This window comes from Podarcis liolepis (assembly GCF_965112155.1).
Source record: "Podarcis liolepis genome assembly, chromosome: 5".
Classification (NCBI taxonomy): Eukaryota; Metazoa; Chordata; class Lepidosauria; order Squamata; family Lacertidae; genus Podarcis; species Podarcis liolepis.
In genome coordinates this window covers 69028871-69317228 of record NC_139556.1, presented here as the reverse complement: position 1 = coordinate 69317228, position 288358 = coordinate 69028871, and the positions used below count along the sequence as shown (strand labels likewise).

The 288358-nt window shown below is 43.0% G+C and overlaps 7 protein-coding genes and 1 long non-coding RNA gene across 23 annotated transcripts in view; 3 read left to right on the top strand and 5 right to left on the bottom strand.

Moving 5' to 3' along the window:
• Positions 1–11200: 11200 nt before the first annotated feature.
• Positions 11201–111639, top strand: LOC310708304 (vertebrate ancient opsin-like). Its single transcript, XM_083506537.1, has 4 exons — positions 11201–11963; positions 25504–25832; positions 69028–69261; positions 108540–111639. Exons 1-4 carry the CDS (start codon positions 11585–11587, stop codon positions 108798–108800), a joined length of 1203 nt encoding a protein of 400 aa, XP_083362663.1. The 5' UTR covers positions 11201–11584; the 3' UTR covers positions 108801–111639.
• Positions 88106–90786, bottom strand: LOC310707612 (G-protein coupled receptor 35-like). Of its 2 annotated transcripts, none has more exons than XM_083504716.1 (2): positions 90622–90786; positions 88106–89485 (listed from the first exon to the last, which is right to left on the bottom strand). In XM_083504716.1, the coding sequence occupies exon 2, from the start codon at positions 89471–89473 to the stop codon at positions 88520–88522; it is 954 nt and encodes a 317-aa protein (XP_083360842.1). In that variant the 5' UTR covers positions 89474–89485; positions 90622–90786; the 3' UTR covers positions 88106–88519. The 2 variants fall into 2 exon arrangements, with proteins under 2 accessions (XP_083360842.1, XP_083360843.1); XM_083504717.1 differs by having other exon boundaries at positions 90626–90786.
• An 18275-nt stretch (positions 111640–129914) lies between the features above and the next one.
• Positions 129915–130176, bottom strand: LOC310707596 (ATP synthase subunit e, mitochondrial-like; the record flags this gene model as incomplete). Its single annotated transcript, XM_083504711.1, has 1 exon — positions 129915–130176. One exon carries the CDS (start codon positions 130174–130176, stop codon positions 129964–129966), a length of 213 nt encoding a protein of 70 aa, XP_083360837.1. The 3' UTR covers positions 129915–129963.
• Positions 130177–134479: 4303 nt separating this feature from the next.
• ST6GAL1 (ST6 beta-galactoside alpha-2,6-sialyltransferase 1) lies at positions 134480–242495 on the bottom strand. Of its 10 annotated transcripts, none has more exons than XM_083506518.1 (7): positions 242412–242495; positions 163034–163170; positions 152405–153098; positions 150017–150114; positions 143851–143952; positions 142808–142982; positions 134480–138830 (listed from the first exon to the last, which is right to left on the bottom strand). In XM_083506518.1, exons 3-7 carry the CDS (start codon positions 153045–153047, stop codon positions 138589–138591), a joined length of 1260 nt encoding a protein of 419 aa, XP_083362644.1. In that variant the 5' UTR covers positions 153048–153098; positions 163034–163170; positions 242412–242495; the 3' UTR covers positions 134480–138588. The 10 variants fall into 10 exon arrangements, with proteins under 10 accessions (XP_083362644.1, XP_083362643.1, XP_083362637.1 ...); XM_083506517.1 differs by lacking the exon at positions 242412–242495 and adding an exon at positions 211270–211550; XM_083506511.1 differs by lacking the exon at positions 242412–242495 and adding an exon at positions 210626–211408.
• LOC310708386 lies at positions 179228–230727 on the top strand. The gene is made up of 4 exons (XR_014526983.1): positions 179228–180339; positions 181675–185365; positions 227996–228148; positions 230026–230727. It is a non-coding gene; the product is annotated as an uncharacterized lncRNA (long non-coding RNA).
• A 4430-nt stretch (positions 242496–246925) lies between the features above and the next one.
• Positions 246926–255278, top strand: ADIPOQ (adiponectin, C1Q and collagen domain containing). Of its 2 annotated transcripts, none has more exons than XM_083506641.1 (3): positions 246926–247852; positions 252014–252240; positions 254189–255278. In XM_083506641.1, the coding sequence occupies exons 2-3, from the start codon at positions 252021–252023 to the stop codon at positions 254716–254718; spliced, it is 750 nt and encodes a 249-aa protein (XP_083362767.1). In that variant the 5' UTR covers positions 246926–247852; positions 252014–252020; the 3' UTR covers positions 254719–255278. The 2 variants fall into 2 exon arrangements, with proteins under 2 accessions (XP_083362767.1, XP_083362768.1); XM_083506642.1 differs by having other exon boundaries at positions 247693–247852; positions 251993–252240.
• Positions 255279–267587: 12309 nt separating this feature from the next.
• COPS9 (COP9 signalosome subunit 9) lies at positions 267588–272758 on the bottom strand. Its single transcript, XM_083506691.1, has 3 exons — positions 272605–272758; positions 270606–270678; positions 267588–267837 (listed from the first exon to the last, which is right to left on the bottom strand). Exons 1-3 carry the CDS (start codon positions 272707–272709, stop codon positions 267800–267802), a joined length of 216 nt encoding a protein of 71 aa, XP_083362817.1. The 5' UTR covers positions 272710–272758; the 3' UTR covers positions 267588–267799.
• Positions 272759–275347: 2589 nt separating this feature from the next.
• Positions 275348–288358, bottom strand: part of OTOS (otospiralin) — a 23641-nt gene continuing 10630 nt past the window's right edge. The window contains exons 1-4 of one of the 5 annotated variants that reach the window (XM_083506685.1): positions 277965–280432; positions 277647–277740; positions 277341–277367; positions 275348–275900 (exon numbers count right to left, since the gene is read on the bottom strand). In XM_083506685.1, coding sequence (XP_083362811.1) covers positions 275716–275900; positions 277341–277367; positions 277647–277704 — 270 coding nt within the window. In that variant the 5' untranslated portion in view covers positions 277705–277740; positions 277965–280432 and the 3' untranslated portion in view covers positions 275348–275715. Of the gene's footprint in view, positions 275901–277340; positions 277368–277646; positions 277741–277964; positions 280433–288358 lie in introns of those variants that run through there. The other 4 variants (XM_083506688.1, XM_083506686.1, XM_083506687.1 and 1 more) reach the window with 4 other exon arrangements.

Below are 288358 nucleotides of genomic sequence, written 5' to 3'. Positions count from 1 at the left end.
CTAAATATTATTATTTTTTTAGGGAAAAAAAGCACTGGACACAACTGTCCTTTTCAAACTCAAGCTCCACTCTGACACCCATTGCAAATGATGTTAGCACTGAAAAGTGATAGAGTCACAGAGAAACCTCCATTTAGCACTATGCTTAGTTTATGACTGTGTCATCCTCATAAGATGGTTATGAAACCTTAATAAGAAGATCTGGACAATTAAATTTATGAATCATTAAGATCAGTCTACTTGAACACCTTCCCCCCCTTTCCTCATCATTCTCTGTACTCTCATTTATTTATTTGCTCATTCTAGTGATAAGTAATTTCATTGAGAGACCTATAAATCTAAGATAACTTATTATCTTATTATCTGACCAGAGCCATTGGGAAAAAAATAGTTAGGAGTTTGAGGAATCAGGATAGACTTTTAAAAAAAGGGAACTGATCAACTTGAGGCAACATGATACAATGGTCACACCAGAGGTACCTTCCAAAAATGATGCTCAAAAATCCGGGGGGGGGGGGTTGAACTGGAAACATCTGGGAAGGCTCTTGAGCCTGCTTTTGGTAAAATAAAATTAAAAAATTCTTTGGCCCCAGCTTCTTGTTAGGAGGTGCAATTTGACCAAAAGTCTTGTGCCATAGACTTCATTACATTACATTTTAAAGGACATAAAATCACCATATGGACCACCCAAATTGCAAAATTAATGCCCTATAAGGCGCACTGCAGTTGTTTTCACTGTCCCAAACAATTACCCATAAGGCAAACCACTATCATTCCTATTTCATAGATGGAGACCTGAAGCTGGGAGACCCGAAGCCATCCAGTGAGATGATTACAGTCCATTACAGCGTCACAAATCTGGAAGGAACCCAAGGTTTAACTCCTCATTATGGGATTGTCATGGCAACAGCATTCCTGGGGAGATCATATTATATTATATCTCATATGACATATTCCATACAAAAATAAAATAAGCGGTATATGTGAGGTGGAGGAAATGAAGCAAAGATATCTGTAAATGCTAATTAGCATTTGAAATCAAAGCCCAATCAAAGCTCCAGTTTTCTGTAGATACTGCTGAAAACTGGTGTTGCCAAGGTGCACTGTTAATATAAGTAGAGTGCTATCAAGTTGTATAAATAGCCTGTGGCTGTTCTTTGCCTTATATAGCTCTTAAATTATGTGTTATTTCCCCTCAGAAATTGCCAGGTTCCATATATTCTTATACCAAATGAATGCATCTGAAGGATTTCCCCATCAAGACTCTCTCAGACTGCCATGCTGTTCCATGAAGGCTGGGGAGGGGAGCAACTCAACACACTTCTGGTCTCTGCCCCCATGTTGAGTAACATTGGGAGTATTAATGCATGGAAAGGGCTGATGTCACCAAGAAACCCTTATTACCAAATATCCCCTCATTCGACCCTCAACTCCAGAGCTGAAGGCTGAAGTGAGAAAGCATGCATATTCCCACTGTGAGGAAGCCACTAACAAAATCTGGTGCATTTGTTAACTCCTTGATAACATCAATTCAGTATCAAGAGGAAATGAAGAGTGACGCTTAATGAACTACTATCAAGATGAAAAGATTGTTTTGCTCCACTGGGTGGTACATCTGCACAGGCTTCTTTTGTTTCCTCTTTGGTATTTTGCATTTCAGCATATTTTGACAATTGTGTGAAGAAATAAATCTCTCTCTGTGTGTTTGCTCTCAAGAGTACTTGAACATTAATTAAAAGTCCAATATGTATGTTTTAAATTGATTCCCTTATCCTGCTGAATAGAAGACTTTCCTCCCACCTTCTCAAATACTTCATGTTCGTATTGATAAATACATCCATACAATCCCCTTTCTTTATTGTTAAGAACCTGCCAAAATTATTCCTACGGTTAGTGGAGCTACTGAAGTACTATTTGCTACTTTGGGGTGGGTAGTCTTTTCTTATTTATGTACAAAGAACATAGACAAGAAGTTTCATTTCTTTTGTATTTTGGTGTTTGAATGCAAGAATGAAAAACTACATTTTCTTCAGATAGTAACTCCTTGATTCAACAGGCATAACAAAAATAATAGCCTAATATAACAGAGTCAGGCCACTGGTTGATCTAGCCCAATTTTGTGTACTCTGACTAATGATGGCTCCCCATTGGAGATGCAGGAGAGTGAACCTTCGACTATGTACAAGCAAATAATGTTCTTTGCAACTAAAATTATTTGTGTAGTTTTGTGAACCTTCTCCAAATTTGTGAAGCCTCAGGTAAACCTCCTTGAGGTGGGCATTCCATAGGTAAGGCATCATAATCATAAAGGCTCTTTATCTTTGATTGTCATCCATGTAGTGTCTGATAGTAGCAGCTCAAAAAAGCCACCCTTGTCCATGGTGGGTGACAAGGGTCTTCCTGGGTCCTAAATCATGCAAAGTTTTGAAGGTCAGTCCCAGCACTTTGAACTGAGCCGAGAACTCAATACCAGGTCAGTGAAGTTAGTTTAAAACAGCTTTGAATATACGGTAATCCTGCTTCCTGGTCCCTGTTATTTAGTGATATTTAGTAGTTTGGAATAACTGAGAACTGTTTTGCATGATACATTTTGCATTTGAGAATGTACTCCAGGGTACACAAAATATGTGTGCATGAAGAGCACTCATATGCCTGAAATCATTGGATTTCCCTTGAAATAGGTATGCACAGCTACATGGCAAAGCCCAGGCTAATTATATGTTATATTTTATATGCAGGAATTTGTTCCAGGCTATACAGTACAGTCAGAGGCAATATGTCTCTGAATGGTATTTGCTGGAAATGGCAAATGGGGAGAGTGCAGTTGCACCCAGGACTTGCTTGTGGGCTTCCGACAGGCATCCGGCTGGCCCCTATAAGAATAAAATGTTGGACTGGATGGGCCTCTGGCCTCATCTAGAAGATAAAGGGACCCCTGACCATTAGGTCCAGTCGTGACTGACTCTGGGGTTGCGGCGCTCATCTCGCTTTAGTGGCCAAGGGAGCCAGCATGCAGCTTCCAGGTCATGTGGCCAGCATGACTAAGCCGCTTCTGGCGAACCAGAGCAGCACACGGAAACACCATTTACCTTTCTGCCGGAGCGGTACCTATTTATCTACTTTCACTTTGACATGCTTTTGAACTGCTAGGTTGGCAGGAGCAGGGACCAAGAAATGGGAGCTCACCCCATCGCGGGGATTCGAACCGCCGACCTTCTGATCGGCAAGTCCTATGCTCTGTGGTTTAGACTACAGCGCCATCCGTGTCCCCTCATCTAGCAGAAGTCTAATGCTATTAAATTAATATATCATAAACAGTGCTAATAAGATGAATTTTGCCCAGGGTGGAGAAACAGAAGTTTATCAACTAATTGTGGGGCAGGAGGTGAAAAACTAAAATTCTGAGGCTCTTATTCTTGTTCCAGCACCACAAACAGCTCCTTTGTAATCTGCATAATATTCAAGACTTTTATCTGAGAGTGAGACAGTTCAGAGTGTACATTTGGTGATTCCTGATAAATGTGATAAAAGCCTTGCATCTGAAGCGGCCAATGTTTCAAAAAACAAAACAAAATGGTTATGGCTATTATTAAATCTGAAAGGTGGCTCAGGACTGGCACTAATTGCATTCATTACTGTATTGGGACTGCTAAGGTCACAGATTCTTCCAGGACAAATTGTATTATATTACTTCAAGTGAACTGAGACTTGGGGACTTTTGAGAAGTTTCCTTTTCCAAAGTCGAATGAAGCCATGTTGCAATTTCGTGGCCTCTGTCAACTTGCATATATGCTGCATTTCATAGCACTGTGGTCTCTGTTCCCAACTGGCTCAACAGCACTTTAACCTCACACAAAATCCTGGGTGTCATTTAAGATTAAGTCCAAGATGTCCACCCCTCTGTTCAGTTCCATGACCAGCTCTGCTAGAACTCAATCATTTAGGGGATCTGGAAATTGTACCTCTTTTTTGTGACTGAACAACATAAGTACCCATTATATATAAGGGTAATTGAAATACAATATAGCACTTCTTCCTTTGGATGTTTCCATGATTTCATTCTCTATCACAAGATCACCCTGGCCATTTTGGTGAGGGAGATGAGATTATGTCTGCAATGCTAGATTTCTTTTGGGGCCAGGTATCACCACCCACAACAATTTTGTGGAAGAGACTGTCCCTTTGGTGATTTCTAGCTTGATGGACTCTGTGTCCTCTTTGATGTTCAGATCAACACTATCTCCAGTATGTCCTTTCCTGTCCTTCTTATAGAGATAACTGTAACCCCCTGGTTCACTCTATTCCACCAGGTTTCTGTTATGCTCACAATATCTGTGCTTTTCTCAAAACTAAGCACTCCAGAGATCCCATCTTGGCTCAGATGTGATTATTAACACTAGCTCCAATAAACCTAATTAGCAGCAGAATAAAAATTGCATCCAAATAACTAATGCCCCGTCCCTCTGTTTTATTGCGTTTGCAGCATTAAAAGCAAAACAGTTCATACATTGACTTGAACCCAGCCATGCAAAACCTGTTCTCAGCAGCTTGCTAACTAGATTTAAAATATTATCACTTGCTTTGTGGCAAAGCATTAGAGAATAACATGCTGCTTTTGCAAATATAACCAGGCATTAAACTCTTGCCTTGCATTGTGTGTTGAAACCTCACAGCTGATCACAAATCAGAATGCTGGGATTCAGAAGTCTTACACTATTAGCCATCAAAATTTAGATTTGTAAAATATTTCTTCCCCAGCTTCTCTGTTCTATCATGCTGAAGGACCAGCATTATGCGTCTTTCTATGTGAATAAGCTCTATACCTAGTATTGCTTAGTTTTCTTGTTGGGATTAATCTTTGCTGTTCATTTCCTTCCGAAAGAGTAAGGCTCAATATTTACAGCCTAATAAGGCTTGAGTTTGCAGGGATTCTTAACCTGGTGCCCTGAGGGATGTCAGGCAGAGATGCATCCTATGGCCTCTTGCCCTTCTTGACATTGGACAAAGGAGAGAACATGTGCAAAAGCAACCATACCAGTCAGGGAAGGCTCCTAATGCTAATAGGCCAAAGGGCCGATGCATTATACACTGGGCAACCTTTGAAAAGAGTTATAAAATGGCAGCAATTTAGCAAACCAATTGTTGACCAAATATACTGTAGAAAACCGATTCTGGCACTACTGCACTGGCTAGATCTATAAGACCTGGCTTTTATTTGTTGAGTTTGCTATAATAGGCTTTAGTGTTTGTACTATTATTTTTTTAAAGTCTCTTAAGGGTCGCATTTGTGAGGAACATCATCATCATTATTCTCCCTGAATCTCATAAAAGCTTCCAGGGTCAGACTTATTTACTAGTCTTCTGAGCAAATAGGAGATGCACTACATCTATGTGCGACACAGGTAGGTGGGTAGCATAGGAATGAGGCTAAAATTGTCCTCACCTACTGACAAGGACCTACCGGTTGATGTGGAATGAATATGTTGCCTTAAGCATTTGAACAGCATTGCACATCTGGGCCTCTCAGTTTCCATCCAACACCAACTTTTTGATCATTCGCTCATGCTTAGTGAAGACTAATGGCCACAAGCTTTGGCAAGAGTCACAATGGCCCATGTGAATATGTATACTGAGAACCCATTGTATGAGTAGCAGAGAAGGAGCTGGTGAGTGTGTGTGGGAGCAGGATACATTAGAAGATAGAAACAAGCAGCAAATTCACCTGGCCTTTCCTCCCTCCTCTACTAAGACAGTATTATTTAGCCACCTGGTTTGCCCTATGACAACCTTCCCTAAGCAGGTACTCTCCATAGGCTTTTGGACTACAGCTTTCATCAGTACCAACCTCTGCAGGGCATCAGGTTGGGAAAGGCTGACCTAAACTCAGGTACGCTGCGGAAACTCTTGAAGCTTTCCAAATCTGTGAACAATGTTTATGATCTGAAGCTTCTCACACTGGTGAAAAATTTACTAGCGGTGGGAAATGTTTCCTGCTTCTATTATTGATTTGTTGATGACACATGCACAGGTTATGTGGAATGCATTGAAGAATGCTCTCTCTTTCTCTTTTCATAGATGTCCACCCCCCCCATCTTTCCCTCTCACACCATAAACCAAAAGAAAGAGAGGTGGCTTTTCCCCAGTGATGCTATCAAATCAATGACTCTAAACCTAGTCCTGATTTTTTTAAAGAAAACCTGGCCTACAGGCTTTTCTTTTGCAATGGTAGGGGACTACACTATTGATTCCAGCACACTTCACTTCCTTATTCCACATGGATTTTTCTATATATGAACTTCTTGCACTGGTTGAAAAAGATTGCTTCTCTTCCTTTAAAGGTAAAGGGACCCCTGGCTGTTAAGTCCAGTTGTGAATGACTCTGGGGTTGCAGCACTCACCTTGCTTTACAGGCCGAGGGAGCCAGTGTTTGTCCACTCCGCAGACAGTTTTTCTGGGTCATGTGGCCAACATGACTAAGCCGCTTCTGGCGCTTAGGTACAGCATTAACATATATTTGTGGGATTAGTGTAAAGATATAGGCCAGAGGTGAACTTTTCTGCAGCGTGAGGGTTGCAGTCTAAGGGCCACCTATCAGTGGTGTGTGTGGCCAGAAAGGAGGGCTGGAGCAGGGCCAGTGATGGATATGGTGAGAGAATCCCAAGGGCCAGATGTCTGGACAGCTGCATTTGACTTTCATACTTGAGGTTTCCCATCCCTCCTAAAGACAGAGCGAAACAATGCATCTCTGCTAGATGTGGCAAGGAACTCACTGAAAGACCCCAAAGGATCATTAGATATCTTATTGGCTTTCTGTATGTGTTTGGTGGAAACTGCAAGGGAAGGCAGCATATAATCAAACTCTAGTATGGCTCAAGTGGAGGTACAGAGCAATTTTGACACTGCTGTTATTTCCAAATCTACTCTGGGAGCTATTGAAGTTCCACAGCATACTATCAGGACCTCCTTGACCTTGTTTGTCAGCTATACATTCCTGCCATTTTGATATGGTCTAACTTTGTTTTTCCAGAAACGTAAGGAAGTCCATGCACCACTTAAGTATTATTTAATTGGCATGTGACAGCAAATTCCGAAGCTATTTTCACGGCATGGAAAATTGCTAATCATGGGACAAAAACATTATTGGATGGCTGGTATGTAGCTTGGATCACTTTAGCCTGAATTAAGCAACCCCATGCTTTATACGATGTTCACCTTGCTGCTAGTATACAATGAAATGAAAGGAACCAAATTATGATGAGCACTTCATGAAACAAGGCTATCATGTAATAATTGCCATAATCACACAGATAATAAATCTACGCTAACCATTCCAAGAAACTCCATTTGGTAGGCTTATGCAAATTGCTTTTTGATGAATGAAAGAAAAGGTTATAGTAAACAAAGTCTAATATTTTTTATCAGGTCTAGTATATGGTCTTGACTCCACCCATGCGGCCAAATCCATACTGACTCCCCTTCTGTTTTAAGAACAGCAGAAGAGCCTGCTGGGTCAGACCAATGGCCCATCTAGTCCAGCATCCTTTTCTTACTGTGACCAGCCAGATGCCTGTAGGAAACCCATAAGAAGGACTTGAGCACAACGGCACTCCCCCTTGTGGTTTTCGGGAACTTGTATCCACAAGCATTGCAAAGCTCTCTTTCTCTTTGGCAATCACTCGTAGCAGAGTAAGATTGTCTTTCATAAACATGGTTTTAACAATGAGTCCAAAAGTGACTGTGGAGGCCAATTCTGGATCCACACATCCTTCCACAGTGGGGACATTGGTTTCTGGGTGGGAGTTGATCACGGTGTGGATTTGCCAAGCGTGCCTTCCTCTTAGCATGTTTCTCCCTTGCGTCCTGAGTCTGAGTGTCTTCAAAGCCCATGAGACCTTTGGTAAAGGCTGGAGCGCTCGCAGGCCAGTGTTTCCCAGTTGTCAGTGTTTATACTACATTTTTTAAAGATTTGCCTTGAGACAGTCTTTAAACCTCTTTTGTTGACCACCAGCATTATGCTTTCCATTTTAAAGTTTGGAATAGAGTAGTTGCTTTGGAAGACAATCATCAGGCAGCCACACAACATGACCGGTCCAACGAAGTTGATGTTGAAGAATCATTGCTTCAACACTGGTGATCTTTGCTTCTTCCAGTACACTGATATTAGTTCGCCTGTCTTCCCAAGTGATGTGTAAAATTTTTCGGAGACACCGTTGATGGAATCTTTCAAGCAGTTGGAGATGGTGTTTATAAGTGGTCCATGTTGCACAAACATATCGTAAGGTTGGTAGTACAATAGCTTTGTAAACAAGCATTTTGGTTTCCTTGCAAATGTCCCGGTCCTCAAACACTCTGCACTTCAATCGATACTGAAAGCTTATCTCTAACTTGTTTTTGCAGAATTGTGAGAGGACCTCAGCAGCTACGGGGGAGTTGCGGTTAAGGAGATGTTCTTTCCAGCACAGTGTAATAGCTTATCTTTTAGAAGTGTGATACCGTCTGCCGAGCGTAGGGGGCATATGCCATGATTTATTGGCCCATAGATGGCCTTTGTGGCTTTAAAAAAGCTCTGTGCACCATGAGTGCAGAGCACAGCCATCATGGCTAGTAGCCTTTATTTAGCCCCCTTGCCTCTTTGTTTCTCTGCTATCACATGTATTCTTTGCACAGGGAAAAGTGTTACACTGAGAAATGCATGCATTTATTTAGACTGCTCCCATATTGGCTGAGTTTTCCAGGGCTGGCAGTCTGGATTAATCTTTTTTTAAATAACAGTGATCAAACTATATGGAAATGAGCAAGATAGAAATGAGCACCCCATGGCTTGTTTTTATAGTGTTGTTTTTCAAAAGTCCACCCTATGATGTGTTATCTAAAGGAGATAAGGAACAACACTGAATGTTATTAAATCTAGAATGCAGAGGGACCCCACTGAGTAATCCAGCACGTTTATTTTTCAGAATAGCTTTTGGTGACACCCGAAAACACTGAAAAATCAGGTTTTGGGGTAACTAAATTCCCTAAGCTGCTTTCTGTCTGATCTGCCTTCTCTACTCATGTGGGCTGAATCTTGACTTGAAATTCATTCATTCCCCTCACCACCCACTAAGCTTTCAGGGAAATGCTGTGTGTGTGGGGGAAACACCTTTGGGTACTTTCACAATTTTCTTGGAAAACTTGAGGGTGGAGGATATCAAACAGAGTTTCCTTCGCTGCAGATTTCACCACCCCTTTCCCGATCTGCCCCCCTCAACCCTTTTCCTTGAGAAGGGGAAAGGGATAGCTGGCTGCAAGGGGACTCTTTGGGAGACAGAAGAGTCCTTAGCAACCTCTCTTTAACTGGAAATGCTGATCCACAGCTTGTCTTGCTCTGCTCTTGCTGACTCGCTACATAAAAGCTGAGACTATTCTGCTGATTAACCGTCTGTTGTCTTCTGGCTTTCATGGGATTCTAGCTCTGGTTTATTGGTTGCTGCGTTGGCTGTTGCAGATTTATTTATGTGGTGTAAGATGCTTGGCCCCAGAGAGGCAAAAGGTGGGATTTATGTTCATTTTATTCAGACCTGGTCTTGGCAAACTATGGGGATTTATTGCTCGGTTGATCAAGACCCCAGGCTTGTGCTAGTGCACAGAATTGACAACTGACCGTCAACTTATGTAACTGGAAACACACAGTTTTGCATGTTCCCATCAGCTAAAATAGCCTGGGTGAGTAAGTGGAGGCTGCTCCCTTCTGCCTCTCATAGGAGTGGGAATGGAATGGCAAAAGTGTGAGAGTGGGTAGGTGAAAAAGAGGACAGGGCTCCTTCACCTCTTAAAAGCTATGCAGATGGTGGAATTGCACCACTGAACTAAGTGGAGTTTACTCCTCAGAAATTATGCACTGGATTGCAGTCACTGCTGACCGGGGATGTGAACCTAGGTCTCCTCAACCCAATTCCAAACATGTTAACCATTATACCTTCTTTGTCAGGATTAGGAAGCCTCCAGTTTAAATCTTGCCTCTGTAAATTCACTGGATGGATTTGGGTGTCAAATGCTCCATTCCCATCTAGAATGTGGTGGGTTAAAAAACGCCAGTCCACCTCATAGATCTGTTATTAACTTCAAGAAAATACAGAGAAAGTTCTGGGAACATACTCAAAAGCTGTCCATAACAGTTAACTGATTCCATCATTATATATTTCATTACAAAATAAATTTCACTAATTTTAAAACTTAGGTACAAAGCAATTTGCAAAGGGACAGGTATTTCAATTATTTTGCAGGGTGGGAATCCATCCTTGTTGCAAAGACTTTGCATCCCACTGTGCATGCCACGGAAAGTACTCCTGCTTAGGGGAGCAACACCTGCATTTGGGTACACGGGTGAATGTGGATTTCCGTCCTCTGAACTGCATTAATATCAATGGAGCACATGTTTGGGTGTGCATCCCAGAACCATCCCGGTTGTGTTTACAAGCAGAATACAGCACCAACAGAGTGGAAGAATGAGGGATAAAAGGAACAACAAATATTCAGAAGAGAAGGGGTGATCTTTTCTTATTTTTGCAACCCCACAAAATGCCAACTCTTGCAGCTGCAAGTTGTGCAGTTCTGGCATAGAAAGCACTGCTAAGTCCCAAATAAAATCAAGGTATACGTAATAGAAATGTTTAATTCTAGCAGAATTGTGTCCGAGGTTCATTTAAAAGTGTACCAACAAGAACTAAAAGCTCATTTGTGTGTGTGTGTGTGTGTGTGTGTGTGTGTGGAGACATTGTAGTTATCTGCTTCTACCAAGGAGCATAATTTGATTTAGAAATGCATCAAGTGTCCTGGAGTATAGGATTGTATGGGATTGTAAACTATTTCCCAAAGTTAAAAACAAAAGCATAAGAACACAAGTTCCCTGTCTTTTTGTGTGTGTCATTATAGAATTATGAGGGGGTGGGGAGACCTATAGATTTCATTTGACACATAAATCCTAAAGCACCCGGACCTTTCTCATCCCCAGATGGAACCATTTACAGAATTCTGTAGCCTTGCTTGAAACTTCAGTGATCTGAGGAGCTGTCACAACCTGAGAAGTGCTGAAAGGGAAAAGAAGGCAGCCTCTCAATCAGACACATGTAACTGATCACCCGGGGGGGGGGTTAAAATAGACCCCTCCTCCATTCTTTCACCTTGTCATTATATATTGCTCTTCCGCCGATATTAGAACCAGTCCCTTGTATGTATGTTTCCCTGACCTACATTTTATTTTTCAGGTTGCAACGGTTAAGGTTGGGGATTTGGTACGGTGCCTCAGACAATGAGTGAAGCAAGCAGAAACAAGCGGTCTCCGCTTGGCCACATGGTGGAGCATCGCTGAAAGAAATCCTGGCACATTTTAACTCATTGATGTTACCGTTCACCGAATTTGAAAACATTACGAGAAAGAAAGAAAAGAAAGAAAAAAGATGTAACACAGTGAAGGCTTCTCTATCTTCTTTTAAGGGTCTTGTGCGTGTATATATATCTGTGTCTGCTTAAGAGAATTTTCCTCTGCTGATCCTGCAATGCTTAGCCAGGCAGCTGAAGGAGATCTGGAAGGAGCCTTACTGAGATGACTGTGCCGAGCATCAGCTCCAGTTGCAGTGGTGTTAACAGTGTCTGGTGCAGCAGTAACGGCGGCGGCGGCAGCAGCAACAACCACAGATATGGCCAAGAGCATCATCTGAGTCCCACTGGCCACCTAGTCACAGCCATCTGCCTTGGCATCATTGGGATTCTGGGTTTCCTAAATAATCTCCTGGTCTTGGTACTTTTCTGCCGAAACAAAGTGCTGCGGTCTCCGATTAACTTGCTGCTGATGAACATTTCAGTGAGTGACCTGATGGTGTGCATTGTGGGTACCCCTTTCAGCTTTGCGGCCAGCACTCAGGGAAGATGGCTCATAGGGCCAGCCGGCTGCGTGTGGTATGGCTTTGCCAACACCTTGTTTGGTAAGTACCACTTTATTGTCCTGCACCTGTCTAGGAGCATGCTTCCTTCACTTCTTCTCTGTGGCTTGGACCCAGTCAGGGGCTTGCCTACTGAGCAGATCCCATCTATTGCCTGCTAACTCAGTGTGCATTTTCTTTAGAAAGCTTTGCATCATCTCAGAAGGAGGTTCAGTGCAGCTTAGGTCTCTGGATGCTGCCTTACAGCCTCTTTGAGGTACTAACAACAAACTAGATAATAAAGACCAGAGTTGGTAAAGGGCTTGTGGTGGTGCTGGTTGGAGGAAATGAAGTTCTGTAAGTGTGGAGGACTCTGAGTTTGAAGGAACACAGTTGAGGGACACCTTATTCCCTTTATTTACAAGTTAAGTGCATTATTTGAATGAGAGGTGATGTGTGTGTGCGCGTGCGCGCGCATGTGTGAGTGAGTGAGTGAGAGAGTGAGATAGTGCACACACAGGTGCATAGAAGTACCAGAAGTCCTATAGACCCCAACCTGATACCCTTCAGATGTTTTGGACTACAACTTCCACCAGTCCCAGCCAGCATAGTCAATAGCCTGGAATGATGGGAGTTGCAGTCCAAAACTTTGGGAAGGCACTAGGATGGGTAAGAGTGCTTTAGATTAAACATGCAAAGGACTCTGGTGATGATGGAGTGTAAATAACATAGTCAAAAGTATTATATGCTGAGAGCAAAAATAAGGATTGCCTATCTATCATCTATCTATCTATCTATCTATCTATCTATCTATCTATCTATCTATCATCTGTCTATCTATCTATCTATCTATCTATCTATCTATCTATCTATCTATCATCTATCTATCTATCTATCTATCTATCTATCTATCTATCTATCATCTATCATCTGTCTGTCTATCTATCTATCTATCTATCTATCATCTATCTATCTATCTATCTATCATCTAGTTATCTAGTTATCTAGCTATCTAGCTATTATTTATCTACCTATAAAGCAATGAAAGTTTTTGGAACTAGGTTTGGAACTAGGTGAAAACAGGACTAGGTTGAATATCTGGGGCTACAAAGGGAACAGTAAAAAGATAATGGAGCTGTATTCCTGCACTGACAAGTCTGCAGCTGTGCTTCTGTTTCAGTAAGGGAGCCCTGGGATTTGTGATTAGCTATAGTATTGCGAGTGGAAGACAGGAGTGCCTGGCGTGCTCTGGTCCATGGGGTCACGAAGAGTCGGACAGGACAAAACGACTAAACAACAACAACATAGTATTGCGAGTATAGGATGAAGGGGGCTTTAGACTATTATGGTAGGTGGGGAATGACAGCATGACTCTCTGATGGTCTGCCCCTATTAACTTGCTTCTGAGTAGACATGCATAGAATTGCATAGAATCTCAGTTATATTGTAGCAAAGTTTAGCATTTGGGGGCTCGAGTATATGTCTAAAGAGCTGAAGGATGCAAATACAGTGGTACCTCATGTTACGTACCGTCCCCCTTATAAATGCTTTGGGTTACGTGCTCCGCTAACCCGGAAGTAGATGCCCCTTGTTGTGAACTTTGCCCCGGGATGCGAATGGAAGTCGCGCCCTGGTGGCGTGGCAGCAGCGGGAGGCACCATTAGCGAAAGCGCGCCTCATGTTACGAGCGGTTTCCGGTTATGAACGGACCTCTGGAACGGATTAAGTATGTAACACAAGGTACCACTGTGTGGTTATGTATTTTGGTGTAGGATTGCAGCCTTAATAACTTCAGTTTGGGTCCCCTGTGAAGTGTTTAAGAGCAATGTAGTGTTTTGGTTTGCGCTTTTGCCATATTTGTTCATTTTACCTGCCCTTCTGTGGTTTGCTATTTTCTCATGCTACTGATCTCCTTGTCTTCATTTTATGTCTAAAACTCAATGCAAAAATTCAGTTCCATTGGTTATACTCAAGGGAGTGATCATGGTTCCACATCATAATTAATACCCATAACTTCCAGCATGGAATCACTTGATGCTTCCAACCAGCTCCAATACAAAAATTAAAAACCTGCTAATAGTCACATTTATATTGCTCTGTACAGTGTACAAAGCTTATCACCCAGCTCAGTATTATTATCCCTATAATGGATAGTGGTGGTGGTTGAGACAGCAAGAAAATGGCTTTCATTTCATGAGAGGTAGTGTGGTGTAGTGGTTAAGAGTGGTAGACTTGTAATCTGGTGAACCGGGTTTGCGTCTCCGCTCCTCCACATGCAGCTGCTGGGTGACCTTGGGCTAGTCACACTTCTCTGAAGTCTCTCAGCTCCACTCACCTCACTGAGTGTTTGTTGTGGGGGAGGAAGGGAAAGGAGAATGTTAGCCACTTTGAGACTCCTTAAGGGGAGTGATAAGGTGGGATATCAAATCCAAACTACTACTACTACTACTACTACTACTACTACTATTCTTCTTCTTCTTCTTCTTCTTCTTCTTCTTCTTCTTCTTCTTCTTCTTCTTCTTCTTCTTCTTCTTCTTCTTCTTCATGAAACTAGCCAGTGTGTTCCGGACAGAGATAGGTTTTGAACCGGTGTTCTTTAGCTTATTGCTCTCTCTTAAAAACCACGTTGCACTCTTTCTCTCACATATACAGTTTGTGCTTCAGCATCAAGAGCAAAGCCACTGTCAGAGACAGGATATCACTGCTGCTGAGTGAGGGTGGTTATGAAACAACAACACTAAATGTACACTTTGAAACGACATCTGAGGCTTCTTCTCCTTTGCATATGTCATGTTTTCATGGAGAAACTGCTTGGCCTAGAAATTTCAAACTTTCCCCAGGTATCGTTGAGAAAGCTTTTGACGACCTCTCCTTCTTGCCCGTATTTCAGATGTGGTCTTATGCTTCTTTTGCAAGTTACTTTGTAAAGAGTCTGGTGCTCAGTTGGTGGCCCTGAAGGTTTTGCTGCTGTTCTCCTTTAAGTGTGGCTTTGTGCGCTATGTCTCAGTTGTGCCTATCAACAATGCATTCTGGCTGGATTTCAGTTGAAAGTGTAAGAGCCCTGATGGATCAGACCCCAACTTCTATCTAGTCCAGCATCTTGTTTCCCATAGTAACCAGCCAGAAACGTGCAAGCAAGCAGGAGATGAGGGCAACAGCCTGTCCTGCTATTGTTCCCTGCAACTGGAATTTAGAGATATGCTGCCTCATTTCTGATCCTGGATGTAATAGCATAGCAGACACTGGTAGCGTTATTCTCCATGCATTTGTTGAAACATCCTTCAAAGCCATTTTAGCTAGTGGAGCAAATTCCATAATTTAACTACACACTGTGTGAAGAAATATCTCCTCTGGCTTGTCTTTCATTCAGCTTCATTGGTTGACCATAGGTCCCGGACACCTCTATAATGTCCTCCCATTACTCATTATTCAAGCAGCATCTATCAAAATTCTGTGTTTTGCTCAAGTATTAAAAGCGCAGGAGCTCTGCCTCTTTTGTATGTGGCCACCCTAAGTGTTATTTCAGATCAGGGCTCCCCCTCCCCAGCTGGAGCTCACCAGAGCTCAGCTCTGGCACCTCTCAGGTGGGTGCCATTGCCATTTCAAGAAAACAAGGGAGAAGTTCGTGGTGAGCTCTGGCACCTCTTTTTCTAGAAAAAAAGCACTGCTTCAGATCCTTTGATCCTTGTTATTGTCGTTTTCCCCGCTTTTCCCCGCTCTTCAATATCCTTTCTGAGATGTGGCAACCCAAAATGTAAACATTATTCCAAGTGAGGCAATAAATATCTCTATCATTATGGCGTCTATAGCCCACTCCTCCTTCAAGGAGCTCAAGATGGCAGAGATGGCTCCTCCTTCTCACACATACCGTATTTTTCGCTCTATAAGACGCACCAGACCACAAGACGCACCTAGTTTTTGAAGGAGGAAAACAAGAAAAAAAATATTCTGAATCTCAGAAGCCAGAACAGCAAGAGGGATCACTGCACAGTGAAAGCAGCAATCCTTCTTGCTGTTCTGGCTTCTGGGATAGCTGCACAGCCTGCATTCACCCCATAAGACGCACACACATTTCCCCTTACTTTTTAGGAGGGAAAAAGTGAGTCTTATAGAGCAAAAAATACGGTACTTTGTTCTCATACCAAGCTTCTGAGGTAGGTTAGGCAAGAGAGAGAGTCTGCTCCCAAGAGCACCCCATAAGTTTCATGGCTATGTGGGGATTTGAATCAAACACTCTAACCATGATGCCTCTTTCCCTCTTTTTAACTCTATCCAAGTTGGTGGGCATAACTGCTTCCTGTGGCAGCGAGTTCCATATTTTCATTATGTTGAAACGCTTTCTTTTGTCTGTGCTGAATCTTCCAACATTCAGCTTCTCAGGATGCCCATGAGCTCTAGTCTTATGAGAGGAGAAAACTTTTACTAAACCCACTTTCTCCATGCCATACATAGTTTTTATAAACTTTTGCAATTCTGCCTCTTATTCACTTTTCCTGTAAACTAAAAGTCCCAGACGTTGCAACCTTTCTTCATAGAGGAAATCCATTCATACATCCCCTTAACCATTTGCGCTGCTGTTTTCTGAACCTTTTCCTACTCTACAATATCCTTTTTCAGGTGAGGTGGCCAGAAGTGTGCACAGTATTCCAAATACAGTCACATCATAGATTCATATAACAGTATTTTGATATTAGCAGTTTTATTTTCAGTGCCTTACCTAATGATCCCTAGCATGTCCTTTGCCTTTCTCACAGCTGCTGCAAATTGGGTTGATGTTTTTATCAAGCTATCCACTATGACCCCAAGGTCTGTTGCTATCAGTTCAGTCCCAATGAGCGTATATGTGAAATTAATACTTTTTTGGCCAGGCAGGCACTTTACACTTTCTTACATTGAATTGCATTTGCTGTTTATTCCTAATTTCTGCTTCTTGCTGTTTAACCAATGCCTGATCCAGGAGAGTACCCCTCCTCTTATTCCATGACTGCTAAGCTTAATCAGGAAACTTCTAAGGCACAGTCATTTGGGTAGCTAGAGATTTTATCTCTTTGTTGTTACCGGAGCACTTAAGGAGCCAATCTTTGTGAGGATAGCTGAAGTCACTCGTAACTGCAACATTCCCTCTTTTGAATGCTTCATTCATTTCATCCTTCATCTCAATATCTCCCTAGGCATTTTGATCAGGCAGGTGATAGCACACCCACAGTGCTAACTTAAACACCCACTGGTCCCACCCTGACTATCTGGCAGTTGTCTGTCTGCAGTCCTGGGAGCAGATTAAGAAAATGCATAAGCATCTTTTGAGAAGAAGAGTGAGGTGTGCCTCCAAGTTTTATCCAGAAAAAAGCAATATTTTTGCACATCTATAAGGTCAAAGTTTAACACTGATCTAGATGAACAAGGATGATTCCCCCATTTTCTTCTTTTGAAGCAGAGAACAAGTAGAGGTGGCCATTGCAATCCCAACTCTCCAAGCATTGGGAAATAAATTACAACCAGGGTGGTGTTTTTTTCTTTCTTTTTCTTCTTCTTGTCTGTGCAGACAGACTTTTATTTATTGGGATCTTTCTGTGAATCATGATTTCTGCCCACCTTGTTTTCAGATGTTAAAAATAGGCATCATTTCCTCTTCACCAATATATTTTATTAATATTCCCTCTGTTTCTGGGCGCTCATCCTTAGGATGTGACAATATATTTCCTTTTATCAAATCAGCAGCAGAGCATGGTGGAGAGAGACTGCTGTTCTCTTTTTAACACCTTTCCACGCTTCTGATGCTATCCAGACTGGCTTCACCAGAGCATGCTCCTATCCTCCCGGGTGCTCTGATTTCTGACCTAATCAAATGTTTTCAGTAGGTACACATTCTTATTTGGTTTCTGTTTTCAAAATACACTTCAAAACGAACCTCCTTCAAAAAGGCTTTTATGCATAGTTTCTGCACCAGGCAAGGATCTGCTTCCCCCTTGCCTCTCATTAGTTTCTTTGTTAGGAATCCAGGTTGTATTTTAGTATTTGACATTTAACCTTGATACCTTAGAAAGGAGCTAATGAGAGGCAAGTGAGGGGCAGGTCCCTGACTGCTGTTGGAATATTTCCAAGCAATTTAGAAAACGCTGCTATCCATGGTTAGTGTGTGTAGGTTTTTCATACTAGCACATTTCAGTGGCTGGAGTGGACTTCTTCAAACTTTTCATGCTCCATCCATATTAAATAACTTTCAGTGTAAGGGAAAGCTGCAAAACACTTGGCATACACCAGCATGGTGTAGTGGTTAGTGTGTCAGACTAGGACCTGATAGAACAGGGTTCAAATCCTCACTCGACCATGAAGCTCACTAGGTGGCCTTGGGCCAGTTACTGCCTCTCAGCTTAACCTACCTCACAGGGTTGCTGTGAAGAGAAAATGAAGAAAGGGAGAACCATATACAATCCACAGATGAAAAGATGGTGTATAAATGAAATGACTAAATAATAAAAAATTGTTGAATGGAAGAAAGTTAAGCTGCCCATCATGGTGGCTCATATTTCAATCCAAAGCATGTTGACTCAGGAGGAGTAAAAAGGTAAAGGTAAAGGACCCCTGACAGTTAAGTCCAGTCACGGACGACTCTAGGGTTGCAGCGCTCATCTCGCTTTACTGACCGAGGGAGCTGGCGTTTGTCCGCAGACAGTTTTTCTGGGTCATGTGGCCAGCATGACTAAGCCGCTTCTGGTGCAACAGAACACCGAAACCAGAGCAGTGCATGGAAACGCCGTTTACCTCCCCACCAGAGCAGTATCTATTTATCTACTTGCACTTTGATGTGCTTTTGAACTGCTAGGTGGGCAGGAGCTGGGACCGAGCAATGGGAGCTCACCCTGTCATGGGGATTCGAACCGCCGACCTTCCAATCGGCAAGCCTACTAAATAGGTCCCACTAAATTCAGTAGGACTTGCTGTCTTGTAGGGATGGATTTTTTGAGACCATAGCCTCAAAAACAGCAGCTGAGACAATATATGGCTGCTTTCTCCAGTTCGGTCCCCTTCAGATATTTTCAATTACGATTCTCATCAGTCCCAGCTGGCACAGCCAATGACCAAAACATCTTGAGGGCATCAGGCTACGGAAGGATGACCTAATCAAAGCTCCATTGACTCCAGTGACTCTGAGGAAGTGTTTGAGGGATCATCCCCTCCGTTTTGAATGCCTGTGTGTGACTTGGAACCCATCAAGCTGAACCCCCATCATTCTGAAGTCTAGCTCTGAGGGCCTTCTGGTGGTTCCCTTACTGAGAGAAGTGAGGTTACAGGGAACCAGACAGAGGACCTTTTCAGTAGTGGCTCCCGCCCTGTGGAAGGCCCTCCCATCAGATGTCAAGGGAATAAATAACTACCTGACTTTTAGAAGACATCTGAAGGCAGCCCTGTTTAGGGAAGTTTTTAACGTTTGATGTGTTATTGAATTTTTAATATTTTGTTGAAAGCTGCCCAGAGTGGCTGGTCTGTGTGTGTATAAAATTATTATTTTATATTATATTATTACAATTTGCATCCCACAGAATTCAAATTGTAATACAATAAAATACAAGGGATGAAATAAGCAATACAAATACAATTAAAAATCAGTATGAATATTCAATGCAGACATGCTGCAGACCACCTGAATAAAGCTCATGGTCCACAGAGCACAGTTTGGGAACCCCTGCCCTATGAAACAACTTTGAACTCAATGGGACTTACTTCTGAGCAGCCATGAATAGGCTCTCACTGTACGGCTTCATTTGCACACAGATGTAGCTGAATGTTCACCATCATATCTGAGCTCCTGGCAGACAACAGTTTTCTCAAAGCTGCTCAGAAACATTTCTGTTCTGAAAGTTAACCTCTGCACCTGACAGAGACACCGATGAGAAGCAACTGGGAGGCAAACTCTTGCCTAATGTGGAAATGTTGCATGGCAAATGTTTTGTAGACATGTGGATAATTGAGGGAAACTTTTTTTTTTTAACAGCACATTGCAAGCATGGAAACAATAATAATAGAGCAGGGAGGGAGATTTTGACTAACATGTCATGTATTTTGTGCATTTCATTGCACATTGCCTCTAGCACTTATATAGCATAGTAGCAATATATAGATATTAAAAAGAAACAAACTGTTTGCAATGTCACATTGGAGGAATCCAGAGGTGCTCCAAAACAGGGAACTGATGCACAAATGTATGTCTTACAGTTCTTAGATCTTATGACCAGTCACTGTGAGGACCTGAGGGTAACTGTCATGACAGCTGGAGACAAGCTCTTCCCATGATCCAACAAATCCAGTGATCATCACATACCCTTGGTCCTCTTGGTCCTCCCAGTATGCCAAAACTTTTGCTTCTCCATTTGTTGGGTGGATAATGATGCTTAGGCGCTGTGGAACAATGCTCTAGCATCCACCCCCCCCTGACCTTTTGCTCCTCTTGGAGTCCTTCAAAGAAGAAATGGGACTTTGTTAATCTTATTTCAGTGGGACTTGCTCCCAAGAAAGTGCAAGGACTGCAGCTTTTGTTATATATTTTGTGGCTTTTTTTGCACCAGTGAACAAGAGTGTAAGTCATTGCATCTTAACCTTGAATCGCAGCTGTCTCTTGCACACATACTCCTAAATGAACTGCATTATCAAAATTGCAATTTGAAAGAGCAAAGCTTTTGACTCTTGACCTGTCAGTAATGTCTGCGTCATACCAGACAACCTCTCAGAATCAAGATGAACATGTTATAGATGACAAGGCCAGCATAGGCCAGTGTTTATGAAAATTGTATTTCCTCTTTTTATTGTGGGTCTGTTGACTACAATAAATTAATAATGATGTTTGCCATTTCTAAAAATTTTTAATTACCATTTATCTACACCCTTTGCAACATATGACCTGCTGTTTTACTGACAGAACCTTTTTTTAAAAGAAAAAGAAAATTTCCTTTGCAGGTCTTTTTAAAGCCTAAACAGTATATAGACAAAGCAATTTTGTTTAGTGAATGCCAGCAGCTCTCACAGAATTTCAGTACGGATGTGAAACAGTTATTTCTCCCCCTTCAAAAAAGTGGCATTTGAATCAGATGATCAAATAAGCCATTATTATTGACAGCCTAGTTGCATGGTGTACTCTTAGAGATTGACAGCTTGCTTAGTTAGATTTAGCAAGATATTTAGCAGAATAATGTCTTTAGAATGAGTTTTCTTTTGTAGCAGCCGTGCATGTTTTCATACATGTTGCACTTTTTCATATGTGAAAGCAAAATGACCCTTTCCAATACACACACACACACACACACACACACACACACACATATATATATACACACACACACATATTTATGTGGGTTAAACCACTGAGCCTAGGGCTTGCTGATCAGAAGGTCAGTGGTTGAAATCCCCGTGACGGGGTGTGCTCCCATTGCTTGGTCCCTGCTCCTGCTGACATAGCAGTTCGAAAGCATATCAAAGTGCAAGTAGATAAATAGGTACTGCTCTGGTGGGAAGGTAAACAGCGTTTCTGTGCACTGCTCTGGTTTGCCAGAAGCGCCTTAGTCATGCTGGCCACATGACCTGGAAGCTGAACGCTGGCTCCCTCGGCCAGTAAAGCGAGATGAGCGCCGCAACCCCAGAGTCGTCTGCAACTGAACCTAATGGCCAGGGGTCCCTTTACCTTTACCTAGTACTCCAAAGTTCCCTGTAATCAAGGAGTGGGGAATCTTTTTCAGCATGAACTGCACCTTCCTTTCTGGGAAATGTTACAAGAGCCAAGGGCTGGTGGGGGGGGGGGGCAGAGGCAAAAGTGAGTGGAGCAACTGAGGTTAAATTTTACCTTTCCATAGTAGCCTGGCTTCTATACATATTTCCAGACCCCCTTTTCCATGCACATAGGAGCCAACTCCCAGGGGCTGAGGGGTCTTGCCCCCCCAAATATTTACACTCCCCCCCCCACAAAATGATGGGCATTGGAATTCAAATGGTGTGTGTGTGCCGTGTCATGTGATCGCTTATGCAGGGCTTTTCTGCCCCCCACATTTTATTCAAATTGGCACCTCTCTCCACGCAGATAAGCAAGATGCATTATCGAAGTCCAAGGGACACATTCCAGCTTGGCGAAAATACCTGAGGTACAAATATTGCCCCCCCCCCCGGACCTCTCATGGAGGAGGTTCATGAAGAAGGGCCTCAGCTGATGATTGCAGGATTTGGGTTGGTTCATCTGGGGAGAGGGGGTCCTTGAGCTATTGTGCCTGCAAGTGCAGTCAAGGGACATTCCCTAGACCCTGGGACATTTGATGTTTCCTTTTTGGTTGACACAGAACATCCTAGCTGATAAAGAGGTGTTGGGGAAGCTTGTAAAAAAATCCATAGATTTCTTATCTAGAGATATTATCTGTATTCAACCTTCTTTCTCCTTTTCTGCCTTTCTTCCTGGCATCCTGAAAAACAAAAGACAAAGAAGTTCCCGTGATAAGGTTGCTTTGTGTGCCAAAGGCTTTCTACAAAATTCAATAAAGTTAGTAAACAGTCTCTGCCTCCAGCTTACTTTATTGCTATTGAATTGGCTGGGTTTTTTTTTACAAACTGGCTATTTAAAAAATATTGATGGTAAATCTCCAATAAATCTAGGGAAAGGGAAAGGGGTTAGTCAGTAGATTTCAGGTATCCAGTCCTGCTCAGATCCATTTTGGATTGAACTACACACTCTGGAGTCTGTCCAATGTTGAAATTGCCCCAATGTTCTCTGGAGGCATTGCCTTCATGCCTTTCTTTTTGCAGCTTACTAGTACATGGGAAGCAGTGTGGACGACTCAGACAAATGCCATGGCTACAGCTGTGGTCTTGGATAAGAGGAATATATTGCTAAGAACCATGGGAAATTTAATCAATAGCCTTGTTCCCAGCACTTTTAAATTTTGCTCCAAGCAGCACCTCAGTTCCTGCAACATGAAGGTGAGAAGGGTTTCTAGGAGAGCTGAAACAGGGATTGAGGCTGCTAGTCCTAGGAATAGAATGTCTTCGCCGACTAACAGGGCCAAATCTGCCTCAGACCCAGTCTGGCTCAGTTTTAATCTCATTATTCTGGATAATAATAATAATAATAATAATAATAATAATAATTTCTACCTGCCCATCTGGCTGGGTTTCCCCAGCTACTCTGGGACGTTTTCAACAAAATATTAAAAATTCAATAAAACATCAAACATTAAAAACTTGCCTAAACAGGGCTGCCTTCAGATGTCTTCTAAAAGTTGGATAGTTGTTTATTTCCTTGACATCTGATGGGAGGGCTTTCCACAGGGCGGGCACCACTGCCGAGAAGGGAAATTTTCAAGGGAAAATATGGATGAACCAATCACTGTTTGCAACCTGTTATGGGTATGAGTTACTCGTGCGTAAACTGGTGCCTTTCTCGGCTAATTTGCCTTGTTAAACCTTTCTGACTGCACAGCCCTTTCTCATCGTGGCTGCCTCAGTCGCTGGCAGAATCCGTCAGTGGGCGTTTCTTGAACCTCTTCCAACATAAAAGTTGTTTGACACCCAGTCTCCTCCTCCTCTCACTGCGCGGGAGTCTTCTGCGCAGGGAAGGCGTGGGTAGCGGAGGACCTGGGCTCTCCTCACTGATGTCCAGTGAAGAGTCCTGGAGCCCTCTCTCCAATTCCCCCATCTGCCCCCCTTTATCCCTGGTGTTGCGCTGATTAGCTTCCCCCTCTACTGAGCTGTTTCTCCCCCTGCTGCTGGGTCCTTCGCCAGCATCATCTGGGAGGCTTCCCTTCGCCTATTGCTCGATGTCAGTTCCCTGACACAACCATAGACTGATAGATGGTGTGAGTGCAAGAATGGTTTTTCATCTGTATTTGAATGAAAGCTATAGGCATGCACACTCATTTTTCTTTGCATCTCCTACCTCAGTAGGATTTGGAAACATCCACATCAATTTTACCAGCATTACGGAAACAACTTCTTACCTTTATCCTGATACTTCCTATGAATAAATCTGGCCAACTTACATACACATTTGAAGGGGATGTCCATGATACCATGTATGATGCCTGTGATAACTGATGCCTGTGATAATTGCAGTAGGTATGGCATCCATTTAGCATGTGCAGGAATGATGTGATGTTAAATAATGACCCTCTTGAGTCTGATTTTTTGGTTTTTAAGAAACATAAATATGTAATTGTGCACTGACTTCAGCAAGTCTTTCCTGCTGTCTCAATGGTGTGAGAAAATGCCTCCTGGGTGATCTGCAGACTTCCAAATACATAAAACTTGCAATATGCTAGTATTCTCAATGCATAGTTTTGCATATTGAGTGGACATAGATACAGTGGTACCTCGGGTTACATACGCTTCAGGTTACAGACTCCGCTAACACAGAAATAGTACCTCAGGTTAAGAACTTTGCTACAGGATGAGAACAGAAATCGTGCAGTGGCAGCGGGAGGCCCCACCAGCTAAAGTGGTTCTTCAGGTTAAGAACACTTTCAGGTTAAGAACGGACCCCTGGAACAAATTAAGTACATAACCAGAGGTACCACTGTACTACTTTTCAATCTTTAGACATGAAAATGTGGAAGCACACCTCTGCTGGTGCGTGAGAAGAGTTGTTCTTCTGCAGACTATTTGGAAGAATAAGGAGATAGAAAGAGACTTTCTTGCCTCCATTTTATGTATAATCTAAAACAGATGGGGAACCTGGTGGCCACAGTTTGATGGACTACAACTTCCATCAGCCCCAGCTGGCATGTCCAGTGGTCAGGGATTGTGAGAGTTGGAGTCCAATAGCATTTGGAGCAACACAGACTCTACCCCTTTAATACAGGAACTTGCAGCCCTGGGTCTGGTAAGTGCCTGGGCAAAAAAATGCTATTGTAATATATAGCACCTTCAGTTTCATCGTGGAAGAAAGGCAAGATATTAATGCAACAGATGAATAATAATTTACAAGAATTTACTATGTAGTTTCTAAAAGGTCAAGCTAGCTACAAGACCAATTCTGAATGCAAAAGATCTCTGAACCATTGCTTTACCACTATTTGCATTTATTTACACACATGCAGGATGAACACAGATGGAAACACTCAACTTAAACAGGCTGTTTCCAGTCTGCCTCACATTGCAAGCCTATTCCTCATGTCACACACAGAGACCTTGATTACATTTGGTTGGGAAGAGGATATTTGCTAGCCCTTCAGAAGGCCAGATATTGAGATTCACAGCCAGCTTTTTAGTTCCCATGACAACATATTACCTGCAATTTGTCTAGCAATAGATCATGCCAGGCTTGACCTGGACAACTGGCTTGACTACTTCAGCAGTCCTATTCTTCTCTAGATCTCAAACATAAATCCATACTTGGAAAGTACTTTGGAGGTCACCTAGTTCAATTCCCTGCTCAGAATAACATGGTCACACAAGTAGAGAGGGAACAGTAGATATGAGGCCAAGGTGGTTCAGGAAATAATTTGCTAATGGATGGGTCTCATGGCTCAAAGTGTTTCTTCAAAGCCCTCAAAGCCTTGTTTATAAGATGCACTTCTTCACTTAGAAAACAGTTGTCCGAAATAAAACAAAGTAATCTGCTGTTACCTTACAGGTACGGTGTCACTCATATCCCTGGCTGTGCTTTCGTATGAACGCTATTGCACCATGATGGGTACAACTGAAGCTGATGCCACAAACTACAAGAAAGTATGGCTGGGAATCTTCGTGTCCTGGATGTATTCTTTATTCTGGACCTTGCCACCACTTTTTGGATGGAGTAGCTATGGACCAGAAGGACCAGGCACTACATGTTCAGTTAACTGGCATTCACGGGATGCTAACAATGTATCTTACATAATTTGCCTCTTCGTCTTTTGCCTTGTCCTTCCTTTTACCATTATTGTTTACTGCTATGGGAAGCTGCTGTGTGCCATAAAGCAGGTGAGTGGATTTTTCAATCTTTTCGACAGAGTGTCAGTGTGTTGTGTTGCATCCAATGGCAAGTCAAAGTCAGATCAAGGTACATGCAGGTCCCACTTACTGAACACAATGCTTTCCCTGGAATTCATTCATTAGATGAGCATTTGTATGAGTCCACAGTTTCCATTGATTTATATAGGATCATTTCTCATATAGGATTTGTCTGATCTCCCTACCCACTCTCTCCATGGTTTCTTCCTGAAATGACTGCAGCCAACCAGCAAAAGAGAGACAAAGGAAAAACTGATTTGTGGATTTTTGTAAACGAGCAGGCAATTAGCTGGACCTGTGTGTACATGGCAGAAACAACCAGGACCTTGGACAGCTCCAAAGGGGCTCCTCTGGCTGAAACATTTTCCTCCAAAGATGCTTATCTAAGTGGAGAACTAGATCCTAGTGAAATTTGGAAAATGCAAGTCAAAGTCAGATCAAAATAGGCTGGAGTGCAGTAGACTACCTCCCTGGAGGTAATGGCTGGGTGGTTAAAGGACCCTAATCTTATTTTACAGTACAGTATTTGACTTCTGTAAGGCTGGGGAGAAAGAGGTACTGCGGGGGACTCATCCTCTGAGTCAAAGGTGGTGGCAGTTCTTTGCCCTTTAAAGGAAATGGCATTTCCAGTACTCCAAGTCATATGAACATTTTCCTTTTGCTGAAGATGCACCACAAAAGCAAATGATTTATTTGAAATAAGAGTCTTTATACAGGGAGCAAACTAAAATTAAACACTAAAAGGACAAATGTAAAGATAAGATTGAGTCAGTGTTGGAGCAAGTAAATGTGTTAACGTAATAATAATACCTGAAGGAGCGTCTCCACCCCCATCGTTCTGCCTGGACACTGAGGCTGCGAGAAGCCAAGTTACAGGGAACCAGGCAGAGGGCTTTCTTGGTAGTGGCACCCACCCTGTGGAACGCCCTCCCACCAGATGTCAAAGAGAAAAACAACTACCAGACTTTTAGAAGACATCTGAAGGCAGCCTTGTTTAGGGAAGCTTTTAATGTTTAATAGGTTATTGTATTTTAATATTCTGTTGGAAGCCGCCCAGAGTGGCTGGGGAAACCCAGCCAGATGGGCGGGGTATAAATAATAAATTATTATTATTATTAGTCCATTTACAAGTATTGAGACTAAGAGTCTATAAAGTAAACTTGATTAAAAAGCAATTCTCTCCTCAACCCACTCCCCCGAACAATAATTCCACAAACAATAACCACTGTGGACAGGTCAGTAAACTTTAAAGGCAATCTATTGCCAATTTCATGGAAAAGTCATGATTTAGAATAAAGGATAGAGCAACATCAAGAAGAATAGGTGTAATGCTGTGGAAACATTTAAATTGTGTGGAAGATCACACAAAATGTGAAAATCAGCCGGAAAGGAAACATTGCGAAGATGGACTAAAGAGCTGTCCTAATGAAGCCACAATCTTTCCTCACCCCAGTCATATTTTTTTTCTACATTAAACAGTCCTCGATTGTTTGATCAACTTCCACTTTGACTCCCCACCCCATTTTATTGCAAATTGACATTGAATTCATCAGAATTCATGGCCTTTTCAATTACCTTCATTAGTACTTCTTTTTGCAAATGCCTTCTCTTATTTCATAGCAAGCCACCTTAACTTTGCTGTTGTAACCATAGTGAAATTGACTTGATCCACTTTGGTATTTTGTTTGTTTTCAATTGGTGAAATGACACACTTCACTGAAGCCTTCAACATGAGTTTATAAATAGCCTTCATATCTCCTGACGCGATTTGCCACTTGTATATGTGCATCTTTGCTTCCTTTTAACTTTACCATTTCATATATGAGTAATTTCCCCCATAAAATATAAATACAATGGATCTGAATTCTTTATACAAGGTTGCCACCCACTCACATAGATATTGAATCCTTTGCAACTGTTGCTGGTGTTACAAGTGGTTTGACAAAACTTAACCCCTTACAATGGCTCTTGATGCTACTTATGAAAGTGGTGGAAATGAATTCAAGATTCTTATTGCAGAGGTGGAAGGATGAGTGCAGGTGGGGGAATCTCATCATGGAAAGATAAACAACAGCACAACTTCATTTGTTTTGAGATCCATGTGTAAACCCTACTTTGCTGAAGAGATTCTGGGCACTCTTCAAGTAACGGCTCCTGTTTGCACAATGGAGCTCCCCCACCTTTGCTCTGCCATACACCCCCTAAAAAAGTTCTAGGGGTTTCCCAAAGCACCAGAGCAGATTGGGGGAGGGCATGGGGAGGAGCAGAGGGAAAGTTATGTTGCACAAGCAAAAATACTTGCACTGAAGGGACATGTTAATTGGATACTTCCCTCACATTCTAATTTCCTTTCTCACATTCTCGTGGAGTGGGGTGGGAGGGCCGGGCGAAATCACCTCCTGATTTCATCCTACCTGCTCTGGCCTACTAGCATTCTTCATCCCTCTATGTGCTGAACTTAGCTTCTTTCGTAGCTTGGATCCAGCATTTGTTCATGACAACCACTTTATAATGTCAAAGAGAGAATGGTAAAATGCTCAGCGCACAGAAAAAGGCAACAGAAATGGAGGTGCTCTTAATACTTATGTGATGTGTGGCCCATATACTTTTTAACAAAAAGAGCTGGTAGTACTGCAGAATCACAATAACAAGGCCATTTGGCTTGATTTGGTTCAAGACTGTAGAATAGGGTACAGGAGAATATAAGCTTTGACAGCACAATCCAAACCCAAGAGCCTACAGGTTGGGCAAGTTTAGAATAGGTTGTAACTTCCTCATCCCAGCTCAGCCAGAGATATGCTAGCATAAGTCTCTCAAGCTGGCTGAGTTGGAGCTGTGATGGCTTAGCCTGTGGAACTGAAGCCCATGGAATTTACATCATCAGGGATGGGACAGGGCAAGGAGAGACTTAGGAACATGGTGGAATTTATGCTCATAAAAAGTGTGTTGTTGTTTAGTCATTTAGTCGTGTCCGACTCTTCGTGACCCCATGGCCCAGAGCACGCCAGGCACTTCTGTCTTCCACTGCCTCCCACAGTTTGGTCAAACTCATGGTGGTAGCTTCGAAGACACTATCCAACCACGTAAAAAGTGTAGTCTAACTCTATTTTAAAGACTGGGTCCCTGTCATTTTCACTCATGGATTGTGAATGGTTGATGCAACTGTTTCAGGACATCAAGGTTTCTGTGATATGTCTTATACAGGTGTATCAAGACAATAGATCCTGTTTGGCTTTGCCAAACTCAGAGAGTTGCAAGCAAAGAACCAAATACTTGCAGATTAAGTTACCATCGTGCAAGAGAGTGTATTCAGAAAGGACTCATTCAAGTGTCCTACATGCCAGGAAATGAAATTCCTGCAGATCTGTTGTCTAAGGTTGTTAACAGAGAACAACTTAAGGTTTATGTACAGCGTTTGCAATTGGGTTGAACTACAGGTACTACAGGTTACACGGAAAGGGGGAGGATGTTAGGATATTTCCGTTCCACCTTTAGAACAGGCATGTGGAGTTGTTGTATGTCACATGTCTGTTTACTTCCAGCACAGTCTGCTGGGAACTTCCGTTGTATATAGCTTTTGCCTATGCTTTTTGCTTGGACATGAAGGGAAGCAGACATGTTTTTCCTTTGTCCTGCTGCTGAATAAATGTTTGTAAATATGCCTCTGTTCGCCACGTCCGTTGTGAAGAGTTATTCACTCTGCTGATTAGAGCGTGCTTGAGTTTCTGAAGGCTTCTGAAGCTGTGTGCCACTGTTTGATGCTGTTCCAAGGGAGACCGGAGTTCGCCCGGCTGCCAGCCGGTGGGCTGGGGGCCTGCCAATTGCCCCCCGTTCCCAGGTCGCATCTCAACAGCTGGGACCTGCTCAGACAACAGGAGCCCCGCTGTTGAACAGAGCTTGGAATAGAGATAACTTACACCACTTTTACATCAATGAGCTGACATTCCAACAGCTTCTTATATTTAAGATTGCCCTACCTGGTATATTTGAGGTTCCAGTCAAAGGAAGCTCACAAGCATTCTGGCAGGGGAAGCAGCTGAAAAGCAGTGATCCATTTGTCTGATTATTGGTTTGGTGATGCTAGACTGTCTCATATCAGCCATGGGTGGGGGTGGGTGGGTTATGTTTATTAATTTTGTATAAAAACATCAGTGTATGCATGTGAGCCGAAAAGGAACACACGTGCAAACACACCATCTTTTACTCTCCACCCACACTACAACAAAAGAAGCTGCAAGCATGCTGTGCTCCCAGGTACTGTCTGGCAATGGCACATGAGCAAATTTTCTGCATATTTGCTGAATGAAAAATAGGTGTTTGCAGTGTGGAGGAGGCAGGCTGCAAGACACATAATGGAAAGCAGAAGATTCATGGGTTGGAAACTCTCTCTCTCTCTCTCTCTCTCTCTCTGTGTGTGTGACTGCACTAAAATGCATCGGCTATAGATTTTTTGAGTTACGTTCATTTTAAAGGAACTCCCAATGGCTTACTATGGGGGGGCGAGAGAACCCAAAGACTAGCAACTAAATAGAATTGTAGAGTTCATACCATTGAAGGTTCTAGGGTGCTGAAAAACACCCCCAAGCATCACCCTCTGGAAAAGTCTGTCCAGTTAAGAAACATACCAGGAACGTAGGACTGTAGGCCAAAGGAGTTTCTGCAGATTGTTAGCAAGAAGCAAAAAACAAAACAAAGGAAAAGACAAGTGCTAACAAAATATTAAAACAGATAGAATAAAGAAGCTGCTTAATTGTTAATCCTGTTCACACAGTTGTGCAATTACAGGAATGAAAATACTTGTATCAATCAATTAACCTCTCATGCATAAATTGCAAAGAGGTTTACCTCATTGCCTTCCAAATTAACAAAATCCCTCTTTGGGAATCACGGTTTTGAAAATGAAAAATAAAAATAGATCAATTGTTTGTTAAGTGATCAGCATGCTGACAAGCTCTCGTTCTAGTTTTCTTTTTATAATTGAGGCCCTAAAAATAAACACATTTCTGCCTTATGGAGAGTTTTAGTGGTTCAGCTGCTCAGGGGATTGTCCTTGGTAAATGAAGCTGAAAAGTCGCTATGTGGCTCATTTCACATGGTGACTTATGAGAACAGTAGATGGGAGCTGTACCCTAAATGGGCCAGGGCCCATCCCCCAGGCCCTGAAAAGACACAGCTGCTTTTCTGAGGTGAAGAAAGGAAAGAAAAGGAGGGATACAGGCGGAGGATGGAGGCTTCCTGATGCTGCTTCGCACAATGCAGACCTAGAATCATAGAATCATAGAGTTGGAAGAGACCACAAGGGCCATCGAGTCCAACCCCCTGCCAAGCAGGAAACAAGGTATGATACGTTAGGTGGGCCTAGATTCATGCTTTTTCTATTCCCTTCAGCAGGGCAACATTGTCTCTGCAAGGCCCAGGGGTTTGAGGTTGTTGTTGCTTTAGCTTCTGCGAGCTTTGGGATTCATTCCATTTTGCCAGTACTTCTCTCTTGAGTGTATGGTGCCATACTCAAAGAACTGAGTTTGCTATTTGTGTATAAGATGATGATTGAAGTAACATGACCAAATAGCAGTTGGGAGCGTGAGCAGCACTAGCAGTAAAGGGGATGAATACTTCACCTCAGTTTCCATGTCTCCATTGTTAGCAGAGTTACTTGAGTAATAATAATAATAATAATAAATTTTATTTATATCCCGCCCTCCCCAGCCGAAGCCGGGCTCAGGGCGGCTAACAACAATAAAACAGTATAAAAATATAACATAAACAACACTCTAAAATCATTCATTGTAAAATTAATTAATTAATGCAGAGAGTAATGCAGAGAGAAAATCCTGGTAAGTGTTTACTGGACAAACTGAACAAAACTGTATGTCACTTAAGCAGAAAGAAATAGAGGGTTTTTTAAAGCTTTTTTGACAGGCATTGCTCAGAGCAGGAATAAAAAAAATTCCTTCCTGTAGCACCTTAAAGACCAACTAAGTTAGTTCTTGGTATAAGCTTTCGTGTGCATGCACACTTCTTCAGGTATCTTATACCAAGAACTAACTTAGTTGGTCTTTAAGGTGCTACAGGAAGGAATTTTTTTTATTTTGACTATGGCAGACCAACACGGCTACCTATCTGTAACTCAGAGCAGGAAGACATTCAACTAAACATCTGTGAGAAAACTCCCGCACATCTAGACAGCCTATCAGAGCATGCGCTAGCAAGCCATCTTCCGTCCCTGCTTGCTATGCAACTCCGCCACCCTCTTGGCTCGTTGACTTACTGACAACAGAATTATCCCTTAAGTTACACACTGAATGATCTCTGCTGTTGCACCTCCAACAGCCACACCACAAATCTCCAGAATGCCCCACCAACTTCATACCCTGCAACTGAAGATCCATTTTTGTTTTTTGTTTTTTAAGGGCTGCTTCTAGTTTCTTAAGGATGCACTCAAAGATTTACCGTATTTTTCGCTCTATAAGACGCACCAGACCATAAGACGCACCTAGTTTTTGGAGGAGGAAAACAAGAAAAAAAATATTCTGAATCTCAGAAGCCAGAACAACAAGAGGGATCGCTGCACAGCGAAAGCAGTGATCCCTCTTGCCGTTCTGGCTTCTGGGATAGCTGCACAGCCTGCATTCACTCCATAAGACACACACACATTTCCCCTTACTTTTTAGGAGGTAAAAAGTGAGTCTTATAGAGCAAAAAATACAATACTTTACTGACAACTAACAGAGCATTGGTTTGTGAAATTATGGATTTCTGAGTGCCATTCTCCCTCTGCATGTGCCGCTACACTGAGCAAGACCTATTACTTAGAGGCAAAGGCCACAGTCCTATGGGAATCACACATTAGTCACCTGTAACCTGGAGTCAGAGTGCTTTTCTCTTGCCAAATGTGTGGGAAGGATTAGAGTCTAGTAACTATTAAGGGAACAGAGGAAAGAGCTACACTGGGCAATTTCAGCAATTTCCTATGCAGCTGACAGCAACTATTGTGCTCCAGCTACTTACCTCTCATTTGCTATTTGCTGCCCAGGATCAGGTGCTGACATCTGTGCACACAGCTGCCTTATCCTCTTCTTCCCTGGTTCTTGAGTATCAAAACAAAACATTTGAAATAATAATAATAGTAGTAATAATAATAATAATAATAATAATAATATGGGAGCAGGAGGAAGGGAGAGATAGATAGAAGAGATAGTTACTGGAAAGGGTGCAGAAAAAGACAACCAAAATGGTCAGGAGACTGAAACACCCTCTCTTTGGGAAAATTTGATGCTTTTTAGTTCAGCAGAAAGGTGAGTAGATGGAGACGCACATGGCGTGAAGAAAGCAGGTAAGGATACATTTTCCCTCCTCTCTCATAACAGTGGGGCCTGCTGTCACCCCCCCCCCCAATAGAAGTACTGTCGTATTTTGGAAGTCGAACGGAATCCATTTTGGAAGTGTGTTTGACTTCCAAAGCATTCGGAAACCAAAAAGTGGCTTCTGATTGGCCCCAGGAGCGTCCTGCAGCCAATCAGAAGCCGCGGAAGACACACCAGGCGTTTGGCTTCCGAAATGGCTCTCTGTGCAGTTGGAATAACTTCAGCTACACCCAAACAGCAATGCCTTTTTGCAGCTTGAAGTGACATGGCTGACATGAATGGAGTCATGTGGTAACCACTTTACAAATATGGTTTGGCATAAAAAGTGGGACTGCTTTCACACCTTTGCACCTAAGCAGCAATGGGCATGGCCTCTATAGTGACAGCTGCAATGGCATGTACATTCAGCCAGGGCCAGCCCATGAGGCAAGGTGAGACGACCACCTCAGGTAGCAAGATCCGTAAGGGCAGCAGATCCCAATGTAGATCTTTATTCTTGCTTTGTTCCTGATTTCACTTCCTGCTTCTTCCTTGGTGGGGAGAGGGCGGCCATTTTGTGGTTCGTCTCAGGTGCCGAAATGTCTTGGGTTGGCCCTTGCATTCAGTATTGCTTTTTAAAACAAACAAACAAACAAACAAACAAACAAACAAACAATTAATTTTGGGTGTGTGCATTGAAACACCCACCCACCCACCCACCCACCCACCCACAAAAGCCAAATAGAGTTCAGCTTAAGGTTCATTTTCAAAATTTTAAATGTAAATAGCTGCAACATGCTATTCTTAATTTCATTAATATTTTTAAGTCCCTTCTCTGCCTCATATACTTTCAGTTTGTTTGCTACTGAAGACACAGAGTTTTGGTCATAATTTTCTTGCTTTCCCTCAGCTGAATTTAATTTTTCATTATCAAAGGTTTTGACATAGAGGCTTGAATTTAAAGCTGGTCATTTTCATTCCCCTCCATTAACATTGCCTCCTGTACCCTATCCCAAATCATTACCAAGTGTGCCCCATCCCTCAGAGGAAAAGGGGAGCAGGAAATGTCTTTTCCATGAATGGAACTTTGTTCTGCCACTGATGGGAAGTTGGGATGCAAACCAAGGACTCCACTATGCTGCACACTTTTCAAAGCATAAACTTAGAGGAAACAAATCTTCATCTGAAACTCCAATATCTTTTCTGCATCCAATCTCATCTGAAACATTAACTGACTGATTTAAAAGACATAATCCTAGACTGGAACGATTTATCTATAAGCAGCAATTTGTCTTGCTTGACAAGATTGTTGGCTGCTTATAAATACAGAGATTGTGTCTACTTTTTCAGAAGCAAACAGCTCATTTTATCTTTATTTCACTTTAGTTGCAAACTTTAGGACTCTGTCATCCAGTAGTCTGATGCAGAATAATTTCCTGCAAGAGACTCCCTGGGAATATTAGATCAGACTAGATTACATTCATGCTATAATATATACTCTCTAAAATGTTGAGAGAGAAGTAAATTGGTTTCATATACTTTCAGATAAAAAGCTCATATTTTAAACTGTCCATTGGATTATTGCTTTGCTTTGAGGAAAAGGCCGGAATGTAAGTAAGTAAGTAAGTAAGTAAGTAAGTAAGTAAGTAAGTAAATAAATAAATAAATAAATAAATACATAAATAGTATTATCCATACCCCGCCCATCTGACTGGATTGCCCCATCCACTTTGGGCAGCTTCCAAACATATATAAAAACACAATAAAACATTAAACATTGAAAAGCTTCCCTATACAGGGCTGCCTTCAGACGTCTTTTAAAGGTTATGTAATTACTCATCTCCTTGACATCTTCTGGGAGGGTGTTCCACAGGGAGGGTGCCACTACTGAGAAGGCGCTCAGCCTGGTTTCCTGTAACTTTACTTCTCACAGTGAGGGAACTGCCAGAAGGCCCTCAGAGGAGGAACTCAGTGTTCAGGCTGAACAATGGGGGTGGGTGGGTGGAGAGGAGAAAATCTTTGAGGTATACTGAGCCGAGGCCATATAGGGCTTTAAAGGTCAGAACCAACACTTTGAACTGTGTTTGGAAACATACTGGGAGCCAATGTAGGTCTTTCAGGACCAGTGTTATATGGTTCTGGCGGCCACTCCCAGTCACCAGTCTAGCTGCCGCATTCTCGATTAGTTGTAGTTTCTGAGTCACCTTTAAAGGTAGCCCCATGTAGGGCGCATTGCAGTAATCCAAGCGGGAGATAACTAGAGCATGTACCACTCTGGCGAGACAGGCTGGATCTAGATACATCAAAGAAGCGTTTCAGTTAAACACGTTGCAAACTTTGTATGAGAAATCGGGTTAGCGAAAAAGGAACTCCACAGCTCCATCTGGTGTCACAGTGTTAGAATGCATAAACAACAGATACAGTATAATGCGCTTTTTCTTTGCCAATGTAGTTGAGCCCACAGTGTGTGGGCTGGTAGGGTCTCAGCCAATGTACCAGATAGAGCTGGTAGACTTTAAATGCATACTTTAAAACTGGGCAGATTTTTCCACCCTTTCAACAATCATACTAATTCAAATTCTTTTAAAGTTGAATAACCTCGCATTCTATAAAAAGCCACAAAATCAGTTCCCCTTAATCCCCATTGCAGACGACATCTGACTGTAATTACACTCAGTCTGCAGGGAGCACATTATGTCAACGGAGGCAGGACTTGCTATATTGTGTCCGATGTGGCGAAGGAAAAGGTGAAGCTGGCGGGGTGCACCCAGCGCCTGCATTCTTTGCTTTCTGCATACTGTTTTCGACGCCTTCAAATCCCTTTCTATTTTTACCTTATAATATTTCACTAATCTGCTACCTAGGGAAGGATGAAACTACAGCTAATAGATGGGAAGTGACAGACACACACAATGCATTCAGTGATGAAGGACCCTGGGTCAACCTGGATGGGTCCAGGTGGGATGAGAGGATGCTCGGCATTAATCTGGTGGCATCATTCCTAGGAGCCCAAAGAACAGGCAGCAACATGACTTCTACCTGGCAATTTATAGCACTATGGTGCAGCTGTCAGGAAGGAAACAGGAGCCCTCAAACTACACCTACAAGAACAGAGCCTTACTAAATTGTAGCCTAATGGATACTAAGAAAAAGCAAACCGTTCAACATATATAATGTTTACACACAAATATTCACACATCCTGGGCACGTCTGCACCTGGCAGTTGGTGATGGGAACAATTCACCATTGATCCAGGACACCAGACCCAGGAATAATTTGAGGATGTGTCTATGCAACCTTACTCCTCTTCAGGCATCACAATACACTGTTCACAGAATACAGTGGTGCCTTGCAAGACGAAAAGAATCCGTTCTGTGATTCTCTTCATCTAGCAGTTTTTTCGTCTTGCGAAGTAAGCCCATTGAAGGATTAGCGGATTAGTGCTATTAGCGCTATTAGCGGCTTTTAGCGGCTTTTAGAGGCTTATCTGCTGATCGGATCAGCTGATAAGCGGCTTAGCGGCTTAGAAAAGGGAGGGGGAGGAAAAAAACCCAGCAGGAACTTGTTGTCTTGCGAAGCAAGCCCATAGGGAATTCGTTTTGCGAAGCACCTCCAAAACGGAAAACTCTTTCGTCTAGTGAGTTTTCCACGTCTTGCGGGGCACCACTGTATGTGGATTTTTGTGGGGAAAGTGGTGTGCAATCAGTGCCCCAGCTCTGCCCTCTAATGTCATTGTTTCTGTCACCCTCAGCTTTTGGAAAATGATGTGCGACGTGCAGATCTTCCTGTATCTGCAGAGGTTTCCTACACATTTTGGAATCTGCTCCACAGTCAGGGTTGTCTTTACCCGGGGGTACAAGGGGTGCGGGGCACCTGGGGGTCAAATTCTGGGGGGTGTCAGGCACCTGCCACTGAAGCCGCCTAAGCTCTTAACTATCTACCTGTTATGAAATAATAAATAATTTTGATCAAGCTAGAAAAACAAAATACATATATACCTAGGTATTACCGAAATGTATACCTACTGTTTCACTAAAGGACTTTTGACTTTGTACACTCATTTACCAAAGATGCGCCATGCCAGCGGCGGTGCTTGCCATTCACAATGGCGGTGCTTTTCAGACTCAACGACGGCGCTTGTCATTCTCAATGGAGCCATGCACGCGAAATCAACTAAATTTGGGGTTGCTGGGTGGATATTTGCACCCCGGCGGTGCATATGCTAAAGATGGCCCTGTCCACAGTCATCCTCTATGAACTGAGAGTGATGGAAACGACAGCTGGGAGGGTGTGTGTGTGTGCAGTGCACACAAATCTAGCACACTTCCCCACACTGGCCCCTCACATATTTTGTGAAAGTAATGGTCACATTCCCACCATACATTTAAAGCGCTAGGATACGGCTTTGAACAGTCATGGCTTTCCCCAAATAATTCTGGGAGCTGTTCAGAACTCTAAGAATTATAGCTTGGGGGAGGGGGAGTAGCAGACCTCCTAACAACTCTCAACGCCTTTAACTGCAGCTCCCGGAATTATTTGGGAGAAGCCACTATTGTTTAAAATGTATCATAGCACTTTAAATGTATGATGGGAATGTGGCTTATGTCTGAAGAGGGTATTGGAGTCATTAAAAAATCTGTTTTTATAGATATGAATTGCCTTGGGGGGGGGAAATATATTATGTGGGATCGCTGATCACTTGGCCCTAAAAACACTTCAAGAAGAAGTTGCTTCTGACTGGCAAGGTCTGAGAAAATAGAATGTGCTCTTCCAAGAAGATCTTCTTGAGAAGGTGCCCTCCCCCTTTTGATTTAATTTGTTGGGTGATATTTTGACAAGATCAATTTCAGCATGTTCCTCTGCTTCATTGTAAATACCAACATTTATTAATGTTCTTTTCAAGGTGCTATTTTTCTTAACTAAGCATTTTAGCCTTTGTCTGGTGTGATAGACTATCTAGAGAATTATTTCAAAAGTAAATAGGAATGCTATGTGCAGATAAATGGAAATTATACTTAATGGGAATCTTTTTCTAACACGATGCTTATGAAATGACAAATTAAGCCTATTTGTTCTCTGATACTCTGAATAGAATAAATTCAATCCAACAAGCAGAAATAGCTAGATTAATCACCCAATTTTAGCTCATTTTAGCTCATCTAATTTTATTTCCATTTTTAAATAGTCAGTGCATACTTGCTAAAGATTTATCCAGGGGAATTCTAGTAATATTGCCACTCTTTCTCCTAGGAACTTGATGGCTAATAAACCTTTAACACGAAAATGGCTCCTGGGATGCCGCTTATTAAGCACTCACAAATAAATATAATATTGTTGCAGAAAGTAGTAAGGAGGAAATGATTTTAGGATTGTGAGGTCATCTTCCAGGATGATGCGTTTAGGTGCCCTTTCCATTGAAAGCCTCATGTTTCATGAAACCAATCAACTCATTTAAAAGTTGATCCCAAGACATCTTGATGCCTAAGGCAAAGCACCAGGTGACATCTCTTCCCCATTTCACAGACAGAAGCCAATAGGACCAGGAGCTGAATCTGATTCCGACACTGGTGAAAGGTAGTATCTTCTTCTCCACCTGAGGCATCAGGCTAGTTTAGGGGCCTCAAACCATGTGGCACAGACAGCTCTATCCTCCAACAGAGGGGGGAGGGAATGGTCCAGGGGCTCAGGAATAACTGCCCTGGGGTGGGGAAGCCACTGTAGCACCATCTCCAGCATTTGCCATCTGAGGCTGTTGTGACATTCTGTCTAATGGTAGGGCCAGGCCTGGTTGAACCCATTCTTCAGGTAATCAAGGTATACAGGGTCGAAAGCTCTCAAAGCTTTTCCCCACTCCCCGTCTTTGAAAATGAATACAGTCATACCTTGGTTTGCGAACAGCTTAGTTGCCGAACAAATCGACTCCCGAACGCTGAAAACCTGGAAGTAAGTGTTCCGGTTTTCAAACTTTTTTGGAAGCCGAACGTCTGACATGGCTTCCACTTGAGTGCAGGAAGCTCCTGCAGCCAATCGGAAGTCGTGCTTTGGTTTTCAAATGGTTTCGGGAGTCGAATGGACTCCTGGAATGAATTAAGTTAAAGAAGGAAGATACCACTGTAGCACCACTTCCACTCGCAAAACTGCAGTGTTGCCACACTGTACAGCTACACTGTTCTGGGGTGGGGGGAAGCTTTCATATGTGGCCTTTGGGAGATAATGGAATTGTCTTCCTGCTTTTGCAGATCTGAGGAGGGAAGGAGAAGGTGTCAGAGAATAAAAGTTTCTGGATCAAATGTGGCGCTGTGTGGGTGATAAAGGCTGTCAGCAGCAATTTGACAGAGGCATTCTGTACAGGAAGGAACTTCAAGTGGTCTTTTAAACGAACAGCCCTGTCTTTTCAACAAGTCTTAACTGCCAGAGTGGACTTGAGATAGTGGCAGTAGCCTACTAACCCCTGTACCATGTTGGAATTTGGATATCCTGAGACATAGGCTAGGGTGTTTGCATGCTGCGTGAGATTTAGCAGCAGGCTTGGGGAAACCACGTTTGAAGAAATAGCATTTTTATTTTTGAAATGTCACCCCAAAACAAACCAACAAGGATCTTGCATCCTCAGTGGATATGGATGTGGACAAATTGTTGGGGTGGGGGACAGAATATGGAGGTATGGGTAGAGATGGAATGGAATATCCTGGTAAAGGGTATGGCTGACTGGTTGGCATCCTGGCCAGGAACACATTTTGTTGCAGTTCCCACTTGTTGAAGGTCAAATATTCCATGACAAGCCAAAGACTATTCATCATGTAAATTCATATTTCCAAAAAGGTAGAACTGGACAATCATTTAGGCAGAACAGGACAGCACAGATGATTCAAGACTGCATTTGTAACTTGATGCTTTAGCTTTTCTAGCCAATCATTCAGTACATGGCTATTAATAATAATTGGTTGCATACACAAAGAGCTGTGCTTTGTAGCCTTGATCTTATTCACATAGCACTCTGAGGAATGCTGCTGTTATCAGTGTTGTCTAAACTTATTAACTAATGCTATAAAAGGTGCACTGTCACACTGTGTGAATGAGCCAGTGATGTCTCTAACCACAGGTTAATAATAGATTCACTTCAAATCTAAAATCCAACAGGTTCATTAAAATCTTTCTTTAAAGAGATGTGCTTGAGAACATTTTGCTGCTCTTCAAATTTGATATTTATTGACATTTTGAGATAGCATTGTGCAACACAAAAGCAATTTAAGGCAGTCTAAGATACCTAATGATTTGAGAATGGCGGGATTCTTCTGCGTTAACCTTTACAAACAGCACCACAATAAGCAAGGTCTCAATAAGCAAATGGCTGCAACACACAACACCTGGAAGAAAAATCAGTACCCTATTCCCCTCCCCCATTTATTCAGTCATTTCTAAATGAAAACATTATTTTCTTCTTTGGGGAGATTATTTTTTATTGTGTTCTGACAAAACAATTTGCTTTAGCAAGTGAGTGTGTGTTGGGGGCAGCAGAAAGAGGTGTGGGAACAATTAACAATTGACATTTAAGGAGTCAGTATGGTGTGGTGTAGTGGTTAGAGTGTTGGACTAGGACCTGGGAGACCAGGGTTCAAAGCCCACTGAGCAACCTTGGGCCTCATCTACCTCACAGACTAGTTGTGAGGATAACAAGAGGAATGGGAAAACCACATTTGCCGCCATGAGCTCCTTAGATGAATGGTAGCATATTAATGCAATAAAATAAATAAAAAATATTCACTGCACCAGGAGCAAAATAACATGGTGGCAATGTAACTTATGAAATCTTTTGTGCAAGTTATGTAATTTTGCCACTGAAGACAGCAAGGTGAATAATATAGATTTTGGTGGAAGATGTACTTTTTAGGAACTGAGTCAGAGATAGGTCAGTGACATAGCTGTCAAGTGTCCCTTATTTGAAGGGACAGTCCCTTATTCCAGCGCCATGTCCCACTGATGTGCCTTATTGATGGACGTCCCTTAAATGTCCCTTAAATTATGTCCCTTAAATTTCAAAGGAAGCAGCTCCTCTCCCTCCCTCCCTGCTGGCCAGGGAGGAGGGAGGCTCCAACTGTGTTGCTTGGCTGTGTTGCTCACCCAATAAGAAGTCTAAGAACGACTGGGGGGTGGAGCTTGCATGCCTTCTGTTGTGGCTAGTTAATGCAAGCTGACGGGGGTTTTGAATGCTGGACGCCATTTTGTTGCACGTGCTGCTGCAAACTTTGCAGTGCAAAGCCAGGCCAGGGAGCCATCTTAAGTTGAGGCTGCATAGGCCTTGTGGTGCATGTGATTCAGATTCTATTCAGTTGAACCTCTGGTTACAAAGTTGGTTGGACAGTGTTCTCGAAGCTACCCAGCATGAGTTTGACCAGACTGCAGGAGGACAGGAAGACTGGAGTGCCTGGAACAGGTGAGGCTGCAGGTTCCTTATTTTGGCTGCTGGTCTCTTATTTTCAAATCTGTAAGTTGACAGCTATGGTCAGTGAAGTTAACTCTTTTGTGCAGGCCTAGTGATCACAACAACTCTTCTCAGTAGGTCTTGCCCCAGTGAAGCAGTTGTGAGGACTGAAGGTCCCTGCCTTCCCACTACCCTCTAAGGCTCTTCCCCTAGTTCCTTCCCCAGCAACCAGAGACTCCTTTGCCGTGTCTCTCTTTGCTCTGCCTTTTTCATTTCTCTGTGTATTCTGGGAGATCAGCAGGGAGAGAAGATGATCACAGCAGGAGGGGGAGACTCCCTGGATTCTTCAGCAGCCTGCCTCATCTCTGTCTCCTGGCCTTGTCCTCTTCTGTCTCTGAGTCTGGACTGCTCTCTGCCCCAGCCTCTTCCTGCTCACTAAACCCTGTTGCCTCTTCCTCTTCGGACACCTCACCCCCCCTAGGCTGCTCCTTCTTCTCCCTCTGACCACTCACCATCGTTCCACCACCAGTCCCCTGGCTCTAAGCCTTCTTCCCCTGGGGGTTCCCTTGGGGGTTCCCCAGCATCCAACCAGGCCATGACATACAGCAACAGAATGGAATATGGGGTAGAAAGGACAACACACCCCTGCTTCCAACTATAATTCTTTGATAGATGCTCCATGGGACCATCTCCTTCCAAATGAACTTTATTACAGTTTACTAGAGAAAAGTACTGCAGAGTTCCCCCCTCTCTTTCATGCACACATGCTCTTACAGGGGATCTGTTTTGTGTATCTCAAGCTCTCTGCAAATGGAAATTCCAGGCACAAGCAGGTGGGCTCTGGATTAATTACCATCTGCTTCTTTTTTCCATGTTGCTACTTAGTGCATCTGTTGGCTGCCTGGGAGAAATAATGTGGATTTGGGATTGATTAAATTGCTGCAGAACAACATGAACTTCTTGATTTCTCCCAGATGTCGCTACTAGTTAACATGATCATGGTGTCATAGAGTTTCCAACCACCACAGGTGAAATTTCTTCACCTGAAAGTAAATTGCATCTTTTCCCCCAATTAATGTAATTAAAATAGTTCACCATTTTACTGTCATCTGTTCGCCTGGTGGTGAAATTGTCCCTTTACTGCTCTGTGTTTCAGAGTTCTGAAGCATGACTATTTGCCCTCGTTCTGCTTTTACAGCAGCTCTGAGGGCGGAGGCAATTTTGGGAAACTCTCATCTATCCGATGTTTGAGTTAAGTAGGGCATAAGTACAAACACAGAAAAGGTGATTTGTTAAGAAGGGGAAGTGCTGAATCATTAGCATTGCCATTTCCCCCTGATGGAAAGTCAATATGGCTAAATGAGATCCTTGGAAAGAAAACACTTTCAACAAGTCTCATTGTCCTCAGAATCTACAGGGGGTATTTTTTTTAAAGAAATAGATGCATATGGCCAAATTCAGTCAGATATGGGGAACCTGTGGCTCTGAGACTCTCATCAGTCTCAGCCAGCATGGCCAGACTTCTGCCTTCTCTATTCCTCCCTACAGCCTGCCACCCACCCATCAAATTTGCTTCAGATGGTTGTGGGATCCTCTAGAGCTGTGAAGGGGGAAGAGAGGAAAGGGGATTCTGCTCACACGATATCACCCCATGTAAATATAGTTGTATTTTCAATTAGGTATCTTGGGAGCAAGAGCTTCACATGACAAGGCTGGCTGGTTTACAATCTACACATTACATGCATGCATGCATGCATTCATACATACATACATACATACATACATACATACATACATAAAAAGGTAAAGGTACCCCTGACAGTTAAGTCCAGTCATGAATGACTCTGGGGTTGTGGTGCTCATCTTGCTTTACAGGCCGAGGGAGCCGGGGTTTGTCTGCTTCCGCAGACAGTTTTTCTGGGTCATGTGGCCAGCATGACTAAGCCACTTCTGGCAAAGCCAGAGCAGTGCACGGAAACACCGTTTATCTTCCCACCGGAGTGGTACCTGTTTATTTACTTGCACTGTGTGCTTTCAAACTGCTAGGTTGGCAGGAGCTGGGACTGAACAATGGGAGCTCACCCCGTCGCGGGGCCTCGAACCACCGACTTTCCGATTGGCAAGTCCAAGCGGCGCAGTGGTTTAAACAATGTAATTCAACCATTTCCACATAAATCATAGTAATTTATAAAATAAAGATACAAAAATAATATCATTAACAGCAGCACCCACCCCCCACAAACTTCTATAAAAATATGTTGTTGTTGTTTAGTCGTTTAGTCGTGTCTGACTCTTCGTGACCCCATGGACCAGAGCACGCCAGGCACTTCTGTCTTCCACTGCCTCCCACAGTTAGTCAAACTCAGGCTGGTAGCTTCAAGAACACTGTCCAGCCATCTATAAAAATATACCCCAGTCAGTCAGCGCCCCACCCTGCCAGGCCAGGTGGAAAAAGGCCTGTAAGGCAAGGGGCAGGTCTTCCAGGATTCACAGCCAAGGTGGTCATTAAGATGGGATTTTGGATGGATGGTTCAGAATGAGTGAAATTCTGCATTGTATGCTTGTAATGACATTGGCTTCTCAACTGAGAACCAAGCACCCTCCCATAACACATAGCAGCAGAGGGATGTTAAGTTCACTGATGTCTTACAGCCCGATATTGTTGAACTAAAACCGACCACTAGCCATGCTGACGGCGGCTGGTGGTTGTTGGAGTCTAACAACATCTGGAGGGGCACAGCTTCCTCATCCTTGTTCTATAGACAGCTGCACACTAACTGTTCAAGTGGGAGGCTCCCTGTTTAAAACAAAGACCCAGATTCATGCAAACATGTAGCACATGGCGGCCCCTGGAAAAATCTTCATGGCTCCACTTGTTGAGAAGCCAGTATGTTGAAATTGGCAAGATTATTTTGACAGTCTGTCACTACCGGATGCCAGCATACCAGATACTAAAAATAATTCCCCATCAAAGCACTTATCACCTAAACTGCCCATTTTAGTGGAAGCTCATTTCAACCATCATAGGAGGATAAATGTTTGAATTCATATGGCTTTATTTGTTAATACACCGAAGAGAAGGGATATCTAATATAGGATCCTATCTGGAAAGAAGTGCATATCTATGCAAACACACTTATATTAGCAGTTTTAATGAATTTTCCTTGCAAACATCTTTTTAGTGGTTTTGAATGGTATACTAAATGCGTAATAATTTCTTGCTGTATGATCCAGTCTTTATTCTCTTTAGCATCTTTGTGGTCTTTTTAAAAAAGATCTGTTTTTATTGCCGTCTATATCCAATACCTATTATTTTAAACCATTTAAACCACCATTTGTTCTAACAACAAAAAGCTAAGAGGTATATGCTTTATTTTATGACATTAATAACACCTCCCTTTGTCAGGAACCTAATAGGATTGAGATTTAATAACAGTGATAAATGTGAACTGACATTCTGGAGTTTATAAGGAAAACATTCTACCAGGGTGTTAAAACGTTCAGTAACTGGAAATGCCTCTTTGATAGCTAATGAATATTTGAGCAGAAATGAACCCATTGAAGGTCCCAGAGTTTCTCTGAAAATATTGTCTTCATTTCTTAATGGGGTTGCCTTGGGAGAATATCTTCATACTTCAAAATCCAACTTGCTATAAAACATTGACTGCTTTTTCTTTTTGGCTTTGGAGAGTAGTTAGATACTCAATATGGGTTTTTGATCAAAGATACAGTAGTTGATAGTGTGTCTGTGTGTTTTATTAATAAAACAAGGTTTTGCATTAAGTAAATCTTTGGAAGAAGACTCCTGTTCTCCAGACATCTTGAAGTCTACCCAGCTGTTGGCATTTGTCTGTCTTGAGAGATGATGGAAGAGTGTGCTATCAGGGGTAAAGTCAAACTACAGCCGAGTTACAGCGCCTCCTGTGGCTGTATAGACCAATATAGGAGAGACATGTTTTATTGCAGCTGGGGCAAATGAAGGCATCTGGTTTCGACGGTGCATATGCACCATGCCATTTCTTCTCTCTGTACTCCTCCCAGTGGTCATTTCATGACAGCTACCCAGCTGGCATGAGGCCAATTCAGATAACCAATCTGGCATGTGGGTTCACAATTAAACACACATTTACCACAATTAATCATTTGGAAACAAGTCCCAAATTTTAACATCTGTCGTGCTAAAGGACTAATTTTTTTTTTAAAAATGATACCACTCAGGCAATAAAAAACAGAACCAGAATTTGTTTACTCTTTGCATATGTTATGAAATTGCTTCTTTCATATGCTTCGGAGCCCTCAGGGAAATTCTCGATCTGTTCTCCTACCAAGACATTCTTAATCAGAGGCTGAGCACTAAAGCAAAAACGCATTCTCCCATTCCTATCCTATATATGTTAGCTGGGGCACAATATTTATACACAGACCAAAAGTTCTTCTTTTATTATATCACCCATGCCAATCCTATTAGCCCTGGCTCCACCTATCAATGGCTGTAGCTGAACCTACTCTTGGCCTTCCACTCAATGGGCACCAGCCACCACTGATAGCAGCAGCAGCAGCAGCAGCAATAATAATAATAATTTTATTGTTTATACCCCATCCACCTGGCTGGGTTTCCCTGGCTAGTATTCAAAGCTAGCCAAATAATTATAGCCCCAGAGGCAGAAAATTCCTGACATGCTCCTCCCTGGCAGTAACATATCGTAATAATAAATAAACAACAGAAAGGGCAGCAAATTGCTAATGCTCAAAATTCACTGCCCGTGGCAGGCATCTCACGCTACTAAATGGTTGTTGTTGTTGTTTAGTCGTGTCCGACTCTTCATGACCCCATGGACCAGAGCACACCAGGCACTCCTGTCTTCCACTGCCTCCCGCAGTTTGGTCAAACTCATGCTGGTAGCTTCGAGAACACTGTCCAACCATCTCGTCCTCTGTCATCCCCTTCCCCTTGTGCCCTCCCTCTTTCCCAACATCAGGGTCTTTTCCAGGGAGTCTTCTCTTCTCATGAGGTGGTGGGCAAAGCCAAAGTTGAGTTTACTTTACCTGTGTGCTACTTTTGGGTTTTTTAAAAAACAGACTGCTTTCACCCTCCTGCTTTAGAAGTGATTGCAGCTGGCCCAGTTTTGTTTTATTTTTTTTAAAAGCAGAATTGCCGTTGTCATGTTTAGTTTGTTCCTCAGCTGCTTTGAAATGTTTTGTTATTCAAAGTTAGTAATTGGAAGAGGAAGTACACCCTAAATTACAGGCTAACGAACCTTTTTAGGCTTCGTCAAACTTATACTTACTGAAAGTTGAAAAAATCAAATGTACTCTAGACTAATTAGAACTGCTGCCTTTCTACTGGGACAGGGGACCTTGTGCCCTTGTCAAATCAGAACTATTCACCCCATATTATAAATTTCTCATAGTATCTTGAAATGGGGGCAAGAGTTACAGCTAATTATGTTTATGACAGACTTGTAGTCAACATGTAGGGTTTTGTTTTTTCACCCCTCTTGAAAAATATCATTGCGGCAACGCAATGCAAAATTAAGATACTTGGTTGGAACAGCTAATTAGACCAAATAAAGACTTCCTTGGTCTTTTATTTGGTTGTTTCTATTGTTGTATGTTATGCTCATTGTATGTTATGTTCGTGTTTAATGAGGGTAGATTTCTGTATGGGGGGGTGGGGGGTTTATGTCATGTTGTAAATAAAATTTCCAATAAAAATTTATAAAAATTAAGGAACAGCTAATTAGTTAGTGGGCTATTACTGTCTTGGCCCAAATATAAGCCTCACCCAAATATAAGCCGCACCTTTAAAATTCAAGGGGGAAAAAGAAAAAAAGACAATACCCGAATATAAGCAGTTCCCGTAAAATTCTACAGGCACTCACACCCATTCTGTTTTACCGCATAGCTGTTTCAGCAGCAATATCATAAAAGCCAGCTTTTGTAAGGTTGCAAATTTAAGCCGCACTTTAACTTTTCACAGTCGGAATTTGGAAAAAAAGTGTGGCTTATATTCGGGCCAATATGGTAGCTGCAGCTTGGTGCCCCTTAAACACTTGTCTGTCCCATCCCAGTCTGAGGAGTGATAACACCAGAACCTGTAGATGGGATTCACTAGAAGCTGTGAGAATGTTTTCATATAACACTATGCTTTCAAGAAGCAAGAGTGAGAGTGACATGGATTGATTTCCCAAATGCATGCTTTTGGGATTGTGGGTCCCATTTCCTGATTCCCCATTAAACAGGTCAGAGGCAGCTGAAATTTTCTGGTGAAAGCTTATCTTTTTCTGACAACAGACTGAAGGTGAGACAGATGAAAACCTATAATCATGCTTATCATTCTTTACTATTACCTGACACTTCTGTGCTGCTTCCTTGCAGTATAATAAGCTTTAATGATGGTTACAAATACCTGGGCTTGAACAAGATGCAGAAACTTTAGTGTCAAGGAAGAAAAAGAAAGAGGGAGACATAGAGATGGGAAGGCCTAGAAAAAACCCGGGAAATTTTGGGAAAAACCCAGTTTTTTTTCCATTTCCCCCCAAAGCCATTTTTGGGTTGTTGTTGTTTTTAAAAAAACAACAACACAACAACAATAAAAATACCAGTTTGATATAGTTTGAATGTTCCACACACCTTTTGTTATTAAAAAACCCCACCTGGCTTTGGAAAAACTTGGAAAGAACCCTGCCCCCCGCCAATTTCTCCGCCCCCCCCAGGCCTTCCCATCTCTAGGTGTGCTAGTGTGCCTTGCAATGCGGTTCAAAGTGCTGTATTATGCTGCCAAAATATTCCTGGACCCTTCCAGTTGTTTTGTCATTAAAAACAAAAACCACACGAACCAACTTTCTACAGATCTCTTCTGGTAGAGTTTGTTGCTCTGTCCCTGGAATCAATTGACTGAGGAAAATGCAGAAGGGACATGGCTACCTCTGGCTGCAGATTACCGACTTGATTCCTATCACCAATAAATGGAAACATACCCTCCAACATTTCTCCAATGAAAATAGGGTCGTCCCATTCCATCATGATAATTTTACTATTTATACCCCACAAATCTTACTGGGTTGCCTCAGCCACTCTGGGAAGCTTCCAACATCTATAAAAACACAATAAGACATTAAACTTTTTTTTAAAAAAAAAACCTTCCCTATACAGTGGTACCTTGGTTTAAGAACAATTAGTTTATGAACAACTTGGATTAAGAATGCTGCAAACTCGGAAGTAGGTGTTTTGGTTTGTGAATTTTGCCTTGGAAGCAGAACATGTTCCGCTTCCTGTTGAGTGTGTTCCATTTGTCAACTGAGTCTCTCACTGCTGTGGGAAAGCGCGCCTTGGTTTAAGAATGCTTTGGTTTAAGAACCGACTTCCGGAACGGATTAAGTTCGTAAACCAAGGTACCACTGTACAGGATTCCCTTCAGACGGCTCAGGAGTCAAATAACTCCGGAACACTTGGAGGGTCTGTGGAAATGCTCCATTAATAGCTTCCAGTTTGGAGCATCAGGACAACCACAGAATGATAGGAATTAATTCATATTGGCTGCCAGTCTGGTTTCTACTTGAGATAAAGACTACAGTGAGGAAAAACCAGAGGAGCTCCTTCCTTGGGCCATCCTTCTTATTTGACACTGAACAAGCTGAATATGTTCCCACCTCCCACATCTAACAGGAGGTGGGCAGTAGCATTCTATGTAATGCCTCAAGAGTTCTAAAATCAGGCTGGGGAAGGACAGATGGGCAAAATTACACACACACACACACACACACACACACACACACACACACACACACATTTTGGTTAAGATCTTCAATGAGTAACAATATTAACTACCATAGTACTAAACAGAGGGTGGGAGGGGCAGAGAGGGACTTCCATGTTGCCCTGAGCTCCTTGGAAGAATGGATGGATATCCAAAAACAAAGCTCTTCAGAAACTGGTAGTAGATGATCTAACAGCAAGCATTGTTTTATCTCTTATAATTTTTGGTCCACAATATGTTTGTATTAAGGATGGCCTTAATAAATGAAATCAGCCAATAAAAACTCCAGATTGGCTGGCAGTTTTTCAGTAGCATTATTACCATTGGTTAAGCTTTACAAAATACAGTCATGCCTCGGGTTACAGACGCTTCAGGTTGCGGACCACCAAAACCCAGAAGTACCGGAACAGGTTACTTCTGGGTTTCGGCGGTTGCACATGTGCAGAAGCGCTAAATCATGGTTTGTGCATGTGCAGACGCGCCAAATTGCAACCCGTGTGTGCGCAGGCGCGCCGCTGTGGGTTGCGGAAACTGCAGGTTGTGAACGTGCATCCCGCATGGATCATGTTTGCAACCCGAGTGTCCACTGTAGTCTCAATGTACTAAGCAATCATTCACCAACCTCTAACAAGGGCATTCCAGGACCTAGACAACCCTTCAGAAGTGTGACAGTAGCACTTTAGCTTTTTCACTAATCATCAGTACATTCTCTGTTGCCAAGCCCTCACCAGAGACACAATGGCCCATGGTTACTGCAGGCTGGTGTGACTGTTTGCTGTTCCAGGATCCTGAAACATGATACCATTTAAGTTTTCCGTTTTTCCTTTTCAAAACATCCATCACAATACCTCACTCATGTTGCATTTTGCAACCCGACAAGACAAATGTACACATTATCCCTCTGATTTTACAGGTATTGACAAAATCCACAGTAATAAGCCTCAAAATAAGCAAAGGAGAGTGGGTTGGAAAGGTTGGAGAATGAAAGGTATCTATTAAAATAATAGATGAGAACATCTAAAGGTTTGGGATTATTGGAAGATGATTTTAGCATGGAAACCCTGAAGAGATAATAGGCTGTATTCTCTCCTACATATTCAATGCTACTGCTGCTTAATTATATGGATGAAGAAGAGGAATTGTACTGATGTTACATTATAAAGGCACTTGTGGCTGGAGATTACTAATGGGAGGAAAAGTGATTGAATTGCAACAGCATGGCAGTGGGTTTTCTCTCTCTCTCGAGTATTCACCATGATCGTAATGGAAAAAATTATTTGGAAGATTACAGCTTGGGAACCAAGTATCTAAAAAAGCACTTACTCCTGTATGAAAGTGCTTGGTCAGTCCTTAATATCCCTAAGGGTCATTTTCTAGCTATTCCCCTAGGCAGGTGTCAGCTAGAGGATGAGCTTTCTCTGTGTCAGAGGCCTGATTTGGGACACTCCTGCTAGAGATGTTGCTCTGTAAGGACACTGGGCTAAAACCATTTTATTCCAGGCTTTCAGAGAACAGCAAGGTTGATTTTACTGCTGCTTTTTGTTGATAGACATGCTGTTTCTGAGTGGGGTATTTTAGTGCATTCTACGCCATTTTGTCTGTGTCTGCACAATGGGCATATGATGGAACATCCACAGCAAGTCTTAGAGTCACATGCTCCTGTGTGGCTGGGATGGATTTGAAAGCTTTTTTGCTCCCTCAACCCAACATTTCCCTCCATGTCACCAGGAGCAACAAACTGTGGTCAACATTGGCCCCATCTGCACTATTCTTTTAAAGAGATATCATGCCACTTCAAACAATCATAGCTTCCCTCAAGGAATCCTGGTATGGTAGTCTGTTAAGGATGCTAAGAGTTGCTAGGAGACCCCTGTTCCCCTCACAGAGACTACTGTTCTCTGGGAAATGTAAGTCCATGGGGGAAATAGGAGCCTCCTAACAACTCTCAACACCTTTAACAAACTACATTTCACTTGATTCTTTGGGGGGAAACAAAGGTGTTTAAAATAGAATGATACTGGCTTAAATGTGTAGTGCAAATGGAACCATTAAGTGCAGCAAGTTTGAAACAAGTTTGTTAACCACAGTTCCCTGTTTAAATAACAAGGGGAGCTGGGGTTGACTAAGGGTGGAAGCAGGAACTTTTGAACTCCTCTCAGCCTTGTGGGACAGTGAAAGGAGAGAGGGTAACAGGTGAGCCCGAGGCTCGCTAAAGTGTATTTCTGCTCATATGCATTATGCTAAATAATGGTTCGGCATTTGTAAATGTGGCCACTGTATATTTTAGCAATTTTACAGTACCTTAAATCTTTTCTTATGCTGCTTCATTTTGAAGCTGCCTTCTTGAATTAAAAGTGTGGTATGTATAAATAATGGGACGCAGGTGGCGCTGTGGGTAAAAGCCTCAGCGCCTAGGGCTTTCCGATCGAAAGGTCGGCAGTTTGAATCCCTGCGGCGGGGTGCGCTCCCGTCGTTCGGTCCCAGCGCCTGCCAACCTAGCAGTTCGAAAGCACCTCCGGGTGCAAGTAGATAAATAGGGACCGCTTACCAGCGGGAAGGTAAACGGCGTTTCCGTGTGCGGCTCTGGCTCACCAGAGCAGCGATGTCACGCTGGCCACGTGACCCGGAAGTGTCTTCGGACAGCGCTGGCCCACGGCCTCTTGAGTGAGATGGGCGCACAACCCTAAAGTCTGGCAAGACTGGCCCGTACGGGCAGGGGTACCTTTACCTTTATGTATAAATAGGTACCGCTCTGGCGGGAAGGTAAACGGCATTTCCGTACGCTGCTCTGGTTCGCCAGAAGCGACTTAGTCATGCTGGCCACATGACCCGGAAGCTATATGCCGGCTCCCTCGGCCAATAAAGCAAGATGAGCACCACAACCCCAGAGTCAGCCATGACTGGACCTAATGGCCAGGGACCTTTACCTTTATGTACACACACACATAGGCCCGGCCCACTCAAGAGGCAGAGTGAAGCAGCCGCCTCTGGTGGTGGAAGTTCCCAAGTCAGCGCCTCCATGGATCTTGCTGAAAATCGCTGATGCTGGTGCTGCTTCTTCACAAGTGGCAGAGGAAGCAGGGTTGGCAGCATGGTGGTGGTGGCGACAGGGTGGAGCAAAATGGGAAGCACTGGCGCTGCGCATAGACATGAAGATCAACTCAACTGGACTGGATTTAATTCAGGAGGTTGTTGTCTGCCTGGGCACAACAAACATTGTGAGGACAGATGTGACATTGTGGATGTGGGGCTTCACGCAAATAAGCTGCCAAATCTCCAGGGGATCTAAGACATTGCCTGGACTGCTTAGGGACTGTACCAGCATAGCCAGGCAGAATCTATGGAAGCCTGAAATGTAATAAATGTTTTAGGACAAAGGATTATTTTCATCTTACTCCTCTTGCTCCCACGGTGAGCATTAAGTGCATCTTCTGTATTGTGTGTGGGGAAAGTGGCTGTATTTTTTGCCACAAGTTCTGGATTGGCTACTGGGCAATTTTAAATCAAAGAAAATGATGAAGAAAAAAAACACCCCAGCACAATTTAGAGTGAAAAGACCCAGAAGGAGCATTTGTAATTATTTTATACCAATCAATAATGGACACTCTTTTATCTGTAACTGAAAATACTGTCCATTTCAAGAGCTTCTACATTTATAAAACCCATCTATAAGTGCTTCTAAACTGTCACTGTTTTCAGATAGAAGCCAGTCATGTACTGGCAATTTCAGGTTGTGCTATGAAATATGATTCAGAGCTCTTGCAAAGCAAAGCCACTTCCTCTAGAGATCTAAGTTTTTGTGGTAAGGAAAGTGATGTGAAAGTGCAGTGGAAAGAGTAGGATAACACTTGCTTTGATGCAACACCATCAGAATTAAATAGCCAATGTCATCTAATCTCACTCCAACCAAATCAAGATTAATGCTCCATAAACAGCAACCTATGTGCTGTTATTTCCTCGGCACTGAACAAGTCTTATCACATTATATTGCTGATCTTTTTTTCTTTTTTCTTTTTTGTCTCTCAAATCCTTTATTATTTTATTCACATAATCTACATTCTTTACAGCAAACAACTCCAAAATAAGCAGACAACTCTAAAATAAAATCATATGTAACAAATTTTAATCTCTTAAATCCTATACCAATCTTTAACAATTTCAGTTAATCCCTTCACCTCCCTCCCCTCTTTATCTTTATTGCTGATCATTTTGAAAGCTCAAAGCAGCTCGAAACCAGTAAAAAAAAGTTTAAAACTACAGTATCTTCATGTGTTAAGTAAACCCTACAATAAATTCATGCAAATAAAAGCATAAAGTTAACTAATACCAAGCAACTCATTGCATACACCCCCCCAATTCATCCCCCCAGTCTTTCTTAAATAGAAACAATAAACTAATTTACACAGTTTTCCTATGCTTAGGTTTGCATGAAACACATTTTAAAAATCCCTAGGTTTCTTGGTACTGTTTGTAGCCAATGTGAAGGTTTGTGGTGCAGAGAGTCAGTTTCAGAAGAGCTTTAGAGAAGACCCCCAACATCTGCACTGCTTGATGTTGGTCCAGAATGCCTTTGGAACAGCAGGCGCATAACCGCAGGAATGCTCAGTAGATTGATTCTTTGGAACGCTGGCCAATAAATCTGTAGCACATGCCAGGTCTCCAGGAGAATATCTACACTAAGCTTGCATGCACTAGTTAGAATCGAAATTGTTCTGCTGCTTTACGGGAAAATGGGAAACACAATCCCATATCCTCCAGGGTTCACAGATAGCAAAAGGGGCCTGCTCGTGGCAACCTGCAGTTGCCATGCTATGGATCACTATCAGAGCCCCCTTCCTGGCCTGCAGTGTTGACCAACTTTAAGTAGTCCTACTGGTTGATAGCTTAGGGTTACCAGATGTCCCCGGTTCCCAGGATCTGCAAATCTGTCCCTGGACAAATTCCACCCCCGGAATATCCCCAGATTTGCAAATCGCCGGGAAACGTGGCAGCGGCAGCCTCAGCAGCCCAGAGCCAGCCTGGTAGCGCAGCCTGCAAAACATGGCAGGCTTGTTGGCATTTCTTCCTGAGGTTTCTTTCTTTCTTTTCAGGTTGCCTATAATTCAGCTATCTCTATTTACCGGGGTGAATCTTATTTTCCAGACTCTGGACTTTCCCCTTTGTGTGGATGCTTTGTCAAACTTTGTGTTAGTCTGAGTTGCTAGAATTCTCTTTCTTCTGTTTTCTTCCCAGGGTCTGTAGATTCATGAAAGGCTCTTGAAAATTTTAAGGTAAATAAGGTCAGTCATAATGAAGCAATAAAATAATCAAGTGCTTTAAAACCCCACTGGAATTAATTTACATTCATCATTTATGTTTCAGTATCATAAAATGTTGGAGGCGCTTATTAGGAAGTAGCTCAGCTGTTTTTCCCTTTTAGAACAGTTTAGCAAATTAGGCAATATGAAGACATAAGAAGAAACCTGCTGAATCAGAACAAAGGCTTGTCTAGTTCAGCATTCTGTTAATTCAGATAGCTATGGGAAGTCCTTCAGCAGCACCTGAGCACAGCAGCACCCTCCCCATTTGTGGTATTTGGAAACATCCCACCTCCAACAGTGGAGGTAGTAAACAGACTAACATGGCTTGCTATCACTGATAGCCTTATCCTCCATGAATCTGCCTAAGTAGCTTTTAAAACTGTGTGGTAGTGAATTCTATAGTTTGAATATGGGCTTTGTGAAGGAGCACTTCCTTTTCTCTTCCCTGAATCTCCCAACATTCAGCTTTATTGGATCATAGAATCATAGAGTTGGAATAGACCACAAGGGCCATCGAGTCCAACCCCCTGCCAAGCAGGAAACACCATCAGAGCACTCCTGACATATGGTTGTCAAGCCTCTGCTTAAAGACCTCCAAAGTAGGAGACTCCCCCACACTCCTTGGCAGCAAAATCCACTGTTGAACAGCTCTTACTGTCAGGAAGTTCTTCATAATGTTTAGGTGGAATCTTCTTTCTTGTAGTTTGGATCCATTGCTCCGTGTCCGCTTCTCTGGAGCAGCAGAAAACAACCTTTCTCCCTCCTCTATGTGACATCCTTTTATATATTTGAACATGGCTATCATATCACCCCTTAACCTCCTCTTCTCCAGGCTAAACATGCCCAGCTCCCTTAGCCGTTCCTCATAAGGCATCGTTTCCAGGCCTTTGACCATTTTGGTTGCCCTCCTCTGGACACATTCCAGTTTGTCAGTGTCCTTCTTGAACTGTGGTGCCCAGAACTGGACACAGTACTCCAGGTGAGGTCTGACCAGAGCAGAATACAGTGGCACTATTACTTCCCTTGATCTAGATGCTATACTCCTATTGATGCAGTCCAGAATTGCATTGGCTTTTTTAGCTGCTGCGTCACACTGTTGGCTCATGTCAAGTTTGTGGTCAACCAAGACTCCTAGATCCTTTTCATATGTACTGCTCTCAAGCCAGGTGTCACCCATCTTGTATTTGTGCCTCTCATTTTTTTTGCCTGTCATTGCAAACATGTTGCATGTTTTAGTATGATCCCATGTTTTAGTATTGCAAGCAGAACATCTCTCTATCCAATTTCTGCATACAATACAAAATTTGTATTGTACTGGTAGGTTAACCTCCCCATGAAGTGTGTACATGTGGGTGCATAAATGAGTGAATAGCCCCATCCACCACCCACCATATGTGTGAATAACCCCATCCACCACTATCCCAGGCCCCACACACTTCCAGTTCTGGCCACACTTACTAACATGTGCCCCCTGACTGCCCACTGCATGCTGCATGTCCCCCCCCCCCACTCAACGGTATCTTGCAGCAATAAGAAGAGAGTCTTCACTTTGAATTTACCCATAGTAATCACAGCTTGAAGAATGCTGTCAATGCAGTTAAGCCAATAAAGGTATATTAAAGCCCTTCTGGAGAACATTACCTTGAGTTTGAGGACTCATTTTGCTTTCCAGCCGAGCTGCACAGCCAGACATCCAGTTATATTATGATCACATTGTGCAATTATGAGGATGCACAATGAGAAGAAATTTGACAATTGCTGGCTTTGGTTGCATTACCTTAAAGCAGGTTAAAAATGAGTGTGAATCGAGTGTTAGCAGAGAGGTTGAAAAGCATCCAGCTCGCTGGAAGAAGAAAACACATATGATGATAACACCAAAATTAGGAGCTTCTCTAATGAGCACCATTAACCAAACCAAATCCGAATCTGTTCACAGTTAATGTTCAGAATTGAAATTACATTATGAATCCAGGCCAGCAGTTCAGCAACATGTTTGCAATGACAGTGCTCTCTGCTCGAACACAGCCACCATTTTTCTGTCCAGTGGTGATGACTTGGGCCACAGACTGTGGGTGCCCAGAACACGTTCACTGCGTTACCATGGCGACTGGGCTGGGACCTGCACCTGTGCCACAGAACTCCAACAAAGACCCTGTGGCAGAGGCACAGGCCCTGGCCCAGTCACCACAACAGTGTCAGAGGTAAGGCAGTTGCAGGCGGCAGGGAGCGGAGGCCGGACACCCACAGCAAAACGTTTGTGGGTGCCCGGGCAGCCAGGGACCCCTGGAGATGGCGCCAGTGTTTTCGTCTATCTCACAAAGGCAATCTTTACAAGCTACTTCCTGGCATTTCTTAACACTCCCTTTCTTCCCAGTCAGGTGATGCTTTGGGACTTAAAAACATACTTGCTCATCCAGTCATTTGATGGATGCAAGATACTTCTGCACCACCTTCAGCTGTGCACATATGTGACTTTTAAATGTGATTAGTTTTTATATGTTCTCAATGTTTTAAACATATTTTTATTTTATTTTAATTGTATTGTTTTACTACTTTGTTGTTTGCCCTTCTTGACTCCTTTGGGAGGAAGTGTAGGGCAGAAACTTAACAAACAAAAAAATAAAACCTGAGCCACAACAGATTCAGGAGAAAAAAATGAAAGAACTGACTAAACACTCTACCTTTGACAGAGTACAGAATGGATATTATACCTTCAGCACCTTCCTGGGTGACTTAAGCCTGGGGGGAAGCTGCAAGGTATTTCTGAAGCTAAAGCTGCAAAGAAGCAGAATGATTATTTTTGTGGATTCGTCCAATGGAACAGAGAAAAGTATCAGAAACAGCAATTTACTATGCTGAAAGTGCTGGAAAGTGATATTTCCCTAGTCTACCTTTCTTATAAATAATGAGGAATTTGATGGCCAGAGTCTGAATCACAGGGGGTTCATCCACACATTTACTTGACCTGCATTTTGATAGTATTGTGTACCAATTAATTCCCCCAAGACTGAGAGCTTTCTTCGTTGTCCCATGGCTGTGGCTTGCAAAAATCCAGTCTTAGCTGCTCAACTGAAGCTCGGTTAAGCAAAATCTCTCTTCAAATTTTTCATGCATCTGATAAGTTTGAATTCAGCAGGTAAGATGGGACAAGGAGACAAGCCCTCAGACCTAGGGGAATTACCGTATTTTTTGCACCATAACACTCACTTTTTCCCTCCTAGAAAGTAAGGGGAAATGTCTGTGCGTGTTATGGAGGGAATGCCTACGGGTGGCATGCCTACGGATTTTCCTCCTCTAAAAACTATGTGCGTGTTATGGTCTGGTGCGTGTTATAGAGCGAAAAATACGGTAAATGGTACACAATATGATCAAAATATGGGTCAAGCGAAAGAGTGGCTGTGACTAGAGTTGCTTTCTCCAAACTAGATGCAACTGTGAACTCACCTCACTCATAATTACAAAACACAACTGTAACTTCAAATCATTTGGGCACATTTCAAAACCTTGCTCTGATAGATGCCTGAGGCATTTAGTATGACCTTGCACTAAAAGGTGAAAGGGTAATGGTAAAGGACCCCTGGATGGTTAAGGGCACTCCACAGGGTGGGCGCCACTACCGAGAAGGCCCTCTGCCTGGTTTCCTGTAACCTCACTTCTCGCAGGGAGGGAACCGCCAGAAGGCCCTCGGAGCTGGACCTCAGTGTCCGGGCAGAACGATGGAGGTGGAGACGCTCCTTCAGGTATATTGTTTATTGAGGGGGTTGACCTGAAAAGAGTCTCGAAGGCCAGGCAGAAAGGCCTAGAGGTCCACATTCAGCCAATGGATAAGAGGTTCCCCACCCCTGATTTACATTACCTAGCTGCAAATTTCCTTAAAACGTGTGCAGCTCACAGTATGGTAAAATGTTCACACAGTGCTGTATGGTCTGCATTTTATAATCCAGATGGCCACTAAGTTTACCAGAAGGAATAACAGCTTGAACAGGTCCCCCCCCCACTACATATTCTTTCCATATCTCCCCCTTTATTTTGTTAACCTGATGGTGCACACAATCACCAATTCAAGAAGTTCTACTCACCCCTTTATCTTATCAGTTCAATGTACTGATCACAACTTCCTCCTCATAGTAATAGCCATTGCTCTTTGGTTCCATTGTGAAACATCTGCGCCTCCCTTGGGTTTTGCCTGGAGTCTACAATATTGGTGAGGATTGGTGGCCCCAGTTTTGGACACCTGTCAAATCATCGACAAAGTAATGGCAGCCTGCCAATTCTAAATGCTGCTGAGAAAGGGAACAGAAACGGACAATCTACTCCGTTCTTCATCATAATTCCTTGATCCCACCTCATTTGCTTCATGAAAGATTGCTCCCAGATACCTTTGCAAGATGCTGAACATTTTATTTGATATTGATATTTCATTAAAGTTACCACATTTCTACAATAACATAATTTGGTCTCCCCTCTCCCTTGATCCCTTCCTCACTGTGGATCCCTTAACATCTTTGGAATGAGCATTTTCATTTCTGTTGTACAGTCACTCATGTATTGGGTGAGTGTGTGCTGAGCAGTTACAGTGTCAGAGTGAAATAATAATAATTTATTTATTACCTACTCCACCCATCTGACTTGGTTGCCCCAGCTACTTGGGCTGCTTCCAACAGAATATAAAAAGAAACACAATACATCAGCTTCTCAATACAGGGCTGCCTTCAGATGCCAATGGAAGGTTGTATACAGTGGTACCTCGGGTTACATAAGCTTCAGGTTACATACGCTTCAGGTTACAGACTCTGCTAACCCAGAAATAGTACCTCGGGTTAAGAACTTTGCTTCAGGATGAGAACAGAAATCGTGCTCCGGCGGCGCAGTGGCAGCAGGAGGCCCCATTAGCTAAAGTGGTGCTTCAGGTTAAGAACAGTTTCAGGTTAAGACCTCCGGAACGAATTAAGTACTTAACCTGAGGTACCACTGTAATTGGTTCTCTCTTTGACACCTGAGGGGAGGGTGTTCCACAGGGCGGGCCTTTGTTTCATCATCATCATCAGTTATTTATACTCCGCCCATCTGGCAAGGTTTCCAGCAATTAGTGCAATTGGTGGAGTAAACCAGGGAACAACTGAGTGATAGAGATCTGTCTTGCATACAGAAAACCCTGCATCATTCCTGGTAGGCATGGGATTTCCCCCTGTCTGAAATGCTGGGTTGTGGCTGCTACCAGTCAGAGTAGACAATACTGAGCAAGCTGGACCAATGTTCTGTCTTTCTGAAAAGCAGCTTCCTTATACAAAAGTTTCTGTTTCTGCAATGTGTTTCCCACTTTTTGTGGCTTTTGAAGATACTTGAAGGAGAGCTCAAAGAAACCACTCCAAGTCTCTTGAAAGTTTTATGTAGTTTACTCAATAGGATTTTCTTGTGAGCCGCTAGTTGAAAAAGGTCCTGTATTCAACTTTCTGTGCCTAGTGTGACACAGGAGGGTTCCGGAAAGTTTCGGCAACCTTGCTTTAAGAATTTTGTGGGAAGGTTATTTTAACAAATGCAAACACTGTGCTGAGTACAAAACAGGAAGGGGCATTATGTGTGTGGGTTCTTTAACATGAACAGCGAAGAGAGAAGAATAGACTGGCAACAAAGAACATTTCAAATGAATCTAGGCTCTCCGTGGATTAGAAACAATTACGCACAACCTTAAATTTGTGTTCCCTGTTGTCTTGTTTCTCTCTTCTCAGAAAATGGTTAATAGTGCTGTTAAGTGTTTGCTGAGTATATAAAAATAAATAAATTGAAGCACACTGGAGTGCTCAAACGTTTCCACTGGAAATTACAGCAAGGTGTTGGATAAGACCACTTGGGAACTTAATTTGGAAAGTAATTTGTGACTTGAGTTCTGCAAAGCTACCTATGGATAAACTGAACTTGTGCTCAATGCACCAAACACCAGGTAATGTGAGAAAAATCCTGTAGTGCGTACAACAGCAGCATTAAGTAAGAAGGGACATCGGTTCTGTGTCTGCGGAGGGGAGGACAAGAACAAACCTACGTGAAAGCAAGTAGGCAGCAGCCTAAGGTTCATCTAGACAGTAGGGCCTATTTTATATGTGAACCTCCGTTGTATGATATGGGTGTCATAGGGGTTTGGTTTAACAGATTAATCAAATGAGGCAGAACATGTTATATAGCACCGTCCTTTAGAAATATGTTAGCATTTTTAGTTGATAGGCATGTAGCACAGTTCTGCTCATTGGCAGCAAAAGTCAGTCACGTTGTATGAAGAAAGAATGAAGGCTAGATAAGTATATTTTGAAGAAGAGGCAGGTCTTAGGCAACTCCTATTAGGAACCAGTTCTGTGTGCAACTGGACACAAATTGGATGTATGCATTGTATGTAAAACATACAATAACCAGGCTAAATTAAGTAAAGTAAAAGGTAAAAGCCTTGGAGCTGATCTAATTTGTAGGGGTGGAGTACTCAGAAAAATATCTAGGGTTGCCATATTTTGAAGCGCAAAAAGGAGGACACATTTTCCAACTTCTACTTTTAACTATGGATCACTATGATGACTCTCATTTTACATACCCATGAAAAAGAGGACGCGTCCTGGAAAAAGTGGACATATGGCAACCCTAAAAGATCCAACACTGCTTGAAGGAACTTCACATCATGAATCGTTTTTCCTACCTACTTTGTGGTGCCGTCTCTCTAGTGGTAAAGGTGGGCATAGCAGCTGTACTTAAGAATTGCACGTTGGGATCTATCAAACTGGTGATGCTTTGCAAATGGCAATTTCATGGAATGCTGATTCCTCATACAATTTCTGGTCCTTGTTCCCACTGATGCCAATTAGCTTTGCCTTCTGCAGGCAGGGATATGGGGTTTTGACTGACACCTGCACCATCAAAATGCTAAGGCTGAATCATCTCTTTCTCTTTGCCTCTCTCACAAGTTGCACCTTACGTAAGACCTGAGCGGCAGGGAGGGAGAAATGCACTCAACGGACCTGCTATGGATTAATGGTTTTGCCTTTAACCATGTTGGTAGTGGTTTGCAATCTGTTGTGACTGAAAGTTCCGTGTCACAAACAAGCTTTACCGAAGCACATATCGGAAAGCTACATAAAGTCTGCCTAAATGTCAAGCTGCCCAGGGCGTATGGCTGACCTTTAACCATACAGCAGATAAAACTCCAGAACAAGACAGCTGACCCAATGGGCAATAGTAATTTACTCTGCTATTACTGCAGTAAGACGACTTGCTGTATCAGATCTGACTAATGTGTCATCAAAGCTGAAGTGTTTGTGTTGCTTACTATCACCCAGTACTGAACATAGCACTGAACTGAAGAATAAATTACATACTCTCTTTTGTGCACAGGCAAGTTAATACTACTTAGTGTGGTTTAGGCATTCCTTCTTCGAAGCACATTTAACAGTTCAAGCATCCAGTGTGTGGATTCTTCAGGTGTGCAGTGTACCACCTGCAAGCTATAAACTGATCATCACCTATACTGCACTATAGTTGGTATACTTTGGTGAGATGTTCTGCTTTCACCTTGACTTAAGTTAAACAAAGCAGCGAGCAACTTAGGAAGGAAAGTGGAGAGGGATCCCTGTTTCTACATTACTTCTGATAAACTGTGGTTTGCCTCCTTGTGGTACTAAGCTGTTGTTGGAAGTGCAATAGCAGAGATTATTTACTTAGCCTTTTAGGGGTTCATTCTGTTAGAGCTAAAGTTAACTAGCAAAGGGGTGTTTGGTGTTGTTGGTGCTTAGTAACCAGGCAAAGTGGTATGATCTTTACTGAGGTAGCACCTGCGCTGATTGGTTGTGTAGTTATGAGGAAATTTTCCTTTGTATGGTTGGCTGGATGTCTCCATGCTATGTACAAGTCCTGAATTAGGAAAGACAAAGTCTCTCATTCCTTTCTCCTCAAATTACACACTGCTTATTTTATTTTATTTAGTAAAATATTATCAGGTTTCTCTTCTCTCTGGGCTCTATCTGCAATATTTAAGTGATGAAACAGATTCTCCACCCCACCCTTCAGCAGAAGGAATCACATAATTAACACCATATTATTTTTATTCCTTATTTCCTTTCAGTTGTATTATGTGATCATTCCCTTCTTTTCTCCCTCCAACCACTTTGCAGTGGCTTTCTCCCATCTAAATGCCATACACAACTGTGTTTGGGCTTTGAGTATGACGACCAGTATCTTCCCATTGCATATGTTACCACCTTGAAAGAAGCAGTATATGGACAGCAACCCTAACGGAGGAAATTAAGGGAAATTAAGCCCTTTTGGGGACAAGAAGTTGTAAATTACCCTTTGCTGAAAAGCAAAGAAAAATTTGGTTTGCCTGGCACTAATGTGAAAGCAGTACAATCACTACCTTCTTAGCATTGTTAAAACTGATTATATTACCTAAATTTGTGGCCAACGGGCCAAATTTTTCAAGAAACTTCTCTAATCATTTGGGCCATTGCAGCAGCAAACCAGTTTGGGCTTCATTAGAAAGTAATGGCTTCATTAGAAAATGTAATGAATTTGTTAGCAGTCTTCAATTATTCAAAAAGCTGAAAACAACAGTTCTTTTTTACTACTTTGGAAGCAAAGTTGGAGTAATTATTCATTACAATTATTTGTAGCCAGATATAAATCCTTCCAAGGTTGTTTACAAGTAAAAAAGAATTACATTTTAAAAAGGCATCACAGCAAACAATATCAATATCTACATTTAAAATGTCGTCAGGATCCTTCCCACAGGGCAGCTGGTCACAAAATGGCCCTGTGAAGGAGGGAGGAGCAGGGAATTCCAGCAGCAGTGGGCTTTGAGGTGATCTTCTGCAAGGAACATGGGTGAGATAAATAAATTCAAATTCAAATTCAAAATCCTTTATTAGGCATAACACACCACACATTAACAAACAAACATCATATACAGACACCAACATCACCTACCATTAAAAACCACTAAGTCTCTTTATCATGGCCCATTCTTTCTTCATGGACAGCACTTAAAAATTCAGCCGCTATTAATGTAATTTGATCATCGCTGTCCGCCAGCAGGTCCTGAACAGTTGGTTGTGTAAAAATCTGTCTATTAAATTTTAGGGCCTCAAATAATTGTTTTCTGGCATAATTGCCGAAATCACAGGAAAAGAATATATGCTCTAGAGTATCGGGTTCCTGTTTTCTGCATTTGCAGAGACGCTCTGATTCTGGGATAGCTAAGTATCTTCCTCTCACTACCATCGAGGGAAACTTGTTGAATCTGGCCAACATAAAGAGCCTACACGATTCATGTTTCTTCAGATTTGTCATGTATCCCTTTTGGAAATCTCTACACAAAGGGAGATTTAAGTGGATAGGAGAGCAAGTGCTGTGCTTTGCAACCTCAAGCATGGTGAGAACACTTTTTTCTGTGAGAGTCTTTCTGATAATTTCCCATGTATCTTTGGGATCAGAGATTTCAAAGTCAGTTAGAGTGAGCCCTATCGAATGAGATAAATAAACAAACCCTATAAACTTGCTTGAATGTTCCCATAACTTCCTTCCTGAAGGCAATAACGTTTTAACTGATTCTTCAGGAAGAAAGTGATTTTCACATTTTACTGTTCCCTTAATTTTTGTTCCGAGAATGGTAAAAGTGAAGTAAAAATGCCTTTTTGTTTCAGTAATGGATTTGCTCCTTCAGATTAGCAACAACCTTTAGATTAAAAGCAAGACTGTGGGTCTACAGTGTTTTCCTACTGTCTCCAACGTAGACAGTATAACGTCCACTTCATACACCTCTGTTAAAAATGAGATTAAGACAGCTGCCCCACTAGTTTCAATATGTTGTAGTGGTTAAGAGAGTCAGATTAGGACCTGATAGACTCGGGTTCAGGTCCCCACATAGTCATTAGTTGACCTTGGGCTTGCCTCACAGGATTGTTGTGAGGATAAGATATAGGGAAGAAGTGCGGAAAGAACCACGTGTGCCAACTGCAGTTCTTTTGGAAGAAAAGTGGGATATGAATGTAATAAAAATAAATAAATTGTAACCATGAGTAAACGCTGATTCATATGAACATTCTGTGGGGCTTGTTTTTCACCTGTGGGGTTTGTAGGCATGTCAGACTAGACTGGAATGTGGATGGCAAAGCTGTTCCGTGGGAACTCAGCAACAAAACCAAACCACAACGGAGCACAACAATATTTTTGAAAGCACTTGCCTTCAGCTGTTTAAAAATGTACTAGGTCGGGGTGAGATTAAAAAGTTGTGTTCATGTCCGTATATTTATTACATTTACAGTGGTACCTCAGGTTAAGTACTTAATTCGTTCCGGAGGTCTGTACTTAACCTGAAACTGTTCTTAACCTGAAGCACCACTTTAGCTAATGGGGCCTCCTGCTGTTGCCGCGCCGCTGGAGCCTGATTTCTGTTCTCATCCTGAAGCAAAGTTCTTAACCTGAAGCACTATTTCTGGGTTAGCGGAGTCTGTAACCTGAAGTGTATGTAACCTGAAGTGTATGTAACCTGAGGTACCACTGTATATGCCACCTTTTCCTCCAAGGAGTTCAAGGTGGCGGATATGGTTCTCCCCTCCCCATTTTATCCTCACAATAACCCTGTGAGGTGGGGTAGGCTGAGAGACAGTGATGGGCCCAAGGTTACTCAGTGATCATCCTGGCTGAGTGGGAACTTGAACTCTGGTCTTCCAAGCCATAATCCAGCACTCTAACCCATTGCACCACACTGACTCAGGCATTACTGACATGTTTTGTATGGTATTTGTGGAACTGTTTTGCTTTCCCCTTCTCTTCAGGGCCAGATAAGATGGCATGAGATGAAAGATTCACGTGCTGTCTTATCTCCCATGGCCTCCAGTTTCCTCTCCTTCCTTCTGGTTTTCTCTGATGTACTGTATCATTGTCAGCAGCTCGTCCTACACTCGAGTAGGACCCTGGCAGAGATACATGCCTGACTGGCATGTTCCCTCCCTCTTGGTCGATTGTTCGGGAGCTTCAAAAGCTTTCTTCTGCCTGAATATCACAGCGACCGATGTCAACAGACATCAGCACATTTAGGGATCCACAGAGTGTTCACAGTTTGCGTAACAGAACCCCAGCAACTCAGCATTTTGGCTAATCTACTTTATTTACATATAAACACACATGGAGCACTGCAACATGGCTCCCTCTTTCTCTAGCATCAGACAGCAAAGAGAAAAAATGAAGGACAATAGTCCCACTCCATGGAACACAGTAACACAAACATCCTGTCTCCGTCACTTCCCACTTTGTGGAGTCAAAACATATACCATCATGTGAAAAACAACAATCCCATGACTGCAATCACGGAGCAGGAATTCTAACAATCATATGTATACTTTGTGTGTGAAATGCTGCAGTGCAAAGTGTTCCTGTTCAGGGTTCTAGCCATCCAGCCATCCAGCTTTCCCCAAACACCCCAATCCATGGTTTTCTGCTTTTCTCCCAAATCCACTGACAACACATCGTCTTTGTTGCACTTTGGGGGGGGGATCCCCATCCATTAAAATCTTTTCCCCCATAATATTTTGTTGTTCTTCAGCAAACCCCAAGCATGCCAATGCTTGTTTGTGAATCGTGTTGCTTTGGCTATGTGAGGAAATGCCTTTGGAGACTGAGTTTGCTATTAGTATATATGCTGATGTATGCATTTATGTGTTCTAACAGAGGTGCATTTTTTAAAAAAAGTATTTAGGTGGGGTGGGGTGGGGTGGGGTGGGGGAGTCCCCAGTGTGATTCTGGTCCTGCAGAGTCAATAATTGCTCTCTGTGACACTTTGACTAAGCGCTGAAAAATACATTCAGACAAAATTTGGCACAAATTACTCTCACTTCCAAATAATGGCAGCTGCAAATTATACTCTGGCCTGCCAGACAGAGAAAGCCAGCCTAATTGAGTTAATAATTGCTCACAGCTTTAAAACTGTTGCAGCAAGGCCTCTGTGCTCTATAACACACACAAAAACAACAAAAACAGAAAATAAAGCTTTTATTTAAATTATGAGAGTTATTAAATTAATCTGCGGTTCAAATGTCTCTTGCACTGTTGGGCCAATTGTGATGGAAAGAGTATGCTGGGATCATGTTGATTTTTTTTTTTAATGATCAGATAACAAACACAATTTCAGAGCAGCTGGAGTTCAAACATCCAGGCCAATATTTACTAGGGACTGTTTAGCTGTGATAATGCCAACTGGGTGAATTGTAATGTATTTGCAAGGTCTTTGCTCCTCAAAGTCTGGTTCCCCCCCCCCATGTTGGCAGGAAATTGACATGACAGGGAATAGCAGATGGTACAAGATCACAGTCTTTTGTCCACTGTTATGTCCACATCAGGGGTGGCTAATCCTGCTTTTGGCCCAAAGGCCAGTGGTGGCTGATGATGATTGAGAATGGTAGGGCAGAAGGCAGGAAGACCAACAGTAGGTGGAACCAGAGCCCATAACCACCCCATGACTGATTGTAAGCAACAAGGTGAGCAGGTAGGTGGAACAGGCTGAGGTTGGTGGGGCAGTGCCCCATTTGCCCTAAAAGATCAGCGTCCACTGCCAAGGGCATCATTCACTCTTGGCCAACCTGCTGAGGGCTGCAGACTAGTGCTAGTGAGGTCAGTCCACCCACTCCACCTCATATACAAGACACTTGTACACACTACACACAAGTACAGTGTGGTGTAGTGGTTAAGAGCGGGAGACTCGTAATCTGGTGAACCGGGTTCGCGACTCCGCTCCTCCACATGGAGCTGCTGGGTGACCTTGGGCTAGTCATACTTCTTTGAAGTCTCTCAGCCCCACTCACCTCACAGAGTGTTTGTTGTGGGGGAGGAAGGGAAAGGAGAATGTTAGCCGCTTTGAGACTCCTTCGGGTAGTGATAAAGCGGGATATCAAACTCTTCTCTTCTTCTTCTTCTACACTCATGCTCCTTAGCTGATCTATGCACATTGGCTGAAGAGAAGTGATTACCCCTCCCTACTTACAAAATGATGGATCTGATGCCTATGGAGAGGGCAATGTGAATTTTCATCAGGGTCCTGGGTTGGGTGGAGAGGTTCAAGCCTTTCTGCTTACTTCAGCACCGTGTTTACTTTAGTTCTTTTGCTTTTTGCTGCAAACAGCAAAATCAGTGCGGTATTGGGGATCCATAACAACCCCCTGTTTATACAAATACAGTACAGTGGTTCCTTGGTTCTCAAACTTAATCCATTCCGGAAGTCCATTCCAAAACCAAAGCGTTCCAAACCAAGGCGCACTTTCCCATAGAAAGTAATGCAAAACGGATTAATTTGTTCTGGACTTTTAAAAACAACAATTTAACATGAATTTTACGATCTATTTTACTATCTATCAAGACCATTGATCCATAAAATGAAAGCAATAATCAATGTACTGTAATATAAAATAAATAAGACAGTACAGTGGTACCTCAGGTTAAGAACTTAATTTGTTCCGGAGGTCCGTTCTTAACCTGAAACTGTTCTTAACCTGAGGTACCACTTTAGCTAATGGGGCCTCCTGCTGCTGCTGTGCCACCACCACACAATTTTTGTTCTCATCCTGAAGCAAAGTTCTTAACCCGAGGTACTATTCTGGGTTAGTGGAGTCTGTAACCGGAAACGTCTGTAACCCGAGGTACCACTGTATTGTAGATGATTAAAAAAAAAAAAATTCTTACCTGCACTGATAATAGTTATTGTTTGGATTGTTGGGGGCTTTTATCCATTTCCGCAGTCACTCACTCACTCACTCACTCAATCAATCAATCAATTAATAGCTTAACTGGGTTCCACACAGTCACAAAAACAAATAACTAAAAATGCCTCAAAAACAAAAATGCAAAATATATAGCAAAAACAAAAGCGCCAAACTTTATCCATTTCGGAAGTCCGTTTGACTTCCAATCTGTTCAAAAATCAAGGCATAGCTTGTGATTGGTGCAGGCGCCCCGGAAACAATAGCTGACAGCCGCATTGGACGTTCTGCTTCCAAAAAACATTTGAAAACGGGAACAGCTCTGGGTTTTTGGCATTTGGGAACAAAGGTGTTTGAGTGCCAAGGCATTTGAGAACCAAGGTACCACTGTACTTGAGCTGCACAGGGTACATTCTTCCAAACAAATAGTTGTACATGTGTAAGGATAGTTTGTACCTGTGCCACCAACGTGAAGGAGTGTCAACAAGGCTTTGTGAAGGTGGCTCACTGGGACTTCCACTGAGCCCTGGAGTCCCTTCCCACTCTACAGTTCTATGAGTCTATTACTGTTTTCTTTCTGCTCTAGCAGGACATCATCCAATGTGCTTCTTCTATTTCAGGTGAGCGGAGTCACCAAAGGGATGGCACAAACCAGAGAGCAACGGGTGCTGATCATGGTGGTTGTGATGGTCATCTGCTTTCTTCTCTGCTGGCTACCTTATGGCATCGTGGCCCTGATAGCGACATTTGGGAAGCCCGGCCTAGTTACCGCCTCTGCCAGCATCATTCCTTCCATCCTTGCAAAGAGTAGCACGGTCTACAATCCGGTCATCTACATATTTTTGAACAAACAGGTAAATAAAAACTCGCTGTGGTATAGGGAAAGGGTTGATAGCAATAGATGGCAAAAATGGGAACTGTTTTCTAAATAACCGCTCCCAAATAACAAATGGTGTCTGAAGGAGAGGCACTCACTGACACAGTCTGACAATTTAGCCCAGTATTTTAAAATCCAACATTACATAATGAAGTCCTGCTCCTTTGACAACCCACTTATCTTGTCGGCTGAGAATATGGTGGCTCCATGACAAGGAAATGGAACAGTGAGTAGTCAAGGGGGTATAGGAGCTCCCCAGGGAAATGCCAAGGATGTGGCTTTAAAATGTATGACAGGCTTTGTACAAACATGAGCAGTAACTTTCTAACTAAAGAAGCAGACACTTTTGGAGTACTAAAAAGAAAGCAACTCAGTTGGTTGGTTAGACCTTCTTTTCCTTCCAGTAAGTTTTAATGGGCAAAAAACAACGTGAGAGTTATAATTCAGACACTTTCATACAGCACTGAAGTAAAACGGCGAGAGTGATGTTTCTGGGAATCTTCCATTTTTCTTGAGTATATACTTTCCTTGGATTGCATACAGCAAAAACCACCACCTGGTCTGCTAGTTGCCATGATTTTATTTGGTCAAGATAATATTTGGCACTAAAGAAAGCAGAAAATAAATAAAAGACATTATCTCTGAAACCCAGGAGTCCGAGTCCCCCTTTTGAAATTATTTGAATTTGGAATATATAATTGGTAATATTGTATGTCATTTGATACAATTTGATTGGGTTTGTTAATAATTGGAAGATTTTTATTGGAAAATGAATAAAAATTATTTAATAAAAAAAGAAGATAATATTTGGCACTGACACTCTCAGAGCATCCAGTGTTTTTGTAAGTTGATCTCACGAGAAGCAGCACGATGAGTGCAACATCAGCTTTCATGCCAAGTGGATATTTGGATGTTTTGAACACGGCGTGCTTCATCACATGCCACTCTAGTGGCTGAATAGTTTGGTTGATCAACAAGTTACTCTGTAAATTTGCATGGGACGTGGGTGGCACTGTGGTCTAAACCACTGAGCCTCTTGGGCTTGCCGATTGTAAGATTCCGCGCGAAGGGGGTGAGCTCCCGTTGCTCTGTCCTAGCTCCTGCCAATCTAACAGTTTGAAAGCAAGTAGATAAATAGGTACTGCTGTGGCAGGAAGGTAAACGGTGTTTTCGTGCGCTCTGGTTTCCATCACAGTTTCCTGTTGTGCCAGAAGCAGTTTAGTCATGCTGACAACATGACCTGGAATGCTGTCTGCAGACAAATGCCGGCTCCCTCAGCCTGAAAGCAGAGATGAGAGCCGCACCCAACTGTCAAATTCGACTGGAATCCAGGGGTCCTTTACCTTTCTGTAAATTTGCAGGAAGCCATTCCAACAATGAAACTGTCAAAAGGAGCTCATGTTACAGAGCATTCAGATTATTCTGATGACAACTACTTCACGGCATCAATAGTTCATCACTTCAGATGAAAGGAGGCAAAATCAGCCTCCAAAGCAGTATGAATTGGCCCTAAATGAGCATTTCTTTATTTAATTAATTTATAGCCCTCTTTTTCTCCAAGGATCTCAAGGTGGCATACATTAAAACAGGACAGTGTAGCCACTGCAAACCTTCCTCTTTTAGGCTGAGAACTTTCCCATTCTGCATCTGTGTTGGAATTCCTTTTGAGATGTTTTAAAGTTGATTTAAATGTGTGTTTATTTTTTCCACTCTGGAAAGTTTTTTGCCACTCTGGGCTCCTTTAGGAGGAAAGAACGGGATATAAATTTAATAAGCAAATAAATGTTATTGCTTTGAATATTAGAAACAATGTCCAGTCTGAACATCTATGTTTAATATGATGTATTCACCTTCACCTTCTACTCACAAAACACAAAGATGAATTTTCAGCAACTTATCTGCAAGATTCATGTAGAATCTGTATGTTTACAGATAATCTACAGATTCTCCTCAGCCTCTTTTTGATAAAAGCAATAAGCACTTTTTCTGTTTTCCATTCTTATCCAGCCTCCTGAATTCTAGCTTCTGGAGTGGACTTCTGGAGTGAAATATATCTGACTCAACATCCAAATTCTGCACCAGTTCTGTGCAAACTGATCTATAGTATAAGCCTAAGGACACAATATAGCCTTGTTCACTCACATTTAGTGCATTTCCATGTTGAACCAGGCACAGATAAAGAATCATGGCTGAAATACTTCACAGATTATGCTGTTTACAGTATTTTTGACAGCGAAAGATAGAAGAAAATATATGTATTCACTATCCTTTTTATTACTCAGTTGTGAACTGGTTCATTCAGATTAACACTATTATTGCTTCTCAGCTGTCATATCTCCACAAAATGCCCTGTTGAGGAACATAACATTGGGGGTTTTTTATATGAAAAAGTCCCCTGACTTTCTGCCTCCCTGTCAAGATCTATAAAGCACAAACCCTCTGTATATGCAATTTGTGCTTTTGATCATACCAACTTCCATAAAGACATAATGAGCAGGTTAGGTTTTCAGTTGTATTAACAACAGCTACTGTTGAAGCAGTTATACTTTTTGTAGCAATTGCAGGCTCTTCAGTCTAACAACAATGCTTGCAGGTAATATTGTAAAACTGTGTTTGCTTCCTCCCAGAGTTTCAAATTAATCCATGAGCATGGAAATATTCTGAGTTACTTTTTGCTGAACTTTTCGTTTAATAAACACGTATTCCAAATGTATTCCGGTATAACACTTCCCCCACAAATGCATAATATGCACCACATCTATGTTGGCACTGAATATTTTAATATCTAGTAATGGTGCTGATTTGCTAATATTTGCTGGTGTTGCAAGGGGTAATGGCAGAGAGCTGTGGGTACAGGCTAATCTTGGTTACTCAGGAGGTTTACATAGCAGAGATTTAAATATTACATTCTTGATCCAACGAGGTCATTAAACAAGTACAAATACTTGCATGTATAAGCTGCAGTGGCTATTATTTTATTTTATTGTTTCTCGTGCAACTTGGAACAATGATTACAGGTGGCCTTCTTCTTAAAGCACACTGGAGATAAATATACTGTTTAGTCTTCAGCATTCCTGAACTTCTCTGTGTTTTAGAAGACACTGTCCAAATAATACAGTGCAGATACAAGGTAAATACCGCATCTAATATTTGCCATACATTATTGTGAGGAAATAGAAAGCTATTGAAAGCGAAGGGTTGTTTCCACAGAGTTTCTAGGCATGAGGATGATGGATCATATTATTACAGGATAATACCACAAGCTGTACAACTCAATAAAAGACGGAACATCAACTGTTCCCTTCTCTTGTGTCCCTCAGTTTCAAAGAAAATTCATGTGATCCATCTTTGTTATTAGAGACCCAGGTCTTTTATCACCTTTGTCTTGTATGCCAGCTATGGCCATCTTTGGATCATGATAGTCAGTGTAGCCCATGCATTAGTGACATTGAACTGGAGCTGCCCTTGGACCAGAAGCTCCAGTTAATGGAGAATGCAGTATCTGGACTGATGATGGGTAGAGATGGCTGATAGCATGAGACACCTCTGCTGAAAGATCTGCACTGGGTGCCAATGTGATGCCCAGCCAGGGTCAAGGGAAGGCTTCCTCAACCTCACCCCTCCAGATATTTTTGGCCTACAACTCCCATGATCCCTAGCTAGGAGGACCAGTGGTCAGGGATGATGGGAATTGTAGTCTCAAAACATCTGGAGGGCCAAGGTTGAGGAAGCCTGGTTAAGGGTATTGCATTAATATACAAACCCTGAACAACTTGGGTACAGCATATTCTAGGGCAGTGATGAATACTGGTTGTTGGGAATCACGTGGAGAGAGTGCTATTGTGCTCGTGTTCTGCATATTGACCACAGTGGGAACAAATTAATAGACTACATGGGCCTTTGGTCTGGTCCAGCAGGGTTCTTCTTTGTTCTTTAATTTAAGTCACTTAATTCCAGCTGCATGGTCTTTACATCTGATCAACATATGAATATTCAGTGTGAATTGGTCTTACGAAAACAGAATCATTTTGATTCATAGCATTTCCCGCAAATGACAGCCATTGGCAGAACAGGGAAAACAGGGAAATAGACTACCTGTCAGAAATGTAGCTTTTTGGTGAGAAAGGTTCACAGAAAATGGAGGAAAGTGGACTCTCCTTTTTTGGATTCCACAAGGCAGAGCAATGTCATTGAAGATAGATGTTCCGATCGCTTCATGAGGAAGCTTTTTTTAAAAGGGAAGTATCAATGGTATTTTGCAGGAAAATAGTTACCCTCATCCATTTATCTGTGACACAAGTAACTGGTCAGTGCTTATTGTGTCATTTATCCGCTCTGGGAGCTCTTAAAATAATAACAATAATATTCAACAGTGGGTGCCTTTCCATTATCACCCATATCCATTTATCTCCCCAAGTGAAAACTCTGAGCCATACAAGGTAAGGAATGTTTTTGTTCAAGGTTAGCACTACTTCAATCGTATTTCAAAGTTACCTTGAGAGATGCATATACCCATTTGGAAAAAGATAAAGCAGCCCAGACTGGCAAGACTATTTCCAAAGAAACGAAAGAAATGTCACTGTTTTATATTTCTTACTCGGGAATTCAGGAATTTATTTCAGAAGCAATCGAAATGTACTCTGATACACTGTTCTACAGTTCCGCATGACAGTTCTTTCATTTGCAACTTTTATTATTATTAAAATAAGGATAAACTATAAAAAAATGAAAAAGAGTAATAGAACACAGTTAAAGAAGAAAATGAACAACTAAAGTCATTACACGAACAACACACTGTAAATATACAAGGGCTACCTGTGATCATTAAATTCTTCCTGAATATGGTATTTATAGTATTCCTAAGAGTGTTTTTAATCATCATTTATAATCAGCAAATGTAATTATATTAGGAGATAATCCAATTAAACTCCAAACACCCCATATTCTATGCAACTGGCGATTCAATCCAGTGAATACATAAATTAAACAATATAATTCATTGACAAGCCCAGGGGCCTCTTATGAACAGTGCCCATTTCAACTAACCACATCACTTTGTGAAACAGAATTATAATTTGTTGAAACCAAAATGTTGCTATCAGATGCTTAGGACACATACATAATTTTTTTTTGCCTTTTGCCAGTGCGTACATATTTATTGCTTCAGCTGCATGTAAAATAATTAATTCCAGTAGGACTCGTTTATTTTATCTTGCTCCCAAATTTTAATAACGGGGATTGATCTGGACTCGTTTCTCTAGATGTGTGTAAGCTCTTGTGTGAGCCTAAAGCTTAGCACTTGAAACGCAGTGGGCCTGCTACTTACATAGAGTTTGGTTTCTGGGGTCTGCATCCAAAGGCAAAATCACACCAAGTCAGGAACCCACAGAACCACAGAGGGCTGCAAGACAGAGGGCTGCTTACTGGGCTCTGGGAAGGTTGTGGGACGGCCCATGACTTTCCCACAGCCCAGTAAGGAAGGAAAACCTGCTGCGTGAGCAGGTGGGAAAAATAAATAAATAAATCGAGAGTGGGGAGTGATAGACTCCCTCTGCTTTCCATTTATTTATTTATTCATTCCCCAACTGCATAAAGTTGCAATTGCACATCCTCTAATATTTCTCTGATGAAAACAAGGAAAATAATAATAATAATAATAATAATAATAATAATAATAATAATAATAATAATAATTTGTTATACCCCACCCATCTGACGGAGTTGCTCCAGCCACTCTGGGTGGCTTCCAACATATATAAAAACATAGAAAAATATTAATCATTAAAAGACTTTAATGGGGTGCCTTTCAGATGTCTTCTAAAGGCTTCATAGTAACTTACCTCCTTGGCTCGGAAGTCGCATAATTGTCTCCCGAGAAAGACAAGTCCCAACAACAATAGATCTGTATAACTGCTTTATGATGTAGACAGGTTTGTTTTCAGTTCATTTCCTACTGATCCCTGGCATGGAATTTGCCTTTTCCACAGCTGCCACCCACTGGGGCAGCGTCTTCATCAAGCCATCTAGTACAATCCAAAGGTCTCAGTCACTGCCTGCTCAGGCTCCATGAGCATATATGTGAAATATATATCTATTTTTTGCCCCAACATGCATCACTTTATGCTTGGCTACATTACCTTTAAGCAGAAGGTAGACAGTATCTGTTAGGGATGCTGTAGTTCAGGTCTGGGAGAGCTTTGGCCCTCCAGATGTTGCTGGACTACAATTCCCATCAGCCTCAGCAAGCGAAGAAGAAGAAGAAGAAGAAGAAGAAGAAGAAGAGGAGGAGGAGGAGGAGGAGGAGGAGGAGGAGTTTGGATTTGATATCCCGCTTTATCACTACCCTAAGGAGTCTCAAAGCGGCTAACATTCTCCTTTCCCTTCCTCCCCCACAACAAACACTCTGTGAGGTGAGTGGGGCTGAGAGTCTTCAAAGAAGTGTGACTGGCCCAAGGTCACCCAGCAGCTGAATGTGGAAGAGTGGAGACGTGAACCCGGTTCCCCAGATTACGAGTCCACCGCTCTTAACCACTACACCACACTAGCCAATGCAGTTCAGCAGAATCTGGAGGCCTAAAGGTTCCCCATACTGGTTATAGTTAAAAATTCCTGCCTGAGCAGGAGGTTGAACTCAATGACCTCTGAAGTACCTTCCATCTCTAAAATCCTATGATTCTGTTCTAAAAATCTATAGTGAAGTGTCACTGGATGCCTAGAGCTAGATTTCTCTCTAGGGTAATTGGATAGCTGGAGCCATACATTGTAAGGTTCTACATAGTCAAGGCCTGGCAGTTTCATCCATGTGGGCTGCATTGTGATGTGCTGCTAATTGCATTGTATTTTTAAACACGACACCCTCTGCTTATTATAAGAAACAGGCCAGCTGGGTCTCTTTGGCTTTTCTTTCTAAGCAGTAGGGGGACTCATTTGTGCAAATTCATTAACAACTGTGAAGTCGTACCATGGAAGTCAAACAGATTCCCTTCCGGAAGTCCGTTTAACTTCCAAAACGTTTGGAAACCAAAGCGTGGCTTCTGATTGGCTGCAGGAAGCTCCTGCAGCCAATTGGAATCCATGGAAGCCCCGTCGGACGTTCGGCTTCCAAAAATAGTTTGCAAACCGGAACAGTCACTTCCGGGCTTGTGGCGTTCGGAAGCCAAAACGTTCGAGAGCTAAGCTTTTTGAAAACCAAGGTACAACTGTAAATGGAAAATTTTGAGCTTTCTTCTGGAAGAATACAAAAGCTCCTGAAGGTCGTTATTTTTTAATCATCAAACATACTAAAGCAACACTGCAAGTTATATTTTTCGCTCCTTTCGCCTGCGCATATGGTTCCTTGCCTTTTCCTCCCCCATCCTGGGCAGAGGTCAGTTCGTAAGACCTGACTCATCAAATATGAAAAGAAGCATCAAGGCCGCTGATAGAATAAAGGACAGGGAGACTTAGTCCTTTGATGTGCTGCTCTCTCTGGCTTCAAGCCAGTCAAATTCTTAGTCATGCCCTTTTCTTTAAAATCTAGAAAGACTCCCACTAGTCCCAAGCCATGTGATTTTTTTTTTTAAGCACAGAGTGACTAATTTGTGTGAGATATATATATATATATATATATATATATATATATATATGCAGGTTTTGGTGTCTTCGGGTGTCTTCCCGTGTAAGAGTTGGGGTGTCTAGGCGACGTTTCGACGAGGTCTCACTCGTCATCTTCAGGCTGGTGCTTTCGGCTTCTTGTTACTGGAACAGAGCAGGATCTCAGTGTTTGAGTTCCTATAAATACTGTTGAGGGGGTGTGGTGTATAGCCTCCGACGTTCTGGGCAGAGAGGAAGTTCCCAGGTTAGTGTGCCTTTTCTTCTTTTGTTCCTTAATTACTTGAGGGATATCTTGAGTGATTTCTTGAGTGATATTCTGAGTACCACTTAGGAGGGTCATTAAGTGTGGATTAGTTGCTAAAGCTTTCGTGTCATGACCTCTTGAGCTTGTGAAGAGTTTTTCTGAGAAGATGGCTGTACTGCACTTAGTTGTGCTCTGGCTTGGCTTCGTGTATAGGGGCGAGCTGTGGTTTTGTGCCCTGTGCCAGCCAGATCTGTATAGGGATTGCAGGGGGGTGCAGCATCCGGAGGTGCCACTATGGTTTGGCTACTGGATGGTGTCTGTAATTTATCTGTGGAGAGGGTCTGGGTTTGGGTCTGGTGTGGTTGATTGGTGATGGCGTTCTGTGTGCCTCTGGTTCTGGTGTCGGTTTTTGTGGGGAGGGCTAATTTCCAGATGTCTGGCAGGCGGGACGTGTCGTCACGCTTGTTCATGTTGTGAGGGTGTTTCTCTATCTCGATGGCTTCCATGATTATTCTCTTGTGGTGATGTTCCATGTTAAAGAGCAATTTGGAATCTGCAAAATTAATTTCGTGTCCTGTTTCTTTCATGTGTTGGAAAAGAGAGGAAGTTTTTTCTTCTTTTTTGACGGCATTCTTGTGTTCTGCGATACGTGCATTTATTCGTCTGTTTGTTTGTCCAATGTACGTGGCTGGGCAGACTTTGCAGGGTATTTCATAGACCCCTTGGTTTTCCAACTGGATTTTATCTTTGGGGTTTCTGAGGATATTGGCTATTTTTTGGTTGGTGCAAAAGGCTGTTTTGATATTGTGTTTATGGAGGATTTTGCTAATTTTATCTGTAGTGCCCTTGATATAAGGAAGGAGGGCCATGCCATTGTTTTCTTCTGTGTCTTGGTTTTTGGGGGGTGTTTCTTTTTGGATTAGCTTCGTAATCCTGTTTTGCTGGTATCCATTGGCGATTAACACATTTGAGAGATTCTGTAACTCAGTTGTCAAGTGGTCTTTGTCAGCCAGGCGTTTGGTTCTGGAGATGAGAGTCTTGGCTACGGAGTTTATTTGTGCAGGGTGGTGGTGTGATTGTGCATGTAAGTAGCGGTTGGTGTGTGTTTTTTTCCGGTAGATAGTGTGTCCTAGGGAGCCATCAGGTTTTTTGTAGATTAGGACGTCAAGGAAGGGAAGTTGGTTGTTGGCTTCTATTTCCATAGTGAATTGTATTTTGGGGTGTAGGCTGTTGAGATGTGTGAGGAAGCTATCTAGTTTTTCTTTCCCGTGTGGCCAAATTACAAAGGTGTCGTCAACATATCTGAGCCAAAGTTTGGGTTTGTGTTCTGACTTGTCTAAAGCATTGGTTTCAAAGTGTTCCATGTACAAATTTGCGATGACCGGTGAGAGGGGTGATCCCATAGGTGCTCCTTCTATCTGTTTGTATCTTTGTCCATTGTGAATGAAGTACGTGTTGGTTAGGCAGTGGTTGGTCAGGTCCAGGATGTATTCGGGGGGATTGTATTTGTTTTGAATGGCTGTCAAGGCTTCATTAATGGGCACTTGTGTGAAGAGAGATACAACATCGAAGCTCACAAGTAGGTCATCGGGATGTAGGTTTTGCTTCTTTATTGTTTCTATGAACTGGAAGGAGTTAGTAACGTGTGAAGCGATGGATTCTGCATAGGGCTGAAGTTGCTTAGCGAGAAATTTAGCGAGATTTTGTAGAGGTGAGCCTATGGAGCTGACTATTGGTCTGAGTGGTGTTCCTTCTTTGTGTATCTTGGGGAGACCGTAGAGTTTGGGGCATCTGGATGATTTTTCTCTGGGGATGATTCTTAGCTGGATTTCTTCACTGATAGGAGAGGCTTTTATTTTGGATTTGGTGGTTTTTTCCAGATAGGTGGTGGGATCTGTTTTTATAGGTTGGTAGGTAGGGTCTTGGAGTAGATTTGATAGTTTTGCTTGGTAGTCCGATGTGTTCATCACAACAGTGGCATTACCTTTGTCTGCTGGGAGAATGATTATGTTGTTGTCTTTCCTCAGGTTGGTGAGTGCTTTCTGTTCTTCTTTGTGTAAATTGCTTCTGGGTGGTTTGCTGGAGCAGAGGATGTTGGTGACTTCAAGTCTGATTTTATTGGCTTCATCTGGGTTGATTTTGGTTAGGCTAGCTTCGACTCCGCATATGATGTTTTCCGTGGGGATGCGTCTCGGGGCGACTGCAAAGTTGAAACCTTTGGAGAGTACTTTGGTTTCAGTTGAGGTGAGGATCCTGTCTGATATGTTATGTACTGTTTGTTTCATGGGTTGTTGTGGAGGGTGGCTGGGCTTCTGGCGTTTCTCTAGTTTGTGGAGTTTGTTGGTGTGTCTGTCTGTCTTATGTGAGGTCTCAGTTTCAGCTCTCCAGACGGCTAGTTGTTTGCATTTGTCCCAGAGTGCAGGGTGGATTTTGTTACAGAGTTTGAGGTGAAGAGTGAGCAGATCTTTGTTGGTTTGGTTTAGTAGGTATCTTTTCTTATGTATTTCGTTTCTGATTAGGGATAGTTCAGTTCGTTTCAGGATCCTTTCGGTAGCTGGGGTTTTAGAGTGGAATTTAAGTTGGAAGCATGTGGGAATTAAGTTGTTGTCTCGGCAGTTGCGTAGGAACAAGAGATCACATAAGATGGTGGCTCTTCGGATTTCTAGTTTCTCGTAGGTTCTTGTCAGCTGGAAGGTTTCCTCCCCGTAGAGGTGAGATATTTGCTTTCGTAGATTTTCACGGGTACAGGAATGCAGGTTTTGGTGTCTTCGGGTGTCTTCCCGTGTAAGAGTTGGGGTGTCTAGGCGACGTTTCGACGAGGTCTCACTCGTCATCTTCAGGCTGGTGCTTTCGGCTTCTTGTTACTGGAACAGAGCAGGATCTCAGTGTTTGAGTTCCTATAAATACTGTTGAGGGGGTGTGGTGTATAGCCTCCGACGTTCTGGGCAGAGAGGAAGTTCCCAGGTTAGTGTGCCTTTTCTTCTTTTGTTCCTTAATTACTTGAGGGATATCTTGAGTGATTTCTTGAGTGATATTCTGAGTACCACTTAGGAGGGTCATTAAGTGTGGATTAGTTGCTAAAGCTTTCGTGTCATGACCTCTTGAGCTTGTGAAGAGTTTTTCTGAGAAGATGGCTGTACTGCACTTAGTTGTGCTCTGGCTTGGCTTCGTGTATAGGGGCGAGCTGTGGTTTTGTGCCCTGTGCCAGCCAGATCTGTGTAGGGATTGCAGGGGGGTGCAGCATCCGGAGGTGCCACTATGGTTTGGCTACTGGATGGTGTCTGTAATTTATCTGTGGAGAGGGTCTGGGTTTGGGTCTGGTGTGGTTGATTGGTGATGGCGTTCTGTGTGCCTCTGGTTCTGGTGTCGGTTTTTGTGGGGAGGGCTAATTTCCAGATGTCTGGCAGGCGGGACGTGTCGTCACGCTTGTTCATGTTGTGAGGGTGTTTCTCTATCTCGATGGCTTCCATGATTATTCTCTTGTGGTGATGTTCCATGTTAAAGAGCAATTTGGAATCTGCAAAATTAATTTCGTGTCCTGTTTCTTTCATGTGTTGGAAAAGAGAGGAAGTTTTTTCTTCTTTTTTGACGGCATTCTTGTGTTCTGCGATACGTGCATTTATTCGTCTGTTTGTTTGTCCAATGTACGTGGCTGGGCAGACTTTGCAGGGTATTTCATAGACCCCTTGGTTTTCCAACTGGATTTTATCTTTGGGGTTTCTGAGGATATTGGCTATTTTTTGGTTGGTGCAAAAGGCTGTTTTGATATTGTGTTTATGGAGGATTTTGCTAATTTTATCTGTAGTGCCCTTGATATAAGGAAGGAGGGCCATGCCATTGTTTTCTTCTGTGTCTTGGTTTTTGGGGGGTGTTTCTTTTTGGATTAGCTTCGTAATCCTGTTTTGCTGGTATCCATTGGCGATTAACACATTTGAGAGATTCTGTAACTCAGTTGTCAAGTGGTCTTTGTCAGCCAGGCTCCCTAGGACACACTATCTACCGGAAAAAAACACACACCAACCGCTACTTACATGCACAATCACACCACCACCCTGCACAAATAAACTCCGTAGCCAAGACTCTCATCTCCAGAACCAAACGCCTGGCTGACAAAGACCACTTGACAACTGAGTTACAGAATCTCTCAAATGTGTTAATCGCCAATGGATACCAGCAAAACAGGATTACGAAGCTAATCCAAAAAGAAACACCCCCCAAAAACCAAGACACAGAAGAAAACAATGGCATGGCCCTCCTTCCTTATATCAAGGGCACTACAGATAAAATTAGCAAAATCCTCCATAAACACAATATCAAAACAGCCTTTTGCACCAACCAAAAAATAGCCAATATCCTCAGAAACCCCAAAGATAAAATCCAGTTGGAAAACCAAGGGGTCTATGAAATACCCTGCAAAGTCTGCCCAGCCACGTACATTGGACAAACAAACAGACGAATAAATGCACGTATCGCAGAACACAAGAATGCCGTCAAAAAAGAAGAAAAAACTTCCTCTCTTTTCCAACACATGAAAGAAACAGGACACGAAATTAATTTTGCAGATTCCAAATTGCTCTTTAACATGGAACATCACCACAAGAGAATAATCATGGAAGCCATCGAGATAGAGAAACACCCTCACAACATGAACAAGCGTGACGACACGTCCCGCCTGCCAGACATCTGGAAATTAGCCCTCCCCACAAAAACCGACACCAGAACCAGAGGCACACAGAACGCCATCACCAATCAACCACACCAGACCCAAACCCAGACCCTCTCCACAGATAAATTACAGACACCATCCAGTAGCCAAACCATAGTGGCACCTCCGGATGCTGCACCCCCCTGCAATCCCTACACAGATCTGGCTGGCACAGGGCACAAAACCACAGCTCGCCCCTATACACGAAGCCAAGCCAGAGCACAACTAAGTGCAGTACAGCCATCTTCTCAGAAAAACTCTTCACAAGCTCAAGAGGTCATGACACGAAAGCTTTAGCAACTAATCCACACTTAATGACCCTCCTAAGTGGTACTCAGAATATCACTCAAGAAATCACTCAAGATATCCCTCAAGTAATTAAGGAACAAAAGAAGAAAAGGCACACTAACCTGGGAACTTCCTCTCTGCCCAGAACGTCGGAGGCTATACACCACACCCCCTCAACAGTATTTATAGGAACTCAAACACTGAGATCCTGCTCTGTTCCAGTAACAAGAAGCCGAAAGCACCAGCCTGAAGATGACGAGTGAGACCTCGTCGAAACGTCGCCTAGACACCCCAACTCTTACACGGGAAGACACCCGAAGACACCAAAACCTGCATTCCTGTACCCGTGAAAATCTACGAAAGCATATATATATATATATATATATATCAATATATCAATCAATGGTGGTGGTTAACGCGGGGCACTTCTGATTATGGGCCATGCTGGCTGGGGCTGAGGGAAGTTGGAGTCCAATAACATCTGGGGGGAACCACATTAACTACTGCTGTGAGCATGAGGTCCCTCAGTGGGGTGGCAACAAGAGAAGGCTTTGTCATGAAGCACTCTCCCCATTTTCTCTTCAGGTGGCAGGCCAATACAAAGGCTTTTTAAAAGAAACATTTCTCTTTTTTTAAGAGCCGAGGATGAACGGCAGGCACCATATTTTTCGCTCTATAAGACGCACTTCCCCCCTCCTAAAAAGTAAGGGAAAATGTGTGTGCGTCTTATGGAGCGAATGCAGGCTGCACAGCTATCGCTGAAGCCAGGAGAGCAAGAGGGATCAGTGCGCACCGATCCCTCTTACTCTCCTGGCTTCAGCGAAAGCAACACAAAGCCTCCTGAGCACAGCGGGAGGAGCGCTCCCGCTGCACTCAAGAGGCTTTGCGTTGCTTTCCTGTTTTCCTCCCTAAAACCTAGGTGCGTCTTATGGTCAGCTTTTGCAGAATGTGACAGTCTGTTCCCATTGTTGCATCTTCATTAAATGTTTGCATTGGCTCTCTCTTGTCTTATCTGCAATTCCAAAAAAAATGGCCCCGAGCTAGAACATTCCAAATATCCATTTAGAGACTATATACTTTAGGGACTTCATCCACACTTACATTTCATGTTCATTCTTCATATCAACCAAACAGGGATGCTTGCCTACAGCAATAGCTTACCAAATTAAACACAATGACAGCACAGAGGAAGGTGTTCCCAATGGCTGTATCACAACCCTGGAACTCATCTTGCTAAAGCTCCATCACCACTTCTGGAGAAAAGTCCTGTTATATCTCGAGAAAGCACCATTAAAATACAATGGGAGTTATTTGTTGTGAGGAACTTGTCCTGCTGATTTCAACAGGACTTAATCTGGGATACCATACTAAACTGTCATACAACAGAAGAGCAAAATTTGGTTAAGATAATCTTGAGATGTATCCAAATGCATAGCAGACTTCCCAAAATATATACAGTGGTACCTCGGGTTACCTACGCTTCAGGTTACATATGCTTCAGGTTACAGACTCCACTAACCCAGAAACAGTACCTCGGGTTAAGAACTTTGCTTCAGGATGAGAATGGCAGCATGGCAGCAGCAGGAGGCCCCATTAGCTAAAGTGGTGCTTCAGGTTAAGAACAATTTCAGGTTAAGAACAGACCTCCAGAACAAATTAAGTTCTTAACATGAGGTACCACTGTAGTAGACTAACTTAAAGGTAAAGGGACCCCGACCATTAGGTCCAGTCGCGGACAACTCTGGGGTTGCGGCGCTCATCTCGCTTTACTGGCCGAGGGAGCCGGCGTATAGTGGTCATGTGGCCAGCATGACTAAGCCGCTTCTGGCGAACCAGAGCAGTGCATGGAAACGCCGCTTACCTTCCCGCTGGAGTTGTACCTATTTATCTACTTGCACTTTGACGTGCTTTCGAACTGCTAGGTTGGCAGGAGCAGGGACCGAGCAACGGGAGCTCACCCTGTCGTGGGGATTCGAACTGCCGACCTTATGATCGGCAAGTCCTAGGCTCTGTGGCAAGTCCAGCGCCACCCGAGTACCTTAGACTAACTTAGGCATGTTCATTAATTTTAATGAACCTTATCTGAGTAAAACGTAGATGAATAGCACCCATAAATTCCAGTCAATAGCCATATAATCCCTTTGCTTTACAGTGGTACCTCGGGTTACAAACGCTTCGGGTTACAAACCCCTCGGGTTACAAACTCCGCTAACCTGGACGTAGTACCTCAGGTTGAGAACAGAAATCACACACAGGTGGCACAGTGGCAGCAGAAGGCCCCATTAGCGAAAGCGCACCTTAGGTTAAGAACGGTTTCGGGTTAAGAATGGACTTCCGGAACGAATTAAGTTTGTAACTCGACGTACCACTGTTTTATAATAGTTTCATGTATTGCACTTTTTATTCATGTAGGGATTATCTGGGGGGGGGGGGTTAAAATGGGATTTAAGCACAATCTCTGGATAGAGGCCAATCGCTTATTTGGAAGTAACTTTTTAGTTTTCATTGTCCTACGAGCAACAGGACTTTTCTGTCCTTGTATTAGCTCAGTGTCCCCTAGAGAAGCATATACAGGTGTCTTTTTCTTGACAGAAGAATTTCACTGTAACAGTTTTAAAAATGTCTGCTGTATGCAGTAGGTTTACCTCACCTCCCCATCCTCCTCCAAAGTAGAAAAATATGCATACTTCCAGCTGATTAAAATATACTGTTATAATACAGGCATCTGCTCTGGCATCTGTTGCAAACTCCATCCTCCATTTTATCTGATGCCAAGTCACAGTGAAGAATTTTGTGACTGACAAGTACAATTTAATTGAGAACCCTTTACATTTAGACAGATGCCCTGGAAACATACACATCAGATAGTTTATCAACACTTTTTAGATTGCTTTAGATACTTTCCTAGCTTTTGTGGGCAAGATCTATCATCTGTCTATCTACCATCTATCTCTATCAAATATATACACACATAATAATAAATAGAACAACTCTCACCCCTATAAAACTCACCCCTATAATGGGTATCATGCTGTACATTAACATTAATTATTCCAATTACTCCATCCAAATGTCCAGCATATAATGTCCTGGGGGCAGCATAAAAGCTCCTTCCCCCAGTCACCAATAATCATTCCCAGGAAAGAATATAGTTCAAGCCAAATATAGTTTTATATGCAAAGATGCTATAGAGAGGATATCTTTAAGACCAGTTTCATTTGTATATTGAATAAATGGCCACCATATTGCAGGAAAAAAATGTCCGCTTTCTCCTTTCCTTTTATCACTTTTACATTATGTGTTATATTCTCAGTGACAGCCAGTCGCCAGACATTTTTATACGATAAATCCAGGGATAATCCTTGTGAGGTTTCAGCTACAGATCATTGAGCAGCCACTAAAAAAAATAGCCAGTAAATCCTTATTCTTTATACCAGCATTCAAGCCTTCAAAAGGGGGGCAGGAAAAACAACTGGGGTGAGAAATCCATGGGCTCACAAGCCATTCTGAATACGTCTGAGGACCCCAATCCCCAAAATGCCTGCATTACTGGGCATCCCCTCCGTAAGTGATAAGAAGTCCCCTTAGCACCACATCACTGACAGCATCGTGGTTGGACCAATGTCCTTTAAACATCATTTCAGTGCAGTTTTAAAGATGCATCTCTAGCTTATCAATTCAACCTGCAGAAATGGCCATGCATGAAGCACAGGATAATTGGGATCGTTACAATTTGAATAATTGGGGTGGCAAATTTCTGGCCATCCAGATTTTGCTGATCAACAACTCCCATTAACTTGAGCCAGCAATGTACGTGGACGATGGAAGATAGTTTAGCAACAGTTTGAGGACCACATCTCAGTCATCATTGGAGTAGAGAAAATGCTTGATTCCTTGCCACCTACTCTTAGTCCTGGATCCAGCCTTTATGTACTCCAATGCCCATGGCTTCTTCCTGGTGCCTACTTCCAGGGTCTTCTCACATCACTAGAAGGTTACATGAGCCACATTTACAATGACTTCCTTTTTTTGTAAATCTGTGTTGTGCCAGTGCAGAAGTGGAGGGACCTGTTTGAAGTCAACATCACTTAAGGAAAATGTTTGGAAACAAAGAAGGGTTGTAAGAAATAATCTAGAAATTTGGCCACGGGTTCCAGGATGGAACCAGAAGTAGAGAAGAAGAAGAGTTTGGATTTGATATCCTGCCTTTTACTCCCTTTAAGGAGTCTCAAAGCGGCTAACATTCTCCTTTCCCTTCCTCCCCCACAACAAACACTCTGTGAGGTGAGTGGGGCTGAGAGACTTCAGAGAAGTGTGACTAGCCCAAGGTCACCCAGAAGCTGCATGTGGAGGAGTGGAGACGCGAACCCGGTTCCCCAGATTATGAGACTCTTAACCACTACACCACACTGGTGGTCTACTTGAGGGAGACCTTAAATTCTTATGAATCTTAGGTAAACAGTAGAAAATAGGTATGCGGGCATAAGGTTGCAGAAGGTGTTTATCAATGAAACCCATGGTGTATGCATGTTGCAACACAGTTTTTATTTTTTTTATAAATATTTTATTAAATTTTCTCAATAAAAAAAGTTCAAAGAAAAAATACAAGAACAGAAAAAAATACAAAAACAGAAAAATACAAAGTCAAAATACAAAATACAAACATTAAAACACAAAAAAGGTAAAGGGATAAAAAACACATAAAAAGGAAAAAAAAGAACAGAACTCTCTCTTTTACAACTCCTCTTTAGTTAACCTATTTTCCTGACTTCCTCACGCCTCCCTTTTCTGTATCCCTTTTTTATAGTTGGTTCAGCAAATTCATAATCAGTTTAGTTTATCTAATATCAATCCCATCTTACATTTTACCTTGTTGCTAGAACCCCTTAAGTTCATTTCAACGTTATCAGCATTCAAAAATTTTACAATGTTTCTGTAAATAAATTTTAAATTTCCTCCAATCTTCTTCCACCGACTCTTCTCCCTGGTCTCGGATTCTGCCAGTTTTAACACAGTTTTTAGAAGGGTGGTTATAGAGTCGGTAGGATCTTTAGTAATTTTAATATAAAATCGAGAATCAGAAAGTTGGCGAGTAGCCTAATCCACATAATCCTGTCTATTCATGATGGCAATTCCCCCTCCTTTATCAGCAGGTTTAATGATGATGTTAGTATCATTAGATAAATAATTAAGACAGATGCGTTGGGGAAATGTTTGGGAACTATGATAGAAGCCCTTATGGTTTCCTGTTTGTTTGTTTGTTTGTTTGTTTGTTTGCATGAATGAATGAACTTTCTTTCTCATGCTGTATATATACCATGGTGTGATGTCCTCTACATCTCCTTATGTAATTTGAATTTTATAGCCCACCTGGAGCATGACCCAGAAGGATAGTAACACAATAGCAGCTAGACCTGAGGCATGCTCTATCTGTGCACCCCGTGGACTCTTGTGTGCCATCATTTCACACTAAGGAGAACTATGAAGTCTAGTGTATTAAAATGTCACCACAACCAACAGGCCTCATAGAAATATGAGTGACTCATATTAACAATGATTCTAGCAAATAAGGAGCATATATATATGCTACGAATTTGCTAGAATCAAATTCTGAATCTATATTCGGTGCTTACAGGTTCTCCCTGCAGCTCTGGGCAATCTCTCTGCCAAAATTCTGACACAATCAGCAAAGCTGTCAGGAGATCTCCTCGGCGGTTTATGCTATTATCTGCTGACAAGCACATAAACAAAACTCAAAACAGTAGAAAAATCCTAATTAACACCACCATCATTTAAGTAAGAGACTAAGGACATACGGTAATTCATTTATATCAGGGATGAAACAGTGCAGTAAATACCATCACCTTAAGAACATGTTTTGTCAAAAACGTTTGGAAATAAAGCCAATATTTTTAAAAATCATATTTATTTATTATATCTAGCACGCTCACACAGGGTTCCCAGTGGCGCTCTCTCTCTCTCTCTCTCTCTCTCTCTCTCTCTCTCTCTCTGTATTAAAACAAATTTACAAAGCATTGTAGCTTGTATCTGCTGCAAACTAAAATCACTGGGAAAGTACAAAGGCAGGTTTTCAATATACAAAGTACCATCTTGAATACAGGGACATATTTGAATGAAAGGCATTACCAGTAAATAAGAGCAGAATCTGATGTTTCAACAGGAGACCTTAAACCAAGACACTGATCAGTGACAATTCAGGGCACCAAGTTCAGAAAAAATGTATAAATTAAAATAAACACAATACTGGGTTTCTGTACTGTCTTTGCTTTGTCTGCTGAGCTTTATTTGACATAATGTCCTAAATATGAGGTTTTGATTGGCTGGACATAGTACTCCAAAGGTGAAACTACATGCCTCTTAAAATGGCATTGTAATTTCAGGTGTTTAACTTTGTAATGGTGCCATTTCAGGTGCTTTACTTTGCAGCTGTAAATCTTGAATTAAGTTGGACCTGGACTGCATTGTGTTAAAGTGAGGCAAGAGAGCTGCAGCTTCCTGGAATTCCTTAGTAACCATATAATAGCACACGGCATCTAAGCAGCAATTCAGATTGGCTATGCATGAAGTTATATGCATGACATTCTGCAGCTCGCATTCCGATCCTCTGACGGCCTTCAGGACATAACTAAGCAGAAAGCTTAAGTGGAAAGGCAGGAAGCATATAATGAAGGTGGCCAAGTTCACTGAGACCACCCAGATGGCTTTCTGGGTTAACTTTTCTTCATGAGGACCAGCATTATGTTTCTTCCTGAGGCATCGGATGACTTGTACGGAACAAAACAACAATATAACCAGTGGTATGAAAAAGAAAACAATAGGTTTGATCAGGGCATGAGGCACATTTTGACCAAAGTGTGAATAAAAACAAACATATCCTTCTTTAATTTCGAATGACCGAATGCGTGTGATTGTATAAACTAAACAGCAGAGCCCGACAAATAAGCAGAAAAGAGCTGCCTTCCGTGGAGACCTGATTACTTTGGCTTTCAGAGGATGTTTGATTGCAATGTACCGGTCTATCGCTATTAGCATGATGACGCCCATGCTCATTGGCATGTTCATGCAATTGATTCCGAATACGACAAAGCAAAAAGTATCAATGGGCCATTCATGGTAGTGAAAGTACATTATGAATGGTAAGGTAAGGAGCAGTGTGTAGTCTGCCAGGACTAAGCCGATCATGTAAACTCTGGTCTCTGTCCATTTGCCCAGTTTCAAGCAGAACACCCACAAGGCAACTGTATTAAATATGACTCCGAAGAGAGTGACTGGGCTGTAGAGGACATATTCAAAAGTGACTACGTTCTTATCCATCTTGATTTCACTGCAATTTGCCATTATGACAAGTTTCTGTAAAGAGATTTTAAAAAATAAAATAATGTTATGTACTGAGTTGAATAGGATCCAAACTGCAGCAGTCTGATTGGTCCTAGAACAATAGGATTCAGAATGCAGCAGTCTGATTGGTCCTAGAAGAATGCAGCAGTATGATTGGTCGGCAGGAGCCACCCAATCCAGCTCCAGATAGAAGTGAATCCACAACCTGATTGGCCGACAGGAGAATTCCGGAGTTAGCCAATCACATGCAGCCCATTGTGTAAATAATGTATATAAAGCAGATACCGTATTTTTTGCTCTATAAGACTCACTTTTTCCCTCCTAAAAAGTAAGGGGAAATGTGTGTGCGTCTTATGGAGCAAATGCAGGCTGCACAGCTATCCCTCTTGCTGTTCTGGCTTCTGAGATTCAGAATATTTTTTTTCTTGTTTTCCTCCTCCAAAAACTAGGTGCGTCTTGTGGTATGGTGCGTCTTATAGAGCGAAAAATACGGTACTTTGAAGGGACTTCCATTCCCTCCTCACCACTATGAGCTGAATAAAGAGCATGAAATCCACTCTCGACTCTGAGTATATTTCAAATAACAAGTAGCAAAAATGGAACACAGAGATCATTAAAGCTTGATTGATTGTTTTAACAGAAGCACCTGGTTCAACTTCACTGTTTCCTAACCTCCCTGATTCAGAGTAGGACAATACTAGACGCCAAAAAATTATTGTTTCCCGGAAAAGCATATGGGGCACAATCATGGGAGTAGCTGGGAGTGGGCAGGGAGGGGCAGCTGCCCCCAATCAATAAAATTCAATAAAAATACATAGCAAGCTAAGGTTCTGCCCCCCTAAAAAAAAAGGCCTGCCCCCCCAACAAAAATCCTGGCTTTGTCCATGGGCACAATCATTCCTGTTGCAAGTGTATATATCAGTTTCAAACCAATGTATCTGTTCCATCTTTCAGAACATGGGTACATATTGGTTTGAAACTTTCAGATTTGCCAATTCTGTCTAGTTTCCTAATGTGCTTCTTTAGAGTCTATTTTCAGATCTATATATCATGACTGACTTCTCTGTAGTATTATATATCTATAGTACCAATATCTTAATCTAGCAGCATAATGCAAAATGTAAACAAAGAAACAAAGAAATGATTACCTGCCTTATCTGACTCCAGGTGCCCACAAGGAAGTGTTCAGTGTAACATCACCTTGATCATCTGAAGGCCATATGAAGCCTTTCATCTGAGAGCTGATAGTAGCACTTGTTCCATTGGATGCAGCCTCCTTTTCAGGAGGCTAGTTCAACAGGAGCTCTGCAAACAAGTGCTATAGCATTAGTACTATCTGAAGCATAACTGCGCAGCATCCGTGGGAAGAGGAAACCCACCCCTTCCTCACAAAGTGATAAGCTTCAGAAACTCGAACGTATCTTGCCAGATTCTCTTCTGGTTCCTCGTGCCCTTCTCATTCCCTTGTGATAGTTTTGTTGTTGTATTTACCCCCATTTCCCTCCCTCAGCAATTAATCTATATTGAATCATCACATTGATCAACGTAAGTCGTATTTTTCCAAAAAAAGAAGAATCCAAACAGTTTCTGTGGGTGCTAACATGGAGGTTAAAATGGATCAGTTCAACCAGACTGTGATGTGAATACAGCCCAACGTTGGTCAAAATGCTGACTTTTGTCACTCTCTTCTACCTTCTTGCCCTCACTTACAGCAATCAGACATGCCATATAAGTAACAAGAGGAAGTCTCAAAGCCATGTTCTTCATCCAAGTTGCTGAATTGACTGCTGAACTACAACTAGTGCCCCATTTTGAATATTGAGTGCTGTGATGACCAGGACCTAATTTGTGTCAGGGATCAGCCTTGGGGTTTATGTTCAGTAACAAGTAAATACAAAGGACCAGGGTCTCTGATCTGGCAGTAAGCAATGGAGAAGGCCAATGTCTGAGACTCTAGAGCACCACAGTCTAGGCTGTATGGTGGGAAAAGCCTGATCTCATATAGGCAGCTCCCAATAACTTCATAGAAAAAGATTAGGGTCACAAACTACCACAGTCCTTATTGGTACTTCTAGTATAAAATTAAACTGGTTTCCTGCTTACATTTTCAACAGAAGGTTTGTAGGCTTTTCAACATAGAAATGTCAAGGGTTAGAGCAGGGGTAGCCAACATGGTGCTCTCTTGGTGCTGTTTGACTACAAATCCTATCATCCCTGAGCATTGCCATACTGGCTGATGCTGATGGTCACTGGATTCCATTGTTACATTAGCTATCTCTGGGATAGAGTGCCCCCAGCCTGTAATAATAATGAATGTAGCCGATGGGATAGTTATATATCAGGATAGCACTAAATGTTTCTGATGAAGTGGTCTGTAGTCCATGAAAGTTTGTGCCATAATAAATGTGTTGGTCCTTCAGGTGCCCCAAGGCTCCTTGTTTTAATTTTAGTGTGTAAATGACAAGATGTAGTTACAAATGGAAACAGCCTTAAACCAGGTCAGACTATTTGTCCGTCTGGCCCACTATCGTCTACTCTGACCATCAGCAGCTCTTCAGCATGTCAGACCGAGAGCTCTTCCTCATCATCTCCTGCTTTAATTGACCCTAGAACTATTTACATTCAAAGCCTGTGCTCGTCTACTGAGTTATATCCTTGCCCTTTGTAAACACTTGAAACGCAATAATGAAACACATGGAATTAAGTAGGTTACCACACTGGAAAGCTACCACCTAGGAATGATTTCTACAGAAATATGGAAAGATTAGACTAATTGAATTGCTTCTGCTTCTACTCATTTGAATAGTCTTATAGAATGCAGGTAATTATTGTATTTACTAACCTTGTGTACGGGTATGAATATAACTCATTTGAAGGTTGTACGCGGTGCTTATTTCAGGAAAGGACAAACACAAACACCAGTGCCTTTCTAAAAATAAGCCAGAAAAATCTGCCTTATTGGTACTGTCTCTTTATCTCTGTGATGTAGAACTGTTGCATCCTGACCTGTGGGATGTGTGGTATTAAACAGTTCAGACACTTGCGTGCTAAAGGGCTGGGCTGTGGCTTTCTTAAAAACCAAAAGGAAGACACATGCAGAGTTTCTCTTCTCTAAGAGATGTCGGAAATGCTAGACTGCTGTTTCATTTCACTCTTGTGTCACTGAGGAAACATTTCTCATTCCTAGTATTGCAAGTCATTTGCTTTCCACTGCAATCCTATTGCCTGTTACTTTGTTGAAATTGATGGGATTTATACTGCGTAGTAGATATGTGCAGGATTGCACAATTAGATGTTCACTTCTTGTTTTCTAAAATACACCTAGTGAGGAAGCTACACAGAAGAAAACTAAATCAGAATAAAAAGTGATATAAGTTAATATTTTGTTATGCATGTGTTAGACTGTCCGAATTCTCGGTTGGCTGTACCATTGGTCATGCAGCTAACTCTGCATATCATTAAAGGCAACAAATATTTATTATTTATTTACCTCCTACCAGAGAGGGGAATAGGCATACATATTTTCTGCCTCAAGTGGCAAAATAATTTGACCAGCCTTAGGTTCTACAGACCTCAACTGTGGGAACTGGGCACTATTTGCTGCTCTGCCCCAGACAGGAAAATGTCTTGATATGCCGCTGTATGCTTGGTGAGAGCAAGTTAGGCTCAAACCATGGTTTCAGATCTTTGCTTGTTTTCACTAACCATAGGTTTAAAGAAACCACACTCCCTGAGTTTGGGCATCATGCAGAACTATCATTTGTTTAAAGCCGAAAACTTCTGCTCCTTCTGAGTGCAACAGGAAGGGGATTCCGTACTGGTCCAAGACTTGCTCTTGTAGCAGAAAACCAGGTTTCTCATTTCAAGCCATTGAGTTATATCTTTACAACTGTTTGGTTTATGTTTGGTGCAACAGAAGGAAATGGACCAACATCACCAAGCTACTCATTAACCCAGTGTTTCCCAACCACTGTTCCGCGGCACACTAGTGTGCCGCGAGATGTTGCCTGGTGTGCCGTGGGAAAAATTAAAAAGATTTTTTTTTTTTGTAAAAGTCAAATTAGGTCCTAATCTATCCCTCGAGCGCCCCTTGTCCGTTATTGTGACGCATGAAGCGTGTTCCCGCCCACTCCCCGCCCTCCCTTGCTTCTCTCTCTCTCTCTGTGGCGCTCTCCGCCGCTTCCTGCTGGGCATGCGCAGCTCGCCTCGCGCTTCCGTTCCGGCCCCTCCTTCCCCCGACTACCCCGCCGCTCCGTTCCTTTCTCTTTCTCGCGTGTCAGAGAGCGGCGGCGCGAGCGCGGCGGTTCCCTCAGGGCTGACGGAGGGCTCGAGGAGGAGGAGGCAGGACGTGGAGGCGGAGAAAGCGGCGGCGGCCACCCCCCACCTCTGGCTCCAGGCCCGTGTAGAAAGCTGAGGGGGAGAGATAGATAGAGGTGGGCGGCGGCGGCGACGACCACGACCAACCGCCACAGTAGTTGTAGCGGCGGCGAGCAGGGACTCCCGCTCTCTCTCCGTCGTGTCTCTCTCTCTCTCTCCCGGGCCCGTCCGTTGAGTCTCCCGCGCGCCTCGGCTACAAGATGAGCATTGAGATCCCGCCGGGTCTGACTGAGCTGCTGCAGGGCTACACGGTGGAGGTGCTGTGGCACCGGCCGCCGGACCTGCTGGCCTTCGCTGCCGAGTACTTCGCCAAGCCGCGCTCTCCTTCCTGCCTCGCTTTGCTGCCTCCTCCCCCCCACCCCCAAAGCTTGGAGGTTCCCCGGCGCCGACCCGCAGGTCTGACCCCCTTCTCACACCTGTTCGTGCTCCTTGCACGGAATGGGGCGGATGGGGAGGAACGGGGCTCGCCGCTGCCTCCGCTCGCCCTCCCCCCCTCCGCCGGCGGTCCCGCGATTCTTGGCTTTTTGGCGGTTGGCACAGAAGGAAGGCAAGGGGGAGGGGAAAAATGAAACTTACACTTTCGTGCGTACCTCCCGGCGTGACGCTGCGCGCTGACGTCACGGGGCTGTAATGGTGGTGTGCCTCGAGATTTTTTTCATGAAACAAGTGTGCCTTTGCCCAAAAAAGGTTGGGAAACACTGCATTAACCTACTGGATCCAAAGGATTGGCATTATGGATTTAAATGTTTGAAAGTATGTATCAGAACTCAGGGTGGAAAGTTATGTCAGTTAGTAGTGTATAAGTACCTCTCTATTTGACCCTCTCATTACATTCTTTTCTGTCAGATTTTTTACTTTTATTGTTTAAGCTTTGCTACCTGTATTGCTCCATTAAATCAGAAGCAATCTTTTTTTTTTATCTTCAAGCAGGACAGTCAAGCAAGGCAGTTGCCTTGTGCAATGCAAATCAAATTCACGCACCATGTGGTGGACATCATGTGCATGTTTGGGAATGATAATTAATTCCTGTTTCTCTTTAGGTGAAATGTTTGGGAATGATAATTAATTCCTGTTTCTCTTTAGGTGAAATGTTGATGGTTTGCCACTGTGTGAAAGCATTTACTTTCTTAACCAAAAAGAAAGGATATGTAAAAGCCATCAAAATAAACTGCAAATTCCAACAGAACCAGGAAGGAGCTTTCTAAAATATTTTCTCTGTACAAACAAATCTCTCCCCTATGGTCTTTATCATGGTTTCTTCCCATGAAAATTTCAGGTAATCATACACAGCAGACATCAATCTCAGGACTCTTGCCTCTCAGAAAAAGTGGCGTTTGATTGCCCTGTATGTCATTTTCAGTCTTCAATTCCTCCCAGCCCGTTATATGGAAACTGTGAGTTGAGGCGAGTTGAAGACTAAAAATGCTGTGCAGATTCAAGGTAACATTCCCACTACAGAAGACTTACTGCATTGAAAGACGAAGCCAGCAGCATCACAGGGAAGTCCAGGAGGGAAGTCCAAGGTAAGTAAGAGACTGTTACAACAATTAATTTCTTCAGAAGTGATTTGTAACTATTTGCAAACAGAAAACATGTACACGCTCAGCTGCCTCCTCAGTAATAAAATGTGTTTAAAATATCCCGGTTTCACCAACATTTTCTGAAATTCAGCGTTTGCTTTGTTTTATATCATGTGTGAGATAGATAATGTTGCACTGTTAGAAAAATCACATGAAATGTTGTTGAAATGACAAATTTCTCATTGCATAAACAGGGAGTCACCAATATGATGGCTGTGGGGGCACGTGTGCCTAAAGAGGCCTTCTCTGGTGCCTACAGGGTCCCCCCACCAAGATAAACATACCGTATTTTTTGCACCATAACACTCACTTTTTTCCTCCTAGAAAGTAAGGGGAAATGTCTGTGCGTGTTATGCAGCGAATGCCTACGGGTGGCGGGGGGATCTGCTGCAGTCGTGAGCAGAGGATCCATGGTTCCCCTTCCTTCCCTCCTCCGTGGCTCACTTTGCTCACTTTGAAACAGCAAAGCGGGAGAAGAGCCACTGAGTGGGGAGGAGAGAGGGACAGAGAGCCTGCTTGCTTTGAAGGAGCAAAGCGGGAGAGGAGAGGGGCCTTCTCCCCTTAAACCCCTCTTCTGCATTATTAACAGCATCCTTCTCCACCCACCCCACGCGTGTTCCTTGTCCCTTGAGTGCTTTTCCTTCCCTCCCCACTTAAAACATGGTTACAAAGCACAGATCCACATGGATCCTTAGGATTTTTGCACTGGGTCACCCCAAATTCACCATCAGATCACATAGCATGTCCATGGCTACAGCTTGCAGCCAAAAAATCACACACCCACTGTTGCCTGGGGCCACAGTGGTGCAAAAACGTGGTTACAAAGCATGGATCCACATGGATCCTCAGGATTTTTGCACTGGGCTACCCCAAACTCACCGTCAGATCACATGTCTGTGGCCACAGCATGAACCACAAAAATCATACATCCGCTGTTTCGTTTAGAATATTTTTTTCTCTTGTTTTCCTCCTCTAAAAACTATGTGCATGTTATGGTCGGGTGCGTGTTATAGAGCGAAAAATACGGTAGATTTGTTTGTTTGTTTACAACCATGGTTCCCAGTTGGTGGTTTGAGGACCCCAGATCCGCATAACCCACCCAGGGGGTCCGTGGCAGCATTCACGTAACAAAAACAACCGATATCAAAATTTTCAAAAGTAGGGAGTCCATAGCTTGGCTTTTGAAAAACGGGGGGGGGGGGGAGAAGGGTCTGCAGTAATTAGCAAATTAGGAACTACTGATTTACAGTATTAAGGGCAGGAGAGTAACACAGATGCCCCTCTAGCAGTTAAATAAGTGGGACTTAGCATCTATATAAACATGCAAAGGCTCAAACAAAAACAGATTGGTCTCTGCCTGCTGTTGGCTTTCAAACAAGTCCAATGCAGTTTACTTCATTTTTTTTCAACCACTTGGGTCAGGCACAGCCGAAAAGAGTTGCTGCTTGCCATCAGTAGTTGTGTTGAGCTAACTTTGCCTGAGCACTGAAAATAACGCTAACTGGCTACAAAGTATTTGGATATTTGTCACCACTGTGAACTAACCACACACGTTTTGTCCAGTTCCATTGAGTTTTCTTTCATTAAGTTCTGTTTTTCTTAATTGTTGGGTGCATTGTTTTCTTCACAGGAAATAAATGACTCAGCTTCCTTCCTCCAGTTTATTTTTAGGCTTTTCATTTATTTATTAAAAAAATTATATAGTGCTATATCACCAAACTGTATCAGATTGGTTTATACCATATTCATCTAAGCAACCGCTATCTGACTTGCTGCATCCTCATAAAGCTTTGCCACTAGTCTGCTTGAGCACCATCTGCAACTGGCTCAGGCAATCTTCAAGTACATAAAATCAAACCCCAAATGTTGTGGATTTCTCCACCGACCAACATTTCCCCTCTATTGTCTCCCAACAGAGCCCAGATGTGCTTCAATTTCAGCAACTGATTTGTTTGGAGCAGAAATACTTTCAGTGTAATTGAAAGACAACATGCCACAACAGTAAGCTTTGCCTGCCAAAGCAACAAGGCGAGAGTGGGCACTCCAGTTCTTAGGCCTTTTATCTTCAAAGGCCTGTGCTTTCCATTTTACAGGTTGGAATAAGAGGCCTATGAATCAGATAATTGCTTGTGAAATATCTTGCTGATATCTGCTAAGACAGCTTAGCCACCCTCCCCAACCCCCCAAATAAACTTCCTTTTGAACAAAGGCATTTTCATTTTTTTTAAAAAAAGTTATGTCTCACAAGTTTCACTTGACAAGTTTCCTTTAGAAAATATCTTTTGAGCTACAGGTTATTCTTGGGGAGGGAGGTGAATTAAAACAAATAGACATGCTATTTGGTAACACAGCAAAATATGTAGTTTTTGGCTTGAGTCTTGAGATGGAAGCTTAAATTTAAAATGAGACAAAGCTTCATTTATTTATTTTTTGGAAAAAAATGTCATTGTAATTATAGAGTGTTTGGGAGTATCTGCATGATCTTGTTCCTCAAAAAACAAACAAAAAGACCTCTCTCTTTTCTCTCTTTCTCTCTCTGTATGTGTGTGTGTAACAGACTGTGGCAGGGAGACATGGGAAGAGAGAGAGAGAGATCACACATTCGCCCCACTATTTCCAGGCAGCTGCTATTCACTGGTCACACCCTGAGTGTGAGAATGAGTCCCCAAACTCTGATAATGCCTCCTGCTTCTCTGGATGGAGGAGGATGGAGAGGAGAAAGAGAGAAAGAGAGAGAGAGGAAACCAGCCTAGTGTGCAAAGATAAATTTTACATGGATTGTTTCACCCACTTTCACCTCTGGCATGTGGCCCTCGGAAGCTTCCTCAGAAGGGAAGGGGCTGTAAAAGCTCCTCAGTTCCTGTCATAAAGGCAGGTGCTGTCCATGGTTCAATTTTTGTAACAGACTCCTATGAGAGATGGTGGACTCTCTTTCCTTGGAGGTTTTTAAGCTGGGATTGGATGGCCATCTGTCGTGTATGATCTAGCTGAGATTCCTGCATTGCAGGGGGTTGGACTACAGGAGGTTACCCTCAAACATTACAATTCTATGTGTGGTGCTTCCCGGAGTTCAAAATTCTGCCATTACTATTTACTTCTTGTATTCTTTTGTTCTTTTTTGTTGTTGTTCTTATTGTTTTACTATATTTCAGTTTTGGTTTTTTGCTGTCTTGGAAGTTTTCTGCTGAAAGGTGGGATAAAAAAAAGACTTAATATCTTTATTTTATTTCAAAAGTTTATACTGCCCACTAGTGTCCTTGACATGGAATTCTGCTAAAGAAATTTAGAGAACAAGGAAGGTGTCAAGTGCTCTTTGTTCTGAAATGTCCTTGATGAAGAATCGAGGGCATGATTTAGTTTTGAGGGTTTGTGGGGGTGGGGGGAATGCTTGTTGATGTCTTTAGAGGCAATATTTAAGTTAAGGTGGGCGAATGCTTTAGGCATGAAGTACATGACACACAGAGAAGATGCCTCACTGAACATGCAAATCCCCGATACACTGCATAATTCAAAGGATTTACAGTGATAACTCACCTTTTAAAAAATTGAAAATCTTAAATTCACAAACATCCGCACATAAGAACTGGCCATTTCCATAAACTTACTTTCGCTAAGGACACTGTAAGTGTGCTTTATTTCCACATATTCTGCTCTTAAATGAAGAGAGTTCTACCTGCTGATTCTACCAAAGCTTGTGTGGCAACTGTAGCTAGCAATCTGAGTTGCAACCCCATTCTGAAAGGCTGCTATTACTAGTCATATGGGACGCGGGTGGTGCTGTGGGTTAAACCACAGAGCCTAGGACTTGCCGATCAGAAGGTCGGCGGTTCGAATCCCCACGACAGGGTGAGCTCCCGTTGTTCGGTCCCTGCTCTTGCTAACCTAGCAGTTCGAAAGCACCTCAAAGTGCAAGTAGATAAATAGGTACTGCTCCGGTGAGAAGGTAAATGGTGTTTCCGTGTGCTGCTCTGGTTCACCAGAAGTGGCTTAGTCATGCTGGCCACATGACCTGGAAGCTGTATGCTGGCTCCCTTGGCCAATAAAGTGAGATGAGTGCCGCAACCCCAGAGTTGGCCATGACTGGACCTAATGGTCAGGGGTCCTTTTACCTTACCTTTTTATGGTTGCACAGACATAGCTGGTGGTTCTGAATCAAGGCTGGCATGAAGGTAAGCAGTCACCAAAATTGACCCCTAAGCCATACAATTATAAAGCTACCATCTTCCCAGGGGTGGGGAAGAACCATAGTTCAAAGGGAGAACATCTTTGAATATAGAAGGATCCAGGTTTAACCCTAACAGCTCCACATCCTGTAGACCATGGATAGGCAAACTAAGGCCCAGGGGCTGGATCCGGCCCAATCACCTTCTAAATCTGGGCCGCGAATGGTCCGGGAATCAGCGTGTTTTTACATGAGTAGAATGTGTCCTTTTATTTAAAATGCATCTCTGGGTTATTTGTGGGGCATAGGAATTCATTCATTTTTCTCTCTCCAAAATATAGTTCTGCCCCCCACAAGGCCTGAGGGACAGTGGACCGGCCCCCTGCTGAAAAAGGTTGCTGATCCCTGCTGTAGCCCTACTGGCAGTTTATGCAGACAATACTAAGATAGGTGAAGCAATGGTCCAACTTGGTGTTAGGCAGCTTCCTATCTTGGGAGGTTCAGTTGGAACCTACTTTGTAATTGTCTAGGCATTAATAACTGTTTTCTGCTCTGCCAGTTCTGTAAAGTTCTGATTTATAAACTGTTTTCAATTGCTTGGTTTTGCATGTGATGCTATCTCTTATTTTGCTTCGCTGGAATGACTATATTATTGTAAACAGCTGTTGGGGATTTCTTGAAATAAGGGGGTTTAAGGATCAACACCAAATCATATTAGAGTTTTGTCTCTTCATGTGAGGGCAGGTTGCTACTGAAAGGTAGACCATTTCAGAAGAGCTGGTCTCCCATTATGATGACTCGTCGGATAGGATATGATCTAAAACAACCCTTTCACACCAGAGCCAAGAAATAAAAGCTAGAGTCACATCAGTGGCACAATTAGCAACAATGAATACTTGATTTGCATGTCAGAGTGCATTCATGAGAGCGGTAAGGAACGCTGCCAAAGGACAGCACAGGCGAGAATTAATGAGTAGCTACAAAAGCCAACAATTGCCTTCTGAAAGAGAATGCAGAAGCTGTTCATTTTTGTGCATTGCCTTGTGGGATCTATTGTCTATAGACAATGGAGTACATCCACAGGGCGGATCCGACTGTTTTATCCTCATGGTACTGCTTAGCTTTCAAACAATGAGCAAGTCGTCCAAGTTAAGAGCAACACCTGGAACACAGAATCCACTTGAAGGAAGTGGGTGAGAAATAGGGGGATTTTTCAATGAATGTTAGTCCAAGTGATTTGAGCAAGGGGCATTTTAAGGGGGGTGGTTGACTTGAGCACCGCCCCCATATCTCATACCTTTATTTCTCCTTTTATTTTATTTGTTTGGGCAGATGGGGGTATAAGACTCCAGTAACCCTAACTAGCCCAGTCATCCTTACATAAAAATCCAGAGTGTGGTGACATCTACTATTTGGTATTCTCATCTATCAGACAAGGATGAGCACTGATTGAAGGCCTTCCCCTTCCAAAAGGCCTTTAAAGGGGAAATTCTTTTAAATCCCACTTTTTACTTTGTATCTATACACATTTTCTCGCTGATGTTTTTATTGTTAAAAAAAAACCTTGGGATGTTTCGTGGGAAGTGAAATAAATAAAAAACCACGTGACAAGGGGAAGTGGCCCTTGGTTATCCAGAGATCTGTTGGCTCATAGCCATCAGGATCTTTATGCTGATCTACGTCAATGATTCCCAGGGTTTGAATTCCAATACTTGAGCTACATATGAAGGGGCACGTCTATTTGTGTAAACCAAGGTTTGCCCTAATCACGAATAATGGAGGAGTTGGGCCTGGTTTTTTGAGCTAAAAACGGGTTGCAAAATCTTCCCCAGATACCTGATTTTCTGCTGCTGAACTGACGTTCCCTGTCATTGTTTCACAAAACCTCACCATTACAGTTCATCCTATTATATAGAGAGGAAGCAGAAAATTGCTTTTCTAGATCAGAACTGCTTATGATTTTTTGATACTGCAAAAGTAACCGTGAAGGTCGCAAAATGTCATTTCCACTTCTGAAAGGCGTGATGGAATAAGTTCTGCCACCCTCCAATAAAATCATATCTAGGTCATGAAACTATAACACCCAAACCAAAAATGGTGTTGGGAAATTTGGTGCTGAATTTTATTTTTTATGGACTTCACTTAATTTCAAATGGGAAATTGTGAAAGCTTGCATACTTGTAGTAAAGAAATCCAAACATAGACCAAAACCCATCTCAGGAACCATTGTGGGGAATTGGGCACTGTTATCTTCAAAGGTGTCCAAATCAGCAATTTGGAATGGTTGCATCCACCATCTTGCTTCAAAATGGTGTCCAATGATGTCAAAACATAGACAAAAAACACACTCCTTGAGCCCAAGCACTGTCACGCCAAACTGGAATGGTAGCATTTCCAGAGGCGTCCAAATTGGCACAGTTTAGAATGTTTCACCACACCATTTTGCTTCAAAATGGCATCCATCACTATCCAAATACAGACCAAACCGTGCTCCTAAATCTCAGGTACCATCATGCCAGCTTGGGCAACAATATCTTCAGAGGCATCCAAATAGGGGCAATTTGGAAAATTTTGGTCCACTATCTTGATTCAAAATGGCACCTGGTATCCAAATGTAGACAAAAACTGGCTTCTCTGCCTCTGAAACCCTTGTGCCAAGTAGTAGTAGTAGTAGTAGTAGTAGTAGTAGTAGTAGTAGTAATAATAATAATAATAATTTATTTATACCCCACCCATTCAGCTGGGTTTCCCCAGCTACTATCTCAAGAGACATTTGAATGCAGAGAGAACAAACAGATGGACCAGTTTCCAAAATATACAGTAGATTTATATTCAGTCTACAGCTCTACACTTTACCTGGGAGGAAGTGTCTTTGAACGAAATGTGATTTACTTCTGAGCAGATAAGCCTGTGGGGATACTGTCTTTGAACTAAATAGGACCACCTTTTAACAAGACATACCTATTAGGCTGCAATCATCTTATATGCACGTACACTGCAGAACATATCTTTGAAGTCAATAGGATTTACTTCTGAGTGGACTGTTATGGTATATCCTATGTCATGGTGAAATCTGATTTGAAGAAAAAAGTTTTCCCAGTGCGCTTTGACTGCATTTGGTATGTTGCAGACTTCTGCAGGCACAATTCCACTTGGCTTTCTAGTCTTTATTATGCTAGAAGCTGTGTGCACAGAGGTTCCTTTCTCTGATACAGCAGCTAACAATCTCAGGAATTTCAGACTGTTCAGATGGGAGAGCAGGGACCAGATTCGGCCCGTCGCTGCTGCTACCTTTCCACCAAACAGATGAACTGGAGTATTTTTTTATCTGTTTCCTTTTTCCTTCTAAAGGGAGCTCTGTGCAGGCAACCTTGCCAGTTTTCTTCACACTCTTGTGCTCCCTGAAAAGCAGTCATGGAAAAACAGATTACAGTTTCACCATGTTGCAACGTAAATTCTACAAAAAAAATAAATAAAATAACGGTAACAGTGTTCCAAAACATTCAGAGTGGACATCACTTTCTTATAGAATCTAATTCCTATAAATCACCCATTCTCCAGCTTGGAGCTCACTGAAGCACCCAAAATCAATACTCGTATTTAGCCAAGCATGGCACTAGTCAGCAGTATAAAGGATCCATAATCCTCTGCTTGAGCTGTGGAGCAAAAGCTCATTTAGCAAGAAAACCCAAATTATGTTGCAATGGTTTCCCAGGGAATCTACATTCCTGTTACAGGTAATGCTCTGTTCTATAGTAATTACTTGCCGGGTGGAAAAGCTTCTAGTATGACATATTTCCAGGAAATGTGATGTAAACATCCATTCATCTATGGAGAAAGAAGCAAAAGGCTTCAGGGCAGCTAAGGAATACCCTGCAGGCATGTAGCTGTCCTGTGTAAGTTTTGTTAAAAAAATACTAACAGTGGATGTCTTAACTGTGCAAAAAATAAAAACCGGCCACAGGCGAAGTCATATGCTTTATGTCTGGGGCACTGAAACTAGATATGCAGCTTACATTTGGGAGGGGGGATGTGGTCATCCTGTAACATCCAGTTCAACTTTTCATTGTATCTAAATTTCTCCTCTGCCTACTCTGCAGTGAACAAATGAAAATAGCAAACTAAGAGCAATTTGACCCAATGGCCAGATGTTTATCCTGCCCAGCCACAGAGGGCCTGTGAGATGTTGAACATCTACATTATGTTGAACATATACAGTGGTACCTTGGTTTACAAACTTAATCCATTCCAGAAGTCCGTTCTTAAACCAAAGCCTTTCTTAAACTGAGGCCTCCCGCCGCCGGTGCCCTTCCTTTTTTTAAAAATAATAATAATAATTTTTATTGATTTTAACATATAAATTATAAAATGTACCACGAAACTTATCACTTATACAATCTTTTTAGACTTCCATCAGCATCTCTGATAATCCACCGTTTTATCCACTTCTTATACATTTCTTAACTTTATATTGCCTTTAAATCTCTTAACAAATTATCCTTTCCTTTGTCTATTTTTGCAATACTTCCAATAATACTCCTCACAGAACTTCTTGTAAACCTACAAACGTCGTCTGGTCTTCACAAATACTTTTCAAATAGTCCGTAAATTTACTCTAGTCTTCCGTGAATTTCTGGTCTGCCGGTTTTGAATTCTTCCTGTTCCCTTCCAGCGTTCGGCTTCCGTTCGTAAACCGAGGTGAAGTTTGCTAACCGGAACACTACTTCCGGTTTTGTGGAGTTTGTATACCGAATCGTTTGTAAACAGGGCTGTTCTTAAACCGAGGTACCACTGTATGCCAAAACCAAAAAGCTTGGCAGACAGAACTAGAGTCCTTTGTACTCCACCTTGATCACTGAGGAATTAGGTCAGTGCAAGCAACAAATCAGATGATGTACTGGGTATGTGAGGGGTATTGAAGAACCAGGTAGGTAGCAATACAGAGAAGCAGTTTGGACACAGTCTGCAATGCTCTCAGCCCTACATCTTGCTCCAACAGTTGCTAAACCTAAATTCAGGCATTATGTTCTGGTGGAGGTTCTGAATCTTGAGTCTCAGCTGAGGAGGGCCTCCTTTTTCCTAGTTGAGGAGGGCCTCTTAAACTGTGCTTTTACTTGGAGCCTCCATCTCATTCAGTGCTCAACATTTTTCTTAGTGAACCTAGGAAGTTCATATGTTCTACTCTTCAAGTCAGTTTAAAGGTAAGGAACCTTAAGAATACAGAGCAGGGGCTTAGAAGCTGACACCTGGACAGCAGGCACACACAGGTCTCCTGATCCTAAAGTTCCCCACTGTGGTAAGATGATGTATTTCATTTCTAAATAATTTTAGCAATTCTAAATAATTTTAGCAATTATTTTAAAATTTGCATCTGTGCATATAAATGCATATAAATGCATCTGTGCATATAAATCAACAAGTGCATATTTTCTGCAAATCTGTAGCCTCTTGTGTTCTCTTTTTGGGTGCATTCTCTCCTTTTTGGCAGTGCATAAGTGACCACCTTAGGTGAACCTCCTAGCAGCTCAAAGAGCTTTGAATAGCCTCAGATATCTAGCAGTGTCCCCTCTCCCCACTCCTCAGTGGCTTTTGGTTTACCAGGACTTTGTAAGTCTTCCAAGCTGCTTATCCAGATTGTTTTGGGAGAATTGTATCAACAACTACTATATAGTGTCTTCCCTTGCTCCAAATCTGTGACTGGCTGAGCAGGGAGGACCATGACAAGTTTCGGAATTCCTGCTTTTATTGCAGAAGGGGGAGAAGGGTGCATTTAAAATTATGTATTGTTTTGGCCATACAGTATCAACACCTTGTGATGACTGTCAATAGAAGGCTGTAGGACTAGTCTTCTGTTGTCTGGATTCATCTTTTGTATCTCATTAAGAGGAATAGAAATTAGTTTAGCATGACTGAAATGCCAGAGGGCTTTTTTGTTTCATTTCTTGCAAGAATATTCTGGTGATACAAGTGTAACATCACAAGTTCACACAGCCTTAGGTATTCACAACCCTAGATGTTTATGAAAGCTTATTGCTATTAGATACAGCATTGTATTTCTTGTGCAAACAGATGATATGTGACAGGAAGCCAATGGGTTGCTACCCTTCCCTTACAGACTCACAAATATCCATTCATACACTTTCTTAAACCTACAGACATCTGCACCCTGGCTCAACCCAAGGCCCTCACAGTTAGTATATGCTAGGCACGTCCAACACATAGATCATGATCTACCGGTAGATCACTGGACGTCTGTGGTAGATCACCGGTAGATCACCGGCTCCCTCTAAAGAAGCTCAGCAACTTTGGCTCCCCTAGAAAAGCTTAACATTTTTGCCCTGAACCCCCCTCACAGAGGGCTTTAACTCTGTGAGTAGATTGCAGTTTCTTGGGAGTTGGCCACCCCTGGTGTATGCCATCCTTCACATTGTCACCTTGCCATAGCTTGTTGTATACCTGAAGGAGCATCTCCACCCCCATCGTTCTGCCAAGACGCTGAGGTCCAGTGCCGAGGGCCTTCTGGCGATTCCCTCATTGCAAGAAGCAAAGCTACAGGGAACCAGGCAGAGGGCCTTCTCGGTAGTGGCGCCTGCCCTGTGGAATGCCCTCCCATCAGATGTCAAAGAGATAAACAACTACCTGACATTCAGAAGACATCTTAAGGCAGCCCTGTTCAGGGAAGTTTTTAATGTGTGACATCTTAGTGTATTTTTGGTCTTTGTGGAAGTCACCCAGAGTAGCTGGGGAAACCCAGCCAGATGGGCAGAGTACAAATAAATTATTATTATTATTATTATTATTATTATTATTATTATTATTATTATAGCTTTCCCTAAGATCTACAAAATACCAATGATTTTAAGGCTTTTGATGGAATATTCGTCCTGTCCCCATCAGTCCCATCTCTGAATTTCACTATCTCAAGGCCTTTGATTATTGCACAACGTGTACTTAAAAACAGACAAGATAAGTTTTCTAAGTGCAATCATTCCATCAGACTACAGCAGAAGGAAAGATTGGAAGCAGGGCCCACTCTCATGGGCTCCTCCTCTCCCTCCCTCAATTGTTTCCATTGAAGTGGCTCATTTTAAGAACTCTGTAACTTTAAGAATAAGAGTTTGCTTGTTGTTATCTTCCCACATCCTCCCTTTTTCCTTTTATGTCATGCCTTTTAGATTACAAGCTCAAGGGCAGGGACTGTCTTCTTTGTTATTGATCTTATGTAAGCCACTCTGGGAACCTTGTCAGCTGAACAGCAGGGTAAAACTACTTCAGATAAATAACATGAGAGACCATTGCAAACAATGAGAGATTTGCCACTTACTTCCAAGCAATGTAGATAGTAGCACTTAGTGGCAAATTCAACATTCCTACATGCCATTATGCAGTTGAAAAATGAAACTGGTTCCTCTAACATAGCCTTCAGTGTTGAAGACTGAGTTTGATCACACATACAGAAGTATGCACTTACTTTCCTGTATTTTATTTTTTGAGTTGCTCAATCGGTTTTCTGGTTTGTTGCTACAGTCTCTGACTTCTACCTGACCTTGTAATCATTGGTAGTGGTAATTTAGGAGGACCAGATGTAAGTGATGGCAATGTAGCTTAAAATCATTAGTGTGCACTTGGTTTTGTCCTCTAATTCCAAGTTTAATGCACTTTACTGAAGACTGAGAATTGAGCCATGGCCTCTTTTAGCCCAAATTTGTAAAATGAGCAGTAGGACTTCCTTTAAAATATGGTGGTGACCTTGAAGTAGTTCCATGTGGAATTCACCCAGTGGCTTCTTTAATGCCTTCAAATAATTCAGATGCATCAATGTGCCCCGTGAGATTACATCTCCTTGCAGTACATGCATTTATACTAATTAGGAAATAAGACAGAGCATATGATTGTAACTAATGTTAAGGGCTCAGCGAAGGGAGTCAAGGCAGGACTGTTGTTCAATAAGATGGAAATATTTTTCAGAAGCTGAACTGGAATAAAGAGATGCAAGAAAATAAAGTAGGGGTTGGGAATTTAGGACCCTCCAGAGATTGTGGGACTCTAGCTCTCATTAGCCCCAGCCAGCATAAGGCAAAAGACAAGCATGATGGAAAATATAATCAAGCAACATCTGGAGGTCCTTATTCACATTGTAAAGCAGAGGTCTCTCTCTCTCTCTCTCTCTCTCTCTCTCTCTCTCTCTCTCTCTCTCTCCTCTGGCTTTCCATCACTGTGTGAGCACACTTTCCCCTTTTCAGCATGTGCCTGTTGATCTGTTAAAATTTTCATTTCCCTGCCTTTTTAGTCTGAGCAGGTTTATTTGCTGTTTTATCCCTTTTATTTGCTGTTAAGTTTAATTGTTTTACAAAGGCCTTGAACATTTTAAACAGAAAGGTGGGGTAAAATTCAAAATTTGAATAAATAAATACGGAGCTGTGGTGAACTGTACAAAGAGAAAACGAACAAACACTCCACTCTTTGCTCCTGCTCCAAGCAGTTCTTTGGATCCCAGCCAACAGGTTTTTGTTAGCACATAATCTCAAGCAATAATCCCAAGCACACTTACTAGGGAGCAAATCCCACTGAATTCCATGGGACTTACTTCCAAGGAAGCATGCACAGTATTGGCTGTAAGTTCAGTTTTGAATTGCCCACCTTCAAAGGCTTGCATAAAAAAAAATTATTTATGGAAATTTGAAGAGATTTGGGGGGGGGCGGATTCTGTAGGCTCATAACAAGAGGCTGTTTATTAAATAACAGGCTAACTTGCAACTGCATAGGAAAAAGAAAGTAACTACAATTAAGGACAAGCTAATGCATGGAGTCTTATCTCCAACCCCTAATAACTAGAGACAATATTTAACTCGGTTACTCTGCATTACTACAAGGATAGAGTCAGGTTTCACTGAAATAAATCAACCACACAGCAGATTTCTATTTAACGCCTGTCTTTGTCTTTCAGTTTTACAGGTGCTTTTGCTCTCTCCTGAAATGTGACAGGAAATCAGGCCTTTCCAGCAACAAAGGCTCCTTGAGGTCTACTCGAATGTGCTGCACTGTCCCAAGACAGGACAATAACTTCACGTTTGTCGCTGCTTCAGCCGGACAGCCGTCCTCAGAACACCCAGAAGCAACTGTCAGCCTCCAGAATCCGGAACCCACAGCCCTCAATGGCCCCAAGCCAAAACAAACAGTGTTGCTTGTAGCTCATTACAGTGCTTGAGAGGAAGCAAACTCTTTGCCCTTTCAGACTGAGAAGCAGGTAGAACTGAAGAGGAGCAGGACTTGGGGAGTGCCTAATGAACATAAATTGGTTTCTCTCTCCGGGGCACAGACAGCATGTTATGTGTCCCTCAGAAAGGTAATACTCGATCTTCGAGGTACTGAAGTATTAATTCTGTGTTTGGAGAGTCCGAATGCTGAAAATAGTATGGTAAACTCTTTCTTCTAGAGGAGAAAATGCTCTAGATTTTAACCATGCTCAAAACATGGTCAATCTACAACATAAGCATGTGAACTGCCCCAACGTCTTATGCTGAAGGGTAGTATATAAATCTAATAAAAAATAATAGTAATGTGCATGTGCGCACAGCACAGGAGACCTTCTGGCTTTGCCTCCTGGCATCGGTCAGTCCCACTTTTTGCTCAAGAATGCTGCCCACTTTCTAGCTAAGCAGGTTACAGGGAAAACCAACTCAATTCATATGGAGATACCTATAGGCATTGTGCATGGAGAGCCATTATGTCTTACTGGACTTTTGGCACTACCGGCCTTGCCAAAATGGTTGGCCACTGTTAAAGCAGAGGGACTGACGGTCTTGTGTCATCTGTGACCACCTAAGTGGAAGTTTCAATTTAACATCGTGCAATCAAGGTTCATATTGGATATGGGGAGAAGTTAATTTTTCTTTTTGTTACTTACTATATTGCAACTACGAATCATCCCTCCTAGCATGAACTATCAGCATTGGCCAGAGCACGCAATAATTTCCCATTTTCCCCCAGACAGTTTTTAATTATATTTCACCTCAAAACTACAATAGAATTTTGAAAGTGTTGCACACAGTGCTGGATATTTTGTAACCAATTCATATCTAAGCTCAACATACAGGGTTTGGGTTAAAAGTTTCTTTTTTCTCTCTCAGCTGGCTAATGCAAAATAACTAAAACCCTATAATTCTGATAAGAAAGTAGGTTAGGAAATTTGAACAACTCCAATTAAGAAAGGAGAATTACAGAGTCAGCTTAAAGAAACAAGAATGGTTTCCTAAAAACGTTTTTTTTCCCTAGGAAAGGACAGTACATTTCATTTCATTTTCATTTTTTACCTTTTCCCAGACCTCAGTGTATATATGTAGATACAACTATCAAATTCTTCATGTGTACCAAATTAAAATCCTTACACTAAAAATTATACTGAAATGGTTCAATTTGCACATTTGAAAGCATAACCAACAATGGTAAAAATTGATGGGTCCTTTCAAACCACAGAAACTTTTCTAACAATTTACATTCTCGGGTTTATGAATGTCAAATGGCTTCAAATCAGCAATGGACAATTGGTTGTAATTCAACTGAAATAAAAGCAGAACACATGGCTATCCCTTGACTGGGGAATATTGGATATCTCCAGAAGACAGAAAGTTGAATTAGACACAAATAGATTTCGCTATCTCTTTCAAGATCCATCATGAGGTAATGTACGTAAGGGTTGTAATTGGTTTCTTAAGGTAATGGCAAATTAATGGTTACATTAGAATAAAAGAATAATGTTCTTTAGAATGAAAGAATAATTTGGTTCTCTGAATCAGTTATTTATTGATAGTGCATCCCGAACACTCTTTAGGCTAAAGAAATTAAATAATCGTGGAAGCTATCATTTATTTATTTATAGCAGACATTTTATTTGTTGTAAAAAATTCAAAATCCCACATGAAAATAATCATGCATTGAATTGGCAACGTCACCATCCTATTCCTCACAATGTATTCGTATATACGATGACTATATTGTTATGTGTACTTGAAAAATCCAAGTGTTCAAGGTTTTGGGATACAGTGCTTACTCAGGTTTGGGGGTTTTTTGGAAGGAGGTCACTGGAGACTTACAGGGATTTTATACCTTATAGGTGAAGGTACAGGATTAAACCATTCCAGCACTTAGTCCATGATCCAGTATTCTCCCACAAGATAGTCTAGGGCAAGAGCAAAAACACTGAGATAAAGGCATAGCTCAACTGAGTGCTGCTTATCTACCCCTGCTACACCGGCAGTTTCTTCACAAACAGTTTGATGACATCATCTTCTCAGTAATGAGGGGAAAGGAAGACATGTTCCCTTCCAGAAGAAGTCTCTTGACATTTTCTCCTCATTTAAAGGAAAATAGTCTAACAATGACAGTCTGTGGGAGAAGCCCTAGTCTATTTCACAATAGAATGCGTCTGGATGAAACCTGCCTTGTGGGTTTCAGGTCCATCAATTCTCTCTCCCCCAGAATGAATAATTTTAGAGTTGAAAGGGACAAACCTCAGTCCCATAAGCACTAGATTATGAGGAGCATAACTTTATAACATTGAGTCTCGGTATAATAAAAGCCAAACAGAAAGGCTGTGAGAATGTCAGAGAACAAAGATGCAGTTGCTCACAATCTGTGGAGTCCGTTGTCAAAGGATGATGGGACAGGCTTGTATCCAAAGTAGCACTGAGTCTATTGTTCCCTTAGTGCAAATATTTACTCTTGTGCAACAAAATTCCCCTTCCTCCCCCATGTGCCACACAAATATGTGTTGGGGGTTCCCCAAACCCCCCAAACAGATTTGGGGAGGGCAGGGAAAGGAGAGTGGGAAAGGTTCCATTACACGAGCGTAAATCTCTGTACTAGGAGGCACAAGTTCCTTGGATCCCTCGCATAGTCTGAAACTAATGATGGGCCTTGTATGGCCCTATCCAGGCATTCTTTCCCCACTCCCCCTCCTTGTCCCTTCTCCTTCTGTCATATCACCCACATTATCCCATAACTCTTCCCCTATTGAGGGCTGGACTTCTGCAGATGAGATTGGGTAGGTTCCAGGGTATAGAACCCTGGAAAATCAGGATTCAAAATCAGGCAGGGAGCCCACATGAGTCAAATTTCCAAGGCCATGTTTAAAAATTTCACATGGGATGTCATACAGAATTATAGAAGAGTTGGAAGGGACAATGAGGGTCATCTAGTTCAGTGTTTCCCAGCCTTGGGTCTCCAGCTGTTTTTGGACTACAACTCCCATCATCCCTAGCTAGCAAGACCAGTGGTCAGGGATGATGGGAACTGTAGTCGGAAAACAGTCCAACCACCTGGAATGCAGGAATCTTTTGTCCAATGTGGGGCTCGAATCCATCACCCTGGAATAAAACATCTCATGCTCTACCGACTGAGCTATTTGAGGTAGGCATGCATCGTTGCGCTTACTGATATCATATGGTTGGTTCTGCTTGTGTTTCAAAAGGCTATTTTGTCCTTTTAAGGACCCCCTCCCCCTTTCCTCTTTGTGTTCTTTTGACTGAACTTTTTAAATAATGAGATTCATCAGTGTTGGAAATCTATTTCTAAATAACCATTGAACATAATATTTATGATTTTACATTTCTTGAATGTCTGTATTTCCTGTGATTCCCCCCCACCCCATATGTGAATATATTTCAGCTTCACGTGTATTTCTCTAGGCTGCTTAAGATGTTACAGAATGGTGTTGTATTTCTTGTTTTTGAGCCTCAAGTTTTCATAGCCTCAAGTTTTATTTTTATTTTTAAAAAACTGTCAGCTGAGATTTTTTTTACTTCACAGAGGATGAAGGCATATCAGACCTGTAGAACTGCCTTCAGAAATGAGGTTGCTGTTCTAAACACACTTACTAGGGAGTAAGCCCCACTGAATTTGGCAGGATTTATTTTGGAGTTAACATGTGTAAAATTCAGAAGTCAGCCACTCACCCAGGCACTGCATGCATTTTCAAATGCATCCAGTGAGTGGGGGGAAATCTAGTTTTTGAAAATAAGTGTGTAAGCCTTGAAGCGATTTAGGAGCATTGAACAAAAATATACCCTCAGCAGCAACAGCAGGAACCGTGGCAGAGCCATGGAGTCACCCTCCTATCATAGCGTTGATACAACTTACCTGGATGAGCTGTGTCAGGGTGGCAGCAAACCAGGGCTGCACAGATCCCCCAGTGGAGCCAATTTGCCACACCACATCAACTACCACTGACATTCAACACACATTAAATGAGTCCAGAATTAGGCAGCCATGGTAGTCAGCACGTGCTGAGTGGGATTTTGTTTTTCTTAAAAAACAGAACAAAAAACAACAACCTTGGTCTATTATCACATGGTTTCGAAAGTTCCCCTTACATGACAATTGCCCCCCTCCCCAAAAAATGATTTGTGTTTGTTGATATTCCTTTCAGGGGATAAAAAAATCCTCACACACAACTAAAACACCTCATATTTTGAAGGTACCTAACATGAAAGTCCCTACACCAGTTTGTCTGAAATTTCACAGGCTACATCGCCAAAGAAGGGGTTAATGTGCTGGCAAATTTCATTCAATTCTTACAAAAAGAACCACAACAATATTACAAGTGCTTTGTTGATTTCCACACTAAAATCAATGCGAAAGACACAAGTCACTGCCATGGGTAGTCATTTGCTACTTTAAATACTTTAGGTAGTGTGCTAGTTCTATCAACTTTAAAAACTGTTTTATTACTTTTTATCATTTTTAATACTGGAATTGGGGAAATAAATCATCTAAGAGCAAGCACAGAACTAAAACTTAGATGGAAGAGACTCTCATCCTACCTAATTCACACTTCCTGAAACAATACATAAACCGAAACACCGTGTTCCTTTGAAAATCATACTTCTTCAAAGTTTCTGATGCTGTTTTCCGACCTAAAAATGTGCACAAAATATGTACATGAGGAGGAAAGAGTTTGTGTTTAAATGTATGTATTAATAAAAATAACATGGCAAAATGCATTCTATCAGAGAAAATCATACATGAAACTCTGTATGTCAGGAGAAATGCAAACTAAGATGCTGGTGAATTTTCATGAGGGTTGTTAAAAATAATTTGCAAACTGATGAGAGAAATGTGGCCAACTGAATTTAAGATTGGACATATGAGAAACTGAGAGAAGCAAAAATTGACAAGGTCATCCATCCCTAACAAAAACATATCCATTCAGCTGAAAATCAATAATTGCTAGATATCTAAGTGCCATTTTTGCCTTTAATGTCAAACTCTGGGCACCCAAGCTGTGAAAATCCCAGCTGACATTTTCATTCCTTCTTTTGGGATTAGGTACTTTGAAGTGTTTCAAATGGTTTGTTGTTTCAAGGTTCTCTCATAACTGGTCAGTGACTGAATTACTGTCATGTTGAAATAATGAATAAATTATTTTCTTCTCAGTGCTGTCACGATTATTATTATTCAATTCAATTTTTCACTTCAATACTTTATTTTGGTCCAAAGACCCACAAAATAATTTCAAAACTAGATACAGTTAAAATGACCAGACAGGCAGATGGAAGAAACCATTATTATTACTACTGTTATTATTATTAGTAGTAGTATATTAATTACACTATAGACTTGGGTCCAGCTTTTGCAGAAGTGCTGTTAAACTGATACGGAGAGAGTGCTGACTGCAGAGCTGGGGCCCAGCCCCTTCAGAGATAAAATTCTCCATAAATTCTGGTCCCAATCACAGCTCCAGATGATGTAGTGAATAGAATGAGCCATCCATCCTTTTGATCAATCACCTTTCACAATACACACTGCGCACACTGTGTCCTTGTAACCACATGCCTAGCTGATGCTTCCACTTCCTACTTTGTTGCAGCAGTTCCCACAAGATACTTTTTAAACCAGAATATCAGCTTGATTCTTCACCAGTGGAACAAACAGCAATACAGTTGGACTCGGGATCTGCTTCCCATGGGCATCTGATTGGCCACTATGAAGGATTAGATGGGGTCTTGGCTTGATCCAGCAAGGCTTTTCTTATGTTCTTAAGTAATCAAAAAGGTCTTTCCCCTGACTGCATGTCCCTTCATATGATTCCAGCCCAGACATTTGAAACTGAGAAAGGTTGGCAAGCCTAGCCAATGGAAGTATTGTATGATGAAGTCTCACTGATTATAGTGGGTCTTAGGAATCAGTCACCTACCCTGCATTTTACCTGATGTTCATAAAACACATATTTTCCATATTCATCCTTTGGCGTAGATACAACATGATGCTCCATCTATGTGGGCTCATAGAATCACAGAACTGAAACCAAGTCAAAATGTCATCTCCCCACTAACTATGTCTAGCTGGTGCAGAAAGAAGATGCTGAGTATGAAAGCATAAAACCCATTTCTTTGCTGGTCCCTTGTTCTTACCTGAGAACTGGACCAGCAGTAGCAATCTGAAAAGGTCACAGCACCCAGCAATGTGCCTGCCTGCCAAACAGTACATGTCTCTGCATGGATCTATTCAAAGTGGAAGAAGATGTTAGTAGTAATGGTCTGCAGAGAGATGGCCAGATGGATAGATTTTCTTTCTTTCTTTTTAAAAGCATTTATGGTATATAATGCCAATCCATAAAATATAAGAAAGGTGTGTACAGCAACACATGCAGCCCTTAACTATTTGGGTCTTAAACTGAGACGATCTGAAAAAAATCTCCATGTAATCAATACAAGATTATTGTTCTAGCCATGCAGCAAGAGTACCAATAAAGCAATACAGATCACACATCCATAACATGAGCCAACATCCCTGATGTAAGAGAGACCAACAAATTCAAACCCAGCTTGATTTCAAATTAAACCTCTGAATCACCACGACAATTTATAGTGATTTTATCCATTTTCCTAGTTTTTGTTTTGTTTTTGCAGCCAGTGCACAGAGCACCACTCTCTGTGTTATGAAGCTATTATTGTCACTCAAAAGAAACTGGTCTGCTTCTGTCGGGCTGAACCTACTTGCGTTTGTGAACAAAGGTTTCAGAAAGTGATCTCTTGGGGCTCTATATGGGCAGGCTAACAGATAATGATTGATTTCTTCCACTTGAGAGCCAGTGTGGTGTAGTGGTTGAGAGCGGTAGTCTTGTAATCTGGGTAACCGGGTTCGCGTCTCTGCTCCTCCACATGCAGCTGCTGGGTGACCTTGGGCCAGTCACACTTATTTGAAGTCTCTCAGCCCCACTCACCTCACAGAGTGTTTGTTGTGGGGGAGGAAGGGAAAGGAGAATGTTAGCCGCTTTGAGACTCCTTAAAGGGAGTGAAAGGTGGGATATCAAATCCAAACTCTTCTTCTTCTTCTTGAGGTTGACTACAACCTGCATTCTGGACCCTGTTGTAGTGGCCATCCAAGACTGCAGTGGGCATCCCATGGAAACACAGCACAATAGAGGCATTTCTTAAGGAAGCTGGTGAGAGTTTGGACAGATAAGTAGCTCCCAAATGCTCTGTTCTCAACAGTGCATATCAAGGGGGGAAATTGGCATTTCTAATTCATTGCAAGTCCATCTTGGATTCTATCCAGAAAAGCCAATCCCTTAGCTCACACTTATTCAAGCTTAAAGCAGAGCTCAGTTGTGGAAAATAATAATAGTCTACATGTTTGCCCAGGAGTAAGACCCATTAAGTTCCATGGGGCTTGCTCAAGGGTAAACTGAGATAGGATTGCAGCATAAGACTCCTTGGGAGTAGGCAAGTTTATTTCCATTGCTTTCCACCCCCAGTGGTGTTTGTGGCATTTTTGATTAAGGGTGCGCTGTCCCAACAGAAATTCTGCCCCAGGACAGAGCCTAATGGCCCAACTAGAAGAGTTGCAAAACTTATTTTTGTATTTAAAAAAAAAAATGCAGAAAGCAGATGTTGAGGGTGAAGGGCTGGTAATTATCTCAGCAGGCACCAATGGGAATTTTTCTCCCAATGCAAATAGCAGCTTCAAATGAAGTGGGCTTTTTTTGCATTTTAAAACATAATTATGCATCTTAAACACAATAGTGCTTGTTAACGTCATGTTCGGCTTGGCTTGAATGCTGCTGGCAAAGAAAGAGGGAAGACTAGTGCTGTTGTTACTGGCTTTCTCTGGGATAAAAATGAACAGGCAACTCTCCATCCATCTCCACCCTGCACAGGTACAGAAACACCTCCAACAGGAGCGCCTAGAAAGAAGCCCAATGTGTGCAATGGCGTCTGAGGTAAACTCTCCTCCTTTGCGTTCTGCTTCGGCTCTTGCCAGTTCCTGCACAGACATGAAAGGCCACCTTCCTGAGGCGGGACATGAGTGTCAGTTACCATGGGAATGACAGCGATGACAATGATTCAGCACGGCAGCTCTGCAGGTAAAGCATGGCACTCAACAATGTCTTGGGAAGAAGGCAGTGTTCATTTCTTCTTTTCGTCACTTACTAGAACCATCTAAAAAAGCTGCAGGTAGAAATTATCAGATGTTCAAATCCAACACATTTTCCTCAACAGAGGCAGATTTAGGGGAGTGCTGTGTGCAGAGCCTCGGGGATAGAATAGAATCATAGAATCATAGAATCATAGAATCATAGAATCATAGAGTTGGAAGAGACCACAAGGGCCATCGAGTCCAACCCCCTGCCAAGCAGGAAACACCATCAGAGCACTCCTGACATATGGTTGTCAAGCCTCTGCTTAAAGACCTCCAAAGTAGGAGAATCCACCACACTCCTTGGCAGCAAATTCCACTGTCAAACAGCTCTTACTGTCAGGAAGTTCTTCCTAATGTTCAGGTGGAATCTTCTTTCTTGTAGTTTGGATCCATTGCTCCGTGTCCGCTTCTCTGGAGCAGCAGAAAACAACCTTTCTCCCTCCTCTATGTGACATCCTTTTATATATTTGAACATGGCTATCATATCACCCCTTAACCTCCTCTTCTCCAGGCTAAACATGCCCAGCTCCCTTAGCCGTTCCTCATAAGGCATCGTTTCCAGGCCTTTGACCATTTTGGTTGCCCTCCTCTGGACACGTTCCAGTTTGTCAGTGTCCTTCTTGAACTGTGGTGCCCAGAACTGAACACAGTACTCCAGGTGAGGTCTGACCAGAGCAGAATACAGTGGCACTATTACTTCGCTTGATCTAGATGCTATACTCCTATTGATGCAGTCCAGAATTGCATTGGCTTTTTTAGCTGCCGCGTCACACTGTTGGCTCATGTCAAGTTTGTGGTCAACCAAGACTCCTAGATCCTTTTCACATGTACTGCTCTCAAGCCAGGTGTCACCCATCTTGTATTTGTGCCTCTCATTTTTTTTTTTTTTGCCCAAGTGCAATACTTTACATTTCTCCCTGTTAAAGTTCATCTTGTTTGTTTTGGCCCAGTTCTCTAATCTGTCAAGGTCGTTTTGAAGTGTGATCCTGTCCTCTGGGGTGTTAGCCACCCCTCCCAGTTTGGTGTCATCTGCAAATTTGATCAGGATGCCCTTGAGTCCATCATCCAAGTCGTTGATAAAGATGTTGAATAAGACCGGGCCCAAGACAGAACCCTGTGGCACCCCACTAGTCACTCTTCTCCAGGATGAAGAGGAACCATTGATGAGCACCCTTTGGGTTCGGTCAGTCAGCTAGTTACAAATCCACTGAGTGGTAGCATAGTCAAGACCGCATTTTACCAGCTTCTTTACAAGAATATCATGGGGCACCTTGTCAAATGCCTTGCTGAAATCAAGGTAGGCTACATCCACTGCGTTCCCTTCATCTACCAGGCTTGTAATTCTGTCAAAAAATGAGATCAGGTTAGTCTGACATGACTTATTTTTCAGAAATCCATGCTGACTATTGGTGATCACAGCATTCCTTTCTAGGTGCTCACAGACTGTTTGATTAATGATCTGCTCCAGAATCTTCCCTGGTATTGATGTCAGACTGACTGGGCGGTAATTATTTGGGTCCTCTCTTTCCCCCTTTTTGAAAATAGGGACATTTGCCCTCCTCCAGTCTGCCGGGACTTCGCCTGATCTCCAGGAATTCTCAAAGATGACTGCCAGTGGTTCTGAGATCACATCTGCCAGTTCTTTTAATACTCTTGGATGCAGTTCATCTGGCCCTGGAGACTTGAATACATCTAAACTAGCCAAGTATTCTTGTACTATCTCCTTAGTTATTCTGGGCTGTGTTTCCTCTGCTGAATCATTTGCTCCAAATTCTTCAGGTCGGGCATTGTTTTCTTTATCGGAGAAGACTGAGGCAAAGAAGGCATTGAGGAGTTCAGCCCTTTCTGCGTCCCCTGTTTGCATTTCACCATCTTCTCCTCTGAGTGACCCAACTGTTTCTTTGTTCTTCCTTTTGCTACGGACATACCCATAAAAGCCTTTTTTGTTGCTTTTAACCTCTCTAGCAAGCCTGAGTTCATTCTGTGCTTTAGCTTTTCTGACTTTGTGTCTACATGTGCTGGCTATTTGTTTGAATTCCTCTTTGGTGGTTTCCCCCCTTTTCCATTTTTTGTACACATCCTTTTTTAATCTTAACTCAGTTAAAAGTTCTTTAGATAGCCACCCTGGCTTCTTTAGGCACCTTCCATGTTTCCGTCTCATTGGTATTGCCTGACGTTGTGCTTTTACTATCTCCCTCTTAACAAACTCCCAGCCATCATGAACTCCCTTTCCTTTTAGTATTACTGCCCATGGGATCTCACCCAGCACTTCCCTAAGTTTTATGAAGTCGGCTTTCTTAAAGTCAAGAAATTGAGTCCTAGTATGCTTGGCTGCTCCTTTCCGCTGTATAGTAACAGGGATACAACAGGGGACACCACAACTATGATTGAGAATGGAGCATGAAAGGTGAGGGGGGCAAATTTTGGCCTTCCACAGTTCGCCGCTGAAATTTGAGACACCAAGCTCCACCGCTGTACCTATTAACCAGGGGGAATAAAGAGTCTTCTTGGGAGAAACCCTTCTGACAAGCCTGGGTTAAGCTGACTGACAGACTGCAGGAACGCGAATGGCAATATGCTTGACAGCTTTATTAAGGCCTTCCAGGGCCAAGGAAGCTAAGTGTTGGAAGAGTCTTCATGCAGTACATGGTAAAACTATGGAGCTTCTCCCACAGCAGGCAGTGACGGCCACCAGCTTGAGTGGCTTTAAAGGAGAATTGGACAAATTCATGGGGGAGAAGACTATCAACGACTGCTACTGGCCATGGTGGTGATCCTCTGCCTCCACAGTCAGAGGCAGTAATGCTTCTGAAATACAGTCACTGGGAACCATAGGAGGAGAGAGGAGTGCTCTTGTGCTTGAATCTTGCTTGTGGGTTTCCTGCAAGCATTTGTTTAGCCATTGTGAAAAATCGGGTCCTCCCTTAAAGAGGCCACGTGTTGCAATGAGACCTGGCAACCTAACCCTGTGTTGTAGGTGGGTACGTTTGGATAGACACAGCACCCGATTGGTAGGTCCCTTGATGCTGGGTTCAATCAGGCCAATGGGATGCAGGCTAAACGGATCAAGGGACCTATATATTTTTATTTTGGGGGGGGATTTGATATCCCGCCTTTCACTCCCTTTAAGGAGTCTCAAAGCAGCTAACATTCTCCTTTCCCTTCCTCCCCCACAACAAACACTCTGTGAGGTGAGTGGGGCTGAGAGACTTCAAAGAAGTGTGACTGGCCCAAGGTCACCCAGCAGCTGCATGTGGAGGAGCGGAGACGCGAACCCGCTTCCCCAGATTACGAGACTACCGCTCTTAACCACTACACCACACTGGCTCTCATATATACCTATGCATGTGACCCAGAGCTTCCTCTTTTGGCGCATGCATTGGAACACCAGCCCACCTCTCCCTATATTTAGGGCTTGCGCGCTTGACCTTGCTATGCCGTCATGTGTCGTCTGTCATTGGGACAGGGGCACGGCAGGAATTTCCCCATTTTCTTGATTGGCTGTTGCCATTTGGGTTTCACCTGTTGTGTAGCAAATTGTCACAACTTGTAAGGTTGCGGATAGGCTCTGGTTCAGGTGATAGGGATGGGAGAACGCTCTCACCATCCCTATGTGAAGGGTATTCTGATAAAGGAATTCAGGGACTCAATGGTTTGGTCAACCCCTGTGTGGGGGTTGTGCCCGTGCCTGAGTCCAGGGGAGCATTTGGGTGGTGGAGATAGCTTGTTCCCGGCTTTCCGCTTATCTAGGTGTTCACCCTAGGCTGACCTATGCTGGTGCCCTGGGTCAGCGCTATCTGCATGGCAGGGAGCTAGTCGAACCAGAGCTGATGCAACCAGTCACTTGCTGTAATCAATAAAGTTGTGGCCTAAATTCTGCCAAAAACCAAACCAAAATTTGAGTCTTGTCTGAATTTATTTAAGGGGGAGGTTTAAAGGTCTAAACACGCAACAGGATGCTGGCCTAGATGGGCCTTTGGCCTAATCCAGCAGTGCTATTCTTATGTTTTATGACACCACAGACTGGTTGCCGAGCTGAGTAATGCTGACCAGGGTGGTGGCGCTTATCTGACCTTCCATTACTAGCATCACTGTGGCTTACTGGGAGGAAGAGGAGGATGCGTGAGGCAGCGGTGGGTGACTGCAGATGCACCAGCAGAGGTGCCATGTTGGCTCTGCCAGTGCATTTGCGCAGCACGAACCTGCCACCACCTCACCCTCCCAATAACATTGGCAGCCGGTCAGGTAAGCACCCCTGCCAGCTACTGCTGATATTGATTACAGCGTATTCTTAAGTTTAGAAAGATGTCCTTGCCACAAAAAGCTTTCTCTGCTGGTGTGTACAAGGTTTAGGCCGTCTCACAGAAGGTGCATAAAAAGTTGCTTGTCAATTTTTCAAGCACTCAGTTTGTTGCACAAAATACTCGCGCTGCAGGATTGTTTCCTCTCGTCCTGAGGTAACTCTCTTTGCACTTTAGGTGTGAGAAGAAAGTTTCCATCCCAGGGGCTCCCTCAGCTGCGCTGTCTTAGCACTTTCACTAATGCTGAAAAGTTTCCTTCCTGGTAAAGCTGCCACAGAGAATTTCCTCACCACTCTGTATAAAAGGAAGCTTGGCCCAGACAGTGTTCTTCTCTGTGACCTTAAGCTTACAGCAATAATTAGGAACGAAACACAAAAGCAAATTCTAAACCAGCAAAACAATGTGCTGTGATGGGTCATAAGGAAAAGACATTTGACACCACCCATTTGAAGCTGATGAAAAAGAAACAAAACCCCTCCAAAACTCTCAGACAAATAGCTGCCAGGCTTTCCTCACATTCTCACAGCAGCCAGGGATGTGGGTGGGGGTGAGGAAGAAGATAAACCCAAGTTAACTGGTTGCTAGCAATAAAGTCTTCAGAAAAGAGGCTCTCAAGCGGAGTATGAAATGCCCAGGGCCCTGCTCTATAACAAAAACGGAACAAAAGGCTGTGCAGATCAAGAAGTCTTCGCTTGTCATATTTTCTAACTGATGTGTGAAATGCTGAAATGCAAATGTCAGCATGCAAAGTTCTTGCAACATTTACGATTGATGCTAAAGGGTAAATATATAGTCTTCATAGAAGTGTGAAGAGGGAATACAGGAATGCTACAGGTCCCGTTTCAAATAGTTTCAAGTTATCTGACAAAGCTGCAACAGTCTGAGGAGTGGAAAACTATGCAAGATGAATGGGGAAATGCATTGAGAGCGTGATTGTAACATGTGCCACTGGTTTACTATAACAATAAAGTCCTAAATTCATGACATACATAAACAATACATAAAACATCACTAAGATGTTTCCATCAGGCAAATAAACTTTTCCCAAAGCACTGACAGCCACATTTATACTACAGGCATATTTTAGAAGTACTGGTATAAATCATCTAAAATTGGTCAGAAACTATGACGGCATCAACATTATGACCTCTTCTCATCCCTCCTAGTTAACTGTGGTTGAGAACAACCAAGCACCCTGTAGAAGGAAACCATATGAAAATGAAAACATAGCAAAATGAATTTATTTTTACTACAATCAAGACTGGGAAGTATCCCCAAGAGATTTAAAAAAATATTAATTGGCATAAATTTAACTTAAACAAAGATCTCAATATTCTGGCTAAATAAGTTCTTCTCCCTCAACTGCTCAGCATTCAGTTTGAAGTTAAATCACCATGGAGAACTGTTTGCATTCACTGGCCCCTTACATATCTCATAATATGATGAGTTAGGCCTTTATGGTTAACATACATTTGCTCAGCAGAGCCCATTCCAGCGGTAAACATCTGACAGCAGATGTACTAATTACCTGATCTGGTCATTTTCTTACATTAGCTTCCAGATCTGGTCATGCAAAAATGTACTTACCTTGCATTGCAAACATAGCAATCAACTCAAAATGTGTCTGAAACAGCTTTCTGCTATATAGGGTCCAGCTGTTTGTTTTGTGTGTGTTTCTGCTCAGCTTCATCTTTCACATACTTCCTGATCCAGTCTAATAGGAACAGCTCTCTTACTGGCTTTTTAGAAGAAGCTTATGAGTAGGACAAATATTTATCCTTTGGGTGCTGAAACTGGATGAGCATGCAGTAGTCAGTGATCTGTGGCCTTCATCCATCAAACTAATGCATTGGAGAAAACTGTTAGTTGCTGACAGCTTGGCACTGGTTTTAAGCATTTTGATGTCTCAGGCAAAATATTGAGCATGACAGCCCTTTCTGCTTCATAGTAGGACCTGGAACACCTGAGCCTTTCAGGGCCTAATATACATAAAAAGCTTGTTCAGACACAAACACTTTTGTGTACTGTGATGGGGGGAGTTGAGAGGCGAGTCAGGATAATGGTGTCAGGTCCATATACATTCAGTTGAATATCCGCATGGAATCTACATGAGCATATGCAACATGGCAATGCAGGAAGCTGTTTTAATACTGAGGCAGACTTTAGTGGATCCATTTTCAACAGCGAATCTTAAAAAGAAGCCTTTGAGAAAACCAAGCACTACAGAAAGAAGTGCAAAATAACATTAAAGTACCTCGTTCCTTCATTTTCTTCAGACTTTGTCTTCTGTGCAGAGATGAGAAAGGCATACCTATGACACCCTTCGCTTGGGGATCTTGCCCAGTTCATTGTGTTTTTCTTCATATTCCTCATACAGCTCCTGTGGCTCAAAGAGAACTTTTCATCAAATAAAAAGAGAAATCTGTTCAAAAATACATGTGAAACCACTCCAGCTTTCTCTTTCCCCTCATTTTCCAACATATGACATTTCCTTATGCAGTTCCTTCGTTTGTCATTTTCTTTTAACCCATCGTTTCTAATTCTTTATCTGGCTTTTTGAAAAGGTAAGAAGATCGGATTATTTGCAAAGCTTCTGCTAGCACATCCCTAACTGCTTTAAAAAACATTTTAAAAAATCGGGGTTCGCAAACTCTTTTCCTCCCTTTGGGATGGGAAACCTTTCCTCATCTGAGGGCCACATTCGCTTCTAGTCCCCCTTCTGGGGGCCAGAAGCCACTGGTAGACAGTGCCAGAAGCAAAAGGGGGCAGAGCAGCATGCATATTTGTGTTATTTTTATTTATTTATTAAATTTATATATCGCCTTTCGTCACAAGATCTCAGAGCAGTTCACAGAATATATACATTTTACCTTTGTACATTAGAAGAGTTTGGATTTGATATCCCGCTTTATTACTACCCTAAGGAGTCTCAAAGCGGCTAACAATCTCCTTTCCCTTCCTCCCCCACAGCAAGCACTCTGTGAGGTGAGTGAGGCTGAGAGACTTCAGAGAAGTGTGACTGGCCCAAGGTCACCCAGCAGCTGCATGTGGAGGAGCAAACCTGGTTTATGTAGAGTAGAGTAGTTTATGCACACATTTACAACCCGCCCCCCTTTATTTTCCATCCAGCCAAGCAAGAGGCATTTTAGCTTTGGGAGCAGCTGTTCTCTTCGAATAGCAAAGCAAAGCACGTCTGTCTTCAAAACAAAAAACACAAACTTGGTGCTGTGACTGGCAGCTATGATGGGGCTGGCTCTATGTGTGGTGTGGCAGCAGCGGCAGCTTCTTCTCACCAGAGGTGAACACACCTGTCCTTGCCAATGTCACCACTCAGTCCCATTTGTACTAGAGCAAGAGGTACACTGGGAGTTCGTTGCACATGATTCCAGAACAAGCAGAAGGGAGCTAAAATTCACAAGTTTCATGCATCATGTGTGTTGTCTTTTAGGGATGGGTATGAGTCTACCACTGGCTTCTTAGTTCTCTCTCTCTCTCTCTCTCTCTCTCTCAACAAAGAAACATTCCATTCTCCTAGGGGTACATGAAAGTGGTGTCTGCAATAGTCCAGGAAGACAGAAGAACTGATGTCTGCATCAACACATCATGACGAAGCATAATGTCATCGCAGGTATGGGAAACACAAAAAGCTCTGAAATATCTGCCATGAAAATTGGCAGTGGAGTTGGCAAGTTCAGATGCCAGAGTCCCAGGTGTTTTGCTTGGTGCTCTCTCTCTCTCTCTCTCTCTCTCTCTCTCTCTCTCTCTCTCTGGGCTGCAGGCTGTCTGTTGGCATTGCCATTCAAGTGACAAAATGACAGCTGAGGAAAATAATTGTTCAGGGACTGGGTCGTGCGTAAACATTGATTTCACTAAGCACTGACGTGTACAGTATGTTCAAGGAAGCATCATTTCAACCTCACTGGAGCAGACTAGCAAAAACAATAATACAGTGGTACCTCAAGTTACAGGTGCTTCAGGTTACAGACGCTTCAGGTTACAGACTCCACCAACCCAGAAATAGTACCTCAGGTTAAGAACTTTGTTTCAGGATGAGAACAGACATCATGCAGTGGCAGCACAGCGGCAATGGGAGGCCCCATTAGCTAAAGTGGTACCTCAGGTTAAGAACAGTTTCAGGTTAAGAACGGACCTCCAGAACAAATTAAGTTCTTAACCCAAGGTACCACTGTATATCCAAAGGCAGATTGTGTGAAAAGGCAGCAATGCAGGAGGGGGCTATTGAGGGCTCCTAGCCATGATGGCTCAGATATCTGCCTCCACACTTGAATACCAGTTGTTGACAACAACAGCAGTGGCAAGTTGAGAACATGAGGCTCAGCTAAGTGGGCCATTGGCCTTATTCACCAGGCCCTTATGTTCTTATGTTAACCCCCTCTTGAAAAATAGAGTTTTCCCCCCTTGAACACTTTCCCGTCTCCACTCCCTGTGTTCCACCAGTGCTGCTCTAGATGAAGCCCCCAACCCTCCAGAGAAGATTTTGGGGACACACAGAAGGCTGCAGGTGAGAATGAGAGGAATGGGAAGTCCCATCACACAAATGGAAGTCCATTCCACAAGAGGACTGACACCATTGGATACTACTCTGTTTATATCCTGTTTAAATGCTAGCATAAGCTAGTGGTTCTTTCATACGTTACCCTGCCTTTTTTGTGTATACCTCAGAATTTTTCATTGTACACCTAAAAATTTAAGGTGAGTTTGCAAACGTGTGAATTTTGCTGGTGAGTTGTGATAGGCTGCTGCTTCAAGTTGGGTTTACACTCGGTAGCAAACCCTTAGTAGGCATAATGTGTGAATGTCAGCCTGAAATCTTGCAACTGAAAACAGAAGACTCAGAATAAAGTTCAAAATTAAGTGACCTGTTTTTACATATATATCATATTTTTATCTGTTTTGACCATTTATATGCTGCTTAATTACAATAATCTTTCAGTGGGGTTATTATCAATCTTTGTGACAGTCCTTGGTGGCCAGCTGGGTTTTCTAATTAGATCTTAATTCAGATACAATTATACAAAATTATCAAAGCCAAGAACATGTGGGAAGTTGGAAAGGGCATTTGCTTACATATACTAATGTCACCAAGAATCACATACAGTATCAAAAAACGCTGAGTTTTGTATCCTGGCATGTGGTTTCATCACAACTTTAGAATTAATTTGTAATACGAAAATAAAACACTATTGATACACACATATGATGACTTTGAACAATTGTTCTGCATATTCTTATAATAAAACCCAGCAGACCATTAAAATGAGCCACCATGACCCAGAAAACTATGGCAGAAATCTGTAACTCTCCCTAGGTAGAAATGTGAGTACTTGTGAAACATTTGATTGTAAATGGTTTTGGGAGAAGAAAAAAATTGATTGAGTCAGCTGGCCCTGTTCTGAGGGCTCCAAATCAAGAGTGGGAAACACAGCAACCATGAGTCTCTGATTGAAACTGACCTAGTTTACATAAGTAGCACATTTCTGTTAGAATTACAAAGAATCATGTGAGCAGTCTTGGTGCCTCTCCATTGGTGTCTAATTAGGAAACATAAGAACGTGCACTGCTCTGGTTTCGCCAGAAGCGGATTAGTCATGCTGGCCACTTGATCCAGAAAAACTGTCTCCGGAAAATGTTGGCTCCCTCGGCCAGTAAAGTGAGATGAGCGCCGCAAGCCCAGAGTCATTCATGACTGGACTTAGCTGTCATGGGTGATTTACCTTTTAAGAACATGAGAAGAGCACTGGCGGATCAGCCCAATGGCTCATCTATTCTAGCATCCTATGCTCACAGTGGCCAAACAGTTGCCCAAGGGAAGCCCGTAAGAAGAGTCACAATAACACTATCTCCAATTGTGGTTCCAAGATCTGGCATTCAGAGGCATTCTTATATCAACATTCACTTTCATAAAACATCCACTTTTGGGATGTGCATCCCAACATGTCCTAAAATATCTTGCTTTCCTCAGTTTCGAGGTGTTTCTTCTTAGCAGAGGTGCCACCAAGATTGGGGGGGCACAGGGCATGTCACACAGGCATCACTTGCATCTCTCAACACTGCACAGGCCAGTGTCACCTTGCGCCAGGCCGTACCAGCCCCCACAGCATCTCCTGATGCAGGCCAGTGCAGCCTTCCGCTAGGTCAAACCGGTCTTCGCAGCATCTACCTACATCCATGAAGAGGATGGGGCCCTCTTCAAACAAATATTGAGGGGGTTGAAGACACCTCAGCCCCCTAGAGTTGGTATGCCTAGACAAGGGACTGAAAGACCCTCATCTTCTTGTTAAAGAGATCTGTGAATTGAATTTTTTATTTAATGGCAACTACAGATTGGATTGGAACTAGGGTTGCCGGGTTAGGAGCGTTTGAGGCCCTGGGATTTGAAGGCACAAACCTAGGAGCCACTTCTGATGATGTCATCGGAGCAGGCCCTGGGAATGTCATTAAGCATTATCCATTTTAAGCATTAACCAGACTCACTGAGAGCATGTCATTCACATAAAGGGTGTGTTCCTTGTTAGGATATTTCCGTTCCACCTTAAAAAGGGAGCAGGTTGTTGTGTCACAGCCTGCGTATTTCCTGCTCACAGGAAGTTACTGTTTTGTCTATAGCTTTCGTTCTCTCTCTGTGCCTGAACACGCAGACAGGCAGTCATGTTTTTTTCTTTGTTCTGACCAACGCTGAATAAAGTTGTAAATAATGCTCTCCTGAGTGCATCTTTCGCTGTGTGAACTCTGCTGAAAGGGCGTGCACTAGCTTTGGAATGTGGCATGCTGTTTCTGAGGCTTGTGTCGCTAATTGACTGATACTGCGTTTCTACGGGAGATCGATGGATCGTCCGGAGACAGCGTGAGGGCATGATGGCCTTTGTCTCCCTGGCAGTATCCCAACATTCCTATGCTCTATGTGAACTGCTTTTGTGAAGAGCTGGTGTTAATGATGCACTTGCAAATTGGTACAAGTTGGGACGCAGATGGCACTGTGGTCTAAACCACTGAGCCTAGGGCTTGCCGATCAGAAGGTTGGCAGTTCGAATCCCCATGACGGGGTGAGCTCCTGTTTCTCGGTCCCAGCTCCTGCCAACCTAGCAGTTCGAAAGCATGTCAAAGTGCAAGTAGATAAATAGGTACCACTCAGGCGGGAAGGTAAACAGCGTTTCCGTGCACTGCTCTGGTTTGCCAGAAGCAGCTTAGTCATGCTGGCCACATGACCCGGAAGCTGTACACCAGCTCCCTTGGTCAGCGCCACAACCCCAGAGTCGTCCACGACTGGACCTAAGGGTCAGGGGTCCCTTTACCTTTACATTTAAAGGTGCTGTCACCTATCTGAAGATTCAAGCCCTCTTCCTGCCACCTGGTGGGAGGGCAAAATGAGAAACAAAAATATTTGCTCATCCCTAGTTGAGGACAGACTGGGGGCAATCGGGGGAGCGGAGAATTGAACCCCCTTCCTTAATGCCATGGTCTCAGTTAGGGTTTCCAGACCCCCTAGGGCTGACCTGTGGAAGATAACTGAATGGCAACCAAGGGCATCACTAACATGCTCATTCCCACAAGCCCACATGTAATGGGGAACAGTGCGAAAGCTTAGATGTCCCATAAATAAAATAAATGAAAAATAAAAACCCTTAATTGTACTGCTTGGACAGGGCATTTCAGTGTACACACATTGAAGTCATCTGTTTATGATTGCACATCAAGCAACAATAAAAGGGGTTAGGGCAATGATCCCAGAGTCCCAAAAGGCAAATCAAGCAGCTACCATCACTAGACTGAGTTCATGAATCTCTGAACAATGATATGATCTGGGCTGATTGTTTCAAATCTGAAGCAATATGTCAACAAATCAGGGATTACAGAAAGGCTTGCACTTGTTAAGCTACACAGTTAATTAGATCCACAGAGACTCTGTTTCTCTATGGAAAGAAAACAGGAAAAGGGAAGGTTATCAGTTGTTGCTTTTAAAATTTCTGGGTAACCTGAACGTTTGGTAGTGAGTAAAACAAGGCTCCAGTTACTAATTTGCTTAGTTTGACATGGAAAAAAATCATTGTGCAAGCTGTTACTGCATGAGCAATTAAACAACGAAAGAAACTTAATGTAGCTTTCTTTTCTTCATAGGGCAGGCTTCTTCATTTTTGCCCCTTAAACAATTTTCACCTTGCCACTCATAGTGTCCAGCCATATTTGTGAAATAAATAAACAAAATACTCCATGTGCCGCTCACAAACTGGGTGTGATGTAACAGTCAAGTTCGCTGTTCCCCACCAGCAGTTAGAGGGGAAGGATGACAAAGGGCACAAAGGAGCCTCTGGACACAAGGCCAAACTCCATGTGGATTTTTCCAATAATGTAGCTGCTCATTTCTGATGGGAAACACCATCAGATAAATCCAATTCTCCTTTTGGAAACATTTTGGATAGGAACACCGAGAGAGGGGGAAGAAATACAGTCTCGTTTCTCTTTCGATTTGGGATTCATAAATTATTCTGTTTTGAAGTCAGGGTTTTTGTCAGGCCAGTTATTTTTTCCCCTTCCCCCAGCAACTGTCTATTGAGGTATATAAGTTTGTGTTTGACACTACTTCAAAATTTCATACATTGGCTATTAAAAGGTAAAAACGATCAAGCAGGTTTATTTCAGCATTGAATCTTTGTTAGCTTCTGCCAGTGCTCTTGCAATTCGTTCCATTTCCTCACACTTCTTTTTCTCCTCTGCTGCTATTCTACTTTCCTCCTCAGCAATAGGCTTCGAATGGTCATATCTTTTCTTTCCATGGACTATCCCCATGAGCACTGAATGCCTGCCAAACTTGTTCAGAGGGGAAACATACACCGGCGGAATCATCTTGCCTCCTCGTCTGACCACTAAGAAGGCAGTGACCACGAGGCCAGTTATGATAATAGAAAACAGAGCTGGCTGGAGACCAAACTGAGCTGTCCAATACAGCTTTCAGATTTCCTATCTTTGCTTTAATAGATTTGGCTGAAAAAACTTTCAAGTAGCTTTGCTTAATTGAGACGTTTGATGAAACCCACACCACTAAGAGTTCCACTAAACCAAAAGAGATATAATATATTATTGAACATAAAATGGAATTTAGTGAACTGCATTTATTTTTACCTGGAACAGGCCTAATGTTGCTTGGATGTAAGCCCTAGAGATGCATCCAGTTATTTCCATGTTTGTGTGGCTGAAAGCTGCGTGGCAAGAAATTTCTCCAAAAGCAGGAATCAGTAATCACAGTACATTATGGGACATCAACTCTCACCATCCCTGGCCATTGGCCATGATGACCGGGGCCAATTGAAGTTTTCCAATGACATTCAAATGAATTTTCCATATTGAGAGTAGTTTTGAATGTTACTGAAGAACCACCACTGGAAGAACACACATTTGTGATGTGTGATAGAAACACAAGTCTAAAACTTCAGATGGGGGTGGGGAATGGCTGAATGGGGAGTTGCCCAACTTAAGAGGAATTAAACATATCTTCTATCTGTCACTTCTCCCCTGCAGATCACCCTCTCCAAATGCTACTTTGTTGTTGTTGTTGTTTAGTCGTGTCCGACTCTTCATGACCCCATAGACCAGAGCACACCAGGCACTCCTGTCTTCCACTGCCTCCCGCAGTTTGGTCAAATTCATGTTCGTAGCTTAGAGAACGCTGTCCAACCATCTCGTCCTTTGTTGCCCCCTTCTCCTGGTGCCCTCCATCTTTCCCAACATCAGGGTCTTTTCCAGGGAGTCTTCTCTTCTCATGAGGTCGCCAAAGTATTGGAGCCTCAGCTTCAGGATCTGTCCTTCCAGTGAGCACTCAGGGCTGATTTCCTTCAGAATGGATAGGTTTGATCTTCTTGCAGTCCATGGAACTCTCAAGAGTCTCCTCCAGCACCATAATTCAAAAGCATCAATTCTTCGGCGATCAGCCTTCTTTATGGTCCAGCTCTCACTTCCAGATAGTAGATAAATGATAGGCAGGTCTTGGTAATGGAAGCTGGCTAGTAAGAAACTTACTCTAAAATCACATTTTCTTTCATTGTTCATCCCCCAGTTGCCAAAGAATGAATGTTCCTTCCTTTGTAATGCTGCAGCTTTCATAAATTTCATAAATTTGTACACACATAGGTCTGATTCATATATCAAATTAATGGGCTGATAAGATGTGGTTTATAGACCCAGCAATGAACCATGCACCCTTTCCCCTGACTTTGGCACCGAGATCACGGATATTTGAATTGGGAAACTATGGTTTAATCTCTGCCTACTTGCCAGCCTGCCATTAGGTAGAGTGATACAGCTACCTCAGGCAGGTTTTTTATGTCATGAAAAGGTAGCAAATTGTTAGCTATTTAATTGATTACTGCATCTTTACTGCCAGGGAGGAGGAGCTCTTGTGGGATTTCCTACTTTCCTTTTCGTGTCCTTCTTAGTAGGTTGGATTGAACCATAGTTTCCTACTTCAAAAGTAATAGGGAACTGTGGTGCACCGTGATCTTAGCATTGGAGCTGAGTGTGGGATGGAGTGCATGTGGGGGAACATATAGGAACAGGGCTCCTTTACCATAAGAAACATGGGTTTATTGGTCTGAGATTGTTATGTTTAAACATACTCTGCAGCAGTCTACAAGAGCCTAGTAGAAATTCAGTATACCTGCGTTTCTCCTCTTGCATGCATGGCTGAATGATGGCATTTTTTATCTGCCCTTGGAGAACACAATCACAAACCTAAATATTGATGAAACCTAAGATTTGTTTCCAATTTCTGTCTCGTAACTGGTCTATTGAATTTCCACTTCACAAGTGGAATTGCTAGACAGAACATTATTTATGTTCTATTTTACTGTTAGCCATGAATAGTCATAGCTTGAAAAGATCACATATCAAAAGATAAAGAGGATCTTGAAATACATGAGAACCCAGCTTTTGCATGCTTTCAGACAATTACAGTATTTGACCAGCACAAATGGAAGAGGACAAACTTTTCTAGAGCTGTAGAGAGATGTAATTTCACAAATACATGGTAGTTTTTGTGCCATTTAAACAATGGTGTAGTCCATACTTGTAGAATAATAGGTTTTTATGCTCCTGAGCAGCGCAGTATTTTCTAATTTGAAAGGGATTGCCACGGTCTTTACATAATTGTAGGAGGGAGTTTGCTGTTATTTAAGCCAGCTGGAAAAAGCAGAATATGTGATAAACACTCCCAGGTTTGATAACAAGCTTCATTTAAATTTGAGGGCAGAAGATCGAGGTAGAAAGAGAAAGCTCTAGGAATTCACAGCTGTTGTGTAAAATCCTAAAAGGTCATTTGCCAATCACAGCTCTAACTTCACTCACTGGTTAAAACCCTGTGAGGTAAAGGCTGGGACTACCAGCCAGTCTAGCTCTGAAAACAGAAATTACAGCTTGGGGGGACCTTAGCTTTTGACATTTCTCTCTTGAACCAGAGCATCCATAAACTTTCTTTAAAAAAACAAAGCTAAAAGTCCTGGGCCCCTGGTGGTCTTTGCCTCCCAAATCAGACCCCTTCTAACCACCTGATCGGAGCCCAATCTGCACCACTAGCCTTAGGCCCAGCTACAGAGGAATATGCAGGCCAGGATTATAGAGGAGGCAAATCTGGACTGAGTTTCCTTTATGTTTCCCAAGGCAGGGTCCTGGCTCACTGGCTGGCAGTGCCGGGGGTTGTAATCAATTAAGTTTGAGTACACCCACTGAAATTACCGGTAATTAACATGAGTAAGTTAGTCCATTCTGAGGAAAACATAGTTGACTACCACCCATTTATTCCAGGATTTCCTGGTTTCTGTTTGGGGATTACCACTTTTATTAATAGAGAATGAAGCATGAACAACCCTACAAATTATATGTATGATTCTATGAAGGCGCCTTGCAGTTTTAGCTACTCATATGTTTGTAGCAGAGCTTAAGCCAACCTCTTTCACAACCCAGGGGCTAGTACTTCAAGCCTACCTCAAGGCTTCCTTCCTTTCTGACAAGTATATTAAAATTTTGCGAGTGTTTTAGGTCCTCTTCTACGATTGCAGAAGTGCATGCATATTTACAGGAAGATGTTAGAATTCCTGCTCCATGATTGCAGTCATGTCTATCACATGATGGTATATGTTTTGACTCCACAGAGTGGGATGTGATGGAGACAGGATGTTTGTGTTACTGTGTTCTGTGAAGTGGGACTATTGTCCTTTGTTCTTTTTCTCTTTGCTGTCTGATGCTAGAGAGAAAGGGAGCCATGTTGCAGTGCTCAGTGTGTGTTTATATGTAAATAAAGTAGATTAGCCAAAATGCTGAGTTGCTGAGGTCTGTTACGCAGCTGTGCAAACTCTGCGGATCCCTAAGTGTGCAGGTGTTGGTTGGCATCGGTCGCTGTGATGTTCGGGCAGAAGAAAGCTTATGAAGCTCTCGAACAATCGACCAAGAGGGAGAGAACATGCCAGTCGGGCATGTGTCTCTACCAGGGTCCTACTCAAGTGTAGGCTGAACTCCTGACAGACGTATGAAATGAGTCATGGGGCATCAAAGGACAAAGGTGATTTAAAATAAGAGTACGGCACGCTTGTTGGTTCGATCCATCCAAACGTGACCCTCAAGTAACTTCAGCACCAATACTGAAAATCTCCGCAACTAATGTAAGCGCTATAGGATGTGTTTAAAGGGTTCAAACTGATCTGCTTTGGAAAGAATTTATTCAGGGAACTGGCTGAATGCAAGAAATGGATCAAGATCAGGGTCCTAAGCATCTGCTGCAGGGGTGGGGGTTTCTTCCAGCCTGAGGGTCACATTGCTTTCTTGGCAAACTTTTAGGGGCCACATGCCAGTTGTGGTCAGGGCCAGAGGCAAAAGTGGGTGGAGTAACTCATTTTTACCCTTGTATATTAGGCTAGTTTCTGCACATACTTATATTCCCCTCTGTTCTTCATACAGGGAAGAAAGAGGCATTCCAGCCAGGCAAAAGCTCTCAAGGAGGATGCAAAGGAGGTCAAGTAATGGGGGTGGGTGAGGAGGGTGTGTGGCAGGAAGAGAGGCTTGGTGGGCCGCATTTGGACCTCAGTTCCCCATTCCTGGTCTATTGCCATCTGTGTGACTAAAACTGAATGATTAAATGAGTTGGCATGAAGTACAGAAACAATCACTTTACAAAATCTTTATTACAAATTTTACATCTTTGGGTCCTTCAGAATTATTTCAATCGATTTCAAAGATCATTGTTGACAAATCACATAGACGAGGTTCTGTGTTTTCATTTCACATAGGGAAAAAAGCAATCATTTCTTGAGAAAAGTAGTCTATACATGTATATAAAACTGGCAAACACAACCCTGGGAGCCAAGTAGTTATTCCAAATGCCTGTGTGTGTGTGTGTGTGTGTGTGTGTGTGTGTGTGTGTGTGTGGAGCCACAATTAAATAGAGAATGTTATTTTCAGTACAAGCCTGAATTTGGAGCTTGGGATTCAGAAATTGACTTGAGGGGGGGGGGTCAGTCAAATTTACAGTGTTATTATCAAGTCACATCATTTCCTTCACATGGTCAGCAAAATAAGGGAGAGTCACATTATGCAGATACTCCAAACTGGCTTCTCTAAACAGTGCTTCTAATAAGGTGGCTTCTATCCTGCTGCTGAATCATCTGAGATTAATGGAAAGCCACTCAATATCTCTGTCCAGGTAGAGTCTTCTACTGTTGTTGCTACTAAATTGTGACTATCCTTGGTCTGCCAGGCATTGTTCAGAAAGCTGAAGCAATATGTGTGTGTACATGCACTGAACCAAACCTCAACTGCTCCTCTCTGATATTCAGATACCATACATCATGAATTGACTTGGTGTACATTCTTACGTATGATATATGCTTTGAGAAGCAGCAAACAGCTTTCAAATAAGTACCAGGGGCTTCAAACTGAGCCAATACAGAGGCTGAGGAGAAGGGCAATTTAATGATAGCAAAAAGCAGGGCTTTTTTCAGCCAGAACTCACTGGAACTCAGTTCTGGCGCCTCTCAGGTGGGTGCCATTGCTATTCTAAGAGAACAGGGGAGGAATTTGTGGTGAGTCCCAGCACCTCTTTTTCTGGAAAAATAGCACTGGCTATAAGGGATAATGGTGATTTTAAGAGAGGCATTGAAAATGAGACACCCCCCCTTTAAAAAAAAGCTCATTTTCACAGCAATTACAAGGTTACTACTAGATATGGAAAAGAGGTCTAGTAGTGGGTGCCAAAAAAAGGGGGGAGGGCATGCTGATGCTGAGAAGGAACAAGTAGTGGTGAAATATTTTCAGTCTGAGGGCCACATTTCCTCACAGAGAAACTTCTGTGGGGCGCATGCCAGAGGTGGAGGGGGTCAATACCAAATACACACCCCACTCACACAAATATACACACACTGTTCTCTCACATCCACACCCTGCCTTCCCATTCACACAGTCTCTGAAACCTTCCCTGCTCTCTTGCGCCGTTTTTTCCTTCTCAAGTTATCATCCTCCCCCTTCTCTTTCTCCAGTCCTGTGAACTGTTGTTCAAGTGCAAATGCGACCCATTTCCCCCCCTAAACCCTCCCATCTGCCCCCACAAACTGCCCCCCCCTTAGGTGGCAATTAGGCTTAGGAATAAAGTTCCCATTCATGTCAAATCCTAGAGGAAAGGGGATTGTATTGAAAAAGTAAAGGTCACCATTCACTGGTCTTGGGAGATGTGAGGCAGAATTCCAGTGGAGAAACTGGAACAAGGCTTGTCACCTTTCTGCCCAGACATCTACAGGTTAGATGAGGTTTGGAGAGGGAGATCAGATCAGAAAAGCAGATTGGGGAGTTATCAGCACAACGGAGGCAGCCAAAGACTTTTGACTGAATGAGAGTAGCCAGAAAGTGACAGTGGAATGAGAAGAGTCAGAGACAAAGGTCCAACCCTACTGAGAACTCTCCAGGGACTGGAAGAGATGAAGAGCACTGAAAGAAATAGCAAGACAGGAGGAAGAATAGTATGGAACGTTGTAAAAGATGGGAGAAGAGGCAACGAAGTAAAGTTATCTAAGCAACAGACCCTTGATGATGAAACTGATTGTATCTTGAATAATGCAATGACCGAATCTAAAATTTAACCTGATTAAGGAAAATAGAAACAGCTCTAATCAACAGCAGGACTTTACCCAGTTGGTTTTAAATGGCCTGACTTTTTGCTGTATTAGAGGTGGCGGCAGGAGGTATTATCTTTTATCAATCACATCTGAATCCAACAGCATCCTGGCTGTTACACTTGCAGTGTACTGCAGGCTCAAGATTAAATGGCATCTTCATGTGGATTCACATATTTGCATAAAATAACAAGGCTGCCATGGCTTTTAAGATCTTACCTCCCCAATGCACATGGCAGCATATCTGTCAAGGGTTAATTTCCAGTCACAGGCATGGGGTATTATGCCACCCAAAAGCAACTAGAGCTGGAATGGCACACTTCCAAACAGCAACTTAGCTAGTCCTTAGTCCTCTGGCATGGCTATAACTCTGTCATTGCAATTGCCAGGTTTTCTGAAACAGGTAGCTATAAATTTTGGGTACTCTTTTGCTGTGGAAAGACAAGCCTGGGGAGAAATTATATTAAATAATATTTTAAAAATGAAACTAGTAGATTATTTCAAGAGCATCTTTGCTGTGGAAAGACATAGGAAAACAATTCCCCTTGGTAACTTTTTCTTGGCTCTGTCTTCAGGGACGTCAGAAGTGGATAGATACACTTAGGAGCAGTGTGTTTAAACCCTGGTCACAATTCTTTCCCCTGCGTACCACACTGAGTTCATCTGACCAACATATGAAGTGCTATTAATATATCATATCATAAGCACTCAATAGAGTTTGGCACTTTATAGCATCTCCAGCATCCAGCCAACATGACTGTTCAGTGTCTTGCAGGTGTCTGTTCACAGTACAACAGAGATACTCTCTTAATTTCCATGGGCAGGGATGTCTTGGATACCCAGAATATCCCTTCTGTAACCACAACACTCCAAAATTTGCAGAGGGAATAAAATACACAACCCACTAAAAGTAGCTCAAATGTATTCCTAACCACACAACTTTTACATGTTTTGACACGGATTTGTAGAATGTGTGGTTTTTAGTCCAGTCATGGGATAGTTAAGAAAGAGGAATCCTCAGGTCTACTTAGCTACATGCAGGCTCAGAACAGACTCTACGCTGGAAAAGCAACTTCAAATTTCCACGCCCAGAAAAGTGGAATTCTGCAACCAAGGTAAATGAAGCAAATGAAACCAATTTGTGCATTTGCTTCTTTCACACTTTCTCTACTTCTGTGTGTCTTACGAAGGGCTCTTAGCTATGACAGAGGTGAGGTGTCAGAGGGACCCAAGGGTCAAGACCTGTTGTCCTGTGCTGCTCAGACCACTGCCGAAAACCTGGCTAAGCTTTGCACTGCAAGGCTACCACCTAGGCTGAGATACTGGCTTCACAGGCCAATCCCTTCTCACCCAGGCCTATAAAGCCTTGGCCTCAAAACTCGCTCATTAGTCTGAACCTTCTGTCACTATGACGGTTCAGCAGTTGACTTCTGGTGCCTTGCCCTTCCCCACAGATTTCTCTGGAACATTTTGAAATGCTACATCAGATAATTTATTTAGAGATTTTTTTTGGGGGGGGAGGGGGAGAACTATGGCAGCAATCTTATGCCAACTTACCTGGGAGCAAGCATCATTGAGGTTTTGCCTTGGCAGCCAACAACCAAGAGCAGATACTGCTAAGAGCTTGATAGTCACAGGTGCCCTGACTCCTAATCACTGGACATATTCCATATTCATTTTGCATCGATTGTGTGCACACAATCTATCCTCCCACCGTGAGAGATAGAAACTCGTCAAATGGGGGTGGGGGTGGTGGCGGCGAGAGAAACAGATTATCAGAAATGCAGAATTCTCAGCCCAAAACTAACTTTAATTCACAGCCCTGATTTTATGTGTTCCTGAGTTAAGGACTGGAGTGTTCTGAGACAGAGCAATGAAACATGAAGATGTTCCTAAACACTGGAGGCCTCAGGTAGAACTTTCTTCTGCCTGCTTTTTAGTAGAAACAACCCACCCTGCAGTCACAAATTAAGGCGTACTGAATGGAAGAATTGTTAATTGTGAACAGCTTGCCCAACTTTAGAATTTCTTTTTAAAAAAATTAAAAATTAAAAAGTGCCTTGTGATTCAAGAAGGGTTTTTCCAAGCCCAGAAGAGGGGATTCACAGGTCTAACACTGCACATTCCTCAAGCCAGTTAGAGTGACTTTCCCGTGAGTGTAAATGTCTTCATCTGTGCCTCGATTAAGGTGCTTCACCATATTTTTCTCAAAGAGCAGCGGGTGGTAGGCACCCATAGTGCAGGCTTGGTCAAAGAACTTCTGGTAATAATGACAAACGTCTGTCTGCCTTTTGGAAGGGAGAAACTCGTAAATATCCACTTCGTCGCAGAAGTTCATCATGAGAGCAATGCCTAGAAAGGGAGGGGAGAGAGACAAAGGATCCATTAAAAGACACAGCAGAATGGGTGACCTGAAGGCAGGGTTTAAAAATCATGAGAGGTGTGTGTGTGTGTGTGTGTGTGTGTGTGTGTGAGTGTGTGTGTGTGTGTGTGTGTGAGAGAGAGAGAGAGAGAGAGAGAGAGAGAGAGAGAGAGAGAAATCCTCAGCAACGCAGAGGGAAGAAAGGAGGTCTTCCTGATGTTTTCTTTTGACTAGAAACCTAGACAAAAGGAGTTAAAGGCTCTACAGCAGGGATGGGGAAGCTGTGGCAATCCAGATGTTGTTAGATTCCAACCACCATCCTGCCCAAGTAGCATAGCCAGTGGTGAGGAATAATGGGATCTGGGAACCCAGAAGGCTACAGATCCCCCTGGCCTGATAGATATTGTTGAAGATGGCGTCTTCTCCACCCCTGATTGTTGCAATTGAACACTGTTCAATTACTGCTAAGATTGCACCGGTATATGGATAGAAGTCATTTCTCTGCTGTATGTCGGAAACCGTATGAGAGCAAATAAAGCGTAAGTGGAATTGCTTGTACCATTTTTATTCCCAAGCTGGAGCTGTGCTGCCATCTAGTGGGCTTTCCCCTTATATGTACAAAACTCCCCACAGGTACGTGTAGTGATAGACATTCTCTTTATGAGCCACAATCACCAGGTTTTCTCATTCAGAGGCCTGTACATAAAAACAATATACCACAATACGAATGAAGCTGGTTGTATCACGTGCTGAACTTGTGCAGGGGGGATTCCCTCCCCGCTCCTCTCCTCAGACAGCTGTTGTCCTTTGACCCTCATAAAAATTATGTGATGTGAGCAGGTTGTTTGAGTGTGAGGCGGAAATCAGGAGGAGGCTGCTTGTCTGAGCGGAGGGGGGCGCGCGCCATTCATACAATCTGCCTCTGCCCTATCTCCCTCCTCTATTCCTCCCTCCCTCCACATCACAAGACTTTGCAGTAGCCCCAAGATGCTCAGAGCAGCGGGAGGAGGGTCTTTGGAGATGGAAATGTCAGCTGCACACTCACGACTTATCACAACATTGGTAAATCAAACACAACCATTGGCACTGCTTTTCATCTGCCTGGCTGAAGCACTTCCATTGAGGTTGACTAATGGCCAGAGGAGGAAAGTTCCTTTCCTCAAACAGTGGCGGGGAACCTTCAACCTACCAGGCCCAGTGAGTGGCCATTTTGGGTGACTACACCCACATTTCCTGCACCTGAGATCAACATTGGTTGATAAGACAGCTACGGCCATTCCTGGGTTGGGGCAGCTGGACCACAGTTCTCCATGCACTGCTAAGCTCACAGTTGGATTACTGCAACATGCTGTGTGTGGGGCTACCCTTGGAGTTGATCTGGAGGGGGCAGCTAGTGCAGAAGACGGCGGCCAGCTTTCTTTGGGGATTTGTACCGGCAACCAATTTGCTACCAGGCTAGTTTGGGACCAGGTTACTCGAGAGACCACCCTATCTGTTACATACTCAGTAGATTACTGTGGTTTGCAGGAGAGATCTCCCACAAGTTTCAAAAATAGCAGACGCTCACTCTGCAATAGCTCGGAGCAGGGTTTTTAGTGTGGCTGCCCCTGTCCTGGAAAATAGCATTCCTATCAAGATATGACTTGACTATTTACACTTTTTTGGGGGGGGGGTTGTGGAAATAGTTGAAGATATTTTTGTTCTGGCATGTTTTCCCAATTGGATCAATGGGACTATATCACAAGTGTCCATTTGTGAGGGTTTTTAGTCTTGCTTTAAACATTTGTTGTGTTGTGTTTTTAACAGTTTTTAATTATTTTATGTGTAAATCAGCTTGAGACAGTGGCTTAGAAGACAATTAATAAATTACTTTTAATAATAATGATTGGAGTGAACCTCTAACTAAGCCCAAGCACATGCAACTGCATGTTCTTTCACTGTTTACACACAACACACACACATGCCTCTTTGCCTTTCTCGGTTTTCCTTGTGTCAAATTTCTGATTGCAAAGTTCCATTCGGGTGGGATCCTCTCCTCTTGTCATTTGCAAATTCCCATGCATACTGTTAGCACTATATAATGATGATGATACAATCTGTACCATGGGCTTCCGTGAATAGCAGTTCCTGGCAGATTTATTTTCCACAATTCCTCAAAGCCATTTATGATTTATATTCATAACGCATTACTGGAAAAGGTGCCGTTCTGATGATTAACAGTGAAAAAAACAGTTTATTTTTATCCCGAGGCAGAAGAGAAGCTTCACAAAGCTGTCATGTGGAACATGCTGTAGGGAAATGTTCACTAACAACTTTCCTGAATTTGCTCTGCTAATGAGGGCAGCATCCAGTCATGCTTTGTGGACGTCCTCAGAGGTAAATCATACCCCTCCCCTTTTCTGCACTAGCACGGAATATGTTTGAGTCAAGTAGGGCTTCCCTGAAGAGCCCCACTGTCTTTGCCAGTCACAGGATCTCACTGCGCAGCAAGACAAGGCAATATTTGCGCCTTATCAATTCAAGCACAGCAACAGAATTCAGCTGGAAACACATCCTCTTTTGTGTCAGAATCTTACTATGCAATAGTGCCATCTTGTGGCAAGAGTTAAAAACACACACCGACTACCGTATTTACTCGAGTCTATTGCGCCGTCTATTGCCTGGTGTGCTCTGGTCCATGGGGTCACGAAGAGTCGGACACGACTAAACGACTAAACAACAACATTGTGCCATTGAATCTAACTTGCACCTTAATTTTCACAACGTAATTTGGCCCCCAGAAAGTGTGCATTAGAGTCGAGTAAATACAGTAATACTTAGGAGTGTGGGGGGGTAGGAAATGGCATGGGGTGGTAAAGGAATTATCATTTTGTTATAGTTATTTAGCTACAAGTAAGGTGTGTGTGTGTGTGTGTGTGTGTGTACCTGTGTAAAAAGAAAAGAAAAGAATGCTTCATCCAAAAAAAACCCAGCCTCTTTCCTGTGGTGGAAGCAGTTCAAGCTATGTGCCAAACACTAACTGTTAGCTAAAGAAGAAGAAGAAGAAGAAGAAGAAGAAGAAGAAGAAGAAGAAGAAGAAGAAGAAGAAGAAGAAGAAAATAATAATTCCCTCTGTGCATGGTGCAAGTACAAGAAGCAGATCCTTGACCCAATAGTGTTTACACTAAGGAAGGAGAACCTGTGGCCCTCCAGATGACACAGCACATCTCCTGTCCTCCCTAACCACTGGGCATGCTGGCAGGGCTTGGTAGGAATTGGAATCAAGCAACATCTGGAGGAACAGATATCACCCATCCTTGGTTTGCAGTCAAAAGATGGAGACAAGTGCCAACAGGAGAATAACATGTTTGCTCAATATAGTGTCCTCCAGATGTTGGTGGCCAAACTGGTTGGGCCTGATGAGAATTGGGAGCCAACAACATCTGGGGGCACCAGGACGACTACCCCAGCAGTAAGGTATGCTAAAGGGTGATGTCAAAGGCTTCACTAAACAAGTGTGTTTTGAGGGAGGCAAGAGGGGTGGCAGCACCTTATAACAGAGGCCAGGGATAGACTGAAGTTGTAGAATGAGCATTTGTTAAGAAATCTAGCAGTCTATTTTATGAGGAAAGGGATAAATGAGAGCAATGGATTGACCTCTTTTTTCTCTTCCATGTCTCAGCTGCTCTCAGCCAGAGACTTGATTCTACTGAATTTGTGGATCCCTTTTTTACTCCCTCGGCTCAACTGCCACCAACGTTTTGTTAGCTCAGAGGTTCTTGTTTTGGCTGCTTTTGGCTGTTTTGGCTGCTTTTCCTTGAATTTACAAATCTATATACTTCTGCAAACTGAGCTCCCCAAGTATGTAGAAACCCTTCTCTCATTGATAGGCACTCAACTGGCCAAGTTCACTGTTATATGAAAAGATAGGTAACACCCACTCACAGTCCAGAGAAGAAACCCAGGACTTGTCCTGAAAACAACGTACCAAGCATCCCTGAAGATGGAGGATTTGGCTGAATATCCTCTGGTGAGTTTTCTTGAAGGATATCCCAGAGCTGCCACTGCATGTGGGGATTCAGGATATAAAAAGGTTGTTCCGGGTGCCTTTTCCGATAGTTCTTGTAGCTTTTAAAGAAATTGTAGTCCGGTTTTTGGTACCACTGAAACCAAAAGCAAAAAAGAATTGTGGCTCTTCTACGAATACTAGCAAAACTGTCTCCAAATAGAGAAGCCTGATTCAGAGATGTTCTCAAAAAAAAAAAATTCATGTGCCCACACCAAGCAGAAGAACCGTGCCGAATTTCAGAAGAACAGCTGCAGTGGTTCCGCGAGGGCTGCCTTTGCAGCTCTGAGGTGCATCACTTAAATCTCAAGTGTTTTGCGGGCAATTGGCTTGGAAATTGTAGACATGAGAGAGATGCTGCTAGACAAGAAGCTTGCTGAACTGCAGAGAAATAGATCCAGGGGTTGTTTGTTTTTAAATTGATTTTTTGGGGGGTTGTGGAAATAATTAAAGGGATGTGCTTTTATCCTTTGGTTTTCTTTGTAGGCAATAATTTAATAGCTGCCCTAAGCCTTGGTGGAACTGTACATGGAGCATCAAAGTGTTTTGATTTGAGGATTAGGCCGATTTCAGGTACCTGGTGCTTCTGGTGTCAGGTGTGAGGAGATACTAGAGAAGGAGTCAGCAACGTTTTTCAGCCGTGGGCCCTCAGACCATGTAGTGGGCCGGACTATATTTTTTTGGGGGAAATGAACGGATTCCTATGCCCCACAAATAACCCAGAGATGCATTTTAAATAAAAGCACACATTCTACTCATGTAAAAACACGCTGATTCCCAGACTGTCTGTGGGCCGGATTGAGAAGGTGATTGGGCCACATCCGGCCCACGGGCCTTAGGTTGTCTTCCCCTGTACTAGTCTTTACAACCACAGAACCATGCATTTTCAGGATGACCACAACCTTCTCCCAGAATCCACTGCAATTCCAGGCAATTATTTTAATATGCACATAACTCAAACGTACCTCGTGGATACCTGAGTGATATGGTGCTGGATCCCACACAATTAGGATTCCAGAATTATACTGCGGATCTGTAACAAACTTCTGTTCTTCTACAGTAATAAGCTGGGAATGACAAAAGAGGTGGTGATTAATACATGTTGCCACTCTGAAAAGCACAGGGGGGTCAGACTGCAAGGCTTTACTGGTGGCAAATGTCACTGACTGATGCAGGACACTGTTCCATGAGAACTGCAACTTTTAAGCTGCAGTTCCTTTTGAAACCAAGGGCAATGATCTTGATAACCAGGGCAGGATCAGTGAAAACAGTGGCTCCAAATCTAGACAGATCTAGTCATGCAGTAGGGTTAAATGACCTAGCCACACATTCTCTTGAATTATTCTCAAATCAGGCTAAAGACCATGAGGTAGTGAACATATCTCTCTTCTGGCCCAGTGGCAAAGAATGCTTGGAGCAATTTAAAAACAAGGTCAGCTCTGTTCACCCAACTATGAAATGCAGTGCAATAGCAGCATCAAAAATTCACACATCCCTTTCCTAGATATCATCCTCACTACTGATCCAAACAAGATTATCATGGATTTCTTCTTTTTTTTTATAACAATTCGTTAATTTTATATAGTTTAAAAACCTGATGCTCAAGTTTATTGGAGCTGCATTTCCTGTTATCCAAAACATCTATAGTGAAAAAATGAATTCAAAAACACCTTCTGTACAGAAAATATCCTCTGCACATCTTTGATTGCAGCAGGCACCTAGCACCTATATTCTCCAGACAGTGGCCTTCTTTGCACACAATGGTCAATGGCTTTCATATCATAGAATTGGGAACCCATGGGCCATCTACTAGCGCAAGCAGCAGCGACAAGCCAAAGTTTGGCCTGTTGTAACATGCAAATGCATGATCATGGGAAACAAACCATGATCTGAAGCTAAGGTTTGTTTTGCTTCAGGAGAAACTAGTGACAGTCCAGGGTTCACGAACCTCATGGCTTGTCGCTTCAGCTCACCTGATGGGAGAAGCAAAGTGGGAACAATCTCTTTCGCAGTAATCCATAAGACATGGTTTACCATGACATGCGAACGAGACCAGTCTCTCCTCCACATCATATGTTCTTGATGGCACAGCCTCCCATCATCTCCCAACTTTTTCCTGACCATGAAGGTGGGTTATGCAGAGGTAGCCAACTCACAAAGCCTTGCAAAAGGCACCTGCAAGTTCCTCTCATCGTCAAGCTCAAAATCCATGTGAGTAGGGAGAACAGAAATATTGTTCTTATTTTAATAATTTATATATTCCTTAATCCCCACGTGGCTTCTAAATGGTTTACAAAGCATAAAAAACCAATTGAGCATCTTTGTTAAGATACAGTGTAATTAGAAACACACCATAATTAAAGTGCACAATAAAACAGTCCCATTAAAACATTAAAATACAAATGACCGTTATTAAAATGTGCAATGGAACAGCCCCGTTAAAACACAGGGGAATGCCTGTGTAAACCACCAATCAGCAATCTAGGGTTATTAAACAACTGGATTAGATTTCAATTTTTCTACTAGGGCCTATATTCTGGATCATCCTTACTGGGAAATGAGCTTGTTACAAAGCAAGCCTACCCCACTCCTCTGCTTATTCTATGGTAGTCTGTGCCTGAGAAGGGGATTTTGGTGAACAGACCCCATTACAGGAAGCTCATCATGCATGTTGAAGCAAACTGAGTTGCAACACTTTCTGGTAAACCTATTGTTTCCTTTACTGTAAATCTCTGCTATCTCCCCTTATCACTTGTGGGTTTAAAACAAACAGAACAGCATCTGACTCAATCTGGAAGTGTTAAGGCAAGATATTATCACCTGCACGGGGCACTCCTTCCTATGCACTCCTTCCCACAATTATTAATCAAGTAGTGTCAATGGCCTGAGGCTCCTTCCAGTAGAGCCCAAAAGATTACATTAATCCCCTAATCACCTAGAAACAGAATGATGTTTTTTTAGAAGCAATTTCTAAAGCCTTTAGACTTTTCCTGGCTGGCACCACTTTAAACCCTTTACCACCCTTTCATGGCCAAGAAGACAAGAGTTGTCTTTGCTTCTGTTTTAATTTTGAGCCAGTTTGAGACCCGCTCCCTTTATTCTCCTTGTCATGTCCCAAACTCATCCAATTGCTTTCTTCTGATCCTTCCCTAAAACCTTTCCCAACACCCCATAAAATTACTACCTCCTTCATCCTCTGACAACCTCCCTTTCTCTTCCTAAAGCAAGTCAGTCTGATCTCCGTGGCCCATGTCAATGCATCCTAGAGTTTCTCTATGTTCCCAGGAATGCTTTAACTTATCAATATAATTAATTATCAATATAATTATCAATATAATTAACTCTTGTATTGGTCTTAAACTCTCAAACTTAGCCTATTACTAGGGTTATTTATTCCGTTTATTGATTTACAGTAAGCAAGCCAATTCCCCACCTTGATGCAGTCAATTTACTTTTGATTTATCTCTGTTGTCTGTGTTAATGGTTATAGGGTCAAATTCTGGCATGGGCTCAGCTCTCAAAGTCAAATGATCCCAAAATATGTCCAGGTTGTGTGTGAGAACGGCAAGCTTGAGTGCAAATGGCACATTTCATTTTTTTTAAAAAAGCCACTGTTATCTTTACGGCTATCTTTAAAAGCAGAATAAGTGATAAGACTTTATTTGCATTAAACAGAACTTCATGGGTGTGTCCAATACATGTTACTTGAATGGTAGCACTCTGAATGCCATGCCCTCTGTGTCGAAAGAAAAATATAATTCAGAAAGCACAAATCAGCAATCGCGACCCATAAGCTAGACTGACCCGCTTCCAAACATTTTTATTCTGATGGTTACAACTGCTCTGACTGAAACGTTTCCCACAGAAAAACCTCTCTAAATCTAAAGATGCTAGAAAAAAGGAGGGGGGAAAGCATCTGGAGCATAGAGTCTAAAAGTCAACACAGGGGAGAAAAGAGCAAGGAAAGAAATATGGAGACATGTGTGAGTAAGAGGGGAAATGTGTGTCTGTCCCAGTCACACTATCTTGGCTTAGTTACAGTACTAAGGCAAGTTGTGGGGAAACTTTTTGTACCCAAAGGCCACTTGCCCTCACAGGCAACCTTCCGGGAGCACGTGCCAGAGATGGGTGAGGCGGAAGCAAAAGTGGGTGGGGCCACAGGTGTGGCAGAAGGCTGCATTCAAGTCACACAACCAAGCCAGAGGTATCTGTGCACATGCCGGTCACGCCCCTTTCTCCGATCAGGCAAGCAAAAAGGCAAAGAAACATCTGAAGGCAGCCCTGTTTAGGGAAGTTTTTAAGATTTAATGCTGTATTGTTTTTAACACTCGATTGGGAGCCACCCAGGGTGGCTGCGTAAACTCAGCCAGGTGGGTGGGGTATAAATTATCATCATCACCATCATCATCATCATCATCTTCACTTTCCACTGCTTCTGCACACTGAGGTTCAGGGGCAGTTCTGCACGAACCTGCAAAAGTGTTTCTCCATTAATTCCGCTGCCTCATTAGTATGCTGCCACCAGATACTTCTGGCTATTTTTAGCACAGTACGTCCACACCAGTACTGCCGCAGCTTCACAATCCCGCTTGCAGTGCCTTTCTGCCCTTCATCAGCTTGTAGCTAAATTGCTACCAGATTTACTTGTGTTCCCCTGTACGACTCCTAATGAACTACTTCATTACTTAACTGTTTGGGCTTTAGACTGCTTTGCTAACTCTGGACTTACTTGCCTCTGTAATTCATTCTGCGTTAGCTATTACACGGATGAAGAATGGCATATCATTCATATATATATATATATATATATATATATATATATATATATATATTAAAACCGGCTTCTGTGTAAATGCTAATTTTCAGTTTAGCTTTCTTGTATTTCTGACAACAGGTGTGATTTACTCTCTCCCACCACATGTTGTCCCCCCATCAGACTATGGGGCAATACTGGAAGCGACACTTCCCACATGGAGGCTTTTACGGCAGAGAACACGAAGTGCCTAAGGATTAGTTTTCAGCTGCTCCATTCCCACCATCCTTCATAGTTTTAGGAAAAGGCCTCCGCCTCTTCCTGCTGCTCCAATCAATCAAGTTGTCTGACGGGGCCAGCTGCAGGGATCATGGCATCCCTTTGGCGACACCACATATCCAAACTGAACTGAGGGCATAGAGGGTTGAAATGCTGCAGTGAAGAGGTCATTCGCAATTGCGGACGTGGTTTGGAGAACATTGACTCTTCCTTCATCAGATTTAGACTTTGAAATGGAATGGTGCCCCAGAGTGAGAAGAATTTTAAGGTCTCAAATATAGAATAAATATTCATCAATGCACATATATCTAAATATATGAACCATGTGTCTGAAATAGTATGGAAGAGCAATCCTGAAGCCATTTTGACTCTCCCAATGGCCTCAAATATTCCTCTGCAGTAAGGGAGGCAAATGGGAAAGCCTTCCCATTGTCTTTTTGCTTGCAAATCCTGTCTTAAGAGCGTATTTGTGTATGAATAGAGCGAGCCTGTGACCTGGACTCAGGAACTAAAGTATTAACCATTACAAAAGAATAGCTAGACTGCCCAGGTAATGCAATCGGTGACCTTGATCCTGGCAGACAGTATTTCTGCTGTAGACTGCCTCCTTCTGTGATGATCTTTTTTTGGGTGGGTGGCCTTGGGTTACAGGGTGGGCAATTTCAAATGTCTATGTAAGGGCTTGCACACCATTGTTCAGGGCTCTCCTCCCTCCTGCGTGTGGGGACCCTGCTGCAACAGCTCCTTTAATAACGATCAGTATTACTAGCCGCTTTGCTTCTCAATATACCCTGGTTGGCCTCTGTTTTCTCCTACCAATAGGGAACCCACTTAAGGACTCTATATGGGCTCCGGAATACCCCATAAGGCAGGGGTGCCCAAACTTTTTTCAAAGAGCATTTTACCCCAGGACATATACTGTCACAGGGGCCGGATTAAATCAACCAACAGGTCGGATTAGGCCCCCAAAACAGACTTTGGACATGCCTGCCATAAGGGAAAGGGAACAGTTTTTCTTAAAACACTTTCAAATGGTGATAGGTGCATAGGAATACAATGTGCTATTTCATACTTGGTCAAACCAGTGGTCCATTTACCCCAGCATTGTTTAAACTAACCAGCAGTGGCTGTCTAGGGTTTCAGACAAGGGGGCATATCGAGCCCTATCTGGAGATGCAAGGGACCGAACCTGAGACATTCTGCATCCAGAACAGATGCTTTGCCACTGAGCTTTCCAAGATAAAGGTATTTTAGATGGGCAAGTGAAGCAAAATCCATGCTGTGCTATGAATGACAAGAGTGTGTGTCTGCATTCTCTCTCCTTGCCTTTTATCATCGGCCAGGGACACCGTTTAAAATCATCACAAAAGAGCAATGGTATTTATTTACCAAGAAATTACTGCTTTTCTTCCGATTGTGCCCTTAAGGGTTGCACAAGGACCTGGAAAATCTGTGATCTCTCTTAATATTGCAGCCCTATTAAACTCCTTTGGTCTTATTCTTTGTCAGGCAGAGAATTCAGAAATCCCATTCAGAAAACCTAAAAGCATCCCGTTCCAATTCTAGTCATTCTTGAATGAGTGAGCACTTTCCTTAGAGTAAGTCCTATTGAACACAGGGTGTTTGCTTTTAAATAAACATGCAAAGGGATCATGCTGCGCTGCTCATTTCCCTGTGGCCTACTCTGAAGGTCCTTCTCGCTTTTGCAATGTGTGAGCCGCTGCATCACGATTTTTTGTAGAACATGGGCACAAAATTATTATTCTCTCTCCCTCTCCCTCTCCCCCTCCTCCCCACACACTGTCAGGTGGTGCTTTTTAAAAAATCTGCTGTCCTTTCCACAGTGAAAAGACACTTTTTCAGATATCACTAAGAAAGGTTTAGAGGCAGGCCTTTTATGTTCATCAGCTGTGTTCTTGTGCAATGGCAGCATAAAGAGCTGACATAAGTGATTCTTCTACTTTTTGCTGCTATTCTTACTTGCAAATCTTTTCAGGACAGAACAACAAAAAAACGAACTGAAGGAGCTCTCATTAAAGCCCTCAATACACACTCCTTTCTGTTGCTCCCTTAGCACAGCGCATACCATGCAAACTTACCTGGGAATTAACAAGGCGTATTGTGGTTTTCTGCCCTACATCAGCCTGGTACCCTCTGGTAGGGGCTCCATTAAACCGCAGCACTGCATCGTGGTGATCTGAAAGCAGCGAGGAGGAAATATAAATTGAAAGGCACCTGCTCGAGCAAAAGCCCTGAAGTCTCAAAAGTTTCTGTTTCGAGCTCTGGAACCCAACTGTGCCACTGCTTCGGAAGAAGACAGTGAGGAGCATTAGCCTTACAACAATCAAACTCTCCACTGTGAATGTGAAAACTTCCCATCAGCCCTGCCACATCCCAATTAGCTCCTGAAACTCTTATGCCATTTGAAAGAAATCCTCTGTTAACAGAGAACTGTGAACTGAAAATTTCAGCAAAGGCGGACATGTGAAAGCTGTGAAAGGGGGTACCAGCTGTTTCACTTCCATTTCCCAAGGCACCTACTTTGTAAGGAGAGAGATCTCAAGCTGATGTCTGGTTGCCGTTTTGGAATGGAAGCAGCTTAAGAGTTTTGGGGTGGATGAGACACTGAGGCTTAACACAGACAGAGGTAATATTGGTTGTGGGTACTGAAAAAGTGGGAGCAGGTACTGAGACTGTTTGGGACAGGCTTACCATATTTTTCGCCCTATAGGACGCACCGGCCCATAGGACGCACCTAGATTTTTTTTTGGGGGGGGGAATAAAGGGGAAAAAATTATTCCCCCCCCAGGCACTGGGCTGGGGAAGCTCGGGCTTTGGCAGCTTTGGCATCGCTCTGGGAGCTTGTGGGGCTGGAAGAGGGGAAAGCGGAGCTTCCCCCTCCCCCAGCCCCCAGAACGGGACCCAGAGCCATGTGGAAGCTGTGTGCAGCTTTGGCATCGCTCTGGGAGCTTGCGGGGCTGGAGGAGGGGAAAGCCCTCCGCCAGCCTTCTAGCCAAGTCGGGGGACAGCGGGAAAGGCGCGCTGCGCCTCTCCCGCTGTCCCCCGAGTTTGCAGGGCTGGCGACGGGGAGGAGCAGGCTTCTCCCCCCCGCCAGCCTTCTAGCCAAGTCGTGGGACAGCGGGAAAGGCGCACTGCACCTCCCGCTGTCCCCCGAGTTTGCGGGGCCGGCGACGGGGAGACGCAGGCTTCTCCCCCCCCCCGCCAGCCTTCTAACCAAGTCGGGAGATAGCGGGAAAGGCGCGCTGCGCCTCCCGCTGTCCCCCGAGTTTGCGGGGCTGGCGACGGGGCTCTCCTGAAGCCTGGAGAGCAAGAGGGGTCGGTGCGCACCGACCCCTCTCGCTCTCCAGGCTTCAGCGAAAGCCTGCATTCGCCCCATAGGACGCATACACATTTCCCCTTCATTTTTTTGGGGGGAAAAGTGCGTCCTATAGGGCGAAAAATACGGTAGTTTATATTTTATGGATTTTTACAAGGTTGTCATATTGTTTTGATTTTATTTTACACTGCCTATCACCACTGGGGATCCCTATTGGACAGGTGAATAACTGTATTTAAAATCATTCAAGCGGAGTTCAGAATGTTGCATGTACATTATCTCAATCATCCTTACAACCCTGTAGGATAGATCAGTATATTATCTCCAAATTACAGGTGGGGATGTCTGCAGAAGCTGAAATACTGTAAGGCAGGGGTAGCAAACATAATCCTTTCCAGATGCCTCCAATCAGCCCAGCTGGTATGGCCAATGGTCAGGAATAACATATGGAGAGCGTCATGCTAGCTACCCTTATTCTAAGGCCTCCTTGTGACTTCATGGCTGAAGTGAGATTACAATGCAAGGTTTAGACCAGGCATCCCCAACCTGCGGCCCTCCAGATGTTTTGGCCTACAACTCCCATGATCCCTAGCTAACAGGACCAGTGGTCAGGGATGATGGGAATTGTAGTCCAAAACACCTGGAGGGCCGAAGGTCGGGGATGCCTGGTTTAGAATTAGGCCTGCAATATTACACCTGCTCTAAGTCTAAACCTGAGCTAGCCCAAGGTTTTAACACACAAGTGCTTTAACATGTTACTATGCCAATTCTAGCAATGCCTTGCCCTAATTTCAAATATAATACCCAATACCCAGTTTTAATGTTCCAGGATCCCACACTCACTTCCTACGAGACATCTGTGGTCACTGAGCAATGAAAGGCAGGAAGAGAGAAGAGAAAAGGTCCTACCAGCAAATTCAATAAATTCAAAATTAAATAAACAAATAAAGTAAAAAATTGTCCAGTGGCACCTTAGAGACCAACTAAGCTTGTTCTGGGTATATGCTTTCGTGTGCATGCACACTTCTTCAGATTTAATTCAAAATTAAATGTTTTTCTAGCCCTGTAACACTGAACCACCCACCACCCCCAGTCAAAGATTTCAAACTGTATTTTGTTGCTTAATAAATGGCAGAGGAATAATGCAAACCTATTTCTTCCCCCAAATGAGATGACTTCATGGATCCTGCAGAGGACACAACTGCACACCGGCCCATCTGCCCCACTTCCATGCTGATATTCTTCCTTGGCAGGTAGGTCTCCCATTCCGATGTATTGAAGGGCCCATCTGATGTGGTGATCATCCCAAAGTTCAGTTGCTTCTGCAGCTGGCACAACACTTTTTGGGGGCTGGATTTAGCAGCATACTTTGGCCCACTGTACTTCACACGGTATTTGTTCATATGCAAATAATTCTTCCTCACCTTTTGCAGTCTAGCGTTGAGGTTTCTGGACAAACTGTCCTTGTTCCACACTTTGATGGGACTTGGCAATTTCACAGGTTTTATGACTAACTTACTTCTTGCTGGCACTGCAGTGACGGCAACATGAACTTGAGATGTGTTGGTGGGCAAATGGAGCTTGCCTGTGCCATTGACGGCTTCATCCTGGACAGTTTCTTGTCTTAGGCTATTCCACCTCCACAGCCTCAACGGTCCATGATTGGCTTGGTCTTCTGTCTTAAACGAAACATAAAATCCTCTCCGCGATTCCTTCCACAAACAAATGGTCAGAACCAAAATAAATGCCAGGAGGACGTATATCCATTTTCTAACAAAGTTAACATGAACCATAATGTACGCTGCATCAGGTTAGGAAAATCAACTTCAGGTTGGAAGTTGTACCTAAAAAAAAAGCATTAAAAATGCATTTTTAAAATCAGGATGGGGAGAGGAAAGAATTCAAGGTGTGTAATCATTTGAAATCACCAAAATAAACAGCCCGTTATCCAATGTCCCTCTTGTTCCAGATCTTTGGCTAATATTTAAACCATCTTTGGCCTTTAAATTGTGGGGAGTATATTTTTGTTTGTTATTATGGTGTGTATTTTTGTGCTTTTATATTGTAAACTGCCCTGTGATCTTCAGATGAGTGGTAGCATATAAATTTAATTAACAACAACAAAGATGACAACTCAACCTTCCTCCCTCAAAACTTGAAAATTGCTACAAGTCTTGAACAACCACTTAATAAAAGTTTTCTTGTTATACAAATCAAAGCACATGTGTAACTCACATTTCAATACCCTTTTTCCTTCTGCGCTGACATAATAATCAAAACCAGTGTTGTATTATGATGGCCATGGGCCGTAGGTCAGGGCCTTTTTAGCCTGATCTATTGATCCAGCACTTGGTCAAAATGGCCTCAATTTCAGTCACCAGAAAAGAAAAAAAATTAATGTGCAAGGTCAAGCAGTGATATTCTCAACTGTTCTGCAACTTTGCTGCACACCGCATGAATGAAGCTGGCAGATCACCAGTGGCCCACAGACCAGACTGAGAACCTTTGCTTGCAACACAACCTCAGCTAAGAGAAAGATGCTTTTCCAAAAGTGGTTCCCATATGGACGTTGCTACCTTTAAGTGACACTATTAGCACAGCTCTTAATGGAGCCAAACTTCCTTGCTCTTCATACACAGGAAGCAGAGCATCCTCCAGCACACCTGAGACACTAAGCAGAACCTTAGCCAAACCTAAGACCCATCAAGATGAGGGGGATTGGGAACAGTCAGGTCTGTAGCTGGGCCTGGGATCAGCTAGGCTCAGGTGGCTGAAGTCCCCCATCCCAGTGTTAAGTTCCTTCATCCTGGTTTGGCTGAGGCCCGAGTAAGTCCCCCCAAAAGGGTGGGGTAGAGGAAAACCTACCCTTGTTTGAAACTCCTTTTAACTCAGTCACATGACCTAGCAACCCAGTAGAAGTTACACCGGCAAAAAGGAAGGTTTGTAAGTCCAATTCTGTTTTAAGGGCTTGATTTCCCTCTGCCAGGCTTCAGCCAGCTCGGCTAGCAGTAACCTTCTCCTGAAAGGAGTAGGTGAAATTACACCAGCATAATTTACCCTGGCATAAATTACCCTGTCTTCCTATAGTTTGGATTGCTCTGCGCCCCTCCAATGCATCTCCCCCCAATGTGAGATTTCTGCACCCTGTATTCATCTGGAACTTGTACATCTTAAGAGCTACAGCAGGTGCTATTGCTGGAAATGGTGTGATAATTTCTCCTTGCTCGTAGGTGCCAACTCTCTGGGGCCCTGGGTGTCTGAGCACCCACAAAATTCTTCATGAAGGGACAGGGCACCCACAAATTTCAGTGCCAGGGGCATGCATGCTGCATGGCAGCCACGGTCGTGGGGCCAAGCTGGCACTCCTGTCCTCGCTGTAGCCACCATGTCTGCTATGCACTATTTCAGGCTTCCTCAACCTCGGCCCTCCAGATGTTTTTGGCCTACAACTCCCATGATCCCTAGCTAGCAGGACCAGTGGGAATTGTAGTCTCAAAACATCTGGAGGGCCAAGGCTGAGGAAGCCTGCACTATTTTAACATTCTGGCACTCAATGCAAGGACGTTCCACAACAGCTCCAGCAATCTCTTAGAAGGGGTCCTTGTTTTAATAGTTTCAAGCAATACTTTTTATATCTAAGGACCAAACTACAAGTGATGTTAGCACTGTGATTGGCAACTTCATTGTTGGTCTTTAAAAATAAAACACCAAAAAATAAAATGAAATCCCTGTGTCAGGGTGGTGGTGAATGTCATCAAGACCACAGTATGCTTGGAAGGGAACATTATACATATTAAATATGTATTCTGTAGTTGACCTCCTTTGTAATGTTTTATTTTGAAATCTTTAAGATAATATTTTAGTTCTCTGTTATGTTGCTTTGACTGTATACTCTATACAGTGGTACCTCGGGTTACATACGCTTCAGGTTACATAAGCTTCAGGTTACAGACTCCGCTAACCCAGAAATAGTACCTCGGGTTAAGAACTTTGATTCAGGATGAGAACAGAAATCGTGCTCCAGCGGCGCAGCAGCAGGAGGCCCCATTAGCTAAAGTGGTGCTTCAGGTTAAGAACAGTTTCAGTTTAAAAACAGACCTCCGGAACGAATTAAATACTTAACCCGAGGTACCACTGTATTTTACTTTCTTCAGAATGTTTTATTTATGTTTTATTGATTTAATATGCTGTAAACTGCTTTGAGATTTTTCTTAAAAATATAGAGCTGTATAGAAATTAATAAATAAAAATATGCCTTCCTTCTCCAGCCACAATCTCTGGAGGGAGAGATTGTGAGACAATGCAAGAAGCATGAACCCGAGACTGACATCCAAGAAGGAGTGCATGGAAGGGAAAGAGAAATACACAATTGTGCTCATTTCATTTATAAGCTGCATTACTATGCTTAAGGTGGCTAACATCAGAACTAAAATTAAGGGGAAACGAGGAGTGTGAGTGGACAATGAAACACAAAACCAAGTAAGGAAGAACAGGGCACAGAAGCAAGAGAAAAACAATAAAGCCCACAGTACTCTGCACACTGCACAAAAATCAGTCTGTGGTGCTCCAGGGGGTCTCTTGTGAGGCTCTGTCCTACACAAGTCACTCAGTTGGTCCCATAGATCCAGATTTCCCTTAATGAGAGATAGATAGCAGTGGGCCTCTCCCTCTCTATGTTTAACTGTGTATATCAATAAAAGGCACGTGGGGTGAGGCATGCTATCTCTGCAGTTGTGTATATCAATACAGGGCACGTGCAGTCCAGTAGGCTGTTCCTAGAATCCACACAGAGCAGAACAGCTTCATTAACTGAAGAATATTAAACATTATTTACTTATTTATTTTTAAAAAAAGAACTAAAAAACAATAAGTAGTTTTACTACCCCAGCCTGGCGTACGCAACTCTCCTCTTTGATTGCTATCCAAACTCTTACCCCTAGGTGCTCATGTTTTCCCCCCCTCTCTCATCTTTGTTCCCGATACCAGGCTCAGACATGGTTTTTTATTGTGAAAATCTTTTGTCAGTTTCTTTCAAAGGGCACTCAGGGTTATAAAGCAGGATAGAAGTACCCAAAACATACACATAAAATCACCTTCCTTCTCACTCCATCTCAACACCTCCTCCAACTCCCTCAACTGCCACTCTCAACACTCCACAACCTGTCATTCACAGTGACTTCACACAGCACTGTCAATCAACCTGCTGCAGTGCAATTCACGCCCCAAGAAACTTGCATGGGCTTGGGCTGCAGCTGCACAGAGGGAGGGAGTGGAAATGTCTAGCTATAGCAAACGTCTGCTTGGTGATGGGATGTTCCTGGCAGGAATGACTCCTCTTGCTGGCTACGGCAAGCAAGTCCTTCAGAAGCTCTCCAGGGGGAGGAATCATTCCACCTTCCAGACTGGCAGAGTGACGACAACTCCTCAAACCCCAAATCTGACAACGGGGAATGGCAACTCCAAACAAGGAACCAATAATGAAAAAGACAAGAAAATGAAGACAAGTAACAGGGCAAACACCAATAGTCTGGGATATGTAGGTCGCCGGTAGAAGCCCTAAGCCACCAATCTCACTCCAGGTGGAAAACAGACAGTGAAGCAGAAGTGGGAGAGATGCCCTTCATCCCTATAGTGAAATAGAAACTCACAGGAAGCAGAAATTTCCATTTTTGCCAAACAGGGATGGAGGACATTCCTACTAGGGTTATAACAAAGTAGGCTCCTTCAGACCTGTGTGGGCTCCTTCACCTACTGTGACAGAAGCTCTGGAGAACTTTCCTACAAAAGGCTGCATCAGTCGATAAAAATGAGTCTATTTGATAGGGCTAACCAAAGTATGAAGAGAGATGCATGTGGCAGCCGTACAAATATCCACAATCGGAAAACTACTCTTGCGTGCTCAAGAAAGGGGTCACCTGGATGAGCCTGCACAAATCACTGCTGCCTGCTTTGCTCTAACTTTGCCTGTGGCTGCCAAGAGTCTTGGCCATCCAGTCATTCATCCCAAGAGGGAAGTCTGCAATCTCCATTGGGGCAAAGTGGTTTGTGTGTGCAGACCAAGGACAAATAGGCAAAAGCTGGAAGTAGAAACCCTGAGTTCCAGACTGCTGCTATTCCTCTGGCAGCTGGGTTGGCAAAGCCAATATGATTTAAGGCATCACCAAGAGGCAGCTTCTAGCAGTATACCCACATCCTCCAGCTCTTGCTGTGGAGATGCATGCAAGCCTCTACTTCAAATGGGATGCTGGTTGCGTAAGAGACATTGGCATTAATGCGCATGCACCTTATCTGTGGGCAGTTCCTCGTCTGGTGTGGAGTTACCCACAACCACAAGCCTATTAATAGATGAATAGCACGACCATTTTCCCCTTTCCTGTCTCATGAATTATCATATCCTTTTGGTGAGATTGTATAACATAGAGATCTCCTTTCTCTGAACTGCTTTTTCAAATGTTAGTATTCTTGCTTGCCAGATTTGAAAATTTAGAATTTGTATTTACATCAAATATATCAAGGCAGCGTACAGCATATAAAATTCAATAAAACCAGACTGTAAATATCTAGGAAACATAATTTTAAACATCAGTAGACACTGGTTGGTTGCAAGAAAACAAAATCATATTGTGAAGGCCTGTCTAAACAGTTTTCAGAAGATGTCTGAAAGAAGGCAGGGTTGGTTGCTGCTGAACCCCTACAGGCAGTGAGTTCCACAGGGCAGGGACTGATACATTAAAGGGTCAGTCCCTCGTAAATGCAGCTGAATCCCACCTCATCAGAGGATCTCAGATATCAAGGTATCAAATATGAGATCATTTGAGGTAGATAACATCAGTAACCAAAACAGATACAGTCATACCTTGGTTCTGGAACTTTTTTTTTTGAAAATAATTTTTATTAATTTACAACAAAAACACAAACACACAATAATTTCACATCCAATTTTTCACAGAGTATTTCTTTTCTGGACTTCCTTCAGCTTTTCCGGGAATCATCCATAGTCGTTATTTAAATTACGCATTCCTTAAGTTTGTATTGTCATTATTTAAACCTTTCCCTTTCTATTCCCTTTTAACAATACTTCTCAAATTTCACAGTGCTTCTTTAAATCCCTCTAGCGTTATCTGTCCCTCACTTATACTTTTCAGATATTCACCTTGGTTCTGGAACTTAATCCATTCTGGAAGTCCGTTCGACTCCCAAAACCGTTCAGAAACCAAGGTGTGCCTTCCGATTGGCTGCAGAAGCTTCCTGCACTCAAGCAGAAGCGTTCAGCTTCCGAAAAACGTTTGAAAACCAGAACACTTACTTCCAGGTTTTCGGCGTTCGAGGGCTGATTTGTTCGACAACTAAGTCATTTGAGAACCAAGGTATGACTGTATTCACTGTTTGAGTCACTTCCTATGCTTTTCCAGGATGATGACAGCCATTTTTAAAATTACAACTGTTTATAAGAAGCTGTGGAAAAGGTGATTTCATAAACCACCAAGAAAGCCTGAAGGCAAGGTTATGGCAACCTCAGTGAGATCATAGGAAATCTACAACAGGGGCAGACAGTGCTTATACCCTCTTCATTAAAAAAAAGCTGGCAGTACACAGAAATTCTCCTTCAAGGGTGGTTTTTAAACTTTTTGGATACATCAGAAGAAAACATTAGAACTGAAAACATCACATGCATGCAGAAACAAAAAAGAGAAGACAACTCTCCTGGGAACTGCACATACCTCAACTCCACCAGCTCATCTGACATGAAAAGGCACATCATTTAACCAAAAAGAGTCCCATAAATTAGTATTACTTTTGCATAAACTTCCATGGACAAGAGCTTTGCTGGTGTGGCAGTTTTGCTGTATTTTTGGTCTGAATGCAAATATGCTGTCATCCCATTCTTTGCACGGAAATGTACTTAAAACGTTCATTACCAAAAGGGGTAAGCACGCATACAGTATCTATGCATTGATGAAGGCCCATTATGAGCCATCAACTTATGACTATCTAGCTCTTAAAGTAACAACTGGAAATTCTTAGAAACCAGTCGGGGACAAATAGAAGAAGACACCTCCACTCCAGTATGGATTCCCTTTAACACATACATAGCCCAACAAGACAACAAGAAGAATCCACCGACAGGATATGAATCAATCTGGCTAACCTGTCCCAAAAATCCACCCCTTCACACACATAACCAATCTCACTACAGCCAACCAAAGAGAACCAAAGACAGGGGGTGGGCTGGTTAGGGGGACTCCCTGGTCCTGAATGGGGTAACTGTGCCCCTGAAGGAGCAGGTGCACAGCCTGGGAGTCATTTTGGACTCACAACTGTCCATTGAGGCTCAGGTCAATTCTGTGTCCAGGGCAGCTGTTTACCAGTTCCATCTGGTATGCAGGTTGAGACCCTACCTGCCCGCAGACTGTCTCACCAGAGTGATGTATACTCTAGTCATCTCCCACTTAGACTACTGCAATGTGCTCTACGTGGGGCTACATTTGAAGGTGACTTGGAAACTGCAATTAATCCAGAATGCGGCAGCCACACTGGTAACTAGGAGCGACCGCCGGGACCATATACTGTAACACAGGTCCTGAGAGACCTGCATTGGCTCCCAGTTTGTTTCTGAGTACAATTCAAAGTGTTGGTGCTGACCTTTAAAGCCCTAAACGGCCTCGGCCCAGTATACCTGAAGCAGCCTCTCCACCCCCATCATTCTGCCCAGACACTGAGGTCCAGTGCCGAGGGCCTTCGGACGGTTCCCTCATTGCGAGAATTGAGATTACAGGGAACCAGGCAGAGGGCCTTCTCGGTAGTGATGCCTGCCTCGGTAGTGATGCCTTCCCACCAGATGTCAAGGAAATAAGCAACTATCTGACTTTTAGAAGACATTTGAAGGCAGCCCTGTTTAGGGAAGCTTTTAATATTTGATGAATTATTGTATTGTAATGTTTTGCTGGAAGCTGCCCAGAGTGGCTGGGGAAACCCAGCCAGATGGGCAGGGTATAATTAATTAATTAATTACCAACCACACCCTAGGCTACCCGAACCTCCCAAATAGTAAGAGAAACCCATACAAGTGATGCTGACACAAAACCACACACATATACTAAGTAAAAGAATAGAAACATTACTACCCCTCTCCCTATTTTCTCCTCAACCTAATACTGCATGCAACACTGTTGCCTCACAACAAATGAAACTGATTTGTAAAAAACACAACTTGAAAAAAGACAATGCACGTATTTTTGTAAACTAAGACATTTTTAATAATAATAATAAAAAAACCAGTCAGGCCTTCAATTCCATATGGCACAAAACCATTTTTTAAATTTTTTTGCGATCATTGTTTAGCTCAAAACTGCAGTGCGTCTGTCTATCCGGATAAGCCGCCATAAAGATCCTTATATTTCCTAGCCAAAGACTAGTGAAAGGCTATGCAAGCTTACCGAAAAAGAGCTATGAAGGTATGAGACATTAAAAAAAGCATTCAAATAGTTAATTTTCAATGTCGTATCTGCACTTTATGTAGAGGGGAAGCCTCATAAGGAATGTAATAGAACATGGTGCGAACAGTTCTTTTGCTCTCAAATGCAGAAGATTTTATTCAATGTAAAATTGGCTAAAATCCAAAAGAGTCATCTCATAATTTAACGTTGCAGTTTCTCTCTACGACTGGCATCAGCAGATGTCTGACTTGTAACTTTAATGCTGTTTCTCCTCTGTTTTCCACTAAGCATATGACAGCACATTTAAAGTTATTATCATAATCACGGAGCTGTGGGAGAAAATAAGATCTGAAACATGACAGTCCAGATTATTTGTGCATTTCGGCTACAAAAATTTAAAATAGAATACTTGATCAACCAAAAGCCCTAGATAACCAGATTAAGTCCCCTGTTTCAGGCAGTCCTTTGACAGTGTAACTCTGGTAAGGACAGTGCAATTCCATACATGTGTGCTCAGAAGTAATTCCCACTGACTTTAATGGAATTTACTGCCATATAAGTGGGTATAGGAGTCCAGGCTAACATTCTATTAACTTGCTTTTTAAAAATATGACAGCAGGGATGGGAAATTGGTGCCTCTCCAGCATTTGAAAAGCCACAAGTTTCCCACCCCTATCTAGGGCATTCTACATTTTGTCTGTGTGATATAAGCATGCTAATCATTAACAGAAATAATTTGCAGGATGAAAATTTGCAAGTCAGTCTCTAGGCTAGCCAACCATGGTCACATGCAAGACTGGTCACCCGTCTCCTTCCTGCTCAGAAGCCACACAAATTCTTATTATACAAAATGTACTGGGAGAGATCGCAGAAGAATTGATGCTTTTGAATTATGGTGCTGGAGGAGACTCTTGAGAGTCCCATGGACTGCAAGGAGATCAAACCTTTCCATTCTTAAGGAAATCAGCCCTGAGTGCTCACTGGAAGGACAGATCGTGAAGCTGAGGCTCCAGTACTTTGGCCACCTCATGAGAAGAGAAGACTCCCTGGAAAAGACCCTGATGTTGGGAAAGATGGAGGGCACAAGGAGAAGGGGACAACAGAGGATGAGATGGTTGGATGGTGTTCTTGAAGCTACCAGCATGAGTTTGATCAAACTGCGGGAGGCAGTGGAGGACAGAAGTGCCTGGCGTGCTCTGGTCCATGGGGTCATGAAGAGTCGGACACGACTAAACGACTAAACAGCAACAACTGGGAGAGAACTTCCTGACAAAACTGATACAGTGGTACCTCGGGTTACATACGCTTCAGGTTATATACGCTTCAGGTTACAGACTCCGCTAACCCAGAAATAGTGCCTCAGGTTAAGAACTTTGCTTCAGGATAAGAACAGAAATTGAGCTCTGGTGGCGCGGCAGCAGCAGGAGGCCCCATTAGCTAAAGTGGTGCTTCAGGTTAAGAACAGTTTCAGGTTAAGAACGGACCTCCGGAACGAATTAAGTACTTAACCCGAAGTACCACTGTACGTGCAAAATAGAGTTTGCTTTCCTGAAGAAACAAAAAGCAAACTAACCAGACACCATTTAAAAACTGTTTATAATGTTTGCAAAAATGTAATGTTTGCAACAATGTAAGGATCCTGTATGCAAAGCAGATGCCAGAATGAGTGAAACTAAACAAAACTGGGGGGTGACACCTTCCAAACTAAACATTTTGCTTTAATGTCAAGCACAGGTGTGAGGTACTTCTGAACAATAATATTTCTGTATGCACAGAATTTATTCTCTGCTTTTCTACATTAATATATAGTCAAAGCACCTTATAAGTTTTGCTTAAACATTAAAAGAAACAGCAAACCACCAGAAATGATGGCCTAAAGCAGTACTAAAAGCAGGCATGAGGTAAAATCATTTTGGCTACGCCCACTGAAACAGCACTGCTTTTAGTTGGCAATGCTTCCATATCCATTCTCTCTCTCTCTTTTGCATACACTCTCATCCCTTAGATTGTATAACATCCTTGGTACCAAACCACCATGATATAAACCCCCCAAATAAAAAGACATTCGGACTACAGCTATGAACAAATTACTGATGTTGGTGAAAAACCACCAACACAGAGACGAACAAGAAAGATGCTCAAAAGCAACCTGATAATAGCATGAGCCTAGCACCCTGCATTCAATAAAACAAATGGGTTCAGGATTTAACACTCTATCCTACAGCCTTACAGTTGTGAAAGCGTGATTACTAGGGACAATCCGTCTAATCAAGCCAATGAAATCTTATTTCAGCTACTGCGTCCCTAAATTTCATTTGCTAATCTGACGCCAGATTGGTTACCTGATGTCGATGAAAACTGAAGTTGCGACAGACACGGCAGGGTGTTAGAAGATTTCAGGGCTGCTCATAATGCTCTTGCTGTCCTAGAAACCCAGCCACTCAAAGCAGTGAGATCTCTAACGAAGGCTGAAGGCCACCTGTGAAATGAAAAACAGTTTATTAGAGAAAAAATACTAACAGCACAGGAGTCGTCATGCTTTTAGTATACAGAGATGAAACTGAAAGACACAGACTTCTGATGCCTGAGCCAAGCCTTTTAAGCATGAAGGAAAGCATGCTAACAGCCTTCCGAGAGGCCTGAGAGAAACAAATGCAAACAACTGCCGGTCGCCGCTACGTAAAGTAGCTTATCCTGAAACAAATCAATGGAACCAATTTCATTCAAATCAAATCACTAAAAGCTCCCTTCCAACTATACATTCAAATGCCCTTCCAAGAACATTAGACTACTTCTCATGTGGAGAAACTGTGTGGAGCCTCATCTGTCGTTTTGTCTTCCAACTTCTCAACGAAACCAGAAACCTCCCGCTGCTCATCTCCTGCAGGTATAAAGAGCCACGCCCAACCTATATTCTATTTTGATGTACTGCATTTTGGAATTGAGACAACTCAGAAAAGAAGAACAAGCCTAATCTGGCATCCGGAGCCACTTTTCAGGTTGTTGAGACACAGCTGAAGGGAATCGGAACACCAGAACTTGACAGTGTGAAGTCATAAGAAGGAAGGAACTACATTTCCTCAATGGCAGCAAAGCTGGGGGGAGTAAGATATACTTTTTATTGATATCTTTAGCCCTTAACCACTGGGGAACAGAATCCCCACAAAATCACCTTATCCTACACATGCTCATTCAACTGCTTTGACCAGCAGAACTGGCACCACGCTGGGTGCCACATAATGCCCATTTCACATTTGTAAGAATTTGGTCGGTTAGTGCACTTTGGAACTCACTGCCTATTGAGATCAAGCAGGCATCTGCTCACTATGCCCTTTTTGGTGCCAAAAACATTCCTGTTTAGACAAGCCTACCCAGGTGCTTAGTGAGTTGAGGTAATTTTAACTTTGGGTGTTTGAAGTAGGGCTGTACATTTTTCTTGATTTTACTATTTGATCTTCTATAAACTACATTTGGGTTTTTTAAACAATCAAACAGTGTGTAATAATGAATAAATGGATTGGCAGGTGAAGGTGGTTTGAGGGGCATCCTATCTGGGCATTCATTAAATAGGGAAAATATCACATTTGGGGATGCTCTTGCAGGGACAAGTGAGTTGACTCTGATGCCTCCTTGGTGTCCGTTTTTGCTTTAGCGTTCCAAAATATATAGGGATCCGATATGGACCTGTAGACTCTTGGAAGGCAACAGAAGGAAGAATGGGGCTAGCACTCTCACCCAACCCAGGTGTGATGAGGTACCTATTTAAATAAGACCTGAATGGGCCTAGAGCAGGGTTTTTCAGGCTGAGAGTCACATTTCCACCTGGGTGATCTTCCAAGGGTCTACATCCCAGTGGTAGAAGAAGAAGAAGAGTTTGGATTTGATATCCCACTTTATCACTACCCAAAGGAGTCTCAAAGCAGCTCACAATCTCCTTTCCCTTCCTCCCCCACAACAAACACCCTGTGAGGTGAGTGGGGCTGAGAGACTTCAGAGAAGTGTGACTGGCCCAAGGTCACCCAGCAGCTGCATGTGGAGGAGCAGGGAAGCAAACCCGGTTCCCCAGATTACGAGTCCACCGCTCTTAACCACTACACCACACTGGCTCTCACCACTGGTAGGCAGGACCAGAGGCAAAAATATGCAAAGCAACAAGTGTACATTTTACCTTTGTACAATAGACTAGTTTCTACACACACTCACAAAGAATCATAGAATTGTGTTGGAAAGGGACCCCAGGGTCATCTAGTCCAACCCCCTGCAAGGCAGGAATCTCAGCTGAAGCATCCGTGACAGGTGGCCACCCAACCTCTGCTTAAAAACCTTCCCAACCTCCCAAAGGAGACCGTTCCACGGTTAACAGCTCTTACTTACATATCCCTCTCTAAGTTTCTAGCCAGGAAAAGGAAAACACACTCAAGAAGGGTATGAAGCGTGGCTCGTGAGGAGCGAGTCTCAATGGTCATTTGCCCCTGATGTCTGATGCTTCCTTACTACAAAACTTGATTCTTCCGCACATTCTTCTAAGACCAGTGCTTTTTGCATGTGTCATGGCTGTATCAATGCATGCTGAACTAAGTACAGTCATACCTCGGGTTAAAGACGCTTTGGGTTAAATCTTTTCAGGTTGCATCCCACGGTGGCCCAGAAGTACTGGAAAGGGTTACTTCCAGGTTTTGCCGCTTGCGCAGACACTCAAAATGACATCACACGAATGCACAGAAGCGGTGAACCGCAGCCGCCGCACACGCAGACGTGGGTTGTGTTCTGCTCAGGCTGCGAACGGGGCTCCAGAACGGATCCCGTTTGCAACCAGAGGTACCATTGTAAGAGGCTTGGATAGCAGTTAGGGAAAGGAATTGGAAATGCAGAGGGAGGAACAAGTTAAGGGACAGCTACCAGGAAGTGATTCAGCACAGAAAGGAGAGAGAAAGAGAGAGAGGGCATGTGCATGAGAGCTGGAGAGAGTTAGGAATTAAAGAAAGCAGGTTTAAATAATGTCTTTGTTTTATACTACTCCTGCCGGATCCTTAGTGATCATTAACAACACTTGAAACAATGGTACTCACGACCACATTTTTTCTTTTGCTGCCATTTTGTATTGGCACTCAGCGCTTTTACCTTATATTTTACACAAAACCCCCTCCACTGCATAAGACTATAACCGTGTGCATATTTAGCTGGAAGTAAGTGCCATTGAGCTCCATGATGCTTAAAAGGTAAAGGACCCCTGACAGTTAAGTCCAGTCACAAACAACTCTGGGGTTGCGGCGCTCATCTTGCTTTACTAGCCAAGGGAGCTGATGTTTGTCCGTAGACAGCTTTTCCGGATCATGTGGCCAGTATGACTAAGCTGCTTCTGGCAAAACCAAAACAGCGCACGAAAGCACCATTTACCTTCCCGCCACAGCGGTACCTATTTATCTACTTGCACTTGACGTGCTTTCGAACTGCTAGATTAGCAGAAGCTGGGACTGAGCAACGGGAGCTCACCCCGTCACGGGGATTCGAACCGCCGACCTTCTGATTGGCAAGCCCTAGGCTCAGTGGTTTAGACCACAGCGCCACCCGCGTCCCTTCCATGATGCTTATTTCTGAGTAAATATGCCTAGATTCTACCTGTAAAGCACAATGAGCATATTCTTAATGAAGAATATTTCCCATTCTATGTATTTCCTAAACTAAAAAGCCACAAACATTGTGATCTTTCATTGCAAGAGAGTTTCTCCAGCTCTTTGGCCCGTTTGCCCCCTTTCTACTGCTTTTTCAGCTCAACAGTATCCTTCTTTGAGGGGCAGTAACCTTAATGTAACCAACATTCCAGTCTAGGAAACAGCATTCTTCCCATCAGTCCACTATTTCCACAGATGTTTCCCCAAACCTGCTCAAGCTCACCGATCGTCTTCCTTCCATTCCTATTCAGCTGTCATTTTGCACTGGGCTGTAATTAATAGTAGGTTCGTAATTTGCTTCTAAGTGTAACATTTTGGAATGCTCAAGTGTCTCCGACGCAGATTCTCTGCAATTAAAATAACCTTTACAGATCTCATCAGTGCTCCGAGATAATCTCACTCACTTCTGGCAGGGGATGCAATTAAAAATAATAATTGAACAATCGCTCCAAGTCATGGATTTCATTTAAGATCTTCATGTATAATCCCCACCCTTTTTACTTGAAGAAAGAAAGGTAGATTGTAAGGAGAAAGAGTTTCCCTTACAAACCTGAAAGATAATAGTTACAGAACTTATTGTTACAGGAATGAAATTATTTAAGCAGATCTTCCTTTTAAGTTCTATTAGCCCTTCCTCCTAGGTCTCCTATCTATCTATCTATCTATCTATCTATCTATCTATCTATCTATCTATCTATCTATCTATCTATTTCTTATAGGACAAGGCTGCGATCCTGAGCCAGAAAGCTCTGTAGGAAGAGAAATATTATGTAACCACACAATATTTTGGGGCAATCTCACCTGAAGAAGACTTCCCTTGAGCCATAGGTATATGGAAATTACCACGAGGTCACTAACAATCCCTTCTTGGCCAACATATGCAAGGGATAGCCCTTGGCAGCATGTTCTGTACCTATGGGCATAGCTGTCAACTTTCAGATTCGAAAATAAGGGATCAGCAGCCTCACCTGTCCCGGGGACAGTCTACGGGATATCTAACAATCCGGGATAGCAGCGGGAAATGGCACTGGAATAAAGGAATTTCCCGCAAAAAAAGGGAAGGTTGAAAGCTATGCCTATGGGTCTGATGTTATCTGACTTCACTGCAAAGTGCTGAAAAGGCTGTGATTCATAGGTATGGAATGATACTTAATAATGTGGTTAAATAATTTAGATTTCATAAGCATCTTTGGGATTATAATCTTCAGGAAGTGGAGGAAAAAATAGCAATACATGTGTAACGTACTAGACTGGAAGAAACTCCTGCCTGAAACTTTATAGAGAGCTGCTGCCAGTCCGTGTCAACAGTATTGGCATATATGGACCAATGGTCTAAATCAGCTTAAGGAAGCTTCCTATGCTACTCGGAAGGTATATTCAGATCTTTGCAGGAATAATAATAATAATAATAATAATAATAATAATAATAATAATAAATGTTATTTATATCCCGCCCTCCCCGGCCAGGACGGCTAACATCTGAATATATAATACATTAAGACATAAAATTCAACAGAAATACAGGAAGAGTGCAGCATACTACCCACCAAGTCAAACTGGCACTGCAGTGTCAGAACAGGCTTGCTACTGGAAATTGGGAATCTGCCACACAGTCAAAATCATTTTTTGGACTTGTTTTCCTTTATCCTCAGGTCTCACAGAAGACATCACTAAAAAAGCAACTGGCCTGCTCCAGCAGTTCTGTTCGTTTTACCTAAAACTACTGCCAAACTTCTATTGCTGATATTATTGCTCACTGCCACATCTTGAAGAATTACATTCTATTATCCTGGACCCCAAAAGTAACTGGGCTATTGTCATGAATCTTACTATGTATATATACCTCAGAAATAAATCACACTGGTACAGGTAATGAAGGCCCCATCGCAGAGCTACAATTCCCAAAGTGGTTTAACAGGCAATCCTTCTTCTTGGGGAACTCTGTAATGATAGCTGTGTGAAGGGAATAGGGGCGAGGTGGTTCCTCCTGACTCTCAGCACCCTTTACAGTTCCCAAGATTATTTGAGGGAAGCCAAGACTGTTTAAAGGGACACGGGTGGCACTGTGGTCTAAACCACTGAGCCTAGGACTTGCCGATCAGATGGTCGGTGGTTCGAATCCCCGCGACGGGGTGAGCTCCCGTTGCTTGGTCCCAGCTCCTGCCAACCTAGCAGTTCGAAAGCACGTCAAAAGTGCAAGTAGATAAATAGGTACTGCTCCAGCGGGAAGGTAAACGGCGTTTCCGTGCGCTGCTCTGGTTTCGCCAGAAGCGGCTTAGTCATGCTGGCCACATGATCCAAAAGCTGTAAGCTGGCTCCCTCGGCCAATAAAGCGAGATGAGCGCTGCAACTCCAGAGTCAGACACGACTGGACCTAATGGTCAGGGGTCCCTTTACCTAAGACTGTTTAAAGGGATATGGTATATACAGTGCAGCCCTGTGTTTCCAAAATTACAGACTGCAAAAACTTCTAGCCCTATTCTAAATTTATATTTTTCATCTTCCTCTTTTTTTTAGTCCCAGCTCTCACTAGGTAGCATCAGCTCAATAACAATCAACTACCTTTCTGCCATTTTACAACTGGGGAACTGAGGCTAAAGGAATAGTTGCTTGGTGGGGCTTTTTCTGAATTCAACTTGCATGGAAACAAACAGCTGCAGAGCAGCTCAATTTAAGTGTTTCGAATAACTATATATATAAACGGCGTTTCCGTGTGCTGCGCTGGTGCTGGCTTGCCAGAGCAGCTTCGTCACACTGGCCACGTGACCCGGAAGTGTCTCCGGACAGCGCTGGCCCCCGGCCTCTTAAGTGAGTTGGGCGCACAACCCTAGAGTCAGACACGACTGGCCCGTACGGGCAGGGGTACCTTTACCTTTAATAACTATATATAACTAAATGTGAACCGAGAAGAGGAAAAAAGTTGGGTTTCTTAGTTTGTGTCTCTAAATTTAAATTGCAGGCTTGTTCTGTGATTCATCTGGCTGATGGTGGTGGTTTATCTATTTTACTCTTAGGAGGAGAAAACGCTCTGTGAGCTTTGCATAAAACTCAGAAAAGGGATGGGTGGGGATAGAACAGGTGCCATCCGAGAGGTGACAAAATGTCACAGCTGAAAGGCAGCTGCTCAGCAGAACAGAAGCAACAAGAAACCTCTCAAGTGAAAAGCAAAGAAGCGGCAACCAGCCTAAGCAAATGATAAGAAAATCCGCATGGGCCCTGTAGAATCAGCGTCATCAATCTCGCTGTTTTCAAATGTCTGCAATCCAACTCTGCAGGAAGCTGCCTTAAACTGAGATAGACCACTGAGCCATCTAGATCAGTATGGTCTACAGCGGCAGTTCCCAGGTTTTGTTTCGATATGGGGACTCACAAGTTCATATTCACTTGCTAGGGTGGCCCACCATATTTTTTTTTTGCAACATGACTTTTGGGCTGTCATTCCCAGCTCACACGCAGTTCTGCCCTTCCTTCTTGCTGATAACCCACTCCAAGGACCTCTCCGCCACCTACGTCATTCAAAGTTGAGACCCTAAACCTTGTCTCTGCCTCCACCCACTAACACCCAGGAAAGAAGGGGCCCCACTTCCCTTTGCCTGGCAGTCTTAGCATAGAATTGTAGAGTTGGAAGGGACCCCAGGGGTCATCTAGTCCAACCCCCTGCAACGCAGGATCAGCCCATCACTGGCCTGTGTCCCCTGCTAATGGCCCATCCAGCTAGCTCTGCATCACATTAGCTCCCCCGGAGTTCTACCACATTAAAAGGTAAAGGGACCCCTGACCATTAGGTCCAGTCGTGGCCGACTCTGGGGTTGGGGCACTCATCTTGCTTTATTGGCCGAGGGAGCCGGCGTACAGCTTCCGGGTCATGTGGCCAGCATGACTAAGCCGCTTCTGGTGAACCAGAGCAGCGCATGGAAATGCCGTTTACCTTCCCGCTGGAGTGGTCCCTATTTATCTACTTGCACTTTTGATGTGCTTTCAAACTGCTAGGTTGGCAGGAGCAGGGACCAAACAATGGGAGCTCACCCCATTGCGGGGTTTCGAACTGCCAACCTTCTGATCGGCAAGTCCTAGGCTCTGTGGTTTAACCCACAATGCCACCCGCGTCCCCTTCTACCACATTAGGAAAGGGAAATTCCTGTGTATATTGTAGACATGTTCATCATTCAAATGCAAAATGCATTTCTGCAACTAGAGGTTGCTGCCATTTGCATGAGAGGAGTGCACAGAGTCCCTTTTCCTGTGAATTGTTCCATATATTTTTCTGGTGAATTCTGATCTAGTATGGAGATACTAGAAGCAAATGTCCTGTGTCTGGTTTCCTTTTCCTTGCACAGACTATTCACACTTATCTGAAAGCCATTTCCACTGAACTCACCTGGGCTTGCAATGTATAGGATTATACAGAGGCATTTATAGTTTTTCAGGCAGCACTCCTATGCGCACTTAGCTGGAGGGGCGGGGCAGGGAAGCACCACTAAACAGTCAGCCTTACATGCATATGATTGCTATGTATAAACATTGCATTAGCACATGAATTGTGCTAAGTTATGACACATTTTATGTTGTTAAAGCATAAAGTTTAGGTTTGATAAGAAAGCGAGAAAGTTGTGATTGCAAATATTTCGGCTTTCCCCCAAAATTACGGTTCTCTCCTCATCCCCACAATGGCTTCAGCATTTGAGAAATTTAGCACCTCACCTATAGGTTATCCTTCCATCCATTGAATAGGTACAAGGACTGTGAGCTCTGCAGCGGTTGCAGAGGCTGCATTGCTGTTTATTTTAGATGCTAGTACTACACAGCTGCCCCCATCAGTAGCTACCCTCCACAGCTTCTTCTCTAAAATTTCAAGAGGTTTCTTCCCATGGATAATGCAGCAGTTTGCAGTGATATCCCAGTTTAATAGCCAATGAGAATGTCAGGACTTACAGCTATAGGAGTACTGTCTAGAAGGATCCAGTATGTTGGAAATGTTTAGATAAGGAGGGTTCGTTAATCCATATGTGGCAGCAATGCGAACTCGCCCCCCCAAAAAAAATAATTCTGGGGAATGTTTTATGAAGAACTAAAGAAGATGCTTCAATATTCCTTTCCAAAGAAGCCAGTAGCATTCCTGTTAGCTACAATAGGACAGGAAATTCCAGATAAAGTAAAAAAAAAACTTTTTCTTTACGCAACAGCAGCAACAAAACGCTAAAATGTGGAAGGAGAGAAAAATCCTGACAAAAAAGGGGGAACAACTAGAAGAGTATCTAAGAAGTAGTAGTATAACCCTACCCTACAAGTAGGGTTAAACATATGAACACCAGCAAACAAAACAAAGAGTGAAAGATAGAGATGGGAAAGAGTGGAGAACTTTAGGAGTTGCAGCAAACCAAAGGGATTGGGCTAGGATGTCAAGGAAAGATAGGTTGGGAAGTCTAGGTGAGATGGGATAGGAGATGGTGTATGTAACTGGAACAAATTTAACTGATTGTAACTTGAAAATGCATAAATAAACAATAAAAAGGAGTATTGTCTAGAATGCTACAATGACAGTTTTTCAACCAAAGCCTAATTGCCACTGATAGGTATGTTTGGCAGGGCTAATGTAGACAAACATAAATACAGTGGTGCCTTGGTTTATGAACTTAATCCATTCTGGAAGTCCATTCTTAAACCAAAACCGTTCTTAAACCGAGGCGCGCTTTCCCTAATGAGGCCTCCCACCGCTGGTGCCCTTCCACCGTTCAGATTCTGTTCTTAGACCGAGGTAAAGTTCTCAAACCGGGACACTATTTACAGTTTTGGGGAGTTTGTAAACCAACTTGTTCTTAAACCGGACTGTTCTTAAACCGAAGTACCACTGTATACTGTTGTGTCATTGTTTGTATGCCCTTTTGGGGTTCATCTGAATGGAAAGAGGCCTAGAAGCATAATAAATCAAATCACAAATGTCTTTTTTCTTTTTGTTGTACAAAAACTGGCAGGTCAACCCTACGGTTCCGCCAAGGTTACCATAACATAGTTAGACTCCTATTTTCAGCCAGGAGCAAAAAGCACAATTGCTGCACTAACTGAAATGCCCACAGCATCCCTGCAAACTTTGCCACTGCCCAGCAATCCTGAGGTTGCTAACTAATGGTAATACACATCAGCCATGCATGGACCTCATCAGCCAATGTGTGGCAACAGTTTTATGTTACATTGATGCTACTGTACCCAGTATATATGCCCCCTGCATCCACAATGCAGAAATGGGCAGCCAGAAGAGACCACATTGCTTTGCCAGTGCAGACCACCATGTAGCTCTGGGAATCAACTAGCCATAAATGTCAGGACAGATATTTGTATCTCAAGGGGTTTGCAAACAACGATCAACCAAACACTTTGGGCAGGGGGGCACTAACCTTTTCGGACCAGTAGGCGCATGTTGAATGTTGAGAGGGTTCTGGCAGTTACAAAATAGCTGCTGGGGGGGGGCATGGGGCATGATATAAACCAAAACTAGACAGACAGCCTCCCTGGAAAACCTTAAGAGAAGTCAGCTGTGTCCTGCTAGTCCTGATTGTGGAGGACAATAATGATTTTTTACACACAAACACATACACATGCTGTTTGTGTCTAACAGCAACAGGGAGTGTTCCTCAGTACCAGGAAAAGTTGGTCACAGCACAACACACTTTCATTCTACAAAAATCAGTAAGGTACTATCTACATATTTTGCCCCATTATGTTCTTCTAGAAGGGCTAGAGACTTTTGACTCTGGGGCACCTGCCCTGGGGAACCAGTGAAAGCCTTTGTGGGCAGCCAGGGAGCCCGCGGGAGCTATGTTGGTGACCCTGGACTCAGGAAGGGCTGCCATGCCATTCCACTGAGAACAGCCAGCAAGCTCTATAGTCCAATGCGTAGAGGAAGGATCTAAGACTCACTGCAGGGACAATGGTCCAAACACTCATCAGAGCACTCCACACAGTGCAGCTGTAATGGTGCCCTTGGGAAAGGGGAAAGTGATTTTCATTTCCCCTATCCCTCACCCCCACGAGTGGATCCGACACACAAAGAAAACGAGAAACTGTGGCAGAAAGTTCAGAGGCCGGTACCTTTGAGTATTTTGCCAGCACTTATGCATCCAGGTATTAACACAGCGCTCCAACTTGCAATGGCTGTATTAGCTGGGGGATGAATGGGATTTCCCCAGCAACAACCTATTGTTTGGTTTGCACGCAGAGCAGCTGAGACCTACCCCCAAACAGAAGCATGGAGGGGAGGGCGCAGGTTTGGCTCTCCTCTGCTGTGGAGTCTCTTTGACATAGAAAGTAAAACCCACTCCTGCTTTAGAAATAAATGTGCAAGTATTTACTGGAGGGGTGGGGGAAGCACCTAGATGCGCTGTTCTAGGCTTTGAGTCAAAATGGTATCCAAATGAAAAGTAGTAGTATGGTGTTAGTGTTTTTCAAGGGGAAATTTCTGGATCACATGTGACATCAGCATTCCTTTCTCACCTGCTTGAAAAAAAGGGGGGGGGGAGAATGGTGTAAGAGTGATGGTTTGGGGTGGAAAAGCATTAATGAGGCCAGAATGCCCTCAAAAGTTCCTTGATAATCCCATAACAAAGTTGCCTTTTGTTCAGGGAATTAAAGCTGATGAGCATCGAAACTAATTGTCTGGCATCTTCCTTTGGTCTTTTGACTGGGGCACAAACAAACAAACACCCTACTCCCTGCCAAGCTAAGGATGATGTAATCTAGGTATCTGTGGAGAAAAGAAGGGGACAGGCTGAAGTCTGAGTGTGACTAAAGGAAGCAGAGGTACTGAGAGATAGTTTGGGGTTTGGAAGCTAGCAGCACTTCAGGCTGTTGGTTGTGGAGTTATGGGGGGGGAGGGGGGATTTTGGTGCACCTCCGCCTATGCTTAACAAGTATATCTGTAAACAAGCGCAAATATTACAAAACACCAAAGCTCCAGTAACCGCCTTCTAAAATAAACTAAATCTGGGTAAGCACTGCATCCCTGGAAATTCTCACTACTGGGAAAGCTCAACAGACATTGCTTCTTTCCACTCAACTTCACTGTGAGGACTTAAAGGTACAGGTATCCCTGACCATTAGGTCCAGTCATGGATGACTCTGGGGTTGTGTGCTTATCTCACTCTATAGGCCAAGGGTGCCAGCGTTTGTCCGCAGACAGCTTCCGGGTCATGTGGCCAGCATGACTAAGCCACTTCTGGCAAAACCACAGCAGTGCATGGAAACGGCGTTTATCTTCCCACCGGAGCGGTGCCTATTTATCTACTTGCACTTTGACATGCTTTCAAACTGCCAGGTTGGCAGGAGCTGGGACTGAACAACGGGAGCTCATCCCGTCGTGGGGATTCGAACCACCAACCTTCTGATCAGCATGCCCTAGGCTCTGTGGTTTAGACCACAGTGCCACCCGCATCCCTAAATGTCAGGACTTAGTAGAACTAAAGCTATACATCATTACAGACAATACAGTGGTACCTCTGGTTACGTAGTTAATTCGTTCCGGAGGTCCGTTCTTAACCTGAAACTGTTCTTAACCTGAAGCACCACTTTAGCTAATGGGGCCTCCTACTGCCGCTGCACCACTGTCACACGATTTCTGTTCTCATCCTGAAGCAAATTTCTTAACCCGAGGTACTATTTCTGGGTTAACGGAGTCTGTAACCTGAAGCGTATGTAACCCGAGGTACCACTGTAGTTTGTTTTCTCAAAACAGAAGGTACAGAACAGAGCTTCATTTTCCTTGGTGGCTACAGTTATTTCATTATTTTCACTGTTGATAGGTTTTGTGGAATGTGGTGATGCGGCGTGTGTGTGTTGAACAAAAACTTTTAAACCAGAGACAGCACTGAGATCAATCAATAAATTACTATGTACACTACAATGCCTTTGGCCCTCTTAAAATTATTAATTAACATAAAATACTGCTCCTCAAAAGAAATGCTGTGGAAACAAGGTACAATAACATTGTAAAGGTCTCAACAGCCATCAATTTTTACTGTTCTGAGAAGTAAGAGATATGTGGGCAATTGTATTGGAGAGTATGCTGCTGCACACAGGAGTGGCCATTTCCTAGGTAACACAAGATCCTTTGGCAATAAAACAGGAGGCATGACCAAGAGAGCTTAGAAAAAGGTCAAGCCAACAGCAACAAGTACACACACTTATGGCTCCCAAGTACGTGCTCTGCTTGAATTCAGTATACTTTGCTTATCAGTCATGTGGCATTTTCTGGAGTTTTTCCATGCTCATGTGGTTCTGCCTCACTTTAAAAAGCTATTGCTGGAACTAGAATTTTCTTCACCATGTAAGCATGTAATTCTCTCTAAAAGATATTTAATATACAGAACCAACACCTATACATGTTTGCTTATTAAAGAGCAAGTCCATTCTGAGATGCGAAAAATTCCCTTCCCAAATCCATGTTTTTTGCAACACAGCCTAGGGGGTGGAGAATGTAATGTCTACAGATGTATATACAGTGGTACCTCGGGTTAAGTACTTAATTCATTCTGGAGGTCCGTACTTAACCTGAAACTGTTCTTAACCTGAAACACCACTTTAGCTAATGGGGCCTCCTGCTGCTGCCATGCCGCCGGAGCACAATTTCTGTTCTCATCCTGAAGCAAAGTTCTTAACCTGAAGCATAATTTCTGGGTTAGCAGAGTCTGTAACCTGAAGTGTATGTAACCTGAAGTGTATGTAACCCGAGGTACCATTGTATAACATTCTGGAGTTTCCGTAACAATTATTTCTTTTTTTTCTCAGCATTTCACTTTAAAAAATACAAAAACTCAGGCAAAATGAGAAATGTTGAAGCCGACTGCCATCAAGCAAGAAGTCTGGTGGTCCAAAAATACCAAATGGTTGTTTTCAATGTGAAAACACTTTAAAACAGGACAGACGGAAGGAAGTCCTTCTTCACATGGCACCCAGCTAAACAGTGGAACTTGATCCCACAAGATGTGGTGATGGCAGCAACTCACAACAGCTTTAAAAGGGGATTAAACAAATATTAACAGTTACTTGTCCTGATGTGTATATACTGTCTCTATGAATACCATTTCCCAGGAAACAACAGCCGGAGAGAGCTCTTGTTCTGTTTGTAGACATCCTGTAGGCTTCTACTTGGCCCCTGTGGGAAATGTATGCTGGACTAGATAAAGACTCTGGTCTGATCCAGCATTGCTCTTCTGTTGCTCTATTTTTTTGCCTGTGAAAGGTATCCAACTAAGTCATATTCAGAGCAGACCCAATAGTTTTTGTTGATTTCAATGGGTCCACTCAGAGGATGACTAATGTTTGCTGGCTTTCACCCATGATTTCATAATGCTGACTTTCACTGTGAAGCAAAGTAAAGTCAGAATAAACACTCTTGTATTTTTTCCATGCAGGAAACTAGATTTGTTTTGTTGCCCTTGGCTCTTTTAGAGAATCTGACAGACCTTTTAAACTGTGTTCCATTACCACCTGCATAATCAGATAGAAATGAAACAAAAATCAGTTATGCTGGTCAGTAGAACTGCTGAACGTTCTTCGTGTCCGGCCTTCCTTCACGGAACTGAACAGATTCACTGAAGTGAATAAGACTCTCCAATGGCAAGGTAACAGCACAATTAGCAGTCAGCTTTGCAATCCACAGAAAAAACACTGACATGAAATTGAAAGCTAACAGTAGTCCTCTTTGTACATTTCTTAGAAGTATTTCTTTTCTTGTCCTGTCTTTAAAAGCAGAACTTCAATGAAATGCATAAACATCTCTGAATTAAGAATTTATATTTCCCCCACTTTTCATACCTTAGATTCTGAATATTTCCCGATTGGTCCAAGAGGTGGCAATCCCATTTTGGAACTATTCTCTTGCCGTTGTATAGAGTGACAAAATGACGTGCTGAGATAATGGGCTTTTTGCTTCCATGGGTTCCTTTAAAAATGTAGCATTTTATCAAGCATTGCTACTTCCTTTTCCTTCGGACATCCTGTACCCATTTTTAGGGTGACAGAGAGGCAGGCAGTGAAACTGCCTATCTTTGCTCCTTCCTTATTAGCCACAGAAATGCTTCAACAGCTTTCAGTGCAACTTGGTTTAAAGCAGGCATGGCCAAACCTGGCCCTCCAGCAGTTTTGGGACTACAATTCCCATCATCCCAAGCTAACAGGACCAGTGGTCAGGGATTATGGGAACTGTAGTCACAAAACAGCTGGGGGGCCAAGTTTTGCCATGCCTGGAAAGGAATGGCACAAGTAAGGAATCTGAGCACTTGTGCTCAACCAAATGCTGGAGCTGCACTCCTTTTACTACCTGCATTTTCTTGAACTTGCAACAGGCATACTCTTATATACACAAATGCAGGATGAAAGTGAGGAATTTAAGATAAACCTCTCTCCCAGCGATGAGGGTTCTGTTTTCAAGCTACTGGCACTTTAAATTTCAACTGAGTTAGGGAAACAACTTTTTTCTCTCCCTTGCTGCATATTGAGTGGTCATCAAAAAGTTGAGCACTGTGACAGGATGCAGATCTTCTCTTTGCTCCAGGAATAATAAATATTTAGTTCTTTCAATTCAGCTGGAAATCTCTCACTGACTCGCACACCATTCCCAACACATCTCTGTTTCAGCAGAGAAGTCCTGCGCTGCTTTTTGTGTGATATTCCAATTTACCTACAAAAGAAGTTTCCCAAGGTCTCAGTGTTGTTTATTTATTGTAAGTGAGCTGAAGTTCTTGTGGTTCATTTTAAGAAATGCGAAAAGAGGAACAAGTTTTATTTTTCTCTGGTTCAACGCTCCTTGCAGTGAAAGACACCTTACAAACCCAAGTGACAGTTACTGAGGGATGCTGATACAGAGATCAGCATCTGCAGCATCAACAATTTCAAGAAAAGCAGAGTCAGATGGAAATTTTATATCCACTACCCACATCAACCAATAGCAGAAGGAAAGCAAAATATTACCTCCAGTGTTTCAGGAGGACTATATCTAAGCCTTCTTTGTTCTCTGAGCTGCCTCCTCATACTTCCTCCGCTACAGCATAAATATAAAATAAGCTAACTTCCACAACAGTAACAGTGTTAGTTACTGTGATATTCTGTGGGCTGACATACTGGCAGGTGTAAATGTGCGGCTGAGTGAAGATGACATTGCCTTGTGAAAGGGGAAAGACTACGACCAGATGGACCTTGAATTCCCCCCCCCCCCACTTTATGAGTCACCTCTCATTTTACATATTTCTTTTTTTAGGACTAGAATGAGCCTACCAGACCTATCTCAATCTGGTTTCAGGCCTGGTTTTTGGCACAGAAACTATTTAGATGAGCCCAATGAACGATGCTGAGAAAAGGGACAAGGGATAAGCAACCCTGCTTATTCTCCTGGAGTTCTCTGTGGCTTTTGATACCACCACAGAATCATAGAGTTGGGATGCCAATGGACATTTAGTCCAAGCCCCTTCAATGCAGGAACACCAACCGTTCTGAAAGTGTGATTACCAGGGACAATCTGTTCATTCAAGCCATTGAAATCTTATTTCAACTATAGGGCCTCTAAATTTCATTTGCTAATCTGATGACAGATTGGTTACCTGATGTCAATGAAAACTGAAGTTGTACAGTGTTAGAAGATTGCAGGGCTGCTCTTGCAGGGACAAGTGGGTGAAATCTGCTGCCTTCTTGGTGCCCGTTTTTGCTTTAGAGTATTATTGTTAATAATAATTTATTTATACCTCGCCCATCTGGCTGGGTTTCCCCAGCCACTCTCCCAACAGAATGAATGATAATAATAATAATAATAAAGTGATAAAAGCATATTGGTATTTAATGAATGATGCTTTGCAGGGTTAAAAAAAAGAGAAAAATGGTGTAAAAAGTATAAAGATAGAGGTAATCTATATCAGACACAACAACTTAGAAAGAGTAAAAATTCCGAGGTCTTAGAACAAAGGAAGGAAGTCAATATATGTACATGTATGTAATGACTAGATTAGAATGATGATATCGTTTTATTTGTAGATATGTGTTTTTGTTTTGTTTTGTTCTGTTCTTTGTGTTCTTTTTTCTCTTGTGTTTTGTTTTTGTTTTGTTTTTTCTTGTTTGTACTGTTTTATTTTGGATTCAATGTTTGTTAATTTTTGTTGTAATTTTGCATTGAAAATAAATAAATAAATAAATAAATAAATAAATAAATAAAAAAAACACCAGACATTAAAAACTTCTCTAACTTCCAAAATATATGGGGATCCGATATGGACCTGTAGACTCTTGGAAGGCAACAGAAGGAAGGATGGGGCTAGCACTCTCACCCAACCCAGGTGTGATGAGGTACACATTTAAATAACACCTGGATAGGCCTAGAGCAGGGTTTTTCAGGCTGAGGATCACATTTCCACCTGGGTGATCTTCCAAGGCTCTACATCCCAGTGGTAGGCAGGACCAGGGGCAAAAATGGGCAGAGCAACAAGCGTACATTTTACCTTTGTACAATAGACTAGTTTCTACATTCACTCACAAAGAATCATAAAACAGGGTTGGAAAGGGATCCAACCCCCTGCAAGGCAGGAATCTCAACTGAAGCATCCATGACAGTTGGCCACCCAACCTCCAGACGGAGACCATTCAACTGTTAAACAGCTCTTATTGTCAGAAAGTTCTTCCCGCTGTTTAGTCTCCTTTCTTGTAATTTGAAGAGCTATTGGTTTGTGTCCTGCCCTTTTTCTGGAGAGAATGAGCTGCAGGACTACCTGGAAAAAAACTTTCAAAATATGGTGCTGGGAGATTACAGCACAACATCAAGACATCTATGTTACGGCGTCCCCTCATATTTTCCTTCTGACTCCAGTGCTGTTTGTCATCGACATTAAGCTGCTGAGTCATGTCATCCAGAGGGTTTGAGTCGGGTGAGGTGCCTTTTGTATTTTATCATCAACACCCCGCTCGGTTTTTCCTTTTCATGAGATTCGGGTGAGGCAGTAAAAGTGCTGAAGAACCTGGCCTGGCAAGAAAAAAAGTGACCCTGGCAGAAGTGAATCAGCCCTTTACTGACCCTTGCCCCACCCCAACTGCCGTTTTAGGGGGTGTTTTACATCATCTAGAACAGATCAATTCACTTTTCCATTACTTTCTATGGAAAAGTGCGCCTCTACTTATGTACATTTCTAGTTATGACCTGACCTCCGGAACGGATTATGGTTGAAAGTAGATGTTCCACTATAGATAATATGTAGCTCCCTAGAACAATACGTATTTAGAATTCCAGTCTTACAGGCTAGGAGGAATAACTGCAATGGCTGGACTTTGGGGGTGCAATTTATTTGACGGAAATGTGATGTCTCTGTTTCTCAGCTTAACCTGCCAAACAACACTCCATTCTCTCCATTGTTCAACTTCTCTCACATGTAGACTTTCCTTCCTTTTGGTCTTTGCGCTCTCTCTCGCTCTCTCTCTCTCTCTCTCTCTCTCTCTCTCTCTCTCACACACACACACACAGCAAAGAGATCACCCAGAACTATCCCTCAGCTGCTGATAATTGAAGGATTAAATTGGAGAACTAACCTTCAGTGACTCTCCAAAGGTGTTGTATCTGGTCAGAATTCAGGAAAAGTCAAGCTTTGTTTTCTCTGCCTGCATGGGGGACTGGGAGTTGCGCTCCATGGATACTGCAATAGTATAAGGAAGGGCGTGGGTAACTGCTTCACACTGACTGCTGTTAACATAATTTTTACAAGTGAGTTTGACTTCTGTACAGACTCATCATGAAACCCATACAGGTCATAATGTGCGATTGGACTTCAGACCTCCTCATGACTCCCTGCTCAGGTGTTTTCTGTATGCAAATTAAGCAAAAAAAGAAAGAAGTCCATATATTCACTCATCTATTTATACATACACACAAACAAACACACACCTACACCATCCTGCTTCAATAGACCGCAGGACAGTTTAAAGCATAGAACATAATAAACCAGGGGTCCTCAAAGTTTTTGAACAGGGGGCCAGTTCACTGTCCCTGCACATTGTTGGGGGCTGGACTATAGTTTTAAAAAGATGTGAACGAATATTTAACTCACCCACTTTTGGTGGTTTGTTGACCAATAAGAAAGCCTGGAGAAAGCCTACCTGATTTTGAGGCTCAGCCAGAGGTTTTAACAGTTAGTTCGGTTGGTTATTTAGGGGAAGGGAGATAGAGGAGTCAGAATGATTTAGAGACAGGGACAAGACTGAGAGGGAATAGAGTGACAGCGTTTCAAATATATTTTAAAACTTGTTTGTGTTTGAAATAAACATTAATCTTCATTGTTTAAAAAAAAAAGTGCTGAACGGGTGTCTGAGATCAGTAATGGACAGGATCTGGACCAATCAACTGAAGGGCAATCAATTTAAGGAGGATGTGCTGTGGGCAAGTCGTATTCTGGGGGAAAAGTTGTACTCCCTCTACAGCAGATTTGGGGGACTTGTGGTCCTTCAGGTGTTCCTGTCATGCACTGGTTGCCAATTTGCTGCCAGACCAAGTTCAAAGTTCTTGTGTTAATTCACAAAGCCCTAAACAACATGAGCCCAAAGTCACTTAAGAAGCATCTGATCCCTTATAGTCCACCTCAATCACTGAGAACCTGATGGGTCACTTTTGGCAGTTCCTCATGCCCTTGAGGTTTGCTTGGCCTTCATTAAAGACAGAGTCTTTAGTGTGTAGGCCCTGCCTTGTAGAACTCCTTACCAGTTGAGGTTTGGTAGGAACCATCTCTGCCTTCTGTCTTCTGAAAACTGTACTGTTTAGATAGGCCTTCATAGTATGAATTTCTCCAACCCAGTGTTCTCCAGAGGTTTTGGACTGCAACTTCCATCATTCCTAAACATTAACAGCCCTGGTCAATGAGGCTTGTGGAAGACACCAGTTTGCAGAAAGCTGGTGTACACCACTCTGTGGAGCAAGGGCAAGGAGACAGAGACAACATCCACCAGACCTGATAAAACAGAAGACAGCAGGGAACCAAGGACTGAACCCTACGTCAGGGATGTTTCAAGTTCTGATATTAGCAAACTCGAGGAAACGAAAAGGTGCTCTTATTTGCACTGGTTGTGAGAAGTCAAAACAGCACTCTCCACCTTGGTCCAGTTAATTCACTGTTCCAGACAGACTGTCTTAAGTTGTGCGGAACTGGTAAATTATCTCATTATATAGGTATACTTATAGTCTACTTATATAATTACTTCCTTCTTTTTTATATAAAAAGTAATGAAGCATAATGGCACTTGGGTTTCTCATATTATTATTCACAGTGCATAGTGTTTGGAGCTGTCTTTCCTACCCTCAAATGAGTTTGCTCATCTGTTGTTTAGTAGAAAACAGGAACATAATGCATCTATTTAGCAATACCTTTGTGTGACTTTCTTTCTCTCTTGGAACGCATTTAAACCTCAGGATCCCAAAGCTCGCCCACCCACCGCCCAATCAATCTGTTATGTTTCCTAACCCAGTATCATGATGGTATGTTTCATTCAGTGCGTCTTCCCACACACCTCAGATATGGAGTAAACCAGAATAGGATACAGAAGGAGAAGGCTCCTCTTTCTCCTGCCCACACTCCCTAGCTCAGAGAAGGCTGGATTGACATAGAAGAGCAGAACAGATTAACTCCACTATGCCTCACTTCCATGGCAGTGGCTTGAAAAAGTACAGGAATTTCCAAATGCCAGAAAGCTACTTGGGTAACTCTAAGCATCTCAAGGAGAATTTAGATTAATGCCTTCTTTGACCACCTTCATTTAATGAACAAGAAGCTTGATGCATAATATTTGATAAAGACTGGGTATACAACATAGGATTTCTGTAAGAAATGAGGGTGGAGGCCAGAAGGAAATATCAATCGGTGTGCAGTAATAATACATCTTGCACTGCAAAGTGTTTTCGGTACAGATTAGATTCCCAAGCTAAGTTGAGAACGCAACTGCCTAGACTTCGCCAGAATATTTTTATGCTTTTGTGAGTCACTGATTCTCCAGAGCCTGTGCAATTGGCCTTTTCCATTTTCCATTTTCTCTCAATGGTGTGATAAATGCCAAGTGTGTCACAGATCGCCAGAGATGTCACTGACACGAACCAACAGATGCCCATAATATTTGCAATGCCACATCCTGCGCAGCACTCCAAACAGTACTAGAAGTGGGCAAGAGGGAAATAATATGTTTCCACTGATTAAAAACAATAATACTGCATCTTCCAGTGTCACTGAAATCAAATTTTTCCACAACAGACTTGTTTGGCTTGGGGGGTGGGCAATAAATTTCAATCTTCTGTCACAACCGAGAAACAACAGTACACAATAAAGCAATCGTCTAGAAAAGCTTGAGATACTAAACTAAAGCCTTTCTAAAAGAACAGCACCTAAATCTTAAGTCATAGTTGCTCAAGTCCAAAGGGCAAGCCTTGCTGGAGTGTGTGTCTTACAAAGCGGCTGTAAAAACAGGGTAGCTGTTTATACTTGAGAGAGGATTCTGGCACTGGGCATCTATTTCTAGCTTCTTCTCCATTCCCTCTTCCTCGCTACACATCCCTCCAAATCAGTCCCAACATAATAACTGAGAACACAACCATTCTTCCACATGCTGAGGTCATTCAGGCAGACGGCTCACTGACTGGAATGTTGCTATAGCGCTGGAGCCCTAAAGCTGTTAACTCCCTGGTGATGAAGGGGGTAGAGGCATAACACATGCCGGACTGGGAAATCCAGACAGAAAAGGATTAGTATCACATGAAGGGGATCTCCTGCATGGAGCTCTCTAACTCACCCCCCCCCACACACACACACCCCACAGTCCTCAAATGAAAAGACATTTGTGATATAGAAGGATCAAGAAGAGACAGACACCTTTGCAGCTTGGTTTGGAGAGAAATTAATCCACCACAATAGTGGGCCAGGAGTCAGGGTTTTTAGGACTCTAGCAGAAGAAATCTAGCCAACCCAATGCTCTCTTTTATAACTTCCAAAAGGTAAATAAAAGTATTCAAGAAAGCATTTCCATATACAGTGGTAACTTGGTTTTCAAGCGTAATCCGTTCTGGAAGACCCAGTTCTGAAACGTCCAGAAACCGAAAACTCAACAGCCGACAGCTAAGTCTCAGGATCTTGCACTCAGTGGAAGCCACAGGGCATGTTCGACTTCTGAGGCGTGTTCGAAAACCAAAGCATTTACTCCCGCCTTTATAGCGTTCGTAAACCGAAATGTTCATCAACAGAGACGCTCGAAAACCGAGGTACCACTGTATGCTTTTCCTAGTGATGTTGTTGAAACAGCCATTAGATTGCTACCAAGTTGCTTTTTCTCTAGTATTCATCAACACTGGTACTTCTTGAACCTCAGGGTTCCTGCTGATACTCACCTTACTTAGCCACTCCAGTCTGTGTCCTTGCTGGGAAACATCAATCACACTGGAAGATCCAGGACTGATGAGTGGAGCACCTCAGGACTTTGTTGCCCTCATACACACTGAAGAAAGGAGCTGCACTGTGCGCTCCCAACCCTCCTGGTCGAAAACTTCTGGAAGGGGTGGGGAACGTTCAGTCCACCGGCTTAATTTCCCCAAACCATACCCACCTGCCCACACCTGCTGCCAAACAGGGCCAGTGGAAACCCACTCAAAGTCCTCCCGGTGATTCTGTCAGCACCAATCAGCAGCAACAAGAAGCCTACAGCCATCAGCTGTGCTACAGAATTTCCCACTGGGCATTTCCTAACGCAGCTGTAAGTGGGGCTTCCCTGCAAATATCCCTTCACTTCACCAGCCTGAATCACAGCCAGCAGTGAAAAAGGATCTTCTTCTGTAGGTGTGGCTTCAATCCTGCCTGCAAAGGATTTTGTTTTGCCAAAATGATTCGGGTGGGGTGAGGGAAGTCAGAATCCGGCTGAAGACTTCTCTTAAGATCAGAGAGGCATGGAATTGCACATACATTGCCGTGCTTCCTACATGACAACAGATAGTTTCAAAGAACAATCTATGACGTGGTGAGTAAATACTACTTTAACCTACATTGCGGACACTCTTAAATGGTGGCATGTGTGGAGTTTTCTATTCTCTTTTTCCCCCTCCACTTCCACCCTCTTTTTAGGGAGACAGAGCAGCCCACCCTATTTACCTTTATAAATAAACATTTTGACTTAACATTTTACTTATGGGGAACTAATTGTTTGTTCCCGTACTATAAACGCCAAGCCAGCACAATTCTCCTGAATGCAATATTCAAACCCTGCTGTCAGGTTAATTATAGCTAAACAGAAAACCATTAAGCTATTACTAGTGCAGCCACATCCAATCCAAAAGAGCCGTAAGCCAAAAGCAGCTGTAGTTTCTTTCTGGCAGCTCCCCACCCCCATCCCCCACCCCCCAGTGTTAGGAACTGAGATATGGAAGCTAGGAGCTAAATGGACCTTAAACCTAGGTTATGGGCGCAACAACAGAATGTCTAGGTGCACTTTTTTATAACAATGGTACAAAGCTGAAAATGAATGAACTGCAGCTAAAATATTATGTTCATTTTTCACATGGTCTGGTCCTTCCCCTGCCCACCCTCCTAATATTCTTAAGAGGGTCTCTTACCCAGTATTCAGACAGTAGCTGGAAGAGGGGAGGCAGAAAAAGGTCTTCCTTTCCTTCCACTCTGCAGTTTTAAACTGAAATCTTAGGCGCAGTACTTCGCCCAGAGCTCAGAAACCGCTTGCGCTAATGAAATTCCCTGTCACAAAATGCACCTAGAACAATGCCCCCCACCCCTTTTCTTTTGTTCATGGCCTGCTATGCCTGGGCATTACCTAAGGATCTGTTAACATCAAAACAAAAGGAATTTGAAACTAAGCATCTTGAACCCTGCTAGAAAGCCCGCAGAACCAACTGGCAAAAACTACCGTAACTTAAAATTTGCTTCCTTGATCTTTTTTCTTCCATGCACAAGGAAGTGCTGCACAAATGGGCAAACCACAGATATTGAGGTTAGTGATGCTCATTGCAACACCATCCTCAAATCACAACCAAAAACTATGGAAGCCTCAGCAGGGGACCTTTGTGGTTTTCCTTCTTTGAACTGTGGAAACTTGCACTGCCCACTGGGCCTGAACTCAAAATACAGACAAGATCTTTCTGTTAATACCACTACACATGGAATCTGTCCCATGCTTAAAGTAATGCAGACCAGGTATCTTCAGCCTTTTCCAACCCAAAGACCCACTTTTAACCCAGACATGCATTTGGGGACCCATGTCTCAATATCTTGCCATATCTTGTTCTTCTTCTTCTTCTTTGGCGATCACTCATAGCCGAGTAAGACTGTCTTCCATAGCACAGTTTTAACAGTGAGTCCGTAAGTGACTGTGGAGGCCAATTCTGGATCCACATGTCCTTCCACAGTGGGGACATTGGTTTCCGGGCGGGAGTTGATCACGGTGTGGATTTGCCAAGCGTGCCTTCCTCTTAGCACATTTCTCCTTTGTGTCATGAGCTCAAGTGTCTTCAAAGCCCATGACACCTTTGGTGAAGGCTGTTCTCCAATTGGAGCGCTCGCAGGCAAGTATTTCCCAATTGTTGGTGTTTTTACCTTGAGGCAGTCTTTAAACCTCTTTTGTTGACCACCAGCATTACGCTTTCCATTTTTAAGTTCGAAATAGAGTAGTTGCTTTGGAAGACGATCATCAGGCATCCACACAACATGACCAGTCCAACGAAGTTGATGTTGAAGAATCATTGCTTCAACACTGGTGATCTTTGCTTCTTCCAGTACACTGGTATTAATTCGCCTGTCTTCCCAAGTGATATGTAAAAATTTTCGGAGACACCGTTGATGGAATCTTTTGAGGAGTTGGAGATGGCGTTTATAAGTGGTCCATGCTTCACAAGCCATATAGTGTTCACTGAGATCCACCTTACATCAGGCCGTGATCCACTAGTGGTTCCCTACCACTAGTGGGTCCCATCCCACCAGTTGAAGACCAGTAATAGACACTGAACACCCACGCAATCAATCAATCAATCAATCAATCTATACCGCCATATCATGTTATATTATGACATCATCATGTACAATGTTAAGACATAAAACACCAATTTAAAAAATAAAAATACAAGTAACTGGCTAATCAGAAATAAAATTTTAAAAGGTCAGCAAAGTCTTGTCAGAAAAAAAAGGTCTTCAAGAGATGGCTGAAAGTCAAAAGTGAGAGTGCCTGCTGAATGTCTTGTGGAGTACTGTTCCACAGCATAGAGATGGAGACACTAAATGTATGACTTTTAGTTGAGGCCTCTTTAACACAGGGGACAACTAATAGGTTACAGTTTCACCAACTAAATGATATTTTTAAGACAGATAAGAACAAAGGTTTTAGTCGTGAGATATCAAGATTTCAAAAAGATTTGTTAGAAAATAATGCTAAATTATTGTTGAAAATATAGTTTGCTCTTAGAATGGCACACAAAAGATGAACAGGTCAAGTTGGTAATGATACACTGGGCAAAATATTTGGGACATAATATCCAGATGGCAGATTGAGAAAGGTTATGGAAAACAGACGTGAAATTTACAGGATGTTATACACTGAAAGAAAACTATATGAAAATGACTCCTACTAAGTTGACAAAAATGTATAGGACAAGTACAAATATCTGCTGGAAAAGTAAAGAAAAAGAAGGTACCTTCTATCATATGTGGTGGACTTGTAAGGTAATAAAAGCTTTCTGGGAGATGATATATAATGAAATGGGTGTGTGTGTTTAAAATAACCTTTGTTTAGAAACCAGAAGCCTTTTTATTAGGAATTACATGTACCAATATTCCAAAGGAGCAGAAAATACTTTTCATGTATGGAACAACAGCTGCCCGGATGTTACTAGCCCAAAGTTGGAAAGAAGACAAAGTCCCTACCAGAGAGGAATGGCAAACCAAGCTGATGGACTATGGCGAGATGGCAAAACTTACTTGAAAACTCAGAAACCAAGAGGCCAAAAACTTCATAAAAGAAATTTATAAGTTATTTAGGAGACCCCTGTAAGCAGCTGGAAACATTAGCAGGATTTTGATTTCATTTCTGGTGTTACAATTATCATAGACAATATGGATTGATATAAAAGAAAGTAGAGTATGGAAGAATATGCAGTTCTAAATGTTTAAAATGGGACCCCATGGAGTCAAAAAACAACAACACCTCTTCCATATTATCTGGGATATATGGACACAGGAGATCCTTATGGTATCCTGGGCCCAAGAACCTTAAACGCTTATCAAATTAACTATCATGATTTGGGGGGGAGGTTAAAGTCCCTTGCTCATTTATTGAGATTTTATAATACAATCAAACAAACAAACCAACAATGACAGATTGCACAATACAAATCAGACATCAATGATATTTTAAAAAGAAAAACATATAGCAAGAAACATGTCCCCACGCAGTAAAGAAACAGACAAAACAACAGGACATACTAGCATACCATGCAATAAAATCCACATTTGAAAATTAGTTGTATTGACAAAAGCATATTAGAGGCAATATGCTGAGAATTAAGACACCAGACCTCTCCCAAAAGAGAACTGTGATTAAAATAGCTGTGTATAGTAGCATCTATGTTAGCTGAAACCAGGAAATTGCAACAAAGAACTCTCAGTAATCAATACCAGTTCCCAGGATTCCTACCTAAGAGTGCGAAATTAACTCTTAATGAGAGTAGTCTAAGAGGCATATGTCTTTATGACCCATGGTCTAAAGTGGAGGCAAAATGAAAAGTTCTACTAAGAGAAGAAGAATCATTTACTAACTTGGTGCAGTCCTTTTATCATTGTTTACAAACTGATGTAATTATAACATAGAACGATTTAAAGTGAACAACTTGTTCACTAGATAAACGATCTCTCTCTCTCTCTCTTTAGAAATTGTTGGTTTCTCTATTGCATGCCTTTCATCTCTGTTCACCAACTTTTAAATAGAAAGATCCAGAGATTATTTTATTGCTTTTCATCACACTGTACATTAGCTACCACCATTTCATATCTGAATGTTCCTTCGTAAATCTATGGTGCACTAATGGAGTCTTCGCCTACTTGTTACCCTCCAGAAGTTTTGAATGACGACTCTCACCAGTCCCAGTCAGCATGGTCAATGGTCAAGGATGTTGGGACTTGTAGTCCCAAGTACATGAAAAGCAGCAAGTTGGGAAAAGTTGAGCTAAGGCTTAGAGTACATTTACTTTGGATGTGATTGGTCACCCAGACTCAAAAAAGGATATTGTGGAACTAGAAAAGGTACAGGATAACGAAGACCAATGGGGTTGGGGAAGTTTCCCTATAAAGTATGGGTAGGCAAACTAAGGCCCGGGGGCCGGATTCAGCCCAATCACCTTCTAAATCCGGCCCACGGACAGTTCAGGAATCACATGTTTTTACATGAGTAGAATGTGTCCTTTTATTTAAAATGCATCTCTGGGTTATTTGTGGGGCATAAGAATTTGTTCTCCCCGCCACCAAAAAAATATAGTCCTGCCCCCCCCACAAGGTCTGAGGGACAGTGGACCAGCCCCCTGCAGAAAAAGTTTGCTGACCCCTGCTATAAAGCAAATCTTAAGAGGTTAGGTAAGAAGCTGCCTTATACAGAGTCAAACCATTGGTCCATCTAGTTTAGTGTTGTCTACACTGACTTGCAGAGGCTCTCTAGGGTTTCAGATGGACTCTTCTTGCAGTCCTGCCTATAGATGTGCCATGACCTGAGCTTGGGATCATCCAGCGAATCTGATGAGCAGTATTATTTACAAAACACACAAGTAATTAAAGGGATTCATTACTACAAGATAGACCGACGGCCCTCGGCTTAGCCAGCTTTTAGATGACTAGACACGCTCATGGAAGTCACGTTGGTTAAGGGTTATTAGCCAAAACAACTGAAAATGAAGCTTTTGTGCTCGGAGACAATTCTGCTCTGATTATCAGATGCTCAGAACAAATAACTGGGGCTGGGTGTTTCCATCAGGCCCTGCTTATGAAGCTACCAGGGCCATCTGGCTTGCAGCCAGTGCTGGAAATGGAGACACCTAAGGAATGAAACAAGCTCCTTAGGTTATGGATTCCCTTTCCATGGAGGCTTCCAAGACAAGAATCAACAGGCACCCACTGGCATGGTTTAGGCATAGAATACTGGTGCCTGAGGAGACAGAGTTGATCCCAGAGGTTGCCAGGACACCCACTAGCTCTGTGATTCTACTGAGCAAGAATCAACATTTCAACAACATCTTCAGAATAAGCAAGAGCCTTGAAAATGTCTCATGAATGAAAAAGACACCCCCAATTGCTCAGTCTGTTATAACTTGCATGCTACTTGCACAGTTTACATGATCATGGCAGATCATGAATCTGTGAGTGTGAAGAAGCACTTCAGGTGATATGACAAGAAGTACCAGGCAGCATGTTCTGTCTTATTTACTTATAAAATCATTTGAGCACTGCATTATTGGTTTTTTAAAGCTTTTTTCTTAATTCTGATGTTGCCGTTTATAATTGAGAGACACTTTTGGACTCTGGGTACAATCCAAAACCACTAAAATCAACTGGTGTCCAGTGTTACTTCTACTCAGAGTAAACCTATTGAAAATCACGGGCACAACTAGCTTGGTAGATTAATTTCAATGGGTCTAGCCTTAATTTAGTTCAGTTGGTTATAACCCATGATAGATGATACGGCTGTCTGAATTTTCATCACATGAACCATGCACATTTGACTCTGCGCCGTGTGATGTCTTATTTTCAGATGAAAATTTCTAGCATGCCAGGAAGCACGACAAGTGGCTCTCACCAGCTGAGTCACCAGACAGAATGAGCAAGGGCATATGCCAAGGGTACAACTGTACAGAGACAGACAACCCTCACCACAGCTATACCTAATGCAGCCGTATCATCTTCTACAACCCAATTTGTATAAAAAGAGCTTAGTTGATCTAACACTTTCTAAAACAACTTGCATATGACAACCGCAGCCTTGAGCCATGATTCTGTATTGCAACCACTCATTTCAGGAGCATTAGTTGTGATGTACAAAAGATACACAAATGAGAATACAAACAAGTACCAGCTTTCAAGTGAATGGGTTTATGAAAGTCAGAACAACTTTCTCCAAAACTAAATGAAGTTAGTCGTATTTTGGATACGCAATGGATTCAACAATATCTTACATCCGGTCCGTATTACATGAAAGAGGCAACAGTTTGTGGATTGTAGGCCTGCCTCAAACCCCACTACAAGGAAGTTCATGAAAGGATATGTGTTGAAATTTCCCTTTTATCAAGTGTCTGTCTCAGAGGAATGAAGAACTGATTGTTGATTGCTTTTAACAGTTGCTTGAAAGGGACCCAGATAATGTAGTATAATAAAATGTGAAATTTTATCATGGCTACCTGGAACTCTGGCTCCAGTAAAATTGTATTGTTGCTACCATCACTTTTGTTGTTGCTGCTATTGATTTGAAGGCAAAATGTAATGCCACCTACTTAGAGACTGTCAGGCTTCCAGTCCCAGTAATCATGTTGGTTCCATGCTATGATCTGCGAAAGGGTGTGACGGGGCAAGCAGTGTAGAGCTGCTCTGTCTGTCAAGGGAACTTACTATTTCAGTACTTAATTTCTTCTCACTTTCCTTTTACACTTCAGTGAAAAGAAGCATTTGTGTCATGTTTCATCAGGCTTTCATTTTGTTCTTGTTAACGAATTATCCTGCTTTTACAAATGGAAGAGAAACAAGCCCAAATCTTATAGGTTGGTTTCGATCGTAAGAGACCCAACGTCTCTGGCCCCAGACAATTCCTTGCTGTTCAAAAATAGGTCTATTTGCGCAGAGTGGAGAGGGGGGGGCAGGAGAGGGCTGTAAAGCTCCATCATTGGACTTACTGGTGAGTAATTTATAGTTGCTTGCCACAGCAGATTGAAAACTTGTATTCAGTACATAGTTCATTTTAAATCTAATTTAAGCTCCTTTTCCACTTACACTGGAACCAGGAATGAGGCTATTCTCCTGTTTATCTTGCATAAGGGAGATCAGGGTTGATACTGTGTGCTTGGACTTTTCAATTAAGCCCTTTGACAAGGCCGTTTAGTCAAAGATTCAGAAGCGAAAGAGGGGGAAGGGGGGGGGAAATAAGAAGTTTTGTCGTGATACAAAAGAGGATGCCCTTTTATGGATTTGCAACTGATCCAACAATAAACGTCCAGTTACCAACTGCCAGTTGTCACACTAGAACAAAATTCCCAAGTGTCACTCTTGAAATTCTGGAAGCCAAGAGAGGGCCTTGGAAGAAGACGAAAACAAAGACCAACACAGGTGTCCTTTGAGAACCCCGCCTGAGATCACTATGGGCTTGCTGCAAAAATATAACAGCCTCACAAACATATGAGAACACATTTCCGCTGCACACACCTGCCTAAGAAAACCTCTGTTAATCATTTGTGGCAGATTTTTATGAATTTGTAGAGAGAGAGAAATCTAACATAGATTGTTCTTACTTGCCCCGGGTAGTCAAGCCAGTGGCAACTTTACAAACCACCAAAGCTTTCCATTGTTTGCATTTCCTTATCCCAAGAAGAAATGACTGAAACAAGACCCACTAATTATGTGTTCTTTTTTGCTTTCAACCATCTCAGACTGATTCCTAGTATTGTGTAAATATAAAGCAAGCACCACCATCTCTTGCCCAATTTTCAGAGAAATGAAGTGAGGTAAGAGGTTGTTATCAGACAACATAGTCTCTGATAACTTTGTTTTAAATAAAGGCACTTCTGAAGAAGACGAAGTGATGGAAATTTCTTATTGACCTACTGTTTGAAGAAGTTCTGTTTCTCTGTAAATAATTACAATCTGGTTATTGATGTCTGTGGCAATGTTTCTATTACCAAGCCACATATTAAGCTTTTGCTCATAAAAAACCCCTGTATTTTGTTTTAAAATACAGCTATAATTATTTGAATTATAGCTCGTAAGTGGAGCCCTCCCTGTGGAAAGCCCTCTCATCAGATGTCAAGGAGATAAACAACTATACAACATTCAGAAAACATCTGCAGGCAGCCTTGTATCAGGAAGTTTTTAACGTTTGATGTTTTATTATGTTTTTATATATGTTGGAGGGACGCGGGTGGTGCTGTGGGTTAAACCACAGAGCCTAGGACTTGCCGATCAGAAGGTCAGCGGTTCGAATCCCCGCAACGGGGTGAGCTCCTGTTGCTCAGTCCCTGCTCCTGCCAACCTAGCAGTTCGGAAGCACGTCAAAGTGCAAGTAGATAAATAGGTACCGCTCCAGTGGGAAGGTAAATGGCATTTCCATGTGCTGCTCTGGTTCGCCAGCAGCGGCTTAGTCATGCTAGCCACATGACCCGGAAGCTGTATGCCGGCTCCCTCGGCCAATAAAGTGAGATGAGCGCCGCAACCCCAGAGTCGGTCACGACTGGACTTAATGGTCAGGGGTCCCTTTACCTTTAATATATATGTTGGAAGCCACCAAGAGTGACTGAGGCAACCCAACAACAACAACAACAACTCATATTTTCTTGGGGAAAAAACAAGCAAGTACAAAGAACCTAGACGACAAAGATCATTACCTCAAGAAAAAGAGAAAACTTCCAGGAGATCTGGGACTGAAATAAGCAAGGCTAAATTGATATAGGATGGGCAAAACGTGTGTTTGTGAGGAATATTCATTAAGCGATGCTGTGAGAACACCCCCCCCCCCGAGAAGTTACTGAAAGTAGACATACAATGTAAGTGGCACTTTCCACTACAAATTACAGTGGGGTTGTTTTAACTACATAAACAGCTGAGTCTGAACACTGTAAATAGAATGATAGTCAGAGAATGAACCAAATTTTTAACATTGAATGTAAAAATGTATACTGTTGAATGTGCAGCTCAGTGGTAGAGCATCTCTGCATGTGGAAGGCCTCAGGTTCATTCTCTGGCATGGCATCATAGAACTGTAGGGTTCAAGGGTCATCTAGTCCAACCCCTACAATGCAGAAATCTCAGCTAAAGCATCCATGACAGACGGCCATCCAAACCCTGCTTAAAACCCCCCAATGAAGGAGAGTCCACAACCTCCCAAGAGAGTCTGTTCCACTGCCGAACTGCTCTTACTGTCAAGAAAGTTCTTCCTGATGTTTGGTTGAAATCTCCTTTCTTGTAACTTGAAGCCATTGATTTGAGTCCTATGCTCCAGAGAAGGAGAAAACATGTTTGCTCCATCTTCCATGGGACAGCCATTTAGATATTTGAAGTCTCCTCCTTTCCAGGCACAACCTACCCAGCTCCTTCAACTGTTCTTCATAAGGCTTGGTTTACAGACCCTTGATTATCTTGGCTTCCCTCCTCTGCACACTTCCAGCTTGTCAACATCCTTCTTAAATTGTGCCTCCCAGCACTACCCATTTCCAGGTCGAACTTGGATTGTCCCATCTGAAGCCCTGGAGAAGAGCTGCCAGTCAGTTTAGACAATATCAGACTAGTTCAGACACCCCCACCCTTTGGCCCTCCAGATGTTTTGGACTACAATTCCCACCATCCCTGACCACTGGCCCTGTTAGCTAGGGATCATGGGAGTTGTAGGCCAAAACATCTGGAGGGCCGCAAGTTGGGGATGCCTGGACTAGATCAACCAATGGGTCTGACTCTGTATAACAGGGGTCGGCAATGTGCGGCCCATGGACCAGATGCGTCCCACGAAGACAATTTTACTGGCCTACAAGCCACCCCCGAACCAAGCTGCCTGCTCAGCAAGTCCCCCATGCGCTGCGCTAAACCAGCACAGCACGGCGCAGGGACTTGCCGAGCGGCGCCGGAAATTGCGTCTGCGCATGCACAGATACCGAAAATTGCGTCTGTGCATGTCCAGATGCTGAAAATTGCTTCTGCGCAGGTGTGATTTTCAGCATCTGGGCATGTGCAGAAGTAATTTCCAGCACCGCACTGTGCCAGTCCAGCCCACAGACGATCTCCATGGGAGTGATCAGGCCCATGGCTGGTAAACCTTGCCCACCCCTGCTGTATAAGGTAGCTTATTATATTCCTAAACAATGTGACCCTGTGCACACCTCAAAATTTGGTGTGGTAGGGTGGGGGGAAATCAGCAGATGTGGTGTAGAATTTATTGTGCTTGCCTAAGATTGGGAGAACCAGGTTCAAATCCCTATTCAGCTGCAAGCCTCACTGGATGACTTTGGGCCATTGGATCACTTACCTTTTGGGGCTGCTGAGAATAAAATAGAGAACACGCACAATGATTCAAGCCCATTAAGAGGAAAGGCAGTGTATAAACCTTATGAATAATAAGAAACACATATAGCATCTCTACAAGAACCATATTTTTAAAAGATTCCCTATTTAAAATGAATTAAAGCTGAAGATCTTGCTCCATTAACTAACCCTTAAAAGTGGTGTGTGTGTGTGTGTGTGTGTGTGTGTGTGTGTGTGTGTGTATATATATGCAGGTTTTGGTGTCTTCGGGTGTCTTCCTGTACCCGTGAAAATCTACGAAAGCATATATATATATATATATATATATATATATAAAAGTATCCAGTTTTCTCAGAGGGGTAATTTATGTAGAAAACATCTGCCCTGCCCCTTCCAATGCATTTGCATCACTCGCAGCGGCTGATGTTGATTCAAAACTAAACAATCCTATAAAATCAGTAAAGCAGCATAAAAACAGGGAAAGGTTGGGCAGATTTAAAGATCCTAAAAGGAGGATCTGCCATATAAAATCTATCCACCTGACAAAAGAAATGCTTGCTAGAACAGGAAAGTTCAAACATCTTTTAAAAATAGGAAGAGATGGGACTAAATGGATCTCACAGAGCAAGGTGTTTCACAAACCTTTCTGTGTTCCTCGGATGAAGGGAAGTATATAAACTTAATAAAACAAATAATTAAACCAACAAACAAACCAACCAACAAACAAACTGGTTCAGTCATTGAGAAGACTCTCAATGCCTGGGTTTTTTTGTCCCTAACAACTGTGATTCCATAATCACAAAGTTCTTTATTAGATTTCATAGGCTTAAAGAGAGACAGATGATAGAGATAGATAGAGAAGCCTGAAACAACTTAATAAAACTTGGCATAACAAGACCAGGAGTCTACAAGGTAAAAAAAACCTTGAAGGCAGCTCTTAAGCAGTACTGAAGTCATCACCAGTACTACTAAAAGGTAAAGGGACCCCTAACCATTAGGTCCAGTCGTGACCGATTCTGGGATTGCGGCGCTCATCTCACTTTACTGGCTGAGGGAGCCGGCGTACAGCTTCCGGGTCATGTGGCCAGCATGACTAAGCCACTTCTGGCAAACCAGAGCAGTGCACGGAAATGCCGTTTACCTTCCCGCCGGGGCAGTACCTATTTATCTACTTGCACTTTGATGTGCTTTCGAATTGCTAGGTTGGCAGGAGCAGGGACCGAGCAATGGGAGCTCACCCTGTTGCGGGGATTTGAACCACCGACCTTCCGATTGGCAATTCCTAGGCTCTGTGGTTTAAGCCACAGCACCACCCATGTCCCTACCAGTACTACTACCATGGGCACTGATGGAGAATACGCACCAGTACTACTATTGTTACTTAATTGATGCATATTCTCCATCAGTGCCCATGGTACGTTAAATAATATTTCTCTGCCCCAAAGAGCATGCCAAGAACAACGGCACAGATTAAAAGGAAACAATGGTGACAAGGAAATGAATGTGCAGAAATTCATTTGCACGTACTTAAGGGGTTTTCCTGCAACATGAGATTCTAGCGTATCCCACACAGTAGATTTCCTTTGCTATTTAAAATTTTTTTGGCTCTTAGAACTGAAACTAGTTGTGAGCATTTTCTTGTGAGAGGGGTTATCATGAAGATCACACATGTAACATTAGGCTGAAAACCCTGTCATTACTGAAACTCCGTCTTTTTCATTTACTGTACGGATTATAAGATCAAACACTCCAAAAGTAATCAAAGGTTTTCTTCATTTAGTTGTACTTAAAGATGTCTTCTGCCCCATGTCTTGAATGTTGTTTAAAGCCTTCAAGGAAATAATTTGGTTCCTACCATCGGTACAGACCTTTCCTAAAAAATAAATTTAAAAAGAATCTTAGGTAAAACCCAGCCAAAATTAAGCAAACATAATTAAAAAATTTCTCTCTGAAATTGCTTGGACTGAAAAATGCTTAACTTTGGCAGGATCAGGCCCACTGTTTATTTTGTGTGTCTAAGCATGTAACAGTCCTTTTTTCTTTTAGAAAACCTTTCCCCATCATATTTGGGGAATGTATCCCAATAATTCCTCTTCCCAAAACAAGGCAAAGCCAGACAAAAAGGCAAATGACCAATGTTTGTAAAATAATAATAATAATAATAATAATAATAATCCAACCTGCATATTGAAAAACAGCCTCTCAGAAAAAATAAAACTGCTCAGGTAAAAAATCATCAGCCGCCCAAGCACAACAAGAGTCAATTGGGCACATTTCCCAAATAAGATTATTTAGAAAACCTTTCCCAGGGAATCAGAACTAATCAGAATATCTTTGGAAAAAAGCTTAATGGTTTAAATGGATCTATAATATGCTGGTTTGTAGTATTATTGTCCTATTTATATTGTGTTCATTATCTCTTTTTATGCATTGTTTGGTGTATATTTTCGTATTTGTGGATCTTTTTGCTGATGTGCTTGATACATAGGGGTACTTGTTACCTATTGCACTGTATCCATGGGAAATAATTAAAGAAGCAGATAGGAGAATTTCATGCAAGAATGGGGAACCTGTGATGGTCCATTTGTGTTAGGACTACAAGTCCCATCATTCCTAATCACCGGGCCATGCTAGCTGGGGCTGAGGTGAGTCCAACAGCATATTTGTGCACAGAAGAGAGCTCTCAAAGACTCGGTTTATGGAGAACCAGCCACGCAAAGAATGGTGGTGACATTGTCTCCTACATGCAAAGCCCTACATGCGCAGCTCTGCTAGAATACAGGCAGTATCACCTAGCTGTTCAGAAGAGGTGGCAAGAACATCCCAACTCCACTCCTGGTTGAACAGGTGATCAGCATACCTGCAGCTTTCAAACAGGACTCAGCAACTGCAAGAATACACAGTACTGTATGGTGGATGTCCTGTCATGTATCAGGTGACAGACACCAGACCTGAAATGAACTACAGTGGTACCTTGGTTTTCGAACAGCTTAATTTACGAACAAATCAGAATTAGAACACTGCAAAACCAGAAGTAGGTGTTCCGGTTTTCGAACCTTTTTTCAGAAGCCGAATGTGCTCCGTTTTGAGTCCCAGTGTTTCTTGTTGCGCTGCTAATTTGCACCCCCCCCACTGTAATTCAAGCCATCCATTTCCGATTGCAGTGTTCTGAGGTGATATTTGGAGCTTATATTTGGTGCTTTTGTTTTTGCTATTTATTTTGCGTTTTTTGTTTTGATGCTTTTTCAGTTAATTTGTTTTTGTGACTGTGTGGATCCCAGTTCAGCTACTGATTGATTGATTGATTGATTGATTGTGTGACTACGGAAATGGATAAAAGCTCCCCATCCAAACAATGACTATCATCAGTGCAGGTAAGGAAAAAATAATAATTTTAATTTTTATCATCTAAAATACTGTTTTATTTATTTTATAGTACTGTACATTGTTTATTGCTTTTATTTTATGGATCAGTGGTCTCGTAAGATAGTAAAATTCATGTTAAATTGCTGTTTTAGGGGTTGTTTTTAAAAGTCTGGAATGGATTAATCTGTTTTGCATTACTTTCCATGGGAAAGTGCACCTTGGTTTTGGAACACTTTGGTTTTGGAACAGATTTCCGGAACGGATTAAGTTTGAGACCCAAGGTACCACTGTATTTGCTTCTTCACCTGGGGAAAGAAAGGGAATTGTGGAAAAAGGAATGTCAAACTGAGAGAGGAAGGGAGAAGCAAACTTCACATTTTAAAAACAGTCCACTGAAGTGGAGAAAAATTGAAGTGGGGTTTATGAACACATGTTTAGAGGTTTAATTGGGTGTTCTGTGTGCTTCCTTTTGCTCATAGAGAGAAGGCAAAATAGAAAGCTAAATAGTAACAATTCAACTGAATCAATTTGCAAGCTCCTAATGTAACATCCCATTACAATGTTGTAATTAGTACCGCAGTTAATCAAGTAGGCAAAGCGAACATGGATCTTCATTTAAGCAAACAAATGCTAGGTTTTTCAAAGTCTGCACTTTTCCCGTTCCTCTTTTCATTATACATTCCAATGCTCATTTCAAGAGGCTTCTTCGCTAACCAAAAAAATGTAGAAAGGTAAGAAAGCAAACCTAGGTAGCCAAGTAACAGCGTACAGTACACAAAAACCCTTTCTCTATGAGAGTGAGGAAATGGTAATTAATAATGTGGCCATAAATAAAGCTGTAGCATGAACTTTACAGGACTCTCCTTTTAGTCATTTTTGGCCACCATTTTCATGATTTATTGTCATATTTTAAAAGTACTGTACACTTTGCCCCAGGCATAACGTATAATCCAGGCCACAAATAGATTTTTCTGAGAGCAGCAGGACAACCACTAGAAGCACTAATCCTGCACATCCTCCCTGTTCCCTGCAACTTGACTGATCTTCCACTTCCTTGGGTGTCACCTGCAGCGACTCCATAGCCTAAGATGAACAACTTCATTAAAGAAAGTTCAAGCACCAACGAGTTAAGAGGACACCATCCTTCTGAGCCTTCCTTATTGTGAGATCAGAGCATTGTGGGAATACACATAACAGGTAACTCACAACTTGTGTATGGGGTACACTTCGAGGATTGCATGTAAAGCCAAGATTGTGTATAGTCAAAACAACCCTGGAACCACTTCCGTGTAAACCTACCTACTTTTCTGAAACTGGCGAGCCAGGTAGGCTTGAGCTGCCACACAAAATGGAGAGATTTTAAGCTCTCTGCCTTTCTTACCAGGCTCTGGGACATCCCCCTGAGATCTCAAGAGAGCCTCCCAGAGCTTGGTAAACAAGGTGGAGAGCTTAAAACCTCTTTCCGCACTGAAAGAGCTTTTAAGCTCTCTGCCTCGCATGCATTTAGTTTGTGCGCCAGCCACCAAGCACATAAATTAAGGTGAGTTTAATTTAAATGCCCCTAAGTTGCAAGTTACCTGCACGCTTATCACCACCTACCAAATGGGACACTATCATTAATGCCAGGTATCAGTACAGCACCGACTCTGTCCATTCAAACAAGCCAGCTTTTTCATTATGTATCCCTGCTTCCTCACAAGTCCGAGCTGAACGTTTTCCTTAAAAATAAGCAATTAATTAAAACTGAAAATTAAGCTGAAGCGTGTCGAATGAGAATTCTCATTACATTGCAAAGAGGTCGTTTTCAGCAGGGATGTGCTAGACCTTACCATGAGGCAATGTAAGGCAGGCAGCCTTAGGAGTCATATCTGCGAGTACCATTAAAGGGCAGCACATCATTGATTAACTGGCTTACAAGCAGAAGCTACAACAAAAAGCTGTGTTCACACCATTTGCCTGAACACGAAAATGCAAAATTCATAGATAGAGGGCACGGCAGTGCAAGCCCTGACTTAAACATCCCAGTTTGCACTCTGCTGCCCGCTTGCCAACCTTTCCCCCATGTTGAGTGGGGAAAGACTGCAGGAGGCTTGGACCCTGCACACAGGCAACCCTGAAAAAGCAGGATCCCCATTTGCATGGAGGGTTCGTACAAGCCCACTACAACATTGTTGTTGTTGTTGTTGTTGTTGTTGTTTAGTCGTGTCCAACTCTTCGTGACCCCATGGACCAGAGCACGCCAGGCACTCCTGTCTTCTACTGCCTCCCGCAGTTTGGTCCAACTCATGCTGGTAGCTTTGAGAACACTATCCAACCATCTCGTCCTCTGTCATCCCCTTCTCCTTGTGCCCTCCATCTTTCCCAGCATCAGGGTCTTTTCCAGGGAGTCTTCTCTTCTCATGAGGTGGCCAAAGTATTGGAGCCTCAGCTTCACAATCTGTCCTTCCAGTGAGCACTCAGGGCTCATTTCCTTAAGAATGGAGAGGTTTGATCTTCTTGCAGTCCATGGGACTCTCAAGAGTCTCCTCCAGCACCATAATTCAAAAGCATCAATTCTTCAGCGATCAGCCTTCTTTATGGTCCAGCTCTCACTTCCATACACCACTACTGGGAAAACCATGGCTTTAACTATACGGACCTTTGTTGGCAAGGTTTTTAAGATGCTGTCTAGGTTTGTCACTGCTTTTCTCCCAAGAAGCAGGCGTCTTTTAATTTTGTGGCTGCTGTCACCCTCTGCAGTGATCATGGAGCCCAAGAAAGTTAAATCTCTCACTGCCTCCATTTCTTCCCCTTCTATTTGCCAGGAGGTGATGGGACCACTACAACATAGGGAAGGTCAAATAATGATCAGGAGGACCCACAACCACAGAGTGTGGTAGTGGGGCTTACAGGCACATTCCTGCCTTCACCCCACCCTCCAGTCCACAAATTTGGCTTCAGGTGTTCAAGCAAGTGCTGCTGTTCAGGATTTCAGCAACTCCATTTCAAAGTCCCTTCCAACAGTCAGTCAGCATTCCACAGTCACGGAGCATGCTCAGTGGGCTGTGAGGGTGGGTCCCTCCTGAGGATTTCCCCCCTAATACTTTTTGTCTTCTTTTTGTATTTCTTCAAACCTTGGGAATCTTCCATGCCTGCAACAGCACTCAAAGCCTTAACTTCTGAAATAGAGAATATTATATATTTATTGGTGGCAGCAGATGGTGGTGGCAGCAGATCTCTTAACAGGAAATTATCTGTATACTCATGAGATTATGATTTCCAGGATTCGCTGAGATAAGCCAAAGCAGTTAAAATAGCAGCTGATTTAAGTTTGCAGTGTAAATCTGTCAATTTTTGGCATTTTCTTTTTGGGAGTGCCTTTATGGTAGCACAATTCATTAGGCATTATGGCAGCTCTTAAGGGACTGAAAGGCAGGCTAAATGTGTGAAAATAAATCAATAAAAGCAAGATATAGGGACTAGCAATGGCTGTGGGAACACAGTCTGTTGCCCCATGACCTACAAAGAGCCTTGTGGCACCTTAAAGACTAAAAATAATAAGATTTATTGTGGAACAAGCTTTTGCAGAACAGAGTTGCTTTTGTCCAATTCTGTACCTGATGATATGGACACACCCATAAAAGTTCATGCCACAATAAATCTGTTAGTTGATAACGTGCCACACAACTCTTTGGTGGGTTGTTGTTTTTACTGACAAGACCTTCCTGCTATGAAATGGCCTCCATTCGCTTCTACAGAATCCTTCCCCTACACGGCCATCTGTCAGAGAGACATCCATTCTGGTAGCAATAATAGTAAGCGAAGATAATAAATATTTTGGTCGGCTCTGAATCTATCTAGTGCAGATCAGTTTCGATGGATGGTTTTTGCTTCTAATCAGGACCGGCCCTGCCATTGGGCAACACAAACAAGAGGCTCAGTTCAGGTGGCAGGTTCAGAGCTACTACCGAAGCAAAGCAAATTCTGTTTTTACGATCACGGGGGATGTTCTGATAAACATGCCAAAATGTCTTGGGCCACCTCTGTTAGCAAACATGTATTGGGGGGGGGGGGTGGGGAACAGGACCTGAAAGGAATAGCAGGGGGTGGTGCTAGCCCAGAGCAAGGAAACAAGGTGTTCCCTTGTACTAACAGTGGGAGCACAGCATGCAGTTTGATGCTCTGTTCCGACTAATGGGAACTCAGCTGAGATTTAAATCCAGATACATACATTTGCTTAAATGGTCCCATCACACATTGCTAAGGTGAATTTGGCAACATTCCTTAAAAAGTAATATCCCAACCCCACAGGCAACTGAAATGCCACAAAGTAGCAAGGAAATTTCCAGGTTCTCCAGCTTTGTCAAAAAATTTTCACATTCTGGGTTGGTTGTGATAAAGGAACTGCTTTACAGTGGATTTCCCCCCAACACACCACTATGGACCAACACGGATGCCTATGCTTTCTCTGGCAGCGATATGTTGGTACAAAAGCTTAGAATATCATAAGAATGCTTTCATGCATTAAAATACATTTACAAATTTCTAATCTAGACATTAATTATATTAATACAGTGGGGGGGCATAACTGCTGAATGGATCATTTTGGCATTTGGTAATAAATACTGCAGTGTCGGAAAGACACACTTTAAAAAAAAGAGTACTGCTGGGGTTGATGACAGTGGTGGAGAACGAAGCCTGCATGCAGGTTTGGCTGAAATCCTATACAAAGAACAAATTCCAAAGTGATCTATTCAGCAATTTAGGTAGCACACCTGTCACTAGATAATAGGTTGCGAAGTCAGCAGAAATCAGATCCATTTGCAACGAACCACCATTTAGTGACAATAGTATCCCAAGAAAACCTGTAATGAAAAAGATATAAAACATAATGATTCGTGATGTCCTTTTGGTTAATTATTCTTTGAAGGACTTCAGCCCACAGAAGTTGCTTAGAATTAATCTACAAGAGAACTGCTTAGACCAACATCAACATGAAATCTGCCTTCATAATCGTGATGACTAAGGAGCTGGTGATTTGAAAACTGATAGCTCTGACCTAGGGCTGTACAATAGTTTATGTTACAAACCTATGTCAGGATGAAGGAGAGAGCAAGAGCTGTATCAGCTTTTCTGTATGCGCTAGTCAGGTGCAGGGCAGGGGAAAAATACAGAATTAAGCTCATCGGAAGGTGCCTCTGCAGTCACAGAAACCAAATTAGCTCACAGACCACCAGTTTCCGCAGTGTGCAAGGAAACTTCCTCATTCGGGTTTCTTCACTAATGGAAATGAGGTAAACAGGTTGGTAAACAGAAGCCCAAACCTTTACCAGAGGAAGGAGCAAAACACCAAACTCTAGACACGCTATCCTTTGTGTTTACCACAGACAAAGCTATTCTATTCTTCTTCATGCAATCCACACAGCACCAGGGCGGGAGAGACCCTGCTTTCATGCTGCCAGTCCCACAACCATCCACAAGCAACCATAAACTTCTACAACAGGGAACTCACGGAAGCTCCTCCCATAATTTGGAAGAACACCACAAAACAATGCAATGCAAAGGTGTGTGGGGAGGGAGAGCTCAGACAAGCTGCATCTGCTGAAATTCCCTCTTCAGCACAGGTGTTAAAGCTGCTGGAGCCAAGCCCTGTTTTACATCTGGCCACTCTACCTGCAGCCCATTTCTGACCCCATCTATTGCCTTTCTGAACCTGGCCTGCCTGCGCCAGGTCCCAGCTGCAGCTGAATAAGGCATTAAGAAGGAACTATATAGCAACACAATCTATTTTATACAGTGCTGGGGTTGGTCATTTTACTGATGTTTCAGTCTGTACAGTATGGCATAGTTCTTCCTTTACAGTTTGCATAAAATTCTAGAATTGGACAGAACCACGAGTCTTCTAGTCCTGAAAAGTGGGAATCTTCAACGCACTGAAGTCCTACTGTCAGAACTCTGTTGGCATTATAGGACATTACTAGTGATTAAGGATGCTATAGGAAAATAAAACGGCGATAGAAGCAATCACCTTCATTCTAGCTTCTCTGAAAGGAATGTAAAACTGAGCCAATATTGATAGTGGATCCATTTTCTGTTGGTATTAGTATTTAGAATCAGATAATAACAGCAGCAGCAGCAGCAGCAGCAGCAGCAGCAAAGAAGTGCCACGTGAATTAACAGACAGGAGTGAAAATGTGATAGCCCAGCAGAAATGAAAAGCAGGATTTCTAACCCAGGGGATTTGATAGGGGTTGCGGGGAGACAATTACTGCTAAAGATTTCACTTTTCCACTTTTTTATACTTCTGCAAATATAAAATGAAGACATCACGACGTGCGATCAAGCCTTGACAATGCTGTTTTCTTAAAATTAAGTAGAAGAATTTTCAGGATGAAGCCAACAATGGCTTCCACCAAATATAACTTTCTATTCAGAATACTATTCGGAGATCATGTCTTAGATCTGTGAACTAGGGCTAGAGTTTGTTGCAATAAAAATAGCTACACACCATACATTTAAAGTGTAACGTTAGGGCTTTTTTTCCAGCCGGAACTCACTCGAACTCAGTTTCGGCTTCTCTCAGGTGACCACCATTGTCATTCTAAGAGAACGAGGGAGGCATTTGTAGTGAGTTTCAGCACCTCTTTCTCTAGAAAAATAGCACACACAGAAGTTTCACTTTGGTTTACTATGGATTAATCAATCTGGAAAACCGAATATCTAAGATTCTGTACTCATAGCTGCTGGTGCAATTTAGGACCACACTCAACCAAAAAGTGCAAACTTAGAGGTGCAAAAAACCTCCACTCTTATTGTGAATGCAAAAGACGGTGAAAAGTGTGTTAACTATATATGTGGTATTTTTTTAATTTTGGTTCCAATTCCCATGTACAAGATACCTGCCCATAGCATCCTTTCTAAATAAACCAATACTATACTTGTGCATTCTGAACTCAAGTTCAAAGTTATCTCATAGGAAATAACTCTGTGATTCCTGGTAATCGGTCCCGAGGCAGAGAGAGCGGGGCAGTTGTCAAGCTGAGCTGAAGCGAGTGTCGTGCTGAGCTTAGCCACTACATTTTTGTACATTTAATGTACTGTATGCAGTGAGCTAAGGTGCCCAAAAGCAACTGTCTGTAGCCTCATTTTCAAGTTTTGAAATGTTGTTGGGATACTTACAAAATGAGCTTTAAAGTATTTTTCTTTTTCAATTTCCACTTCAATGTCATTTGCACTAGATGAAAGTACCGTGCACCTTGGTAACAATGCAAAGTTGCAGGACTACCTGGCAGGGGAGCAACTGGGGCAGTTTTGCTTAACATTTTCATAAAAGGAAAAAAACGGTATTTTACAGTGTAAGATGACACAGAATCTCAACATATAATTGTAACACATTGGGAGCTTTTCCTGACAACGATGAAGTAAATATTTTGCACAGTTGTGTTAAACAGGATATGTGATAGCTTGAGGGTTTTGTGGCTGCTCAAAGGAATGGTGTGCATTTAAGAACAGGAAATATGAATTATTTTTGCTCCTTTGGCCTAACTTAAGCTGGCTGTAAATTGTATCCTTGGGAGGCTAGAAGGGAGGGGATCTGGCTATTTTTTCATGCCTGCTGCCCAGGTGTAAAGAAGTCTAAAGCAATCACAGAAATTTAGGGTGTGCCACGCACCCCACTCACACATGAAAACAAAGGCCACCACATCCAACCACAAATGAATAACCACACCCTAGGCCAACCCCATGGAGGACACAAGGAGAAGGGGATGACAGAGGACGAGAGGGTTGGACAGTGTTCTCGAATCTACAAACATGAGTCTGACTAAACTACAGGAGGCAGTGGAAGACAGGAGTGCCTGGCATGCTCTGGTCCATGGAGTCACAAAGAGTCGGACACGACTAAACGACTAAACAACAACAACAACAGGCCAACCCCAACCTCTCTCGCCACCAAAGGGACACAAGTGAACAGCAAAGAACCTGCACAAGCAACGCTGACACCAAACCCTACATATAGTAAGTAAAACAGAAACATCGCCACCCAACCCCACCCCCACCCATCTTTCCCCCTTTTCTTCCTAATGTCTCAACAAATGAAACTGATTTGTAAAAATGTTACATGGGGGAAAATACGAGAGAGAGACACTTTTGGAAATCAAGAAAATCTTTAATAAAAAATAAATAAAGAAATTTAGGGTGTGAAGGGATCATGAGGATTACCTTGTCCAACCCCCTGCAATGCAGGAATCTTTTGCCCAACGTGGGGCTCGAATCCATGCTCTACTGATCACATTAAGATAAAATTATGACTAGCCCAGACCAAACAGTCCCAGTTACATACAGTTGTACCTCAGAAGTCAAATGGAATCCATTCCGGAAGTCTGTTTGACTTCCGAAACGTTCGGAAACCAAAGCGCGGCTTCTGATTGGCTGCAGAAAGCTCCTGGAGCCTATCAGAAGCCCCCGTCAGACATTCGGCTTCCAAAAGAACATTTGAAAAACCAGAACACTCACTTCCGGTTTTCAATCGTTTGGGAGCCGGAATGTTTTGACTCCCAAGGTGTTCGGGAACTGAGGTACAACTGTCGTTTGTAAGAAGAGAAGGAAGAGGGAAAGCTACAAGGGTGAATTCTGTGACAGAGCAGGTGGCCTGTCCTTGACAGTTCCAACTACTGGGTGAGTGAACCTCACGTAACATTTCCAAGCAAGGTGGCACCGGATATTAATTTTCTGTGGCAACTGCTATAGGGGAAGACGTGGAAGTGGTGTGAGAACAGGCCTTGGGGAGGAATCCTTCCTGAGTGAATAGTGAAGAAGACCAGCAGCAGACCACAACCAGAAGACCTGTGAGACTCAGCTCGGAGAAGCAGAAAGGAAGCTCTGCCCAAAGGAGGTAGGAATTTGGAAGAGGGAATCAGGAGATGCACAACCCAATCTCTATTCCTTTATCCCCTTGCAAAAAAGAATGATCTAAATAATCAGTGTCCTCCAAGAATGCTTTTAGCAGTCCCACCATGACCCTTTCCACCATCTTCCCCCAAAGGGGGTGTTTGCAACTGGTCAATAGTTGTTCCAATCCAAAGGGTTTGCTGGGCTGACTAGTATACAGGGCCCAGCATGGAGCTCAATTGTGTACCCAAAGACAAGTGGGACGTTACACAGGTATATGTGCTCAAAATGTGGATCTGATAGACAAGTGGACAGCTACTGCGCCCCCAACACTTCTCTAGAGGTTTATGGGAAGAGGTTTTCACTGCCCTCTATTTCAGATTGCCAGGGCTTAATTTCAGCCGGAACTTACAGGAACTGAGTTCCAGCACCTTTTTAGCATTAAAGGTAAACGTAAAGGTACCCCTGCCCGTACGGGCCAGTCGTGACCAACTCTGGGGTTGTGTGCTCATCTCGCTTAAGAGGCTGGGAGCCAGCGCTGTCCGAGGACGCTTCCGGGTCACGTGGCCAGCGTGACGAAGCTGCTCTGGCGAGCCAGCACCAGTGCAGCGCACGGAACGCCGTTTACCTTCCCACTATAAAGCGGTACCTATTTATCTACTTGCACTTAGGGGTTTTTTCGAACTGCTAGGTGGGCAGGAGCTGGGTTTGAACGACGGGAGCTCACCCCGCCACGGGGATTCAAACCGCCGACCATACGATCGGCAATCCTAGGCACTGAGGTTTTACCCACAGCGCCACCCGCGGCCCCTAAAGCATTATGCGTCCCCCTAGCATTATGGCACAGCATTTCAGAAGCTGTGGGCATAAGAATAGAAGCACCCCTAAACATTTTGTGAATCTTTGTACTTTTGTCCATTTACTGTATTTATTAATTTTCCTGATTTGAACTACAAAATGACAGTACACCTAAACATTTTTTAGGGGGAGAGCACTGTGCTCCCCTCTAAAAAAACTCAACAACTTTGGCTGGGTGCTCCCCTAAAGAAAGGTCCTTAAAAAGAATTTCCAGCACCTTTTTTTCCTAGAAAAAAATGCCCTGGCTATTGCTCTCACTGCTCTTATTCTCTTGCTCTTGCTGCCCTCTGTATTACTGTAATATTGAAGGATCAACTTTGGGGGGAATTACATGATTTATACTGGGCAAAATCCTTGCCTTTTGAAGTTTTACTCAAGAACAGATGACAGTGCCTTTCTTTTGAATTCAAGCAGAAATCCCAGGCACAATTTCACATATACAAGTCCTATTAAAGTCAAGTAAAATTATCTGCTCCAAACTATGTCCAGAACAGCAGCCTTAAACATACTGAAAAATAATATCAGCAACATATTAAAATCCAAGTGTGTCTCCCTCAAGTTTCAGCATATTTTTATAATTCACACTTTTCCTTGCCTAGCAACAGGAGATGCCAAATGCTTCTACTTGAAAACAAAATATCTGGAGCAGAACCCATGACAGAAAAATATCTGCTCATGTTGTTCTTTTATCATGGAATCTGCAAGTTAAATGAACACACTCTCCATTATATAACTTTTATCTATTCTGGAACGAATGCCACAGAGAAAACATATACAGATACTTGATGTAATATTTAAGGTGCCATCAAACTTGCAGCTCTCCTGTGCAAGCCCTACTCAAATGGATTGTGAGATCTGCAACTGTTCCCGCTTCTCAGTGGATTGTGCCCACTGCTAATAAGAAAATAAAGAAACCATTAATTGCCTTTCCACACAAAACGTTGCACAGTGCAAACTCAAGAGGAGCACAAGATGTCACAACAGATGGCGAGAATATAAGGATCTTCAAGGGGGGAAAAACAGCAGTATTGATTGCTAACATTATTATCTCAGCAGGCTGCTCTTTTCTACAGAGAACTGATGAACAAATGAAAACAGCATTCTGCAAATGAAAAGCAGGAGTGACTGAGAGGCCAAACCTGATGCACTGGAAGTTGTTCCATCTCCAAGTCATCTCTACATGCTGGCGCTGAGATCCAAGTTCATCCAGTCTTTGCTCCTGCTTGAATCTGCTTCAGCAACAACCTCAAGACCCCAACCTACAGGCAAACCGGGAAAACTTTTCAAGTTTGCCTCTGCAAAGTTTTCTATCCAAGATTTATATTGCCCACGTTTGGAAACTGAGCCCTCCAGTTAATTACCATTTCAGAAACAAAAACACGACCAACCTCGTTACCGTTTCCCCATCCCAAGAATTAAATCTTAATAAGCTAGAGGCAATTGGGAGAAACTAACCTAATCAAAAACGGGGGGAAATTCAATTCCGAGGCACCAGTTGCTTGATCGTTTTGCGTTGATAGAACGCTCCAAGGAAATCCTCCATCTATTATTTGCAGTAAACATTACAAAACATTACCACACGTTATGCATGCAGGGTTTCTCTGTCGCTCAAGGGAAATGCCAGGATCCTGAAAACGGCAGGACCTTGGCGATTTCCCAGTGCAAAAGTATGGGAGCCGCGTGGAGATGGGAGAGGGCAAGTCAAAGCTCCGGAGACGAATTCGAATTCGTCTCGCAATTGGAAGTGGCGCTGCAGGAGCGATGGGAAGGGCAGACTGGCACACCGCGAAGTCCATCCATCCGTGCGCGCCTACGAAGCTGCGCTTGGAGAGAACGCCCTCCGCCCTGCCCGCTCCCCCCAAGCGCCAATCAGATGGGTAACCGGGCAGTGCGCGCGTGCAAGGACGGATCCACCGGAGTCGCTGCCTTTACTCACTTGGGAGCGCTCCTGGCGCCGCGTCCGACACCACCGCCGCTACTGCTGGCCGCGGCCCAAAGCAGCCGTACGCGCGCCTCTCACTCTGTCTCTCTCCCTCCCGCTGCCGCCTTTGTTACCGCCCCGAAATCGCGGCATTTAAATGCCTCCCGCCCAGCCGTGGCCGCTGGGCCGCCGCGCACTTCTGCACAAAGGCTTGGCCTCGGCAGCGACGAGCTGCTGCCCGCGGGAACGAAAGCGTGACCCCCATCGCATCAATCAAACGCGAGCCCAGAGAGGGGGAGAGAGGGAGGGAGGGAGGCAGGATTATGCAAAAACAAGAGAGCCCCGAGGGCACAGCCTCGTCCGAGGCAGGCGGGAGGGGATGAATGGGAAGAAAAAAGAGAGAGAACAAACCAGGATCCGCGACGCGCCTCCTTGCGCGGCAGCTCCCTCCGCGCCCCAGTTGCACGCAGGCTTTGTGCCGCGTCTCGGCGCCCCCTGGGAGGAGAGGGCGTGGGGACCACGACCCCCTCGCCCCTGCCGCCCAGCCTCACATCCTCCCGCCCTTGGTTCCCACGCCCTCCCTGCCCAAAGCTTTCACCCCGCTAGCCTCCGGAGCCCGTTCCCACGTGGGGATGGATGGAGTCGCTGGCTTGTCCTACCGAAGGGGGCGCAAAGGCTGCAGCGGAGAGGGAGAGGCTGAGGAAGCGCGCCCCTGTTGCGGGTGGCCGCTTGCTGGGGATGGGTGGCGGGCTCGTGGGAAGGACTTGGAGAGAAGGCGAGGGAGCATTGGCCACCCGGCTCCTTTGGCGCATCGGAGCGCGGACTGGATCCAGCAGAAGCAGCTCTTGTCTCTTCTGGCCGCGCCAAACCGTGGCGCACGCACACGCCGCCGAGGCTGTTGGCGGAAGCGGCTACTGTGGCAGCTGCCCAGCCTTTGTCTGAAATTTCCCGTCAGAAGAGGCCGTAAGATGGTCTGCAAGATGCGGCGACCCCCCAAAGGAAGCTGGGTGGGCGGAGAGGCGCATAGGATCAGAGAAAACAAAGGTTAAGTTGGAGCGCTGGTTTACCCAAAGGGGGGGAAAGAGAGCACCTTTGAGCACATACAAAGTGCACTACCCTCGTGGCATAGCTACACATACGCACTTGTTTAGAATGGGGCTTTCAGGTCCGAGGCTTTTCAGGCAGGCTTAGGCCCCAGCACCTGTCATTTTTGAATAGAAACACTGATGGGAAGCGAGAAGGTGGGGGGATGTCTGCTCCAGTGGCATAGCGTGGGTGGTGCAGGGGGGGCCGGCCGCACCGGGTGCAACATCTGGGGGTTAGGGTTAGGGGGCGCAAATCCACGGGTTAGGGGGCGCAAATTACTTGCCTTGCCCCGGGTGCTGACAACCCACGCTACGCCACTGGTCTGCTCTGAAGGGTCTTGAAGTTCGAAGCAAACCTAATGCAGCTGTTTCCCACAGACTACCCATCCTCTACTACACATACAAGCCAGGACTCAGGAGCATACATAAATCCACAATTCCCTGCAATACCACACAAGCAGTCTCACAGTCCATACTAGTGCAACTAGGACAGGGTCACTTGCCCTGGGGCAGTTGGACAGGGCTGCAAAATAGGGTAGATGAAAATGGGTAGATAAAAAGCCAAGTAATATAGTAGTACCTCTGGTTAAAAACTTAATTCGTTCTGGAGGTCCGTTCTTAACCTGAAACTGTTCTTAACCTGAGGTACCACTTTAGCTAATGGGGCCTCCCACTGCCACTGCGCCGCCAGAGCACGATTTCTGTTCTCATTCTGAAGCAAAGTTCTTAACCTGAGGTACTATTTCTGGGTTAGCGGGGTCTGTAACCTGAAGTGTCTGTAACCTGAAGTGTCTGTAACCCGAGGTACTACTGTACAGTATGTGCTTGCTGGGAGCAGGGGCAGACTTTGGTATTATGGTGCCCTGAGTAAGGACAAAATTTGGCACCTTAAATATTTCTTTGGCATCCTTTCCATTCTGCACATGCTCTCAAGTGTACTATGTCATAGTTGCAGCAACTCAAGCACCTGCCCACACCACCCTAAATCTGGTGCTGCTGGGAGGCTCAAAGAGGGCAGCAGACTAGACTGAAAGCAGACCCATTGCTGGCTTTCTGCCTGTAGCCTAACACAAGAAAGAATAACCAGCCATTGAACACGACTGATGGAGGTAAAGAAATTCAGAGGTTATTTCTCTCTGTACCCTTGAGCTTGACTCAAGAAGGGCAGGAGCACTATTTGAATAGGAAAGCTACAAAGGTATGTACTCTTAAAAGTACATAACATAAAGCTTGCTTGACATTTTTTTCCAGATTCTAACAATTGTTCTCCTCTGGTCAACCCAGGGCTAATTCTGTTATGTCTTTTAAAAAATTTTTTTTTATTGATATAGACACATGTTTCCAAGAACGTAGGTTGGTCATTTTGAATTATTATGGTGCCCTGAGGAGGAAACAAAGAGTTGGAAGTTTGCCTGCGGCATATTCATTACCAGTTAGGGCACAGAGTGTTAGAACATGTAGCTGGATCCTTTCCCCCCCCCCCCAGACCCTTTGCTCCTCCCCACCTCCTCTTCTTGCTTCTTTCTTTCCTCATCTAACCTAGTATTCCCCAGAAGAGGCCAATGTTGTGATTCGTGCACAATACTCCAGGGAAAGTCAGGAGGAGAAGGGGGCACTGCTTGCTTGCAAACACCAGCAGGGGAACAAAACAACACATTGTGCAAGGCCCAGTCTCTCAGAAAAGTTGCATTGGCTTGCGTGCCCTGAGTTTTGGTTTTTGTGCGCTGTTCTATACCCCAAAGCAGGGTTGTTGTTTGGGGAAAAAAGAGAGATTTCTTCAAGCTGTGTCTTAACTGCCCACACTGTTGTCATTTAGGAGTTTTCTTTTGACAACAATAAATAAACACATAATACAAGGAAGAAACTAATTGAAATAATTTTAGAGTGCAAAATTATTTTAATGGGATAACATCACCTAAGCAGCTATAGAATATGGTGGATATTGCACCGGTATAGTGGAAGATGTGTCTCATTCCACGGTGTATTGGAATATAAAATTGCTCTGCCCATCTGGAGATGTTTGCTCACATAAAACTATAGAGCTGGTGTTCAGTATTTTGAAATAGGAGAGGTTTGTCCATGGTTTTCAAAGAGGCCATCCTCTCTGAAAGGAAAGACTGGTTCTTAGAAGGCCTGTCCTGATGAGAAGAGAACATCCTAGGCAAATGTAAACTTCTGCCAAGTAAAAGTTGTCTTCCTGCTGCCATGTTTCCCAGCATAGAACGCTAGCTATCTAGTTACATTACTTTAGGGGAAAAGTAAGAAAATATCCTAACTGAAAGTATCATAATGGACTGTCATGTGCTCAAGGTTACCTTAAATAACAGAAAGGCAACTACACTACATGATATGACTATAGGGTATATAAAAGCATGAGAAAGTAATTTGAGTAATTAAAACACATATATAAATTTAATCACATTATACAAAATACCTGCTTGAACTAAATTTCATATAGAAAATAAACACTCTTTAGCTTTTCAAGTAGTCATCTGGAGTTTAGGGACACAGTATACTGAAGACCTTTGTACAGTCAATTCCCCAAACTGAAGATCTCATCAAAACTTTTGTTGTCCCTGAAAGGGGCAATGACAATAAAGATATTATTATTATTATTATTATTATTATTATTATTATTATTATTACTTATGAAAATGACTATTCAACCCCTGATGTATTTTGTTATCTTCAGAAAAGGCACATGTTTAAGTAATGGAAGCAGTCTTTCAACTTACGTCTTGCAGCAGATAGTTTAGAAAATGGCTAGGGCGCATGGGTTTTCTCTGTACCTTATGAATATACTGCTTCAGTTGATTTGTGATGCCTACTTTGCATTCAGTTGATCCGAATAATAATGGGAACTATAGTCATATCATGTACTGTAGTTGCCTTCCTGTTATCTAAGGCAATTTAGAGATGCTGTGTTCAAGGACTAATTTATTCACCAGTGTGCTCTATTCAACTTTTTTCTCAAGACTGTAGTTTGCAAGAATGAGTTTGCTCATCAAACTTTCAGTGAGCAAAAGAGAACAAAAAACTCTACTAGGAACATTTTTAGCTTTATTTCAGATTCATAGTACAATTTAAATTGTACTTGGAATATGAATTTCAAATACACACATTTTCATTACTGTCCAGCTCAGGTTCTCAGCTGCTGCATTCTGTTTTCTCTTGACTTTTCCTGTTGCTGAGCAAAGTATGTATCCGAACAAAAGGGATGGAAGCAAAGTTCACAGGTAGTTGAACTAAAAGGAAACCCACCCTCTCGTTAAAAAAACCTCTCAAGTCAGCCAAACAAAGCAGTCAGATTGTCCTTACAGGATATTTGGGCAAGTTTTTAGACCCAGACACAAACATATGTTATCTGTGGTGAGTTTGCAGTGATTATTTCTAGCCTACGAGTCAGCATGGGAAATTCTCTTATGCTGATTCAGACAATTTGTCCATCCAGCTCAACATAATGTGCTGGGGTTGGCAAACTTCAGGCTTGCTGAAACTACCTTGTTTTTCACTAGATCTACTGATCAGAGTCAGGAGCAAAAGACATATTTTAAGAATGAAAAAACAGGGCTCCTCTGAACATATTTTGAGTCTAGTAATTTATTTCCAGTAGCAGAACTGAATTGAGCTCACAAGCCTTTTGCACAAAAGTCAGCTTTGGAATAGCTTACTTCATTTTAGTAGCCTAATCTAGGTGGAACAGGTCATTTGGCTGTGGGTATTGTTAAAAACATTGAGAGCCCTTGCCGGTTGATTACAATTCACCCAGAGATCTAAAAGTGATCCAGATCTACATTCTGTTCATCTCTGTCTACATTGACTGGCAATGGCTCTCCAGGCCTTTGGGCAGGAGTCTTCTCTCTGCCTGGAAATGCCCAGAAATTAGCCTTTACATTCTTTTTTAAAAAATTGTTTTCATTTAGTTTTATAAATGTAAATTTATAACAATACCAAATGCACAGCTGTATATAGAGGTTTCTCTGAAATTTCCCACCATGGGTCTTATTGTTAACATTTTCAACTGCATATTATTTAATAATCTATATTTTGCATCTGTCCCTATTGTCCAAAGTGTTTGTTACATTACAAGTGATATTAAAATCCTGCTAATGTTTTCATCTGCTTACAGTGGTCTCCTAAATAAATTATAATTTCCCCCCCCCATTCTTTCCTGAAGTTTTCGTCTTATTTATTTCTGAGCTTTCTGGTCAGTTTTGCCATTTTAGCATAGTCCAACAGCTTGGTTTGCCATTCATCTCTGGTAGGGACTCTTTCTTCTTTCCATCTCTGGTCTAGTAGCATCCGTGCAGCTGTTGTCACATACATAAAAAGTCTTTTCTGCTCCTTTGGCATATTGGTATTTATAATTCCTAATAAAAAAGGCTTCTGGTTTCTTAGCAAAAGTTATTTTAAACATTTTTTTCCATTCATTATATATCATTTCCCAGAAAGCTTTTATTGACCTTTTACATTCAAAGCACCTCAGAAACATAATCTGGAAGAGATGAGGAAAAGTCTTTCTATGAGGTAAGGTTGGAAGAAGTGGGTACATTTAGCCATAATTTACAGGAGGGTAGATTGTAGTCTAACATTAAGAGAAATGTTTCAGAGGTAACAACTGAGGCAATTACTTAAGGAGATTGGAAGATTCTCTATCACGGAGTCTGCAACAAGGGCCGGGCAGTCATCTGTTGAAGACACCCTCACTCTTCATCAAGGAGAGTTTTGGATTACAGTGGTACCTCTGGATGCGAACTGGATCCGTTCTGGAGCTCCGTTCACATCCTGAAGCAAATGCAACCCGCGTCTGCGTGGGTCACGATTCGCCGCTTCCACGCATGCACATGACGTCATTTTGGGCGTCTGCACATGCGCGAGTGGCGAAACCTGGAAGTAACATGTTCCGTTACTTCCGGGTTGCCGCAGAGCACAACCCGAAAATGCTCAACCTGAAGCTACTTCAACCCAAGGTATGACTATACTAGATAGCCTACTGAGAGCCTCAGCATATGATTCACCAATACTGAATCTATTCACATTACTGAGCTTTACAAGTTGGCTCAAAGGGAAGTATTTATCTAGTAAGTAAAGGTAAAGGGACCCCTGACTGTTATGTCCAGTCGCGGCCGACTCTGGGGTTGCGGCGCTCATCTTGCTTTATTGGCCGACGGAGCCAGCGTACAGCTCCCGGGTCATGTGGCCAGCATGACTAAGCCACTTCTGGCGAACCAGAGCAGCGCACGGAAATGCCGTTTACCTTCCCGCCGGAGCGGTACTTATTTATCTACTTGCACTTTGACGTGCTTTCGAACTGCTAGGCTGGCAGGAGCAGGGACCGAGCAACGGGAGCTCACCCCGTCGCGGGGATTCAAACCGCCAACCTTCTGATCGGAAAGCCCTAGGCTCAATGGTTTAACCCACAGCACCACCCGCATTATATATCTGGTAAACTACTAGTATTTCCATGTTCTTTCTCCACTCAGAGCTATAAAGTCTTGCTGCAGTAGAGAACTTCATAAATGCACATGGTAACCTATGAACCACTCATGCTTAGCACTTTTGCCCTCAGCAGTATGGGGAGTTAGAAAAGAGCAGCACTGGAACTGGGAGCACAAACAACTTTCTATTTGTGCCAGTGGGTTGTGCCTTCAGTTGCAGCAGCCTTAATGATGGCTGACCATTTATGATTTATGGTGCTTTTAGTTTCATTCCATGCTCATGCTTTATAATCTATAATAAACATAAGATGAATGCAGTACTCATATAATCATAGAATTGGAAGGGACCCCGAGGGTCATACTCAAAATGCATCAGAGAAATTAAAGGAGGCTGCTAGTCATGAGGGCTATTAACTTCAGTATCAGAAAACCAGCTGCTGGGGGTGACAAGAAGGAGAGTGTGACTGCATCCATATCCTTCTTATGGGCTTCCCATAGGTGTCTGGTTGGCTATTTGGAGAGCATAATGCTGTGCTAGCACTGGTCTCATCCAGCAGGACTCCTCTTGTGTTCAGAGACATGTGGTGATACAGTGGTACCTCGGGTTAAGTACAGTACTTAATTCATTCCGGAGGTCCGTTCTTAACCTGAAACTGTTCTTAACCTGAAGCACCACTTTAGCTAATGGGGCCTCCCGTTGCTGCCGTGCCGCCGGAGCACAATTTCTGTTCTCACCCTGAAGCAAATTTCTTAACCTGAAGCACTATTTCTGGGTTAGCAGAGTCTGTAACCTGAAGCGTATGTAACCTGAAGCGTATGTAACCCGAGGTACCACTGTACAGTTCAGGCACCTATGGCAGAAGCTTTAACAATTGTCCAGTTTTCAGTGTTCACCTGGTGCTAAACTATCAACAGTACTTGCTCAGTGGCTGACTTAACATGATTGCTTTTCTCTCGAGCAATTACAAACTGCTTAGAAGCAATAATCCTTATACACCCAGTAAATCACTGTGGTCTGCAGGAACATTTCTTCGGCAACCTCTTTCTTGTCTCTGCCAGGCTTAGGCAGAGCAATGGCAGCAGCTCCACTGCTGAACAAAGCTTTACTCTGACTTAGCCAGCTTGCTTTACTCCAGTTTCTCTTAGATGTTTATTGTGAATTATGTACTTGTAGTAACTGATAGTGAATGTGTGCAATGGGTCTGATCAGACATTGAGATTCATTTCTCCTTACTCAGAAGCTCACTCTTTTTTGCTCGTTCATCCCTGATTAGCCAACTAGGGCAGTAAATGTTTAGAAATGAAAATATGTAGTTATGAAAATCAGGTGTGACAGGCAGTGGAAAACATTGGAGGATCCTGTGATAGATGGAAGTAGTGTGAAATACTATGCATATCAGATAAACTGTAGTCAAACAAAATTGATACTTTGCATTAAAATGCAAGGCACGAAAGAGCTAACAACTTCACTGGCTTTACAAAGGCAACTGAAACAAAGTGGAATGCCATGGTCATTTACATTCTCACAGTGTTGCAAATAATGGCAGTCCTTCTCACAGTGTTGCTCATAATGGCCTTTGCTGCTTAAGCACAGTTTCCATCAACAATACTTAGTCGGACTATTTCAGAAGAAATAGCTTTTATTTTTTTAACAAGGTGTCTTTCCAAAATATGCCTTATTAATTTGTACAACATCAACTTCTCAAGAATATAGTTTTTAGAGAAGACTGAAGCCTTTGATGCTCAAAGTTGTATTTGCATGGTAGAAGGTGAAATTAGAGTTGAGCAGGTGGGAAAGAGGATGGGAATTTATGAAGGGTGCAAAGAAAGGCAATGGGAAATGAGCTTGTTTTGCAACCCCATGGCACTCTGTGGCTGTACTCATCCTCACGTGTTACTTTTCTAGGGGGAAGCAGAATCTGGTATGGGTGTCATGTGTTTCTTTCTGGAAAGAAATCCAAACTAAGCCACTATTGCTATAGCAATAAAGGCTTGAACCTTTCCATCCATCATGGGTCCTTATTGGCTTTGGGAACCAGTGAAAATAGACTTTGTCTGATAACACTGCTCTTCCTTCCCTCAAGTTACAGAAAGACATAGCAATTTAAAGCAGCCTGCCCGAGACAGCAGATTCCAGGGGAAGTTCCCTTTTCTGCCTTCTTCTCATCTATTCAAAATGAGCTCCAATTCAGAGCAGCAGGGTACAAGGAGTTTCTCACACCAGCCGTGGGGGAAACTGGGACCCTCCAGATGTCTTTATTGTCCAGCTCCCAGACATCATGGCCAATGTCAGGAATGAGAGGAGTTACAGTCCAAACACTGAATGTATGCCAGGTTAAGGAAGACTGCTCTGCAGACACGCACACACACAGTTCTACAGAGTGTATCGCAGAACTTGTCAGGCACACATAGAATCATAGAGTTGGAATAGACCACAAGGGCCATCGAGTCCAACCCCCTGCCAAGCAGGAAACACCATCAGAGCACTCCTGACATATGGTTATCAAGCCTCTGCTTAAAGACCTCCAAAGTAGGAGACTCCACCACACTCCTTGGCAGCAAATTCCACTGTCAAACAGCTCTTACTGTCAGGAAGTTCTTCCTAATGTTTAGGTGGAATCTTCTTTCTTGTAGTTTGGATCCATTGCTCCGTGTCCGCTTCTCTGGAGCAGCAGAAAACAACCTTTCTCCCTCCTCTATGTGACATCCTTTTATATATTTGAACATGGCTATCATATCACCCCTTAACCTCATCTTCTCCAGGCTAAACATGCCCAGCTCCCTTAGCCGTTCCTCATAAGGCATCATTTCCAGGCCTTTGACCATTTTGGCTGCCCTCCTCTGGACACGTTCCAGTTTGTCAGTGTCCTACTTGAACTGTGGTGCCCAGAACTGGACACAGTACTCCAGGTGAGGTCTGACCAGAGCAGAATACAGTGGCACTATTACTTCCCTTGATCTAGATGCTATACTCCTATTGATGCAGCCCAGAATTGCATTGGCTTTTTTAGCTGCCTCATCACACTGTTGGCTCATGTCAAGTTTGTGGTCAACCAAGACTCCTAGATCCTTTTCACATGTACTGCTCTCAAGCCAGGTGTCACCCATCTTGTATTTGTGCCTCTCATTTTTTTTGCCCAAGTGCAATACTTTACATTTCTCCCTGTTAAAGTTCATCTTGTTTGTTTTGGCCCAGTTCTCTAATCTGTCAAGGTCGTTTTGAAGTGTGATCCTGTCCTCTGGGGTGTTAGCCACCCCTCCCAGTTTGGTGTCATCTGCAAATTTGATCAGGATGCCCTTGAGTCCATCATCCAAGTCGTTGATAAAGATGTTGAATAAGACTGGGCCCAAGACAGAACCCTGTGGCACCCCACTAGTCACTCTTCTCCAGGATGAAGAGGAACCATTGATGAGCACCCTTTGGGTTCGGTCAGTCAGCCAGTTACAAATCCACTGAGTGGTAGCATAGTCAAGACCGCATTTTACCAGTTTCTTTACAAGAATATCATGGGGCACCTTGCTGAAATCAAGGTAGGCTACATCCACTGCATTCCCTTCATCTATCAGGCTTGTAATTCTGTCAAAAAACGAGATCAGGTTAGTCTGACATGACTTATTTTTCAGAAATCCATGCTGACTATTGGTGATCACAGCATTCCTTTCTAGGTGCTCACAGACTGTTTTCTTAATGATCTGCTCCAGAATCTTCCCTGGTATTGATGTCAGACTGACTGGGCGATAATTATTTGGGTCCTCTCTTTTCCCCTTTTTGAAAATAGGGACAACATTTGCCCTCCTCCAGTCTGCCGGGACTTCGCCTGTTCTCCAGGAATTCTCAAAGATGACTGCCAGTGGTTCTGAGATCACATCTGCCAGTTCTTTTAATACTCTTGGATGCAGTTCATCTGGCCCTGGAGACTTGAATACATCTAAACTAGCCAAGTATTCTTGTACTATCTCCTTAGTTATTCTGGGCTGTGTTTCCTCTGCTGAATCATTTGCTCCAAATTCTTCAGGTCGGGCATTGTTTTCTTTATCGGAGAAGACTGAGGCAAAGAAGGCATTGAGGAGTTCAGCCCTTTCTGTGTCCCCTGTTTGCATTTCACCATCTTCTCCTCTGAGTGACCCCACTGTTTCTTTGTTCTTCTTTTTGCTATGGACATACCCATAAAAGCCTTTTTGGTTGCTTTTAACCTCTCTAGTAACCCTGAGTTCATTCTATGCTTTAGCTTTTCTGACTTTGTGTCTACATGTGCTGGCTATTTGTTTGAATTCCTCTTTGGTGGTTTCTCCCCTTTTCCATTTTTTGTACACATCCTTTTTAAATCTTAACTCAGTTAAAAGTTCTTTAGATAGCCACCCTGGCTTCTTTAGGCACTTTCCATGTTTCCGTCTCATTGGTATTGCCTGAAGTTGTGCTTGCAGTTTTCTAGTTGAAAAGAAAGCTTTGCATTTTCCACCCAAGCTTGGTGCTTTAAATATCTTACACAGACTTAAAGTAATTTAATTTCTGGCTACTTCCAAGCACAACTGCTGTTCAGGAGTCTTCCCCCACCCCCCATCATCACATAGAGCTCTATATTCTGAAAGAAGACCCCTTCTGTCTGATCATGTGAATGAATTAGTTGACATACATATTGTGGTCTAAACCACTAAGCCTCTTGGGCTTGCCGATCGGAAGGTTGATGGTTTGAATCCATGCAACGGGATGAGCTCCCATTGCTCGGTCCCAGCTCCTGCCAGCCTAGCAGTTTGAAAGCACACCAGTGCAAGTAGATAAATAGGTACCGCTGTGGTGGGAAGGTAAACGGTGTTTCCGTCTGTTCTGGCACTCGTCATGGTGTGCCGCCATGCCAGAAGCTGTTTAGTCATGCTGGCCACATGACCTGGAAAACTGTGGACAAATGCCAGCTCCCTTGGCCTGAAGCGAGATGAGCGCCACACCCCATAGTAGCCTTTGGCTGGAGTCAACAGAAGATTTAAGCCACTTGCAAATTTGAGCCATGCACCAGAAAACTTGCATATTGCAAGTTTTAGTGCCTTGTGCCATGTAAGGAGTCCTACAATATTCATTTACAACTTAGCTTCCAATGCACCCACACTTTCCCTTGGCCTTTTAGTTCACACCAAACTGGTTTATAGAGGCACATAAAACTGGCTGCATCTGTTACTAAGGGATGAATCAGACAATCTGCTTGCCAGTAGCTGAAGGCAGGGAAAGTAGCCATTAGGAGCTTGGCAGTTCTGTGTGTCTCATTTAATCCATGTTCTGCCTTTCAATTAAGGAGCTCAGACCAGTGCATTAGCCTTACATCAATGTGACAATGGTAGGCTAGACCAAAAAACAATAATTTGCACAATGAGAACAAAGCTGGGATTTCTCAAATCTCGGCCCCACACAGGCTAGTTGCTAGATCATGGGTTGTCTGTTAGCCCTTAGTAGAGCCAGTTAGGAGGTTAATAAATATCCACACAGAAACACACATTAATATAATAAAAGAAAAAAAGGTGAGATAATGGGTTGATTATTTACATTCAGTTTTAAAATGAAAATTTTAAGCAATCTTCATTTGGAACGCCCCCTGTCCCCCACCCCCAATAGACAACACTGATAGAATTGTGGAACATCAATAATTTTACAGAGCTTCTTTTAAAAGGTGTGTGTATAATGTAAGGGATAGCATAATACTTCTACCTTGGCAATTAGCTGTAATGGAACAAATTGCTGAGTACTAATGACCTACATTTGGAACAGAACTATCCTCTGTGGGGTGAAGTAAGCTCAACAGTCCAGGTACATTTACTGGAAAATACTGCATCACTAAAGGTACTGTAATTGCTTTTGAAACACAGTGCATTGGAAAGAATCTCCCAGCCTGAGACGGGGAGGGGGGTGGAATCTAAAACTGAACTTGGCAGTAGATTTCTGACAAAGTCAATAATCCAGAAAGACATTAAATAGGTGTTCTGGGAGATCTTCTCTGAGTAAACAGGGAGTATTTGCTGCTAAAACCATCAGAAAATACCTCCTGGTAAAATACTGTTTTACTGTATATCGATTATACTTTTTATTATTATAAAAAAGTGATGTTTTGAAGGATGTAGCCCATGTATACTCACTGGATCTTTAACAGTCTGTGGCTAGAATCCAAAGCACTGTGAAGTTCAGAGCTACTCACTGCTTTGCATCCCCAAATGTGTACCAAGCACTCTGACAAGGAAGAAGAGGAGGTGAATCATACATGCAATGTCTTAAATACTTTGAAATCGGGCGTCTAGAAAAAAAGCTTGCAGAACTCGACTTGCACAATGGAGCTTTCTGGCTCCCCCTCCCCATAATTGCAGACACACACCCCGCACCCCAAGAATATGATTATTACACAATTTGTACTGCTCTGATAACCAGGGAGTAGTTAGGAAGGAACCACATCCCCAAACAAACAATTTACCGTATTTTTCGCTCTATAACACGCACCAGACCATAACACGCATGTAGTTTTTAGAGGAGGAAAACAAGAAAAAAAAATATTCTAAACGAAATAGTGGATATATGATTTTTGTGGTTCATGCTGTGGCCACAGACATGTGATCTGACAGTGAGTTTGGAGTAGCCCAATGCAAAAATCCTGAGGATCCATGTGGATCCATGCTTTGTAACCACGGAGGAGGGAAGGAAGGGGAACCATGGATCCTCTGCTCACGACTGCAGCAGACACCCCCCCCCCCAGCCACCCGCAGGCATTCGCTCCATAACACGCACAGACATTTCCCCTTACTTTCTAGGAGGAAAAAAGTGAGTGTTATGGTGCAAAAAATACGGTAGTTTGTGATGCTAGTTGCACTAGAAGCCCCACTGGAAACAATGGGACATATTTCTGAGTTGACATTGCACTGATTGACTCCCTATAGAAATAAAAGAAACACTCTTTTACTTTCTGAGCTCCACCTTTAATAGACAGATGAGTAAATCTATTGTGGCTTGGCCCAACAGAGCATATTTCATTGAAAACACTGTTTTTCAGGAAACTGAGCAGCCTTTAAATTTTGAGCAATTATGAATACCATACTTCAGACCTGGTCCGGCAAGAACACGGAAGTGCCTCTCAAGTACAGAATTAGCACTACTTTGCTATAATGGGGTGGGGTGGAGGGTTTGGAGGAATCTAGCCACTCTGAAATTGCATCAGCCAGGCTATTTTATTGGCAGGCTACTAAAGAGCCTTAAGGATGCTCCATGCAGGCATTGCTTATATGTTAATATGCCATCAGTTTGGTCTCCTTTGCAGGATAAGAAGGAAAGCTAGTGCCCCAGGGCAGGTATTGTTAACAAAGCTATTGTACTACCAACCTTACTGTATGCTTGTGAAACTTGGACCACTTATAAACGCCATCTCCAACTCCTTGAAAGATTCTATCAACGGTATCTCTGAAAAGTTTTACACTTGGGAAGACAGACGAACAAATGTCAGTGTACTGGAAGAAGCAAAGATGTGTTGAAGCAATGATTCTTCAATATCCACTTCGTTGGACTGGTCATGTTGTACAGATGCCTGATGATCGTCTTCCAAAGCAACTACTGTACTCTATTCCGAACTTAAAAATGGAAAGTGTAATGCCGGTGGTCAACAAAAAAGGTTTGAAAACTCTTGCAAGGCAAATCTTAAAAAATCTATTATAAACACTGACAAATGGGAAACACTTGCCTGCAAGTGCTCCAGTTGGAGAACAGCCTTTACCAAAGGTGTCATGGACTTTGAAGATGCTCGAACGGGAGAAACATGCTAAGAGGAAGGCTCGCTTGGCAAATGCACATCATGATCAACTCCCACCTGGAAACCTATGTCCCCACTGTGGAAGGACATGTGGATCCAGAATTGGCCTCCACAGTCACTTACGGACTCAGTTAAGACTGTGTTCATGGAAGACAATCATACTCAGCTACGAGTGATCGCCAGAGAAGAAGAAGATTGTCATGTGTACAGGACATAGCTTAAGGAATATGATTTCATCAAGCAGCATGGCAATAGGGGGCCCATTTAGCTACACTGGTCAAAGAGGTGTAGATGCAACAAGTCTGCACCCAAAAAATGTAAAGTGTTCTCATTATTGCCCTGGTCATTTTATAGGAATTGAAAAACTACTACACATAGAGGAAGCATTGCTATATTTTTTCAGTACTGGAATACTCTTTCAAACCTTTGTTTAAAAATGAATAATAACCTTGGGCTTTAAGGAGCACATTGTTCCATTGCTTTAGTTCCAACCTGTCCGTAATCCTGTTCTTTGCCATTCAGTTACTGCCGGAGAAGAACTGTGAGCAACATTTATTTATCATGGGATGGGTGTATTTAGAACCAAAATAAAACTGCCGAGCTCCCTTGTTATTTTTGTAATTGCTAGAACATGTAATGCCAATATAATGTTGTTCCATTTATAGTACTGAAGTGTTTTTATATAGTGTTGTATTTGCTATCATGTTGCTGTTATTCCTGTTCTTAAGAAATTGGCCTTGCAATTGTTGAGTTTAATTGCTGCTATTTGTCATAAGCTGCTCACTGTTTCTTGCAGAAGGATTCTGCAAAATCCACAGATTCTGATGATCCACTGTACCTAGCTGAATCAATTTTAGCTGAAAATCACTTCACTTGAATATTTAGTTCCACCACAGAACCTGTGTTCTGACTTCATTATTCTCCTACTTCCCCTTTCTTGCCCCCAGTTCCTTCCTCTGTGGATCCCCTGCTTGCTGAAGCAGAGATTTTTGCTCCACTTTCTCATAAGCAGGGATGTGTACCAAGCTTGCATTTTTTTGAAATTGCTTACAAAATATCACGTCACTCACAATTTCATGTCCCCATCAAAGCAAATGCACATTAAATGGGATTCTGGGTTTGGAGTATTACAATGCCCTGGACCATATTATTTTTAAAATAAATGTATTCATAAACTCTGTTATTTTAGCTTTAGTTTATGGACACAGAATTAATCTGGACCTCCACGGACAGCTGTGAGTCCAAAATGACCCCAAGGCTGTGTACCTGGTCCTTCAGGACCACAGTTATCCCATTCAGAATCAGGGAGTCCCCCAAACCTGCCCATCCCCTGTCCCCCATAAATAGTACTTCTGTCTTTTCAGGATTCAACCTTAATCTGTTAAGTGCCAACCATCCTCCAACCACCTCCAGACACTCACACAGGATGTTCACTGCCCTCACTGGTTCCAATTTAAACAAGAGGTAGTGCTGGGTATCATCTGCATACTACTGAAAACCCAGCCCTTTGGGTTTTCTCTCCCAGCAGCTTCAGATAGATGTTGACAAGCATGGGGAAGAGAATGGAGCCCTGAGGTACTCGACTGGTGAGCACCTAGCAGTCCGAACACTCACCCCCTCCACCACTATTTTCTGGACATGTCGCAGGATGAAGGAGCGGAACCATTGCATAACAGTGCCCCAACTCCCAACCCGCTCCCCCCAATGGTCCAGAAGGATACCATGATCTATGGTATCAAAAACCATTGAGAGATCCAGCAGAACCAGGAAACAGCTTTCACCTCTATCCCTAGCCTGGGGAAGATCATCAACCAGCAAGACCAAGGCAGTTTCAGTCCCATAATGGGGTCTGAATCCCAGTTGGAAGGGATCCAAATGGTCCACATCCTCCAGATGTGCTTCGAGTTGTCCCTCAACCACCTGCTCAATCATTTACCTTATCTTCTCATATTTATGTGTGTTTTATTTTGGTTGCTTGGACCGCTAGTTTATTATCCCTTCAGTCTCACAGTTTATGGACCCCACCTCCTCTTGCATGCATGTCATTCCTGTTTTGAACAGTTTTGTTACCCTGTTTGAGTTGACAGTCGTCAACGACTGGTACATCATCATGGAAGGGGTGACATCAGAGACTTCGCACTGGAGCCGCCTCTATTTCATGATTTTCTATATTGTGACCATGGTGGTGGTGACAATAATTGTAGCCTTTATATTGGAGGCTTTCGTGTTCCGTATCAACTATAACCAGAAGAACCAAGATTCAGGAGGTTGTTATTCCTGTGCTGATTGAGTTGTTGCTAGATTTTTCCTGATCAAAGTAGTCCATGCTAATACTTTCACAGAGTTAATTCCCCCTCCCCAATCCATATATTTTGCAGAGTTATTTTCCATTGCAGCAACGAATGTGCATCCTTGGATTCTGTGTGGTCGACAAACATCATCTCTGTCTTGGTAAAGACCTGTGGGAGTTACTGGGTCAATCTGCCAGGACATGCTATTTGCACAGTTCAAAGATGCCAAGCGACTCTCAGAACACGCACAAGTGAAATACGGGTCTACTGAGGAAGCTCATCAACAATTTACAATGAAATAGGCAGCTTCTCAAACTTTTCATTTTCAAAGCTAGCCAGTTTTTGCCACTGCATTCATTGCCATTTTCCAAAAGCATAAAGAGCCTAGCAAAGTTGGAGCCCTGCTTGTGCAGACAAATGCCACCAGATACAATTAATTGCCACATTAAGTGTCACTGCTCTCCACTCTGCATTCAGCATAATCCTATTACCCCAGCGAGCACTTCACTTACCCCAAATGGTATGACGGGGCATGAGATTATTACTGCAACTAAGAGTAAAGGTAGCAGGTCCTCCTACTGATTTCAGCATCAAGAATATACCATGGTCAATAGTAACAAAAGCTGCTGAGAAATCCAGTAAGAGTAGCAACCTCCGCTTTACTTAAAATCAAGCCGAAAACATTTTATCTCCCTATTTAGCATCACCTCTTTCTTCCGCCTACTTGTCTCCCTGTTGAATTATAGATTGTAAGATTCTCATGGGAGGGACCAATTTTTCTTACTGTCATTCCATACAGAACCTTGCATGATGGTGACACACGTGAAGCAGTGTTCAAAATTCCCCAGGAATTTTGCAACTGGTGCAGGTCCAGTTGTGACCATGTGGAGATCTCTGGATGCCAGGTTGGCAACATCTGCATCTGGCTGGCCCCTCCAGCTTTCTTGGGCAGGTAAGCAGAAGAGTTTATTTACTGAATTTATATCCCACCTTTTTCTCCAAGGAGTACATGGTTCACCTCCCTCCTCAGTTAATTCGTACAACCCTGTGAGGTAGGTTAAGAGGCTCTGACTGGCGCAAGGTCACCCAGTGAGCATCATGGCTGAGTGGGGATTTGAACCCTGATCTCCCAGGTCCTAGTCCAACACTCTAACCACTACACCACACTGGCTTCCTCCAGGACTTCTGCTATGGGGCAGCTATATAAATCAAATAGGTAAATAAATATGGGGAAAGCAAAATGTCACTTAGAGAAGGATCCAAAATATTTTCTCAAAGCTTGAATTTGTTTTATTCTGGATTCAAAGAATCATAGAACTATAGAGTTAGAAGGGGCTGCATGGATTTTTTTTTTTATGTTTTCAGTTTTCATGTTCTGTAAAGTGCTTTGAGATTTTTTCATTTAAAATATAAAGTGGTATAGAAATGAAATTAATGATGGTGACGACGACGATGACAATAAATCCCATTGGTATCTAGACATTCCATTGTGGCAACTGTAACCTAGGTTTAAGGTGCCATTTCGTGGTTAGCTTATATATCTGAGTTTCTAACACTGATGTGGAGAATCTGTGGGCCTTCAAGTGGCCTGCTTAGGTGTGGCCTGCTTAGGTGTCTAAGCTGTCTCAATTAATTCTTCCTGCTCCAAACTTTTCTGCCTCCCTGCTGAATTCATGCTCATCCATCCTCCCAGTATCAATAACACTCCCTCCCACTCATTATACTGTATTAATAATATTCCACATCCAAGACATTGCTTTTAGATTTGTAAAACTCTTGATTTAGCCAACAGTGAAGTATCACTCTTCAAGGGGAAAACAAAGACTTCCACATTGGATGGCACTTCTAAAAGGCTGCCTAGCCAAAGGAAGGAGAGTTGTGGGGGCAGGAAAAAATATGAGAATATAAAACAAATGAGATCACCAAAAGAAGCATATTTCTGTTTCAAGGAGGAAGTTGGAAGAAGGCCAAAATCACTGCTGGCAGTGAGAAGTGGGAATCACGTCTTGGTATACCACGTCTGGAGCTATAAATAACAACAAGTCACTATTTCCTGAAAACAATGCATCTCGGAAGAGCTTCCATTTTCATAAGCTATTTTGCTTATTTAAAATGTTTTTACACATTTTAATTAAATGTTTTCAAAAAAAGAAAGCTTTTATGTGTCTCTTGACACGAAATTGTTGATGCATCTTGGAAATTAGATCTGAGCTTCTAACTGCAAAAAAACATCTCAAGACATGGAAATGTGGTACTCTAACAAAGTATTTAAACTCAGATACTATTTTCTTGTGTGGTGGTGATTTTAGTGCTTTCATTTTAATATATTCACATTTTATTTTTATTATGATTATGTATTACCTGCCCTTTGCCCTAAAGTCCCAGGGTATGTTGCAACCCTAAAAACACAAAATATTAAGAACAGTTCAAAACAGTAGTGATGTTGATATATTTGCTTTATAAAACTTGTTATCTGTCCTGGGCTACTTGAGGAAGAGAGGGAAACAAACACGCTTCTGTGCCTCAAGATTAAAAAATAAATAAGTGCAGCTGTAATACACACAGGAATAAGTTATATTGAACTCAATAAGGCTTACTTCTGAGTAAACATATCTAGCTGTTTTCTAAATCTTAGAGGATCATTATTATTATAAGCCCAGAATTTTCTCATACCCCCTAACATTTTGAGAGGAAAATTTGGGGCACACTCCCATCCCCACCATCCAGCCAATCCAGTCGCTCATTCGTACACCCTCTCCCTGCTTCTGCCCCCTTCCTCACCCGCCTGCTCCATCCCTCCCCTCTCCTACCTTTGTCCGGTGTCTTCAGGCTCCTGCTTTGCAGCTTCAGGAGACACCACACAGACCAGAGCAGCCTGAGGAAGGTCACCCTGCCCTGCCCAGTGTCAGGAGATGCTACATGGACCAGACCAGCCTCTGCCTCCTCCTCCAATGCTACAGACATACTTCCAGAAGGCAGCTTCCAGAAGTGCCACAGTGGATGGAGGAAGGGGAGCGATGATATGTGGCATCAAGGTCATTTCCCCCCTTGACTGTTTTTGGGTCCCACACTCTGATGTGAGCCACCTGACTTGCACCCAGGCCCAGACAGAGGGGGGGCATATGGGCCACTTGGCCTGGGCCTTCGATTCCAAAGGGGGCCTCAGTCAGCACATTCACAATCGCAGGGGATGCACTGGGGCGAACGCGGAGGCGCAAGGGCGGCGGTGGTGGTGGTCGGATTCCCTGGGGCCATGAAGTTGGAAAATGTTTTTCCAAATCTTTTAATTGCATTACGCATTTTCTTATCATTACCAGCTACAACGACCTCCAATGAGAGAAGTTTCAATATATTAAAACGAATTAAGTCTTTCTTTCGGTCAACAATGGCTCAAGAACGCCTAAACGGTTTAGCAATGATAAACATAAACCATGATAAGGCGAAATTGTTTGATTTTTCCTGCGTAATTCAAGAATTTGCAGAAAAGAAAGATAGGAAAGCAATTTTAAATGTAAATACATAAAATAATCCTTTCCCCTATGTATTTTTAAAAAGCACTAATGTATATCTATATTTCCCATTTTGTCTTTATATGCAGATATGGTTCAAGCCTTAAAATAAAATTATTTGTCAGCATAACTTTTGTGAAAATTATTTACCGTATATACTTACTTATTTATAAGACTTCAGTTATCCCCAGGGTAAAAGGGGGGGGCACATTATCTACCTGGCCGGGGCCTCTGCCTGGCTCTGCAAGGCTCTGCTTGCACCACAGCATGGAACCAACAACGAGCCCCAAAATTGGACACCTGGGATTGGGATCAAAACCTGGGGTGGCTTCTGTCAATCTGGGATGTCCCAGTTAAATCGAAACACTTGGGAAGAGTATGCATTCCTAATTTAGAGTGCCTAAACCACGAGTCTTCCCATTCATTCTGCTTTTACAGAAGTGGTTCCTCTGTCCTCCAAGTCCCTGTTCAAAGAAGATTGTCACAGGAGCTTTGTTAAATGGTGGTCTGGCAGGCCTGAGCTCCAGGTCTTTTGTGGCAGATCCCAGACTTCCTGCTCCTTAGTATAATACTATAAAGAAGAGTTGTTACTTTGCTGAAAGGGCAGCTGGACACTGCAAAGCACAGCATTGGCAAAATCTCAGCCACACGCCATCTTAATTTCATATGCCTATAAATCAGCATATGGAGCTCTTATGCAAATTTGTGCCATGGGCCTACCCTGCCCCAAAAATCATTTTATTTTTGAGTGGCCAACCCCCCCCCCCATGCCCTCCTAACTTTCAGGGAGCAGATCAAAACAAATGTTTAGACACCAGGTTTTGGGTCTCCCAAAGGACTAAACTTCTCTGATGCTTTTCCAGTTATGGTTTGGTTTTATCTTTAAGGATGAAATGTAGGGTGTTTTCTTTATTTTGTAAATGTCAGAAGCTTCCCCACATTTCACAGAAAACAATATTTAAAATAAATTAAAAAGATACTCAAATGTGGATGTGGTAAAACAGTAAGCAGAAGTGGCATGTGTTCCAAGTTCTCGATTCTGAGACATTAGGAAACAGCCTGCGCTGGACAGGGTTGTACAGTAGTACCTCGGGTTACAGACGCTTCAGGTTACAAACTCCGCTAACCCAGAAATATTACCTCAGGTTAAGAACTTTGCTTCAGGATGAGAACAGAAATCGTGCTCCGGCGGTAAGGCAGCATCAGGAGGCCCCATTAGCTAAAGTGGTGCTTCAGGTTAAGAACAGTTTCAGGTTAAGAACGGACCTCTGGAATGAATTAAGTTCTTAACCTGAGGTACCACTGTATTTTCTTGGAAGGAGCAGGTCTTAGCTTAGGGCTTACCCAGCAGCACTGTCACTAGAGACCCAGGAGGCCTCAGTGGCCAGGAGTGCTTTCCTGCCTTCTTTGGCAGCTTTTGAACAGAGATGATTTACTCTTTGTAGTCCATGCTCTGCTAATTTTCAGACAAGGTTGCTGCAGTGCATTGTATGTGGTTCTTTTGTCTTCAGCTGATCACACAGAAACTCACTATGAGCCGAGTTAGTGGTTAAATGAACTTTATTTCTGAGGAGGCCAAAGAGCCTGTGTAGAATAGTAACCAACTTCTGTGTCACCTCTGTGTCGGCCCTCCAGGAGCCAGCTGTTTATGTCATATATGTATCTTAATCAGAACAAACACTCAGAAAACTGTGGGTTCGCTTGCCAATAAGAACATCAAAAGGTTATCTAAAAGTAGCCCAACTGCTCACCAGGCTATAAACAGTTTAATCTCTTTCCTGGCTCTTAATCTGAGAGCTGAGCAAACTGCAGTGGTTGGACAATTAAGCAGCATAAAAGGACATCCAAGATCATTCAGGTGGATATTTTGGATGATTTCCCAGTCAATGTACAGATAGCTCCTCCAGGATCCCAGTACCTGTAATGACATGCCGGTCCCTGTAAGCCCATAAAAACAGTACACTATATGACCATTGGTGCCGCTTATAAAATGTTTGATCTCAGGGGGCAGAGGAGGGACGTTTCCTCCATGGTTTATTTAAATAGAACCTTTAATGTCTATTCCTGAAACTGGAGCTCATTCATTTTTTAAATGCCAAATGCAGATGAAGACTTGTGGTAGGAAAATGGTGCCATCTTTGGAATCTGTTCCCTTGAGTGACTGTTCATGGCCCTGGATTGGTTAGCAGAATGCTGAAGACAACTCTAGGATTTTGGGAAACTTTCCGTCACTTTCCTTGCAAGAGAGGATATTAGGATAACACATTCTTATTTTCAAATGTGGCACCCTTATATTCCTTTGTTCGTTGCCAGAAATTAGTACAGCTTTTTGTTCAGCGTGAACTAGGCAATGGGGAGCAAAGTAAGATAGCTGAACTTCAGTGAACCTCTGCATGCAGATGCTACAAAAGTGACGTACTTAGTGATGAAATTACCATAAGCAGTTCTCCCCGCTCAGCCAAAAGGGGATTTGTGGCCATAAGCCATTACTTTCCAGTAAAAGAAGCGATCTTCTTTGTAGCTCTGCTCTAAGCATAGTTCCTTAAAGAGATAGAATGAAAACTAGAGGAAGAAGCTGCTAAAAACTTTTCTGAATAAGCTGAGCACTCTCTAGCAACTAGCAAATTAAATAACTGATGGGGCATTAGTACTGTTATGAGTTTGTGGTTACCAGACGCATTCTAACCCTGGAACCAGCAAGTGCTAAAATATAAGACAGGAAGCTTCCTGTGTTCGTGTAATCACCTGGGTGATGGGCCATTAAGAAAACAAATGAAAAGTGATCGGCCATTAAGAGAGAACAAGGGAAAGGTAATGGGCCATTAAGAGAACAAAGGAAAGGGTCCCTCCTCCAACTCTTCAACAGTGAGAAGGACAAAAGGCAGAGTTGAGAATTGGGAGTTGGCTGTAATGCCACCTAGAAGTCAGAGAAGGAGAGCATGATGTTTGATTTCTGAACGCTCTCGCTAGGAGAGAAACAAGATCCTTTCTGGCTGTTAATGCTGTGAACTCTTCCTCCACCACAGGATCAAGTTGTATATATGTGTAAATAAACCATATATCATAAAGACACCACACTCTCTGCTACGCGTCATTCCCAAAAAGAAACACGAACCCTTGATAAGCACCTGAACCCCCTGAAATCTCACACTGCTCAGAGATTGGGGTGGCATGCAAGAGTACAATATGAGAGCTATCTTGAAGCCATGTATCCTGTGTTCAGTCATTATGTGGAACATTAATGCAAAATTAACTGGAAGAGAGTTGCACTATAGAAGCAAGGAACAGTTTCTTTTTGTTTTCAAGGAGGAGGGGGAGGAGGAAATTTACCAATCTTATTTATCAAGTAAGTGGCCTTGGTGTGTTCTGTGGTGTTACAAGCCAAAGGAAAGTGGGAGTTATGGTGCAGATTCTTTCTGACCTATTTCTATCCATCTTATGCCATCCATTCATCACTTTTATCTTAAAGTTCCTGGATGTCCAGATGAACCCCCAATTTGAAAAAACAACAACTTCTGATTAAGTAGATGCTAACATGTATCAAAATAGTATAAAAGCTGCTCTTCTGACTTAAAGGAGTTGGATGAGTCATATTCTTTGTAAATTTCCCCTTTGTAGATAAACAAACTGGTCATCCTGAAAACAAATATTCAGACTCAAGGAATTGTTAAAGTTTGCTTTGTTACAGCCTAGATAATGAATCAATCATTTTTGTTTGTTTCAGTTATTATTAATCAAGTGGACGAATGGTTTCTCAGTTTTTGTTTTGAGATTTACATGCCTACAGGTCTTGAAGAAAAAGAAACAGTGTGACCTCTTTTACAATTCCAAGTACACCTAATATCCATTATCCATTATCTCTGGAAAACATGTATCTATTTGAAGACACTCAGTAAGCAGATATGGCAAATCTTTACACAATTATTTACATTTCAAAGTCTAATGAAGAACCAAGTTTTAACGATACATTAACCCATGGGGTGTATAAACTATAGTTCAAGTTTGAAAGCCATAAAGACACAGTTTCTTAAGGCAGAAACCCAGTTTTTCGCATATGAAGATGGATATCGCTACATCTGGGCTTGTGAGGACAGTGCAATCCTCTACAAGTCTTCTCAAAAGGAACTCCCGTTAAGTTTAGTGGGGCTAACTCTCAGGTAAGAGGCTACAGATTGCAGTCCAATTGTGCTACAAGAAGACCTGCCCTGGAGGATTGTTGGTAAGCCATCAAGGGGGAAAAACTTGCTTTGCCTTGTCTGTTGTATATAGGAAACAATGGGGATGCTTTGTTTGAAATTGTATGGGGTTCTACTTATACTGAAGATTAAATTTCAGGATCTCTTCTAACACAGAGCTGGTTCGGAGATCCCATGCAACATGGTTTGGACCTACAGAAATGAGACCTGTGCTCACATGTTCCTCCCTCCCTTATATTTCTACTTCCCTCCTCTCATATTTAACTACTTATTTCAGCTCTGTTCACGTGTTACTTGCATGTGGAGCGCTCACATGTTGAAGAAGGGGAGAGGGTGTGCTGCTGTCCTGCTGCCAATGTTGTGTGATATGGAGTTTTGAAAAGTTACTGGCTACCAATTAGTTTCCAGGCCCAATTCAAAGTGCTGGTTTTGACCTACAAAGCCTTAAACGGCTCAGGACTGCAATACCACAAGGACTGCCTCTTCCCATATGAACCTACCAGGACCCTGAGATCATCTTCTGAGGCTCTTCTCCATGTGTCTCCTCCTTGAGAGGTCCAGAGGATGGCAACATGAGAACGGGTCTTCTCTGCAGTGGCTCACCATCTCTGGAATGCTCTCCTCAGGGAAGTTCACCTGGTGCCTTCATTACACACCTTTAGGTAACAGGCAAAAATGTTCCTTTTTAACCAGGCCTTTGGTTGATCTGTTTGACATCCTATAACCTTTTAAAATGCGGCTCTTTTCTTGGGGTCTGTTTGTTATTGGGTTGTTGTTTTTATTCTGATTATATATATTTTCTGTGAATTGCTCTGAGACCTCTGCGTATAGGGCAGTTTATAAATTCTAATAATAATAATAATAATAATAATAATAATAATAATAATAATAATAATAATAATGTCCTATCGTAATGTAGATTTGTGTTTCCCCCCTTTTCTTCTTATGCCTGACTTTCAGCAAAGCTCAGAAGGATTCACCCTTCTCATTCCTAATAAACAATAGTGTAGGGGAGGCCATTCTAATTTATTGTATAGTAATATTAATTTCAACCTATATTTATTAGATATGTCAAGCTGTTTTGAAAATTCCTTCCTCACATCCACCTTCTTATCAGTTGCCTCCCATGGTGCTGGTTCATAAGTTTATCATTCATTTATTTCCTAGAAGGTATTTGGCAAATAGAAAAAGAACTTATTAATCAGCCACAGGTCAATAAATGTCGTCTCTCATTGTCCTCCTGAATTCCATCCAGTTAATTATTGTTATATCAGTCCTTAAGACAAGGCTATCTATCCTGCATAATTTTCCAGTCCTTACCTTTATTGAAAATGCCTCCTAACATTGTCTCATCAGCAGATTTCACTATCACACTCCTGCATCCTTTCCTAAACCCAATAATGAAAATATTGAGCAAGTGGCAGTCTATAACATCTTATTTTGAGCTCAAAATTGTGCCTTTTATTTTGCACATCGTCCCTCCCCCCCCCACCCTACCATTAACTGGTCATGGATCCATCTCAGAATATCTTCTTCAGCCCTTAACTGTTGTTGTAAACAAAAATTGCCCTTTTGCCTTATGGGGTATCCAAGAGCCCATACAGAGTCCTTACATAGGTTCCCTGTTGGTAGGAGAAAATAACAGAGGCCAACCAGAGAATATTGAGAAGCGAAGCAGCTAGTAAGCTTGATCTTTATTGATCTGTTGCAACAGGGTGCTCCTCTTACCCGCAGGAAAGGAGGAAGAACCCAGAACAATGGCGTGCAAGGCCTTATATGGACTTTTGAAATTGCCACCCTGTAGATCAGTGTTTCCCAACCGGTGTTCCGCGGCACACTAGTGTGCCGCGAGACGTTGCCTGGTGTGCCGTGGGAGGGAGGCGGGCGGCGAGAGGCGGAGCGGCGGCGGCGAGGAGAGGCCGCCCAGCGCGGGGCTCTCGCCGTCTGCCTGCCTGGCTGCCTGCGTGGTGCTGACGTCACGGGGCTGTAACGTGCCCCACATAGGCACACGCGGGGCGGCGAGCTCCCTCCCTCCCACATCCCATCGCCGCTCGCTTCGGCCGGCCTACTGGGCTGTCGCAGGCGGAAGGCCTGCGCATGCGCGAGGTTTTCGCGCCTTCGGGATTCCCTTCACGCCTTCCTCCTCCCGGGTCCTTGAGAGCACGGGAAGCGGCAGCGCGAGACCGGCGTTGAGCCTGGTAGGTATTGCGCTTGCCAAGGCAGTCATTTGGGAAATGAAAACTTGCAAAGCAAGCAACCAGTTCAATCTGAAGTACGTGTATGCTTAATATCCTGTATCTGAAACCTGTTCTGCCCCCTCCCCCACACTTGGTGCCATTTTCATCTACACATGCAGCAGAGTAAGTTGACCCAGAATAGTACCAATTCAGATGGCATATGGGAGAATGACAGTGCTGAATGCTTTCCCATGTAGAACAGTCCCTGCAAATAAAAACCTAGCATATTTGGAAGAGGAATGCTAGCCTAACCATTACCTTCTATGCTGTTACTATTTTTTTATTTTTTTTTACATAAGTAAAAAGTGACCTTTCCCCATCTGGCATGGTGGTGTGCCTCGAGATTTTTTTCATGAAACAAGTGTGCCTTTGCCCAAAAAAGGTTGGGAAACACTGCTGTAGATCAAGACCACCCCCAGAAACATCATACATACATCACAGAAGGGGTGTAACCTAAGACCACCCCCCAGAATCACAGAAAAGGCGGTCTAAAACAGAAATTTGAATGTTGTTTTTCTCCTGTCGTTTATCTCCTGTCTGGCAGGTTACTTGATTGGATTGCCTGGGGAGCCTGGGCAGTCTTTTGTAATGATAAATACTTAGTTCCTGGGCCAGGTCACAGGCTCACACCCTATGCAAACACAGACATACCCTTAAGACAGGATTTGTGAAAGAAAAGACAATGGGGAGGCTTTTCCATTTTCCTTTGACCTTGCAGAGAAAACATTTGGTCAGTTTGGGACAGTTTGGGAATCAAAATGGTTCCAGGTCAGTCTTCCTGTGCTGATCTATGTACGTGCTTGGTTCAACATATATCTAAGACCTCAAAATTCCTATCACACTGTGCCACTGCAACAATGTTTTACATAAGAAGAAGACGTGTTTTTATTGCAATACTGAGCCAAGTTATATCAATAAATTTATTCAGACCTCCCAAATGTAGTTAATGGCACACCCATACAAATCTAATGCAAGCTTATAATCACTCAAACTTGCATTTATCCACCTACCATTTTGGCAAGCAGCAAGGTGCTGTGGGAAAGCACCTATTAACTAGGGGAAATTTCTGTAGCAACAAACCAAACTCTGTATCAAGAACCTGAAGTCCTCTCTTTTAGTGCTGCTTAGGGTGGGCAGAGATAAAATAAATGGAAATTCTTCCTGTCAAATCTGGACACCTGTAGGCAGTGGTGTTTAACAGAGCAGAAGGTGATATGATCAACGGAAGCTAATAAGTTTTAGTATCAAGATAGATTTTGCTTTTCTGTGTTTCCCTACTCAGTGTCTGCCCTGCAATTCTTCCAAGTCTGTTGTATCACCCAGACAAGGTATTGTGGTTTATAACAAATTCTGCTCAGTTTCAAAGCAGGACAACTACCATCCATGGATTATGAAGCTGGCTTCTTAAACGGGCCAGTTTGTTAGACTATGGTTCCTGGTCCAAACAACATGTCACCTTCCTCCTGCGAGTTCCTAACGTGTGGGGGTCTACTTTGACCTTTGGGTACCTCTTGATGTAATGTCATCAAATTTGGCATGAGGGATCCTGAAGTGACCTTTGTCAATGTTTGGATACCAAGAGCCATTTTGATTTAAGATGGGGGACCGAAACATGAATTTGGAAGAACGTTACCCATTTGGGGGCATATGTTTGGCTGCCTCTCAAGATAGTGACCCCAAATTGGGCATGAGGGTTCCTAGGTAGGGGGGCAATGGCCTCCATCAATGTTTGGATGCCGGTGCCATCATGATTCAAGATGGTAGACTGGAACATGGCACCACTCATTTTATTTTGGCACACGCTCAGCCACTTCTCGATATATCGTCAGGCGCCATTTAGAATCAAGATGGCAACCCAGTATGAATTCACAACTAGTCCAAGCAAAATTATTGTCATGACATGACCAAACACACAACTTACACTATCCTTTTAAGAAGCATGTTTGTTTGTTTGTTTCTAAAAATTATCAGGCAGCACCAGGCACTCTCCATTATTAATAAACATTCACTTTCTTGTTTTCTTAAACCCAGTGTGGATTGCATCCACAAAAAGTGTACTCCTCCAACAGGAATTCTGTTGCAGTTCAGCTTCTGCCAGTGTTTGAATGCTAACAATCACTAGCCAGCTTGAATTGTGTCTGGTGTGTCTGGGGGTAATTCCTTCATCCAATTCACACAAGTACAGATCGCTGGTGTTTGCACACAGAAAAATGACCTACTTGCTTTCATATTTTATTTCCCAGCTACCCAAACCCTTCCAAATTTCCCAACTACCCCCTAAACTTATATTGAAGATACCTGATCTGACTGCTGATGTACCTAAATTAATTCAGCAGCCGAGTCTTTTTTTAGTCCATCCAGAGATATATGGCACCTTTCCAACATACGAGCAAGCACAGGCTGGCTTCTGTTTCCTACCAAGTGGCATAAAAGAAGCTTTCCTGTCCAAGAACACTCCATCCCTCCATGTTGCACTTAGTGGAGCTGCAACTTTCATTGATTATATTATAAATGTATAATGTACTGTTTGGAGAGCAGATGTATAGTAGTAGATAGCTAGGGCCTGTGCTGAGAAGTCCTCAGACCACAATCTTATGGCATTAGCAGCACTCCTTCTATATTGTTGAGACAATATTTGTCTTTCTTACAGCCTGTTGTAAGGGTTACTAAGATAATGCAAAGTTGTTTTGAGCTTTTTGGGGAAATGTTAAATGGATGCTAGGCAATGGACATCTATTTTTCTATAATACCTGCCATAAACCATTATTTGTACCCTGCCCATCTGAAATATACTCGGGAGTCCTGTAGTGATTTCATGCTCTTTATTGCAGTGATTGAATTGTCCCCCCCAACCTCAGGCTTTTATATACATTATTTACACAATGAGTCTCATCTGATTGGCTGATTCTGCTTCCCTCCTGGAACCTGATTGGTCTTTTCCTGCAAGCCAATCAGTTGTTGCATTCTAAGATCCTACTTGCTTATTGTTCTAGGATCCAAGCTTAGTACAGTGGTGCCCCGCAAGACGAATGCCTCGCAAGACGAAAAACTCACTAGACGAAAGGGTTTTGCAGTTTTTGAGCTGCTTTGCAAGACGAATTTCCCTATGGGCTTGCTTCGCAAGACGAAAACGTCTTACGTTTTTTGCAAGTTTGTTTCCTTTTTCTTAACACCGTTAATACAGTTGCGACTTGACTTCAAGGAGCAACTCATAGAACGCGGTGTGGTAGCCTTTTTTGAGGTTTTTGGTGATTTTTGAAGCTTTTCCAAAACATTTCCGACACCGTGCTTCGCAAGACGAAAAATTCGCTAGACGAAAAAACTCGCGGAACGAATTAATTTCGTCTTGCGAGGCACCACTGTACATAAAACCATCTGACTGGGTTTCCCCAGCCGCTCTGGGCTAGGATTCCAAGGCAGAAAATGCCTCTGTTGCTTTCATTTCTTACTCTCTATTTCTTCCTCTCTCTCTCTGATGTAGCCATCAAATATTCAATTTTAAGAACATAAGAGGAACTCTGCAGACAGTCCCTCTAGCATCTGACTACCTCCATTAGCCAACCAGATGCCTCCAGTCCTCTCCCCTCATTGCTTCCCAACAACTGCTTTAACTGGCCTAAACATCACTGCTAGCAGCCACTGAAAGATCTGTCCTCCATAGGTTTGTCTAATTCCCCTTTAAATCACTGAAGCTGGTGCCTGTTGGGCACCTGCTGCCTTCTCATCCATTCAGGAAAAATACATATAGGCATAAAGTGCACAGGGAAAGCAGGCAAGGACAGGAATGGATGGGGTACCATGCCTGCAGTCACTCCCCCATCTAGGGTTGCCACCTTTGGTCAGGCAAAACACAGGGCAGGTTGGGGGTGAGGATTGGGGGGGCACACACACTCTTGTGACACCAAATTCTCCCCCCCCCCTTTGTGGAGGGGGGGTTCCCTGTGTTTAGCCTCCCGCCTCCCTCACCACCCTGGCCCCTCTCTTTCCCTTGACTCACGTCAGGAGCCAGGGGCAGATGGCCAGCTCCCATGGGCAACTTGAACCACAGCTCTAGCCTCTTGCCCTTGCAGGCATAGGAAAAGACTTGAGCATGGAGGAGGAGGGAAGTGGAGAGGTCAGGTTGGGGTGGTGGAGGCGGCTAAGTGGCAGCAGACCTGCACCATTCTTGACCGGTGGGTAGTGGCTGAGGAGGAGCGCCAGTGAGGAGGAAGGAAGGAGGTACAGGGAGGGAGAAGAGGTCTTTTCTCTTCTCTCTATTGTCACTCATGCTGGGCCAAGCTGCTCATCAGCCGCACCAACAATGACACAACCGCCATTTTGGGCTGGCCGAGCTCAAATACAAAAGAAAAGGTCTCCCGTTTGAAGTCCAAACAGAACAGGGGACATTTTTGTCCCAAAGCAGGGTGATTCTGTTTTTTACAGGATGGGCTGCGACCCCACTCCCTACAGACTTCACGCCCACAAACATGATTTCAAACACATAAATAGAGCTTTCATGTCAGCGTCTTCCCAAAATTCCATCCATGGAGGTTTCCACTGAAATGCAAACAGCATCTCAGAGGGGTGGGTTTTTGTTGGGGCTGTGAAAGGGGGAGGAAATGTTAAACTTCCCCTCCCCACCCACCTCAGTCGACATCAGAGGCTGTTTGGCATCCCCCCCCCCCAGCCAATTACATAACAAAAACCATATATAGAGGGGATATCTAGCCTGGTCCCTAGGGACCGGCTGAAAAGCAGCAATTTCTTGAGGGAAAGAGTAGCTGCCTTGATGCAGCAACTGTCTTGGGCAACTGGCAAAAACCTTGTGCGCAGCACACACAACAGTTGCTGTATTTCTGCAGAACAATGAAGGATCCTATTTATGCCTGTGCAGCAGAAACAAAAGGGCAAAACCAGAGATCTGGCTTTTGCCCATGCAGGTTGGAACTGGTTCCTATGGTTGAGCAATGCTAAGGCAACCTGAATGAGCACAAGTGAGTGAGTGAGTGAGTGATCTCCCTTCTCTTAGGAAGATAAATAACACAAACTGGTTGTGGAACTATAAGCACCCTGTACTTGCAAAGACATTAGACCCCCCAAATACAAGCAATTCCAGTATTTTTTATTTTTATTTTTTAAATTAATCGAAACATTCAAAACATGAAAAGCACACCATTATGCAGGGGACTAATTAAAGCTGAGCCAAATATCCACCACCACTTTTGCAGGGCCATTGCCCCTTGCACAGTTCTTTTGGTTGGGGGCAAATTGTAATAACTGGGGAGGTGTCTTACCTTCAAACAAGAGATGGCTGAAGGTTTTTCTTTCTCTCACAAAAAGGAAAAGTCCTGCTGCCACTTCGAGTAGCAACTTGGCTGCTCTTAGCAGTCTGCTGGCCAGATTCCTAGGACATAATGCCCCCTGGGAATAATGCTTCATCATAGTGTAGTGTCATATCCAGGGGCATTCCTGGGGAGGTGGGGGGAGAGATGATAGTCCCCACTGGTAAGAGCCAAGTAAATTAGTAGGAGCTGCTTCTGTTCTGGTTACACCCACACAGGTAGCAGAATCAAGGGGTAGATTCCTGTAAATGATGGAACTGCAGAACCAGCACGGATTCCTTTCCACTATTAATCACATTGACCCTCATTTGTCATTTTGTTGCCCATTAATCTGGTTAGATGAGTTCTTTGTAGTCTTGGGCCTTAATAACACTTGGGACTTAATAACACTGAATAATGCTTTCCCAGCATTTCTAGTATATTTTGATATTATTTCTACTGTCACCGATATCATTTTCCCAGAACATCCAGAAATGCTTGTGGAGTTTGGAATTAGACAAATGAACTGAAGACATTCAGGTTCAGAGGTGATTAGTCCCTGAATAAAGGGGGGGACCCCTGACCATTAGGTCCAGTCGTGGCCGACTCTGGGGTTGCGGCGCTCATCTCGCTTTATTGGCCGAGGGAGGTACAGCTTCTGGGTCATGTGGCCAGCATGACTAAGCCACTTCTGGTGAAACCAGAGCAGGGCATGTAAATGCTGTTTACCTTCCCACTGGAGTTGTACCTATTTATCTACTTGCACTTTCGATGTGCTTTCAAACTGCTAGGTTGGCAGGAGCAGGGACCGAGCAACGGGAGCTCACCCCATTGCGGGGATTCGAACTGCCAACCTTCTGATCGGCAAGTTCTAGGCTCTGTGGTTTAACCCACAGCCCCACCCACGTCCCTGAATACTTGCTACCAAACAATGAAGGCTGTTGCTTTCCTATCTTGCTGGTGGGCTTCCCAGAAGGACTCAGCTAGCCAATGCAGGAAATAAGATGGGCTGGTTTGGACCTTTGGTCTGATCCAACACGTCCCTTCTTATGTTCTGAAATGGCTATCCATTATAAGATGACACATTTTATAAATTAGGCTTAGTGTGTGTGTTTGTTTTACTGATGCTGTTCCTATACCAGATCACCTGACTGACACACAGAAATGTAACAGGTGAAGGATTTCCAGTTCCAGAGAAGCCTTTCCTACTGCATTTCTCTGTATAGACAGCTGTTAGAGACTTGGGAGTTGTGTCTGTGTGTGTGTGTGTGAGAGAGAGAGAGAGAGAGAGAGAGAGAGAGAGAGAGAGAGAATGAGAGAGAGAGAGAGAATGAGAGAGAGAGAGAGATGGAAACTTCATTATAAATTACATAGACTAAATTCCCCCTTGCATTTGCGTACACTAACTGCCACCTTCTGGTCTATACAATCACTACAACAGATTAGAATCCAAAGTATCCCTAATAAGCATCCCTTGAAAGTTTCGGGAATGGGAGAGAGAATCCAGTTCCCCTCTTCCTTTCACATAGGGCTGCCATATCCCCCAAAGTGAAAATCTGGACAAAGATCCTATTTTAAAATAACAATTAAAAGGGCACTGACAAGTGACTGATCCTCATAATACTGACTACTCACTCCAATTTATAATCAGAAATAGCCAAGATTTAAACAACTAAGCAGGTCTTCATATAAAATAATTCTGAATGCAATAACATTTTGCATCTCAAACTGCTTGACATTTTGCTGAGCTGCTGTGGAGAAAGTTATTGCACTCAGCCATATAGTCAACCCACCTTCTTTGACTACTATTCTAATACCTCTTTGTAAAAAAACAACAACCCTGTACCGAAATGGGATTTTGGTACCCATGAAATTAAATGCATTTGTAGAATTCTCCTAGTCATATAGTCCCAAAACCAGCTCCTATACAACTAAATAATTCTGATCAAGAAAACATGTAAATGGCCACTTTTCCTGGTAGAAAGGCAAATACCTGCAACTTGCTAATCAATGGACACTTATTGTTATAAGAATTCTAAGGTGTCATAAATAACATGAATGTTCATAAGGAGACAAGGTAAACACACGTACAGTATATAAACCACATGTCTGGAATAGTACAAGAGAGCTATCCTGAAGCCATCTAGAGACTCTTAATGATGCCAAATATTCCTCTGCAGAAGGAAATGTTGTTGTTTAGTCATTTAGTTGTGTCTGACACTTCGTGACCCCATGGACCAGAGCACGCCGGGCACTCCTGTCTTCCACCGCCTCCCGCAGTTTGGTCAAACTCATGCTGGTAGCTTTGAGAACACTATCCAACCATCTCGTCCTCTGTCGTCCCCTTCTCCTTGTGCCCTCCATCTTTCCCAACATCAGGGTCTTTTCTAGGGAGTCTTCTCTTCTCATGAGGTGGCCAAAGTATTGGAGCCTCAGCTTCAGGATCTGTCCTTCTAGTGAGCACTCAGGGCTGATTTCCTTCAGAATGGATAGGTTTGATCTTCTTGCAGTCCATGGGACTCTCAAGAGTCTCCTCCAGCACCATAATTCAAAAGCATCAATTATTCGGCAATCAGCCTTCTTTATGGTCCAGCTCTCACTTCCATACATCACTACTGGGAAAACCATAGCTTTAGCAGAAGGAAATATCTTGGGGGGGAAACCACTCCCAATGGTTCTTTTCACTTACAAATCCTGTTTTAAGGGCATATTTTGTGCATGAATAGGGTAGGTCAGGGGGATGCGGGTGGCGCTGAGGGTTAAACCACTGAGCCTAGGGCAGTGTTTCCCAAACTTTTTTGGGCAACGGCACACCTGTTTACTGAAAAAAAATCTCGCGGCACACCACCATTAAAGCCCCGCCCCGTGACGTCAGCGCGCAGCGTCACGCCGGGAGGGACGCACGAAAGTGAAAGTTTTTTCCCTCCCCCTTGCCGGGGAACCTCCAAGCTTTGGGGGTGGGAGGAGGCAGCAGAGCGAGGGACTGAGGGACGGCGGCAACTGAGGTGGCGGCGGCGGCTGTTGTGGTGGTGGCGGGCGGAGGAGGGGGCGGCGGCGGGGCTTGAGGAGCCGTCGCCGGGAGTTGCTGCTGCTGTTGTTGCTGCTGCTGCCCGGACATGCCGGCCTCCTCCTCCTCCGCTGTCTCGCGCTCCTCCCTTTTGCACGCGCTGCCCCGCCGCTCGGCACCACCACCGCGGAGCCGCCCCCGGCTCGACGCGGATCCTCGCCGCCGCCGCCTCTCACCGCCCGACTCGCCCGCCTCCCTCCCACGGCACACCAGCCAATGTCTCACGGCACAGTAGTGTGCCGCGGAACACCGGTTGGGAAACACTGGCCTAGGGCTTGCCAATCAGAAGGTCGGCGGTTCGAATCCCCATGACAGGGTGAGCTCCCGTTGCTCGGTCCCAGTTCCTGCCAACCTAGCAGTTCCAAAGCACATCAAAGTGCAAGTAGATAAATAGGTACCGCTCTGTAAGGAAGGTAAACAGCGTTTCCGTGCGCTGCTCTGGTTCGCCAGAAGCAGCTTAGTCATGCTGGCCACATGACCCGGAAGCAGTACGCCTGCTCCCTCGGTCAATAAAGCGAGATGAGCACCGCAACCCTAGAGTCAGTCACGACTGGACCTAATGGTCAGGGGTCCCTTTACCTTTTTAGGGTAGGTCTGGGACCTGGATTCAAGAACGAAGGTATTTACCATCTCAAAAGAATTACCATCTCAAAAGAATGACCTCTTGAGCAATGAGAGGATGAATGGGTGACAAGATCAGCTGTATTTTGACTGGTTCCCACCAGTGGTGTTGCTATAGGACTCACTTATCTGCATTGCCCTGGGAACGTCAAACGTACCTGCTTCTGCATTTGTCACAGGTCTGCCTGGTTACCTGTGTAATTTTGGAAAAATTTGGTTGGTGTCAGCTGGTGTGGCTTGTAGATTTCTTGTGGACGATGCCTGCCTGCCACCTGTGTTTTAAAAATGAGGCATCTTCCCCAACTTTCTCCCAATAATTCAGACCCCTATGAACAAAAAGCGCATTTAAAGAATGCACCAGAGTCAAACCTTCTTGCTGCAGAAAGAGCAGGAGCCTGACAATAGGATCTTAACACCTGACACCACTGTTCTAATTTGACCGAGAGATTTCTTGCTTGTCAGCAGGCAGTTTGAAGTGCTTTCATATCGTGCAGCCAAATATAACTCATTGTACCATGCACATCATATTTTCCCTTTGTCACTGGGACTCAGGGGGACTGACTGCATCAGGGGCTGTACTAATGGGCAAGCCGGGTACATATAAAATATGCAAATGTCAAAAAGTGAAGTGTTTGTATGGTTACAAATTCCCTGCAAAAGAACACAGCACAAAAACCTTACAACAGCAGCAGTGCTATCAAACATTAAATACCAAATGTGTATCTGGCGATTTGACAAGTACCCAAGGGGTGAGCACCTGAAATGTTATAAGGGGTTGGGAGACATTATATTTCATGCCATTAGCAAGGGTCTATAATCTTGCAAGAGAAGGCTACCTGTCCACTTGTCAGCGCAAATCAATCTGACAATCTTTCTGGCTGCTGTATGGCTCAGTCAGACAAAAAGTGCCTGCAGAGCAAATGATTCATATCACTAATAAATGATAGTAAATTACATAGGTACTTAATAAAGTTACTTATTTCCTTTTTAAAAAAGGGTCTAACTAGCAAAGCACAGAACTCTTCCTTCCCCTAAATAGGTATTTATTTATTTAGATAAATAGCTAGATAACTAGTTCCATACTCAAAGAAACAAAGAGTCAAAACCAAATATAAAATTAAAAGACTGCTTCTTTTAATCCTATACCCACTTCCCTGGAAGTAAGCACTTTTGAACTCAGAGGGACCAAATTCTGAGTAGACTTATATAGGATTGCACTGTTAAACCACTTATTTGATAGCAAAACATGACTGCTCAGAGTCAAAAGAAACTCCCTTTGAATTCAACGGGACTATCCACAAGGAAATTGAGTAAAAGACGACAGTTTATAATTTGAAGGCTCTCTCTCTGTCTCTCTCTCTCTCTCTCTCTCTCTCTCTCTCTCTCTCTGTGTGTGTGTGTGCTCGCTGTATATTCCTCTGGTAACACAAAATCTAATTATCATTGGTTTGACAATTCTCGAGCAAGCCATCTGGTTCCTTTTAAAATATGTCTCTCTAAAAATAGAACACAATTAAAATTATCCCAAATTAAAAATGAAACAGGAAAATGATAGAAAGTGCATAGAATTAAATTAGCATGCTTGGTAGCAAATAGAAAGGACAGCATCATAACTGACAGCTCCACATGTCTCTTTGTGATAAGTGATTGAGAGACCCGGCCATTCTTTCCATTGCATTTCTGAAGTGACTGCAAGCAACTTAGGACATCATACAAAGAACAACTGGTAAGAGCCATTTTTTTTGTTAGAGCATTATACTACACCATTCAAATAGATAATTCATTTTGTAAAGAAACTGCACACTTGTATTTTTATTTGGGAACCAGTTATTTAGGAAAGTTATCTACAGAATTGCTTGCTCTCAGTTAACAGCATTGTTCCATGTCCCCTGAGTGCTTGAATTAGCAGTCAAGAATGGATTCAAAGTTAGTGTAGAAATGAGAAAAACTCTTCATAAGAAAATTATTGTAGCAAGAAATTTGAAATCTTTCTGCCTTCTACTGGTTACTAACTTAGATTCTTTATGATTGTCTGCCAGTGTAGTTAACAGTACAATCCCTATGCAAGTTTATTCAAGTCTGATGGAGTTCAGTGGGACTTACATTAGAGGGTATTATCTAGAGAAGGAAAAGGAGAAAGAGATACCGTACATTATATAAGCATGATGCTTAATTAAAGGTACCTGCCTTTCTTGCTAGACTACAATATTGAGCCAAACAGGTGACATATGTTATGCTAATTAACAAATTTGGAGTGGCTCAGGTGAGAATGCCTGATGAGAGTAGTGCACAATGCATAGATCACTTACCTGAGCACTTTAGATTTCACTATACTAATACATTCTAGTTCTGCAGACAGTCCAGCACAATGACTGTGTCACACTGAATCATCTAAATGAAGATGGCAATTTTTAAAAGAATATTCAGACATAATAGATCTTTCTTTTGCACAAAGATATAGTACTAAGTGGCTTTAAGATTGCAGCCTCATCATTCCACAGCTCCACAATATTGTTTTGGAACAGAATACATTATCTTAGGCTAGTGCCAATGATAATTCAAAAGTCCAGAAATGTAGGAATATCAGTTTTCAAAGATCAGGCTTGTTTTTGTCCTGGAAGATCAAGATAAATACTACAGTATATAATCCACACTATTATATAGCAGCACTAATGCAACTAATGTAGTACTTTAAAGTAGACTTCAAACCCACAGTTATGTTGCACTCACTCTGCAAATTTTGTATACAGCCCAAGCCTATGCATATTTAGTTAGATAATAATATAATTCGTTGAGTTTGCCCCCAGGTAAGTGAGCACAGAAATGCAGCCATCAACCCAAATCTATGCATTTTTACACATAAGTAGGTCTTCAGTTCCTCTCCAATATTTTGATATTGTTTTGCATTTTGCCTTCCTATCAGGAAAAGTGGGCATTTACAAGTTTCCTTGATCAGAATTATTTGGTTGTATAGGAGTTGGTTTTGGGACTGCTGTATATGACCAGGAGCATTCTACAAATGCATTTAATTTTATGGGTACCAAAATCCCATTGTTTGTTTGTTTGTTTGTTTTTACAAAGAGGTATTGGAATGGTGGTTGGAGTGTCCTTCCATGTTGACCACATGGCTGAGTGCAAGAACTTTCTCCACAGCAGCTCAGCTAAATGTCAAGCAGTTTGAGATGCAAAATGTTATTGAATTGCATTGCATTTTGCAATAGAGGCGTACATTAAAAGCAGCGTCAAAATCATACAGGGTGGTAGTTAGGAAATATAGCAACTACAAACAAGATATATCTGTTCTGAGTGCTGGAACCTAAATGTCTTTTCCTGAGTTATGTAGCGATAAGGACACTGAAGTGGTACAAGCATGACATGCCCAGATATGTACCCCGCTATCTGCCAAGTTTTCTCTGCCACACATACTTTGAAGATAATGTTTCTGGAATCTAGAGGTCATTTCATTGTTTCATCCTCGTCCAGAACTATTGGCTTGTCATAGTGTGATTCACAGAATGCCTCTTTAGGTTATAAAACATACGTTCCTCAAATCCAATCATCCAGTCACTTTGGCCCCTGTCTGCAAAAACAGCACAGAAGCATATATCAGTCAAGATGCAACTCTGTACACACTTACCTGGAAGTAAGTGCCATTTACCAAAGTAGAACTCCTGAGAAAACATGCATGGGTCAGAATTGAGTTAGAATAGAGTTCCCAGGGTCTCCTGAGGGCATTTTGCTCTCTGAGGGCAGAACAGGAAATGCACCTTGCACCCCAAGTCAAGGTAGATAATATGCAAGTGACCAGTTAGGGTTTTTTTGGAACTGGCAGCAGGAAATCCCACAAGCGCCTCTCCCCCACCCTGCCAATAAAAATGGGGAAACAACTAACAGCTTGTTGCCCTTTCATGATACCCCAAACCAGCTGCCTCCCTCTGCCTAGCCTTAGATGCTTCTGTTTGTGAAGAATCTCCCTTAATGCTACAGCTTCAAACTGTGCCTTGAGTCTTCTGCTGATTGCAGTTACAGAACTGGTGCTTGATCTTCTGGTTCGGTGATCTTCATTTCATGTGACTTTCTTCTGCATTTTGTGGAGGAGCAGAAGGCAAACACTGTCAAAGCTCTCTGAGGCAGGAGCAGGGTCCCTGACAGCAGGGAGGTTTAGGAAGAGAGATGGCGGCAGCAAAGGCAGAAGCAGCAGCTCTGCAGCAGAGGAAGCAGGGAGTTTGGCTTCTCCAGAGTGGTCAATCCATTGTGGTTGAGAGGGGCTTCCTCAAAGGGAACAAGAGGCTCAGGCAGGACAGGCACAAAAAGCAGGAGACTCGCAAGGATGGAGCTCCCTGATCAAAAAGAAAGCCTGTATATAGGAGAAGGAACTGGGTGGGAATAACCCACTTCTGTCTAGCTGAGGCCAAAGGGGTCCAATTCTACTTTGTCCCAGCATGGCAGCAAGTTCCCAAGTGGGAGTGGATGGCAAGTCTGAAAACTGCAGAAAGCAGGATTGAAAACACACACACATGCAGCAGCTCGTGAGTTCATCCCTCCTTGGTTCAGATGCTGAAAACTGGCTGGTTTACCTGCACCCTGTGAAGAGCAGGATCAACCTCTTTCCCACCTGACTGATTTATTCAACCATGCCCGCCAGTTCCTGCTAATGTGTAGGGAGTTCAGTCCTGCTTGGTTTGGGCCTACCAGCACTGTAAAACCCTGCATAAAGCAGGGCTGAATTCCCTATGCATCAGTTGACGTATGTGACAGGATGTGTGTGTTTTCAAGGTCGGCTTGAGCATTACTTTTCCTCACCCCTGCAGACCAACTTCAGCAGCTGAGTGAGACAACTCACCTGTCAAAGTTGGCTCAAGGGTGTGGGGGAGATAATAAAAAGGTCTGCCAGATTAAAAAGATTTCCCACCCCTGCTCTGCTTGGTAGCATCCCAGGTCCAGCAGGCCTAGATGCCCCTCATTCTCCCCATCTGACTTATCTTGTACTCTCTGGCACTCCAGTGTTATGTTCCACCAGTTTATATTTAGTATTCCACCAGCATATCTGTCTTGGTGGTGATGAACCTGGCATTTTGTCAGCTGATATGGACTTCTGCCAAATCTGGTGGCAGATAATAATAATAATGATGATGATGATGATGATGATGATATTTATTATTTATACACTGCCCATCTGGCTGGGCTTCCACAGCCACTCTGGGCAGCTTCCAACAAAATATTAAAATACAGTAATACATCAAACATTAAAAGCTTCCCTAAACAGGGCTGCCTTCAGATGTCTTCTAAAAGTCTAGTAGTTGTTGTTCTCTTTGACATCTGGTGGGAAGGTGTTCCACAGGGCGGGTGCCACTACCTAGAAGGCCTGGTTCCCTGTAACTTGGCTTTTCGCAGTGAGGGAACCGCCAGAAGGCCCTCAGCGCTGGACCTCAGTGTCCGGGTAGAGCGATTGGGGTGGAGACGCTCCTTCAGATATACTGGACCAAGTGCAGGATTGTACCCTAAATTATATAACTTACATTTGGTGGGTGGACATATAAATCTCATGCTATCTCTGAGACTCAGTCATTGTGATTGTCCTGTGTGAGCCAAGCTGGTTTTGTCTTTAGTTTGTCCCTTGTCTGACTCCAGTGTTTTCCCTGTGGATGGAAAGGTCACATAAGCCTTTTGGTCCCAGATTTTCCTCTTCCACAGCGATGTGCAGTTGCCCACTTTTCCCCAGTGTAAATTCACCCCACCCCAGGACCTTACACCCAGTGATGGAGTGGTAAACTTTGAAGTAGAGGAGCCACTGGAGTGCCTAGGATTGTGATCCCCATTAGTTGCAGGTTTCCTACTGTTCCTTATTACTACTCCTGTTCCTTAGGCAGTTCCTCATTATTTCCAGGTGCAACATGAAGCAAGGATCAAGCCTTCTCATTTGCTCGCTGGTACTTCTGCTGAAACTTTGCTGTTACCTTGAAGTGGTTGCTGAAGAAGACCCCCAACAGCCACCCAGGGGAGTCTGTGCCAATTGGATGTCAGGAGCACCAGGCTACCCAGGCCACCACGGAACTCCAGGGAGAGATGGAAGGGATGGAAAGGACGGGGAAAAGGGAGAGAAAGGAGATCAAGGTGAGCGCTTTCAGCCCTCCGTTCTATTCAAGCCAGCAATTCCCACAAGGGCCCCACGAGCTTTAATGGGTTTAAATCTAATCAATTGGCAGGACTGAGATCAAAGGTTCACACATCACCATGCAGGCCAGATGACACATGAAAGTACAAGAGGAAGAAAGAAAAAACATGTCACTGCAGACATAATGTAACAATTGTGTTTCCTTCCCTTTATTTATTCCGTCCTTTATTTTTAAACATGATGTTGTGCCTTTCTATCCTCTTCAGGACACCAAAAGTGCATTTTTAAAATAAATACTGTAGATAACAGTAGATAAAACTACTGAACCGAATAACAACCAATACTACCAAAGCATAAAAAGAGCAAAGCAGAAGAATCTGTAACCAATAAGCACCCAGGGACATGTTCAGGACCAAAGTAGCAGTGAGTTAGGGGATCTGTGATTAGAATCTCCCTCCCCCTTTTTAAATAATTAGCCTAAGAGGGGCACTTGAAAATGAAGGACATGGTGCTCTGGGAGAGAGTCTTTACACTTTCCTCCCAAATCCTTTCCCCCATTAGCACCAGTATGGGGAGACAGGAGCAACATTTTGTTTTATATTTTTATTATTATATATAATAAACATTACTGTAAATGATAATAAACGGTTTGAGGTGTTGGTGGGGTTTTTTTTAAAAAAAATTGTGGTATATAAATTTTATGAAATACTTGTTTATGACTAGCTGAGCCACGGATCTCATCTGCAGACAGAAGTGGGTACATGAGGCTCCATCTCACCTTTGACCATGGGCCATGTTTATTAGCTGATAATGATTAGGGTTACGACATTCATTTGAACACTGAAAGAATGTTTGAGGGTCTTGTGAGGCCACACTTTGTCCAGTGGCCACCTGGATTTTTAATGGATTTAAATACAGTACGTACTTTCCCGTGTATAAGACGAGGCTTGTTTCTGAGAAAATAGTCTCAAAAAGTAGGGGTCGTCTTATACATGGATTGTGCAGAGTGGAAGAGGGGATTGGTTGCTGCTGCGAGCAGCTGATTGTGCTGTCGATTGGCAGCTGCTGACGGTGAGCCGGCAGAGGATTTTTGGCTACTGCGATGCGTGCGATTGGCAGCATTGTTAGGCGGGTGAGTGATTTTTGTTAAACCCCCCCCCCCCAAAAAAAAATCTCAACAACTCTAGGCAATTCCCCCCCATTTTCTTAATTTTGAGTCCCCCCAAATAGGGGGTGTCTTATACACGGGGGGTGTTATACATGGAAAAATATGGTACTTATGCCATAGCATAAGGAAGAATGGTGGGAGCAGTTTTACTCTGTGCTATTTTTCTAGAAAAAAGTGCTGGAACTCACCCTGAGCACCTCCCTCATTCTCTTAGAATAGCCACCCACCTGAGAGCTGCCAGAACTGAGTTCCGGTGAGTCCCAGCTGGGAAAAAAGCCTTGGGTTTACTTACATCAATATCAGTGGTGTAGCGTGGGTTGTCAGCACCCGGGGCAAGGCAAGTAATTTGCGCCCCCTAACCCGTGGATTTGCGCCCCCTAACCCGTGGATTTGCACCCCCTAACCCTAACCCCCAGATGTTGCGCCCGGTGCGGCTGGCCCCCCCCTGCACCCCCACGCTACGCCACTGATCAATATTTATACCCTAATGTCCTTCCACATGTTTCCAGGGCATTTCCCAAAGAATCAAAAGTACTCTTAGGACACTGAAACTGGAGTCTTCAGATTCCTGAGCAGCCCTGGAGTTTACTAGAACGAAAGCAGACCTAATAAAGCTGGGAATTACTTTCATAGACATGAGCTGCCCACACAAATAAGTTGACTCAGAATTTTATTCTTGTGAAGGAAGGTGAGGCTGAAATAATCTTTTCAGCTGAGGTTGTTTGGGTGAAACCTCCTGGGGATGCTCCACTCTAACAAAAAATCCATTTTCTTGGTAGGTGTACCAGGCCTCAAAGGGGACAGTGGAATTTTAGGATCAGCTGGTGTTGCAGGCCCTCAAGGGGCACCAGGAAGCCCAGGACTGAAAGGGGAAAAGGGTGAAACTGCCTCCAGGTATCAGTCTGCCTTCAGTGTTGGTCTAACAGCCAGAGTCCCTTATGCCAATCTTCCGATCAGGTTTACGAAGATATTCTACAATGAGCAAAATCACTATGACGTAACGACAGGGAAATTCCGGTGCATCTTTCCCGGAGTCTACTATTTTGCATATCATCTCACCGTGTACGTGGCAGATGTAAAAGTTAGCTTGTTCAAGAAGGACACGGCGGTCATCATCACTTATGACAAGTACCAGAAGGACGACGTGGACCAAGCATCTGGTTCTGTCTTGCTCAGTCTGGAATATGGGGATGAAGTCTGGCTCCAAGTATATGGAGATGAAACAGACAATGGTATCTATGCTGATAATGTTAATGATTCTACTTTCATGGGATTCTTGCTCTACCCAAACTTGGATAATGGACAATAGAATATCATGGGTGGGAGAGAGGGGGGAAATAGCCAATAATTGTTTTGGATTTTCCTTGTAGTCTACTTGTTCAACATCAAAAGCATGTTAATAAAATATAGAGAAAGCAAGTGATGTACATGCACGTGTGATTCCGGAATCTGCCTGTACTCATCAAAGACACTTGCCCAAACCTCTTCCTTTAGAAATGGGTGCTTTTACTTACATTTATACTGACAAATAGAGCAAACAATAAGCTTCAAAGAGAGGAGCTAAAGCAATAGAGATTCAGTAATGAGGTGCAGCCATATAAGCATTGTTCTGCACAAATAGAAGCAACTAATGCTTGACAATATTATCATGATGTGGCTTTCAGGGTGATTTCTCATTAGATCTGCATTGCTTTCTCAGATATATTTTAATACATATTCCTGTTTCTTGAATGAGTTACGTGTGGCTTCTGCACCTTAGCATATGCACAGGATGTCATTAGCACTTAAATAAAAATGAAGGTTTGCAACAGAATATTTGGAGCAACAAAAATGTTACTGAATTACAAATAAAAATACTGCTCACCCACAGTTCTATTTTTAAATTTCTTTTGTGCTGAAATTAGATGGCATATATATATTCTGATCAAACAATCTAAAGCAGGGGTCAGCAAACTTTTTCAGCAGGGGGCCGGTCCACTGTCCCTCAGACCTTGTGGGGGGCTGGTCTATATGTTGCCATGATTATGATTGCCTGCATTTTTGGCAAAAAAACCTTATTGGGACCAACCCCAACATTGCCCAAATGTGATTTTCTGGGGGGAGGGGTGTGTTTCCTCATACACCCATGCTGCTTCCTTTGTGTTTTAGGCATTGATGGTTGTTATTTCTCTTGTAAGGTGGGGTGGGGGGCTGAGGTAAGTGCGCCATTCCTGTCAGCCCTGGAGAGCGTGTGCTCATGTGTGGGTGAAGGGAAAAGCCATTGGCCATACTAAGTCAGGCTGGCGCCGCTCAAGCAAAAATATTCTTTTTCCCGCATGAGGTAAGATGAGGTGGTGGCGGCTATTTACCTTTCCATGGCTTGCACTGTGTAGCTAACAAGTGGCCTCCCCACCAGAGCGCAGAACTGTTTTGGAGTGCTCCCTGCTTCCTTTGGCGGGGAGCACCGCTGCCACAGACACTGGTGGGGGTCTCTCCTGAGGCACCTCTAAGCCCCTGATGCTGCAACTGCCCTTCCTAAGGTCCATGGTGGAAATCCAATCTGTGGCTCCTTTTCCCTCTTCCCCCACCCCAGAAGAAAAGATTGCTGCGCGTGTGTGATGGACGGAGAAGGGACTTGTCTCAAGCAGCCGCCCACCTCACCTTTGACCCCCAAGCCTGGCTGAGTCACAAAAATCACCACACACGCACACTATGCTGGCTGCTTGGATTTCCGGACCATCCACGGGCCGGATCTAGAAGGTTATTGGGCCTGATCTGGCCCGCGGACCTTAGTTTGCTGACCCATAATCTAAAGTACTATGAACTATACAATATTCACAGTGAAATCAATGATACATGCTTGCTATTATTCCTTTAAAGAACATTTATCCCGGTTGTTAATGATTCAAAATATCTGTGTTGGTTTTTGTTCATCAGCTTCCTTACCATTCTTTCTCAGTCTCTCCCCACCTTACGGACATGACCATTACAAAATCTATTTTCTTTTGAGAGAATACCTATGTGTTGCCCATGTGTTTTCAGTTTTCTGTGATACATTCACATACCTTCTCTCTCTCTCTCTCTCTCTCTCTCTCTCTCTCTCTCTCTCTCTCTGCCACACACAGAGCCTTCTGGTTAGCTACTTGCCTGACAGTCTTCTTTTGTGATAATAAGAAAAGCTTGTGGAAAGTTTCATTTTCAGCACAGTTTGCCCAAAGCTAACCGCATATCTGAATCCATCAGAAATGCCCTTGCAGGGAGAGAGTTACTTAACAGCCACAAAATTTAAAGAGAAAAATGTCAACTTCCAATTTAGCAATGTTTAACATTACCTTTAATAATACCGAATGCAGCGAAGTCAGGAAGCCCCACTGGGCATATTAATGTAAAGAGCAGGAGGAAACAACCGCAATGAAACACAAGAGGACTAAGGATATAAAAAAGGGGCTAGAATAATGACTTTGAAACATTTGTTATTTATTTAGTTCAAGAATTTTGATACCATAGAATCGTAGACCTGGAAGGGACACCAAAGGTCATCTATTCCAACCCTGTGCAATGCAAGAATCACAACCATATAACACCGGTCTTGAAAGACCTACATTGGCTCCCAGTACGTTTCCGAGCACAATTCAAAGTGTTCGTGTTAACCTTTAAAGCCCTAAACGGCCTTGGTCCAGTATATCTGAAGGAGCGTCTCCACCCCCATCGTTCTACCCGGACACTGAGGTCCAGCACCGAGGGCCTTCTGGCGGTTCCCTCACTGCGAGAAGCCAAGTTACAGGGAACCAGGCAGAGGGCCTTCTCAGTAGTGGCGCCTGCCCTGTGGAACGCCCTCCCACCAGATGTCAAAGAGAACAACAACTACCAGACTTTTAGAAGACATCTGAAGGCAGCCCTGTTCAGGGAAGCTTTTAATGTTTGATGTATTACAGTATTTTAATATTTTTTTGGAAGCTGCCCAGAGTGGCTGGGGAAGCCCAGCCAGATGGGCGGGGTATAAATAAGATATTACTACTACTACTACTACTACTACTACTACTACTACTACTACTACTACTAAAGAATCCTTGACAGATGACTATCCACCCTCTATTTAAAAACCTCCAATGAAGGAGAGTCCACCGTTTTCCAGCTTAGTCCATTCCACTGTTGAACAGCAATTATTGTCAGAAAATTCTTCCTAATGTTTAGTCGGTGAGGTTCTCCTTGCACAGGCTCTGCCCCTCCCCAGCTGCACCCACTGAAAGGGTATAAGGCCCCTAAAGAAACCAATTCTGGAGCAGGATGGAGCAGGGCTAGTGATGGATCTAAAGAATCATAAGTCAGTTTAGTTCCTGGAGCAGGATCTGATTCATGTCTCTGATTTGCACGCTTGGAGTTGGTGAAGCAAAACAGGAGAAAAATATCTTCTGCCGTGGACAGCAGTGGAGAACTGACTGCTCCACACACTCCACACAGTTAGGATCGCCTGTAAATTTTTAAATCGAAACCTCTGAAATTGTTAAAAGATCATTGACCTTTTTAAAAAGCACAGGTATAATTACTGTACAGTGTTTAAAACAACCATAAGAAATTACTCTTACTACATTGCCTTTTCACAGTTCAAGCTGGTCTGTACCCACAAGTGATCCCTTGGATCTTGCTGAATATTTTCCAGCGAACAACTGAAATCTAAAAGATCCCTTGCTTTAGCTCATTTAAACTGCTCAAAAGTTGAGAGAAATGGGGATATGATGCAGTCACTGCAAGAGTCCACAAGATGGTGCAAAGATATCATCCCTTTGTACAAATACTCAAATGCTTGTTTGCTAGACAATCAACCGGTAATGCGTGGAGGTAGCTGAAACTAAAATTATCTCCCCCCTCCCCCCCCAAAAAAATCAGAATTCCATTTAGCTTATCCTGGTTTTACCATTTCAACCTAGGTGGCTCTCTATTTGCCACGTTTCCCATATGTCTATTAAATATGCCCAACCGTTGCATCCCAGGTTATTGCCTTAAGAAACATTGCTCAGGTGTTCCTTTGCAACATTTTAGTGCATTGTAAAAACACCATCTGTATCCCCGAGGCATTGGGAGCTTCTATGGCACCCAAAGGAATTATAAATTAGGAGCTATCTGTTTATGACCCAATGGCTCCTCCATATAGATGGGATTAAAAAGGTAAAGGGGGGGCCTGACTGTTAGGTCCAGTCGCGAATGACTCTGGGGTTGCAACGTTCATCTCGCTTTACTGGCCGAAGGAGCCAGCGTACAGCTTCTGGGTCATGTGACCAGCATTACTAAGCCAGCATTACTAAACCAGAGCAGTGCACGGAAACGCCTTTTACCATCCCACAGGCGTGGTACCTATTTATCTACTTGCACTTTGACATGCTTTCAAACTGCTAGGTTGGCAGATGGGATTAGCACACTGTTAATGCTTTTAAATACTGTTACTCGCCACCCCAATTTCTGCTGAATGGCTGGACAAGATTCCAGGGGTTTCAAACGCTCACCCAGAGTTGTATTTCCATTGGGAAATCAAAGTGCAGTGGAGACTAGTGTCTTGAAGAAATATGGTTTCTGGTACACATATTTACACCTGGGTCCACTTTGGAGAGAGTTCAGAGCCTTACATCTCAAGAGGGGCTTGCTCCCCACAGCAGTGCAGCATTGGAGTCCTAGGATCCTGCACGCTGTCTCTGTGCCTCTGCCCCAACCTGCCTAGATGGTTCTGCCCCACATGGCCTCTGCCTGGACTGCTGACTCCACCCTTCTCCTTCCCAAAGACCTGCCAGGAAATCCAAGGTTCATGAAAAACAGCACTTTTCCCACTGTGGGCACAGCCTGAAAGGGCAAACTTTGGTCGTTCAGATTTCAGTGGCGCCATCTACGAGGCCAAAATTTGATGCCCCCTGCCCCCCACCTCTCACCTTCCATTCTTCTCAATTCACTACACCATAGCTGTGGCACTCCCTAGGCTTGGCACCAGTATAGCGGAAACGGTCATGTTGCCTCTGCAGCCTGCCACCTCCCCTGTTTTCTTACGTCATGGAAGCTGCGGCACCTTTTGCCATTCTTAAGGATTTCCATCCCACTTGAGACCCTGGCTTGGCATCTTCCCTTCGCTACTTCAAATATTATCTAAGTTTTACCATTTATTAATTTCTAACACTCACTAACTCCAGAGATTAAGTCTTTGCACCCCCGAACTCTGTTATCCCAGTTCTGTAACAATACAATCAATTACAGATAGGTAGCCGTGTTGGTCTGCCATAGTCAAAATAAAGAAATTCCTTCCAGTAGCACCTTAAAGACCAACTAAGTTAGTTCTTGGTATGAGCTTTCGTGTGCATGCACACTGAAGAAGGTATCTGAAGAAGTGTGCATGCACACGAAAGCTCATACCAAGAACTAACTTAGTTGGTCTTTAAGGTGCTACTGGAAGGAATTTCTTTATTAATACAATCAATGGCAGTGAAAGTTGTAGCAATAGGACTAAGCAAGTGGGATCTGTAATGAAATGTTGCACCATGGATTGCTGCTATTTAGTCTTCCAGCCATGCCCTTCTTCCAAGACAGTCCATTCCACTTCCTGTCACCCATCCTCCCTCCCCCGCACCTGCCAGTCAGCATTCTGTGTCTGCTGAGCATGCTCAGTCCCACTGAGTTTTTTTTTAGGTGTTCCCTCCACCTTTAGGGGTTTCTCCCCTCCATTTTTCTTTGCACTGCAAACCTAGGGTCTTCCCAAAGCCTACTCATCCCACTGCCCTTTGCATGAATCAAAAACCCGTTGTCAATGTCCAAGCTGTGAGATCACAATGACCCATTTGCAAGTTAAGCCGCTGGTTGTAAGCACCCTGAGCCTTCCTTCTGTTACCCAGGAAACTTTGCAACTTTAAAGTCAGCTCATCCACCTTCCCTAACCCATCTCACAGATTCACCAGAAAACACCCCACATTTCTCTTTCCTGCTCAGTGATCCCTTACTTTTGCAGAAAACCTGGGGGTGAATTAAACCATCAGTTCCAGCAAATGGTGGGAGTAACAAAAATGCTCATGCTAGCACCCCAAGAGGATGAGACCTAAACAGAGCGGTGGCTGTTTCTAAAAGGATATCAAGATCCCTTATTCAAAAGATTCCTGAGTAGGATTGCCATCTTTCTTGCTGGCCCCGCTTCTGAGCCTTTAACAGCTGCCCACAAAAAAATTAGGAACTGCTGCTTTGTCTGGCAGGGCAATAAAACCATTTGCTGTTTAATTTATGCATCTAAGGATACTGCTAAAAGCACAAGAGAATGGCAGCAAATTCCACTTAAAAATCCCCAGAATTTCAGACAATTGCATTGCTATTTTTTATATATAAAAAATACATTGATTTTATTCTACAAAATCGCATGCATGCAGTTCAGTCTTCCTGGTGTTTACAATATTCTGGCCACGCCTCAGTGCAAGGCAGAGGGCAAAAATAACCCAAGGCACTGGCGATTTCAAAAATCTGAGTTTTTCTTACATTTCCCTGATCCTTGGTACTGAACCCATTAAGCAAGGCCGCACCACACACGCACTTGTAGTTAAGTGCTGACATCATGTGGAATACTAATAGCAAACTCAGCCTCCAGTGTGCTCCCATGGCATTCTTGTCTCGAGGAATATTCCCCATTACTATCAGTGCCTGGATCACTGATCAATGAAAAGCAGATTAGATCCATCTGGCTGAGGTGAAAGACCTCTTTCTCGTGCTTTCCCCACCGAAATGAAAAGGAAACTCGTGGTGTTTGGGCCTTCCTCTGCGCGGCCTGAACTGTGACCTACCTGTCTTTCAGCAATACCAGCCGCAGCGCTTTTAATCATCTCTCTGTGGGGACCCTGAAAAGAATGTCCTAATTGCTGCCCCCAATTCCTCCCTGCAATGGGGGGTCTCCCTCTTAATGACTGCATGATGCAGTTCTGCTTCAGAGAGCTGCTCTTGTGACCTGCTGGGCTCGTCCCTTTCAGAGCAGCTTGCACAGCGCACTGCAATCAATAGCTTGACAGAACTGCCGAAAAGGTCCCGCAATCATATTAACAGCAAGGAGGAAAGACTTGTCTGTCACAGTGCTTTTGACAGAGAGGGAAGTATCGTGGGGCGAGTTCCTCCCTAGCAGCTTCCGCCGTAGCTGTATCATGTCTGACGGTGGGAATCCTTGTTTTTCCCGCAATTCAAATCCAAAAACATTCATGTTGCCTTATAAGAGTGGTGAGGAATCTCAAGGCAGCAACGCCCACCTTTCCCAGGTCTAATGTATATGATGTCAGGGGCCGGAAATGTCTAAAAGGATAAGGAGCACACTGCCGATTCTTCCTACGTCACGAAAAGTTGGTGCTTTTTTGAATTGTGCACCTTTTCCTGTCACCTCGCCCATGTTAAAAGTTCAGCTGAAAGATTTAACTGGCTAGCAGAGAAAAATAGTCATTTCTTTTACTTTTTACACAACACACACAATAAACACAACAAAGACTCTTGTGGTATCTTAATGTAATGCATCTTAAAGACTGTTTTGCAGATTTCCATCCTTAACCACATGTAAGGATCTAGGAGTCTTGGTTGACCACAAACTTGACATGAGCCAACAGTGTGACGCGGCAGCTAAAAAAGCCAATGCAATTCTGGGCTGCATCAATAGGAGTATAGCATCTAGATCAAGGGAAGTAATAGTGCCACTGTATTCTGCTCTGGTCAGACCACACCTGGAGTACTGTGTCCAGTTCTGGGCACCACAATTCAAGAAGGACACTGACAAACTGGAACGTGTCCAGAGGAGGGCAACCAAAATGGTCAAAGGCCTGGAAATGATGCCTTATGAGGAACGGCTAAGGAAGCTGGGCATGTTTAGCCTGGAGAAGAGGAGGTTAAGGGGTGATATGATAGCCATGTTCAAATATATAAAAGGATGTCACATAGAGGAGGGAGAAAGGTTGTTTTCTGCTGCTCCAGAGAAGCGGACACGGAGCAATGGATGCAAACTACAAGAAAGAAGATTCCACCTAAACATTAGGAAGAACTTCCTGACAGTAAGAGCTGTTCGACAGTGGAATTTGCTGCCAAGGAGTGTGGTGGAGTCTCCTTTTTTGGAGGTCTTTAAGCAGAGGCTTGACAACCATATGTCAGGAGTGCTCTGATGGTGTTTCCTGCTTGGCAGGGGGTTGGACTCGATGGCCCTTGTGGTCTCTTCCAACTCTATGATTCTATGATTCTATTCTATGATTCTAACTCAGGATAACACTTCAGTGCATCTGATGGAGCCATTGCAGCACTGTCATAGCTGTCAACTTTTCCCTTTCCTTGTGAGGAATCCTATTTGGAATAAGGGAATTTCCCTTAAAAAAAAGGAAAAGTTGACAGCTATGAGCACTGTGATGGGCAAAGACACAACAGGTGATGTTTTTCATATCTGTATCTTTAAAGTTATAGAAGTCCCTTCAGAGTTTGAACCTCTTTTATGCAAATTTTATTGGACAAGGCTAAACTGTCATGCTAATAACTCTGTGGAACAGGAACTCAGCCAGTTCTAAGTACATGTTGCAAGCCAACTATTTAGAACTGTCCCTTGTGAAAGTGTGACCCTCCTATTCCTTGCACTGAATTTCTTTAAAACTCCCAAGATGGCCTCTGGTCTCCCATCAAGACAAGAAAGCAGCGATCCTTTTTTCTACAGCAAAGTTAAAAAGCAAAGGGACATAAATATTATCTGTGCTGCAAAGGGACACAATTCAGGGCAATAAAAAGACAGGTGAGCAGGGCAGCTGGATGCAAAAGATTAGTGGAATTTTCTACCTTTATGAAGGGTTTTTGTTTTTTTGCTGTTGTTACATTGAAGTACGTACAACAAACACTACCAGTTCAGATTCCTTCTTTTCCACAGTTACACCCTGTCCCTTTGCTTCTCTTCTTCCTAGAAGTGAAGTTATGCCCTGTATATATCTTGTAGTGTGGCAACATCTGTACTGTGTAACTCCCAGCCTAATGACACCAGGCAGGTGCTTTTACTGCACTCTTTTCAGTGCCTGCTTAAAAAAGGGGCTTGTTTAGGCAAGCCTATGCAGACATGCAGAAGTTACATGCATTTTATCTCTTTTTAGCTACTGCTGATTTTAAACGTCTTTTGTTTTTAAATACCGTCTTTTGTTTTTTTAATAAGAATTTTAACATTTTAAAATATACTCTTGCAAACAGTTTACAGGCTCTCTTACAATTCGTTATCTATGACAATCAAGCAGCATATAGAATACAGTGGTGCCTCGCAAGACGAAATTAATTCGTTCCACGAGTTTTTTCGTCTAGCGAATTTTTCGTCTTGCAAAGCACGAAATCCCATCGGAATGCATTGAAATTCAATTAATGCGTTCCTATGGTCAAAAAAAGTCCAAACAAAGCTAAATTTGGCACAACAAGAGTTTATTAAGTGCTCTTTAAAGTCACACATACTGTAAAGAGCATTTCAAAAACTGAAGGAACAATAAATTCAAAAATTGAAGGAACAATAAAAATCAGAAAAATTCAGAAAAAAAACCACACAAGCTTCCAGATTCTTGCAAACCCCTCCTCAACTGTTCCCCCAGCCACCCACCACACAGAAATTCAAACCCAGAATTTTTTTTAAAAAACACAACATGGCTCAATGGTCACAGAAAATCATAAAAATGCAGAAAAAAACCACACAAGCTTCCAGATTCTTGCAAACCCCTCCTCAACACCAAGTCCTTGAATTCCAAACACCCCAACCCAAAATCCAACCCCCCCCAAAAAAAGTTTTAAAAGTTTAACTTACCAAATGGCTGCGAAAGAAGTTTTGGAAAAGCTTCAAAAATCGCCAAAGTCTTCAAAAACCTCAAAAAAGGCTACCACGCCGCGTGCTATGAGTTGCTCCTCGAAGTCAAGTCGCAACTGCACCTCTTCAAGCAATGCACCCTGGGTATTAACGGTTTTACGAAAAAGGAAACAAACTTGCAAGACGTTTTCGTCTTGCAAAGCAAGCCCATAGGGAAATTCGTCTTGCAAAGCAGCTCAAAAACCGCAAAACCCTTTCGTCTAGCGAGTTTTTCGTCTTGCGAGGCATTCGTCTTGCGGGGCACCACTGTATTGTCTTAATTAAATAAAACAAAGAGCCAGCAGATGGCGTAATACAGGTTATTGGGCCCAAGGCAATGGGTGCCTTCTTGCCCAGACTATTTTTGTTTCGTTTTGTTGTTTCGATTCTTATACCAACCCGCTTCTTTTTAAAATAAGTCAATCTCATTACAAATTACAACCAGGGCAGATCATTTGTACTATTCATTGTCATAACCGCCACTGAGGACTTAACAATTCGTCTGCAGTTGTTTTGTTACATCCATTCACATTAAGTAAGCGGAAAAGTTATCACAGGCTGTGGAAGTTCCTGTTTCTTTAAAGGTCTACACAAACTCTCAAATCCTATTGATTGCTCTCTCCTGACATAAAATTAAGTATGTGCATATATTTTTTACAGAGTCACAGACTTAACTTGCTTCTGCTAATGAAAGCAGAACTGGGGGGGGGGGGTTTACACAGGGAGATTCCTCACCTGATGGGAAAGCCCCAAGCTTACTAAATTTTGAGAATTATAGATTTGCTTAAACAAATCAGTGAGTAAGCAGTGCATGCAGACATAGACACAGACGAAATGTAAATTGCTGAAAGATAGCCAGGTCACAATGAAGCTGAAATGAGGATAAAAGCCAATTTTTTAAGCTACTGTCTTAACAGTCATTCATTTGCGCCACCTCCATCTAGTGAATGCAGGTAGAAGAAACAGAATCACATCTTTTCTTAGGATCGTAGAGTTGGAAGGGAGCAGGTGTGTCATCTAGTCCAACTCCATGCATGCAGGAATCTTTTGCCCAAAGCGATGCTCAAACCCATGACCCTAAGATTAAGAGACTCATACTCTACCAACTGAACTATCTGCTGACCGCACATTCAGCATCACTGAAAAAGGGATCCAAACACCTGCTGCTATATTTACCTGCAGCTCTTCCTAGCAATTAGGAGCCTCGATTGTCCTTGTTCAATTATATAGGCCTCTAAATGTGTTTTTTTTTTCGTTCCTAGGAGCATCCCCAATACTTGCTGAACGAAAATTGCTCTTTGGTCTTCAAGGGGTGGCATGAAAGGAGTCTTTAAATAACAAAACAAACTTCCAAGCATTTTTGGAATCCTAATAAACCCTTTTGGGATGTTTCCCATCGGTCAATATTTGCCACTAGTGAGGTCACTATTGCTGAGATTTTCTATGAACAGTTTTTGTTCCTCCAGTTTTATGTCTCTTCATAGTTAACTTCTGTGAATGCCTCATTAAGGAGGAAGACATAAAATGGAAAGGCTTATCTGAAGGAATAGACTTCCCTGAGGCCCCTGTATGTACTCGTTATTTTTATTATTTTAAAAACCGTCATACTTCAGTGCAGTATTTTTGCCTCTCTGTGCATCATTTACAGGTACATACCTTGCACCCCATGTGTCATTTTGCAGCCCTTCAATCACATTGGGAGATACCTTTGGGGAGCTCTTCAATATCTGCTTTGGTTTCCATCTCTGAGCAATTTGTCATCATGAGCAAACTGGGCCATCTCACTGCTCAACCCTCTCTACTTCCAGATAATGAACAAACAAGTTAAAAAATAATAATCTATCCCAATGCAGATCTTTTGAGTGTCTTCTTCCTTTCTTCCATCCATCAGGTGTTTACCTTAAGTGAGAGTAACTGAAGTCACTACTTGCTACACTTTTTCTTCCAAATGTCCTTCTCCCTTTCAAGATTACCTTCAGGATTTTGGTCATAGATGAGATAGTATGCTTCCAGTACTAAATTACTATTTGAGTCCAGAACCCAGTGATTCTGTGGAGGCAAATTTCTTCCATCCGCTCACAGTGTTACCCCATCCCCCCTCACGTGCCCTTTATTACATAGTTTATCTTGCAGCTTTCACTGTCCCAGCTGTTCACATGAGGTGGTCTGGGATGTGGAGTGTTGTTCATATTCAGCAGGCAGAATGCAGAGCTCTGTGCCAGGGGAGTGCTGCTGGTGTTACTCTGTAGGTACAAGAAACAGTGGGACACCTCCTCCCAGTCCAACATCTTTTCAAAGCCAGCACAAAGGTTTGGACTGGAGTATCAGCCATTAGCTGTATTGCCACTGTCTTCGCTGCATGCAGAACATTGCAAATTGGTTCCAATCTGTTTTATTCAGTTTGGGGAGTGTGAGAATACTTTTAATGGTTTATGTCAGGTTTGGTCTTAATCTGGAGTACGTGTGTCAGGTTTAAGTATACTACCCTTGTAGGAGCCCTGTCCTCAAACTTGTTACAGCATTTCCCACTGGGTAAATGTGAAAAACCAGAGAGGAGCAAGACTTTGTTAAAATATAAAGATGAAACTCTTGCAACATTCTCATTCTACTATGTGAAGTTTATTATATTAGATGCAAGTGGGCAGATAACTCAATGTAAAAGCATTTTTTTATTCTTCCACCGGAGACCTCATTTTCAGATTCACCACTGCTTTTCTGATTTTGAAAATAATACTTCGTTCCACTTTGCTGAGAGCTCAGATTAATATACACAAAGAAAACCAAGCACCATTGTACTGGAGCTTGTGTTTTGATGTGCTGCATGTGGCTTTAGAATGTGTCAAAGAAAATAGCCAGCTTCCCCACAGACTGAGGAAGCAACGCGAGCACAATTGAGATATTCATCTAAAAACTCTGCTCTATTTTGGAGGAAATATTCTGAATGCACCATAAAGACTCTTCAGTATTTATGGAAAAGTCTTGTCACAAACCACCAGTAGTTAGAATAAGTTACAAAATAAAGAACCATACAATGGCAAGAAGCCAAATGAGCTCTAATACAAGATTTACTCATATTCTACAGGAATATTTTCATTGGCCAAATATGCTGGGCTCCCTAGCTAAACTGGGAGTGAGGAAAGCACACACTTGGAAGTATAGTCCCAATGATCTTTCAACATGCCACTCACAAGTAAATGGATTTAGGATTGAGGTGTTAAAACCTCCCACTTGCTTCTAATTTTATTGTTGGGGAATTTACTAAAAATGCTACATCCTATGCATACAACATTCCAAATAACATTAAGAAAAAGCCATATTTCCATGGGCAACAACCAGTAGTCAACTGAATAATCAGACATGAGAGGTTTTGTTCAGATTTTATTGAAGCAAGCCTGCACAACTGCATCCAAACATTATAAGAGGAAAATAACTCCACAATTCTCTTCAACCACCTTTGGCCATTTCGAAGTGCTCTTTCATGGCTTGGAGACAATATTCACATTTTCCTATCTTTTGTTAGGAATACCATCTGCTTCTACAAGAAACTTAGGTATTTAGCACAGCAGGAAGTTGAATTTCACTGGATATCGTCATCATCAAACATATCTTCAAAATCTAACAAAAACAAGGCAGTGAATTAACATCATGAAAATTAATTATTCTGATTTTTAAAAACAATTCTGAAGAGCTAAGCAACAATGCAAATTTCCCAGTAAAGTGAGAGACCTGAATCTAATTATCAAACTGTACAATAGATTCAACTGAAACAAGGAAGGAGGTTATTATTTATGGGAAAGCCTCCCTGCATGAGCATGATTCTCTGGATACAACCCAGTGAGTTATGTTGTAAGCCTTGATATCTAATGGCCAGTTTCTTAAAATGGCTTTCTCCATCCCACCCTGTTTTAGAGATTCAGGTTCCCACAAGTATGAATTCATACCACTCTCTCAGCCACAATCACTTCTGGTTTCCTTACCATAGTTATTTTGCCCTCTCTGTAGCCATTATTTGTGCATATAGCTTCCTTTTCTTAACTGCCTTTGCAGGTGATGCACTTTGAAGCAGGCAAAGGAAACACCAAAGCTCAGTGCAACACTACAGAAAACCTCCCCTATGCCCCCAATCATGGAAAGCCAAAGGAAGGAAACTGTGTGCTGCTTGTCAGCAGACTTAAGGGCACTTCCCCAGAAAGTGGATTTGTGGAAGCTTGCCCCGCATGTTCATTATAAGGGCTACTGAAAGTCACCAAAAACAATATACTAAAATGGTTACCATATGGAACCCACCAAGTCACATTTACTAAGTACCCCTGGGTTGTATTCAACTAAGTGTTATTTATTTATATCCCACCTTTTTCTCCAAGGAGCTCGAGGTGACGCTCATGGTTCTACCCCATCTCATTTAACCCGCTAAATAACTCTGTGAGGTAGTTTAGGGTGAGAAGCAGTGACTGGCCCAGAGTCACCCAGTGAGCTTCATGGCCGAGTCAGGATTTGAAGCCTGGTCTCCCAGGTCCTAGTCCAACACTCTGAGTTGGCCCACTGAAACGAATGGACCTAAGGTACCGTATTTTTCGCTCCATAGGACGCACCTGACCAAAAGACGCACCAAGTTTTTAGAGCAGGAAAATAAGAAAAAAAATCCAACTCAAATGTTGTACTAAACTATTTAAAACAGCAAAGTGGGTGGCTCCTGTCCACTTTGCTGCTTTAAAGCGAGCCACGGTATGAAGAGATTGGAAAAAGGACAGACATTCCATTATAATGTAGCTGTTTTCATTATCACTGGGAAGTCAGTATTGGCAGCAGTCACAAAAATTAAAATTTGAGCATTTTACTGTTATTAATCAAGAATATTAATAGTCAGGGAGAGAAACCAGGGCTGTGCAAATGAGAAGTGCTTGGAGTATAGAGGAACAGCAAAGAGATCAAATGATTGTGCTCCAGTTCCTAAATCTCTGAAGTTTTCTCAAAACAGGCATGGTTGTTTTGAAAGGAAGATTCAAAATGGGGTGACTCAGCAAAGAACTGAGGAGGAAAAGAGGGCAGATAAATAGCTTCCATTCAATAACAAGAGAACACAATGTTTTTGGTTTGGACTGTACTTAAGAATTTGTAAAATGAATTATAGATTTGGAGTGGAATATCAGTGCCTCTTTTCAGCAATAAAGATTAGCTGCGAGGAACATGGTCCACACACAAACACACAGGATGTCCGGTTATAGTTGTGCAGTTTAATCTGTTCCTGAGCCAGATGCCTGCTCGGTTTTAGCTGAGCTCACTATTACTGGCTTGTGGAGATGCTTTGCATGTATTTATGACTATTTCTGCAAAACTGCTACTTGAAGAAATCCCCAAACTTAATATTATTAAACTTCAAATGGAGCTCAGAATCCAGTTAGGCAATCCTTTGCAGTTGAATTAGGAGGCACTGAGAGACAGCAATTTGCTGTTCCCCACCCCCACCCCCACGAGCATCCCAGGAATACAGCCTTCCCGCTGCTTGCCAACCTTGTCGGGGTTTCAGGGGAAAGCAAAGGCTGCCGGCAGAGCACCGCGGCTCCTCCCCCCATCCCCGAAGAGCACCCCAGCAGCGCAGGGCAACAGCAATTTGGCTCCAGGGACCACACGTTCGTTCCATAAGACGCACAGACATTTTTCCTTCCTTTTTAGGAGGAAAAAAGTGTGTCCAATGCTGCGAATAATACGGTAACCATGCCCATTCATTTCAATAGGTTTACTCTTGAGTATGACCAACACTGGATACAAAGGAGTGGGTATTCACCACATGGACCCCAAATTACAGTCTCATCACAAAAGCTCTGGGCATTTGTGGAATAAACAGCGATAAATAAATGCAATTTGAGGGATCAGCATACATTCTCCACGTGTTACTATCACCATGCAGAAGCATTTCCCAGTAGTTTCTATTTAGCTGGCAACCCATTTAATAATAAAAACTCCCCCCACCCAAAAAACAAAAAACAAAACCCAAGACACACAATTGCCCTGGCACATGTGTTTTGAGTTTAACAGATAATTTTTTTAAAAGTCTATGGCTTAACCCTCCCCTCCTGCTATGGAAACTTTGTTCCTCATACAGGTTTTTGCCTTTAATTAAGGGAAGAAGACCCCATGATCCTCCAGATACTGCTGCCCTCCCACTTCTGCCATCCCTGGCCATTAGCCATGCTGGCTGGAGATGATGGGAGTTGGGAGTTAGGAGTCCAACAATTCTGGAGGGCCACAAGCCATACATACTTTAATTTCTAAATGGAAGCTTTTTTCTAAGTACTGGTTAGAAAATCAATTTACAATCTGCTGGACAGTGGCTAAAATAAACATGATGGGTTTAAGAATTTAAAAATGTAACTAATACTTACTATTAAAGAAGTCTGCATGTACTGCCTTTTCATTGGCAGCTAAATCCATCAACAAACCTGTACTTCCACCAGCCTGAGAAAGAATAGTATTTAATCAACTATAAAAGCAATATACAGAGAATCATTATTGCACTGTTTCATATACCCTTTCATCTTGGATCTCAAACTTCCAAATCTGACTGCCAATGATTTTCTACCTATGCCACTACACACTTTCATCTTCTGCAGCCCTTACTGCAGTATAGTAGTTTAATCAGGCTTGACCCTCATTTTGTCCCTTTCAAGTGAAAGGATACAAATAATCTTTTCATGCCCATGGCTCCTTTGGCTAAAGGTGCAGGGTAAATAATAGCAATAATGGGAAAGCACCTGCCCAGAAATAATAATGGAAAATGAATTGCGCAGAAATCCATCAGTGCACCAGGAGATGCCCTGCTGGGGAGATCTGCAGAACAGCAATGGAATAGAAGCAATCCCAAATGGACCTTGGATTATGCCAGATGCAAAATTTTCAAAGTTGACCCGATAAATAGCTGACTGGGAAAAGCTACTTGCCTGGCTGGTGCCATTTTGGTACCAGGCAAAGATCTTTTTTTATTTCCCCCATCTTTTAACTGTAATTTCTTTTGTTTCTGCTATGTGTTTATGTATTTTAAGTATTTATAAATCACCCTTCCTCAAAAGGAGCTCAGGGCTATGTACAACACACCCAAGTCATGATAGGTAACAGCAACAATCAGAGGAAAGGAGGACACACCATACGTGGGCAGGAAAAAACATTATGGACGAAATAATTGTCACACCTAAGAAAGAATAATGATAACAGAGTTCCTCACTTGAAGTTTTATTAATTACTTAATGTAACAACACGAATAGAAATCATCAAGAATGCACCTGTTCTATAAAGGTTTATAAATTTAACTGGAATGTAACTGAAATTAACAAGATTTTGGAATGCATGGAAAAAGCATTGTTATAATGGGGCTATTATTGGAATAATATTGGAAAACTAATAACAACTTATTTGTTTTTTTAAAGAGTAAAAGCATAATGCGAGGAAGTCTCATTATTAAAACTCTGATCCAAACACTGCTGATGATGATTAAACATCATACTAAAAATGCCTTCCAACTGTTTCTGAAGAACAATGCCGGTGGCAGATGTTCATCCACTGCCTATGTATGCTTAACTGCCATTCTGTTTTACTGCACGGATTTTTAGTTTGCAACTTTTCCATAAGGCATCCTGAAAACTTAGTTTTAGGACAGCAAATACTACTGGAAATAAATAGAGAGGATGCAATGCTCACTTCTTGTCAATGCATCCATACTTTCATTTTCTCCTCCTCATAAGACTCACAGACAACTGGATCAAGTTGCTAGGGGAGGAAATTAGCAACAAAAGGCTGAAGTTATTTTTGCCTCCCAGCATTTTTTTGAGATATTCCCCTCTGCCTTTTTCAAAACCTCAGTATTATACAGGAAGCTCGAGCGTGCCTGTGGAACCAAAGTGCAAGCATGGGAGGTGGGGAGCAGAACGGGGGGGGGGGGGCTGAAGGTTGGCAAAAAAATATAAAAAAATAATCCTATCGCACCTTCACACATATTACCGGCGCATTTTTATGTCTGTTATATTCTAAAGATATTTAATTGTGGGGTCCCCCCCCCGCTTTTAATCTGTTCATATTTTTGATCTGTAAGCCGCCTCGAGTCCCTGTCAGGGGGGGAAAGGCGTGGCACAAAATAATTAAACACACATAACCCCCCCCCCGCCCGCCAGCCTTAGAAACGTAAGAGGTGCCTTGCTGGATCAGGCCAAAGGCCCACCTAGAAGACCCTTGAGGGGCGCCCCCCACCCCCCTGCTCACTCAGCACCTCTCCCTTTACACCCGAGGAGGGGAAAGAACCAGAGAAAGAGCCCAGGCCGCGCGGGCTTTTTAAGCAAGCGACAGCCCCGCGCGAGACCCCCCGCCTTTTGCACTCGGGGCTCGACCGCTCACCTCGTCGAGGTCCACGTAAGGCCCCGCGCCCTCAGGGAACATCTCGTCCACCGCCGGCTTCATGTCTACGACCCTCTGTAAAACTTTCCGGCTACCCTCCAACATCCGGTCGGAGTGTGAAGCAGCTTCCGGTCTCTCTAGGCGCGCGGAGGAGCGCCGTCTCTATGGCGTTCCGCGCCGGGCTCCTTCGGAAGTGGGCTGGCGCTCCTCTCCGCGGGCGGCGGCGGCGGCGGGGTTTCTTGCTCCGTCGGCGCGGTGCGGCGGGAGGAGATCCAGGCACCGCTTCGGAAGAAAGGGGAGCGACAGCAACGCCGCTTCTCCCCATCTCAGCTCTCAATTTATCCGGAGGGATAACTTTTACGAATTGAGCTGTTGTTAAAGTTTACCTCGGAATACGTCCCATTGGGCTTGAATCAGAATTGAAATTAATAAGATTTTGGAAGGCAGAAATAAAGAAAAGCATCAAACCATCAATTCTAGAACGCGGGGGGACGGGGACGGACCTAAATTATATAATTTGGTTTTTGAATTATTGGTATTAGTGCTTTTTTTCTTAAAAAAATGTTTAGGAGTACAGCCATACCTCAGGTTACAGACGCTGCAGGTTGTGTTTTTTCGGCTTATGGACGTGCTGAAAACCGGAAGTACTGGATCGGGTTACTTCTGGGTTTCAGCGGTCGTGCATGTGCAGAAGTGTTAAATCGCGCTTTGCACATGTGCAAAAGCGCTGGATCACAATCCGCGTGTGCACAGACATGGTGCTGCGGGTTGCGAACGCTGCAGGTTGCGAATGTGCATCCCGCATGGATCACGTTCGCAACCCGAGCGCCCACTGTACTTTCATTTTCCTACTCATATTGAAGTACTGCCCCTCGATGAGGCCAAACTTAGATTCACAAAATGTTTAGGGGTATGCGTACCCCCAGATAAAAAGCACTGATATTAGTAATTGTATTATGAATTGGTATTGTTATAATGAGGCTATTATTGGAAAGTAATTGAAAACTAATAAAAATTATTATTAAAAAGAATCAGAATTGGGAGGGGCCACGAGGGTCATCCATTCTGACCCCCTGCAATGCAGAACTCTTGTCCCCACCCCTAAAACTGGGCTCGAATTCATGACCCTGAGATCAATAAGAGGCCCATTCTCCTCCAACTGAGCTATCCAGAGGGCTTTAGAATTTTACTGTTAAAAAGATTCCAAGGAGGTAGACAAAGGCGTGAAAAAATGCTAGTGTGGTTGCTTTAAAAAATAAAAATAAACCACTCAGCCCACTGTGTGGGGAACAGAGTAGCAGGGAGTCAGGGGGATTGAACAGGATGGCATGGGGTTCCCAGGTGCCATTTTGTCCAGGGCACCTCAGACCTGGAAGCATCACTGCCTACTGCTATTCCTGAGAAGCTGCTTTATACCCGGAAACTACAACTAATCCACAATGCGGCAGCTAGACTGGTGACGGGGGGCGGCTGCCGAGACCACATAACACCGGTCTTGAAAGACCTACATTGGCTCCCAATACGTTTCCGAGCACAATTCGAAGTGTTGGTGTTGACCTTTAAAGCCCTAAATGGCCTCGGTCTCCACCCCCATCATTCTACCCGGACACTGAGGTCCAGCACCGAGGGCCTTCTGGCGGTTCCCTCACTGCGAGAAGCAAAGCTACAGGGAACCAGGCAGAGGGCCTTCTCGGTAGTGGCGCCCGTCCTGTGGAACGCCCTCCCATCAGATGTCAAAGCGATAAACAACTACCTGACATTCAGCCCTGTTCAGGGAAGTTTTTAATGTGTGACATTTTAGTGTATTTTTGGTTTCTGTGGAAGCCACTCAGAGTGGCTGGGGAAACCCAGCCAGATGGGCGGGGTACAAATAATAAATTATTATTATTATTATTATTATTATTATTATTATTATTCTGAAATTAGACCATTGGTTCATCTAGCTCAGTACTGTCCACACTGCCTGGCAGTGGATCTCAAGGGTTTTAAGAATGAGGCCTTCCCAGCCGTACCAAAGTCATGGGAGGTTGTGGGAGGCAAAACGTGCTCCACCACTGAGCCAAGTCTTTCTGATCCTGGAAGCAGTATGTAGTCATCAAAACTAGTAGCCATGGACAGACTTATCCTCTACAGATTAGTCTAACCTCCTTTAAAAACAGTTTTAGCCGTAATGTCTTGTTGTAGCAGCTTCTATACTTTAACCGTTCACTGTGTGACAACCAATTTTTTTTATCTGTCCTAAATCTCCGACTTCATTGGATGACGCCTGGATCTAGCATTATTTGAAAAGGAGAAAAACTTCCTCCGCATAAGCATCATTTTATATTCTTCTGTCATGTCCACCCTCACCTTTTTTTCCTAAACTAAAAGGATTCAGTTTCTCATAGCACTAATCTTGGTTGCTCTTTTCAAACTCTACAACATCCTTTTTGAGATGCTGTTTCCCGAACCATAGGTAAAAAGGTACCCCTGACCATTAGGTCCAGTCATGGACGACTCTGAGGTTGCGTGCTCATCTCGCTCTATAGGCCGAAGGGAGCCAGAGTATGTCTGCAGACAGCTTCCGGGTCATGTGGCCAGCATGACTAAGCCGCTTCTGGCGAACCAGAGCAGCGCACGGAAACGCCGTTTACCTTCCCACCAGAGCGGTACCTATTTATCTACGTGCACTTGATGTGCTTTCGAACTACTAGGTGGGCAGGAGCTGGGACCAAGCAACGGGAGCTCACCCCGTCGCGGGGATTCGAACTGCCAACCTTCTGATTGGCACGCCATAGGCTCAGTGGTTTAGAACCATACTGTGTTCCTAATCATAGACGCATGCAATGTCATCACACAGATTTATAGAACTATGGATACATGGGGCTCGAGAGAAAACAGCATTAGAATCAAATAATTCTTTATTCTGCTTGCAAAAAAAAGGTAAATAGTAAGTATATATAGTCTACTAAAAAAGAAGCCACACTAAGATTTAACATTAGAAGTACCAGGAACAGAAGTTACATATTTGATATAAAAGAAGCAGTGGAATAACACAGTTGTTAGAAAAGTAATTCTGGTGATCCATTGGTATTGGTAATTGTTGGTAATTGTTGGGAATCGCCAAGTGAGTTAGTGCTCATGATCTGGGACATGATATCCAAGAGTGCTTCCAAGAGGCTGATGAGCAAAGAAGGTCCTGGCCATCTCATTGATTCTATGGTATGCTCCCAAGATCCGGAAGTATTCCACATATGCCCAGAAATCGTTGGCCGTGAAAGGCCAATAGGGCATGTTTGCAGGCTGTCTGTAGGGGTCTAAAACAAAATATGCATGAGGTTCTTTCCCCCCGATAACCAAGACATTTAGGATTGAAGACTCATGCTACCTAAACAAATACCTTTTAGTCGCATTCCCTGAATGGGGCTGGTGCTACCCTTTGGCACAGTTGCCTTAATAAACAGTATGCTGCTTGCATCTGTTTCCCAACATATTTATTCAAAGTATTTTAAGCTGCTGTTTAGAGCTACGCCCTCGTGAAGCAAGTGAGAGAGAAGGTACCACAGGAAAACAGTCGCTGCAGAACGGATGTGCTGATTAGTTAGTATGAGAAGTTGCTCTGACATCACAAGCTATATGTGGCATCCATTAAAGGTAGCCATGGAGATGAAGGAAGGTCTTCAAGGCCCACTACCATATTGGTCTAAAAATTAGCTGCCTTCGAATATTGGCCACAGATATCTTTAAGAGGAATAAAAAAGGCCCTAAATCTCTGGCACCATCCAGTGCTTTTTACAATTTAAAGAGAACGTGGACCCTCTAGTGTTTTTTCTCACCAGGCAACTAGCACCACCTGTTGAGAAGTTTGGGTGATCTGTTTACCAAAACTATGAAGTAAATGGAAATTCCATGCAGTTTCCAAGGTCTCCTCTTAAATCACAGCTTCTCTATGTATAAAAGTGCTACCAGAGGCCACACTCCAGTTTTATACACACCAGCTTGGGGTGGAGGGAGTGTTTCTGCTACATGAATATGCTTCTCATTGAGCTGAATGCTGGTTTTCTCCTCCTGATTGCTGCAAATGTTTGGGGAGACTGAAAGGAAAAGCAACCAGACCCCGAAACATTGAAATATGAATTCATAGAATTCATGGTGGGTCTTTAAAATATGGTATATAAATCCAAATAACCCCAGGAAAGTGAATAGTGCTACATAATACTTAAATTTCAAGTTCAGCTGGATGCGGCCATATAATTTAGCTTTAATCAACATTGTGCTGCCAATTTGATTAATGTGCTCTGGCCAGGGGAATCAATGGTCATCTGTCTGACTGCAACCAGTTCCATGGAGACCTGATTCTGGGATGCAAAGTTCTAGCTTCAGAAACTAGATGGAGGCAGCACTGTTTCCCATCTGCAACTCCAGGTTCAGGAGTGGTGCAGCCATCCTGAATGTTATTAATTCAGTATCATTGCAGATTGTGCTATTTCATATGGTGATTTACATTCTGCCTTGCAAACAGTTTCTTAAAAAGGAAAACGTTTATGTGTGTTTGTAATTTTGGCAATTGCAGGTTTTAGTTCCTGTTCCTACTAAATGTTGAATTGATGGTTTCTCGGGGGTGTCTGATGCGGCTCAGTTTCTTTCAAATCTCCTCTGACATTTGATCAAACTTCACATTTGCAAGAATTCCCATTTTTAGACAAACTAGAGATGGGATTGAGTGAGACAACCACAAACAAACAAAATCCCTTTACCTTCTTCATCCTCGATTGGTCTGGCACCTGTAATTAGGGAAGAAATTCATCATCAGCCATTCAGTGAAAAGTCAGTTTTACAAAGAGCTGCTGCTCCGTCACCACAAACTAATAAGCAGCTAAGTTTCTGGTTTTCATAATACTGTAATAAAAGAATATTATGTTTCAACTCTCAATCATTACACATCGCGAAATTAAACATTCATTATATTTGAATTCTGTATCATATTCCAAGCATATTGCAATGAAGAAAGTAACTGATGGGGGGGGGGGTGAAACAATATATATCTATTGCAATAAAGTTACCTGTTTGTGTGTTCCCCAAAATGCAGAAGCAAACTAGGACCACGAAGGTTAACTTCATCTTTCCTGCAAGGAATATTTGTGTCTGAAGTTCAGCCTGTATAAAGAATAATGATGATGATGATATCAAAATATAGAAAGGCTCAATCTACACATTTTCTTTCTGCATAAAATGCACCTTTTTGTCTTGTGAACAGTACACAACCCATTACATTACTAATTGCAAAACTTTTTTTTACAAAGTACAATGATGCTCTTTTGTTAAGCCCCCTGCAAACATCTACATTTTGCATGAAATTTGATGCCTTGGAAACCACTTACTATTGGGATTCGTTTTAACTTCAGAAATTACCTTCCCTTCTTTCTTTTAAATCAGCGGACGTTTGTAGCTTTGAGTCAGCCGCAAAATCCTGAATGAGCTTCTATTGCCTCAAAATAGCAGTACTGTTTTGAAGAGGCTGGAGGAGTGTTTGTAAGGGAAGGAACGTCACTCACACAGCACACCAATCTGACTCTTTCATCCTAATCTTGAGATGTTTACAGTGTGCTGCTAATATGAATGGGGTGGTAGAATATCAGTGGTGCAAAACTTCAAATCTTGGAAGTCTTTTTTTTTTTTTTGCCATTTCACTTGTATGGAATCCAGGATCCACCTTCAGTCATCTTTAATATATTGTTGCGTAATTAGGTGTACCATACCTGGTGTTAAGTGCTGTGTGTATGACTCTGCTGAGTGGACAGAAAATCTCAGAGTTAATTTTTAGGACATCCAGATTAATTCAGTTTCAGTCATAGTACTTGAATTTAAAGCAGTTTGTTCCTACTGAAGCACGTAAGGTTAATGCCCTAATCTTAAACTCCTGTGGTAGCATGTCTGCCTTGGTTGTCTGAGACAAGTCATAAATCATCTTAAATCCTAGCAGTATTTAATGGTGTTCTGGATTGGATTGCCTGACATTCCAGTTTATTCTCTGTAAGTGTAGATCTTTTCAACCAGAAGGCTTTAATGATGATGATGATGATGATACTGGCAGCAGGAATTGCTTTTGAGTTAAGTGATTATAACTTTCATTTTTTTCACCACTATTTCAGGAGTGGGGGAACAGTTGGAACATGCTGTTCTGTGCTGTTTTAGCAGCTAAAGGTGCCTCATGTGGATTTCAGTCTACAGCAAAAAAAGCTAGGAGGAAAATTGAATTCTGAGGTATTTCACTGCTTCTACAAAGACAGCTCAGAAAGTGCTGCAGATTTGTTGGCTCGCTTCACGATGATACCATTGAAAGATGCAGAGGACCTACTTAACCCCAGTAAAATTAGCAAAAATGTATAGAACAAGTACCAATATATGTTGGAAATGTAAAGGAAAAGAAGGTAAATGGAATTGTAATGTAACAAAAAAATTCTGGGAAATATAATGAAATGAAAAAAATGTTAAAAATAACCTTTTTTAATAGGAATTATAGGTACTGTGATCCGAAAGATCAGAGGAAACTGGTCACATATGCTACAATGGCCGCTCGGATGCTACTAGCCCAGAGACGGAAGGAAGAGGAAACTCCGACCAAAGAAGAATGGCAAATCAAGCTGATGGACGATGCCAAAAGTCAGCATGGTGCAAATGCATCAGTGGAGCCAACTGCTACTGATCCTGCCTACTTTTGCCGCAGCTTATACCCACCACCCAACCCCCAGACTGAAAAAGGTTCTCTGTTCCTGATTTAGGTGGCAGTTTGTGTCTTAAAGATGCAGGTCACTAAGAGCCCATTACACCAGTAGGCCATTATCTGCCGTGGTTTGTTAAACCTTCCAAGAACCTTCAAAGCCAATAGCAGCTCTGTCCAGTGGTACAGTGGTACCCCGGGTTAAGAACTTAATTCGTTCTGGAGGTTCGTTCTTAACCTGAAACTGTTCTTAACCTGAGGTACAACTTTAGTTAATGGGGCCTCTGGCTGCTGCTGCGCCACCACCACCGGATTTCTGTTCTCATCCTGAAGCGAAGTTCTTAACCTGAGGTACTATTTCTGGGTTAGCGGAGTCTGTAACCTGAAGCGTCTGTAACCTGAGGTACCACTGTACTGCCCGTTCCATGGAAGCTGTCATGTAAAGCTCAAGATATACAGCAGAATTGTTCCTCACAGCTCTTCATACCTTCCTTACACTCCTTCTTAACTAAGGAAGAAAATTGCCTCCTGAGGTTTGATTAGAACTGCATCCTATAATCCTGAGAGATTTATAGTAGCCACCACTTTTGTCCCAAGCATTAGAGCAAGACATGGTTGTTCATTTTCATAAGCTGAAAGAAAATATGCCTCCCTCTGAGCCCTGTATCAATGATTGCTGACCAAGTTTAAACACAACATGCAGCCCTAAGTAATTTCCCCTTCACTTTTCAAACAATTCATGCAGCCTGACAAAAAGCATCTGGAACTGAGGCACCTGCTAGAGAACACTGGGACTGAATTAGCATTGTAGTCTGTAGTTCTCATTAGCCAGCATATCCCAGAATGAATTCCCAGCAGTGTAGGACACAGGAGCCAGTCAAGCACCAAGGTGTATCACTTAATTTTATATTTGCCACCCACCTATTTGCCATCTAAGGGAAAGGTTCTCCCCGCTCCCCACAAACATAACATCACTGAAAGTATGACACAAATGCAATTTAGTAATGCTCCCCACAATTAACTTTTTTAGTGACAACTAAAGTGAAGTACTTAATATTGTGTATAAATGATTCTGCATGCATGAAATAGTTCTGTAATCCACACTATAATTTATTTTTCAGATATTTTACATCAGTATGCAGTGGTGGCAAGAAACTGTGATGTGGAAAGTGTCTGGATCTTTAAGTTTTATCTCACATTATTTGGCATTGCTTGCCTATCTGCTTTGAGATACGTCTGTTACAACGGCCAACTATGTAACAGGTGAATGGTTACTATCTACACAGGAAAAACCCCACTGTGTTGTGGTTGCACATTGAGCAGATTCAAGGCAGTTTACAACTGGGGCTGTTTACAGTGGATTCTGCTGCCTTTGTTTGTTGGATGTCAGCACTGTAGCAAAACGCCTTCCACAATCCTGGGAAAGGTAGTTTGTTATGGGTGCTGGAAATTCTAACTCTGTGAGAAGCAAACTATAGTTCCCAGGATTATTTGGTAGAAGCAATTTGTTTTAAATGGGATGTGACAATCAACAGCCTCTTGACTTATTATTTGCCCTATCTTTGTCAAGGAGGGTTACTCAATGCATGCTCCAATTTCAGACCGAGTTTTCCAGTCCCAGTGGAACTGGAACATGGGTGGAATAGCACAATGACATCACCTGCAGAGTAACTCTAGATGTGACAGGGAAAGGGGAAGGAAGAGACATGAGGCTGATGCTAGGTGATTGCTCCCCATCTGCCAAAACATCTGGCTCCACGTTGGTTCCCATATAACGAAGGAGCTGTTGGGTGCAATCTTTTCCTTCCTTTTCTTTTTGTAGTAGAACAATTGTTTCAGGGCCTGTGCATCCGTGAAGTGGTATAGTTGAATATAAAAGAGGGGAGATTCAGCTTCTTCTTCTTTTTTATCCTCTTTATTAATTTAAAATACAGTTTAAAATACAATCATACAATAAAAGTAAGTACAACAGAGTTAAGCACAAAAAAGAAAAAAGAAGAAAAAAGAAAAGAAGGACAAAAAAGAATTTAACAGTAGCAAGAAAATGTCAATTGAAAAAGAAAACCAAATATTTATACAACATCATGTCTTATCCAATAAAGTCTTCTATGAAAAACTTCCAATCGTTTTCATTATACTTTTTTTATTGTCTTGATTTTATATTTCAGCTTCATCATGTACAGTGGTACCTCGGGTTAAGTACTTAATTCGTTCCTGAGGTCCGTTCTTAACCTGAAACTGTTCTTAACCTGAAGCACCACTTTAGCTAATGGGGCCTCCTGCTGCCGCCGCGCTGCCGGAGCACAATTTCTGTTCTCATCCTGAAGCAAAGTTCTTAACCTGAAACACTATTTCTGGGTTAGTGGAGTCTGTAACCTGAAGCGTATGCAACCCCAGGTACCACTGTATAGTGTTCATGAATGCACACATCAGTTGCAGTTCGGAAAAGTGTATTAGTAGCCTACATACGATTGACAGGCTTTACCTAATTGGAGTCCCAGAAGTTATAAATAAAGTTGTATAGGTAAACGCAAACCACAACAAAAGCAGGAGACAAGGGATGAGTGAAAAATGGCTCTTGCATAGAACAATTGATCAGTTTTATTTTGCTTCTTCATTCTGAACCTCTTGAGCAGAAGCCTCAACTCGGCATTTTGCTTGCTTGGCAAGGATATATGTAAATTCCTCACTAGGCATGCCAAATCAAATTCCACACTGGCTGGAGCCTGTCCAGACAGTACCTTCTGTACTTTCCTCTACCCTCTAGCACTTTTAATATGCTGAAAGCACACACACTCCCAAGGATCATCTGGAGAAAGCAGCAGTGGTGAGGTGTCATGCTCACAATCCATACAGTGGAATACAGTGGACAATGTCCCTATTTCACAATGTGTATTGTCCCACGACCCAGTAAGGATAAGAAATTCCAGGGAAATGCAAGCCAGGCAATGCAGCGATCACAGTCTCATGCAGACACTGAAGCATTCAATAGCACAGCATCTGCTGAAAGAACTTAGTATTCCCCCTCCTGGTATCACCTACAAAGCAGTTTCTTTGTTTAAAAGTTTACTTATAAATATTTCAGCTCCATTAGCTGAGAAGCACATTAATCTGCACGATGCAATGAACTGGGCTCAGTTATGCATTTGCAAATTTGTAAAAGCAGAGTAAAAAAACAGAGAAGACATTGCAATCGCACAGGAGAACAGGAGCGATATTTTCACCAATGAAGCCCTTGGGAGATGTCTTATTCTGATGATTAGATTGTGAGCCCATCCTTTCAAATGGCTCAGAGCAGGCAGCAGTTTATCTTTTCTTCATGTGTGTGTGTCTGAGAGAGAGAGAAGGAGAGAAATTCCAAACCACTTATAAAATAACTGCAACACAACATGATCAACATGCATCAACATGATCAATATAATCTGAAAATTGCTAAAATCAGTTCTTTTGTAATGAGCCATGTTTGGGTTTGGGTCTCGGCTTTGGGGCGGGGAGAAGGCAGATTGGTATGTAATAATAATAATAATAATAATAATAATAATAATAATAATAATAATAATAATAATTTATTAATTATACCCCACCCATCTGGCTGGGTTTCCCCAGCCACTCCCCAGCCACATGTAGAATGTTGAAGGCAGGTGATGGGAGCCTGGGATGACAGTCAGGATGGTAGTATTTGTGAGTTGACAGCTGGAATAGGGAAAGGGAAGAGAGTGGAGGATAGAGGGTCAGCCCAACACATTTTACTGCCAAAGATGGAGCAAGGGATTCCTCCCCGCCCCTCACCAACACCGCTCAAGGGATATAGCATCCACAGCTGAGTTATCTTGGCACCTGAGAATTGAGCAATTCATTGCTCAATTCATTGCACAATTGTTCAATTTTTATTTTTTTTTAAATTGTTTTATATTATCCTATTGATGATTTTCCATTATGGCTGAAGCTGGGACATGCCCTAGAATTTATTGATGAGTGTATGGGCCCATAGCCCCCCCTTTTTTAAAGACAGCAAGGAAGTAACTAAATAAATATTCTTAAATGTGTTGGGAAAATAGGGTTCGCGCGCATTGCTTAATAATCTGTACAAGCTAAAAGATGCACATAATCATGCACATCCAGAATCAGGGAGCAACTCTATATACAAGCAGCTGGTGTAAAGCAGGACAGTGTAAATTAACCCCAGGTGAAGTTACACCAGATCCAGATTCTGTTCAGAAGCGGAGCTACTGCTGTCTAAGCTAGCCTGGCCCTAAGCCTGGCAGAGGGAAAACAAGCTTTTTAAATAGTTGTTACACCACCCTTTCTGCCAGCTTAATTTATGCTGGGTTGCTGCATCATGCACCAAGACTGAACTGGCTAAGGATTCAGCCTGGGTTCCCCACTCTCTGGTCCTGCCACACCCCCAGAATGCCCCCTTTTCAGGGCTTTCATCAGCCTAAAATCCACCAGGCTCAGTTCAGCCTGAGATACACCGCTGTATCTCTCCTTCCCCATCTCATCTCAACTGGGATCCAGCAGCTGAGCCAAGCCCAGCTGATTGCTGATTGTTACTATTTTGATGTGGCAACCTGATCTGGAGCTAGAAGTGTAATTGCAGCCCTCAAGATAAATCCAGGCAACTCATCGTCTGAAAAATCCAATGCTGCTGCTTTAGATGTTTGTGATTCTTCCTACATGGAAAGTACTTTGGTGGCGCATGCCGTATTTTGTTTCGAAATGTCTCAGCACATGAGTTGTATGTCTTTCCCCTGCCCATCAGTGTTTTCCCTGCAGAATGATCATGACGTCTGAAGCAGATTGATGCCTATTTAAAAAAATCACCACTTTTGTAGGGCAAGAGATGGTCATATGTTTTATGCTGTCTGCAAGCGCCACCTACTGCATAACTTGTGAAAGGAATGGCTATGAACTTGGCGGAAGGCTGCTGTAACCCTGATGGCCCTTTTGCTCAAGTTCTGTTTTGTGCTGTGTGACCAACATCCTATTGTACAGTGGTATGTCAGGTTACAGACGCTTCAGGTTACAGGCTCCACTAACCCAGAAATAGTGCTTCAGGTTAAGAACTTTGCTTCAGGATGAGAACAGAAATTGTGCTCCGGCGGCACGGCAGCAGCAGGAGGCCCCATTAGCTAAAGTGGTGCTTCAGGTTAAGAACAGTTTCAGGTTAAGTACGGACCTCCGGAACGAATTAAGTACTTAACCCGAGGTACCACTGTATCTCCAAAGAAGTATTGTACACCCAGCCACCATACTACCCCCACTCCTTACATACTTTCACTCTGCTTCATCTTCAAATTGAACCACCATGATGGTGGCGGCTATAAATAGCCATTTGAACATTCTATTGCCACATCCTAGCAGACTTGTCAGTGTTAGCTCCCAACAGAGCCTACCTGATTGAGCCCTGAAGCATCTGTGATGCCTGCTCTATTTTGCCTGTTACTCTTTGGCATTCAGGGGACAATAGGAGGATTAAAAAGTGCTAAAAACAATGTGAGTACTGTATTCTTGCTCTGGGAAAAGTAGCCTTCCATAAACCAATGGCACGTTTCTTGTCTTAAATTTTGCCTGCACCGCTAGCAGATTGTGATCATCCTTCCTGTAAATCAAGACTGCACTCCCTTCAGCTTGCAAATCCTTGCTTCAAATTGCTGTTTCATTGCAGCAGTTCTCTTTACCTTAAAACCATAACAAATCTGCTTAAATATCTCTAATAACTCCCTGGAAAGTACCTGGATGTCTGACAAAAGAAATCCATCATTGGTTTAGAGAGATAGCATACCGTTTTTGATTAACATATTATTATACCCTCCACGGTACCCAGTCATAGAGTTCTTGGTACATAACAGAAAGTGGAAAAGGCTTGACAGTGTTGAATTTTCCTCCAGTAAGCTTGAGCAGACATTGCTAGTAAACAAAGCTGGTTAACACCAAGTTTTTATGAGAAATGTTACGATTAGGGACTGAGAACCCACTGCTAAGTTCCCACAGCACTATGGCAGATGGACACCAGCCTGCATTGTAGCATCTAAAGGATCACATGGTATGAGTAAATAACCTGGTTCCTTCCCATCTGAAAGTCCCCATCGCTAGAGCAGGATGGGATGTAGCCACACAGAAGCAAGTCCAATACTACTCTTGAGATGGGAGACCCAATCAACATGTAGTGAGGAATGGAGACAGTGAGTATGGTTCTCTTCCCTCTAAATGTTGTCCATCTAAGTAGGAATACATATATAGGGTTGGGTCCTGTCTAAGTTACTTGAACACAGACCTTATTGAAATGGGTGTGACAAGTTAGTCTTCTTGATGATTTACCTTACATCCCATTACATTCAAGGAGAACTAAGTTCAACTAATTTACTCTGGATCCAGCCCATAGACCAACATGAGACCAGGCCTTCTTTGCTGTGGCTTCCCGTCTGTGGAATGCGCTCCCCAGGGAAGTTCGCCTGGCGCCTTCACTATGCACCTTTAGGTGCCAGACAAAAACGTTCCTTTTTAACCAGGCCTTTGCCTGATTTGATCTACATCCTATACTCTTTTAAAAATGCTGGCTCTTTGGCGGTTTTTTATTGGGTTGTTTTTGTTTTGATTTCATGTATTTGATATTTTATGTGAACTGCCCTGAGACCTTTGGGTATAGGACAGTGTGTATATGTAGATAGATAGATAGATAGATAGAGGGAGAGAGAGGGGGGGAGAGAGAGACCAGGGTTGGGCAATTTGCAGCCGTCAGCCTAATTTTGTGCAGGTGGCAAGAAAAGAAAAATTAGGCGATAGAGAGGGAGAAAGATGTCCCACCTATTGTTGGTTCTGAATTCCATCCACTGCCTGTATGTGGCCCCCAACAGAAAAAAGGTTGCCCACCTCAGCGTATGTCAGAAATATGTTGTAAGCTGCAAAGGAAGATGGGATGTTTTAGTTCTTATACAAGTATTGCAACTATCAGATTCTACCAGTACCCTGAGATTTTCGTAACTGCTTGTGTTTTCCTTCTACCCTGAACTGCATGGCAAAACATCTAAGAGGATAGTCACTAGACAGATGTCAAGGCGGGAGTCGGGAGCAAGTCAGCAATACCTCACAGGGTGTCAGGGAAGTTAACTCTCTATTCAAAGAAGCAAAACAGCTCTTTCCAGAAACTCTTCCCTAGTGAGCACTGAAGATCCCCATCTTCCCACAGCTTCCTAAGTCTTCTCCTCTCCTGGGTCTTTCCCAAGCAACCTGAGATTTCTGCACTTTGTCTGTCTCTGCTGCATCCTCTTCAGGAGAGGGGAGCTGGTCACAGCAGGAAGGGGAGAGTCCCTGGCTTCTTCCACAGCCTGCCTCCACTCTTCCTTTTGCCCCCCCCCCCAATCTCTCCAGCCTCCAGTTCTGCCTTGTATTCTGGACAGCCCTCTGCATAGCCTCACTACACCCTGTTACTTCTTCAGCTTCCAACACCTCCTCCTCCTATTCTGCTCCCTTTTCCCGCTCCGGCTACTCCTCACTGTCCCACCACCAATCCCCTGACTCTAAGTCTTCCTCCCTTGGGGGTTCCTCAGCTGGAACCTCCCAACACCCCCTCTGTATCCAGCCAGTCCATGGCAACACACTGGCAGTTACCTCAGTTCCTCATGTGTCATGATATCATTCCATATTTTCTGTGCCAGCAATTTTTTCATCTGCTTTTAGCCTTCACACAGTGAAATTGGCTATGCTTTGAGGTTCTTTTATTTCTAGCATCTCTCCTTCTATATTAAATTCCCAACAGCGACATCTGAAAGCCTAACTGTTTCCAGATATCCATGGTTCTTCAGATCACTTTCTGGTTAACAAGCTCATTGAAATAAATAGGCCACGGGGTTGCTGGGCTGGAAACTGCAGCTGAAGGTGTGACAGCTTTCCTGCAGGGTGAGAAAAGTCTGAGACAGGAAGCTGGTTAGAGCTTCCAGCTGACTGCAGAGCAGACCAGGTCCTCCTAGAGACCATCAGGCACCCGTCCCTTTGCCTGCTCTGACACCACTGACAGCTGAAGCAGCCTTATACTGCTATACCATTGGGTCCATCTAGCCCAGGACTGTCGACAGTGACAGGCAGTGGCTCTCCAGAGTTTTGGACAGAGGACATTTCCAGCCCTAACCTGAGATTGAACCTGGGACCTTCTGCATCCAAAGCATGTGCTCCTCAAATGAGCTGCAGCCCTTCCCCTCATTAAATACTAATTTGCATCTTGTTGTCCTGCTTGTTATCAAGCTCTCATATCTGCTGGTGGTCTGTTAAGAATTGTTTTAGAAAGAATTGGACTGATCTTAATGATAGACTTGTAAATATTGATAGTTGTTGTTGTTGTTTAGTCGTTTAGTCCTGTCCGACTCTTCGTGACCCCATGGACCAGAGCACGCCAGGCACTCCTGTCTTCCACTGCCTCCCGCAGTTTGGTCAGACTCATGTTTGTAGCTTCGAGAACACTGTCCAGCCATCTCGCCCTCTGTCGTCCCCTTCTCCTTGTGCCCTCCATCTTTCCCAACATCAGGGTCTTTTCCAGGGAGTCTTCTCTTCTCATGGGGTGGCCAATGTATTGGAGCCTCAGCTTCAGGATCTGTCCTTCCAGTGAGCACTCAGGGCTGATTTCCTTCAGAATGGATAGGTTTGATCTTCTTGCAGTCCATGGGACTCTCAAGAGTCTCCTCCAGCACCATAATTCAAAAGCATCAATTCTTCAGCAATCAGCCTTCTTTATGGTCCAGCTTTCACTTCCATACATCACTACTGAGAAAACCATAGCTTTTACTATACGGACCTTTGTTGGCAAGGTGATGTCTCTACTTTTTAAGATGCTGTCTAGGTTTGTCATTGCTTTTCTCCCAAGAAGTAGGCTATCAAATACTGATAGTACCATGTTTTAAATAGATGGTGACCCAAGATAGTCCTATTCCATCATGTTTATCCTTGGTGGTTGTTTTAATTAGCTATTCCTTTATACAAAGCTTAATCCAAATCATGTAGGGCCTGCCATTCGAGCCCTGGATGAAAAAGTGTTTGGCCCATTAATGTGGAGACTGGGGG

What these genes read in the sequence shown, in the direction of transcription:
- ST6GAL1 (XM_083506518.1), bottom strand. Translation starts at nt 153,047, where the DNA reads ATGGTTCATGTTAACTTTGTTAGAAAATGGATATACGTCCTCCTGGCA. An exon ending in TCATTTGGGGGAAGAAATAG is followed by an intron (nt 150,115 to 152,404) that starts GTTTGCATTATT and finishes CGCTGCTTTCAG; the next exon opens with ATCACCACGATGCAGTGCTG. An exon ending in TCCATCTTCAGGGATGCTTG is followed by an intron (nt 138,831 to 142,807) that starts GTACGTTGTTTT and finishes CTCCCTTTCTAG; the next exon opens with GCATTGCTCTCATGATGAAC.
- COPS9 (XM_083506691.1), bottom strand. Translation starts at nt 272,709, where the DNA reads ATGTTGGAGGGTAGCCGGAAAGTTTTACAGAGGGTCGTAGACATGAAG. An exon ending in CTTACGTGGACCTCGACGAG is followed by an intron (nt 270,679 to 272,604) that starts GTGAGCGGTCGA and finishes ATTCTTTCTCAG; the next exon opens with GCTGGTGGAAGTACAGGTTT. An exon ending in ACATGCAGACTTCTTTAATA is followed by an intron (nt 267,838 to 270,605) that starts GTAAGTATTAGT and finishes TGTTTTTGTTAG; the next exon opens with ATTTTGAAGATATGTTTGAT.
- LOC310708304 (XM_083506537.1), top strand. Translation starts at nt 11,585, where the DNA reads ATGACTGTGCCGAGCATCAGCTCCAGTTGCAGTGGTGTTAACAGTGTC. An exon ending in CTTTGCCAACACCTTGTTTG is followed by an intron (nt 11,964 to 25,503) that starts GTAAGTACCACT and finishes GTTACCTTACAG; the next exon opens with GTACGGTGTCACTCATATCC. An exon ending in ACATATTTTTGAACAAACAG is followed by an intron (nt 69,262 to 108,539) that starts GTAAATAAAAAC and finishes TTTGTCTTTCAG; the next exon opens with TTTTACAGGTGCTTTTGCTC.
- ADIPOQ (XM_083506641.1), top strand. Translation starts at nt 252,021, where the DNA reads ATGAAGCAAGGATCAAGCCTTCTCATTTGCTCGCTGGTACTTCTGCTG. An exon ending in GGGAGAGAAAGGAGATCAAG is followed by an intron (nt 252,241 to 254,188) that starts GTGAGCGCTTTC and finishes TTTTCTTGGTAG; the next exon opens with GTGTACCAGGCCTCAAAGGG.
- LOC310707612 (XM_083504716.1), bottom strand. Translation starts at nt 89,473, where the DNA reads ATGGCAAATTGCAGTGAAATCAAGATGGATAAGAACGTAGTCACTTTT.